Source organism: Pristiophorus japonicus, chromosome 10, assembly GCF_044704955.1.
Source record: "Pristiophorus japonicus isolate sPriJap1 chromosome 10, sPriJap1.hap1, whole genome shotgun sequence".
In the NCBI taxonomy this organism is placed as follows: domain Eukaryota; kingdom Metazoa; phylum Chordata; class Chondrichthyes; family Pristiophoridae; genus Pristiophorus; species Pristiophorus japonicus.
This window is the reverse complement of record NC_091986.1, coordinates 128,338,641-128,626,998: the sequence shown is the minus strand read 5'-3', so window position 1 is coordinate 128,626,998 and position 288,358 is coordinate 128,338,641. Positions and strand designations below refer to the sequence as shown.

General features: G+C 45.5%; 1 protein-coding gene across 5 annotated transcripts; it reads left to right on the top strand.

Annotated features, from left to right (window-relative positions):
• Positions 1–108,331: 108,331 nt before the first annotated feature.
• chst10 (carbohydrate sulfotransferase 10) lies at positions 108,332–252,891 on the top strand. 5 transcript variants are annotated; one of them, XM_070892071.1, is made up of 7 exons: positions 108,338–108,421; positions 124,166–124,352; positions 138,218–138,359; positions 165,124–165,206; positions 214,978–215,212; positions 251,355–251,460; positions 251,676–252,891. In XM_070892071.1, the coding sequence occupies exons 3-7, from the start codon at positions 138,239–138,241 to the stop codon at positions 252,211–252,213; spliced, it is 1,083 nt and encodes a 360-aa protein (XP_070748172.1). In that variant the 5' UTR covers positions 108,338–108,421; positions 124,166–124,352; positions 138,218–138,238; the 3' UTR covers positions 252,214–252,891. The 5 variants fall into 5 exon arrangements, with proteins under 5 accessions (XP_070748174.1, XP_070748171.1, XP_070748172.1 ...); XM_070892073.1 differs by lacking the exon at positions 124,166–124,352 and having other exon boundaries at positions 108,332–108,421; positions 138,218–138,350; XM_070892070.1 differs by lacking the exon at positions 124,166–124,352 and having other exon boundaries at positions 108,332–108,421.
• The last annotated feature ends 35,467 nt before the right edge of the window (positions 252,892–288,358 follow it).

The following is a 288,358-nucleotide window of genomic DNA, read 5'->3' as shown; positions in this document are numbered from 1 at the left end:
TACTATGAGCACCCACGCTGAACTGTCTGTGGTGGTGTACGTAGTCACGCACCCCGAAGAATTCCCTACCCCATACACGATTTGCTCGGACAGTATGTTCACATGCAATTCGTGTACGGAGTACCTGGCTATTGTAAAGTCCTTACTCTACAGCATGAAACCACACGAGGCACATTCCAGCGACAAGGCCACTCTGTGACCTTAACTCTTTATTACAGGACTCCAGAAGTGATGACCCTGCATGGGACCTCCCTTTATATACCTGTGTGATCAGGTAAGGAGTGTCTCCCACAAGTTCACCCTCTGTGGTCAAGGTGTACATCTAAGTTGAGTGTGTACAGTAATACAGTGGTGTTACATTGTAGTTACTAACATGACAGCTATCTGGTCCCGTCGCGGATACACATACGCAGACGGGAGACCCCTGGCAATTAAGCCCTTATTGGAAAAGATCATGACAGCCGTAGGGGAGGAAGGGAATATTTACAGACATAAAGTGAAGGCACATTCCACCACAGAACCCCGTAGTGAGGGATATCAGCAGGCTGACATGTTGGCCAAGCAAGGTGCTCGCATGGGTAAGCTCTGGGATCCGTACAATTCAGGACCCATAGCAGCAGTCAGGGGCAGGATAGGGATGACAGGGAGGGCAGGGGTAGCTTTGCCCCCAGATCTAAAAACGGGTCAGATCCAAGACCCCGTCCTCAAAACTGTCCTGAACACGCTAGCTAAAGGGGAAAGGGTAGACGGCCCGTATGGCACCGCAGCAATTGCCATTAAAGAAGGCATGCTGTTCAGGGGGGGAGCAATGGGTAGTGCCACAACAACACCGGAGAGAATTCCTCCAGCTGGCCCACGAGGGTCCAGGAGCAGGACACCCCGGACCTGAGACCACTTGGCAACGAGTGGAACAGGCAGGGTGGTGGCCAGGACTCAGGGAAGATGTCCATGGGTTCTGCGCCAGCTGTCTGGTGTGCGCTGCCAACAACAACGACCCCCAGTAAAGAAAGGTGTCTATGGCACATATCAGGAGGTTAGAGGGACCCTGGCAGTCGATCCAGATCGATTACATCGGGCATCTACCCACCGCCCAGGGAAGCTACAAGTACTGTCTAGTATTGGTGGATGTATTCACCAAATGGGTGGAAGCCTTCCCATGCCGAACAGCCACTGCCCTGGGAACAGCCAGGATTCTGGTCAGAGAAGTGAACTCTCGATGGGGACTACCACAATATGTGGAGTCCGACCAAGGAAGTCACTTCACCGGGCAGGTGATGCAGGAGACCCTTAAGTTACTCGGCATCAAAGGGAAATGGCATGTCGCCCACAACCCCCAGTCATCCGGGCCTTTGGAACATTTAAACCACACTACCAAAGAAAAGCTGCGCAAAGAGACAGGGGACTCACCCAAGGGGTGGGTCGAGGTCCTACCACCGATCCTCATGTGGATCCGGACCAGCCAGTCAAAGAGCACGGGGTACTCTCCGTACGAGCTCATGACCGGCAGAGCCATGCGAACTCCCACCCATGTGTCAGCCCCAGTACTCACGGAAGTCAGCTTAGGGAATCCAGCCGGGACAGCTTTGTCAGGAAATTGTTTGAACACCTTAAACAGATTCACTGGCATGCCGCTAACAACATGGGAAAACAGCATCGGAGCAACCGACTGCTGCTAGAACCCCGCAAGCATCACGAATGGGAGATAGGGGACCAGGTCATGGTGAGGAACTATGCTAGAGTAGGGTACAGTGTCTTTGAGGCACTGTACATGGGACCGTACCACATTATCGACAAGGCAAGCCCCATGGTCTATGCCATAAAAATTCCCCGCTATACAAAGTGGTTCCACATAAACCAGTGCAAACTTTTCAACCCAGGGGCAGCAGCTAAATGTAAGGGACAGCCAAAAACAGTAAACCGTATTAAAGACAGGGACACCCAACCAGCAGCCCCTGACTGTGGAAATCCCACAGGGGACGTGGCAGACCCACAGACTGCACCTAGAGGGGCGGTGGACTGTGTTACTGGAGGAGCTATCCCCCCAATCATTTGGGTCTCGGATGCATCCCCAGTGGCCAGAGTCTTAAGAAGGACTCCTCGCACACCACGGTCAAAGACACCGTGGTCACCAGCGCACAAATTTAAATGGTTCAGCCCCAGGAAAGGTCGGAGACCAGCCTGCAAGCAGGGACCCCCAGCCGGTAGCTTCGAGCAATGAGGGAACCCCAGAAAAGATAGTGGTGGACCAGCCACCAATTGGGAGTCCCCAGCCCACAGCCCTCGACCAGGCAGACCCCCCATGGGATAAGATGAACCATGCAGCCACCTCCAAAGGAGCGGTGTGCTCCAGCACCGGAGGGAGCGTTCCCCCAATAGTGTGGGACTCAGACCACTCCGGGTCCTGCGGTGCAGGCCGACTTACTACTGGCCCCGCTGGAAACCCAGAGGCCAGAGGAGAAAGGAGAAGGACAGGAATTAACCTGGCCACCAGGAGACGGGTGGCAGATGTATATCTATATGTGCTTTTATGAATTTAACTATGTTTAGTAAGGATCTAGTGTAGTGTAGGATTATCTCTGTAATGATAGGAACATATGCAATAGTTATTGGGGAAAATGTGTAAAAGCCCATCCATAGGTAAGAGAAAGAATCCATCTGTGCAGCTATTAAAAGAGACACAGGCCGGGTAACACCTGGGAGTAGGAAGAATCTACCGGTATAGCTATTAAAGGAAGCACCGGTAAGGCAAGAGTAAAACGGCTAAGAGACAAAAGTTAAAGGCAGACACCAGTTCCATAGGGAACTGAATAAGACAGCCCCTACAGGAAAGAGAACAACATGAGAAGGGTCCTGTTCCTGCTCGCCCTGATAGGGATGAGCAGCAGCGGCCGAGGAGACATGGAAGAATCCCTCATTTATGGGTGCTCAGGAGAGGGAGCACCGATCGTGACTGCAGGAGGCGGCACACCAGGTGTGGAAGAACCCGTCGTTTACGCCCACAAGAGAAGGTGGCCAGAGTGGATGGGATCTAATTCTACTCGCTATTCCAGCCAGAAAGGGTTTACCCTACGGGGAGGCCTCAGTTCCATGCCCCCGGATACGGATCGTCGCTGCCCGAGTCAGTGTTATGGAGGGAAAACGTGTATGTTTGACTTGCAAAGGAATGATTCCCCTGGAAAGATGTTGGTGGCTCAGCAAGCTCAGCAAGGACACATGGGACCAAGAATCGGACTGGGAAAGACTCGGTAATGATACATACCGCACCATCACGGGGACACGGGAAGGAGTAAAAGTGTGTTGGGACAAGTGGTGGGAATCTGAACAGGGAATTTACGTTTGCATGTGGGGATCAGAGAACATTTGCCCCGCAGGCATATCAATCACCTTCGCTAGGCAATGGCAAGATGAAGGGGAAGGGATAGGGTGGGACTCCAGCCTACACGGGAGTGCGATCCGACACTCCCCACTCCCAATTAACGCCACCGAACTAGAGCACACATTAAGAAACCCCTGCCCACAACCCCGCCAATATGCACAATAATAGAAAGGTGTCCTACCACCACCCAGGGACCAGGGAACGGATTAGTATTGGTACCGACCAAAAAGGTGTTATACCAGGGGGTACACTATGCAGTAGCTTCAGTAATTTTAAACCTTACCAAGGTACACTTATCTGCATGGTGCCCGAAGGAAACAGAGCTGCTATACCAGGCCCTACTTAGAGAAATGTTCAAGAAATTTTACGAGTTAGACTTTGGTAATGTACCCCTGGTGTCCCTAGCATTAAGGGTGTATAAATCTGGTTTATACACCCTAACTGCTAGGGACACCAGGGGCACGGGGAGACCTATAAGGAGCATCATAAATGACGTTTTTACGGTCTACAATACAGGATCCTCTGTAATAACTAGCCTAGATGATATAGAACTGCATACACAGGTAAACGATCTGAAGAACCAATTGAGGAAAATCCTGAAACAAGAAAACACTGTAGTAGGCTCAGAGCTGCACGTAGACCAGGCTATGACGGAAAAACATGCACAGACAGTGAATGCACTCGTACGGGAGGATAGAAACACTTCGGACCAGGCTGCACAGAATGAGGTGTGCGTGCTGTATGGGGCATGGTTGTTGGGCGAGGGCCGCAACAATCTGGATGACTTAAAACGAGGTTCAGTTCCCTCCTGGATCAGTAACAAGCACCTCGCAGCCCTCCACCTGTACAGTAATTCATTAAGCCCGTGCGAACTCCGTCTAGCCTCTGAAGCCTACCCTGTCCCAGGAGACTGTGTTAAATCTAACCAGACTATTATGGGAATAGTACTAAGGATGCCGGTCATAGGTGGGACAGCCCGACCGGCACCGGTATACCGGGTGGAGAACATTGGAGTTATTGAGGGAGGTGCACACATTTGTTTCGCAGCAGTCCCACCCTATGACATAAAGTGGGAGCATGCTGTAACGGGTACTGACCTCTCCGGGTGCCGGAGCCAGGGTGCACACGTAATACTGTGTCCCCAGCACTTGAGTGCCTATTCAAAGTCACAGTGTGTGTTTAAAGCTGCTGGTGCACAGCCTATTAACTGTACCATGGAGGTAATGGCACACGACCATGTCCCTCCACAGGTAATATACATAGGGGCTGGGACATATTGTGTCACCACCAGTGCACCCCACTACCAACATGGACACTTCTGGTGTCCGGTAAGTGACAGCAGTTTTTGCTTCAAACCTGAGCCATCAGTTCAAGTGGCCCAGGAACAGATTGTCCCCATTCCTGAACCCTCCACTGTCCACCTCACTGTGAAGGAAAACATTACAAACCTGCAGGATTATGTTGTACATTTTGGCTATGCAATTCCCCCTCTACCCGAACATCTTACCGCTCTGCTAAAAGCTGTAATAATCTCCGAAAAACATTTCTATACTCTAGAACAGAAAACAATTGAGATAGGGAGAAAGATTCTTGAGATTATAATTCCGCCTTGGTGGGACATTTTCAGAAATATAGAAGTCCCAGTCTGGATCAGAATCGCTTCCCAAACTTTAGTTATCTGTCAGCTCGCGATTATTCTTTACTTATGGTGTCTCACTTGCCAAATGAAACGCAGAGGACGTCAGGTCAGGCACCAAAGGGTGCTGTACGCTCCCTGGCCGAACTTGGGAATCGCGCAGAGAGGGGTGACACCATACTACCATGTTTAATTTGTGTTTAATCTTACCTGCTGTGGAACGCAAATATCGAGTGTTGTAAGAGCGTTACTTAAGATCATGTTTGACTATGTACCTTTTATTTTTACTGTACTAAAAGCTGTGTTTGACTATATATCGTTATTTTACTGTGAAAACAGAGTAAAGGAGGGGCGTCGGAACCCTCTATGCTGTGACCGAATTGTAATGACTGTATTCGCCTGTAAACTGCATTGCATTACAAAGGGGGATGCACATTAATGTTTAGCTAGGTAAATACGGGGAAGATTGACTCTAGGGAAATCAGGAATTTTGCTCACCGAGCATGACACTCAAAGTATTTAGGGAGGACTGTAGAGGTGCAAAATTTGTGGGAATACCACCCCCCCCCCCCCCCCCCCCCACCACCGTGTTTGGACTCATTGGAAAGGAAATTTAATTTGGAACTATCTACCAGAAAGTTTGAAATCCTAAAGTGCACATGGAAGAAACTATGAACTTAACTGAATTTGGGATTTTAGAAAGCAGATTGAACCTGTGTGGGCAGGGCTAAGGAACTATCCCTTAAAGAAGCCAGTTTGATTATTGAAACTGCCTGGGGCATTGAGACTAAAGTAAATTGTCTGGAAAATGGATACTCGAAAACCCTTCTCCACAAGAGACATTAACATTGCAACAATTAACTCAGAGATGGCCAGCCATCAACCTGAACCTGGAAAGCCATTTTCAGCCTATGCATAAAAACAAAAGGCCCACTCTAGCCTGCATGCAAAAACCAAGCACAAAAGAACATTGTGATTACCAAGCTAATATTTACATTAAGAAACAGATTTAGAAGATCAGCCCACCCGAGACATATAAACTTTTAACGAGCCTACCAAAATATGGCAAAGAAATGTCGAGCCCGCCAAAATTAAACAAAGAATTTTGGTCTGATTTGGCGCGAAGATCAGGACAGCTCCTACAGTATAACTGGCCCCTGTTTTAACAAAGGGTATGCTATGCTTATGCTACTGCCTCGAGAGACACTGCTTGTGATAGTGCTAGTGCCATACTATGCCTATGCCATCAAGAAGGGAGAGAAACCAACGCGACAGTTGTAAACTAAATTTTCCAGCCTCGATGTCCTGAAATCGAAAAGGAAGGAAGAACATCACCATCGCGGCAGCAACCGACCACAGCCAACGTGGCATCACTAAAACCACTGCGATCAACCAACCTCGAATCAAAACTTCACAAGGAAGAAACCGAAGAATCGAAAGTTTCCACTCTACAATCTAGGCCTGACTACCAACAGGTGAAAACGTTACCTAAAAGGACTTTGAAACCTATTTCTAATGAAAGAAAATGCTACTGACCCCACAAATCCAAAACGCGCACTACCGCATCAGCGGACTCAACCCAACTGAAGATTGCGCAGTCAAAAGTCCTCTCCGACATTCGGGGTACGGCAAGCAGAACCTACAGAATCCAACGAACCTCAAAATTGCGAACTACCACTAACTGACCAGAAAGGATTGGTAAGCATAGTCCCTGTCTGTTACCCTGGAGTCTAACCTAGCCAGTATTAGGTAATTGGGAGGTGGGAGGTGTAATTTTTACTGCAACCCCTTTGAATGTGCGATGTACTGTTTTTTATTAGTGTAATTATAAGTGTGACATTGTATTTTCTTATTCTTAATAAGATCAAAGTTCTTTTGCACCAAACCAGTGGTCTTTTGCACTTCATCACATCTCCCAAATAAATCCAGAGTCTAGAACCCAAGGAAGTGGGAGCAATTCGAACCGCTCAAGAAGGTCAGAGGTGAACCCGACCCCCGAGACCACCCTTACACAAGGAAAATTAGGGAAAGTGTTAAATTCAAGGGAAAGGCATATAAATTGGCCAGAAAAAGCAGCAAACCTGAGGACTGGGAGAATTTGGAAATTCAGCAGAGGAGGACTAAGGGTTTAATTAGGAGGGGGGAAATAGAGTATGGGACTAAGCTTGCAGGGAACATAAAAACTGACTGAAAAAGATTCTATAGATATGTGAAGAGAAAAAGATTAACGAAGACTAATGTAGGTCCCTTGCAGTCAGAATCAGGTGAATTCATAATGGGGAACAAGGAAATGGCAGACCAATTGAACAAATACTTTAATGATAAATGTGAGGTTATCCACTTTGGTGGCAAAAACACAAAGGCAGATTATTATCTGAATGGTGACAGATTAGTGAACGGGGAGGTGCAATGAGACCTGGGTGTCATGGTACATCAGTCATTGAAGGTGTGAAGTGTTCCCAAAAATTCCCATGAGTCCCTCTCCCTGAAAATTAAAGAAAAGCGCCTCTTGGACTGTTAAAAATGAGCTTTGGATTTTTGAAGTGGAGCTCTAAGTTTTAAAAGGAAAAAAAAGCAAAATGGGGCCAACATCATGGAACCCCCCCACCGCAGTGTTTGGACTTTTTGAAAAGAGAATTCAAAATGGACCTAAATTACAGAAGCCTGAGATCCCCTAAACATCTATGGGAAGGAGCATATTCATTTTAAGATTCTACAACATTTTGGCTGCGAAAAAGAGTTACCAAATACAGGAGGTGGGGCTAACCTCTGTGAAGCAAATTCGTGTATTAAGGATCCCAGACTGTCTGGGGGAACTATGCAGCACCAATTCACCCCCTAAGAGATAATCAAATTACCAGCCATTATCTAAACTGCAGAACTCATCCAAAATATGCAAGAAGCCAATTACCCAATCAACCATTATGGAAATCATGGGCCCAAAAAAACTGGACAATCCTAAAACAATGCAAAACCAGTGATAGCACATTATCACACCCGAATCGAGTTACTGCTGACTAGCGCACCAAAAACACTGACAAAGGAGACATTTGAAAATCAAAGGACAGAACAGTTTAAGCAAAGCCCAAGAACTGATTTGGGGCGAAGATAAGGAAGCCTGTTTTAGTATAATTGAAGGCCTGTTCTGGCAGTTAGGTGTACTTCTAGAGACACTATTAAGGTAGCAGTCTCGTTTAATACCAGCCTCGAAAAGGGGGACCCCAAAACATCGGCGAAAGGAATCTCTAAAACCCAGAAGGACAGCACCACGACAGCAAACAGGCTTTCAAACGACTATCGGAAAATTTCGCACCATCGCGACCAATCAAACAGTCAACCGGAACCAACCCGACAAAACCGAAGAAAAACCGAAGATTTTTCCACTCTACAAGCTGGTCCTACGCTACCAAAGGGTACAGACTACAGAACCTGGACAACTAAGGCGAACCCCAGGGACAACTAAGACGAACCTCGGAGTTGGAACTGTCAAAATGAAATTGGTGAGCATGGTCCCTGAAACCCCAGAGTTCTAACCTAGCTAGATAGTGGGTCTGGGAGGTTGGGTTTTTCTTACTGTGCCTACCTGTTGATGTTCTTGGGTGTTTTCCCCTTCCAGGTTCAGTGCATAAGTATTTTGGGAGGTGGGAGGACTGTGTTCTTTTAATCTGTTATATGTGTTATATGTTCTTCCCAAATATAGAGCATTTGAGTTGCCATTTCTCCCTATTTGTACCTGATTACTGTGATTATTAAAATCGTGCCTTTTTACTCTGTTTGAACACAATAAAACCAGTTTTGCATCCTACCCAACTGACTCTGTCTCAGTTTCTCACAACCCCCAAATCAGTCCACAGTCTAGAATCCAGGGTGTGGGACGCCTCGAAAACGCCAAGGAGTCAGAGAAACCTGACCAAAACACCACCCCCTACAAAGGTAGGCATGCAGGTACAGCAGGCAGTAAAGAAAGCAAATGGCATGCTGGCCTTCATAGCGAGGAGATTTGCGTATAGGTGCAGGGAGGTCTTATTGCAGTTGTACCGGGCCTTGGTGAGACCACACCTTGCGTATTGTGTGCAGTTTTGATCTCCTAATCTGAGGAAGGACATTCTTGCTATTGAGGGAGTGCAGCAAAGGTTCACCAGACTGATTCCCGGGATGGCAGGACTGACATATGAAAAAAGACTGGATCGACTAGGCTTATATTCACTGGAATTTAGAAGAATGAGAGGGGATCTCATAGAAATATATAAAATTCTGACGGGATTGGACAGGAAGTCCAGAACCATGGGTCACAGTCTAAGGATAAGCGGGAAGCCATTTAGGACCAAGATGAGGAGAAACTTCTTCACTCAGAGAATTGTGAACCTGTGGAATTCTCTACCACAGCAAGTTGTTGTGGCCAGTTCGTTAGATATATTCAAAAGGGAGTTAGATCTGTCCCTTACAGCTAAAGGGATCAAGGGGTATGGAGAGAAAGCAGGAAAGGGGTACTGAAGCTGCATGTTCAGTCATGATCATATTGAATGGTGGTGCAGGCTCGAAGAGCCGAATGGCCTACTCCTGCACCTATTTTCTATGTTTCTATGTTTCTATGTAACATCCCCACCGGCACCTGGGAATCCCTGGCCCAAGACCACCCTAAGTAGAGGAAGAGCATCCGGGAGAGCGCTGAGCACCTCGTGTCTCGTCGCCAAGAACATACAGAAACCAAGTGCAGACAGCGGAAGAAGCGTGCGACAAACCAGGCTCCCCACCCACCCTTTCCTTCAACCACTGTCTGTCCCACCTGTGACAGACTGGAATTACCGCATTGGACTGTACAGTCACCTGAGAACTCACTTTAAGAGTGGAAGCAAGTCTTTCTCAATTTTGAGGGACTGCCTATGATGATGATGATTATAATATATATCAGACAATGAATTTTCTTCCAATATATAATGGAAAAAATTGCCCTGTCAAGTGATCTGATATACATTAATTTAATACATCATAACACTGTTAATGCACTAATGAGTTGCCTGATGGATGAACAATATCCCCCATTAAATTTATGCCTTTTTTTTCCAGTCATGTAACTATTGCTCCAAGGCTGGTTGTACATGTCTTGTTTTTGATTTGCCTAATCTCCACCTTGTCCAAGTAACTCAAAAAAATTTTTGTGTCCATTTTATGCACTTTGCCTGTTCTTTCAGATCTGAGCCCACTAACTCACTGTCGGGCCTTGCAAAATCAGGGTTACACTGTTTACTTTAATGTCAGACTGGACTCAAGTATTCAAGACGTGTTTGTTCTGAGTCCAGTTCATAATATATGGGTGGGATGTATTGGATTTAACTGCTCTTTAAATTTGTTCCATCCACAGACCATGTACACCTACCCTATCATGAATTATATCTTACTTATTTGTTACTTGAATGACACCTCTTCAAAATGTTCACCTAGCTCCCAGAGATAGTCATGAAAAATTCCACAACATTGATTTACACGAAACACTTCCATTGTTCAAACATAGTCAATTAATTTCCATAAATGATAATTCCATGGTCCCAGCAGCAGAGAGACCTTTGTGTTGCATAGATAATCGTTATATATACCTATCCCCATAACCTCAACTTCATTCATTATATTATATAAATATTTTACAGAGTTATTTCTGAAAATACAATAGGAGAATTGGAACACGAGAGAGATGGCTTTCAATGGCCTGAATGACTTTTTGCATTCATTGACATTTATGTTTTTAAGTATTAACTATCTTTGCTGGGAGTGTGTTATATATATCTGCTCTTTAATTATTAGCAATGCTACCTTTCCTCCCAAAATATTAAGGAGTCTATCCTTGAAATAGGTCACTATTCAGGATTTCCCATTTAGGATTTCCTGTTTTGAAATTGTGTACATCTAGAATTATATACTGTTGCAGAACAGAAATGGGCTATTTGGCCTTTCAGTACTGGGCTCAATTTTCCCAAGTTATCTGCGCCGCTTTTTTTGGCGTAAATTAAAATATCCAAGTTTCCCCAAAGTTTCTGCGCCAGTGCAACTCAGTTAGGTACGATTTTTTTAGGTTAGTATTTTTTTATAACCTGAAGTCTGCGCCAGTTTTTCACATTTAAGCAAGTTTGGCCAGACATTTCTCCTCGAATGGCGTATGTGACCACTCCCAAAAAACTTTCTGGGCACTGTAGCAAGATTTCCCTGCTTTTATACTCCATCCTTTTTGCAATAAAGGCCAAGATTCCATTGGCCTTCCTGATCAGTTGCTGTACTTGCATACTATCCTTTTGTGTTTCATGCACAAGTACCCACAAATCCTGCTGTACTGCAGCACTTTGCAATCTTTCGCCATTTAAATAATAACTTGCTCTTTGATTTTTTTTCTGCCGAAGTGCATAACCTTACACTTTCCAACATTATACTCAATCTGCCAAATTTTTGCCTACTCACTTAGCCTGCCTAAGTCCTTTTGCAGATTTTTTGTGTCCTCCTCACACATTGCTTTTCCTCCCATCTTTGTATTGTTAGCAAACTTGGCTAATTTGCACTCGGTCCCTTCATTGAAATCGTTAATATAGATTGTAAATAGTTGGGGTCCCAGCACTGATCCCTGCGGCAACACACTAGTTACTGTTTGCCAACCCGAGAATGAACCATTTATCCTGACTTTCTGTTTTCTGTTAGTTAGCCAATCCTCTATCCATGCTAATATATTACCCCCAACACCGTGAACTTTTATCTTGTGTGGTAACCTTTTATGTGGCACCTTGTCAAATGCCTTCTGGAAGTCCAAATACACCACATCCACTGGTTCCCCTTTATCCACCCTGTTCGTTACATCCTTTGCAAGTTGGTTCCAGTGTTTCTTCATTTCTTTTGGTGAAACTTTTATGTGACCTCTGTTGGTGTCCAGCTTGTGCCATCTGGCCTCAATTATAGTAACTAGTGCCTCCATTTTGTCCTGTGAGAAATTCTTGGTCCTTGAGCCGTGTTGCATATTGCAACTCCGATTTTTCCACCGAGAATTAAAGTTCCCACAAAGCACTAAAGTTCTCACACACAACTGACTCTTAAGAAATGGCCGAATGCAGACCGGGAGCTATAGTGGGCATGCGCGTCCATAGCAGTCACAGAAAAAAAATCTCTTTCATTTTCCCCCGAAGCGCAGAAGGGTGGGGGGGGGGCATTGTTTTTTCATCACAGACATTAGGCTCCACCCCCCAAAGCTAAAGAACAGGCTGCACGGCGCCAATTTCAAAAATTAGTGTTAGCGTTAGTGTTTTCTTAGAAGAATCACTCAACACTCAGAGTCGGTTCCAATGCTGATGCAGCTTTTATTACGCTCAGCGGGGAGGAAAAACTCAGGACCGTATCCAGGTTTCTCTCCACAGAACAAAGGGTTACATGCACCTTTATATGTTTCACAACAGTTACAAAACAGTTTACTACAGCTACACAGTCCATCACGGCTGGACACAAGCCAATCACAATGATTATAGATTACATATAGGTTCTTTTAACCCAATAGAATTCCCCTATTATCCCGGGAACCATATGTTCGGTTATTGTCAGCTTGGGCTGATCGATGACTTTATAGGTTCTCTCCCTAGTTCTTTCATCTGGGAGAAATAATTGGTTTATAACCTTGTTTACAGGAGATGGTTTCCCTCTTATCTTTCTTCCTGGGGAATTAATTGGTTTATGACCTTGTTCACAGGAGATGGTTTCCTTCTTATCTCTGTCTTCCCGCATCCCAGGCATTCCTACAGTGGGCCTCACAGGGTTATTGCTTGGTCATTGAACGTTCAACAGTTCACAGCTTGACTACCTGATTTCCCATCATGCCTGGGCAGCCATTTTATGTGTGTGTCCACTTTAAACTTATATGCGTTTAGATATATCTAGCAGGTGCCTAATGCCTAGTATTCTGGTATGTTCTAAAGGTGCCTACCTCCTACAACAACTCCCCCTTTCGGTAAAGGGACTAGTCCTAGTCCCCTTTTAACCGACCATTCGACCTTTATTAGATTTTGTGCACGGCCCGGTACTCCCTGCCTCAACGTGCTGGCCAGTCACGCGGTTTCAGGAGTCCCGGTTGCTTAAATCGAATTGACAAAGGCCAAATCCTCCTGCCCCCTTATAAAACAGGCTTGTTTAGTATCCGGGGAATGGTGATTTGTCCATCTTCGTTGTGCGTGGCGTCTGCATGCCTGGCAGGCCATTACGCCCCATGTTATTGCTAAGATCAATTGTATCCCGACCAGTATATGTGAAATTATTCGAATCCATGGGTGGATGTTCACATTTATTCCCCAGTCCCAGACCTTTCTCCACCAACTCTGACTTTGTAAGTCTACCTCGGTATCTTCTTCCAGTACTTTGATTTTAGTTTGCAGTTGGTGATATAGTTTTACAGATTGACCCACTCTGAGCCTCAACTCTCGTAATACTTCGGTTAGATGTGGGATAAGGACCTGATCTGGTTCATCATAAGCCTGTAAATGATCATGGAGCTGATCGGTTACCTCAATAACTTCGGACTTCCGGCGCCTAACCTGGGTGATATGCGCTTGCCCGATCGCGACAGGTCGTAGTGGTGTAAAGCAAAAGTTTGGCTGTGGTATAGGGCACTGCAGGTCATTATACTGGAATGAACGCTCAGTAGTAGAGACGCAGTATCTTCCCTCCCCTCCGTAGCCTGCCCTCGCGAAGTGCATGTGTGCGGGCACTATTTCTAGTACACACCCGTCGGTTCGGTTAAACCCGCACTCGTCTCGCTCCCCTCTGCCCACCGGGTGAGGGCATACTGTGATTTCCCCCTTTTGCTTGCAATCTGCTAGGGAAATCCCGGTAAGTATGTTGTTTCGATGAACGGCAGAGGTGGTGGTCAGGTAGTAGCGTATGGAGACATTGTCCCGGATTATTCCGATATTCTCTCGTTGGTATAGGGGGAACGGCCCTGAGTCCGGCGTGGCTATAGGGATCATCAGGACTATCCCTATCCCGGTAGTCCTACCCATCTGGCAATCTGGAATTGCTGGGTATACTCTGGTCAGTCCCTTCAGAGTACAATTATCCAGTGTCCCCCTTTGGTTAGCCAACTGAGCTAAGTCTTCCTGTTCTCTATCAATGAGGTGATTGATGGTTCTGGCGTGAGCTTCCAGGACTGAGATGCCATCCAGCTGGATTTTTGGCACCCTCCTTTCCTAGGTTGGCTTGGTCTTCCTGGTTTTGCTCCACCCTCTCCAATAACCCCTTCATCACCCCTCTAAGCTGTTCCACCCTCTCATTTAATCCTTGTATGTCTATCGAGTTCACTATGGAGGTCCCTGTATTGAAAACGGTAGCAACATCATTAACTATTTCCCTCTTCATCCTGGGGGCTAACCCCTGTCCCCGGAACCTACTGGCACCCATTGCATCGGCAGCCTGCTGCATTACAACTTTACTTAATACATTGTACATTTTCCTTGACTGTTCTGTACAGTATTCCGGCATCTGGATGCCTGAAATATTGATCAGAACAGGCACAATTTCATGTCTAACATTATCATACAACAGTTCCCCCTCGCTGTACATTACAATCCCATTCTCTGGTCCCTTCGTAGTTATGGGGCAAGGCAGTTCCTCGGGCAATGTAGTGATTCTTATGGGGCGCGGTGTCGGAGGGGGTGAGAAACATACATACAATGATATTGCAGCCGCCCCCGCCTCCTCGTAATACCCACACAGCCCCATTCCCTTCTTGCGGATGACTGATTGCTGGGATTGTCCCGGAGGCGCGCAAATTATGCCGAAAGTACATTCATCAGGCCCTTTGACATCCCTCCGTTTAATGCATCTGCTCCTTATACCCGTGGAGCACTGTACACATACTCTTATTCTTATTAGGATTCTTATTAGGATTCACTTGTAACCATGCATTAAAATAAGTCCTGTCCTTGCTCCAGTCCTTGGCTGCTGGGATGCACATTCCGTCCATTAAATTAAACAAGACTCCATAGTTCATGTAGTTGTTTATTTCCAGCGTGCTCTGCTGTCCGTCGGTGTTGCCCAGGGTACGTGCATGTCGCAGGGCTATCCATATTACGAGTAGCGCCTTTCGTATTCCCATTCCGGTAAGTATTATCTGTAATTTTAAACAGACGGCCTGGTCGTCACCAGGGGTTAAGTTTTTTGCTCTACGAGTGTCCCTGTCACCCTGCAAAATCAGAAGCACAAGGTTATAATCGAACCATTTCGAGCTGAATCTGTAGGGCGTGCGCCCGTGTCTTTACCCACTTAAATATTACCCAAACTCCTCTGACCAAGGCCAAAGATATTCCTCCAAACATCGCTGTCTGCTTTACCGTTAGGTTGGGTTTGTGGACTACACCTACCCACCGTGGGGTACATTGGCTCTATTGCCAGAGGTGATGGTGCTATGGCTGCGCACTGCACTATCCGTCTAGTCCCGTTATCTCTTCCAGCCTGTTTATCTTAGCTTTTAACTCTTCAATTTGTTTTATTGAATATCTATTTCTTTATTGTATCAGGCAAGTATTATTACATAAGCTAGTTCTGTTTTTATTTTTGTTTCCTCTGTTAGGTGAGTCTTTTTTTTCCTATTAAGAAATCCAAATTAATAATGTTCAGTATAAAACGGCTGTCAATGGAAAGGGTTAACTCCTTTCCAGGTTTGTAAGAAGACCTGATGTCATTACGTGACTTCACGTAATCATCTGAAAAAAAAAGTCTTTGTGCCTTCAAAACTGGCTTCGAAATTAGGAATCCGTTAAAAACAGCATAAATCATTAGAGTAAACTCCAATGTTTTCTTAACTTCTAATTCAAGTACTTGCCAAAGAATTTTTTTTTAAATTGTTTTAAAACAAGACCACACATACAATAGCAATTTTGTTTACTGAAATTCAATTCTGTTTTTTTTTTATTTCTCTCTTTCTCCTCGTTATCTTCAAAACCCTCCTGCTTGTTTAGACTGTTCGGGACATTTTTGATAAACACTGTCCATTTTGGAAATCTTTTCAAACTGCATTGAAACTTTTTCATAATTGAAAATTCGAATCCATGTAGAGTGTTTTTTACTTATTCCAATTTTTTTTTTTTTCTTCTAATTAAACCAATATCTTTTTCACAGCAAACATCAACTAGTATTTAGTAAGTTATGTCTTTTTCCATTTAGTCCATTACATCTTTTTTTTCCTTTCTTCAAATTAGGTTTTGTATTTTACACGGAGGGTTCATAACTCCATAAAGTTGTTAATTTAAAATCATTTGTTTACTTTCAAAGTGGCGTCTTTATCTTTTTCTTTTTCTCCATAACTGGAATGGAGTCCAGCTTTGAGAGTTTGAGTGCTGCCTTTCGTTGTCTCAAAATGCTCCAGTTTCAAAGTCGTTACTAAAGCTTGCTGTTTTTTAACATTTTCCAAAAGTTCCTTTTACACCTTCGCAGATAGCTCGCCACTTGCCCAGGAGTTTGACCTGATCAGATTTAATTTAATCTTTTTCTTTTTTTTTAAATCCACCTCAGTATTTCCTGTGCCTTCTCTGAATATCTCAAAATCCCAATTCAAACTTTGTAATTTCAATCTTTATTTAAAACTTTTTTTTTTTAGAAGCTCTTTTTTTTTTTAAAGCATTCTTTATCTCATTCCGAGACTAAATTTATGTCTTTCAACCCAATCAATCATTGCATGTTTTCTTTCGGCAAGTAAGTGAGCATGTCAAATAAATATTTTGCTCAACAAACCTATTCTTTATTTGTTTATTTTCCTAGCTCCGTAACTTATCATCCGAATAAATCCACACCTGCGTTTCTAACTTAAATGTCTTAAAACTTCCCACATACAGGACATTACAAAGGGTTAAAAAAAGACTTTCACTCTGTTTCTAAAATAAACAGACACTTGCATTCCTCTTCCAACCAGGCTTTCGGAACATGAAAACATAAAAAAATGTATTCTGCAGTCAAAAATCACACAGACACTTCTCACTCAACGATCATACATTTACAACAGTCTCTCTTCTTGTTTTGGCCGGCTCTATTTTTGGATCCATGACCTTTCAGGGAATTCGTAGTTTTATCTAAATAATTCCTCACATAACTAGTTCCTGAGGATTCCACCCTGCTTTAATCATTTTTTCAATTAGCTTCTTTTGTTTTTCCGCCAGGTGGCGGGTAAGCGACCCTTCTGGTCCCCACTCGAGTTTACTTGTTTTCATGGCCATTCCTGGGTAGGACTAGTACCGTTAGGAATCTACTCTCAGAGGTCCGCTTTCTTTCTAGCGCGACTTGTAGTAAACTGTCTCTTGGTTACTGTCAGGTCACAAGTTCTGCTGTTACACAAACTTATACAATTCTTAAAAACGCGTTTAAGCAATTCCCGCAGTGCTCTCCTTAACGACTACCTACCACCGCTCAGCCCGTTGGTCCGACCCTGTTCACAGGTTTGGATTCCGTTAGCCGCTGTACACCGCTTGGTTCTACCCCGGGGTATTTCAAATTACACTACTGGGTCCGGAAGATGTCTCTTGGTATCACGATCCCACGGTCTAAATGTGTTCCCTACGCCTACTTGGTTCCTGGCCGTCACGTGGGACAAAAGTCCTCTTAATTCAGGCTCAGGCTAGGCGTTTGAGATATTAGACCGTCTCCTCATGTCGATCAACCAGCTTCCACCTTCCGCACCCTTTATACTTAAAAATTGTTTTTTTTTACTAACCCGGGTTTTTTCCCAGGGCGTCCAGCGACTCCGGGAAATCCTGCCGACTACGCCATTTTTAGCGTTAGTGTTTTCTTAGAAGAATCACTCAACACTCAGAGTCGGTTCCAATGCTGATGCAGATTTTATTATGTTCAGCGGGGAGGAAAAACTCAGGACCGTATCCAGGTTTCTCTCCACAGAACAAAGGGTTACATGCACCTTTATATGTTTCACAACAGTTACAAAACAGTTTACTACAGCTACACAGCCCATCACGGCTGGACACAAGCCAATCACAATGATTATAGATTACATATAGGTTCTTTTAACCCAATAGAATTCCCCTATTATCCCGGGAACCATATGTTCGGTTATTGTCAGCTTGGGCTGATCGATGACTTTATAGGTTCTCTCCCTAGTTCTTTCATCTGGGAGAAATAATTGGTTTATAACCTTGTTTACAGGAGATGGTTTCCCTCTTATCTTTCTTCCTGGGGAATTAATTGGTTTATGACCTTGTTCACAGGAGATGGTTTCCTTCTTATCTCTGTCTTCCCGCATCCCAGGCATTCCTACAGTGGGCCTCACAGGGTTATTGCTTGGTCATTGAACGTTCAACAGTTCACAGCTTGACTACCTGATTTCCCATCATGCCTGGGCAGCCATTTTATGTGTGTGTCCACTTTAAACTTATATGCGTTTAGATATATCTAGCAGGTGCCTAATGCCTAGTATTCTGGTATGTTCTAAAGGTGCCTACCTCCTACAACAATTAGAAAGGGAAACTTGCAACTTATTTTTTTGGAGTAGTCAGAGCCTTCTATTCAAATACGCCAAAAAATGACATTGGGAAAAATTGAGCCTAGTTTCTGCACCAGAGCTTTTCTCAACTTAATCTAATATCACCTCCTTGTTTGCTCCTCGTATATTTTAATATCCCTTGTTTTCAACTCACTATCTAATTCCCTTTTAAAAGAATTTATGGACTTTGGATTTAGACTTTGGAATCAAAAACACAATTTCTAAATTTGCAGATGACACCAAGTTGGGGGGTTAGTCAATATTGAGCAGAAGTGCAACAAATTACAGGAGGACATTAATGAACTTGCAGAATGGGCATATAATTGGCAAATGAAGTTCAACACAGATAAATGTGAGGTATTACATTTTAGTAGGAAGAATAGGGAGGTCACTTATTACTTGGAGGGTGAGAGTTTAGATAGGGTAGAGGAACAAAGGGATCTCAGAGTACAAATACACAAACCACTAAAAGTTGTGACAAGCTATAGCAAGGCCAGAAGAAAAGCAAACCAAGCACTAGGGTTTATTTCTAGAGGTATAGACTGAAAAGGAGGGAAGTTATGTCAAACCTGTATCGAACCTTGGTTACACCACACTTAGAGTACTGAGTACAGTTCTAGTCACCATATTATAAAAAGGATATAAAGGCGCTGGAGAGGGTGCAGAGAAGATTTCCAAGGATGATGCGAGAAATGCGAGGGTATACATATGAGGAAAGGATGAAAAAGATGGGTCACTTTTCTCTTGAAAAAGAAGGTTGAGGGGTAATCTAATAGAGGTTTTAAACTTACAAAAGGTTTTGATAGAGTGGATAGAGAGAAAATGTTTCCACTTGTGGAGAAGAGCATAACTAGAACCCATCAATATAAGATAGTCACCAAGAAATCCAATAGAGAATTCAGAAAAATCTTCTTTCCCCAAAGAGTGGTGATAATGTGGAACTCACTACCACAGGGAGTGGTTAAAGTGAGTACTATAGATGCATTTAAGGGGAGGCTGGACAAGCATATCAGGAAGAAGGGAATAAAGGGTCATGCGGATAGATTTAGATGAGGAAAGACGGGAAGAGGTTCAAGTGGAGCATAAGTGCCAGCATGGACTGGTTGGGCCAAGTGACCTGTTTCAGTGTCATCTTGGTAGTCTGTCGTATCTAACAAAGACATTGATGTGCTAATCATCAATGACACGTGTCTTCAAGTGGCTGTATAGGCCAATTCTAGATGCACATAGTCTCTTGCACATCGGACAAGGGAAGTTCAATGTGTCTGATGCTGACAGTACTGTCACCTGATGTTGTCTATCTCTAGTGTCCCGCAGGCGTTGACATCGGCTTTCTTTGAAGGTCTGGCAGGCAGTCCTCATGAGGGTTTGCCACTGGATTTTATTAGCTGCTGTATTCTCGAGGTCCTTTGGTCGGATGCCACAGTACTGGAGGTTAGCCTTGATGCAATCTTTGTAGCGCTTACGGGGGCGCCCCTGGTGTCTTTGACCTTCACAGAGCTCACCTTGAAGAAGCTGACGAGGGATCCTTGACTCATCCATGCGGATGACATGTCCAGCCCACCAGAACTGGGCTCGCATGATCATCGCCTCGATGCTAGTTAATTGTGCTCTCTCCAGAACCTCAAAGTTTGACACCCGGTCTTGCCAGCGTATGTGGAATATAGATCTGAGACTGCGCATATGGAAAGCTTCCAACTTTTTGATGTGACACCTGTAGGGTGTCCAGGTCTCACATCCATAAAGGAGAGATGAGAGAACGACTGCTCTATACACCAACAGTTTAGTTGGCAGTCGGATGTGGTGGTGACTCAACACCTTAGTGTGCAAGCGACCAAGTGCCTGGCTGGCTTTACAGATCCTTGCATCAATCTCCTTGTCCAACGACCCATCACTTGATATGGTGCTGCCAAGGTACTTGAAGCTGTCCACTGACTTTAGTTGTATACTGCTGATGAAGACTGTGGGAGCAGGTGCTGTGGTGCCCTGGGCAGGCTGATAGAGAACCTCGGTTTTACTAAGGCTGATGGTTCGGTCAAACTATTCTATTGCCTCAGCAAATTTGCTGAGTATGAATTGTAGGTCATTCTCCTTGTGTGCCATAAAGGCACAGTCGTCAGCAAAGAGTGCCTCTAGGATGAGTCGTTTCCGTACTTTGGTCTTTGCAGCAAGGCGGCGGAGGTCGAACAGTGAACCATCTAATCGATATTTCAGGTAGACCCCAAACTCCAAGTCTTTTATGGCATAGTTCAAGACGCAGGTAAAGAATAGGTTGAACAGAACTGGAGCGAGTACACAAACTTGTTTCATTCCATTTGAGATGGTAAATGGGGCTGTGGTTGTGCCGTCTGAGCACTTCACCTGTCATGTCATGAAACAGCTCAATGATGTGGACAAACTTCTTTGGTCACCCAAGTTTTGTCAAGATTGACCACAGCACTGCTCTGTTGACAGTATCAAAGGCCTTGGTGAGGTCAATAAATACAGCGTACAGGTCCATGTTCCGCTCAATGCACTTCTCCTGCACTTGCCTGAGTGCAAAGATCATGTCAGCTGTGCTCCAACCAGGTCGAAAACCACATTGTGTTTCTGGAAGATTTACTTCTGAGACACTAGCTATGAGTCGGTTCAATACTATGCGGGCGATGATCTTCCCAGCAATGGACAGAAGCGATATTCCCCTGTAGTTGCCACAATCTGCTTTGTTACCCTTGTTCTTGTAGAGGGAAACTATCATAGCGTCACGGAAGTCCTGTGGCATGTCTTCATCTTCCCAGATGCTAGTTATTATGTCATGAAAGTCCTCAAGAGTTGCTGGGCCTACTGCCTTGTAGATTTCAGCAGGGATTCCATCCTTTCCTGGAGCCTTTCCAGTACTCATCTGGTTGATGGCTTTCTTTACTTCATCCATGCTGGGAGGAAGATCAAGATCTTCTTTGATAGGTTGCTGGGGTATGGAGTCAAGTGCTTCTTCATTCACTGTTGAAGGTCGATTAAGAAGATTACTGAAGTGTTCTCTCCACCTCTCATTGATGCCAGTCCTGTCTTGTGGAGTGTATAGGGCATGGCAGAGCACAAAAGATGTCATGGCCATCCACTCCAGCCAACAAAGTCTTCAGTTGTACCAAATTTTGGGCTACTGAAACCCGGCTTCTGCGGAGGAGAGAGTGGGACCGCCCCTGTGCACCGGCCTTCCCATTTTAAAAGCATCTATGCACAGGTTTGTGCTAACCATCATCCAATATACCAAGTCCTGCGGCGATGGGGGAGGGACGAAGTGACAGATGGAGGTGATCACTGGGAGTCGTAGCCTCAAACCTGCACGTAGGCGGCCTGTGAGCAAGTGGTCATTTGACTCTGTATCCAGGGCAGCAGAGGAATCCAGCAGCACCCCAAGCGACTGAGCAGCCCTCTTTAGGACAGCACTGCTCACTCTTTATAAGGGAAGGGCCTAGAAAAGGTGACCCAAACATTGCCTGCCCTTCCATTAACTGGCCAGTATACCGCAGCTAGCAGTTCAACCCATTCTGCGTCAAAAATATAGCAACAGTCGAAAACTTCGTAACACAAGAAAACTTCTTCTCGGACAATGGAACGTTCGCACACTCTTAGACAGAGCTGACACTACAAGACCGGAAAGAAGGACTGCCCTTATTGCAAGAGAGCTGCAGCGTTATAACATCGATATAGCGGCTCTGAGTGAGACAAGACTTGCAGAGGTGGGCTGCGTGAGTGAACTAGGTAGTGGCTACACCTTCTATTGGAAAGGCAAGGCAGAGAATGAGAATAGGATCCACAGAGTTCGCATCGTAGTGAAGACTTCTCTTATGCAACAGTTTCCAAATCTGCCTGAAGGGATTAACGAAAGACTTATGAAACTGCATTTCCCCCTGAATGCCAAGCGCCACATTACCATTATAAGTGCTTATGCATCCACCCTTCTAAGCCCCGATGAGATGAAAGAGAGGTTCTATGAAGATCTAGACAGACTGGTCAGGTCCACACCCGCTGGGGACAAGTTGATCATCCTGGGTGATTTCAACGCACGAGTTGGAAAAGACAGCAAGCACTGGAAGGGAGTCATTGGACAGCACGGCACAGGAAAATTAAACAGTTATGGACTCCTCCTCTTGATTATGTGCTCGGAGAACGACTTGACTATCACAAATACTCTATTCAGGCAGGCCGACAAGTACAAAACAACTTGGATGCACCCTAGGTCTAAGCAATGGCACATGATAGACCATGTCATCGTAAGAAGGCGAGACATCAAGGATGTAAAAATCACAAGAGCCATGCGGGGAGCAGAATGCTGGACAGATCACCATCTAGCCAGATCCACTCTCCAACTGAACATTGCTCCACTTCAGCGCAAATGTCCAAAACCGAGCAGAAGTGCCTTTAACACAGCTAGGCTGAAACATCAGTGCTACCGTGAGCAGTTCCAGGATGACTTCAATAACAGGCTGATGTCTCACGGACCGCTCATCGGCAACACCACACAGAAGTGGACAAAGCTCAAACAGATGGTGACAGACTCAGCAAAGACAACTCTTGGACTTAAAAAGAAGATACACCAAGACTGGTTTGATGAAAACAACGTTGAGATCTGCAAGACGCTGGATGAAAAGAAAAAAGCATACCTAGAATGGCAAAATGACCCTTCCTCAATTTCCAAGAGGGACCGCTACAGACACATACAGAGCAAAGCACAAAGAGACCTTCGCCAGATGCAAGATAAATGGTGGCAGACAAAAGCAGAGGAAGTGGAACATTATGCTGAAACTCACAATACCAAGATGTTCTTCAGCGCCATCAAGTCAGTCTATGGACTATCAAAACCCAGCACTACTCCACTCCTTTCAGCAGATGGCAGCACTTTGATCAAAGATAGGACTGGCATAAATATATCCTAAGTAATCCTACATAATCTGCTTCAGCAATAAATTGTGGCAGAGAAGTCTACTACTGTCTACGTAATGATTATTTTTTCTGATTCCCTTTTAATTCTCTTTATTGATTTATATAAATTTATTCACTCTTGTTATGGTCTTACTGGCAAGTGAAACAATCCATCGCGATACACCTCATAAAAACCCAGCAAAATCTTGAAGGTTTCTACCAGGTCACACTTAGTCTTCTCATTCAAAATACAGCCTGTTCGTGTGTCCTTCTGCTGAAGAAGCAAATTATTTATTAAGGAATACAAGGCTCTAAAATATGTTTCCTTGCTGCATGAACTCATTACAGTGAGTTATTTGATCACATCACCATTCAGTGACATTTTCCTAAAAGCACTTCAACTTCAAGGAAAACTGTTTGATATGAACACAGCCTTTCAAAATGTCACCATGCTTCTCATGGTCCTGGACTGAACAACAACAACAACTTGTATTTATATAGCACCTTTAACATAATAAAACTTCCCAAGGCACTTCACAGGAGTATTATAAGACAAAAAATAAATTTGACACCGAGCCACATAAGAAGAAATTACAGCAGGTGACCAAAAGCTTGGTCAAAGAGATAGGTTTTACAGGGCGTCTTGAAGGAGGAAAGAGCAGTAGAGAGGCGGAGAGGTTTAGGGAGGGAGTTCCAGAGCTTAGAGCCTAGGCAGCTGAAGGCACAGCCACCGATGATTCAGTGATTATAATCAGGGATGCTCAAGAAGGTAGAATTTGAGGAAGGCAGATATCTTGGGAGGTTGTGAGGCTGAAGGAGATTACAGAGATAGGGAGGGGCGAGGCCATGGAGGGATTTGTAAACAAGAATTAAAATTTTGAAATCATGGCGTTGCTTAACCGTGAGCCAATGTAGGTCAGCGTGCACAGGGGTGATGGGTAATCGGGACTTGGTGTGAGTTAGCACACGGGCAGCTGGCAAGTTTACCTCAAGTTTAAATGACTTTAAGTTAATGCAAGGTAGAATGTGGGAGGTGTTGTGTATGCAATAACTATTAGGCTGAGTACTGTTTAACTCCAAGAGGTATGATCTTGGCTCTGCTTTATTAAGGCCCAAAGTGACTAATATACAAAATGGCTGACCTTTTATACTTGGGCTGCACACACGTGCGTGCAGCCCAATGGTCTCCAACAATGACGTCATCAAGTGGTTCATGACCCCAAAAGTACATACACGACAATACCGCCCTCTGAAATATTAACACAGTCTTTTACAAATTGAGATGGTCTGCTCCGGGTTGACCGTCTCAGTTCAACTCCAGCCGTGGGTGAGTGTTCAGAGTCTGTTGTGACTGGTGGCTGGATGGCTGACCTGGTGGGAGTGGCAATGGCCATGTCAGGGATTGAAAGTCCATTTTCATTGAACATGTGGTGAGTCGGAGAGGCGGAGCAGCATTGGTGAGGCCTATAAAAGGCCAGCGGGGAGTCCGGGGACCAGAATGGTGAGTCAGAGAGGCGGAGCAGCGTTGGTGAGGCCTATAAAAGGCCAGCGGGGAGTCCGGGGACCAGCGTGGTGAGTCGGAGAGGCCTACCGGTGCAGCTGCAGTAGGGAGAGAAGGCAAAAAAGAAGCAGAAAGAAAGCGAAAGGTGACATCACAGACAAGGGGGTAAGTGATTGGCTGGCGATTGGTGAGTAGTTTTCCTTTATCTTTTCTTTATCAGTAAGTAACCTTCAGCATTATTGTTGCAAAATTAAGTTAATCTAGCGGTTAAGTCATGGCAGGAGAGCTCGGACATGTGTTATGCACCTGCTATACTATGTGGGAAGTCAGGGATGCTTCCAGTGTCCCCGACGACTATATATGCGGGAAGTGTATCCGGCTGCATCTCCTGACAGACCGCATTGCGGCACTGGAGCTGTGGGTGGATTCACTCTGGAGCATCCACGATGCTGAGAATGACGTGAATAGCATATTTAGTGAGTTGGTCTTACCGCAAGTAAAGGTTACACAGCCAGATAGAGGATGGGTGACCAACAGGAAGAGCAGTGGAAGGAAGGTAGTGCAGGGGTCCCCTGCGGTCATCCCCCTGCAAAAGAGATACACCACTTTGGGTACTGTTGAGGGGGCTGACTCCTCAGGGGAGGGCAGCAGCAACCAAGTCCATGGCACCGTGGGTGGCTCTGCTGCACAGGAGGGCTGGAAAAAGAGTGGGAGAGCTATAGTGACAGGGAATTCTATTGTAAGGGGAATAGATAGACATTTCTGCGGCCACAACCAACACTCCTGGATGATATGTTGCCTCCCTGGTGCAAGGGTCATGGATGTCTCGGAGCGGGTGCAGGACATTTTGAAGGGGGAGGGTAAACAGCCAGTTGTCCTGGTGCATATGGTATTTATGATATAGGTAAAAAATGGGATGTGGTCCAACAAGACGAAATTAGGGAGCTAGGAGTTAAATTAAAAAGTAGGACCTCAAAAGTAGTAATCTCAGGATTGCTATCAGTGCCACATGCTAGTCAGAGTAGGAATCACAGGATAGCTCAGAATACATGGCTTGAGGAGTGGGGCAGAAGGGAGGGATTCAAATTCCTGGGACATTGGAACCGGTTCTGGGGGAGGTGGGACCAGTACAAACCTGGATGGTCTGCACCAGGGCAGGACTGGAACCAATGTCCTAGGGGGCGTGTTTGCTAGTGTTGTTGGGGAGGGGTTAAACGAATATGGCAGGGGGTTGGGAACCTATGCAGGGAGACAGACGGAAGTAGAATGGAGGCAGAAGCAAAAGATAGAAAGAAGAAAAGTAAAAGTGGAGGGCAGAGAAACCCAAGGCAAAATGCAAAAAGGGCCACATTACAGCAACATTCTAAAGGGGCAAAGGGTGTTAAAAAGACAAGCCTGAACGCTCTGTGCCTCAATGCGAGGAATATTCCGAATAAGGTGGACGAATTAACTGCGCAAATAGCAGTTAATGGATATGATGTAATTGACATCACAGTGACATGGCCCCAGGGTGACCAAAGCTGGGAACTTATCTAGGAGTATTCAACATTTAGGAAGGATACGCAGAGAGGAAAAGGAGGCGGGGTGGCATTGCTGGTTAAAGAGGAAATCAAGGAAGGACATTAGCTTGGATGATGTGGAATCTGTATGGGTGGAGCTACGGAATACCAAATGGCAGAAAACGCTAGTGGGAGTTGTGTACAGACCAACAAACAGTAGTAATGAGGATGGGGACAGCATCAAACAAGAAATTAGGGATGCATGCTGTTAATCCTGACTCTAATGTACTGACTTACATGAGACACATGCTGAAGTGAAGGTCACTCAGGACCTGCACCTTTAATCCCAGCTCTCCAGTGCTGCACTTGCCTGAGACCTCCCTTTATATATCTCAGTGGGACAGATATGGAGTGTCTCCTGCAAGTGCACCCCTGGTGGTAAAGTATGCTTATTGTTACAGGTCATATCCAGTTACAGTCATGTATAGCATGGTAAGATACAGTTATATACAGTAATGTGAGATACATGACATCTGCAATAAAGGTACAGCAGTTATCATGGGCGACTTTAATCTACATATTGATTGGGCTAACCAAACTGGTAGCAATGCAGTGGAAGAGGATTTCCTGGAGTGTATTAGGGATGGTTTTCTAGACCAATATGTCGAGGAACCAACGAGAGGGCTGGCCATCCGAGACTGGGTGATGTGTAATGAGAAAGGACTAATCAGCAATCTTGTTGTGCAAGGCTCCTTGGGGAAGAGTGACCATAATATGGGAGAATTCTTTATTAAGATGGAGAGTGACACAGTTAATTCAGAGACTAGGGTCCTGAACTTGGGAAAAGGTAACTTCAATGGTATGAGAAGTGAATTGGTGAGAATAGACTGGCGAATGATACTTAAACGGTTGACGGTGGACAGGCAATGGCAAACATTTAAAGATTGCATGGCTGAACTTCAACAATTGTACATCTCTGTCTGGAGTAAAAATAAAAACGGGGAAGGTGGTTCAACATGGCTAACAAGGGAAATTAAGGATAGTGTTCAATCCAAGGAAGAGGCATATAAATTGGCCAGAAAAAGCAGCAAACCTGAGGACTGGGAGAATTTTGTAATACAGCAGAGGAGGACAAAGAGTTTAATTAGGAGGTGGAAAATAGAGTATGAGAGGGAGCTTGCTGGGAACATAAAAACTGACTGCAAAAGCTTCTATAGATATGTGAAGAGAAAAAGATTAGTAAAAACAAACATAGGTCCCTTGCAGGTGAATTTATAATGGGGAACAAAGAAATGGCGGACCAGTTAAGCAAATACTTTGGTTCTGTTTTCACGAAGGAAGATGTGGAAGAAAGAATCTATGAACACCTGGCTTAATTTAGAGGGAAGGGTTAAATTCTGTTTTTTGCTATGCTTAAAGAAATAATAAGACTAGAAAAATAGCCACGCTTTTTAACCTTGAAACTTAGAGATGCAATTAGGTGACCATCTGGTATTAAAAGGGAGTCTCCTTTTGCTTATCAGACTGTGAACAGAGAGAAACTATGCAAGAACAGATAGAGTGTGTACCTCCCGAGACTACCTTTGTACTCGCGGGACTAATGAATAAGATTCTTTTTCTATTTCTGTATTCAATTTCTGTATAAAGATAAGTGCAATTTGCTTGTACGACAGAGTTTTGCCTTGGTACGGTCCAAGCAGGCTCTCCGAGATATATCTTGCTTTTTAAAATAAATTCTCTCGAAGTGCACTTCTGAAAGTCTCCGCCTGAGTTAATTTAAGCTAAATATTTCCTCGACAGATTCTGGCGTAGTCCGGCAGGATCTCTAAAAAAAAACGAGATCCAAAAGAACTAAATTTAACTTTTAAAGAGAAAAGAGGAATTTTAAGGACCTTCCTAGCTGAAAGGAGGAAGGTGCCTAGGCCGTCCTAGCTGAAAGGGGGACGGGCCGCCGAGATCCCTAGGGGGTGAGGCATAAGGTAGCTAAAATAACAAAAAGGCAAAAGGAGACCCCGAGCTGAGCAGAAAAGAGAACACCGGTGAGCGCTTTGTAAATTATTGTATATTTTGTAGGATTGTCCTAACTCTCATTTCAGAAAAGATCGCGAGACGTTGCACCCGGAAGAATGGGAAACGGCTCTAGTCGAGCAGGGCGCTCGCGCCCAGCTCCTCGAAAAGGAAAGAAGGACGACCTCTCAACTGAAAGAATGAAAGTACATCCTAAGACTGAGAAAAGAATCAGTAAGGTAGTAAAGCAACGAGAGAAGGTAGGAGATCCCATTGTGCCGCCCGGCTCGCCGGCGGACACTGTAATTAAAGAAACAGGAGACGACAGATACGCGGTAACGTTTATTAGCGATTTGTACGGTTGGTCTGATGGGGATTGGCCATATGGAGGAAGTTTTAAATTGTCCTTAATTGAGGAATGGAGACAGACCACCAAAAATGGGACAGGGGACCCCAGTTGGGATAAAGATTATATGGAGAATTGTTTTAAAAAATGGACAGAGGTGGCAAAGAGGCACCAGCCCCTAAAAATAAAAAGAAAGAGGAGGAGGGTAAGGAGTGCCCCGGTTTTGACCGCTTCCCCTGTCGGCTTATACCCCCGTCTTCCAACCACCAAGCCGGATGATTGGCAGGAGATTATAGAAATAGTGGCCGCTCAGCTGGATAAGACAGGCCGATTCCTCCACTACCCCCACGACACAAGCCCCCGTGTAATGATCAGAACAACGGCTGTCCTAAAGCCCTGGACACCGGGAGAAGCTCGGGATATGATATCAGCTGCCCCTAATCCTGTTAAGAAGCCAGTAGCCTTTCACAACTGGCTTGAGCAAACCTGTACCATTTATTAAAGGGAGCTAAAAAGCATGGAGATATAGGGGAAGTCACCCACTGCTTGCAGAAAGCAGAAGAATAAATTTTGCAGGCAGATGGAAAAATAGTTGGGACGAGCATGCAAGAATACCAATGGATCAAAATGAACCTTTGGCAGTGCAAACCTTGTTAAATTGTATGTTGCCACAACAAGCAAGAACATACAAAATAAGAGTTTTGGACTGGCAAGGAAAAAGTTGGAAAGAGACAGTTACAGTACTGGCTAACATGGATAGAGAGGGACTATTTACCTATAAGGAAAATATGGCTAAAACAGCAGGTCAGTAAATCAGCAAAAGGGACGAGGACAGGCACAGAATAATCAGCATAGGGATGCCCCGGAGGCTTAGTGGTACAGGTGGCAGCCCTGCTCTTATCGGCAGACATAGAAGAAAACCCTCTGGCAGTAGTAAAAGTAGGAGACACTTATGTGAAGTTCCTGGTGGATACCGGTGCTACTATGTCTTCTGTACCATCCTCTGTGGGATTACCTGTAAGCAACACCACCGTCTTAAGTATGGGTGTGGCCGGTATCCCCATGAAAGAATTTTTATCTGAACCTACCAAATTGATAATTGAAGGACAATCAGTTAATGATGAGACTTTGATAGTCTCTAAAACAACACCGCTCCCTTTATTGGGAAGACAGACTTTGTGCAAACTAGGAGCCACAATTTATTGCACAAAGGAAGGAATGTACATGGAGCTCCCTCCAAATAATATTCATCAGTTCTTTAATGGGATTAAAAAAGAGAAAAGGGAGGATAACAAAGAAAAGGCTGCCCTCTATTGTTGGCAATTGATTGGCAACTACTATTCCCCCTTGATACATGAAGTTATACAAAACTTAAAAGCTAAATTTGACTCTAAAACTGAAGAATTGATGTATATAATTTTGACAAGCTTTGAGGCAGTTCAGCTTCACTGTACAGCCTGGTACACTCGTCAAAAAGCTGAAACTTACCAGTGTTTGGTACAATCCTTTTTAAATAGAGAAGAAATAGTAGAAGCTACGCCCCGCATTTATTTTGGACCAGAAGGATTGGGGGTAGCCATCGATTTGACACCCTTACAGCAGCAGCGGTTTAGAGAAGCGAACTCGACACCTCATCTGACCTTGGCTGTAAAACCGCCAGCGAAACCTAAAGATATGGGTTCGATGATTGTAGGAATAGAAAGATAAAAACAGCAACACGGCTATCGACCTTGGGCAGTAATAAAATTGCAAAATGTTCAGATAGACGTTATCACCCACAACAGGGGGATTCTCCAGTGGAAAGGTAAAAATCATGCCTCCACTTTTGAAAAACAGCAACCCCCGGAACAACCAAGCCCTAAGCTGCCAATGGCATTGAATCAAGTATCTTCTGAACTTTGGGCAAAGCATAAGAATCATGTTGGGCAAGTACATTCTGCAGTACCCCATCGGGTACAATTGATAAAGAACGCCGTGTTACCAAGCATTAGGCAGTACAGACTGCCTCCAGAGGCAGAAAATGGGATAGAGCCAGTTATTTCTGCATTGTTGGAACAAGGAGTTTTAGAAAAGACACAGAACCCGTGTAACACTCCGATACTGCCCATACCAAAGGTTAATAGGCCGAATGAATGGAGATTTGTGCAAGATCTGAGAGCTATTAATAAGATAGTAGTCCTATCACCCCTGTGGTACCGGACACCAACATTATACTATCTGCTATACCACCAACAGCAACTGTCTTTACTGTAATAGACATGTGTTCAGCTTTTTACTCTATCCCGTTAAATCAAGAAAGTCAGTATCTGTTTGCTTTCACCCACAAGAAGCAGCAGTACACATGGACCAGGTTGCCCCAAGGATACACCGAAAGCCCCGCAGTATTTGCAACAGCAGTACTAACTCAAGAACATGGTGGGGGAAATAGACCAGTTGCTTATTATTCGGTTTTGCTGCCTCCAGTAGTAAGGGGAATGCCAGCATGTCTATGTGCTGTAGCTGCTACTGCGGTCATGGTGGAGAAGTCGGTACCTATTGTTTTGGATCATCCATGTACTGTCATTACAGCCCATGCTGTGTTATTACTTTTGAATTCAGCTGCCACACAACACTTTACAGCTTCTCGAAGAACAGGTTATGAAGTATTACTGCTGTCACAACCTAACTATACCTTTCGACGTGCACCGGTAGTGAACCCAGCCACCTTTCTTCCTACTAAAGAAGTAGAGGATCCAGACCAGCATGATTGTCTGTTAACGGTGGAAGTAGCCACCTTACCAAGACCAGATTTGCTCACAGAACCCATGGACAATCCTGATCTTATTCTCTATACGGATGGATCATCACATAGGCCGTCGGATGATTTATTTTTGGCAGGCTATGCTATTGTAAATCCCTACAAAACTGTTGAAGCATTCGCCCTGCCTCCTGGAACCTCAGCTCAGGCTGCTGAATTGTTTGCCCTCACTAGAGCTTGTATAATAGCTAAAGATCATACTGCTAATATCTATACTGATTCTAGATATGCATTCGGTGTGGTCCATGATTTTGGACAACTGTGGAAAAATAGAGGCTTTATCACCTCTGGTGGAAAGCATATTAAGCACTCTCAACTGGTGCTTAATCTATTAGACGCCATTCAGTTGCCAAGTAAGGTAGCCGTTATCAAATGTGCAGCTCACACAACCGGTGAGGATGAAGTATCAGTAGGAAATAGGAGGGCTGAAGAAGCAGCCAAACAGGCCGCTTCGGCACAGGCAGACTGCCTTCAAGCAGTCTCAGTTTCCCCTCCACAGGTACTTGACATCCAACAACTTTAAACAGCCCAACAACAAGTTACCATGCAGGAAGGAAGAACTTGGGAAAACCAGGGTTGTTTTTTAAAAAAACGACATTTGGTATCACCCTGATGGGCGAACTGTTTGCCCTAGATCTCTATTTTTGCCCCTGTCACGCCTAGCACACGGTCAGGCTCACATGGGCAAAGGAGGGATGATACATGCTATTAATGCACAGTGGTATGCACCAGGAATAACAGTAGTAATTGAGAAAGTTGCTCGAACATGCCAAATTTGTCAACAAAATAACAGAGGTAAAACACCTGCTGGATATGATCATCTACCCCAACCAAGTATGCCCTTTGAAAATGCCCGAACAGTAGTAAAAATTCTATTTAAAGAAATAGTACCAAGATATGGGATACCTATGGGAATCAACAGTGACAGGGAACCCACTTCACCGGAAAAATAGTGCAAAACCTTGCAGAAGCGTTAGGGTTCCAGTGGTAGTTACATATACCATATCAGCCACAGTCCTCGGGAATGGTAGAAAGAGTAAATGGGATAATAAAATCGACCCTTACCAAGGTATGTCAGGAGACTGGACTGAAGTGGCCAGAAGCCTTACCATTAGTATTGTATACAATGAGAAACCAGAAAAACCGAAACACTGATTTGACACCACATGAAGCCTTATTGGGAAGACCAATGCCTACCACTGTCAGATGAAAAAATAGCATTAATTTGGAATGATGAAAAATCACTAAAGTATGCTCAGGCCATGTGTGAAATAGCAAGAAGTCTGCATGAACAAATAAAGCAGACACAGGTGCCCCCGTCGGAAGGAAATATGCACCTTTTCAGACCTGGAGATCAAGTGTTAGTAAAAACAGTAAATAAAGAATCCTTTTCTCCTAGGTGGAAAGGACCGTATCAGATAATTCTCACAACACGAACCGCTTTGAAGTTGGAAAAGCACCCGAACTGGGTGCATGCAACCCGCTGTAAATATTATTTCCCCGACGAATTACAGCCGAAGGAAAAGGCATTGAACCAGGACGTACTACGGTCGCCCGACTAAGAAAACAGCCATCTTCTCGCTGAAGAACTGTACCTGCTCTTGTATTAAATATTTGGACTTGAAAATATTGCCCAAAATTCACAGACGGATGTCAGAGCTCATTTGTGTGACAGTTTGGGCCTTTATTATTTGGGTCACTGTTACTATCGTGTGGACGTGTTGTTATTGTAACAACTTATTTCAAGAGTGGTATAGAAACAAACAAGAAAGGGAAGATGGGAAGGGACTCTTGGAAAAATTATAAATGGACGTTAGGTATACTGATCATTTTAGCGACAGGGAACTCCCGGCAGGAGGAAGAAGTCCTAAAAGAAGGAAAAATATGGTATGGGAAAGAAGTAATAGTATAAGGCAGCAAGACAATTTTATATGCCCAGTAGGCCAAAGTTGTAAAGTAGGGAATTTTACAGCACGATGTGAGGCATGTGGAATGAAGGAAGAAAGAGGGGAATTCCAGTTTATATTGGGGAAAGGGTATCGGTTGTTCATAGAATACCAGGCCGATGTGTGGATGAAGTGTACCCTGAGCACAGGGAAAAACAAGAGATGGGGGTACATAGGAAGGCCGGACAGGAGAAAAGGTAGTTATTCTTTTACAAGTATGGTAGAAGGGCAGCGGATGTTGTACATGAATAACACCCCGGTGAATGGAGGAGACCCATTTGTGGTAAAATGGTCAGTAAAAGAATCCGACCACCCAGAACACCGGGACCCAGGACATCTAAAAAGGATACTGACCACTTGCATCCCAGTGGTAAGATCCCCAGGATGTATTAAATCTAACAATACGAATTAAATATCCCTCAAAGAAAGAAGATGGTTGCCACACAACCAGTGTTAAGGTATCTTTTGAAAAAGAAAGACCCCAAAGAAAGAAACGGGATGTATTAGGGACTGTGTTAGGTGGAGTGGGAGCAGGAATAGGAGCATTGAACTCCATGGATATCGAGACACTACAAAATAAAATCCAGGCCGTCGGGGGACTGGTAGGGGAAGATATAAAAATCAGAAATGCCTGGGATGAAGGATTACAGCAGTACTGAAGCTTGCTATACACCCCATAGTAATCGTAGGTGTGGTTATGCTTGTATTATTAATAATCCTTTGCGGAATGTGGATAAAATTAAAAAAAATTAATTAATCAAGTAACAGGCCTGCTCTCCGAAATAGAAAGAAAAGGTATATACATGAAAGGAAGGTTAAGTCGCTTAGAGGAAAAGGTTGATGAAGACGAATATCTCCAAATGCGACCCTATCCTGAAGGGTATACACCCCCTTTTGCTCAAGAAGAGAATACATGAAATTGTGTTGATCTAAAAAATAAAAAGATCAACAAGGAGGGAATTGTGGAAGAAAGAATCTATGAACACCTGGCTTAATTTAGAGGGAAGGGTTAAATTCTGTTTTTTGCTATGCTTAAAGAAATAATAAGACGAGAAAAATAGCCACGCTTTTTAGCCTTGAAACTTAGAGATGCAATTAGGTGACCATCTGATATTAAAAGGGAGTCTCCTTTTGCCTTTGCTTATCAGACTGTGAACAGAGAGAAACTATGCAAGGACAGATAGAGTGTGTACCTCCCGAGACGACCTTTGTACTCGCGGGACTAATGAATAAGATTCTTTTTCTATTTCTGTATTCAATTTCTGTATAAAGATAAGTGCAATTTGCTTGTATGACAGAGTTTTGCCTTGGTACGGTCCAAGCAGGTTCTCCGAGATATATCTTGCTTTTTAAAATAAATTCTCTCGAAGTGCACTTCTGAAAGTCTCCGCCTGAGTTAATTTAAGCTAAATATTTCCTCGACAGAAGACACAAAGTTGCCCTACAGGTATAGCAGGCAGTGAAGAAGGCAAATGGTATGTTGGCCTTCATAGCTAGGGGATTTGAGTATAGGAGCAGGGTGGTCTTACTGCAGTTGTACAGAGCCTTGGTGAGGCCTCACCTGGAATATTGTGTTCAGTTTTGGTCTCCTAATCTGAGGAAGGACATTCTTGCTATTGAGGGAGTGCAGCGAAGGTTCACCAGACTGATTCCCGGGATGGCGGGACTGACATATAAGGAGAGACTGCATCAACTGGGCCTTTATACACTAGAGTTTAGAAGGATGTGCGGGGATCTCATAGAAACTTATAAGATTCTGACGGGACTGGACAGGTTAAATGCGGGAAGAATGTTCCCGATGATGGGGAAGTCCAGAACCAGGAGACACAGTCTTAAGATAAGGGGTAGGCCATTTAGGACCGAGCTGAGGAGAAACTTGTTCACTCAGAGAGTTGTTAACCTGTGGAATTCCCTACCGCAGAGAGTTGTTGATGCCAGTTCATTGGATATATTCAAGAGGGAGTTAGATATGGCCCTTACAGTTAAAGGGATCAAGGGGTATGGAGAGAAAGCAGGAAAGGGGTACTGAGGGAATGATCAGCCATGATCTTATTGAATGGTGGTGCAGGCTCGAAGGCCCGAATGGCCTACTCCTGCACCTACTTTCTCTGCTTCTATGTTTCTATGTCAATGATGGAAAGTCCCGATTCAATGATGCCTGGGGGTAGGCTGGTTGGTCGTCGATTGTCTCTTCCTCCGACAGTTCCGGTTCATCTGTATGCTGCAGATTTGTCTGATCCTTATGTTTCCTGCATGTTTGCCCATTTTGAGCTTGACAATAAATGCTCTGTTGCCCTCCTTGGCCATGACAGCATCAGCGATCCACTTGGGACCCTAATCATAATTCAGAACATATACAGGATCATTTACTGAAATATCGCGTGACACAGCTGCGCATTTGTGATACCCTTGCTGACCTTGTCTTCTACATTCAACGTGATTATTCAAGTCAGGGTATACAAGAGATAGCTTGATCTTAAGACCTCTCTTCATCATTAGTTCAACAGGCGAGACCCCGGTAAGCTTGTGTGGTCTTGTCCTGTAACTCAGCAGTATGCATGACAGGTGGGTCTGTAGTGACCCTTGGGTTACTCGCTTCATACTCTGCTTTTTGATTTGGACAGCACATTCTGCTTGCCCATTGGATGCAGGTTTGAATGGTGTTGATCTTACATGTTTGATACCATTGAGTTTCATGAATTCTTGAAACTCCTGACTGGTGAAGCACGATCCATTGTCGCTAACAACAATGTCAGGCAGACCATGTGCGCGACATATGAGCTGGATGACATGATTATACACTCTATCCACTTCGAATATGCATCCACCACAACTAAAAACATCTTTCCCAGGAAGGGACCTGCAAAGTTTATGTGGATTCTGGACCATGGTTTGGACGGCCACGACCACAGACTCAGCGGCGATTCTGCTGGTGCTCTGCTGAACTGCAAGCAAGTGTTGCACTGATGCATACATGATTCCAGCTCAGAGTCAATTCCCGGCCACCATACATGAGATGTGGCGATGGCTTTCATCATTACAATGCCGGGATGTGTGCTATGTAGCTCATGTACAAATTTCTCTCTCCCTTTCTTGGGCATAACAACAGTTGCCCCACAGTATACAATCCGACTGAATAGACAGTTCGTCTTTGCGACGAACGTAAGGTTTGGTCTCCTCACACATTTGCTTGGGTATGACAGACCAATCACCTTTGAGGATGCAACTCTTCACCACCGATAAAATCGAGTCCTGGCTGGTCCAGGTCTTAACTTGTTGAGCCGTGACAGGGGTTCCTTCACTCTCAAAAGCATCCATAACTAACAATAGGTCTGCCGGTCGTGGTGTTTCCACCTCCGGTGTGGGCAACGGCAGATGGCTCAAAGCATCAACACAATTCTCGGTGCCAGGTCTATGGTGAATGACATAATCATAAGCGGATAATGTCGGCGCCCACCACTGGATGCGGGATGAAGCATTGGTATTGATACCTTTGTTTTCAGAGAAATGAGCGGCTTGTGATCTGTCTCCATTTCAAACCGAAGACCAAACTAGTACTGATGCATCTTTTTAACCACATACACACAGGCTAGTGCTTCTTTCTCTACCATGCTGTAGGCTCTTTCCACTTTAGAAAAACTTTTTGAAGCATACGCAACGGGTTGAAGTTTACCCGACTCTTTAGCTTGTTGGAGTACGCAACCAATTCCACATGACGAAGCATCACAGGCCAATACTAAACGTTTACATGGGTCATAATGTACCAGCAGCTTGTTAGAGCAAAGCAGATTAGTGACTTTCTCAAAAGCTCTGTCTTGAGACCACCTCACACTCAGTTGTCGCCTTTTCTTAGCAGCATGTGCAGTGGTTCTAATAAGGTGCTCAATTTAGGTAGAAAGTTACCGGAGTAGTTGAGTAGATCCAGGAACGAACGCAGCTCCGTCACATTCTGCGGCCTGGGTGTATTCTTGATGGCCTTGGTTTTCACGTCCGTGGGCCTGATGCCATCAGCAGCAATTTTCCTCCCCATGAATTCGACCTCTGGTGGCATGAAGACTCACTTCGAGCGTTTCAGTCTGAGTCCCACTTTGTCCAGATGATATAGGATCTCTTCCAGGTTGTTCAGATGTTCCTCGGAGTCACGACCTGTGATCAGGATGTCATCTTGGAACACAACGGTTCTGGGAACAGACTTCAGTAGACTCTCCATGTCCTCTGAAATATTACTGCAGCCGAGCGAATTCCAAAAAGGCACCTGTGATAAATAAACAGTCCTTTATGTGTGTTAATGCACATAAGTCTTTTCGACGTCTCGACCAGCTCCTGTGTCATGTAGGCCGACGTCAAATCCAGTTTGGTGAATGACTTCCCCCTGGCTAGCGTTGCAAACAAGTCATCAGCCTTCAGTAACGTGTACTGATCCTGTTTCGAAACCCTGTTGATCGTAGCCTTGTAATCTCCACAGATTCTGACTGTGCCATCACTTTTCAGCACAGGAACAATGGGGCTGGCTCATTCATTAAATTCAACCGGTGATATGATCCCTTGACACTGGAGTCTGTCCAATTCGATTTCGACCTTCTCCATCATCATTTACAGAACTGCCCGAGCTTTATGATGGACAATTCTTGCATCCGAGTCCACGTGGATCTGCACCTTGGCTCCCGTGAAGTTGCTGATGCCTGGTTCGAACAGCGAGGGGAACTTGCTCAGCACTTGGACACATGTATCTTTCTCCGATGACAACGCCTTGATGTCATTCCAAGCGCATCTGATTTTTTTCAAGCCAGTCCCTGTGGAACAGCATTGGGCCATTGCCTGGGACAATCCATAGCAGTAACTCGTGAACCGCACCGTCATATGACACTTTAATTGTAGCACTGCCAATCACCATTATGAGTTCTTTGGTGTACGTGCGCAAGTTGGCATTGACTGGAATCAGCCTGGGCCTCACAGCCTTAGTATCCCACAGCTTGTCGAATGTCCTCTGGCTCATTATCGATTGACTCACCCCCGTGTCCAGTTCCATCGATACCGGCACCCCATTAAATTTCATGTTGATCATTATCGGTTTGCTCTTAGTTAGGAACGAGTACAGTCCATACACTTCCTCCTCTTGTATCTCGGATTGCGTATCCGTATCCGCGCTAGTTTAACCATCATCCTCCAAGTGATGTGACGCAGCTCATCTGCAGACACGTGCTGGAGATGCCCCACTCTCAGGCAGCCTTTGCAACTATTTTACTTAAATCGGCACTGCTGGTGCCGGTGATTTCCCTCACAATGCCAACACGGAGAAATCGGATGCATTCCCACTGGCGGACTTTGGGCAGCTATAGGTTTCGCGTCCGCAGTCGAGTGGGCCCTACCATGTGCTGCTCTGCCGAACGCCGAATCAATCATATTTACAGTACTTGCCAAGTTTCGATTTTTCACTGATATCTGCTTTAGACTTCTATCCATCGTCATGCATGACGGAGCGATCGTGATGGCCCTGTTCAAGTCCAACGTCTCTACCACCAGTAGTTTACACAGGATCACCTTGTGGTTGACGCCGATGACAAAGAAGTCATGCCGTATGCTTGCCAACACAGCCCTTAACTTACACGCTTCCGCTAGACGTCTCAGGTCGGCAATGAATTCCGATGCATTCTGGCCCTCTGAGCGAACGTGCATGTAACATCTATATCTCGAGATGATGATGCCTTCGTCTGGCTTAAGGTGGTCCTGTACCAGTGTACACAATTCTTCATACGTCTTCTCTGTTGGACTCACAGGCAGGAGTAGATTCTTTATCAGACCATAAATTTTTGGACCGCAAACCGTGAGGAACACCGCCTGGTGCCGATCTGCGTCACCGACCTCCTCCATTTTGTTGGCCACGAAGAACTGGCTCAAATGGCTCACAAAGTCTGCCCAATCTTCTCCTTCCACAAATCGCTCTAACAATCCAATTGTGCTAATTTTTGCATGCAAAGATTCTTGTTGCCTCGTCGCCAAATGTTGTGTATGCAATAACTGTTAGACTGAGTACTGTTTAAATCCAAGAGATATGACCTTGGCTCTGCTTTATTAAGGCCCAAAATGGCTGGCCTTTTATACTTGGGCTGCACACACGTGCGTGCAGCCCAATGGCCTCCAACAGTGATGCCATCTCGTGGCTAGTGATCCCAAAAGTACATACATGACAGGAGGCCAGCCAGGAGTAGTCAAGTCTAGGGGTAACAGAGGCATGGATGAGGTTTTCAGCAGCAGATGAGCTGAGGCAGGGGCGAAGACAGGCAATGTTACGGAGGTAGAAATAGGCTGTTTTAGTTATGCTGCCGGAAGCTCATTTCAGGGTCAAATATGACACCTAGGTTGCGAGCAGTCTGGTTCAGACTCAGACAGATGCTGGGGAGAGGGATGGATTTGGTGGCTAGGGAACGGAGTTTGTGGCAGTATTAAATTGTGTGTGTTAAAGCCTGCACACAGGTTGCTATTTTCTTTTTGACAGACCATATTCAGAAAATCCATTTTCAAAATATGTTCTCTATCTTTCTCAACAACTGGCTTTACAAAATGACCATATAATGATATAAAACAACACAGTGGTTATATGCACAAACATTTTTATGTCCTTCTGCGCACGCGTGCCATAGATTCCACCCACTTTTTTGCATGGACACTCGATCCGGTCACGCAAGCGCAGTGTGATATATGAGGAAGTCGGAAGTGGAGCCAAACTATGCTGTGAGCCTGGAGCTGGAGCTGCTTCTAGGTCTTTTGGGTTATCTCCAGGAGTTTTGCCTAGAATATCACTGTGATTATTGACACAAACATTTCCGTGGCTTTCTGAAAGAGAGATAAAATTGGAGGTGGGAGAGAGCGAGAGAGAGAGTGGGGTAGAGAGAGCGAGAGATTGGGACAGGGAGAGAGTGAGAGACTGGGTCAGATAGAGAGAGAGAGAGACTGGGGGAGAGAGGGGCATAGAGAGACTGAGAGGAGACAGAGAGGGGATGGGGAGAGGGGATCAGAGGGGAGAGAGCGAGAGAGGGAACTGAGGGAGAGGAGGTTAGGAACTCGGTGGTGGGGGGACGGGGAGTTGGGTAAAGAGCATGGAGAGCACAGGGGGATAGGGGAAGAACGTGATCCAGATCTAAAGGGGTGTTTGAGAACGTGATCCAGATGGTAAGATGGATCACGTTCTTCCAACCCCATCCCCTTTACACCCGCACCACCTTCTCACTCTCCTCCCTCTACATCTGGTTGATTTCTCAGAAAGCTCGGTGTGTGTGTGGCAAGTGACGTCATTGGAGTGGATGAAATCCGGAAATCATGGCACTGTCAATATTCACTTCATACCCAATAAACCTGTTAACAATCTGTGACCCACACACAATGCCCCATCTATGTTGTGGGGCAGGAGGGGGGGGGGGGTATGGGGAGAGGGGGAGTGGTGGTAAGGTTAGGAACTTGTTCGGGGGAGAAGGTTATGAATCCATGGAGGAGGAACTCGGGCAGAGGGAGAGATGGGGGTGTGTGTGGAGGTGGGGGAAGAAGGTCATTTGGGCGGGAGGGGAGAGGGTCAGAAACTTGAGGGGTGCGGGTGGAGAAGGTAAGAAACTTGGGCTGTGGGGCGAAGATCAGGCACTTGGGGGGAACTTGTTTGGGGGATGGGAGAAAATTTTAATCCATGAGAGTGAGCCCTGTCTGTTCCAAGTGACCTCTGTTATGTCTGGAGTTGGCAGTCAGAATGGCTGGAATTACACTTTGTAAAGTCACTGATTACATAGGCATGGCGGTTCTAATTACACATTCCAGAGAAACTGTATCACGCCCGGCAACCAAATTTTAATTTGATTTTACGTTTTAAAGTTTAATTTGTTTTAATTGCCGGTGCTTTTAGTGTCCCCCTTCCCTTTTATAGGGGGCACTGGGGAAAAATTGTGATTTTAGTGCCCAAAAAAAAACCAAAAAAAGAAAAACACAAAAAAAAACAAAAAAAGGGGGGGGAAAAAAGGGCCTTGTAAATGTCCGGAGTGTCACCCAGGTCGGGTGGCACTCTTTAATGTTTATGTTTTCGCAGGTAAACTCAAAAGAGTTTCCAGAGAAACTGCTGGGTGTGTCTTATCCTCCAAGGTGACCAATTGGCAATCAGGTCTTGTGATCAAGAGAACCCAATCAGAGCTTTAGGTGTTACAAATAAACATGTCCATAAAACAATCATAAAATATCACGAAGTGCAGCAGTGGTTGATCAGAAAGAAGGTATACGGAATATTGAAATCGGCCATGCAGTGTGATTGATACTGTGTGCAGCTGGCTCAATGAATTATTAAGGTTTTCTGATAGCTTTTTAATTTTTACATTGTTTGCCTTTATTTTGTTTAAATTAAATTAAAACTCCCTCGATATTTCTTCCCAAACTCAGCTAACATGTTTACAGGCACTCCAAAATGATCTTGTATTTCTGGTCACACAGCTAACAATACTGCTTTAGCTCTTTGTATTTACAGCTTCTGTTGCTAACAAAGCAGCCAAATGGCCAGCCCTTCAGCAGAAATTGACAAATTCTGTGCTGCATCAAGTATACAAACATGAATAAGATGGTCGGGACACAAACCTTGGGCATCCTAAAGTGTAGCTTTTTCATTGGTGAACAAACACCTGACAATGTTCTCAATATTTCAGCAGCATTATCTGATAAGAAGAAGTAGCCGTTATGCCTGAGAATATTAGGGCTGATACTCTGGTCCCCGTTGTCGGCAGCATCAGACTGGAACAATCAATCGATTCTGTCGATCAGGCGCTGAGAGATCAGGTGGAGAGCACCCTTGTCAGATTGCTGCCCAATGTGTGCTGTGTATCACTTTCTCACTTAAAATGGGTGAGAGCTTCATTTTAATATTATAATCAATGTAAATTAGTGCAGTGCGATTCCCCAATTATTGCAGGGAATGCACTGTGTGCTTAGATTGCCCATATAAAACAGGCGATCGGAGTCAGATACTTTCTGGCTTGGAGGGGAGCTGCTTATTTGGTTCAAATATGAAAGTAGATTTTAACTTTAGGTTTGCAACAGTTGAACTGTTCAGTGTTTATTTTTTTTGAGTTTATGCCCCAGAGTTTTGTAGCAAGATTTATCATCCCTACCATCTGTAATGTGTACACCTGTGAGTACGCTCATAGGTTTGTAGAGCTGTTGAAATAAAAAAGGGCACATGAAAAGTGTTTGGAGTGTCCCCCAGATCGGGGGGCACTTGATTTAACGTTGATTTTGTTTACTCCAAAAGAGTTGTAGAGCTGTTGACGGACATGCTATGGCGCACCATCTTGCCGTCCGGAGGAGGCGGCGGTCCCCAATGGAGTGCTCTCTATGCGGGAGTCCTCCCTGTTTTATCGGGGACTTGGCCTGGAGGGTGGTGCACGGAGCAGTCCCGTGCAATAAATTTTTAAGTCGGTTCACGGGCTCCCAGGCCGCTTGCAATTTCTGCGGTTTGGAAGAGTCCGTGTTCCATGTTTTTATGGAGTGTGCGAGGTTGCAGCCCCTGTTTCATTATTTAAAGGGGCTGCTCCTCAATTTCTGGTTGCACTTCAGTCCCACACTCCTGATCTTTGGGCACCCTGTGCGGAGGGGAGCGGGTAGGTCCGAAGGCCTCCTCGTAGGACTGCTCCTGGGCATGGCCAAGGGTGCCATCAGCCAGTCCAGGCAGCGGGCGGTCGAGGGGGTCGTTCAGCCTGACTGCCTGCCTCTCTTCCGCGCGTACATCCGGGCCAGGGTGTCCTTGGAGATGGAGCACGTGGTGTCCACCGGTACGCTCGCGGCCTTCCATGAGAGGTGGGCGCCGGAGGGACTGGAGTGCATCGTTACCCCCGGCAACCAAATTTTAATTTGATTTTACATGTTTTAAAGTTCAATTTGTTTATTGCCGGATTTTTAGTGTCTCCCTCCCCTTTTATAGGGGGCACTTGTAAAATTTATGATTTTATTGCCCAAAAAAAAATCACAAAAAAAAACAAAAAAAAGGGCAGTTGAAAAATGTTTGGAGTGTCCCCTAGATTGGGGGGCACTTGACTTAACTGGTTAATTTTGTCTCCAATCAAAAGAGTTGTAAAGCTGTTGGAAAAAAAAAGGGCACGTGAAAAGTGTTTGGAGTGTCCCCCAGATCGGGGGGCACTTGATTTAATGTTGATTTTGTTTACTCCAAAAGAGTTGTAGAGCTGTTGACGGACATGCCATGGCGCAACATCCTGCCGTCCGGAGGAGGTGGCAGTCCCCAATGGAGTGCTCTCTACGCGGGAGTCCTCCCTGTTTTAATGGGGACTTGGCCTGGAGGGTGTTGCACGGAGCAATCCTGTGCAATAGGTTTTTAAGTCGGTTCACAGACTCCCAGGCCGACTGTAATTTCAGCGGTCTAGAGGAGTCCGTGTTCCATGTGTATGTTGTATGTGCGAGGTTGCAGCCCCTCTTCCATTATTTGAAGGGGCTGCTCCTCAAATTCTGGCTGCACTTCAGTCCCACACTCCTGATCTTTGGGCACCCTGTGCGGAGGGGAGCGGGTAGGTCCGAGAGCCTCCTCGTAGGACTGCTCCTGGGCACGGCCAAGGGTGCCATCAGCCAGTCCAGGCAGCGGGCGGTTGAGGGTGTCGTTCAGCCCGACTGCCTGCATCTCTTCCACGGTTACATCCGAGCCAGGGTGTCCCTGGAGATGGAGCACGCGGTGTCCACTGGTACGCTTGCGGCCTTCCGCGAGAGATGGGCGCCGGAAGGACTGGAGTGCATCATCACCCCCGGCAACCAAATTTTAATTTGATTTTATATGGCTTAAAGTTTAATTTGTTTTATTGCCGGGTTTTTAGTGCCCCCTCCCCTTTTATAGGGGGCACTTGTATATATTTGTGTTTTAGTGCCCAAAAGAACCCCACAAAACCCCCCTCCCCAAAAAAAACATAAAAAAACAAAAAAGGGCCTTGAAAAATGTTTGGAGTGTCCTCCAGATCAGGGGGCACTTAATGTAACTGTTTAATTTTGTTTTCCAACTAAAAGAGTTGTAGAGCTGTTGACGGACATGCCATGGCGCAACATCCTGCCGTCCGGAGGAGGCGGCGGTCCCCAATGGAGTGCTCTCTACGCGGGAGTCCTCCCTGTTTTAATGGGGACTTGGCCTGGAGGGTGTTGCACGGAGCAATCCTGTGCAATAGGTTTTTAAGTCGGTTCACAGACTCCCAGGCCGACTGTAATTTCTGCGGTCTAGAGGAGTCCGTGTTCCATGTGTATGTTGTATGTGCGAGGTTGCAGCCCCTCTTCCATTATTTGAAGGGGCTGCTCCTCAAATTCTGGTTGCATTTCAGTCCCACACTCCTGATCTTTGGGCACCCTGTGCGGAGGGGAGCGGGCAGGTCGGAAGGCCTCCTCATAGGAATGCTCCTGGGCATGGCCAAGGTGGCCATCAACCGGTCCAGGCAGCAGGCGGTCGTTCAGCCCGACTGCCTGCCTCTCTTCCACGGTTACATCTGAGCCAGGGTGTCCCTGGAGATGGAACATGCGGTGTCCACCGGTACGCTCACGGCCTTCCGCGAGAGGTGGGTGCCAGAGGTACTTGAGTGTATCTGTAAAGTCCTGTCCCCTCAGTACAGATTCACACAAGGCATGTAGTGAAGTTAAGGTCAGTCTGGAGCTGCACCTTTATTTCACAGCTCTGGAATGCTGCACTTGCCTAAGACTTGTCCTTATATACCTGTCTCTTGCAAGTGCACACCTGGTGGTAAGGTATGCTGGTGGTTACAGGTCATATCTTATTACAGTCATATATAGCATGTTAGGATACAGTTATATATAATAATCTAAGATACATGACATCACCCTCCCCCAAGGTCTTATTGTCTTTATTGGTTCAGTCTCTCAGGTGGTCTACGCTCTCACGTGGAGCGTCTGAGTTGTGATTCAGTTGTTTGCCTTGGTGTCTGTTTTTCTTTGGGTGTGGTTGCTGGTATCTCGCCTGGGCTGTCTGTTTCGATTGGTGTGATTGTTGTTGACTCACCTGGGCTGTCTGTTGGGATTGCCCTTTCCTCAGGTTGTTCCCTCTGTCTGTCCACCAGGTGTGGTGCGAGTTCTACATTGTAGTCTGCCTCTGGTTCCGCAGTGTTGTTGGTAAATCTGCTTTTCACTTGGTCTACATGCCTCCGGCAGGTTTTGCCATTGTCCATTTGTACGACCAGTAGCCTGTTTCCTTTCTTGCCCGTTACTGTCTCTGCAAGCCATTTGGGACCCCTGCCATAGTTTAGTACAAACACTTTGTCCCCTATCTCATTCCATCTCCCCCTCGAATTTCTGTCATGGTACTCAGTCAGCTTACGCCGCTTTGCCTCAACGATTTCGTGCATGTCTGGGAGGATTAATGAGAGCCTTGTTTTTAAAGTCCTTTTCATCAACAGTTGCGCGGGGGGATCCCAGTCAGTGAGTGCGGACGAGATCTGTCTGCCAGCAGCAGTCGCGACTGGCGACCCTGCAGCGTGGGACCTTGGATTTTAAGCATGCCTTGTTTAATGACTTGCACTGCTCTCTCCGCCTGGCCGTTGGAGGCCGGCTTGAACGGTGCCGTCTTGACGTGATTTATGCCGTGGTCAATTATAAAGTCTTGGAATTCTGCGCTGGTGAAGCACGGGCCATTGTCACTGACCAATATGTCAGGAATTCCGTGCGTTGCAAACATGGTTGCGAGGCTCTCCACAGTGGTGGAGGTTGTGCGCTAGTTTAAAATGCTGCATTCGATCCACTTTGAAAATGCATCTACAACTACGAGGAACATTTTGCCCATGAATGGGCCCGCATAGTCTACGTGCAGCCTCGACCACGGTTTGGTAGGCCAGGGCCAGGGGCTCAGTGGAGCTTCCCTGGGGGCATTGCTGAGTTGGGCACAAATGGTGCACCTTTGGATGCAGAGCTCCAAGTCCGTGTCAATACCAGGCCACCAGACGTGGGATCTGGCTATTGCCTTCATGAGAACGATCCACGGGTGCTCGCGGTGGAGCTCCCGGACAAATGCCTCTCTGCCTCGCAGAGGCATGATTACACGGCTGGCCCACATCAGGCAGTCTGCTTGCAGTGATAGCTCATGCATGCGCCGGTGAAAGGGTTTTAATTCCTCGGGGCAGGCATCGCGAGCCTCTGCCCAGTCACCAGTTAGGACACATCTTTTCACTAAGGATAACGTGGGGTCGCTGGCCGTCCAGGTTCTGATTTGGCGAGCCGTCATGGGCTAACCTGTGGACTCAAAGGCATTGATTGCCATGACTATCTCATAGTCCTGTTAGTCAGACCTTTCCATGGTCGCCAGGGGTAGCCTGCTGAGCGCGTCGGCACAGTTGTCTGTGCCTGGTGTGTGCCTTGTGGTATAGTCGTAGGACGCCAGCATGAGTGCCCACCGTTGAATTCGTGCCGAGGCGTTGCCGTTTATTGCCTTGCTCTCGGATAGGAGAGACGTGAGGGGCTTGTGGTCGGTTTCTAACGCGAACTTGGCCCCGAAAAGGTATTGGTGCATCTTTTTGTCACCGTACACGCACGCGAGCGCCTCCTTCTCTACCATTCCGTACCCGCGCTCCGCCCGCGAAAGTGACCTGGACGCATAAGCTATGGGTTGTAATTTGCCCGCACTATTGACATGTTGCAAAACGCACCCGACCCCATACGCTGATGCATCGCATATGAGAACTAGCTTTTTACCTGGGTCAAAGAAAGTCAAAACACTGTTGGAACACAGAAGGCGCGTTCCTGGACATCCCCCCAAAACCAATCGCACCCCTTCCTGAGTAGCATGTGGAGAGGCACCAGCAGCATGCTTAAGTTCTGCATAAAGTTCCCAAAGTAAATGAGTAGCCTGAGAAAGGCGCGCAGTTCTGAGACATTCTGGGGCCTGGGTGCCAGGCGAATTGGTTCTGTTTTGGACTCTGATGGGCGGATTCCATCAGCGGCAATCCTTCTGCCCAAAAATTCAACCTCGGGTGCGAGAAACAGGCACTTGGATTTCTTGACTCATAGGCCTACCCGATCTAACCGCTTTAGTACTTCCTCCAAATTACGGAGATGGGAGTCGGTGTCCCTGCCCGTGATAAGTATGTCGTCTTTAAATACAACCGTCCCCGGGATGGACTTGAGCAGACTCTCCATGTTGCGCTGGAATATAGCAGCTGCCGACCTGATGCCGAATGGGCATCGATTGTACATGAAAAGTCCTCGATGTGTGTTGATGGTGGTGAGTAGCTTGGATTCCTCGATCAATTCTTGCGTCATATACGCAGATGTGAGGTCTAATTTTGAGAAAAATTTACCTCCAGCCAATGTGGCAAATAAGTCCCCCGCTCTGGGCAGCGGGTACTGGTCCTGTAGGGAGACTCTGTTTTTGGTAGATTTGTAGTCCCCACAGATTCGTACGGATCCATCAGGCTTCATGACTGGGACGATGGGACTTGCCTAGTTGCTAAATTCCACAGGTGATATAATGCCTTCCCGCAGAAGCCTGTCTAGTTCGTGTTCAATCTTTTCCCTCATCACATAGGGTACAGCTCTGGCCTTGTGGTGGACCGGTCTAGCATCCTGTGTGATATAGATTTTGACTTTGGCCCCTTTGAAAGTGCCCACACCTGGCTGAAAGAGATGTTCAAATCACTTTATAACTGTTGAGCAGGAGGTACGTTCCTCTAATGACATGGCATGGACATCATCCCATTTCCAGTTTAGTTTTGCCAGCCAGCTTCTCCCCAGCAGTGCTGGGGGGTCTCCGGGGACAATCCACAGGGGAAGACGGTTCACTGTCCCTTTGTGTGTGACAGAGAGCATGGCGCTGCTGAGGACTGGTATGATTTCTTTGGTATAGGTCCTTAGTTTGGTGTCGAGCCTTGTGAGTTTTGGTCTGTCTCTTTTATGCGGCCACAGTTGTTCAAATTGTTAAGCGCCCATGAGAGATTGACTCGCTCCCGTATCCATCTCCATGCTGACAGATATCCCGTTGAGTAGGACCCTCATCATTATAGGAGGCGTCCTGTTGGAGGAGCAGTGGCCATTAATCGTGTTGACCCGCTGTACATCGGTGTCCCGGGTACTGTCCCCACCATCTTCTGGTCCGCGTTCCGACCCATCCGATTCGTATACCAGCCGAGCTGCCATTTTTTTGCACATGCGGGCCAAATGCCCTGTATATTCACAATTTCTGCAAACAGCCTGCTGAAATCGACATCCCCTTGACAAGTGCCCACCCCCACACCTCCAGCACAGACCTGTTCCATTGTTCAAAGTGTTCCCAAAGAATGAGCTGCGTCTGGCTGATCTCTCTTGAGCTTCTCTCAGTTTGTAGTTGATTGCTCGTATTGTGGGTTGATGAGGTGTGAACGGCCATTCCTGTGGCCCTTGATGGCTTCTGCCTGCTGTCGAGAGCCTGTTCTCCCAGTTTTGTCTGTGTGTGGGGGTAGCTACTTGTTTAGTGCTGTGAACTTCTTGTTCCGATATTTCGTTAGTGTAAAGTCCTGTCCCCTCAGTACAGATTCACACGAGGCATGTAGTGAAGTCAAGGTCTCTCTGGACCTGCACCTTTATTTCACAGCTCTGGAATGCTGCACTTGCCTGAGACTTGTCCTTATATACCTGTCTCTTGCAAGTGTACCCCTGGTGGTAAGGTATGCTGGTGGTTACAGGTCATATCTTATTAGAGTCATGTATAGCATGTTAGGATACAGTTATGTATAATAATGTAAGGTACATGACATCACCCTCCCCCAAGGTCTTATTGTCTTTATTGGTTCAGTCTCTCAGGTGGTCTACGCTCTCGCATGGAACGTCTGAGTTGTGGTTCAGTTGTTTGCCTTGGTGTCTGTTTTTCTTTGGGTATGGTTGCTGGTATCTCACCTGGGCTGTCTGTTTCGATTGGTGTGATTTTTGTTGACTCGCCTGGGCTGTCTGTTGGGATTGCCCTTTCCTCAGGTTGTTCCCTCTGTCTGTCCACCAGGTGTGGTGCGAGTTCCACATTGTAGTCTGCCTCTGGTTCCGCAGTGTTGTTGGTAAATCTGCTTTTGACTTGGTCTATATGCCTCCGGCAGGTTTTGCCATTGTCCATTTGTACGACCAGTAGCCTGTTTCCTTCCTTGCCCGTTACTGTCCCTGCAAGCCATTTGGGACCCCTGCCATAGTTTAATACAAACACTTTGTCCCCTATCTCATTCCATCGCCCCCTTGAATTTCTGTCATGGTACTCAGTCAGCTTACGGCGCTTTGCCTCAACGATTTTGTGCATGTCTAGGAGGATTAATGAGAGCCTTGTTTTTAAAGTCCTTTTCATCAACAGTTGCGCGGGGGGATCCCAGTCAGTGAGTGCGGACGAGATCTGTATGCCAGCAGCAGTTGCGACAGGTGACCCTGCAACGTGGGACCTTGGATTTTAAACATGCCTTGTTTAATGATTTGCACTGCTCTCTCCGCCTGGCCGTTTGAGGCCGGCTTGAATGGTGCCGTCTTGACTTGATTTATGCCATGGTCAATTATAAAGTCTTATATACCTGCTTATATACCGTGGTCCAAGGGATGCTGGGATCCCTTTGGACTCCAACAGATAGGCCCTCTGGTGGTATTGTAATACAGGTTGCAAGGGATTAAACACATAACAGTTTTTAAGTCGGTTCACGGACTCCCAGGCCGCCTGTAATTTCTGACAGTCTAGAGGAGTCCGTGTTCCATGTTTATGTTAAGTATGCGAAGTTGCAGCCCCTCTTCCATTATTTGAAGGGGCTGCTCCTCAAATTCTGGCTGCACTTCAGTCCCACGCTCCTGATCTTTGGGCACCCTGTGCGGAGGGGAACGGACAGGTCGGAAGGCCTCCTCGTAGGACTGCTCCTGGGCATGGCCAAGGTGGCCGTCAATCGGTCCAGGCAGCGGACGGTTGAGGGGTCGTTCAGCCCGACTGCCTACCTCTCTTCCGCGGTTGCATCCGAGTCAGGGTGTCCCTAGAGATGGAGCACGCGGTGTCCACTGGTATGCTCGTGGACTTCCGCGACAGGTGGGCGCCGGAGGGACTGGAGTGCATCATCACCCCCGGCAACCAAATTTTAATTAGATTTAAGTTTACTGTCTAAAGTTTAATTTGTTTAATATGTCAGTTTTAGTGCCCCCCTTTAATCAGGGGGCACTTGAATTTACATTTGATTTACAGGTGCAACTGAAATAGTTGTAGAGCTGTTGAGTTGGGAATGGCTTAGCCATGATGTCATGACTCAATAAAATTCCTGCCAGTTGGGTTCAGGGGATCCACGATGAGGCAGGTAGCTGTGAGCCTGGTGAATGAACTGGTAATGTGTCGTGTAAATTGTTAAACCTTTGCTAATAAACTAATTAATTCTTAATAGCAATGTGTTGCTATGAATTCTTAAGCAAATAACCAATGAAGCAAATACATCATACCATCAAAATTCTGGACATGAGGAGGATAATTTTAACTTTTATTGCTGGACAAAAATTGGGCCATAGCAAGATGGTAGCCCATTTTACACCCTGCCTGATCGAAAATCAAGCGGTGGTAAAACGGGCTACCGTATCACGATTAACCATTTTCTAAACTGGCCATAAAAGTTCAAATACCCTGAGGCCTCTAATGGGTATTCCTCTTTTTATTTGTTATTTGGAGGAAGAAGAGGATGAAAAACAGGTTCAATTATACCAGAGGCAGATTGCCCTCATCCAAGCAACACATCTATCGAAACAAGCACAGCTTTCTCGGAATGTCTAAGAAAAACTTGCTTTGTTTCAGCAGGGAGGCAGTGACATTTGTACCATCTGCTTGAATCTAGCCTGCTCACAATTTCCACTGCAGGAACAGTATTGTTAGTGGCAGTAAAGGTCACCCCAGCCCTGAACATTTAATCCCCAGGCTTAGTTGCTGCTAAAGTAGCATCATTAGTCAATCTGTAGTGCACCAATGCATCTAGCAGGGCACTGATGTATTGTTTGTCATGGCAAACAACTTCATCACTTTTCCTCTGGAAACCCAAGAGCAGAATGAAAGGCTCCTGCATTTTTTCACTTCGCAGTATTTACCAAGTCCAGACAAACATGTTGGCATCCAGGCTCTGCACACAATCATATCCTCTCATGAACTGCAAAGAGTTTCATTCCATTGATGGTCAGACACCAGTAAAACAGGATCATACAGCAGACATCTCAGGCAGCAGTCATTATGCCTTCATCTCAAAACATTTCTCTATGGTATTTAAAAAAGATGGCAAGAATGGCTTCCAGGAGACCATGGCTACCCTCTTCAGGCCTGGCTCATAGTCATAACACCACTGAGACAGCCACAAAAGGCAGAAAAATGAAAGTACAACAAGGCCATTGCAGCCACCAGGGTTATTATCCATTGGCAGGGCCTGGTACCTGGAAATGGAGAAGGAAAGTCAAACATTGCTGCAGGATGTTACCAGCTTCGGGGCCTTCTAATTGTTGTCCAGAAACAATATTATAAGAAGACGCCCGCCCCAATCCTGGTCCTGCTTACCCTGAAAACGAAGCAACTTACCCTGTGGCTTACTCCAAAACTTTGCATCCAGGCCCTTTTTAGATTGGAGAATCTGAGCAGGCTGCGTGCAAAAAATAATGCAAAAAATATAAGGCCCACTATCAATGGGCACACCCATGTTTGGGCATCTGCTGAGTGGAGTGTCTAGTATATTGTATGCTCTCCTCTATACTGAGGAAAGCAAGCACAGATTAGATCATCACTTTACTAAACAACTCCTTTCTGTCTATAAGTATAGCTCCCATCCAACCCGCTTTGGAGAGAGTCTACTGGATTGGGCGATTGGTCTCCTGACCGCTACTGCTGCAACCCCAGGACAAACAGTCTTCATATGGGCAGTTCATGGGTTGCAACCAAACTGTGTGGTCTGAGCCTTGCTGGTCCCACTGCTATTCGGAACAGCATCTAGGGGAGGGAGAGAGAGAAACACAAACTGGGGAAGGGAGAGAGAGAAACACAAACTGGGGGAGGAAGAGAGAGGGAGAAACACAAACTGGGAGAGGGAGAGAGAGAGAAACACAAATCTGGGAAGGAAGAGAGAGAGCAACACAACCTGGGGGAGGGAGAGAGAGAAACACACAAAGTGGGGGTGGGAGAGAAAGAAAAGCACAAGTTGGGGGTGGGAGAGAGAGAAACACTGTTATGTATGTAATAACTCGATAGACTGAATAATGTAAACTAACACAGGTACAAACCTGCTCTGCTTTATTAGGGCCCAAAGTGATTACCTGGGCCGCGCACACATGCGTACAGCCCAATGACCTCCAACAGTGGTGCCACCTGGTGGCTAGTAACCCTAAGCATACATACATGACAAACACAAACTGCAGAGGGGGGGGGGGGGGTGGCAGCTGAGAGAAAGAAACACAAACTGGGGGTGGGAGAGAGAGAAAAGCACAAACTGATGGTGGGAGAGAGAGAAAAACACAAGCTGGGGTTGAGAGAGAGACACAAACTGGGGGAGGAAGAGAGAGAAACACAAACTGGTAAAGGGAGAGGGAGAGACACACACAACCTGGGGAGAGAGAGAGAAACACAAACTGGGGAGAAAGAGAGAGAGAGAGAAACACAAACTGGGGTGAGAGAGACACACACAAACTGGGGGAGAGAGAGGGAGAAACACAAACTGGGGAGAGGGAAAGAGAGAGAGAGAGCAACACAAACTGTGGAAGGGAGAGAGAGAAAAACACAAACTGGGAGTGGGAGAGAGAGGGTGAAAAGCACAAATAGGGGGTGGGAGATGTTATGTATGTAAACTTTATAATAGTGTAAGACTTGCCACTAGGGGGCGCACCTGTTGGAGACTCAAGGGTCACCTGCACACCCCGTGCAAGCAAGTATAAAAGGTTGTCTGCCATGCTGCTTCAGCACTCTGGAGTTTGATTAAAGAGAGTAAGGTCACATCAGTTTGAGCTTACAGCATACAGCCTTGTGGAGTTATTCTGAACATAAAAATTGGCGATGAGTAACAGATCATGAACTTTCACGCGGTTATGGCTGTCGTTGGTATTCTTGAGAAATTTGTTGAGGGTGATGATTGAGAAGCCTTCGTTGAGCATCTCTACCACTACTTCATGGCCAACGAGTTGGATGGGGATGATAAAGTGACCAAGCGCAGCGCGATTCTCCTCACTGTGGTGTGGGTCCATAATATACGGCCTCATCAAGAATCTGCTAGCACTGGAGAAACCAGCGGAGAAGACATATACAGAGCTGTGTACGCTGGTTTGGAACCACCTCAAGCCGAAGGAGAGCATCTTAATGGCCAGGTATCACTTCTACATGCACCACCGCTCCGAGGGCCAGGACATGGCGAGTTATGTCGCCGACCTGAGATGCCTTGCGGGAACTTGCGAATTTGCTGGATTTTTGAGGGAAATGCTGCGGGACTTTTTTGTGCTTGGCATCGGCCACGAGGTCGTTCTTCACAAGCTGCTGTCTGCCAAATCCCTAGACCTGAGCAAGGCCATCACGATAGCCCAGGCATTCATATCTATGAGCGATAATACCGGACAGATATCTTCCCAGCATCGAAGCTCACCAGCAAGTACTGTGCATAAAATAACGCCGCTAGCAGGCAGAATTGCATATGGCAGGGCCTACATATTGGCAGCTGCAAGATCTAGGATGACAGAGTCCACCGTCGGGCGTGAATGCAAATCCATTAGCACCGTGTTGGTGCTGCGGAGGTAATCATCGAGCCCATCAATGTCGATGTGCAAAGGCTGCGAAACAATGAGGCACCTCCAGTGAATGTGCAAGAGTGCTGTGACTCACCACGTGGCAGAGTCGGCAGAGGATGATCGATCCCGCGCGGATCACGCAGAACAAACAAGAGAGGCAACTCAACCCGAGGAAGAAGTGTAAGGGGTACACACCATCACCACCAAGAGCCCTCCTATTATGCTGAAAGTCAAATTGAACGGTATTCCGGTATCAATGGAGTTGGACACGGGAGCGAATCAGTCAATTATGAGCCAGAACGCTTTTGAGAAACTGTGGGGCAACAAGGCACAAAGGCCCAAACTGAGCCCGATTCAGACAAAGCTACACACCTACACCAAAGAGCTCATACCAGTGCAGCAGTTAAGTTATTGTACGATGGAGCTGTGCATGATTTATCACTGTGGATTGTACCAGGCGATGGCCTAACGCTATTCGGCAGAAGCTAGCTGGGAAAGATTCGATGGAACTGGGACAACATCAAAGCACTATCTTCAGTGGATGATGCCTTGTGCGCCCAAGTGCTGAGCAAGTTTCCGTCACTATTTGAACCAGGCATCGGCAACTTCACAGGCGCCAAGGTGCAGATCCATCTAGTCTCCGATGCAAGGCTCGTTCATCACAAGGCTCGAGTGGTTCCATAGATGATGAGGGAGAAAGTCGAGATCGAACTGGACAGACTTCAATGAGAGGGAATCATCTCACCAGTCGAGTTTAATGAGTGGGCCAGTCCGATTGTTCCGGTGTTGAAAAGCAATGGCACGGTCAGAATCTGCGGAGACTGCAAGGTAACGATCAACCGAGTCTCGTTACAAGACAAGTACCCGCTACCCAAGGCTGATGACCTATTCGCAATGTTAGCGGGGGGCAAGTCGTTCACCAAGTTGGACCTAACCTCCGCCTACATGACACAGGAGCTGGCTGAATCTTCGAAAAGATTGACGTGCATCAACATGTACAAAGGATTGTTTATATACCACAGGTGCCCTTTTGGGATTCGCTCGGCTGCTGCCATCTTCCAGAGGAACATGGAGAGTCTGCTGAAATCGGCTCCGTGCACCGTTGTGTTTCAAGACGACATCATGATTACCGGTCATGACATCACTGAACACCTGCACAGCCTGGAAGAGGTTCTAAGTCGACTAGACAGAGTTGGGACTCAGGCTGAAATGCTCTAAGTGTGTTTTCCTGGCGCCAGAGGTCAAATTTTTGGGGAGAAAGATTGCGGCAGACGTCATCAGACCCACGGACTCAAAGACAGAGGCCATCAAGAATGCACCCAGACCACAGAATGTGACGGAGTTGCGTTCGTTCCTGGGACTCCTCAACTATTTTGGTAACATTCTATCCGGGTTAAGCACTTTGCTGGAATTGTTGCACATGTTGCTACGTAAGGGTGATGACTGGGTTTGAGGTAAATCTCAAGAGACAGCCTTTGAGAAGTTACTTGTACTGTATGACCTGTGAAAACGATTAGTGCTAGCTTGTGATGCATCTTCGTACGGGGTTGGCTGTGTGTTACAGCAAACCAATGTATCGGGCAAACTTCAACCGGTTGCATACGCAGCTAGAAGTCTGTCTAAGGCTGAAAGAGCCTACAGTATGGTCGAGAAAGAGGTGTTAGCATGTGTATATGGGGTTAAGAAAATGCACCAATACCTATTTGGACTTCGGTTTGAGCTTGAACCGATCACAAACTGCTCATTTCGCTGTTTTCAGAAAGCAAAGGTATAAACACCAATGCTTCGTCCCGCATCCAAAGATGGGCACTAACATTGTCTACCTATGACAATGTTATCCGCCACAGACCAGGCACGGAGAACTGTGCTGATGCCCTCAGTCGGCTACCATTGCCTATTTTTGGTGGAAATGGCGCAGCCCGCAGACTTGCTTCTGGTCATGGATGCTTTTGAGAGCGAGGGGTCACCCGTCACTGCTCGCCAGATCAGGACCTGGACCAGCCAGGATCCTGTGCTATCACTTGTAAAAAGTTGTGTCCTCAATGGGAGCTGGTCGACCGTTCCCGGGGAAATGCAAGATGAAATTTCATCGATGCAAAGATGAAATGTCCATCCAGTCGGATTGTCTCTTATGGGGTAATCGCGTGGTTTTGCCAAAAAAAGGCAGGGAAACTTTTATACGCGACCTACACAATACCCACCCAGGCACAGTCATGATGAAGGCTATAGCCAGGTCGCATGTTTGGTGGCCCGGCATTGACTCGGACTTAGAGTCATACGGACACCAGTGCAACACGTGCTCACAATTGAGCAATGCACCAAGGGAGGCTCCATTGAGTGTGTGGTCATGGCCCTCCAAACCGTGGTCCAGGATCCATGTAGGTTTTGCTGGCCCCTTTCTCGGAAAGATGTTTTTAGTTGTAGTGGACCCTTACTCTAAATGGATTGAATGCGTAATCATGTCATCCAGCACATTTACTGCCACCATTGAAAGCCTCCGGGCTATGTTCGCCACTCATGGCTTGCCCGACGTCCTTGTCAGTGAAAATGGACCATGTTTCACCAGCTCTGAATTCAATGAGTTTATGACCCACAATGGCATCAAGCATGTCAGGTCTGCCCTGTTTAAGCCCGTATCCAACGGTCAAGTGGAACGGGCAGTCCAAACTATCAAGCAGAGCTTGAAACGCATGATGGAAGGCTCCTTGCAGGCCCGCTTATCTCGGGATCTGCTCAGCTCCCGGACGCGACCCCACTCGCTCACTGGGGTTCCCTCTGCAGACTTGTTAATGAAGAGAGCACTCAAAACCAGGCTTTCCCTCGTCCACCCGGATCTAAATGATCATGTGGAAACCCGGCGTCACCGGCAAAACATGTACTACGATCGCGCGGCTGTATCGTGTGACATTGATGTTAATGACCCTGTGTTTGTCCTTAATTATGGTCATGGTCCTAAATGAGTCACTGGCACTGTCTTGGTCAAGGAGGGGAATAGAGTGTTTATAGTCAAACTATTGAATGGACAAACATGAAGAAAGCATTTGGATCAGACCAAACTGCGGTTCACCGACAACCAGGAACAACCTGAAGAGGACATCACCATCATCGACCCACCAACACACACCCAACCAGCAATCGACCTTGCTGTCAATCAAGAGGATGAACCCACCATTCCCAACAGTCCTGTCAGACCAGCCACGCCGCAGTGCAGCAATGGTCCGACCAACGAACCCATGCCAGAGTTTGAACTCAGATGATTAACCAGGGAGCGTAGGGCCCTGGATCGTCTCAACCAGTAAATAATTTGTATCAAAGACTTTGGGGGGGTGGGGAGGGGAGTGATGTTATGTATGTAAACATTGTAATTGTGTAAGACTTACCACCAGAGGGCGCAACTGTTGGAGGCCCAAGGGTCACCTGCACACCTTGTGCAAGGGAATATAAAGGGTTGTCTGCCATGCTGCTTAGGCACTCTGGAGTTGTATTAAAGAGACTAAGGTCACATCATTTTTAGCTCACAGTACTCAGTCTTGTGGCGTTCTTCCATACTTAACAGGGGGAGAGAAACACAAACTGGGAGGGGGAGAGAGAAACTTAAACTGGCGAAGGAGAGAGAGAAACACAACCTGTGGAGAGAGAGAAAGAGAGAAACACAACCTGTGGAGGGAGAGAGAGAAACACTACCTGGGGGATGAACAGAGAGAAACATAAACTGGGGGGGAGAGAGAGCGAGAAACACAAACTGGGGAAGGGAGCAAGAGAGAAACACAAACTGGGGAGGGAGAGAGAGAAACACAAACAAGGGGATGGAGAGAGAGAGAGAAACACAAACTGGGGGAGGGATAGAGAGAAACATAAACTGGAGGAGGGAGAGCAAGAGAGAGAGCAACACAAAATGTGGGAGGGAGAGTGAAAAACACAAACTGAGGGAGGGAGGGATGGAGAGAGAGAAACATAAACTGGGGGATGGACAGAGAGAAACACAAAGTGGGGAAGGGTGAGAGAGAATCATCATCATCATAGGCAGTCCCTCGGAATCAGGGAAAACTTGCTTCCACTCTTAAAATGAATCCTTAGGTGGGTGAACAGTCCAATACGAGAACCACAGTCCCTGCCTCGGGTGGGACAAACAGTCGTTGAGGGTAAGGGAGGGTGGGACTGGTTTGCCGCACGCTTTTTCCGCTGCCTGCGCTTGTTTTCTGCATGCACTCGGTGATGAGACTCGCGGTGCTCAACGCCCTCCCGGATGCACTTCCTCCACTTAGGGCGGTCTTTGGCCAGGGACTCCCAGGTGTCTGTGGGGATGTTGCACTTTATCAGGGAGGCTTTGAGGGTGTCCTTGTAACATTTCCTCTGTCCACCTTTGGCTCATTTGCCATGAAGGAGTTCAGAGTAGAGCGCTTGCTTTGGGAGTCTCGTGTCTGGCATGCGGACAATGTGGCCTGCCCAGTGGTGCTGATCAAGTGTGGTCAGTGCTTCAATGCTGGGGATGTTGGCCTGGTCGAGGACAATAATGTTGGTGCATCCATTCTCCCAGGGGATTTGTAGGATCTTGCGGAGGCATCGTTGATGGTATTTCTCCAGCAACTTGAGGTGTCTACTGTACATGGTCCATGTCTCTGAGCCATACAGGAGGGCGGGTATTACTGTTCAACCTTCGCCGTCTCCAGGCCAGGTCCAAGACCACCCCAACCTCTGTCATCGAGCTACAGTACGTGGACAATGCCTGCGTCTGCGCACAATCAGAGACTGAACTCCAGGACATAGTCGACGTATTTACTGAGGCGTACAAAAGCATGGGCCTTATGTTAAACATCCGTAAGACAAAGGTCCTCCACCAGCTTGTCCTCGCCGCACAGCACTGCTCCCCAGTCATCAAGATCCACTGCGCGGCCCTGGACAATGTCGACCATTTCCCATACCCCGGGAGCCTCTTATCAGTAAAAGTAGACATTGATGAGGAGATTCAACACCGCCTCCAGTGCGCCAGCGCAGCCTTCGATCACCTGAGGAAAAGAGTGTTCAAAGACCAGGCCCTCAAATCTACCACCAAGCTCGGTCTACAGGGTGAGAGAGAAACACAAATCGGGGAGGGTGAAAGAGGAAGTAACATAAACTGGAGCGAGGGAGAGTTCATGTCAGCCTCTGATGTGCGTTGTTGTATAATGTTTTTGTTCCAGGAATCAGGCAGCTTTGAAGCTTGTCTCTGATTAATGCATCTCATCTCCCTGAAGCTGTGCTTCAGTGGTGGGGTGTGGGACTAAGTGAATTCAATTAGGTTTGGCTTTGGCTTTATTTATTATTTTTATAACTTGCTGTGTATTGTAAAAAAAATCATAAAATAATACGAAAATTTTAGTTGAAAATTATTTATATCGATGATATTTTTGTGAATCAGTGGTATTTACTTGGTGATTCTAATTGCGGTTGATGCTGTAGAAACATCACAGAAGTTGTTTTTATTTAAATATTATTTATTCTTAAATCTTTCTACTCTTTTGTGTTCTTTCTTTGATTTATAAGATATGTTATTCATTTCACTATAAAACAAAAACTCAAATATTTTATTCGGTGTTTGGTGATACTGAGACACTCAAACAAGGTAAATGCAATAACATTTGCAAACAGTGGGCAAACCAAACATGATTGAACGTCATTCAATTAAGCATTACATGAGCGGCGGCATGTGATCAAATGCCGTGTGATTATAGGATTACATAGGATATATGGCACAGAAACAGACCATTTGGCCCAACCAGTCCATGCTGGCATTTATGCTCCACGCAAACCTCTTGTCTAACATCCCCTTAAATGCATCTATCCTATTCGGTTCAACCACTCCCTGTGGTAGCAAGTTCCACATTCTCACCACTCTCTGGGTAAAGAAGTTTCTTCTGAATTCCCTATTGGATTTCTTGGTGACTATCTTATATTGATGGTCTCTAATTATGTTCTTCCCCACAAGAGGAAACATTCTCTCTGTATCCACTCAATCGAAACCTTTCATAATTTTAAAGATCTCTGTTAGGTCACCCCTCAGCCTTCTTTTTTCAAGATAAAATAGACCCAACCTGTTCATCCTTTCCTGATATATATACCTTCATATTTCTGGTATCATTCTTGTAAATCTTCTCTGCACCCTCTCCAGTGCTTTTATATCCTTTTTATAATATGGCGGCCAGAGCTGTATGCAATACTTTAAGGACTTGAATTTGATGAAGGCCCCCGCCCGCCCAAGTGCCGCCCAAAGGACCGCTGATGGCAGCAGAGGTATCTGACGGTACTTTGAGCGGGGTTTTCATCGGAGAGGTCCCTCGAAGGTCGGCGGGCAGCAAATGAGTGACTTACACTACCAATCTGAGCGGCAGCCGGCGGGAGCTCTCAGTCTTGGCGGCAAAGGCGCTTGCCACCCAAGTGCGACCGAGGACGGTGTCGGGTCCACGGAAGGTCGAAGAGCTGAAAAACAAAAGCATTAAAAAAATAAAAAGAACATCTGAAGACCTTCAGGTGACCCCATCCAGGTAAGTACCTGTAAAGAAAAAAATTACAAAAAGTGTACTAACCTTTTTTTCACCATCTTCTTACGTACCGTTGGGGACAGACCATTCTCCAGCCAGCGGTCCACCCCTGTTCTGCCACCGACTGCCGCCGACTCCCGCCCACATCAATATCACACTCAGCGGGTGGGAGGTCAGTTGTACAACTCGGCCGTCCGCTGACGTCGGCGGTTCTCCCCTCCCACCCGCTCCAGCCCGCTCCAGGCCATGTCAAAAATGGCACTGGGCGGATGTTGCAGAGGAATGTCGGCGGCTGTGGGCGGCAGTCGGCGGCAGTCGACGGCAGTGGGAGGTTGTTCTTCAATTTCGAGCCCTAAGTTTGGTCTAACCCAAGTTTAGCATAACTTCCCTACTTTTCAATTCTATACCTCTGGAACTAAATCTAATGCTTTTTTTATGGGCCTTGCTAACCTGTGTCAGAACTTTTAGTGACTAGTGTATTTGTACTCCGAGATCTCTTTGTTCCTCAACCCCACCAAGACTCGCACCCTCCAAGTAATAAATGACCTCCCTATTCTTCCTACCAAAATGGAATAGCTCACATTTATTTGTGTTGAACTTCATTTGCCAATTATATGTCATTCTGCAAGTTTATTAATGCCCTCCTGTAATTTATTGCAGTCTTCTTCAGTATATACTATTCCCCTCAATTTGTTATCATCATCAAATTTAGAAATTGTGTTTTTGATTCCAAAGTCTAAATTGTTAATATAAATTGTGAACAACTGTGTTCCCAGCACAGATCCTTGTGGAACACCACTACCCACCTTCTGCCACTGTGAATAGCTACCCTTTACCCCTACTCTCTGCTTTCTGTCTTGAACCCAGCTAGCTATCCATTCTGCTACTTATTCCCTGACTCTGCATTCTCTGACCTTGTTAATCAGTCTATTATTGGGTACCTTATTGAAGGCATTTTGAAAATCTAGATAAATTACATCTACTGTATTACCATTGTCTACTCTCTCTGTTACCTCTTCAAAAAATTCAATGAGGTTGGTCAAGCAAAACTTTTCCTTTTGAAATCCATGCTGACTATTCATTATTATATTTTTGGTTTCTAGATGTTCTTCTATTTTCTCCTTTAGTAGGGATTCCATTATTTTTGCTACTACCGATGTTAACTATAATTCCCTAGACATGTTCTATCCCCTTCTTAAAATGTAGATATTACGTTAGATATCCACCAGTCCTCTGGCACTACACCTTTTTCTAATAAATTATTAAATATTTGTAGTAATGTCTCTGCTATCCCTTCCCTAGATTCTTTTAAAATGCATGGATGCAATCCATCCAGACCAGGGGTTTTATCCTCTTTGAGTTTGATTAGTTTATTTATTATATCCCCTCTTTTTATTTTAAATGCACTTCTCTCCTTAGTAATCTCATCATCCAATGTCATGTCCACCTGTTCTATCTCCCTGGTAAATACTGAAGCAAAATAATTATTTAATATTTCTGCCATCTCTCTATCATTACCTGAGTTATCATCTTGTACATCCCTTAATGTCCCTATTCTCATCCCAGACTTCCTTTTTTACTGATGTGTCTATAAAATATTTCACTAGTTTGTTATATGTTCTTTGATAATTTAATTTCATAGTTTCTCTTTGCCTTCCTAATTGTTTTTTTGACTTCTCTCCTAATCTCTTCATATTCTTCCATATTGTGCACTCTCCTGATGTCTATATACTTAATGTATGCCTCCTTCTTTACCCTCAATTGTTCCATAATGGCTTTATTCCTGAGTTATCATCTTGTATATCCCTTAATGTCCCTATTCTCATCCCAGACTTCCTTTTTTACTGATGTGTCTATAAAATATTTCACTAGTTTGTTATATGTTCTTTGATAATTTAATTTCATAGTTTCTCTTTTCCTTCCTAATTGTTTTTTTGACTTCTCTCCTAATCTCTTCATATTCTTCCATATCGTGCACTCTCCTGATGTCTATATACTTAATGTATGCCTCTTTCTTTACCCTCAATTGTTCCATAATGGCTTTATTCATCCATTTGGAAAGCAGTGACAGGATCGGTCCAAGTCAGCATGGATTTATGAAAGGGAAATCATGCTTGACAAATCTTCTAGAATTTTTTGAGGATGTAACTAGTAGAGTGGATAATGGAGAACCAGTGGATGTAGTGTATTTGGACTTTCAAAAGGCTTTTGACAAGGTCCCACACAAGAGATTAGTGTGCAAAATTAAGACATATGGTATTGGGGGTAAGGTATTGAAGTGGATAGAGAACTGGTTGGCAGACAGGAAGCAAAGAGTGTGAATAAACGGGTCCTTTTCAGAATAGCAGGCAGTGACTAGTGGGGTGCTGCAGGGTTCAGTGCTGGGACCCCAGCTATTTACAATATACATTAATGATTTAGACAAAGGAATTGAATGTAATATCTCCAAGTTTGCAGATGACATTAAGCTGGGTAGCAGTGCGAGCTGCGAGGAGGATGATAGGAGGCTGCAGGGTGACTTGGACAGGTTAGGTGAGTGGGCAAATGCATGGCAGATGCAATATAATGTGAGGTTAGCCATTTCGGTTGCAAAAACAGGAAGGCAGATTATTATCTGAATGGTGACAGATTAGGAAAAAGGGAGGTGCAATGAGACCGGGGTGTCATGGTACATCAGTCATTGAAGGTTGGCATGTAGGTGCAGCAGGCAGTAAAGAAGGCCAATGGCATGCTGGCCTTCATAGCGAGGGGATTTGAGTATCGGAGCAGGGAGGTCTTACTGCAGTTGTACAGGACCTTGGTGAGACCACAACTTGAGTATTGTGTGCAGTTTTGGTCTCCTAATCTGAGGAAGGACATTCTTGCTATTGAGCGAGTGCAGCGAAGGTTCACCAGACTGATTCCCAGGATGGCAGGACTGACATATGAAGACAGACTGGATCGACTAGGCTTATATTCACTGGAATTTAGAAGAAAGAGAGGGGATCTCATAGAAACATATAAAATTCTGACGGTATTGGACAGGTTAGATGCAGGAAGAATGTTCTGGATGTTGGATAAGTCTATAACCATAGTCTAAGGATAAGTGGTAAGCCATTTAGAACCAAGATGAGCAGAAACTTCTTCACTCAGAGAATTGTGAACCTGTGGAATTCTCTACCACAGAAAGTTGTTGAGGCCAGTTCGTTAGATATATTCAAAGGGGAGTTAGATGTGGCCCTTATGGCTAAAGGGATCAAGGGGTATGGAGAGAAAGCAGGAATGGGGTACTGAAGTTGCATGATCAGCCATGATCATATTGAATGGTGGTGCACGCTCGAAAGGCCGAATGGCCTACTCCTGCACCTACTTTCTATGTTTCTATGTAGTCTCATGTGTTTAGTTTGTTCTTTCCTTTTAGCAGAATATATTGCTCCTGCACTCTGTTGAACACCGTTTTAAATGTTTCCCATTGCTGTTCTACATTGTTGTTTGCCAATATTGTTGCCCATTTTATTTTCCTAAGTTCTATTCTCAGCCCCTCAAAATCAGCTTTTCTCCAATCTATTACCCTGGTTTATGCCATACATATGTCCTTCTCAATTATCATCGTAAAGCATATTATATTATGGTCACTATTGCCTAGATGTTCCCGTACTTTTACTTCTCTAATCTGATCTGGTTCATTTCCCATTGCTAGGTCCAAGAGTGAATAATCCCTTTTTGGGCTTTTTACATATTAAGTTAGAACGGAGTCCTGTACACATGTAGGAACTCTATTCCCTTATCCCCTTTACCTACCTCTTCTGTCCAATTAATATCGGGGTAATTGAAATCCCCCATGATTATTATTCTATGTTTTTTATTCATTTCCCTAATTTGTCTGCATATTTCTTCCTCTACCTCCCTTCCACAATTAGTCTGTAGACTACATCTATCAGTGTGATTGATCCTTTATAATCTTTTATCTCTATCAATATGGATTTTATTTTTGTCTTGATCACTTTTTTCTACTCCCATTATGTTATCCCTAATAAGTACGGCTACTCTACCTCCCCTTTTTCCCTCTCTATCTTTTCTAAATATATTATATCCTGCAATGTTTAATTCCCAGTCCTGTTATTTCTGGAGTCATGTCTCAGTAATCCCTACTATGTTTGGTTCCTCACAACGCATGATTGCCTCCAGTTCCCCTGTTTTATTACGGACACTGTGTGCACTGCTGTACAGACAGGTTAACTCATTTTTAATAGGATTTCCTCTCACTTTCTGTTTAACCATCTTTTTAGGCTCCTGTTCTATTTATTCCCTTTCCGTCAATGTCCTCCCATACTTTATTCTTTCCTCTGCTCTCTTTTCCTGTTTTGTTTATATTTAGGCTGGTTATGTTTCTTGTAGATCCTCCCCCCATCTTATTAGTTTAAAGCCTTTGCCACCTCCCTATTAGCCTTTCCACTGGGACACGGGTCCCATCCCAGTTCAGGTGGAGCACGTCCCATCGATACAGCTCCTTCCTGTCCCAGAACTGGTGCCAGTGTCCCATGAAAAGGAACCCCTTTCCCAACCAACCCTGCAGAACTGCAGCTCCAGCTGTCACCACTGGTAGGGCCCTGGAGTTGCAGTTCCAGACTGTCTCTACTAGGAGGGCCCTGGAGTTGCAGTTCCGGCTGACTTTACTTGGAGGACCCTGAAGCTGCAGTTCCGGCCTGTCTGCACTGGGAGGGCCCTGGGGCTGCAGTTTGGCTGTCTCCCCTGGGAGGGCCCTCGAACTGTAGTTCCCGCTGTCTCCACTGGGAGGCCCTTGGCACTGCAATTCCGGCTGTCTCTACAAATTCAACCTGCAAGTTTAAAGCTATAAGCGACAAACTCAAAATCTGCATAGCCTACTACCCATCCCCCGGCGTGCCTTTGTTCTTTGTCTCACAGAGCTTTGCAATGGTTCGGTCTCTGCAGAAACTTTAATTTCCTTCACTCACGAACAGGGCTCTGTTGCTCCTCTGAAGTGATTATCTGCAAGAACATTTTTGTGTCCCTCTGCGCATGCACATGGTCGGTAGCGCCGCTTTTTGCACATGTGCTCCCGATCCCCTTATGCGCATGTCACTGAGGTCCGGCCGCACATGCGCAGTACCCCACAGTTGCGGCTGCAGTGTGGCATGGGCCTGCTTTCCTCAACTCGGAGAGAGGGGTGTCGGAGGGAGAGAGAGAGGGATGGGGGGGGAGGGGTGGGAGAGAGAGAAGAGAGCGAGAGAGAAGGGTCGGAGAGAGAGGGGATTCGGAGCGAGTGGTTGGAGAGAGGAGAGAGGGTCGAAGAGAGAGAGGGGTCAGAGAGAAGGGAGAGAGAAGGGGATTGGAGAGAGGGCGGGGGGGGGGGTTTGCAGAGAGGAGGGTCGGAGAGAGGAGAGAGAGAGGGATCAGAGAGAGAGGGAGGTCAGAGAGAGAGGCGCGGTTGGAGGGAGAGAGAGAGAGGTTGGAGAGAGAGAGAGGGGGGTCAGAGAGAGGGCGGTTGGAGGGAGAGAGACAGAGAGAGAGTGAGAGGGGCTCAGAGAGAAGGGAGAGAGAGCAAGGGGTCGGAGAGAGAGAGGGGGCATCGGAGAGAGGAGAAAGAGAGAGAAGGGTTGGAAAGAGAGAGAGATTGGAGAGAGGGGAGAGAGAGGGGTTAGAGAGAGAGGAATGTAGCTTTGTCAGCTTAATCTGATATAAGAAACATGTTCATGACCACAACAAACCACGATGGGTACCGGTATTTTGTTTATAAGCACAACAGATTTATTAGTACTTTACATCCAGTACAAAGAAGTAATACTTAACCAGGCGATATTCGACAGTCTGTTCCTTGAAACCTCAGCGGAAGCCCACTGAGTGACTTAGTGTGGTTTCTTTCTTGCTGTGTTCTGTTGACTGTAGTTTCCCTTCTTATCTTCCTCCGTGTTCGCGCTGTTTTAGTGTTCAAATGCTGCTTCTTTTATACCCTTTTTCCCTCACAAGCACTCGTGACAACTTGCAGCTGCCTGGGCTCCCACTCCTGCTATTAATTCAAACATCCTCTTGTCATGTTTGTAACCTTTATGTAACAACACTGTACACTGTATACATCTGAGAAATGCACACCTTGACCACAGGGGGTGAACTTGTGGGAGACACTCCTCACCTGGTCATCCAGGTATATAAAGGGAGGTCCCACGCAGGGTCATCACTTCTTGGTCCTGTGAATAAAGGTACAGGTCACAGAGTGACCTTGTCTCCAGTATGTGCCTCGTGTTGATTTGCTGTAGTGTGTAAGGTAACGAGGACGAGAAACGGGAATCAACGACTCAAGAGAATAGCCACCGGTAGCACGGAGGAACGGTACTGCGTTGGTGAGGACTGGGATGATTTCGTTGAGAGGCTCCAGCAGAGCTTTGTCACGAAGTACTGGCTGGGAGCGGCAGCGGCTGACAAGCGGAGGGCGCATCTACTGACCAGCTGTGGACCTAAGACATACGCACTGATGAAAGACCTGCTCGCACCCGAGAAGCCGGTGGACAAGACCTTCGAGGAGCTCAGCAAACTGATCGGTGAGCATTTCAAACCGGCAAGTAGTATACACATGGCCCGACACCGATTCTATACGCACCGACGTCGGGAAGGGCAGAGCATACCGGACTTCGTTGCGGACCTTCGGCGCTTGGCCAGCATCTATAAGTGCACAGACGCCTGCAGGGGGGAGATGTTCCGGGATTTCTTCATTGAGGGCATTGGTCATGCGGGATTTTTAGGAAGCTAACTGAGACCAAGGTCTTGACCTTGGAAGCATCGGCGTTGATGGCTCAAACCTTCATGGTGGGGAAGGAGGAAACGAAGATCATATACACGCACAACTCTGCTCCCAACGTGGCGATGGAGCATGGAGTTAACATGGTAAACGCGACTCAGAACCCCGCAGGCAGGCAAGGCGCAATTCGACACCACCCAGGCAGTAACAGACTCTAGGGTGGGTCCTCAACAGAGACAATGGCAGGTCGAATGGACATTTACACCATCACAAGGGACAATACGTCCTGGGATGGGACCATTGACACCCATAAACAGAGTGCTCAAGAGTAATCAAAGAGACAATCAGAAAAGAATGCCTGGTAACAGCTCTTTTGTTCACAACAATCTCAGCTCATGCTGGAGATGCGGGGGCAAACATGCTGCAAAGACCTGCCGGTTTCAACAATTCATCTGCAGAAATTGTAACTTGAATGGACATTTAGCCAGGATGTGCAGGAAGCCCGCAGCGAGGCTGGTTTACGAAGTGGATGAACCACAAGAGGGGTCTACAAGGCAGGGGTATGCCTGGGACACAGCAATAGACGCTGAAGTTCAGCGGATTCAGGTGGCAAACATCCACAGCTCATACACAAGAACGCCACCTATGATGATGAGAGTACTGTTAAACGGAATCCCGGTACGCATGGAGCTGGACACAGGAGCCAGCCAGTCACTCATGAGTGTCCAACAATTCGAGAAACTGGCCACTCAGAGCTAGCAGACCCAAACTAGAACGCATTGACACGCAATTACAGACGTGCACCAAAGAGATCATCCCAGTGCTAGGCAGTGCAATATTGGTGGTTACACATAATGGATCTCAGAACTGGCTGCCACTCTGGATTGTCCCGGGAAATGGTTCCGCGCTTTTGGAGAGGAGCTGGCTAGCCGAGATGGACTGGACATGGGGGGATGTGCATGCCATTTCATCTGTGGAGCGAAGTTCATGCTCACAGGTCCTACAAAAGTTCGAGTCATTATTTCAACCTGGTGTCGGGACTTTCAATGGCACCAAAGTAGTGATACGCATCACCCCGGACGCCACACCAGTGCACCACAAAGCCAGAGCTGTGCCGTATGTGATGCGGAGAAAATTGAGAGTGAGTTGGACAGGTTGCTAAGAGAGGGCATAATTTTGCCCGTTGAATTCAGCGACTGGGCAAGCCCCATCGTCCCTGTTCTAAAAACGGATGGCTCGGTTAGCATCTGCGACGACTACAAGGCCACCATCAACCAAGTGTTCCTTCAGGACCAATACCCGCTTCCGAGAGCGGAGGATCTTTTTGCCATGCTGGCAGGCGGCAAGCTGTTCACCAAGTTGGACCTCACTTCGGCCTACATGACCCAGGAACTGGCCGAAGAATCCAAGCTACTGACCACCATCACCATGCACAAGGGGCTGTTTGTCTACAACAGGTGTCCGTTTGGCATTCGTTCAGCGGCCGCTATCTTTCAGAGGAACATGGAAAGCCTGCTCAAATCCATCCCCAGAACAACTGTATTTCAGGACGACATCCTTATCACGGGTCAAGACACCGAGGAACACCTCCACAACCTGGAGGAGATGCTACGCTGACTGGACCGGGTAGGCCTGCGACTAAAGAAGTCCAAGTGTGTGTTTTTGGTCACAGAGGAACCTTGTCTCCAGTACTGATTTGCTGTGGTGTGTAAGGACACAACACCTCTGACCTGCAATAGCACAGTCTACAGTTATCCTCCCTAGTCCTTTATGCAGAATGAGCTATTTTTCTCTGGGAACTTCTACACAAACAACGACACATAAGTTTCATCGCTTAGCTTGGTCTGCAACTTTAGTGATAAGGAATGATATATGCTACAGACCCTTTACCTTACTTTGTGGCTAATTAATGTCTGGTCCTGACTATATTTTGTTTCTAACATAACAGAGCATTCTATACTACTTCAGCACATTTATAGCAGTTAACATAATAGTGGCTCAATTTATTATCATGCTTTGCTTTTCGGCCTTGTTGTTAAGCTAAGCTTACACACATTGCAGTTACTACTATCATATAATATCTTGGTCGGAGGGTGGGGGGGTGGTGGTTGGAGAGAGAGAGAGGAGGATCGGAGAGAGGGGAGATAGAGAGGGGAGGAGGGGAGGGTCGGAGAGACCCATCATTGCAGCATGTTCTTGCCCAACAGAACTTATTTCTTCCTATCTCGACTCTATCTTTGGGGGAGGGGGGGGGGGGGGGGAGGGAGGAAAAGAGAGAGATCATAGAGAGATAGTATTCTTTAACAGTTTCCAGTATCCCGGCACCAACCGTCTCCTTTTCAGTATGGACGTCCTATCCCTCTACACTACAATCATCTACCAGGATGGCCTGAGGGCGCTCCGCTTCTTCCTCGAGCAGAGGCCCAACCAGTCCCCATCCACCACTGCCCTCCTCCGCCTGGCTGAACTTGTTCTCACATTGAACAACTTCTCCTTTAACTCCACTCACTTTCTCCAAATTAAAGGTGTTGCTACGGGAACCCACATGGGTCCTGCCTTTTTGTGGGAGATGTGGAACATTCTTTGTTCCAATCCTACTCGGATCCCCTCCCTCACCTTTTTTTCCGGTACATTGATGATTGTATCCGTGCCGTTTTCTGCTCTTGCCCTGAACTTGAAAGTTTCAATCACTTTGCATCCAATATCCACCCTTCTCTGATCTTCACATAGTTCATCTCCAACTCTTCCCTTCCCTTCCTCGACTTCTCCGTCTCCATCTCTGGGGATCAGCTTTCGACCAGTATCCACTATAAGCCCACTAACTCCCACAGCTACCTGGACTACACTTCAACCCACCCCGCATCCTGTAAGGACTCTGTTTCATTCTCCCAGTTTCTCTGTCTCCATCGCATCTGCTCTGACGATACCACCTTTCACACTAGTGCCTCTGACATGTCTTCCTTTTTCCTCAACAGAGGATTCCCCTCCTCCTTGGTTAACATAGCCCTCGACCGTGTCTGTTCTATTTCCCACACCTCTGCTCTCACCCCTTCCCCTCCCTCTCAAAACCACGACAGGGTTCCCCTTGTCCTCACTTTTCACCCCACCAGCCTCCACGTCCAACGGATCATCCTCCACCATTTCCGCCACCTCCAGCAGAATCCCACCACCAATTACATCTTCCCCTCCTCTTCCCTCTCAGCATTCCAAAGGGACCGCTCCCTCTGTGACACCCTGGCTCATTCCGCAGTCACCCCAGCTCCCTCTCCCCTTCCCACGGCACCGTTCCGTGCAAGCGCAGGAGATGCAACACCTGCCCTTTTACCGCCTCCCTTCCCACTATCTAGGGCCCCAAATACTCCTTCCATGTGAAACAGTGATTTACTTGTACTTCTTTCAATTTAATATACTGTATTAGCTGCTCACGATGTGGTCTCCTCTACATTGGGGAGACCAAGCGTAGATTGGGTGACCACTTTGCGGACCATCTCTGTTCAGTCCGCAAGTGTAACTCTGAGCTTCCAGTTGCCTGTCACTTTAATTCTTCACTGTATTCCCACTCTCAGTCCTCAGTCTCCTACACTGTTCCAACGAAGCTCAATGCAAGCTCGAGGAGCAGCACCTCATCTTTCGTTTAGGCACTTTACAGCCTTCTGGACTCAACATCGAGTTCAAAAATTTCAGAGCGTAACCGCTGCCAATCTTTGGCTCCCTCCCCCCCACTCCCCACCACCCCCACCCCCCCTGCCCAGAGCCTGTTTCATTCTTCCTTTTTTTTCTCCTTGTCTTCAATGGCAGTAGGTCATTATCCCATCATTCATACCCTATCTTGACTAATGTTTTTCTAACTCCTGGCATTACCATTTGAATCTGGGCCATTGTCCCCTTTGTCGCTCTAATCTCTCTTGTTTTCCAACCTATCACAGATCTTCCCTTTTGTTCTTTCTTCCACTCCCCCTTTCAGTGCTTGTTAAGAATCTGTCCTTTTCGAACAGTCTCCAGTTCTGACGAAGGGTCATCAACCCAAAATGTTAACTCTGCTTCCCCTCCACAGATGTTGCCTGACCTGTTGAGATTTCCAGCATTTTCTGTTTTGATTCCTTTTTTTAAAAATCTCTTTTATGGAACTAGATATTTTCACGTAATTTAAAATAACCAGAATTTCACTGTGGTCACAATGTAAATCAGGTTTTTCGCAATTTAATAATTAACCTCAATAATTCCAATCAAATTCAGACCAATATTTTATTAACTAAATACAGTACAGAGCAGATAAAATAAAACAAAATCGCACAGTAAATTATGTCACTTTTCATATTGTCTTTTCTTCAGATGCCTTTCCAAATGACTGTAATAATACTGAATATAACTGGGAAAATATTAGTTTTCGCATTTAGCAAACATCATACAGATTTTACACAAAAGGAAAAAGAGGGCGGAACTTCCCTTAGCTTGTAACGTCGAAACATTCATGCAGGATTTTTTTAAGGCATTACACTGAAATGGACAGCTCTTTCCCTTCTTCTTTCTTTATCTCATTCATAGACTCATTTTTTAATCTTTCAATCCAATGTAATCAATGATTACATTTTTTCAAGTAAGTGGGTGTCTCAGGCTTGCAATAACCAAATTGATTTAAAACAAGACCATACATAGCAACTGTAACTTCAAGGCTGAAGTTTATCTTTTGTAAAGCAAACCGTCTTTCGTGCATTTCATAGCTGCGAGAATCAGAATCAAAATAAATCCACACCTGTGTTTCCAACTTAAAATGTTACTTAGTCAAAGTCTTGCTACATGAGATATATATATCAAATTCACTATCATTACAAGTTGGAGAACTACCAGAACGTGTGAAGTAATACTAACCTAAGGGTGTGCTGATATATTGTGCAACATAATTGTGCAGCTTATACTTAAGTATCTCATTTACTGTTGGTCTCACTTGAACATAGGTTTTGAGACAGGACTATTAGACCCGTAAAGCATGGTACAGGAGGCACCACTAAAACCACCTCATACTGGATGTGTACTGGCTTTTCCCACGCTCTGTTACCTACAAAACACAATTATAGTTAAAGTTATAATTCAGTCTCACAATCACTAGTAAGTCAATTAAGTCTATACATTTTAAGCGACAATGTGCAGACGAAGAAAACTGACATTGTAAAGAAAGCTGAAGTTTAACATCTAATGAACAAGTCATGGACTTAAAAGATTCTCCAGATCTCTTTTACTCGTATCCATCCAGTGTGAATAATTCTTACTGAATTTATTTCACCCTAGCCTTCAATTAATTAGATAGTTTCTTGAAGGAGTATGTGTCAATGCTTTAAAAATAATCTCACTTCCTGAGCCACAATAACCTTTTCATGTCTTGCTGTTGTCAAGTAACTGAGCATGTCTGAGACCCGTTTTTTAGTGCAAATTCACCAAGCATTTCCGCATGCTAATTGTTTCATATACTACAAATCACATCTGTACACTTATACCGATATCTCAATGCCATCCGATACAAACCATCTCAAGCTTTCAGGTGATGTTGTCAATAGATTGTCTGGAGAGTTTTGCCCATCTTCCACTATATGTTCTAGATGTCTTGGGTAGTGGCCAGGCTATTGATGCAGTTTCCTTAAAAGATACATAGGCAAGGACACAAATGCCTCCAAAAGAAAGCTATCGGTTTACTATTCTTAACTACACTTTCCTGACTTTCACTATAATATTAGGAAAATTCCCATTTGGTGGTGTTCTTTTCCTGTTTCTATTTTGCATCTTAAGTGGGGCATCCCATTAATTACTATTCATGTCTCATGAGCTCTGGAGTAACTTTACTGTCCAATACAATATTAAAGATAGAAAACATAGATCAAACATTCGCACATGGTCCAAGTTATTAACACTTTCAAAAATATATTTATAACCAGCTATATTGTGTCCGAATCTATTTCATCATTTCAAACGTTTCACAAATGCAAACAGCAGTATTGTTGCACTGATAGGTTTTGTCAATGTTCAATTTTATTTCCCCACAAACTTTTCTATTGATACACAGCAATTATCCCTTTAAACTTCAGTTCGGTTTTCCTTTCCCAAGTGTTTGAATTGTAGCTCTACTGAAGAGCCCAGAATATTCACTTAAAATTAAGAAGCTAAGTTAATAATGTCCAATATCTTTAAAATTTCATTCAGCAATTCAAAAGTAGTTCCTTGCTGAATTAAGAAAACACCTGTCAGCGGAAAGGGAGACCAAGTGTAGATTGGGTGGCCACTTTGAGAGCATCTCCGTTCAGTCTGCAAGTGTGACCCTGAGCTTCCAGTCGCCTGTCACTTTAATTCTCCACTGCATTCCCACTCTGACCTCTCTGTCCTTGGTATCCTACACTGTTCCAATGAAGCTCAACGCAAACTTGAGGAACAGCACCTTATCTTTCGTTTAGGCACTTTACAGCCTTCTGGACTCAACATTGAGTTCAAAAATTTCAGAGCATAAGCGCTGCCAATCTTTTGCTCCCTCTCCCCACCGCCCCCTCCCCCCCCCCACCCCCTCAGAGCCTGTTTCTTTCTTCCTTTTTTTTTTCCTTGTCTCTAATGGCAGTAGGTCATTATCCCATCATTTACACCCTATCTTGACTAATGCTTTTCTAATTCCTGGCATTACCATTTGAATTTGGGCCATCATCCCTTTTGTCTCTTTAATCTCTCTTTTCTTCCAGCCTATCACAGACCTTCCCTTTTGTTCTTTCTTCCCCTCCCCCTTTCAGTGCTTGTTAAAAATTTGTTCTTTTCGAATACTCTCCAGTTCTGACGAAGGGTCATCGACCTGAAACGTTAACTCTGCTTCCTCTCCACAGATGCTGCCTGACCTGCTGAGATTTCCAGCATTTTCTGTTTTATTCCAGATTCCAGCATCCACAGAATTTTGCTTTTGTATTAGTATTTAATTCACTGCCACTTCTCTTCTAGGAATGCCCATCTTGAAGAAGTTCTGCTCTTCCTTCAGACGAGATTTCTGTTTGTCTCTTTTACCTTGTTCATCTTCTTTGCTTTCTGTTTCCCTTCTCGTGTTTGATCAAGTATCTGCCAAGACTCGCTTTCACAGCTACATCTCTTTCTTCTGTAACTGTCTCTGCCTCGGACTTAATCCGCATGGATTCCAACTGAAATTCCACCCTTCATGTTTTGCATCCACCCAGGATACAAATATCTCAGATTTGCAGCGTTCCTCCAACCACTGCTCTCACCGCATCCTGGGATCCACACTCAATGTTATGCACCGCCTCATGCACGCTCTCGACCTCTCTCTTCAGCGGCACCGACTCACTCTGTCTCTAAGCTATCTTGGCCCACAGTTCCATTTCATCCTTCGCCTCATCCGGCACTTTAACCAAAAACTTTTTTCCTTCCTTTCAGGTGTCAAGAATCGTAAACTTCAATAACTCTTGGACGCCAATGTCCGTCCGGAACCTTCTTCCCCCACACTTCCTTCTGATCCCATCACTTCTTCCAATCTCACCCCCTGCCGTGTTTTCACTACCCCCTCTGTCCTTCCCCTCTCTGACCCTGAACGATCAGTCCTCAGCAAAGGCCTGAGCTTCATCCCCTTACGCCCCACCTCAATTAATTTCGAGCTCAGCACAATGCTGAGCTCTGTTTCCACTGCCTACGGCTCCATGCCCACTTCTTCAGCCAGAAGTCTCCCTCCTGCACAGCTGACCCTTTCTCCCGCTTTCAGAATTTTCGCTCTACATAGAAACATAGAAACATAGAAAATAGGTGCAGGAGTAGGCCATTCGGTCCTTCGAGCCTGCACCACCATTCAATAAGATCATGGCTGATCATTCACCTCAGTACCCCTTTCCTGCTTTCTCTCCATACCCCTTGATCCCTTTAGCCGTAAGGGCCATATCTAACTCCCTCCTGAACATATCCAACAAACTGACATCAACAGTCTCTCTGCGGCAGAGAATTCACAGGTTCACAATTCTCTGAGTGAAGCACGATGCTGAGCTCTTTTTCCGCCGCCTTCACCTCGGTGCCCACTTCTTCAGCCAGGAGTCTTCACCCCGCTTCCAGAATTCTCGCTCTGCCTGGACCTCTCCCTCTGGCCTCTTACCCTCTCTAGACCTCTTCATTGCAAATTGCTGACGGAACATCGGCCGTCTCAATTTCTCTGCTCACCTCACTCACTCCAACCTACCTCCCTCTGAACTTGCAGCACTCTGTTCGCTCAGATCCAACCCCAACCTTGTCATTAAACCTGCTGACAAGGGCGGCGCTGTTATGGTTTAGCAAACTGACCTCTACCTTGCAGAGGTTGATCGCCAACCCTCTGACACCTCCTCCTACCTCCCCCTGGACCATGACCCCACCACTGAACATCAAGCCATCATTTCCCAGACCCTCACTGACCTCATCTCCTCTGGAGATTTTCACGCCATAGCCACCAACCTCATAGCTCCCTAAACCTGCACTGCCCACTTCTACCTCCTTCCCAAGATCCACAAACAGGACTGCCCCGGTAGACCCATCATTTCAGCCTGATATTTCTTCCTATCTCGACTCTATTTTTTTCCCCTTTGTCCACTCTCTTCCCACTTACATCCGCGACTCTTCAGACGCCCTCCGTCACTTTAACAGTTTCCAGTATCCCGGCACCAACCGTCTCCTTTTCAGTATGGACGTCCTATCCCTCTACACTACAATCATCTACCAGGATGGCCTGAGGGCGCTCCGCTTCTTCCTCGAGCAGAGGCCCAACCAGTCCCCATCCACCACTGCCCTCCTCCGCCTGGCTGAACTTGTTCTCACATTGAACAACTTCTCCTTTAACTCCACTCACTTTCTCCAAATTAAAGGTGTTGCTACGGGAACCCACATGGGTCCTGCCTTTTTGTGGGAGATGTGGAACATTCTTTATTCCAATCCTACTCGGATCCCCTCCCTCACCTTTTTTTCTGGTACATTGATGATTGTATCCGTGCCGTTTTCTGCTCTTGCCCTGAACTTGAAAGTTTCAATCACTTTGCATCCAATATCCACCCTTCTCTGATCTTCACATAGTTCATCTCCAACTCTTCCCTTCCCTTCCTCGACTTCTCCGTCTCCATCTCTGGGGATCAGCTTTCGACCAGTATCCACTATAAGCCCACTAACTCCCACAGCTACCTGGACTACACTTCAAACCACCCCGCATCCTGTAAGGACTCTGTTTCATTCTCCCAGTTTCTCTGTCTCCATCGCATCTGCTCTGACGATACCACCTTTCACACTAGTGCCTCTGACATGTCTTCCTTTTTCCTCAACAGAGGATTCCCCTCCTCCTTGGTTAACATAGCCCTCGACCATGTCTGTTCTATTTCCCACAGCTCTGCTCTCACCCCTTCCCCTCCCTCTCAAAACCACGACAGGGTTCCCCTTGTCCTCACTTTTCACCCCACCAGCCTCCACGTCCAACGGATCATCCTCCACCATTTCCGCCACCTCGAGCAGAATCCCACCACCAATTACATCTTCCCCTCCTCTCCCCTCTCAGCATTCCAAAGGGACCGCTCCCTCTGTGACACCCTGGCTCATTCCGCAGTCACCCCCAGCACCCTCTCCCCTTCCCACGGCACCTCTCCGTGCAAGCGCAGGAGATGCAACACCTGCCCTTTTACCGCCTCCCTTCCCACTATCCAGGGCCCCAAATACTCCTTCCAGGTGAAACAGTGATTTACTTGTACTTCTTTCAATTTAATATACTGTATTAGCTGCTCTACATTGGGGAGACCAAGCGTAGATTGGGTGACCACTTTGCGGACCATCTCTGTTCAGTCCGCAAGTGTAACCCTGAGCTTCCAGTTGCCTGTCACTTTAATTCTTCACTGTATTCCCACTCTCAGTCCTCAGTCTCCTACACTGTTCTAACGAAGCTCAATGCAAGCTCGAGGAGCAGCACCTCATCTTTCGTTTAGGCACTTTACAGCCTTCTGGACTCAACATCGAGTTCAAAAATTTCAGAGCGTAACCGCTGCCAATCTTTGGCTCCCTCCCCCCCACTCCCCACCACCCCCACCCCCCCTGCCCAGAGCCTGTTTCATTCTTCCTTTTTTTTCTCCTTGTCTTCAATGGCAGTAGGTCATTATCCCATCATTCATACCCTATCTTGACTAATGTTTTTCTAACTCCTGGCATTACCATTTGAATCTGGGCCATTGTCCCCTTTGTCGCTCTAATCTCTCTTGTTTTCCAACCTATCACAGATCTTCCCTTTTGTTCTTTCTTCCACTCCCCCTTTCAGTGCTTGTTAAGAATCTGTCCTTTTCGAACAGTCTCCAGTTCTGACGAAGGGTCATCAACCCAAAATGTTAACTCTGCTTCCCCTCCACAGATGTTGCCTGACCTGTTGAGATTTCCAGCATTTTCTGTTTTGATTCCTTTTTTTAAAAATCTCTTTCATGGAACTAGATATTTTCACGTAATTTAAAATAACCAGAATTTCACTGTGGTCACAATGTAAATCAGGTTTTTCGCAATTTAATAATTAACCTCAATAATTCCAATCAAATTCAGACCAATATTTTATTAACTAAATACAGTACAGAGCAGATAAAATAAAACAAAATCGCACAGTAAATTATGTCACTTTTCATATTGTCTTTTCTTCAGATGCCTTTCCAAATGACTGTAATAATACTGAATATAACTGGGAAAATATTAGTTTTCGCATTTAGCAAACATCATACAGATTTTACACAAAAGGAAAAAGAGGGCGGAACTTCCCTTAGCTTGTAACGTCAAAACATTCATGCAGGATTTTTTTAAGGCATTACACTGAAATGGACAGCTCTTTCCCTTCTTCTTTCTTTATCTCATTCATAGACTCATTTTTTAATCTTTCAATCCAATGTAATCAATGATTACATTTTTTCAAGTAAGTGGGTGTCTCAGGCTTGCAATAACCAAATTGATTTAAAACGAGACCATACATAGCAACTGTAACTTCAAGGCTGAAGTTTATCTTTTGTAAAGCAAACCGTCTTTCGTGCATTTCATAGCTGCGAGAATCAGAATCAAAATAAATCCACACCTGTGTTTCCAACTTAAAATGTTACTTAGTCAAAGTCTTGCTACATGAGATATATATATCAAATTCACTATCATTACAAGTTGGAGAACTACCAGAACGTGTGAAGTAATACTAACCTAAGGGTGTGCTGATATATTGTGCAACATAATTGTGCAGCTTATACTTAAGTATCTCATTTACTGTTGGTCTCACTTGAACATAGGTTTTGAGACAGGACTATTAGACCCGTAAAGCATGGTACAGGAGGCACCACTAAAACCACCTCATACTGGATGTGTACTGGCTTTTCCCACGCTCTGTTACCTACAAAACACAATTATAGTTAAAGTTATAATTCAGTCTCACAATCACTAGTAAGTCAATTAAGTCTATACATTTTAAGCGACAATGTGCAGACGAAGAAAACTGACATTGTAAAGAAAGCTGAAGTTTAACATCTAATGAACAAGTCATGGACTTAAAAGATTCTCCAGATCTCTTTTACTCGTATCCATCCAGTGTGAATAATTCTTACTGAATTTATTTCACCCTAGCCTTCAATTAATTAGATAGTTTCTTGAAGGAGTATGTGTCAATGCTTTAAAAATAATCTCACTTCCTGAGCCACAATAACCTTTTCATGTCTTGCTGTTGTCAAGTAACTGAGCATGTCTGAGACCCGTTTTTTAGTGCAAATTCACCAAGCATTTCCGCATGCTAATTGTTTCATATACTACAAATCACATCTGTACACTTATACCGATATCTCAATGCCATCCGATACAAACCATCTCAAGCTTTCAGGTGATGTTGTCAATAGATTGTCTGGAGAGTTTTGCCCATCTTCCACTATATGTTCTAGATGTCTTGGGTAGTGGCCAGGCTATTGATGCAGTTTCCTTAAAAGATACATAGGCAAGGACACAAATGCCTCCAAAAGAAAGCTATCGGTTTACTATTCTTAACTACACTTTCCTGACTTTCACTATAATATTAGGAAAATTCCCATTTGGTGGTGTTCTTTTCCTGTTTCTATTTTGCATCTTAAGTGGGGCATCCCATTAATTACTATTCATGTCTCATGAGCTCTGGAGTAACTTTACTGTCCAATACAATATTAAAGATAGAAAACATAGATCAAACATTCGCACATGGTCCAAGTTATTAACACTTTCAAAAATATATTTATAACCAGCTATATTGTGTCCGAATCTATTTCATCATTTCAAACGTTTCACAAATGCAAACAGCAGTATTGTTGCACTGATAGGTTTTGTCAATGTTCAATTTTATTTCCCCACAAACTTTTCTATTGATACACAGCAATTATCCCTTTAAACTTCAGTTCGGTTTTCCTTTCCCAAGTGTTTGAATTGTAGCTCTACTGAAGAGCCCAGAATATTCACTTAAAATTAAGAAGCTAAGTTAATAATGTCCAATATCTTTAAAATTTCATTCAGCAATTCAAAAGTAGTTCCTTGCTGAATTAAGAAAACACCTGTCAGCGGAAAGGGAGACCAAGTGTAGATTGGGTGGCCACTTTGAGAGCATCTCCGTTCAGTCTGCAAGTGTGACCCTGAGCTTCCAGTCGCCTGTCACTTTAATTCTCCACTGCATTCCCACTCTGACCTCTCTGTCCTTGGTATCCTACACTGTTCCAATGAAGCTCAACGCAAACTTGAGGAACAGCACCTTATCTTTCGTTTAGGCACTTTACAGCCTTCTGGACTCAACATTGAGTTCAAAAATTTCAGAGCATAAGCGCTGCCAATCTTTTGCTCCCTCTCCCCACCGCCCCCTCCCCCCCCCACCCCCTCAGAGCCTGTTTCTTTCTTCCTTTTTTTTTTCCTTGTCTCTAATGGCAGTAGGTCATTATCCCATCATTTACACCCTATCTTGACTAATGCTTTTCTAATTCCTGGCATTACCATTTGAATTTGGGCCATCATCCCTTTTGTCTCTTTAATCTCTCTTTTCTTCCAGTCTATCACAGACCTTCCCTTTTGTTCTTTCTTCCCCTCCCCCTTTCAGTGCTTGTTAAAAATTTGTTCTTTTCGAATACTCTCCAGTTCTGACGAAGGGTCATCGACCTGAAACGTTAACTCTGCTTCCTCTCCACAGATGCTGCCTGACCTGCTGAGATTTCCAGCATTTTCTGTTTTATTCCAGATTCCAGCATCCACAGAATTTTGCTTTTGTATTAGTATTTAATTCACTGCCACTTCTCTTCTAGGAATGCCCATCTTGAAGAAGTTCTGCTCTTCCTTCAGACGAGATTTCTGTTTGTCTCTTTTACCTTGTTCATCTTCTTTGCTTTCTGTTTCCCTTCTCGTGTTTGATCAAGTATCTGCCAAGACTCGCTTTCACAGCTACATCTCTTTCTTCTGTAACTGTCTCTGCCTCGGACTTAATCCGCATGGATTCCAACTGAAATTCCACCCTTCATGTTTTGCATCCACCCAGGATACAAATATCTCAGATTTGCAGCGTTCCTCCAACCACTGCTCTCACCGCATCCTGGGATCCACACTCAATGTTATGCACCGCCTCATGCACGCTCTCGACCTCTCTCTTCAGCGGCACCGACTCACTCTGTCTCTAAGCTATCTTGGCCCACAGTTCCATTTCATCCTTCGCCTCATCCGGCACTTTAACCAAAAACTTTTTTCCTTCCTTTCAGGTGTCAAGAATCGTAAACTTCAATAACTCTTGGACGCCAATGTCCGTCCGGAACCTTCTTCCCCCACACTTCCTTCTGATCCCATCACTTCTTCCAATCTCACCCCCTGCCGTGTTTTCACTACCCCCTCTGTCCTTCCCCTCTCTGACCCTGAACGATCAGTCCTCAGCAAAGGCCTGAGCTTCATCCCCTTACGCCCCACCTCAATTAATTTCGAGCTCAGCACAATGCTGAGCTCTGTTTCCACTGCCTACGGCTCCATGCCCACTTCTTCAGCCAGAAGTCTCCCTCCTGCACAGCTGACCCTTTCTCCCGCTTTCAGAATTTTCGCTCTACATAGAAACATAGAAACATAGAAAATAGGTGCAGGAGTAGGCCATTCGGCCCTTCGAGCCTGCACCACCATTCAATAAGATCATGGCTGATCATTCACCTCAGTACCCCTTTCCTGCTTTCTCTCCATACCCCTTGATCCCTTTAGCCGTAAGGGCCATATCTAACTCCCTCCTGAACATATCCAACAAACTGACATCAACAGTCTCTCTGCGGCAGAGAATTCACAGGTTCACAATTCTCTGAGTGAAGCACGATGCTGAGCTCTTTTTCCGCCGCCTTCACCTCGGTGCCCACTTCTTCTTTCTTTATCTCATTCATAGACTCATTTTTTAATCTTTCAATCCAATGTAATCAATGATTACATTTTTTCAAGTAAGTGGGTGTCTCAGGCTTGCAATAACCAAATTGATTTAAAACGAGACCATACATAGCAACTGTAACTTCAAGGCTGAAGTTTATCTTTTGTAAAGCAAACCGTCTTTCGTGCATTTCATAGCTGCGAGAATCAGAATCAAAATAAATCCACACCTGTGTTTCCAACTTAAAATGTTACTTAGTCAAAGTCTTGCTACATGAGATATATATATCAAATTCACTATCATTACAAGTTGGAGAACTACCAGAACGTGTGAAGTAATACTAACCTAAGGGTGTGCTGATATATTGTGCAACATAATTGTGCAGCTTATACTTAAGTATCTCATTTACTGTTGGTCTCACTTGAACATAGGTTTTGAGACAGGACTATTAGACCCGTAAAGCATGGTACAGGAGGCACCACTAAAACCACCTCATACTGGATGTGTACTGGCTTTTCCCACGCTCTGTTACCTACAAAACACAATTATAGTTAAAGTTATAATTCAGTCTCACAATCACTAGTAAGTCAATTAAGTCTATACATTTTAAGCGACAATGTGCAGACGAAGAAAACTGACATTGTAAAGAAAGCTGAAGTTTAACATCTAATGAACAAGTCATGGACTTAAAAGATTCTCCAGATCTCTTTTACTCGTATCCATCCAGTGTGAATAATTCTTACTGAATTTATTTCACCCTAGCCTTCAATTAATTAGATAGTTTCTTGAAGGAGTATGTGTCAATGCTTTAAAAATAATCTCACTTCCTGAGCCACAATAACCTTTTCATGTCTTGCTGTTGTCAAGTAACTGAGCATGTCTGAGACCCGTTTTTTAGTGCAAATTCACCAAGCATTTCCGCATGCTAATTGTTTCATATACTACAAATCACATCTGTACACTTATACCGATATCTCAATGCCATCCGATACAAACCATCTCAAGCTTTCAGGTGATGTTGTCAATAGATTGTCTGGAGAGTTTTGCCCATCTTCCACTATATGTTCTAGATGTCTTGGGTAGTGGCCAGGCTATTGATGCAGTTTCCTTAAAAGATACATAGGCAAGGACACAAATGCCTCCAAAAGAAAGCTATCGGTTTACTATTCTTAACTACACTTTCCTGACTTTCACTATAATATTAGGAAAATTCCCATTTGGTGGTGTTCTTTTCCTGTTTCTATTTTGCATCTTAAGTGGGGCATCCCATTAATTACTATTCATGTCTCATGAGCTCTGGAGTAACTTTACTGTCCAATACAATATTAAAGATAGAAAACATAGATCAAACATTCGCACATGGTCCAAGTTATTAACACTTTCAAAAATATATTTATAACCAGCTATATTGTGTCCGAATCTATTTCATCATTTCAAACGTTTCACAAATGCAAACAGCAGTATTGTTGCACTGATAGGTTTTGTCAATGTTCAATTTTATTTCCCCACAAACTTTTCTATTGATACACAGCAATTATCCCTTTAAACTTCAGTTCGGTTTTCCTTTCCCAAGTGTTTGAATTGTAGCTCTACTGAAGAGCCCAGAATATTCACTTAAAATTAAGAAGCTAAGTTAATAATGTCCAATATCTTTAAAATTTCATTCAGCAATTCAAAAGTAGTTCCTTGCTGAATTAAGAAAACACCTGTCAGCGGAAAGGGAGACCAAGTGTAGATTGGGTGGCCACTTTGAGAGCATCTCCGTTCAGTCTGCAAGTGTGACCCTGAGCTTCCAGTCGCCTGTCACTTTAATTCTCCACTGCATTCCCACTCTGACCTCTCTGTCCTTGGTATCCTACACTGTTCCAATGAAGCTCAACGCAAACTTGAGGAACAGCACCTTATCTTTCGTTTAGGCACTTTACAGCCTTCTGGACTCAACATTGAGTTCAAAAATTTCAGAGCATAAGCGCTGCCAATCTTTTGCTCCCTCTCCCCACCGCCCCCTCCCCCCCCCACCCCCTCAGAGCCTGTTTCTTTCTTCCTTTTTTTTTTCCTTGTCTCTAATGGCAGTAGGTCATTATCCCATCATTTACACCCTATCTTGACTAATGCTTTTCTAATTCCTGGCATTACCATTTGAATTTGGGCCATCATCCCTTTTGTCTCTTTAATCTCTCTTTTCTTCCAGCCTATCACAGACCTTCCCTTTTGTTCTTTCTTCCCCTCCCCCTTTCAGTGCTTGTTAAAAATTTGTTCTTTTCGAATACTCTCCAGTTCTGACGAAGGGTCATCGACCTGAAACGTTAACTCTGCTTCCTCTCCACAGATGCTGCCTGACCTGCTGAGATTTCCAGCATTTTCTGTTTTATTCCAGATTCCAGCATCCACAGAATTTTGCTTTTGTATTAGTATTTAATTCACTGCCACTTCTCTTCTAGGAATGCCCATCTTGAAGAAGTTCTGCTCTTCCTTCAGACGAGATTTCTGTTTGTCTCTTTTACCTTGTTCATCTTCTTTGCTTTCTGTTTCCCTTCTCGTGTTTGATCAAGTATCTGCCAAGACTCGCTTTCACAGCTACATCTCTTTCTTCTGTAACTGTCTCTGCCTCGGACTTAATCCGCATGGATTCCAACTGAAATTCCACCCTTCATGTTTTGCATCCACCCAGGATACAAATATCTCAGATTTGCAGCGTTCCTCCAACCACTGCTCTCACCGCATCCTGGGATCCACACTCAATGTTATGCACCGCCTCATGCACGCTCTCGACCTCTCTCTTCAGCGGCACCGACTCACTCTGTCTCTAAGCTATCTTGGCCCACAGTTCCATTTCATCCTTCGCCTCATCCGGCACTTTAACCAAAAACTTTTTTCCTTCCTTTCAGGTGTCAAGAATCGTAAACTTCAATAACTCTTGGACGCCAATGTCCGTCCGGAACCTTCTTCCCCCACACTTCCTTCTGATCCCATCACTTCTTCCAATCTCACCCCCTGCCGTGTTTTCACTACCCCCTCTGTCCTTCCCCTCTCTGACCCTGAACGATCAGTCCTCAGCAAAGGCCTGAGCTTCATCCCCTTACGCCCCACCTCAATTAATTTCGAGCTCAGCACAATGCTGAGCTCTGTTTCCACTGCCTACGGCTCCATGCCCACTTCTTCAGCCAGAAGTCTCCCTCCTGCACAGCTGACCCTTTCTCCCGCTTTCAGAATTTTCGCTCTACATAGAAACATAGAAACATAGAAAATAGGTGCAGGAGTAGGCCATTCGGCCCTTCGAGCCTGCACCACCATTCAATAAGATCATGGCTGATCATTCACCTCAGTACCCCTTTCCTGCTTTCTCTCCATACCCCTTGATCCCTTTAGCCGTAAGGGCCATATCTAACTCCCTCCTGAACATATCCAACAAACTGACATCAACAGTCTCTCTGCGGCAGAGAATTCACAGGTTCACAATTCTCTGAGTGAAGCACGATGCTGAGCTCTTTTTCCGCCGCCTTCACCTCGGTGCCCACTTCTTCTTTCTTTATCTCATTCATAGACTCATTTTTTAATCTTTCAATCCAATGTAATCAATGATTACATTTTTTCAAGTAAGTGGGTGTCTCAGGCTTGCAATAACCAAATTGATTTAAAACGAGACCATACATAGCAACTGTAACTTCAAGGCTGAAGTTTATCTTTTGTAAAGCAAACCGTCTTTCGTGCATTTCATAGCTGCGAGAATCAGAATCAAAATAAATCCACACCTGTGTTTCCAACTTAAAATGTTACTTAGTCAAAGTCTTGCTACATGAGATATATATATCAAATTCACTATCATTACAAGTTGGAGAACTACCAGAACGTGTGAAGTAATACTAACCTAAGGGTGTGCTGATATATTGTGCAACATAATTGTGCAGCTTATACTTAAGTATCTCATTTACTGTTGGTCTCACTTGAACATAGGTTTTGAGACAGGACTATTAGACCCGTAAAGCATGGTACAGGAGGCACCACTAAAACCACCTCATACTGGATGTGTACTGGCTTTTCCCACGCTCTGTTACCTACAAAACACAATTATAGTTAAAGTTATAATTCAGTCTCACAATCACTAGTAAGTCAATTAAGTCTATACATTTTAAGCGACAATGTGCAGACGAAGAAAACTGACATTGTAAAGAAAGCTGAAGTTTAACATCTAATGAACAAGTCATGGACTTAAAAGATTCTCCAGATCTCTTTTACTCGTATCCATCCAGTGTGAATAATTCTTACTGAATTTATTTCACCCTAGCCTTCAATTAATTAGATAGTTTCTTGAAGGAGTATGTGTCAATGCTTTAAAAATAATCTCACTTCCTGAGCCACAATAACCTTTTCATGTCTTGCTGTTGTCAAGTAACTGAGCATGTCTGAGACCCGTTTTTTAGTGCAAATTCACCAAGCATTTCCGCATGCTAATTGTTTCATATACTACAAATCACATCTGTACACTTATACCGATATCTCAATGCCATCCGATACAAACCATCTCAAGCTTTCAGGTGATGTTGTCAATAGATTGTCTGGAGAGTTTTGCCCATCTTCCACTATATGTTCTAGATGTCTTGGGTAGTGGCCAGGCTATTGATGCAGTTTCCTTAAAAGATACATAGGCAAGGACACAAATGCCTCCAAAAGAAAGCTATCGGTTTACTATTCTTAACTACACTTTCCTGACTTTCACTATAATATTAGGAAAATTCCCATTTGGTGGTGTTCTTTTCCTGTTTCTATTTTGCATCTTAAGTGGGGCATCCCATTAATTACTATTCATGTCTCATGAGCTCTGGAGTAACTTTACTGTCCAATACAATATTAAAGATAGAAAACATAGATCAAACATTCGCACATGGTCCAAGTTATTAACACTTTCAAAAATATATTTATAACCAGCTATATTGTGTCCGAATCTATTTCATCATTTCAAACGTTTCACAAATGCAAACAGCAGTATTGTTGCACTGATAGGTTTTGTCAATGTTCAATTTTATTTCCCCACAAACTTTTCTATTGATACACAGCAATTATCCCTTTAAACTTCAGTTCGGTTTTCCTTTCCCAAGTGTTTGAATTGTAGCTCTACTGAAGAGCCCAGAATATTCACTTAAAATTAAGAAGCTAAGTTAATAATGTCCAATATCTTTAAAATTTCATTCAGCAATTCAAAAGTAGTTCCTTGCTGAATTAAGAAAACACCTGTCAGCGGAAAGGGAGACCAAGTGTAGATTGGGTGGCCACTTTGAGAGCATCTCCGTTCAGTCTGCAAGTGTGACCCTGAGCTTCCAGTCGCCTGTCACTTTAATTCTCCACTGCATTCCCACTCTGACCTCTCTGTCCTTGGTATCCTACACTGTTCCAATGAAGCTCAACGCAAACTTGAGGAACAGCACCTTATCTTTCGTTTAGGCACTTTACAGCCTTCTGGACTCAACATTGAGTTCAAAAATTTCAGAGCATAAGCGCTGCCAATCTTTTGCTCCCTCTCCCCACCGCCCCCTCCCCCCCCCACCCCCTCAGAGCCTGTTTCTTTCTTCCTTTTTTTTTTCCTTGTCTCTAATGGCAGTAGGTCATTATCCCATCATTTACACCCTATCTTGACTAATGCTTTTCTAATTCCTGGCATTACCATTTGAATTTGGGCCATCATCCCTTTTGTCTCTTTAATCTCTCTTTTCTTCCAGCCTATCACAGACCTTCCCTTTTGTTCTTTCTTCCCCTCCCCCTTTCAGTGCTTGTTAAAAATTTGTTCTTTTCGAATACTCTCCAGTTCTGACGAAGGGTCATCGACCTGAAACGTTAACTCTGCTTCCTCTCCACAGATGCTGCCTGACCTGCTGAGATTTCCAGCATTTTCTGTTTTATTCCAGATTCCAGCATCCACAGAATTTTGCTTTTGTATTAGTATTTAATTCACTGCCACTTCTCTTCTAGGAATGCCCATCTTGAAGAAGTTCTGCTCTTCCTTCAGACGAGATTTCTGTTTGTCTCTTTTACCTTGTTCATCTTCTTTGCTTTCTGTTTCCCTTCTCGTGTTTGATCAAGTATCTGCCAAGACTCGCTTTCACAGCTACATCTCTTTCTTCTGTAACTGTCTCTGCCTCAGACTTAATCCGCATGGATTCCAACTGAAATTCCACCCTTCATGTTTTGCATCCACCCAGGATACAAATATCTCAGATTTTCAGCGTTCCTCCAACCACTGCTCTCACCGCATCCTGGGATCCACACTCAATGTTATGCACCGCCTCATGCACGCTCTCGACCTCTCTCTTCAGCGGCACCGACTCACTCTGTCTCTAAGCTATCTTGGCCCACAGTTCCATTTCATCCTTCGCCTCATCCGGCACTTTAACCAAAAACTTTTTTCCTTCCTTTCAGGTGTCAAGAATCGTAAACTTCAATAACTCTTGGACGCCAATGTCCGTCCGGAACCTTCTTCCCCCACACTTCCTTCTGATCCCATCACTTCTTCCAATCTCACCCCCTGCCGTGTTTTCACTACCCCCTCTGTCCTTCCCCTCTCTGACCCTGAACGATCAGTCCTCAGCAAAGGCCTGAGCTTCATCCCCTTACGCCCCACCTCAATTAATTTCGAGCTCAGCACAATGCTGAGCTCTGTTTCCACTGCCTACGGCTCCATGCCCACTTCTTCAGCCAGAAGTCTCCCTCCTGCACAGCTGACCCTTTCTCCCGCTTTCAGAATTTTCGCTCTACATAGAAACATAGAAACATAGAAAATAGGTGCAGGAGTAGGCCATTCGGCCCTTCGAGCCTGCACCACCATTCAATAAGATCATGGCTGATCATTCACCTCAGTACCCCTTTCCTGCTTTCTCTCCATACCCCTTGATCCCTTTAGCCGTAAGGGCCATATCTAACTCCCTCCTGAACATATCCAACAAACTGACATCAACAGTCTCTCTGCGGCAGAGAATTCACAGGTTCACAATTCTCTGAGTGAAGCACGATGCTGAGCTCTTTTTCCGCCGCCTTCACCTCGGTGCCCACTTCTTCAGCCAGGAGTCTTCACCCCGCTTCCAGAATTCTCGCTCTGCCTGGACCTCTCCCTCTGGCCTCTTACCCTCTCTAGACCTCTTCATTGCAAATTGCTGACGGAACATCGGCCGTCTCAATTTCTCTGCTCACCTCACTCACTCCAACCTACCTCCCTCTGAACTTGCAGCACTCTGTTCGCTCAGATCCAACCCCAACCTTGTCATTAAACCTGCTGACAAGGGCGGCGCTGTTATGGTTTAGCAAACTGACCTCTACCTTGCAGAGGTTGATCGCCAACCCTCTGACACCTCCTCCTACCTCCCCCTGGACCATGACCCCACCACTGAACATCAAGCCATCATTTCCCAGACCCTCACTGACCTCATCTCCTCTGGAGATTTTCACGCCATAGCCACCAACCTCATAGCTCCCTAAACCTGCACTGCCCACTTCTACCTCCTTCCCAAGATCCACAAACAGGACTGCCCCGGTAGACCCATCATTTCAGCCTGATATTTCTTCCTATCTCGACTCTATTTTTTTCCCCTTTGTCCACTCTCTTCCCACTTACATCCGCGACTCTTCAGACGCCCTCCGTCACTTTAACAGTTTCCAGTATCCCGGCACCAACCGTCTCCTTTTCAGTATGGACGTCCTATCCCTCTACACTACAATCATCTACCAGGATGGCCTGAGGGCGCTCCGCTTCTTCCTCGAGCAGAGGCCCAACCAGTCCCCATCCACCACTGCCCTCCTCCGCCTGGCTGAACTTGTTCTCACATTGAACAACTTCTCCTTTAACTCCACTCACTTTCTCCAAATTAAAGGTGTTGCTACGGGAACCCACATGGGTCCTGCCTTTTTGTGGGAGATGTGGAACATTCTTTATTCCAATCCTACTCGGATCCCCTCCCTCACCTTTTTTTCTGGTACATTGATGATTGTATCCGTGCCGTTTTCTGCTCTTGCCCTGAACTTGAAAGTTTCAATCACTTTGCATCCAATATCCACCCTTCTCTGATCTTCACATAGTTCATCTCCAACTCTTCCCTTCCCTTCCTCGACTTCTCCGTCTCCATCTCTGGGGATCAGCTTTCGACCAGTATCCACTATAAGCCCACTAACTCCCACAGCTACCTGGACTACACTTCAAACCACCCCGCATCCTGTAAGGACTCTGTTTCATTCTCCCAGTTTCTCTGTCTCCATCGCATCTGCTCTGACGATACCACCTTTCACACTAGTGCCTCTGACATGTCTTCCTTTTTCCTCAACAGAGGATTCCCCTCCTCCTTGGTTAACATAGCCCTCGACCATGTCTGTTCTATTTCCCACAGCTCTGCTCTCACCCCTTCCCCTCCCTCTCAAAACCACGACAGGGTTCCCCTTGTCCTCACTTTTCACCCCACCAGCCTCCACGTCCAACGGATCATCCTCCACCATTTCCGCCACCTCGAGCAGAATCCCACCACCAATTACATCTTCCCCTCCTCTCCCCTCTCAGCATTCCAAAGGGACCGCTCCCTCTGTGACACCCTGGCTCATTCCGCAGTCACCCCCAGCACCCTCTCCCCTTCCCACGGCACCTCTCCGTGCAAGCGCAGGAGATGCAACACCTGCCCTTTTACCGCCTCCCTTCCCACTATCCAGGGCCCCAAATACTCCTTCCAGGTGAAACAGTGATTTACTTGTACTTCTTTCAATTTAATATACTGTATTAGCTGCTCTACATTGGGGAGACCAAGCGTAGATTGGGTGACCACTTTGCGGACCATCTCTGTTCAGTCCGCAAGTGTAACCCTGAGCTTCCAGTTGCCTGTCACTTTAATTCTTCACTGTATTTCCACTCTCAGTCCTCAGTCTCCTACACTGTTCTAACGAAGCTCAATGCAAGCTCGAGGAGCAGCACCTCATCTTTCGTTTAGGCACTTTACAGCCTTCTGGACTCAACATCGAGTTCAAAAATTTCAGAGCGTAACCGCTGCCAATCTTTGGCTCCCTCCCCCCCACTCCCCACCACCCCCACCCCCCCTGCCCAGAGCCTGTTTCATTCTTCCTTTTTTTTCTCCTTGTCTTCAATGGCAGTAGGTCATTATCCCATCATTCATACCCTATCTTGACTAATGTTTTTCTAACTCCTGGCATTACCATTTGAATCTGGGCCATTGTCCCCTTTGTCGCTCTAATCTCTCTTGTTTTCCAACCTATCACAGATCTTCCCTTTTGTTCTTTCTTCCACTCCCCCTTTCAGTGCTTGTTAAGAATCTGTCCTTTTCGAACAGTCTCCAGTTCTGACGAAGGGTCATCAACCCAAAATGTTAACTCTGCTTCCCCTCCACAGATGTTGCCTGACCTGTTGAGATTTCCAGCATTTTCTGTTTTGATTCCTTTTTTTAAAAATCTCTTTCATGGAACTAGATATTTTCACGTAATTTAAAATAACCAGAATTTCACTGTGGTCACAATGTAAATCAGGTTTTTCGCAATTTAATAATTAACCTCAATAATTCCAATCAAATTCAGACCAATATTTTATTAACTAAATACAGTACAGAGCAGATAAAATAAAACAAAATCGCACAGTAAATTATGTCACTTTTCATATTGTCTTTTCTTCAGATGCCTTTCCAAATGACTGTAATAATACTGAATATAACTGGGAAAATATTAGTTTTCGCATTTAGCAAACATCATACAGATTTTACACAAAAGGAAAAAGAGGGCGGAACTTCCCTTAGCTTGTAACGTCGAAACATTCATGCAGGATTTTTTTAAGGCATTACACTGAAATGGACAGCTCTTTCCCTTCTTCTTTCTTTATCTCATTCATAGACTCATTTTTTAATCTTTCAATCCAATGTAATCAATGATTACATTTTTTCAAGTAAGTGGGTGTCTCAGGCTTGCAATAACCAAATTGATTTAAAACGAGACCATACATAGCAACTGTAACTTCAAGGCTGAAGTTTATCTTTTGTAAAGCAAACCGTCTTTCGTGCATTTCATAGCTGCGAGAATCAGAATCAAAATAATTCCACACCTGTGTTTCCAACTTAAAATGTAATTTAATTCTAAAATTAACATTTTAACACTCAACTTATTTACATTTTCATAAAACTTCCCAACATCCAGGACAAAAGGGTTAACCAGCTTTTGCACAGAAAAGTGAGTGGAGCTAAAACAAATATAACAGACACTTTCTTTTCAAGACAGACTTTCACACAAATTGAAATTCCAGCATTTTTTTTGTTGAAGTGTCATCTCAGCAACTTATTCTCTAATTTACTTTTTTTTTCTTCCTTTGCTGGGTTCTCAGATTTTCCCTCTCTATATCCCACTCTCTGTCCTGCTCTTTATGTTTCTCTTGTTTGTTTCTCATGTCTCCATGGGCTAGACTTTCCACTTACAGGCTAAGGCCGAAAGAAATGGGCCTTGTTCCAGTGATGCGGGACCTATTGCCCGTGCTGATCGCCGGCTCAAGGCCCATTTTTTTTTTGTTGCGATTTTCCACTCGGCCTTACCCCAGCGATGTCAAATGGGTGATGTGATTTCTCGGCAATCTCATGATCGCCCAAAGAAAACGGAAGTGAATGGGAAAAAACACTTCCCTAGCAACGCATTACTGCGCATGTGCAGGTTGATTTTTTTTTTCGGTTGATGTTCTTTCCCGTGTTTTGGGAGGTCAGGGGTCATCACACATGCTCAGATGCTCTGTGAGGGTCGGGGAGAGAGAGAGAGAGAGAGAGGAGAAAGCGTTTTTTGTTCGAAATAATCTGCTGGTATTAATTGATAATGTAGGCATCAGGTGAAAGGCGTAGAGCAACAGGTGGGAGGATCTGACACAGGGTGGGCATGGGAAACCTCCACCCCATGCATATCGCAGGATTTGTGCAGAGATTGCTGACGTGAATGAAGCCCGGACACCGGACCAGTGCCGCAAGCGTTGGAACAGTCTACTTGCAGCCGCGAGAGTAAGTTGAAATTTATATTTATGTATTGTTTAATGATGTAAATAGTAACTAGAATCTGCAATGTTATTTGGTTATATTTAAACATAACTAAATTATGATTAAATTTATGCAACCCAACATAAAGTTAAATGTCGTAGTGTGAAATATGCAATGTAATGCTAATTTGTATTAGAACATTTAAATCTGTCAGCCTTAAATGTCTTCAATGTCTTAAATTGCCTGCTCCATTTGCTTATGCCGTGCAATGTTATCGTATCATTGACAGAAGAAGATCTCATATCAATAATCGGGAGCAGCGCAGGACGAGCGGGGGCTCTGCAATGTTGCAGCCTCTGAATACCCACGAGGAGCTCGCGGTGGCCTTGGTGGGGCCAGAAAGCCGCTCGGTCACATCTTGTGGTGAGGCTGAACCCACCCTTGAGACATGTGAGTAATGAGAAATGTGCATTGCTCAATGTGTGAATCATTAGTAGATACTGAAAATATCGTAGTTGCGCATGTAATGTTATGTAATTAAAATGTAATTTGATGTTATGCAATGTTATACAATTACAATCTAATGTTATGCAATTATAATATAATCTGATATATAATGGTGATGTTCTATAGATGTTCGAATGAGGTCATGTTAGGTCATGTTAAAGCTTGTGATCACCTGTGCATATGGGGTAAATGAAAGCATTGCAATGATTTGACTTAGAGAAAAATTGTAATGCAATGATTTGAATAGTTAATCGTTGTTTATCAAATTAAAGTTCAAGTGGCCGTTGAGTCCTTGGATTCGACTGCCACTGAACCGTCTCCTATATCGCAGGAGGCTGAAGAAGAGGAGGAGCCACTGCAAACTCCTGCTGCTGTGCTTCACCAGGAGGAGGAGGAGGAGGAGGAGGAGGAGCCAGAGGAAGAAGAAATTCTGTAAACAACTGACCAGTAGTGAGTCATCTGACCTAGATACAGTTTAAAAAGAGGCAGCTCGTGCAGAGCACAGAGTGCAGCAGCAAAGAGTGGCATTCATGAGTTTGGTAAGTGGGTGAGTTCGGCCAAGTGGGGGTAGCAGGTGCTGTTTTGCCTTGTTTTTCCTACCAGTGCTGACACTAGAGCAGCTGATAAGGAGTGCGAGAGTAGGAGACGGAGGCCTAGAGACCAGCCCAACCAGCTGCAGACAAAGATAGAGGGGTGCGAAATCGAGAGGTGACGTCACAGCCAAGCTGGTAAGTGGTTGGCTGTTCGACTGGTAAGTATAACTCTCTTTTAGACTGACTTTTAGATTGGTTTAATTGGCAGCAATCTACTAAGTAGCTGTTTGGTGTTTAAGTAAATTTTAGTAAGTAAATTAATTTAAGGGTTAAATCATGGCAGGAGAGCTTGGACCCATGTCATGCTCCTCCTGTGCTATGTGGGAAGTCCAGTGTCCCTGACTACTGTGTGTGTGGGAAGTGTGTCCAGCTGCAGCTCCTGACAGACCGCATGACGACACTGGAGCTGCGGATGGACTCACTCTGGAGCATGCGCGATGCTGAGAATGTTGTGGATTTAGTGAGTTGGTCACACCACAGGTAAGGGTTAGGACAGATAGTGAATGGGTGACCAAGAGACAAGGCAAGAGCAGGAAGGTAGTGCAGGAGTCCCCTGCGGTCATCTCCCTCCAAAACAGATATACCGTTTTGGATACTGTTGGGGGAGATGACTTACCAGGGGAAGGCACCAGCAAAGGGGTCAGAGGGTCTGGTAAGAAGGAGGAACTGAGGGAAATCCTTATTAGTCAGGAAATTGTGTTGGGGAAATTGATGGGATTGAAGGCCGATAAATCCCCAGGGCCTGATGGACTGCATCCCAGAGTACTTAAGGAGGTGGCCTTGGAAATAGTGGATGCATTGACAGTCATTTTCCAACATTCCATAGACTCTGGATCAGTCCCTATGGAGTGGAGCGTAGCCAATGTAACTCCACTTTTTAAAAAAGGAGGGAGAGAGAAAACAGGGAATTATAGACCAGTCAGCCTGACATCGGTAGTAGGTAAAATGATGGAATCAATTATTAAGAATGTCATAGCAGCACATTTGGAAAGAGGTGACATGATAGGTCCAAGTCAGCATGGATTTGTGAAAGGGAAATCATGCTTGACAAATCATCTGGAATTTTTTGAGGATGTTTCCAGTAGAGTGGATAAGCGGGAACCAGTTGATGTGATGTATTTGGACTTTTAGAAGGCTTTTGACAAGGTCCCACACAAGAGATTAATGTGCAAAGTTAAAGCACATGGGATTGGGGGTGGTGTGCTGATGTTGATTGAGAACTGGTTGTCAGACAGGAAGCAAAGAGTAGGAGTAAATGGGTACTTTTCAGAATGGCAGGCAGTGACTAGTGGGTTACCGCAAGGTTCTGTGCTGGGGCCCCAGCTGTTTACATTGTACATTAATGATTTAGATGAGGGGATTAAATGTAGTATCTCCAAAGTTGTGGATGACACTACGTTGGAGGGCAGTGTCAGCTGCGAGGATGATGCTATGAGGCTGCAGAGTGACTTGGATAGGTTAGGTGAGTGGGCAAATGCATGGCAGATGAAGTATAATGTGGATGAATGTGAGGTTATCCACTTTGGTGGTAAAAACAGAGAGACAGACTATTATCTGAATGGTGACAGATTAGGAAAAGGGGAGGTGCAACGAGACCTGGATGTCATGGTACATCAGTCATTGAAGGTTGGCATGCAGGTACAGCAGGCGGTTAAGAAAGCAAATGGCATGTTGGCCTTCATAGCAAGGGGATTTGAGTACGGGGCAGGGAGGTGTTACTACAGTTGTACAGGGCCTTGGTGAGGCCACACCTGGAGTATTGGTCTCCTAACTTGAGGAAGGACATTCTTGCTATTGAGGGAGTGCAGCGAAGGTTCACCAGACTGATTCCTGGGATGGCGGGACTGACATATCAAGAAAAACTGAATCAACTGGGCTTGTATTCACTGAAGTTCAGAAGAATGAGAGGGGATCTCATCGAACCGTTTAAAATTCTGATGGGTTTAGACAGGTTAGATGCAGGAAGAATGTTCCCAATGTTGGGGAAGTCCAGAACCAGGGGTCACAGTCTAAGGATAAGGGGTAAGGCATTTAGGACCGAGATGAGGAGAAACTTCTTCACCCAGAGAGTGGTGAACCTGCGGAATTCTCTAGCACAGAAAGTTGTTGAGGCCAATTAACTAAATATATTCAAAAATGAGTTAGATGTAGTTCTTACTACTAGGGGGATCAAGAGATATGGCGAGAAAGCAGGAATGGGGTACTGAAGTTGCATGTTTAGCCATGAACTCATTGAATGGCGGTGCAGGCTCGAAGGGCCGAATGGCCTACTCCTGCACCTATTTCCTATGTTTCTATGTTTCTAAGAGGTTTTTTTTTGGGTGGGGAACAACCTGCGGCCATCTCGGTTGAAATGGAAGATGCACCGGGACCAAGCGGTGTGCAGGTGGCGACGCCAAGGCGCGTCATATTGCGAACGTCGACTCTACGGAGGTCTGGTCAGCGTGGCGAGCAATCGCCTGCCTCGGAGGGCCAGACAGAGAGCTTGATTTCCCTGTGCAGGGAGACGGTCGTGATTGGTCGCGACCTTATCCAGGGGTTCGATGGATTCTAAGCGAACTGGAGCCAGTTCTCTGCGAACTGGAGCCAGTTTCCAGCATCCTGGAGCGAGTTCTCCCAGAATTTTTCCACCTGGTCTTCTGAGCAGTCACTGACTGCAAGGGAGACCTTGAAGGCTATTCGACAGCTGACAGCTGCAACCAATGCCCTATGGCATGCGTTGCTGGCTGGACATGGTGCTGTACCCCAAGGTGTCGTGTCTGCTCGCAGCGAGACCCCTAGCACGCAAGCGAGTACGGAGGGCACAGTTCCTCCGGATTCAGAAGTAGAGCCTCGGGCTTCAGCTTCCTCTCCGTCACCTCCACCACAGCAGGAAGTCTCGACATCCCACTCTGCACAACGTCTTGGTGTCGGTCTGCATATACCAAAACGGGCGGGTGGGGTGCGAACACGGGGCGGGACAGGATCTGGAGGGAAACGTGGCTGCAGGTAGGGAGGAGGGAGTTCTTTTCTATGTCGTTCACTTGTTTTAAAATGTTCACTTGCTGTTATCAAGTTATTATACTCTTGTTATTATTATTGTTATTGCCACTAAATTGGCCAATATTATTCAATAGTTAAATGCTCACTGGTTCACTTGTTATCATTACTTAACTGTTCACTTTCCATTCTTTCTTAAATAGTCACTTGTTATCATGACTGAAATGGCCACTTGTTGCCATCACTGAAATGGTCACTTGTTATCATCACTAAAATGCTCACTTGTCATGACTGAAATGGTCACTTGTTATCATGACTGAAATGGTCACTTGTTATCATGACTGAAACGTTCACTTGTTGTCATGACTGAAATGGTCACTTGTTATCATGACTGAAATGGGCATTTGTTATCATCACTGAAATGCTCACTTGTTGTCATGACTGAAATGGTCACTTGTTAGCATAACTGAAATGTCACTTGTTATCATGACTGAAATGGTCACTTGTTGTCATGACTGAAATGGTCACTTGTTATCATGACTGAAATGGTCATTTGTTATCATCATTGAAATGCTCACTTGTTGTCATGACTGAAATGGTCACTTGTTGTCATGACTGAAATGGTCACTTGTTATCATGACTGAAATGGTCATTTGTTATCATCACTGAAATGGTCACTTGTTGTCATGACTGAAATGGTCACTTGTTATCGTCACTGAAATGGTCACTTGTTGTCATGACTGAAATGGTCACTTGTTGTCATGACTGAAATGGTCACTTGTTATCATCACTGAAATGCTCACTTGCTATCAATACTTAAATGGCCACTTGTTCCTTAAAATGTATTTCTTCTTCTTGTAACGTTTTGGGGATTTTGAGTGAAGGGTGGGTTGGTGCGGGGGGTGGGGGGTTGGAGAGAGGGTGTTGTTTATTAGTTGTTTAAAAAAATATTTGTTTCTTAATAAAAAATATATTTTTCTACAACTTTTGTACTTTCTCGCTTAGTTACATAAATTTTACAATGTACAGTTTTTCATGCATATTTATTTGTTTATTCAATTTACCCACGCAAATAAAACTTTTGATTAACCGTAACTGTAATTGAATGTTTGAATATCAACAATAATAGTTCATGCGAAGCGTTCATTAATGAGCTGCTGACGCAAAAGCTTAGCGGCCGTGTAACTGCCACTGGCTACCGGTCCTCGGGAAAGGTGTGGTGGTACCGGTGCTAGATCACCATGCTGATTAAGCTCCCCTATGTCCTCGCCCACGTCCTCTCCCGCCTGTTCCTCCTCTTCATCTTCGCCGGCTGCCTCATCTGTCTCATCTCCTTCTGGAGGTGGACCTGCAGCATGATCTGGCCCCAACAATATCATTAAATAACTTCACTATGTAAAAGCTATTTACTAAATTATTCCAATATATGAGATCTATTTAGCATAAATAAGTTGATAATAACTATTTATATTCCCTGTCCAAAATTTCTGAGTACAATTTTCTTCAATTTTACTCTCTAAATAACTCAGAACTATTCTCCACCCTTCCTCCGAAGTTAAAAATGGCGTCCGTAGTGCCCATTTCCCTCTGGAAGGCCCTGAAAAAGCAACTATTTTTGAGCACTCTTTTGGGCCTTGCATCGGCCCACCGACGTGCATGCTGAGTGCTGAAACTTGGGATGGGCCTTGTGTGGCCGATCATTTGGGCGATCAAAGTGGAAACTTAGGGGCCTGTTTTTCCGGCGATATTTTGGGCCTAGTTTCCACTTTTTGCTCAAAATGGGCGATAGATGGGCCATAGATGGGCGATGTGAAGTGGAAAATCTAGCCCTATGCTTTGCGCAGAGATGGGTTTTGTAAGCCAGTTTCTATCTGGCTTCTTTAAGTTTAGTCTCCTTCTTCACTTGAGATACTATCTCATCCAAACACTTGGAATAACTACATCCGTCCTCTTGGAAGACTCCGATAGCTTCTTTCTCTGAGAGACTGCTCACGACTTTATCTCTACAATGAGCACCAGCCATTTTGTTTTTGGTTTCAGTGAAAGGTTTTCTGTGTTACTATTGACATTGGGCGGAAGATCTATCGTAGAAGGAGATGGCAAGGGAGGATATAAATTTCCACCTGATTCATCAAATTCCGGGCCATGATTTAAGTGAGGGTCATCCATGGTTACTGTCGCTACGACTGCGTGTTGTTTACCCAGCTATTTCTCTAACTGGTAAATAATAATATGACAGTGCCTATGATCTGCCTCTCTTTGAGGGCATTGGGAGAGTTTCTCTTAAAGCTCCCCATGAAAATGGAATTTTTTGAGGATGTTTCCAGTAGAGTGGACAAGGGAGAACCCGTTGATGTGGTGCATTTGGACTTTTAGAAGGCTTTTGACAAGGTCCCACACAAGAGATTAATGTGCAAAGTTAAAGCACATGGGATTGGGGGTAGTGTGCTGACGTGGATTGAGAACTGGTTGGCAGACAGGAAGCAAAGAGTAGGAGTAAATGGGTACTTTTCAGAATGGCAGGCAGTGACTAGTGGAGTACCGCAAGGTTCTGTGCTGGGGCCCCAGCTGTTTACATTGTACATTAATGATTTAGACGAGGGGATTAAATGTAGTATCTCCAAATTTGCGGATGACACTATGTTGGGTGGCAGTGTCAGCTGCGAGGAGGATGCTATGAGGCTGCAGAGTGACTTGGATAGGTTAGATGAGTGGGCAAATGCATGGCAGATGAAGTATAATGTGGATAAATGTGAGGTTATCCATTTTGGTGTAAAAACAGAGAGACAGACTATTATCTGAATGGTGACAGATTAGGAAAAGGGGAGGTACAACGAGACCTGGGTGTCATGGTACATCAGTCATTGAAGGTTGGCATGCAGGTACAGCAGGCGGTTAAGAAAGCAAATGGCATGTTGGCCTTCATAGCGAGGGGATTTGAGTACAGGGGCAGGGAGGTGTTACTACAGTTGTACAGGGCCTTGGTGAGGCCACACCTGGAGTATTGTGTACAGTTTTGATCTCCTAACTTGAGGAAGGACATTCTTGCTATTGAGGGAGTGCAGCGAAGGTTCACCAGACTGATTCCCGGGATGGCGGGACTGACATATCAAGAAAGACTGGCGTTGGTGAGGCCTACATATCAAGAAAAACTGAATCAACTGGGCTTGTATTCACTGGAGTTCAGAAGAATGAGAGGGGATCTCATAGAACCGTTTAAAATTCTGATGGGTTTAGACAGGTTAGATGCAGGAAGAATGTTCCCAATGTTGGGGAAATCCAGAAACAAGGGTCACAGTCTAAGGATAAGGGGTAAGGCATTTAGGACCGAGATGAGGAGAAACTTCTTCACCCAGAGAGTTGTGAACCTGTGGAATTCTCTACCACAGAAAGTTGTTGAGGCCAATTCACTAACTATATTCAAAAAGGAGTTAGATGAAGTCCTTATTACTCGGGGGATCAAGGGGTATGGTGAGAAAGCAGGAATGGGGTACTGAAGTTGCATGTTCAGCCATGAACTCATTGAATGGCGGTGCAGGCTCGAAGGGCCGAATGGCCTACTCCTGCACCTATTTTCTATGTTTCTATGTTTTCTATGAATCATCTAATTGTCTAGTGGGATGTTTATTATCTTTTGTTCGGGTTCCTATCTGACACCTGGTTTCCTCAAGATTCTGCAGTGCCGAGCCTGCCTCAACCTGCTGTTGCATAATCACAATAGAAGAGGCAACTTGACCTTGCAGAAGGTCAATCTGATTTTGTTGTTCATACATTCTATCATCCTGAGTGATGACGACATCATCATCTGTCTCCGCACAGTATGAAGTTGCATATACAATCAAACGCATTGCTTTATCCGGCTTCCATTTCTTAACCTTAACCTGCCTGTCGATGAATGTGACCGCATTCTCAAGAGGAACTCTTTTACCCTTAATCAGGCACACCACCAAAAGTGTCTGTATTTGTGTTTCATCACATACTTTTTCTAACTTCACTTTATATTAGAAACATAGAAAATAGGAGCAGTAGTAGGCCATTCGGTCCTTCGAGTCTCCACCGCCATTCAGTATGATCAGGGCTGATCCTCTATCCCAGCACCATATTCCCGCTTTTTCCCCATATTCCTTGATGCCTTTTGATTCTAGAAATCTATCTATCTCCCTCTTAAATATATTCAGTGACTTGGCCTCCACAGCCTTCTGTGGTTGAGAATTCCACAGGTTCACCACCCTCTGAGTGAAAAAATTTCTCCTCATCTCGGTCCTAAATTTCCTACCCCGTATCCTAAGACTGTGACCCCTTGTCCCAGACTTCCCAGCCAGGGAAAACATCCTCCCCGCATCCAGTCTATCCAACCCTGTCAGAATTTTATACGTTTCAATGAGATCCCCTCTCATTCTTCTAAACTCTCGTGAATACAGGTCTAGTCGACCCAATCTCTCCTCATACAACAGTCCTGCCATCTCAGGAATCAGTCTGGTGAACCTTCGCTGCACTCCCTCTATGGCAAGTATATCCTTTCTTAGGTAAGGAGACCAAAACTGCACACAATACTCCAGGTGCGGTCTCACTAAGGCCCTGTGTAACTAGTAAGACATCCTTGCTCCTGTACTCAAATCCTCTTACAATGAAGGCCAACATACCATTTGCCTTCCTAACTGCTTGCTGCACCTGCATGTTTGCTTTCAATGACTGGTGTACAAGGACACCCAGGTCCCTCTGTACATCGACACTTCCCAAGCCATCACCATTAAATAATACTTTGTCCTTATGTTTTTCCTACCAAAGATTCCTTTTCGGCATCTTGATGTACTTAAAGAGACACTATCGGACAGTTAAACTAACACTCCCTCTCACGAAGCTAACCCCACAAGGATTGACCATTTGGCCCGACGATAACCCTTGCCCCTGCTGTCTTATTCACAATAATACCTGGTTTCAGTTGTTGGTCAGAGTCCCTTTGTGAGTCGCCAGTTGTAACTTTTTCAGCGTAATCTGACATAAGAGACTTGTTCATGGCCACAACAAACTACGATGGATACAGGTATATTGTTTATAAGCACAACAGATTTATTAAGTACTTTACATCCAGTACAAAGAAGTAATACTTAACCAGGCGATACTCGACAGGGATCAGAGAGAGAGAGAAGGTTGTCAGAGAGAGAGGGGTTGGTGAGAGGGTAGAGAGAGGGGGGTTGGAGAGAGAGAGGGGGGTTTTGGATAGTGAGAGGAGGGCTGGAGAGAGGGGAGAGAAGGTGTTTGGGGAAAGAGAGAGGGGGTCGGAGAGAGAGAGAGAGAGAGAGAGAGAAGGGTGTCAGAGAGAGAGGGGTTAGAGAGAGGGGGGTTGGAAAGAGAGAGGGAGGGTTCGGATAGTGAGAGAAGGGTTGGAGAGAGGGGAGAGAGGGTGTTTGGGGAAAGAGGAGGGGTTCGGAGAGAGAGAGAGACGGGGTCAGAGAGAGAGAGGGGTCAAAGAGAGAGAGGGGAGAGAGTAAGGGTCAGAGAAGAGGTTCGGAGAGAGAGAGAGGGAGAGAGAGGTTGAAGAGAGGGGAGAGAGGTCAGAAAGAGAGAGAGGAGGGTCAGAGAGGTGGGAGAGAGGGGATCGGAGAGAGGAGAGAGAGGGGAGTCAGAGAGAGGGGGATCGGTGAGAGGGGAGAGAGAAGGGTCAAAGAGAGTTTGGAGAGAGGGAAGAGCGAGGGGTCAGAGAGAGAGGGAGGTCAGAGAGAGAGAGGGGGTCAGAGAGAGGGGAATGAAAGAGGGGGGGGTCAGTCAGAGGTGTGAGAGGGGAGTCAGAGAGAGAGAGAGGTTAGGAGAGAGAGAGAGAAGTTGGAGAGAGAGGGCGGTCGGTGAGAGGGTAGAGAGAGGGGGAGGTCAGAGAGAGGGGGAGAGAGAGGGAGGGAGAGAGAGTGGAGAGAGAGAGTGGGGAGAGAGGGGGCGGAGAGAGAGAGAGGGGTTGGCGAGAGAGAGAGCGGAGTCAGAGAGAGAGAGCGGTCAGAGAGAGAGAGTGGGGTTATAGGGAGGGGAGAGAGAGGGGTAGGAGAGAGCGAGGGGTCGGAGAGAGGGGGAATCAAATGGAGAGACAGGGATCGGAGAGAGGGGGAATCGGAGAGGGGGGGGGATCAGAGAGAGAGGGGGAATCGGAGAAAGAGGGGGGAATCGGAGGGGAGAGTGGAGGTCATAACCTCGGTGGGGGGCATGGGTAAAGAATACGAAGAGCACAGTGGGGATGGCGGAAGTACGTGTTCCAGGTCTGGTAGGACATGTAGTTGACAGTGTGATCCAGATGACAAGACTGGATGAAATCCAGAAGTCACGATACTGTCACTATTCACTTCATACCCAATAAACCTTAGGTCAGGAACTGAAGCTGGGAAGTGGGGCAGGAACTTGTTTGGGGATGGGAGAAGGTCTTAACCTGTGAGAGTGAGTGCTATTCTGTCTGGAGTTGGCAGTCAGAATGGCTAGAATTATACTTTGCAAAGTCACTGATTACATAGGCGGGGTGGTTCTAATTACACATTCCAGAGAAACTGTTGGGTGCGTCTTATCCTCCAAGGGGACCAATCAGCAATCAGGTCATGTGATCAGGGTGGACATCACTAGACTACATGTCTGCTTTGAACTACACCACTACCTTTCTGCACTGGACTACACTGGATTGCCCATGGCCGCCGCTCGCCGCTCCTTTTATGGCCCTGACCTGCGAAAGACCATCAGCGGCAGGTCGGGGCCATAAAAGGAGCGGTGAGTGGCGGCCATGGGCAGCATGGTGGCATACCACTGCAAGGTACAGCGTGAGCTGGTGCAGGAGGGCGACGGCAGCGAAGAGGGACTTCATCAAGGTCCAGGTCGGTGATTGGCGCTTGGGCAGATACAGCAGGAGTGGCGAGGTTGGGCCAAAGGAGCAGCGGGAGATTGTAGAGGGACGTGATCGGGGCCCAAGAGAGGCGTGAGTTCGGAGCCAGAAGAGGCGAGGGCCCAGGGGCAGCACGGGCCAGCCCACACTGCGATAAGTGTGCGCACTAGGTCCGTGCAGCAGAGCAGGTCTCCAGTCGTCCTGGTTAATCCTTGTCACTGGACCAAGACCTAGCTCTGTCAAGCCTGTGTGGTGGCTGGTGTGCAACGGCCACTGCACGTTAAAAAATCCACTCACAAGCATCTTCCACCCTTCAGGATGTAGTTCAGGACCTGGAATATTAGGTCCTTCATTGAAACACCTGTGAACTCATCCTTTTTTGGCATGGAAGCAAGTCATCCTCGTTTCGAGGGACTGCCTATGATGATGACACTGGATTATACCATAAGTCTACCTGCTGTTTCTCTATCTCTGCTGGTAAAGTTTATTTTTCCTTTCAACTGCAGCTGTGTCTGCTGAACTGGTTCCACTGCGTTTTCAGCTCTGCTGTCTTCTAGCTAGCAGCTGCTGGTTCACTCATTCTACCAGTTTTCAACTTCTCTATCCGCTGGTTGTGTTTTTATGGTGATCTGCAAACTTGTGACAACGTCACCATCATCTTTCTGCACCGCTACTGACTTTCCTTCCTACAGCACATCCTCGATCTCTCTACACTTCAAATAGCTTCTGGACTTAACTGCTTTGGACAGCGGTTCGTCGATGCTTTGTGTTGGCCCTATCTTGTTCATGTCAACTTTGTCCTTTTTTGGGACTTTTGACTTTAACCCTGGTTTCCCTACTATTGTATCCCATTAACTACTATATTTAATCAGGCCTATGTAACCTAAGCTTTTCCCGTGTTCATTCACATGCGCACTTTGGCTGTCGCTCCGGACCTGACCCATTCAATACTTTTCCATTTTTTCCCCCTCTTCCTTTTCTCTTTATCCCTCCCTGACCATTCGTCATGCCTCCTTTCATCTCTCCTTTCTCGGATACTCTGTCCTCCCAAATCTCTACCCCAATCCTTCATTACTCTTCAACCTTCCTACTCTCCTGCCCCGTCCCAGGCTTGTCTCCCTCCTAGATAAGCCAACAGCTTCCCTCTGTGCCTCTCTTGGCATCCTACAAAGGGCCTATTGAGGCAATTGTCGCTGCCTCCTTATGAGCATCAACTCTAACTGTCCCAACCTACTCTCTCGCCGACCTTCCCACCCATTCGCTCTCCTGATGTGCTCTGCTGCACTGCTCAATGCCACATGATCAAATCTCCAGGAATATGTCAAACCAGAGTTGGCAACCCTATCCACAATTGTTGTTATGGCTACCCTGTAGTTCACTATTTCAACCCTCTCTCCAATTCCCACTCTAACTTTGCCGTCTTTGGCCTCCTACGGCATGGATTTGTTAAGGGAAGGTTGTGTCTGACTAACTTGATTGAATTTTTTCAGGAGGTAACCAGGAGGGTCGATGAGGGTAGTGTGTTTGATATAGTGTATATGGATTTTAGCAAGGCTTTTGATATGGTCCCACATGGCAGACTGGTCACGAAAGTAAAAGCCCATGGGATCCAAGGCAAAGTGGCAAGTTGTATCCAAAATTGGCTCAGAGGCAGGAAGCAAAGGGTAATGGTTGATGGATGCTTTTGTGACTGGAAGGCTGTTTCCAGTGGGGTTCCACAAGGCTCAGTACTGGGTCCCTTGCTTTTTGTGCTTTATATCAATGATTTGGACTTGAATGTAGGGTGTATGATTAAGAGGTTTGGGGAGGATACAAAAATTGGCTGTGTGGTTGATAATGAAGAAGAAAGCTGTAGACTGCTGGATAGCTCTTTGTTGTCTGGCACAGACACGATGGGCCAAAATGGCCTCCTAACGTGCTGTGGATTTTTATGATTCTATGATCCTATACAGTATTCCGATCAAGTTTAATTTAAACTTCAGGATCAGCATTTCATCTTTTCCCTAACCATTCTGGTGTGAACACTAACTTCAATAATTTCAGATCTTAGCTGAATCCTCCATTTCCTTTATTAGCAGAGTGCGGGGGTGGATGCTGTGGAATACGTCTGCTGGAGAGAAGAGAAACATTATGATAGATTGAGACTGGAGTTTTGGTCTGTTTTTTTTATCTGTTTTCAGGCTTGGTGAACCTACTGTGTGTTTCCACAAGTAAGTCAAAAGAAGTGCGGTGCTGGATGGTCCCCATTAGGAGGACCCTGGAACTGAAATACCTGTCTATTTCCACGAGGGTGACCCTGGAGCTGCAGTTCCGGCTGTCGCCACTGGGAGGGCCCTGGTGCTGCAGTTCCGGACTGTCTCCACTCATCATCATCATAGGCAGTCCCTCGAAATCGAGGAAGACTTGCTTCCACTCTAAAAGTGAGTTCTTGGGTGACTGCATGGTCCAATACGGGAATTACAATCTCTGTCACAGATGGGACAGACAGTCGTTGAAGGAAAGGATGGTTGGGGTGTCTGGTTTGCTGCACGCTCCTTCTGCTGCCTGCGTTTATTTTCTGCATGCTCTTGGCGACGAGACTCGAGGTGCTCAGCGCCCTCCCGGATGCTCTTCCTCCACTTAGAGTAGTATTGGGCCAGGGATTCCCAGGTGCCGGTGGGGATGTTGCACTTTATCAAGGAGGCATTGAGGGTGTCCTCGAAATGTTTCCTCTGCCCACCTGGGGCTCACTTGGCATATAGGAGTTCCGAATAGAGCGTTTGCTTTGGGAGTCTCGTGTCGGACATGCGGACGATATTGCCCACCCAACGGAGCTGGTCAAGTGTGGTTAGTGCTTCGATGCTGGGGATGTTGGCCTGATCGAGAACACTGACGTTGGTGCGTCTATCCTCCCAGTGGATTTGCAGGAGCTTGTAGAGGCAGTGTTGGTGATATTTCTCCAGCGCTTTGAGGTGTCCACTGTATGTGGTCCACATCTCTGAGCCATATAGAAGGGCGGGTATCACTACAGCCCTGTAGACCATAAGCTTGGTGCCAGATTTGAGGTCCTGGTCTTCGAACACTCTCTTCCTCAGGCGACCAAAGACTGTGCTGGTGCACTGGAGGCGGTGTTGGACCTCGTCGTTGATGTCTGCCCTTGCTGATAGTAGTCTCCCAAGGTATGGAAAATGGTCCACGTTGTCTAAGGCCGCGCCGTGGATTTTGATGACCGTTGGGCAGTGCTGTGTGGCGGGGTCAGGTTGGTGGAGGACCTTTGTCTTACAGATGTTTAGTGTAAGGCCCGTGCTTTCGTATGCTTTGGTGAAGATGTTGACAATAGCTTGGAGTTCAGCCTCTGAATGTGCGCAGACGCAAGAGTCGTCTGCGTACTGTCATTCGATGACAGAAAATGGGACGACCTTCGATCTAGCCTGGAGGCGACGAAGGTTGAACATGTTGCCATTGGTTCTATAGTTTAGGTCCAGCCATGACATGTGAGGATTCTTCAGCGCAGTCAAGTCCACCTACAACCCAAGCACCCAAGGCCCCACCCCACTGCTGGCCAAGAATGGGGAGACACTCATTAAGGACACTGAGGCAGCCAGGGCCTACTGGAAGGAGCACTTTGAAGATCTCCTGAATCGAGACTCTGCCTTTGACACAAGTGTACTCGACTCCATCCCGCAGTATGCTACCCGCCATCATCTCAGCAAAACCCCAGCCCTGCATGAGGTAGAAAAGGCCATCAGTCAGCTCAAGAATAACAATGCATCAGGAGCAGATGGAATCCCCGCTGAGGCATTAAAGTATGGTGGAGAAGCACTATTGGCATGAATGCATGACCTCATCTCTCTTATCTGGAAAGAGGATAGCATGCTGGGAGATCTCAAGGATGCTGTAATTGTGACCATCTTCAAAAAAGGGGACAAATGTAACTGCGGCAAGTACAGAGGAATCTCTCTGCTGTCGGCCACTGGAAAAGTCATCGCTAGAATCATTCTCAATTGTGGCTGAAGAACTCCTCACAGAGTCACAATGTGGATTCTGTCCATTAAGGGGTACAATGAACATGATCTTCACCACACAACTACAAGAAAAATGTAGGGAACAGCACCAAACCTTGTACATGGCTTTCTTTGACCTCACAAAGGCCTTTGACACTGTCAACCGTGAGGGACTATGGAGCATCCTCCTCCGTTTTGGCTGCATCCAAACGTCACCATCCTCCACCTGCTCCACGACGAAATGCAAGCCATGATCCTGACCAACTGATCCACCACAGATCCAATCCACATCCAGACCGGAGGTCAAGCAGGGCTGCATCATCGCGCCAACGCTCTTCTCGATCTTCCTCGCTGCAATGCTTCATCTCACGCTCAACAAACTCCCCGCTGTCTCCACTAGGAGGGCCCTGGACCTGCAGTTCCGAATGTCGCCACTGGGAGGGCCCTGGAGCTGCAGTTCTGGCTGTCGTCACTGGGAGGGCCCTGGAGCTGCAGTTCCGAATGTCGCCACTGGGAGGGCCCTGGAGCTGCAGTTCTGGCTGTCGTCACTGGGAGGGCCCTGGAGCTGCAGTTTTGAATGTCGCCACTGAGGCGCTATTGGCCGTTGTCATGGGCGCTCGGGTGGAAAGCGGTGCTGGGGCCGGTTTTGCGGTGACGGTGGCTCCTTGGATCCGGAGTTGAGAAGGTGGGTGAGGGACGGTGGCTGTTGGGCTGGAGGCGAATGCGGGGGACCAGTGCCTGGTTGAGGGAGCAGCGGGGTTTGCAGGTGTTGCTCCCGCCGCCGTGTTGCGGCCTGCGGGGGAGACAGTTCGTGCGGGCCGGTGGATCTGCATCATTTCAGTGAGTGAGCGGGGAGCCGAGCGATGGATTTGGTCTCCTCACATGTCTGTTACAGGGGTGGTGAGTGACGGCTTCACCAACAGGGACGATTGAAAGTCATGTTTACCTGGCAGCGATCACAATGGAGCCATTTAATGAAAGGTCTTGTGTGACTTTATAAGAGAGCATCACCTGAACATTGGGGACACGATGTCAGCCTTGAAACCACGACTCTGTATCAATTGTTTATACTGTTAAATTTAGGTAACGGTTTTATTTTCAGTACTATTTGATGAAAGGAAATCACTTGCATTTAGACGTTTCAAACTACAGGATGTCTCTACTTTACAGCCAATGTAGGGCAATTAGGGATGGGCAATATAAATGCCGGCCATGCCAGCAATGCTCACATCTCAGGAACGAATAAAAAAAAGTAAGTAGTCACAGTTGTAATGTGGGGAACACAGCAACCAATTGCGCACAGCAAGGTTCCCACAAACAGCAAGACATAAATGACCTGATAATCTATTTTAGTGATGTTGGTTCAGGGATAAATATGGGCCAAGGCACTGGAGAACTTTCCTGCTCTTCGAAATAATGTCATGGGATCTTTTACGTCCACCTAAGAAGACAGAAGGGGTCTTTTTTAACGTCTTATCCAAAAGGCGATATCTCCATGCACTACTCCCTTAGTACACAACCACAACCTTCTGACTCCGAGGGAAAAGTGCTACCAATGACCCAAGGCTGATATTTACATTCATTCTTGCAGAATCTTTGAAAAATAGTCTGTTAAGAACATAACAACATAAGAAATAGGAGCAGGAGTCGGCCACCTGGCCCCTCGAGCCTACTCTGCCATTTAATAAGATCACGGCTGATCTGATCATTGAGCGCTCCACTTCCCTGCCCACTCCCCATAACCCTTTATTCCCTTATTGCTCAAAATCTGTCTATCTCCACCTTAAATATATTCAATGACCCAGCTTCCACAGCTCTCTGGGACAGAGAATTCCATAGATTTATAATCCTCAGAGAAGAAACTCCTCATCTCAGTTCTAAATGGGCGCCCCCTTATTCTGAGACTATGTCCCCTAGTTTTAGTTTCCCCTATGAGTGGAAATATCCTCTCTGCATCCACTTTGTCGAGCCGTCTCATTATCTTTTATGTTTTGATAAGATCACCTCTCTTCTCAACTCCAATGTGTATAGACCCAACCTATCTTCATAAGTCAATCCCCTCATCTCCGGAATCAACCTAGTGAACCTTCTCTGAACAGCCTCCAATGCAAGTATATCTTTCCTTAAATACGGAGACCAAAACTGTATGCAGTACTCTAGGTGTGGCCTCACCAATACCCTGTACAGTTGTAGTAGGACTTCTCTGCTTTTATACTCCATCCTCCTTGCAATAAAGGCCAACATTCCACATCCTGATTACTTACTGTACCTGCATACTAATTTTTTGTGTTTCATGCACAAGGACCCCCAGGTCCCTCTGTACTGCAGCACTTTGCAATTTTTCTCCATTTAAATTATAATTTGCTGTTTTTTTGCCAAAGTGGATAACCTCACATTTTCCCACATTATACTCCATCTGCCAAATGTTTGCCCACTCACTTAGCCTGTCTATATCCCTTTGCAGATTTTTTGTGTCCTCCTCATAATTTGCTTTCCCACCCATTTTTGTATCATCAGCAAACTTGGCTACATTACACTCGGTCCCATCATCCAAATCACTACTATAGATTGTAAATAGTTGAGGACCCAGCACCGATCCCTGTGGCACCCTACTAGTCCACTGTTTGCCAACCCTGAAAATGATCCATTTATCCTGACTCTGTTTTCTGTTAGTTAGCCAATCCTCTATTCATGCTAATATATTATCCCGAACCCCGTGAACTTTCATCTTGTGCAATAACCTTTTATGTGGCACCTTATTGAATGCCTTCTGGAAATCCAAATACACCACATCCACTGATTTTCCCCTATCCACCCTGCTCGTTACATCCTCAAAGAACTCCAGCAAATTTGTCAAATATGATTTCCCTTTCATAAAACCATCCTGACTCTGCTTGATTGAATTTTGCTTTTCCAAATGTCCTGCTACTGCTTCCTTAATAATGGACTCCAGCATTTCCCCAACAACAGATGTTAGGCTAACTGGTCCATAGTTTCCTGCTTTTTGTCTGCCTCCTTTTTTAAATAGGGGTGTTACTTTTGCGGTTTTCCAATCTGCTGGGACTGCTCCAGAATCCAGGGAATTTTGGTAGATGATCACCAATACATCCACTATATTTGCAGACACTTCTTTAAGACCCTAGGATGTAAGCCATCAGGTCCAGGGACTTGTCTCACATTAGTCCCAATATTTTACCGAGTACTAGTTCATTAGTGATGGTGATTATATTAAGTTCCTCCCTCCCTATCGCCCCTTGATTATCCACCATTGGGATGTTTTTACTGCCTTCTACCGTGAAGATCAATACAAAATATTTGTTCACCGTCTCTGCCATTTTCCTGTTCTCCATTATTAATTCCCCAGTCTCATCCTCTAGGGGACCAACATTTACTTTAGCCACACTTTTCCTTTTTATGTACCTGTAGAAACTCTTACTATCTGTTTTCATATTTTGTGCTAGTTTACTTTCATAATCTATCTTCTCTTTCTATCATTTGTTTAGTCGTTATTTGCTGGCTTTTAAAAGCTTCCCAATCCTCTAGCCTCACACTAGTCTTGGCCACATTGTATGCCTTTGCTTTCAACCCTTATTTCCTTAGTTTGCCATGGATCGTTATCTCTTCTCTTATAGTCTTTCCTTCTCTTTTTTTTATTGCGAGTTATGAAATATCTCCCTAAATGTCTGCCACTGCTCATCAACCGTCCCATACTTTAATCTATTTTCCCAGTCCACTTTAGCCAACTCTGTCCTCATACTTTGTAGTCTCCTTTAATTAAAGAGGAATTTTTTGTTTGTATATTGGTGTATCAATAAATATTCGATGAGCTGCACATGTGAATGTTATTTAACCTGATACGAGTTTTTAAAAACCATAATTGGTTCTTTAATTTGATAAGGTGCCATACAAGACGTTATTACACAAAATCAGGACTCATGGTATTAGGGGTAATATATTCGCAAGGATTGATTAATGGACAGAAAACAGAGAGTAGGAATAAATGGGACTTTTTCAGGTTGGCAGACTGTAACGAGTGGGGTACAGGGCACCGCAAGGATCAGTGCTGAGGTCTCAGCTATTTACAATCTATATTAATGACCTAGATGAAGGGACTGAGTGTAACGTATCCAGGTTTGCTGATGATACAAAATTAGATAGGAAAGTAAGCAGTGAGGAAGATGCAAAGAGGCTGCAGCAGGATATAGTCAGGTTGACTGCGTAGGAAAGAACATGGCAAATGGAATACAATGTGAGGGAAGTGTGAAGTTATCCACTTAGGTAGGAAAAACAAAAAAGCAGAATATTTTTTGAATGGTGAGAGACTGGGAAATATTTGCACTCAGAGGGACCTGGCTGTCCTTATACATGAATCACAGAAAGTTAACATGCAGATACAGCAAACAATTAGGAAAGCAAGTGTTATGTTAGCTTTTGTTACAAAGGGATTAGAGTATCAGAGTGAAGAAGTCTTACTACAATTATACAGGGCATTGGTGAGGCCACACACCTGGAGTACTGTGTACAGTTCTGGTCTCTTTACCTGAGGAAAGCCAAACTTGCCGTCGTGGGAGTGCAGCAAAGGTTCACTAGACTGGTTCCTGGGACGAGGGGATTGCTCTATGAGGAGAGATGGAGTAGATTAGAAACATAGAAACATAGAAAATAGGTGCAGGAGTAGGCCATTCGGCCCTTCTAGCCTGCACCGCCATTCAATGAGTTCATGGCTGAACATTCAACTTCAGTACCCCATTCCTGCTTTCTCGCCATACCCCTTGATCCCCCTAGTAGTAAGGACCTCATCTAACTCCTTTTTGAATATATTTAGTGAATTGGCCTCAACAACTTTCTGTGGTAGAGAATTCCACAGGTTCACCACCCTCTGGGTGAAGAAGTTCCTCCGCATCTCGGTCCTAAATGGCTTACCCCTTATCCTTAGACTGTGACCTCTGGTTCTGGACTTCCCCAACATTGGGAACATTCTTCCTGCATCTAACCTGTCTAACCCCGTCAGAATTTTAAATGTTTCTATGAGGTCCCCTCTCATTCTTCTGAACTCCAGTGAATACAAGCCCAGTTGATCCAGTCTTTCTTGATAGGTCAGTCTCGCCATCCGGGAATCAGTCTGGTGAACCTTCGCTGCACTCCCTCAATAGCAAGAATGTCCTTCCTCAGGTTAGGAGACCAAAACTGTACACAATACTCCAGGTGTGGCCTCACCAATGTCCTGTACAACTGTAGCAACACCTCCCTGCCCCTGTACTCAAATCCCCTTGCTATGAAGGCCAACATGCCATTTGCTTTCTTAACCGCCTGCTGCACCTGCATGCCAACCTTCAATGACTGATGTACCATGACACCCAGGTCTCTTTGCACCTCCCCTTTTCCTAATCTGTCACCATTCAGATAATAGTCTGTCTCTCTGTTTTTACCACCAAAGTGGATAACCTCACATTTATCCACATTATACTTCATCTGCCATGCATTTGCCCACTCACCTAACCTATCCAAGTCGCTCTGCAGCCTCACAGCATCCTCCTCGCAGCTCACACTGCCACCCAACTTAGTGTCATCCGCAAATTTGGAGATACTACATTTAATCCCCTCGTCTAAATCATTAATGTACAGTGTAAACAGCTGGGGTCCCAGCACAGAACCTTGCGGTACCCCACTAGTCACTGCCTGCCATTCTGAAAAGTACCCATTTACTCCTACTCTTTGCTTCCTGTCTGACAACCAGTTCTCAATCCATGTCAGTACACTACCCCCAATCCCATGTGCTCTAACTTTGCACATCAATCTCTTGTGTGGGACCTTGTCGAACGCCTTCTGAAAGTCCAAATATACCACATCAACTGGTTCTCCCTTGTCCACTCTACTGGAAACATCCTCAAAAAATTCCAGAAGATTTGTCAAGCATGATTTCCCTTTCACAAATCCATGCTGACTTGGACCTATCATGTCACCTCTTTCCAAATGCACTGCTATGACATCCTTAATAATTGATTCCATCATTTTACCCACTACCGATGTCAGGCTGACCGGTCTATAATTCCCTGTTTTCTCTCTCCCTCCTTTTTTAAAAAGTGGGGTTACATTGGCTACCCTCCACTCCATAGGAACTGATCCAGAGTCAATGGAATGTTGGAAAATGACTGTCAACGCATCCACTATTTCCAAGGCCACCTCCTTAAGTACTCTGGGATGCAGTCCATCAGGCCCTGGGGATTTATCGGCCTTCAATCCCATCAATTTCCCCAACACAATTTCCCGGCTAATAAGGATTTCCCTCAGTTCCTCCTCCTTACTAGACCCCCCGACCCCTTTTATAACCGGAAGGTTGTTTGTGTCCTCCTTCGTGAATACCGAACCAAAGTACTTGTTCAATTGGTCCGCCATTTCTTTGTTCCCCGTTATGACTTCCCCTGATTCTGACTGCAGGGGACCTACGTTTGTCTTTACTAACCTTTTTCTCTTTACATATCTATAGAAACTTTTGCAATCCGTCTTAATGTTCCCTGCAAGCTTCTTCTCATACTCCATTTTCCCTGCCCTAATCAAACCCTTTGTCCTCCTCTGCTGAGTTCTAAATTTCTCCCAGTCTCCAGGTTCGCTGCTATTTCTGGCCAATTTGTATGCCACTTCCTTGGCTTTAATACTATCCCTGATTTCCCTTGATAGCCACGGTTGAGCCACCTTCCCTATTTTATTTTTATGCCAGACAGGAATGTACAATTGTTGTAGTTCATCCATGCGGTCTCTAAATGTCTGCCATTGCCCATCCACAGTCAACCCCTTAAGTATCATTCGCCAATCCATCCTAGCCAATTCACGCCTCATACCTTCAAAGTTACCCTTCTTTAAGTTCTGGACCATGGTCTCTGAATTATCTGTTTCATTCTCCATCCCAATGCAGAATTCCACCATATTATGGTCACTCTTCCCCAAGGGGCCTCGCACAACGAGATTGCTAATTAATCCTATATTCCTTAGAGTTTAGAAGAATGAGAGATGATCTCATTGAAACATACAAAATTCTTACATGGCTTGACAGGGTTAATGCTGGGAAAATGTTTCTCCTGGCTGAGAAATCTAGAACACGGGGTCACAGTCACAGAATAAGGGGTTGGCCATTTACGACTGCGATGAGAAATTTCTTCACTCAAAGATTCTGAATCTTTGAAATTCTCTACTTCAGAGAACTGTGGATGCTCAGTCGTTGAGTATATTCAAGACAGAGGTCGATCACTTTTGGGGAGCGAAGAGAAATTCAGGGAAATGGGGATAATGCGGGAAGGTAGAGTTGAGAAAGAAGATCAACCATGATCTTGTTGAATGGCGGAGCATGCTCGAAGGGCTAAATGGCCTTCTCCAGCTCCTATTTCTTATGTTCTTATGCTACTGTGCATATATGTAATGTATATATGTAAACCTGAGAGCTTAAGAAATATATGTATTGATTGTAGTTAAGTAGTATTGGCTGTATTATGGGCTTATTTTGTTTCCTTCTGTCATTGTAAATGTGGCTGATTTTTTTTCATAATTGTAAAATATAACTAGTTTTATATTAGCCTACAATTATAATATGTATAGTTATAGTTAATACATTGAAAAGTTTAAAAAATAAAATGTATTGAACTGTGTGCTCTCAAAATATTATGCATAGTTCAAGTTTTTCAATCTGATTTGGCAAAATATATCAGGTTTACTAAATATTTATCGATATCTTTATTTAAAAACTCTTTTAATATGAATCATTTTAGTTAAACTACATTACAGCCTTCAATGTTTAATTGACATGTGCACATTCCAGAACATAAAAGAAGAAAAGAAAGACTTGCATTTATATAGCGCCTTTCATGACCACCGGATGTCTCAAAGCACTTTACAGCCAATTAAGTACTTTTTAAGCGTAGTCACTGTTGTAATGTGGAAAACGAGATTAATGTTGTAATGAGTGAAAAATTAAGCCCACTGGACTACTAGACATAGTAATAGCAGGTTGAAAAAGTTACTAGCCGTAGTATAAATTAGTAAAACATTTAAAAATACATACATTTGTGCCTATAGTTTCACCCCCTTTATATATTTTGGGGGAAAGTGATGAAATTCTTAAGGCCATCTCACAATTTAAAAAATACTATGGGCCCAAGTTTCGAGCGGCGCAGTCCCGACCTGGACTCCCGTTTTTCGCGCCACAAAGTGCGCCTAAAAAAACCCTCCGTATTCTCCACCTCCCTGCAGGTCCTCTGGCCCTCGGCGCGGCGCAGCAGAAGCTGTAGGGGGCGGAGCCAGGTCCCTGCGATGAAAACAGTGCCGGGACCTCTGTACATGCGCGCTACAGTGGGCGCGCAAGTGCAGTAGCTCCAGGCGCCGAACTGTGTGGGAGGGGCCCGAAGCACGCAGCCCCTAGCCCTGGCCGAATGGCCTCACTGGGGCTGCGTGAATAAGGCTCCTCCCACGGCCAGCTCTTGCTTCCTCCCGACCCGACTCGACTCCCGCTTTCCACCCCACGCCTCCGGACCGGACCCGACACCGACCAGACTCCTGCTCCCCCCCCGGACTGGACCCGACCTGACCTCCTTCCCCCTGACCTGACCTCCCTCTCCCTCCCTCCCCCTCCCTCCCCCCGACCCGAATCTCCTTTCCCCCCCCCGCCATCTCCTTTTCCCCCCCCCCGCCATCTCCTTTTCCCCCCCCGCCATCTCCTTTTCCCCCCCCGCCATCTCCTTTTCCCCCCCCGCCATCTCCTTTTCCCCCCCCGCCATCTCCTTTTCCCCCCCCGCCATCTCCTTTTCCCCCCCCCGCCATCTCCTTTTCCCCCCCCGCCATCTCCTTTTCCCCCCCCCGCCATCTCCTTTTCCCCCCCCCGCCATCTCCTTTTCCCCCCCCCGCCATCTCCTTTTCCCCCCCCCGCCATCTCCTTTTCCCCCCCCCCGCCATCTCCTTTTCCCCCCCCCGCCATCTCCTTTCCCCCCCCCCGCCATCTCCTTTCCCCACCCCCGCCATCTCCTTTTCCCCCCCCCGCCATCTCCTTTCCCCCCCCCCGCCATCTCCTTTCCCCCCCCCGCCATCTCCTTTCCCCCCCCCGCCATCTCCTTTCCCCCCCCCGCCATCTCCTTTCCCCCCCCCGCCATCTCCTTCCCCCCCCCGCCATCTCCTTTCCCCCCCCCGCCATCTCCTTTCCCCCCCCCGCCATCTCCTTTCCCCCCCCCGCCATCTCCTTTCCCCCCCCCGCCATCTCCTTTCCCCCCCCCGCCATCTCCTTTCCCCCCCCCGCCATCTCCTTTCCCCCCCCCCGCCATCTCCTTTCCCCCCCCGCCATCTCCTTTCCCCCCCCCGCCATCTCCTTTCCCCCCCCCGCCATCTCCTTTCCCCCCCCCGCCATCTCCTTTCCCCCCCCCGCCATCTCCTTTCCCCCCCCCCGCCATCTCCTTTCCCCCCCCGCCATCTCCTTTCCCCCCCCCGCCATCTCCTTTCCCCCCCCCGCCATCTCCTTTCCCCCCCCCGCCATCTCCTTTCCCCCCCCCGCCATCTCCTTTCCCCCCCCCGCCATCTCCTTTCCCCCCCCCGCCATCTCCTTTCCCCCCCCCGCCATCTCCTTTCCCCCCCCCGCCATCTCCTTTCCCCCCCCCGCCATCTCCTTTCCCCCCCCCGCCATCTCCTTTCCCCCCCCCGCCATCTCCTTTCCCCCCCCCGCCATCTCCTTTCCCCCCCCCGCCATCTCCTTTCCCCCCCCCGCCATCTCCTTTCCCCCCCCCGCCATCTCCTTTCCCCCCCCCGCCATCTCCTTTCCCCCCCCCGCCATCTCCTTTCCCCCCCCCGCCATCTCCTTTCCCCCCCCCGCCATCTCCTTTCCCCCCCCCGCCATCTCCTTTCCCCCCCCCGCCATCTCCTTTCCCCCCCCCGCCATCTCCTTTCCCCCCCCCGCCATCTCCTTTCCCCCCCCGCCATCTCCTTTCCCCCCCCGCCATCTCCTTTCCCCCCCCCATCTCCCTTTCCCCCCCCCCATCTCCCTTTCCCCCCCCCCCCATCTCCCTTTCCCCCCCCCCATCTCCCTTCCCCCCCCCATCTCCCTTCCCCCCCCCCATCTCCCTTCCCCCCCCCATCTCCCTTCCCCCCCCCATCTCCCCCCCCATCTCCCTTTCCCCCCCCATCGCCCTTTCCCCCCCCATCGCCCTTTCCCCCCCCCATCGCCCTTTCCCCCCCCATCGCCCTTTCCCCCCCCATCGCCCTTTCCCCCCCCATCGCCCTTTCCCCCCCCATCGCCCTTTCCCCCCCCATCGCCCTTTCCCCCCCCATCGCCCTTTCCCCCCCCATCGCCCTTTCCCCCCCCATCTCCCTTTCCCCCCCCATCTCCCTTTCCCCCCCCATCTCCCTTCCCCCCCCCATCTCCCTTCCCCCCCCCATCTCCCTTTCCCCCCCCATCTCCCTTTCCCCCCCCATCTCCCTCCCCCCCCCATCTCCCTCTCCCCCCCCATCTCCCTTTCCCCCCCATCTCCCTTTTCCCCCCCCATCTCCCTTTCCCCCCCCATCTCCCTTTCCCCCCCCCATCTCCCTTCCCCCCCCCATCTCCCTTTCCCCCCCCCATCTCCCTTCCCCCCCCCATCTCCCTTTCCCCCCCCCATCTCCCTTTCCCCCCCCCATCTCCCTTTCCCCCCCCCATCTCCCTTTCCCCCCCCCATCTCCCTTTCCCCCCCCCATCTCCCTTTCCCCCCCCATCTCCCTTTCCCCCCCCATCTCCCTTTCCCCCCCCATCTCCCTTTCCCCCCCCATCTCCCTTTCCCCCCCCCATCTCCCTTTCCCCCCCCCATCTCCCTTTCCCCCCCCCATCTCCCTTTCCCCCCCCCATCTCCCTTTCCCCCCCCCATCTCCCTTTCCCCCCCCCATCTCCCTTTCCCCCCCCCATCTCCCTTTCCCCCCCCCATCTCCCTTTCCCCCCCCCATCTCCCTTTCCCCCCCCCATCTCCCTTTCCCCCCCCCATCTCCCTTTCCCCCCCCCATCTCCCTTTCCCCCCCCCATCTCCCTTTCCCCCCCCCATCTCCCTTTCCCCCCCCCATCTCCCTTTCCCCCCCCCATCTCCCTTTCCCCCCCCATCTCCCTTTCCCCCCCCCATCTCCCTTTCCCCCCCCCATCTCCCTTTCCCCCCCCATCTCCCTTTCCCCCCCCCCCGCATCTCCCTTTCCACCGCCCCCCCCCGCCATCTCCCTTTCCACCCCCCCGCCATCTCCCTTCCTTCCCCCTTTCCTTCCCCCGTTCCCTCCCCTTTCCCTCCCCTTTCCCTCCCCCTTCCCTCCCCCTTCTCCCCCATCCCTACACAGACACTGACAGACAGAGAATGAGAGACGCACACATTCAGACAGACAGAGAGATAGAGACACTGACAGAGACACACTGGGTGGGGGGGGGAAGGGGAGGGGCGGGGCATTCCAGCACGCTGTTGGAGGGCTCCCGGTGCTGCAGTCGGTAAGTAGAAAATGTTTTATTAATTGATTTTTTTTTGGAAAATTATTTCTTAATAATTTTTTTTGATTGATTTATTGATGTATTTATCATTTATTATTGATGATGGCTCTTTATTTGTAAAACTGAAGTGTTTAATGTTTGTAAACTTCCCTTTAAACACCCCCCCCCCCCATTCCCTACGCCTGATTTGTAACCGACGCCTGATTTTCTAAAGTGTAGACAAGGTTTTTTCGAGCGTACAAAAATCTTCACTTACTCCATTCTAAGTTAGTTTGGAGTAAGTTTTCACTGACGAAACTTTGAAAACAGGCGTAAGTGGCCGGACACGCCCCCTTTTGAAAAAAAAATTCTGTTCCAAAGTGAAACTGTTCTAACTGACTAGAACTGGAGCAAACTAAATAGCGAGAATTCCGATTTCTAAGATACTCCGTTCTACACCAGTTGCTCCTAAAAATCAGGAGCAAATCATGGTGAAACTTGGGGCCATATGCTTCCAAACCACAAAGTTTTTTTTCTTGCCCAAAATGTTTTAAAACTTTATTTTAAAAAGATTTCAGCCTTTCTTCACTTTTACTGCCTCTGAAGAACAACCTATCTCCTCACATATTCATTGATAAATAATTCTAACAATGTGCTGCAATCATTTGTGGTCAATTTCTGCCTTTTATCTGCTACTCGAACACTGTGCCACACTTTATAGATTGTTTTTAAAGAATTCAACCAAACTATCATTCTCATTGTCTCAGCTGTGTGCCACTACAACTGTCTTCTCAACCTCTCTTGCCTGTCACCTTTCTTGACAATTATTTATATTCAAATGTGTGGTTTTTAATCAATGTTATTTTAAACAATTCACTAAATGCAGCATGAAGTTTAACATATCCATAGACTTGCATGGACATTTAAAAAATGTATTCTCGGAGGTGGGTGTCGCTGGCAAGGCTGGCATTTGTTGGCCAACGTTAGTTACTGGAGAAGGTGATGGGCAGCCACCATGATCCACTGCAGTCCATAGGATGTAGGTGATCCTACAGTGGTGTTAAGTAGGGAATTCCAGGATTTTGACCAAGTGACAATGAAGGAACAGGGATATATATACAAGTCAGGATGGTGTGTTACTTGGAAGGGAAGTTGGACTTGTGATAGTGTTCCATGCCCCTTTTTTAGGTGATGGAGGTCGTAGGTTATGAAGCTGCTGCGGAAGAAGCCTTGCAGCCATGGTATGCCAGCAGTAGACTATATTTAGACAAGTGGATGAGGTGCTGATCAAATATGCTTTGTCCTAGATCGTGTCATGCTTCTTCACAGAATTATACAATAGTACAGCACAGAAGGAGGCCATTCGACACATTGAGTCTGCGCCGGCTCTTTCAAAGAGCAATCCTACTCTACCGCTCTTTCCCCATAGCCCTGCAATTTTTTCTCCTTCATGTATTTATCCAATTCCCCATTGAAGGCTACTACAAATCAGGCAGTGCATTCCAAATCCTAACCACTTGTGGCATAAAAAAAATTTCCCTCGTGTCGCCTCCGGTTCTTTTGCCAAACATCTTTAATCTGTGCCATCTGGTTATTGATCTTACAGCCAGAGCAATTTTTCTTTACTTACTCTAAACCCTTCCTGATTTTAAACACCTCTATCAACTCTCCTCTTAGCCTTCTCTGCTCTAAGGAGAACAACCCCAGCTTCTCCAGTCTATCCACGTAACTGTATTGTCTCATCCCTGGAACCATTCTAGTAAATCTCTTCTGTACCCTCTCCAAAGCCTTCATTCCTTCCTAAAGTGTGATGCCCAAAATTGGACATAATCTTCCAGCTGAGGCTGAGGTAGTATTTTATATAGGTTAGCATAACTTCACGGCTCTATGCCTCTATTTCTAAAGTCCAGGATCCCATGTGCTTTATTAACTGCTTCGTTAACTTGTCCTGTCACCGTCAAAGATTTGTGCACAAGCACCCCCAGGTCTCTTTGTTCTTGCACCCCCTTTAAAATTGTACCATTTAGTTGTGTATGGCCTCTCCTCATTCTTCCTACCAAAATGTATCACCTCACACTTCTGTGTTAATTTCAGTTGCCTTGTGTCCGCCCTTTCCACAAGCCTGTCTATGTCTTCCTGAAGTCTATTAGTATCTTTCTAATTGTTTACTACTCTTCCAAGTTTCATGTCATCTGCAAATTTTGAAATTTTGCCCTGTTTCTTCAAGTACAAGTCATTAATGTATATCAAAAACAGCAGTGGTCCGAGTACTGAAATGTTGATGTTGCAGATGTATCCATCCAGGCAAGTGGATAGTTTTCCATCACACTACTGACTTGTGCCTTACAGGTGGCAGAGAGGCTTTGGGAGTCAGGAGGTGAACCACTTACCGCAGGATGCCCAGCCTCTGATCTGCTCCAGTAGCCATGGCATTTATGTGGCTGGTCCAGTTGAATTTCTGATCAGTACCCCAGGATGTTGTTGATGGAGCCTTGGAGATGGTAATGCCCTTGAATGTCATGGAGAAGTGATTGGACATTCTCTCTTGTTGGCGATGGTCATTGCCTGGCACTTGTGTGGCACAAATGTTTCTTGCTACTGTAAGGATTTCAGGGTATGTGCCAATTAACCCTTCTATCCCAGTTGGCAATAGATTCGGATCGGACACCAATAGATTACAATTAGTCTTTTATTTGTCACACAGCAGAGAGCAACACAACAGCAGTATCTCGAACAGTAGGTTACAGTACCAAACAGATTATATTACCACCCAGTCACTGGACAGAGTTAGTGTGGGTCACCTCCCTCTCCTCTCCTCTCCTAGCCAGGGAGGTGTTAGGCTGAAGCTAGAATGTATTCACCTTGCGCAGGCTGCAGTCGATTCAGTGTGTTCTTCTTCCTCTGTGCCAAATACTCAAAAACCCACTTCTTATAATCCTTTTTGTTGACCACCTGACCTTATTTAACCTCTCACGAGTTGCTCCTAGGATCTCCATTTCACCTACTCTTCTTTGCACGTGTACTCCTGTCACCACTCTTCCCCCCGCCCCCCTCCCCCCCCCCTCAAAATCAGGCCCTATCCTTTTTTGCAGAATATCCTTTTTTTTTTAAATTCTTCTAACTTCCCTTATTTTGCAGTCCCTGCTAACGTTTAACTGAAACAGTGGTCTCGACTATACTATAAGCTTTGGATATCTGCCAGTGACCAGGATTTGTTAGTTATTTTAATCATGCCAGTTACATAAGTATTCAAAGAAAACTGCCTAGCTTTCCGGTTTATGGTTAATGTCTTTTGCCCCAGACACGTTTTTATGCCATGTCGTTATTAGTCATATATAAATCAAAACCACATCTAACTGAAAGACAACTTTAGGATGTTACAAAGAAAAATACGAAAGTTAACATTAGATTTTAAGTATGTTAGTTGATCCTCGAATTACAAAAAAAACCCATACATAATAGAATTATAAAAGAAGCCATACGTAATGTCATCATAGTTGTTGTCCAAGTCTTATACTTGGGCATGGACTGCTTCATTATCTGAGGAATTACAAATTGAGTTGAACACTGCAATCATAATTGAACAGCCCCATTCCTGACCTTATAACGGAGCCTAGGATGCTGCGCTGAGAAACTTCTGCAGCGATCATCTGGGGCTGAAATGATTGGCCTCCAACAACCACAATCATCTTTCTCGGTGCCAGGGATGACCCCAGCCACTGGAGAGTTTCCCCGTGGATCCCCATTGACTGTAGTTTTACAAGGACACTCAGTCAAATGCTGCCTTGATGCCAATGGCAGTCATTCTCACCTCACCTCTGGAATTCAGCTCATGCCCATATTTGGACCAAGGCTGTAATGAGATATGAAGCCGAGTGATCCTGGTGGACCCCAGGCTGAGCATCAGTGAGTAGGTTATTGGTGAGTAAGTGTCACTGGATAGCACTTTTGATTACTCCTTCTATCACTTTGCTGATGATTGGAAGTAGGCTGATAGGCCGGGTTGGATTTGTCCTGCTTTTTCTGGACAGGACTTATCTGGGCAATTTTCCACATTGTTGGGTAAATACCAGTGTTGTGGCTGTACTAGAATAGCTTGGCTAGGAGCATGACTAGTTCTGGAGCACATCTTCATGATTACAGCATGGATGTTGTCTGAGTCCATAGCCTTTGCTGTGTCCAGTGCACTTAGCCGTTTCTTGATGTCATGGGAAGTAACTGGCATCTGTGATGGTAGGGATCTCAGAAGGAAGCCAAGATAGACCATCCACTTGGCTCACTGGTAGTAGGTTGTAGATTTAATTCCCACTCCAGAGACTTGAGCATGTAATCTAGGCTGACAATCCCATGCAATATTGAGGAAATGTTGCATTATCAGAGGTGCCAGCTTTGGATGAGACGTTAAACCGAGACATTATCTGCCCTCCCAGGTGTATGTAAAAGAGTCAGTGGCACTATGGGGAGTGCTCCTGGTGTCCTGACCAATATTTATCTCAACCAATATCACTGAAACAGATTCTGGTCTTAATCACATTGCTGTTTGTGGGGCCTTGTATGCAAATTGGCAGCTGTGCTTCCTACATTATAAGTGTGACTACACCAGAAGAACTTAATTGGCTGTAAAGCACTTTGGGATGCTGTGTAAGATGCTATATAAATGCAAGTTATTTTTTGGGGGGTTTTGCATCTGGCTGAAGATGGTTGCAAATGCTTCAGCCTTGTCTCTTGAACTCACTATACATTAGAGTTATTTAAACATAATGTAAGATTTGGATCACAGGTCACACACAGATTACCCACAAGGGTCTTGGGAGTCATAGGTCATTTTATTAAGGAGCGGCAAGTCAAATACCTGTACAACACATAATCAGGATATACATAGTAGGCATTCGACCATGACGAGCAGTTGCTATTGATCCCGATCGGATAGATGGCTGGTGTGCACAAACAGCTCTTCAGCTTATAGCCTTTCTTCCTCTCTTCTAGAGCCACCTAGAGTGTTAACTGAGGTCAGCATGGGTCCACCCTCGGAAGACTGTTAGACCATTCTCGCTCTTGGAAGCTCTCCCCTCCACCGTCTGCTAAAGACTCTTTAGATCTCTCTTTTATTCTCTTTTTGGGGGTGGAATATGGACAGGACTATCTAATCTGTAAGGGCTCTTCCTAAACCAAGGTATGTCATGTTCTTTGTCTCAACTTTCAAATGAAAACCCTCCCCTGTCCCATGAGATCATTCCTTTGCATATCTCTTGTTTGGACATCTTGCTACCTTCTCCTAGACAGTTTGTTTATCATGAGGCTCCTTACTCAACCTCATGAAGGCCTGTTTCTGCATTGTGCTCTTGTAAATGTCCTCAATTCTTTATTCAATTCTTTATCTGATATGATGGGAATTCTTCTGTGTCATCAACTAATCCTGGCTGCTGAGCTCGGCAAACCTATTACTTTTATAAAACTATTACTTTTTTTACAATTCACAATTTAGTTGCCCTCTAAAGCAACATCATCATCATAGGCAGTCCCTCGGAATCAAGGAAGACTTGCTTCCACTCCCAAAGTGAGTTCTTTGATGACTGAACAGTCCAATACGAGAGCCACAGACCCTGTTACAGGTAGGACAGACATTCATCGAGGGAGGGGGTCGGTGGGGCTGGGTTGCCGTGCATTCCTTCCGCTGCCTGCGCTTGACCTATTCACATGCTTTCTCAACGCCCTCCCGGATGCACTTTCTCCACCTCGGGCGGTCTTTGGCCAGGGTCTCCCAGGTGTCAGTGGTGATGTTGCACTTTACCAGGGAGGCTTTGAGGGTGTCCTTGTAACGTTTCCGCTGTCCTCCTTTGGCTTGTTTACCATGAAGGAGCTCCACATAATGCATTTGCTTAGGGAGTCTCGTATCTGGCATGCGAACTATGTGGCCTGCCCAGCAAAGCTGATCGAGTGTGGTCAGTGCTTCAATACTGGGGGTCTTAGCCTGAACGAGGACACTGATGTTGGTACGCCTGTCCTCCCAGGGGATTTGCAGGATCTTGCGGCGACATCGTTGGTGATATATCTCCAGTGACTTGAGGTGCCTTCTATACATCGTCCATGCCTCAGATCCATACAGGAGGGCGGGTATTACGACAGCCCTGTAGACCATGAGCTTGGTGGTAGATTTGTGGACCTGGTTTTCAAACGCTCTTTTCCTCAGACGGCCGAAGGCTGCGCGCACTGGAGGCGATGTTGAATCTCCGCATCAATGTCTGCCTTTGTTGATGAGAGGCTCCCGAGATATGGGAAATGGTCCACGTTGTTGAGGGCCGCGCCGTGAATCTTGATGATTGGAGGGCAGTGCTGTGTGGCGGGGACAGGCTGGTGGAGGACCTTTGTTTTACGGATATTAAGCATAAGGCCCATGCTTTCATATGTCTAAGTGAATACATTGACTATATCCTGGAGTTCAGCCTCAGAATGTGCGCAGACGCAGGCGTCATCCGCATACTGCCGCTCAACAACAGAGGTTGGGGTGATCTTGGACCTGGCCTGGAGGCGGCATAGGTTAAACAGCTTCCCATTAGTTCTGTAGTTTAGTTCCACTCCAGTGGGGAGTTTGTTGATTGTGAGGTGGAGCATGGCGGCGAGGAAGATTGAGAAGAGAGTTGGAGCGATGACGCAGCCTTGTTTGACCCCGGTCCGGACGTGAATTGGGTCTGTAATGGATCTGCTGGTAAAGATCACGGCCTGCATGTCGTCTTGAAGCAGGCGAAGGATGTTGACAAACTTTTGGGGGCATCCGAAACAGAAGAGGACGCTCCATAGACCCTCACGATTGACAGTGTCAAAGGTCTTTGTAAGATCGCAAAAGGCCATGTATAAGAGCTGGCGCTGCTCCCTGATTTTTCCTGCAGCTGTCGAGCTGCAAAGATCATGTCCGTTGTGTCCCGCAGGGGACGAAATCCGCACTGTGATTCCGGGAGGAGCTCCTCGGCCACAGGAAGAAGACGATTGAGGAGAATTCTCGCGACAACTTTCCCAGTGGCTGATAGTAGAGAGATTCCCCTGTAGTTGCCGCAGTCGGATTTGTCTCCTTTTTAAAAAATGGTCACAATCATTGCATCTCTGAGATCTCCCGGCATGCTCTCCTCCCTCCAGATGAGAGAGATGAGGTCATGTATCCGCGCCAACAGTGCCTCTCCGCCATACTTTAGCGCCTCAGGGATTCCATCCGCGCCTGTAGCCTTGTTATTCTTGAGCTGCTTTATGGCTTTGCCTACCTCGTGCAACGTTGGACTTTCACTGAGTTGGTGGTGGGTCGCATGCTGCGGGATGGAGTCGAGAATACTCGAGTCAAAGGCAGACTCTCGATTGAGGAGATCTTCAAAGTACTCCTTCCATCGGGCCCTGACAGCCCCGGTGTCCGTGATGATCGTTTCCCCGTTCTTGGCGAGGAGTGGGGTGGGGCCTTGGGAGTTTGGACCATAGGTGGCCTTGACTGCAGTGAAGAATCCTCGCATATCATGGCTGTCGGCCAGTTGTTGTATCTCCTGTGCTTTCTCCATCCATCATCTGTTCTTTAGGTCCCGGGTTTTTTGTTGGACCTCAGCCTTGAGCCATCTGTAATGTTGTTTTGCAGCTCCTGAGTTGGGTTGTTGCTTGAGGCTCAAATATTTTGCGCTTGCGATCTATTAGTTCTTTGATCTCTTGATCATTTTCATCAAACCAGCCCTGATGTTTTCTGGTTGAGTGACCAAGTGTCTCTTCACAGGCACTAGTTATAGAGGCCTGGAGGGCAGACCAAGTGCTATGGGCATTCAGCATCTCAGGGTCATCAAGGTATGCCAGATTGGCTGTGAGGCGCTGGCTGTATAGGGCTCTCTTAGCTGGGTCTCTGAGTGCCCCGGCATTAACTTTTTGCGGAACTGCTTCTGCTGTCCTCTCTGCTTTGGGGCTATGTTAATGTTGATGATGGATCGGATTAGACGGTGGTCCGTTCAACAATCGTCAGCTCCTGTCATGGCACGGGTGATGCGCACATCCTTGCGATCCCTGGCTTGGACGATGACATGGTCAAGCAGGTGCCAGTGTTTGGAGCGAGGGTGTTGCCACAATGCCTTGTATTTGTCCCTCTGGCAGAACAGGGTGCTGGTGATGAGAAGTTCATGTTCTAGACATTTTGTCAGGAGTAGGGTACCGCTGGAGTTCGCTTTCCCTAACCCCCCCCCCCCCCCTCTCTGCCAATCACACCTCCCCAGAGGGCTGTGTCTTTGCCGACCCTGGCATTAAAGTCACCCAGGAGTTTCAATTTGTTGCCCGTGGGGATGCGGGACAAGGATGTCTCGAGGTTGGAATAAAAACCCTCTTTCGTCTCATCCGTTGCATCGAGTGTTGGGGCGTACGCACTGATGACTGTGGCGTATTGGTTCCAGGATAGGGTGAGACCAAGAATCATGAGGCGTTCGTTAACCTTATGGAGAGTCTTTGAGGCGGTCGACCAGCTCATTCTTGACGGCAAAGCCGACTCCATGAAGTTCTGCCTCTGGTTTCCCTTTCCAGAAGAAGGTATAACCCCCACCATGTTCCTTCAATGGCCTTCCCTTGCCCGCCGGGTCTCGCTTAGGGCGGCGATATCAATGTCAAAACGTCTCCCTGGCAACTATGGCGGTGCGGCATTCCGCCCTGTTGCTGTTGGAATTGCCCATGAGGGTCCTGACGTTCCAGGTCCGAACTTCATACTGACGAAGTGGAAGATGCCTGTGCGTGAGTTCTTTTAATGTGAGGTGGCCGTTGCACACGGGCTTAGCCGAGCAAGGTCTTGGTCCAGTGGCAAGGGGGTCCAAGACAACTGGAGACCAGGTACAGCTCTATAAGCCTAATTGCCTCCGGCGAAGTGTTGGCCGCAAGCTCGGCGCCAAGTAGCGCCATTGATGGTAGATGGCCTGAGGCTTGGTTGGGGGAGCAGGGGAGCAGGCATTAGGAAGGTCGCTTCCAAAGTTATTTTAAAAGTTAAAAGTTGATGAAAATTCCCAATTTATTTTAAAAGTTCCAAAGACTTTTTAAACAAATCTTAAGATGTTGATCAATAATAACAACAATATCAACAGCAACAACTTGTATTTATATAGTGCCTTTAACATAGTAAAACATCCCAAGGTGCTTCACAGGAATGTTATAAGACAAAAGTTTGACACCGAGACACATAAGAAATTACAGCAGATGACCAAAAACTTGGTCAAAGAGAGAGGTTTTAAGGAGCGTCTTAAAGGAGGAAAGAAAGGCAGATAGGTTTAGGCAGGGAATTCCAGAGCATAGGGCCTAGGCAGCTGAAGGCCCTGGTGCCAGTGCCAAGGATGTCACCGAGCGGCTGCAAGACATTCTAGGGGGAGAGGGTGAACAGCCAGAGGTTGTGGTCCATATCGGTACCAATGACATAGGTAGAAAGAGGGATGAGGTCCTGCAGGCAGAGTTTAGGGAGCTAGGAGAGAGATTAAAAAGCAGGACCTCAAAGGTAGTAATCTGCGGGTTACTGCCGGTGCCACATGCTAGAGAGTACAGAAATAGGAGGATAGAGAATATGAATGCGTGGCTGGAGAGATGGTGCAGGCAGGAGGGCTTTAGATTCCTGAGGCATTGCGACTGTTTCTGGGAGAGGTAGGACCTGCACAAGCCAGACGGGTTGCACCTCAACAGAACTGGGACCAGTATCCTCGCGGGAGGGTTTGCTAGTGCTGTTGGGAAGGGTTTAAACAAGTTTGGCAGGAGGATAGGAACCGGAGAATAGATTCGGTGGGGAGAGAAGCAAAGCTGGAATTGGGCAGCAGAAAAGTAGAAAATGAATTTGGAAGAGAGAGGAAACAAGGGCTGGAAAATAGACAACAAGGGAGTTCGGTACCACTAAATGGTATATACTTCAAATGCAAGGAGTATAGGGAATATGACAGATGAGCTGAGAGCACAGATAGACACTTCGGAGTATGATACTATAGCTATTACTGAGATATGGCTGAAAGAAGGGCGGGTGTGGCAGCTCAGCATTCCTGTATCCACTGGAGTTTAGAAGAATGAGAGGGGATCTCATAGAAACATATAACATTCTGATGGAACTGGACAGGTTAGAGGTAGGAAGAATGCTTCCGTTGCTGGGGAGTTCCAGAACCAGGGGTCACTGAATAAGAATAAGGGGTAAGCCATTTAGAACCGAGATGAGGAGAAACTTTTTCACTGAGAGTGGTTAACCTATGGAATTCTCTACTGCAGAGAGTTCTTGAGGTCAGTTCGTTAGATATATTCAAAAGGGAGTTAGATACGGCCCTTACGGCCAAAGGGATCAAGGGGTATGGAGAGAAAGCAGGAAAGGGGTACTGAGGTGAATGATCAGCCATGATCTTATTGAATGGCGGTGCAGGCTTGAAGGGCCGAATGGCCTACTCCTGCACCTATTTTCTATGTTTCTGTGTTTTCAGACAGGATAGAGAGGGAGGTAAAAAAGGAGGGGGGGGTCGCAGTATTAATTAAAGAAACAATTACAGCTGTGATAAGGGATGATATGTTAGAGGGGTCATCAAATGAGGCCATATGGGTTAAATTGAAGAACAAAAAAGGAGCGATCACACTACTGGGAATGTACGATAGACCCCCAAATAGTCAGAGGGAAATAGAAGAACAAATATGTGGGCAAATTGCTGCGAAATGCAAAAACTATAGAGCTGCAATAGTGGAGGATTTCAACTACCCTAATATTAACTGGGGGAAAAGTAGTGTGAATGGTACAAAGGATGTGGAATTCCAAAAATGCATTCAGGAGAACTTCTTTAGCCAGTATGTAACAAGCCCAATAAGGGAGGGGGCGCTTCTGGATTTATTGGGGGAATGAAGAGGGACAGGTGGAAGGGGTATCAGTGGGGAGAGCATTTGGGTGCTAGTGAACATAATTCAGTAAGATTTAGGGTAGTTGTGGAAAAGGACAAAGGTGGACCAGGAAAAAAAGTTCTCAATTGGGGTAAAGCCAATTTTGCTGAGCTGAGATGGGATTTGGCCAAAGTGGACTGGAAACGGCTACTTGATGGTAAATCAGGGTCACAACAGTGGGAGGCATTCAAGGGGGAGATCCTGAGGGTTCAGAGCAAGTATGTGAAAGAAAAAGGTTGGGGCTAACAAATCTAGAGCCCCACCGCCCCCCCCACCCCACCCCCCTGGATGTCAAGGGCCATACAAGGCAAGATAAAGAAAAAAAGGGAAACTTATGACAGATACTGAGACCTCTACAGGAGTATAAAAAGTGCAGGGGTGCAATTAAAAAAGATATCAGGAAAGCAAAGAGAGAGCATGAAAGAACGTTGGCAAGTAAAATCAGGGAAAATCCAAAGATGTTTTATAAATACATTAAGAGCAAGAGGATAACTAGAGAAAGAATGGGGCCTATTGGAGACCATAAAGGAAATCTGTGTGTGAAGGCAGAAGACGTGGGTATGATTCTTAATAAATTCTTTGCAACTGTTTTCACAAAAGAGGGCTGATGCAGACTTTGCAATGAGGGAGGAGGAATGTGAAATATTAGACGAGATAAACATAGTGAGAGAGGAAGTATTAAGGGGCTTTGCAGCTTTGACAGTGGATAAATCCCAGGCTGTTAAGAGAAGCAAAAGAGGAAATAGCATCGGCTCTGACCATTATTTTCCAATTCTCTCAGGCTCCAGGTGTGGTGCCAGAGGACTGGAGGACTGCTAATGTTTCACCTTTGTTTAAAAAGGGAGAAAGGGATAGACCAACTAATTACAGGCCAGTCAGCCTAACCTCAGTGGTGGGAAAATTATTGGAAAAAATCTTGAGGGACAGGATAAATCTTCATTTGGAAAGACACTGATTAATCAAGGACAGTCAGCATGGATTTGTTCAGGGAATGTCATGTCTGACTAACGATTGAATTTTTTGAGGAGGTAACAAGGAGGGTCGATGAGGGTAGTGCATTTGATGTAGTGTATGTGGATTTTAGCAAGGCTTTTGATAAGGTCCCACATGGCACACTGGTCATGAAAGTAAAAGCTCATGGGATCCAGGGCAAAGTGGCAAGTTGGATCCAAAATTAGCTCAGACAGGAAGCAAAGGGTAATGGTTGATAGGTGTTTTTGTGACTGGAAGGCTGTATCCAGTGGGGTTCCGCAGGGCTCAGTGCTAGGTCCCTTGCTTTTTGTTGTATATATCAAGGACTTGGACTTGAATGTTGGGGGTATGATTAAGAAGTTTGCAGGTGAGACTAAAATAGGCTGTGTGGTTGATAGTGAAGAAGAAAGCTGCGGACTGCAGGAAGATATTAATATGGATTATTTTTCCCTCAATCTGTTTCAGCGAATACACTGACGCGAACACCTTCTTGCCTTTTCTGTAAAAGACCTTTATTGAAGATTCTCCGACCGGGACTTGTCAAGACCAAGGAACACTCTCAATCAGAGCCTGTTTACCTTCCTCTGGACAAGCACCTTTACAGCGTGAAAAGCACAGTAGTTATACATTTTCAAAACATAACACATTTGATTAGCACTTGGTCTGTCCACTCCCTTTCTTCCTCCCCCCCCTCCCCCCCCCCCCCCCCCCCCGAGTATGTTCAATGGCAGGCGAGGAGGTCTCCTAATTCAAGCTGGCCCTGAGGTCAGCTTGTTTATAGCCTCATTAAATTCTTCTTCTTTATCAGTAAAACCTATTTCCCTCATCAGTAAAAAGCATTACGTTATTCTCCCCTCCTTATTAGTGAAAACCATTACATTACCTTCTCCTATCTGTGATTGCTTTTTCTTTCCCGTGATCCATGTTTAACCTCAACTCTCAGTAACCCCCTTTTTTTCTGTTGATTCTGCAATGTCTGCATCTTGCCATTTCTTTAGCTATTTTCCCATGATTCCCTATCTCCATCCCTCTGCCACATTTACAATCCTTCTGTATCCATTCTCAATATTAATGTCAGGTGGACAGAATAGTGGCAAATGGAATTCAGTCCGGATAAGTGTGAGGTAATGCATTTGGGGAGGTCTAACAAGGTAAGGGAATACACATTAACAGGTACGACATTGAAAAGTATAGAGGAACAAAGGGACCTAGAAGTGCAGGTCCACAGATCCCTGAAGGTAGCAGACCAGGTAGATAAGATGGTTAAGAAGGCATATGGAATACTTTCCTTTATTAGCTGAGGTATGGAATATAAGAGCAGGAAGGTTATGCTTTAACTGTATAAAACACTGGTTAGGCCGCAGCTGGAGTACTGCATGCAGTTCTGGTGATCACTTTACAGGAAATATGTGATTGCACTGGAAAGGGTGCAGAGGAGATTTACAAGAATGTTGCCTGGACTGGAGAATTTTGGCTATGAGGAAAGATTGGAGATGCTGGGTCTGTTGTCTTTGGAACAGAGGAGGCTGAGGGGAGACCTGATTGAGGTGTCTCAAATTGAGGGGCCTAGATAGAGTGGATAGGAAGGATCTATTTCCCTTGGTAGAGGGATCAACAACCAGGGGACATAGATTTAAACTAAATGGGGGAAGGTATAGAGGAGATATGAGGGGAAACTTCTTTACCCAGATGGTGGTGGGGGTCTGGAACTCACAGCCTGAAAGGGTAGTAGAGGCAGAAAGCCTCACCACATTTAAAAAAAATACGTGGACTTGCAGTGCCATAACCTACAGGGTTACGGACCAAGAGCTAGAAAGTGGGATTAGGCTGGATAGCTCTTGGTCGGCCGGTATGGGCACGATGGGCACGACGCCCATGATTGGTTGAGCGATTCTAATCAGGGGTGATCAAAATGGCAGAATTTGAGGAGCGCAGATATCTCTGGGTAGGTGGTGGGGTGGTTATGAGGCTGAAGGAGATTACAGAGATATGGAGGGATTTGTAAACACTGATGAGAATTTTGAAATTGAGGCGTGGCTTAACCGGGTGCCAATGTAGGTCAGCGAGCACAGGGGTAATGGCTGATTGGGACTTGGTGAGAGTTAGGACACGGGCAGCTGAGTTTTGGACGACCTCAAGTTTATATAGGATAGAATGTGGGAGGCCAGCCAGGAATGCGTTGGATTAGTCCAGTCTAGAGGTAACAAGGACATGGATGAGGGATTCAGCAGCAGATGAGCTGAGGCAAGGGCGGAGGCGGACATTGTTACTGAGGTGTAAATAGGCGGTCTTAGTTACGCCGTGGATATATGGTCGGAAACTTATTTCAGGGTCAAATATGACACCAAGGTTGCGAATAGTCTGGTTCAGCCTTGGGCAGATGCTAGGGAGAGGGATAGAGTCGGTGGTTAGGGAACGGAGTTTGCGGCGGGGACCAAAGACAATGGCTTCGGTCTTCCCAACATTTAATTGGAGGAAATTTCTGCTGATCCAGTACTGGATGCCGGACAAGCAGGCAGACAATTTAGAGACTGTGGCGGGGTCGAGAGAAGTGGTGGTGAAGTAGAACTGGGTGTCGTCAGCGTACATGTGGAAACTAAAGCAAGTAACAAATTCATTACAAATCCATACACTCCTCTCCTGGGAAAGTATTATTATCCACCTCCAAAATGTCTCCATGGTCACATCATCAGACAATAGATACAATGAAGAAAGTCATTTGGGATAAGTCAGGAAAACAGTATGCAAGAGAGAGAGAGGAAGGATAAAAAGAACTTGCACTTATATAGCATTTGCACGTCCCAAAGCCCTTTACAGTCAATGAATTACTTTTAAAGTGCAGTCATTGTTGCTTTGTAAGCTAATGCGGCAGTCAATCTGTGCACAGCAAGGTTTCACAAAAAGCAATGAGCCAAATGGCCAGATAATCTATTTTGGTGGCAATGGTTGAGGGATAAATGTTGGTCAGGACACCAAGCAAATTCCCCCACTGTTCTTTTGAATAGGTTCGTTTATGTCATACACGGCCTCAGTTTAACATCTCACCTGAAAGGCGGTGCCTAAAACAATGACCCAGATTTTGCTCTCAGCAACGAAGGAATGGCGCTCGCTGTTCAACTCGCTGACAGCTGCCCAGACTTTTTGTGGGCTTGTCAGCAAAGACTTCCTCTAATCTGGTGTCTTTTCCAATGCAGCATCTGCTGCAGGGGATCTGTGACATCTTCAGTGGACCTGTGGCAAGTAACAACAAGGCTCTTCAACCAATCAGATTGAAGTATCCTTATTGAGCCACGCAGAGTCCAAACCAGAAAATATAAATTAGATTTAAATGATGTACAGAAAGCAAAATAAAGATTGGGAAATACCGATGAAATTAGGGGAGTGAGATGTAAGCCAAAAAAATTCAAAAAAATGTATTTTTATTTTCAAAAGTTTTTCTGAGGGAATATGACTCCACATTTGTAAACTTAATTTTTCAAGACTGGAGAGGTTGCTCAGCAGTAATTATCTTTTATCACACTGTTTAAAAACTCCCTTACTCCTGAATGTACCAGCCTCAACCTTTTCAGCCGTTTTTAGTGTGGGCAAGTACAGCAAGTTCTACCGTTGCATTCATTTCAATACTAAGTCTATCAGTGATGACTACAACAGTGCACCCTATGGAGGAGAAACCTCTGGATTTCTGTGTTTAACTGCATGTGCTACTGCAGAAGTTGCTGCCAGATTTCCTCCGTTATCACGGTGAACGCTGATAGCCTCACCGGTATTCTCATCGCAAATTCCGGGCCAATGTTGCACTTTCTCAGCACTGCACTGAAGTGTCAACCAGAGTTATTTATGTGCTCGTGTGCTGGAATGTTACTTGAATCCCCTCCTTCTTACTCAGGAAAGGATGCTACGAGTGACCACAGACTGATACAGATCTGCTGTTCAGGAGGAGCAAAGGGATCTTTTAACATATGGCTCTCCTTAAATACTGCTTTTAAATGTTTTATTGTTATTCTCAAATTAATGAAAGATTTAAAAAGTGATGGACTGTAAGAAGAACTGTGTATAAAGATCAGAGTACAGTGACAGCATTTGGGAGTAATCACTGAAGGAAATGGCTAAAAGAGCAGTAGGATGAGTACATTAATCAGCATTTTAGAGTGACTCCTTCATAAGGTTCTCCTTACAATCTGCTTCTTTTGAAATCTTTTGTTTGTTCAAGAATACTCAGGAATTGAAAGGAACTATTATGTCAAGAGGACCATAGATTTATGAAAGGTAATCATGCTTGACAAATCTTCTGGAATTTTTTGAGGATGTAACTAGTAGAGTGGACAAGGGAGAACCAGTGGATGTGGTGTATTTGGACTTTCAAAAGGCTTTTGACAAGGTTCCACACAAGAGATTGTTGTGCAAAATCAAAGCACATGGTATTGGGGGTAATATACTGACGTGGATAGAGAACTGGTTGGCAGACAGGAAGCAGACGGGATAAACGGGTCCTTTTCAGAATGACAGGCAGTGACTAGTGGGGTGCTGCAGGGTTCAGTGCTGGGACCCCAGCTCTTTACAATATACATTAATGATTTAGATGAAGGAGTTGAGTGTAATATCTCCAAGTTTGCAGATGACACGAAACTGGGTAGCGGTGTGAGCTGTGAGGGGGACACTAGGAGGCTGCAGGGTGACTTGGACAGGTTAGGTGAGTGGGCAAATGCATGGCAGATACAGTATAATGTGGATAAATGTGAGGTTATCCACTTTGCGGGCAAAAACACAAAGGCAGAATATTATCTGAATGGTGGCAGATTAGGAAAGTGGGAGGTACAATGAGACCTGGGTGTCATGGTTCATTAGTCATTGAAAGTTGTCATGCAGGTACAGCAAGCGGTGAAGAAGGCTAGGAGATTTGAGTATCGGAGCAGGGAGGTCTTACTGCAGTTGTACAGGGCCTTGGTGAGGCCTCATCTGGAATATTGTGTTCAGTTCTGGTCTCCTAATCTGAGGAAAGGCGTTCTTGCTATTGAGGGAGTGCAGCGAAGGTTCACCAGACTAATTCCCGGGATGGGGGACTGACATATGAGGAGAGACTGGATCAACTGGGCCTTTATACACTGGCGTTTAGAAGGATGAGAGGGGATCTCATAGAAACTTATAAGATTCTGACGGGACTGGATAGGTTAGATGCGGGAAGAATGTTCCTGATTGATGATGAAGTCCAGAACCAGGGGGCACAGTCTTAGGATAAGGGGTAGGCCATTTAGGACTAAGATGAGGAGAAACTTTTTCACTCAGAGTTGTTAACCTGTGGAATTCCCTACCACAGAGAGTTGTTGATGCCAGTTCATTGGATATATTCAAGAGGGAGTTAGATCCCTTAAGGCTAAAGGGATCAAGGGGTAAATGAGAAAGCAGGAAAGGGGTACTGAGGGAATGATCAGCCATGATCTTATTGAATGGTGGTGCAGGCTCGAGGTGCTAAATGGCCTACTCCTGCACCTATTTTCTATGTTTTACTGTTTCTATATATACTCCCTTGATATGATCAGTGAGCTTTTGTCGATCCCAGTGGCCTTGTGTCCTTTTCCTCCAGCAATGTCTCCCAATTCCTGCCAGTACCGTCAATCCCTTTTGTACACAATTCTCCGTACAGTCTCTCTCACTTCCTGTGTGTGTATATATAAATCCACTGCTTTAAACAGCAGATCAGTGTGTTAGGGAATCCTCTCCATTGTGATAGATAATTAAACCTCTATTTCAGTAAACTCTTAATTTTTTTTAGCAAATGTTATTGTGTATCCTGGCTGTATCTCCAGTTGTGTTGCATGAGTTTTTTCTTTATACTGAAGATTAGTAGTATTTGCTTCAGTGATACTTTGGAAGTTGAGGATTATATATATATAAAGGACACCGAGACATCCCATATTTATTAGACTTTCAGAAAGCTTTTAATAATGTTTCAAATGGAAAAACTTCTAATTAAACTGAAAGCTACAAGAATCCAGGGAGAATATGGAACTGGATAGCAAACTGGTTAAAAAATACAAAAGAGTATTCATGAAAAGTGTAATGTCTGACTGTGGGAAAGTGTTGTGAAGGGTACAAAGGTCGATGCTTGGACCTCGATTGTTTCTAATTCAAGTAAATGAACTGTACACTGAAACCAGCAGTATTATGCAATTGGGCAGACATATGGCAAAATAAAATTAATACTGATAAATGTACAGTATTACATAGATTGAAAAATGTGGGAAATAATTGATGAATGGAATTGAATTAGTACAGGATGGCTTGAAAAGGAATCTGGAACTAACTGGACAAGATCACTTTCAATTTTTAGTCAATGTAGCAGAACATTAAAGAACATAATAGCATTCAAGAATATATAGCCAGAACAGTAGAAAATAAATCTGCAGAAATTATGGTAAAGCTTCATACGTGTTGGTCAGACAATAGTGAAGAATATTGTGTTCTATTTCAACCATCGTGCTACAAAAAAAGATATTACCAAGGCTGATACCAAATGAGCTTTGAGAAAAGACTGAAAAAGCTTGTTTTGCAGCCTAGAAAAATGGCAGTTAACATGGATTCTCATCAAAGTACATCAAATATTGAATGGTATACATGGGGTAAAATTGGATTATTGCTTCAAAGTACAATAAAAAACGTTGTAACAAAAGTCAGAAATAGAAATTAACGAATTGCAAATTTAAAACAGATAGCAGATTATCAGTGACAAGTTTTTGAAATAATTTACAAATAATACAAACAAGTTAATAGAGGCACAACAATCTAGATTATTCAAAGACAAATGAGGTACATTTTGATGAGCAAGCTAATGCACTCGAGGCATGAGTTTGACGGCTTTTTCTTGTTTCTGACTTGTCTCATGCTCTTGTGAATCTGTGAATTAATATTCTGTGATACACTACATTAAATTAGTTTAAAGTACAGTGGTTTTGAGGGAAAATTAATTCAATGTAAAATCATGACACATACAAGGTTTCTTTTACAACACAAATAGTTTTGAATTGATTAAATTGGAAAAACTATTCAATTAAATCAACTTATAGGCACAGTGCTGTAAATGTAGGTTTGGTGTCTTTAATATCTTATCTTGACTTCTGATAGACTGCAGATTGGGAATATGGATTATGCTGTTACTAAACTTCAAATATTCTTTTACTTTTGCAGAACACATGCAGGAGATGGCTTATGTCTAAAAACATGCAGCACCGATGCTTCCTGCTCGCTCTCTGTGGATGGGCAGTCTTCATGTTGCTGCTTGTCAGTAAATTCATTACTTTAAGTGTCAGAGATAAAGAAGGTAGGTCAGGTATGAATGATTATTATTTTTCACTTTAAAAATAATCAGCCTTTGGGATTTAACATGTAGTAATTTTTCTCTTGGTAATAGCATCAATTGTACTGCAATGAAATGTATTTTCCCCCTGTTATAGGGCCTCCTCCAAATACCATTCTGCAGTTAATAGAACAGGCGAGGGAGCAACCTGTGCTATACCTTTACTATGAGGTATACACGAGCAGTGTAAGTGCAATGCTATTTGTGATGCATGTAGCACTCAAATCACTGACTCCACACAGTCTGGTCTTGTAGTAACTGCTGTGATCTTGGTCCTTTATTGTGTAACTCCAGAGTGCCTCTCCGGTGTGGTGGGCAGCCTTATATACTCTGTCTTGCAGGTACTTTCGGGTCTCCCACCACAGCGCCCTCTGTGGCGCACCATTGTGACTATACATTTAATGCACCTGGACAATACATAACATCTCACTCCCCCCCCCCCCCTCCCCCCCAGTTCCGCAAGCACATTTATGGTAACCTCGGCCTTGTCCGTCCTGGTTGATTTGTGAGTGTGAGTCCATGACCATCCACTTCCCTCTTCTCCCCCCCTCATGTAGAGATTATGCTTGCGATCCAGTGCAAGCATGTGGTATTTGCAGTCCTTACATGGGTGATGAAGTACACAAGCATGACCTCCAACAGAAAGCAGGTATACATAGACAGTACATTTGTGTAGTACATATGGATGCATTGAAGAGTTACATCAAAAGTTGCAGGTACACTGAACAGTTATTTAATCCCCGCTCCACTGGGTGAGGTGTGGTGGCGACATACTGCCCCTTTTTGCCCGAGATAGTGGGCTGCGCTGAGACAGGGTATCGCAACTAGCGCGTTGCCTCTGTTCTCAGAAAATAGTCGCCTTTGCGGCTCATCTGAACCATTGCATGAATCACACAAAATCGGGAATCGCATTAATCCATTAGACATGTTAGTCCACATCCATTAACTCTTTTACTTGTACATTGTGATACGAACTTTCTTCGTAAATCATATCAATCATTTTAAACACAGTAGTCACTTCAGCATCAAAATATTAACTCTTGTCATAAATCATGTCATCGTACAAATCACATTACTCATTTTGACTCCCTCTTGCCCTTACAAAAGCCTCTTTGTGGGGACCGCCAACGGTGTAAGGCCCTTTTAAGGCTCCCGGGTGCATTTCCCTTTTAAGATGCCATCTTGCTTTTTCACGAGGTTTCCACAGGGGGGGCGCCATTTTAGGTGCTCTGCTGGTCTTGCCTGTCTGTCTCTCTGCAGAGCTCAGCTGCCACGAGGCTCGCCGCCATCTTAACTTCTTCAGCAAGGACTTTATTATCACCAGTTCCAGGTCGCTCGGCACAGTGAGTCTTTATCTTCCTGACGAAATCCAGCACACACTTGTTGACACGGCAAACACCAAGTATGGCCCGTGTAACCTTTTGTCTGAACCGGCTCAGAACATTCCGCAGCGCCGACATCCTGCACCTTTCCTGGGCTGCTGAACAGGAGACCCTGCAGGCCACGGCCGCGGAGCGGCGCCACCCGAAGGCCCCGGGTCCGGGTCCTTTCCCCGGTTCCCGCAGCCCTGGGTGGGGGCAGGAGAGCGAATTATCGGTCGGTGATGTGACACCCGGCCCGGTGCCGGGAGGCCCTGCTGTTCTCCGCTGGCAGCGTGAGCGGCATGGAGATCAGTCGCGAGTTCCTTTGGAGGAGGCCTGTGAACATGGGGAACAGCGGTCTGTGGAGGAATGAAATCTTTCCAGCTCCCACGGACCTTCCCCATCCATCTCCTGCCGAGTAGCATCGGCCCATTGCTTGCAATGATCCACAAAGATAACCCGTGCGTCTCGCCACCGTGAGATACCTGCACACCCGCTCTGCCAAGAACATGTATCAGCTCCTTGGTGTAGATGCACAGCTTCGCCGTGACCGGGACCAGCTTGGGTTGATCCACAGTTTCTCAAAAGTTTCCTGACTCATAAGCGACTGACCCGACCCAGTGTCCACTTCCATACTCACTGGGACTCCGTTAATCTTGACTTACACTGGGGCCGAATCGTCTGTACACGTATACAGTCCAAACGCCTCATCATCTTCTGCCTGCTCCTCGCTGGATGGTGGATCCTCTACCATCTCTCAGCCACACGGTGAGTCAGGTTTCTTTTGCACATACGCTGAAGGTGGCCTTTCGTGTGGCAGGTATTGCACGCATACTCCGCAAACCTGCACCGGTGAGCCCCATGGCTTCCTCTGCAGCGCCAGCATGTGCTACTTGATTAGCTCCCCTCGGCGGACTCTGAGTTCCCGGACCCTGAGATCAGTGCCCTCTGCCCTGGGCAGAGCCACGTTCTGCAGTTTTGTCCGTGATGGGCACTGTCCTGTGGACAGTGCCTGCCGGGTTCGAGACTGTATGGGGGATCATCTGCTTGGTGCTGCACGTCGAGGTCATAAATGCCCGGCTGATGGTGATGGCTTTTGCCAGGGTGACTGTAGGTTCAGTGGATAGCAGCTTGTGAAGGAGGCCCTCATGGCCAATCCCCATAACAAAAACATCTCACAACGCCTCGTCAAGGTGTGTGCCAAAATCACATGGCGCCGCGAGTCTCCTGATGTCCACAGCATATTTGGTGACATCCTGGCCCTCAGGTCTGCAGTGGTGGTAGAATTTGTGCCTGGCCATGAGGATGCTCTCCTTCGGTTTCAGTTGGTCACGAATGAGTTCAATCAGCTCCTCATATGACTTGTCCTTGGCGCTCGCGGGTGCCAGCAAATCCCTGACGAAACAGTAAACCTCATCGCCACAACTGGACAGCAATATCGCCTTACGCTTCTCTCTCAGTGCGTTCGTGTCCTCCGTCAGGTCGTTTGCTATAAAGTAGTACTCGAGCCTTTCCGTAAAGGCCTTCCAATCATTACCCACTGTAAAATCCTTTAGCGAGCCCAGAGTCGCCATGGTTGTGTGAAGCTCGTCCGTGTCCTTGTCGCCAATGTGGTGTATGTAGCACTCAAATCACTGACTTCACACAGTCTGGTGTTGTAGTAACTGCTGTGACCTTGGTCCTTTATTGTGTAACTCCAGAATGTGCCTCAGGTGTGGTGGGCAGCCTTATATATGCCTTCTTGCAGGTACTTTTGGATCTGCCACCACAGCGCCCTCTGTGGCACACCATTGTGACTATACATTTAATGTACCTGGACAATACATAACACTATTGATAGAGATTTCCAAGAATGATTTTAAAGCTGTATTTCAAAGAGTGACTGAAATAAATAGCCCTGAAATTTAATAACCATAATTCCTTCATTCTCATCTTTGCTTTACTGGCCCTTTTATTTGTTTACAAACCTCGAAGCCAATTGCTTCTTCAGAGTTAAGTCATGCCCTGACTTCGACCTATAACTTCAAGAACATACTTATCCACATTTCAGGCATACGCCAGGAGCACGTATTCGAAAATTGCACATCACTAGCCCATGATTTTACATCAATTTTAAAAAGCTAAGTGCTAGAATTTCCCCTCCGATTGCCGATTTAATGCCCAGTTACTGCCTGTTTCATAAAATAACGCCTGTTCCACCTCCCGATTATCATCAGCGGTAATTTCGGCCTACCATTACCACCGGCATTGCTGCAAAGCGCCCGCCCACATTGAACGTCCAGAAATTGCGGAAAATTCTCTCCCAGTGCTAATTTCTACTAAAACCTTTTTTTTAAGGCCCGCTACCATCCGTTATCGCTCCGATCAAAACTGCCTATTTCTGAAGTACTTGCCTGACTTGGGGCCCAGCATTATGCCTCCCTCCATTTTCTTTTCAACTTTACAGTGGGCCAGAAGATCAATGTTAATGAAGAAAACCTTTGGGGTTTTGTACAACAGGCACCAAATGCCCACTGGTACATCACCCCAATGGCTATTTTTATTTGGTGTTCCTGATGTGTAAATTAATCACATTGCATTTTTTAAAAGTTTTTAGATTTCCCAGCAAACCTTCTCTTTGCGTGCTCGCATGCTGATACATTAGGGCCAGAACTTCAGTGTGTGATTCCAGTTAACGTAAGCAGGCTTTTCAATTGGAGTGACATCTTGGCCATGCTTGATCCTATCATTGCTCAACATCCATAAACATGGAGTCAGAACCTTGGCTAATTTACTCCACCTTGCACCCCTCTCCCCCCCCCACCCCCACCCCACCCCAGCCAAGGAGCACTAAGGCCGTTGTAGCGTCCACACTGCCACCAGAGTAGTTTGCCGCACACTCCATAAATTTGCCATATAACAAGCTATCAGCATGGACCGCTCAGAGGACAAGGGTGTTGAGCCTCATCATAGAGATGTCTTACAGGACACTGAGGAGGTTAACGGTGCTGCTGGTAGGCCACTATCACCAGCTGCAAGAAACATTTGGCAGGATTTCATTGAGGAGACCTTATAACTAGCCTTTCCACCCCTTACATGAATGGTCCTCCCTATACCTTCATTGTTTCCTCAACAACTGCATCTTCAACTACATTTTTGCCAGCTCCAACAGAACTATCAGGCATATCACTTCTGTCACCTGATATAGTAGCCGATACCATAACGACATACCATAATGAAGAAAACTTGTAACTGCCGATCAGTAGGCAGTAATGTCATACTTAGTTGTTGGTAATAAAATGAAAGAAAAATAAAATAAAAAACCTCATATTCACACTAAGCATGGCAGAACTCAAGCCACAATGTAATCAGCTAATCGATGTTCCCAAAAAATATACACAAACTGTCTGGGACAGGCGCATAGCTGAAGCATGTTGTAATCTCATACACCTGCCCTTCTAATCCCTCGGGACCTTTACTATGTTTTGCACTGTCTTCCATCATTCCCTTAGCTTTGGGCTTCGTTTTTTTGACAGATCGGCTCCAAAGCAGACCCACCCCACCCATTTCCCCCCCCCCGCCAATACCACCTCCCCTCCCTCGCCATGTCTTGCTAGCTGCCGTGAATTCAGAGACACACTGAACTCGGTGTTTGCTGAACGATGCTGCCTGGTGTATTTCTGATTCCGCAGAAAACGGACGCTCCCTCTCGAAACATTATTTAAAAAATAAACCCAATTGGATTGCAGAGGATTGGATTGGATTGTTTCACGTCTGTTTGACTGGAGTAACTGACCAGTACCTGTGTAACACGCCGATGGCTAATTTTATGGGTGGTAGGAAATTAATTTTGTAACATATGTAACACCACTCAGGAAGAAGCCATTGGAGTCATGCCCACTTAGCTATTCATTGCTGAACATGAGTTATTTCTGGGAAATGTTCCCCATCGCCCCCCCAACCCCCCTTTACTGATGCTGGCAGTAGCTGGGCCGTGGGGCGGGGGGGAGGGAGGGGTTGCATCCGTGCAATGTGGTGTCACTATGTGTACAGAATGACCTGAAGGGTGGGGGGGGAAGAAGGGAGTCGGTCACTGTTGTTTAGAGCGACCTGAGGTGGGGGGAGAAGGGTGTCAGTCACTAGGTGGACATCCAAGTAACCAGAAGGCTTTCGACAAGGTCCCACACAAGAGATTAATGTGCAAAGTTAAAGCACATGGGATTGGGGGTAGTGTGCTGACATGGATTGAGAACTGGTTGTCAGACAGGAAGCAAAGAGTCGGAGTAAATGGGTACTTTTCAGAATGGCAGGCGGTGACTAGTGGGGTACACTGTACATTAATGATTTAGACGAGGGGATTAAATGTAGTATCTCTAAATTTGCGGATGACACTAAGTTGGGTGGCAGTGTGAACTGCGAGGAGGATGCTATGAGGCTGCAGAGCGACTTGGATAGGTTAGGTGAGTGGGCAAATGCATGGCAGATGAAGTATAATGTGGATAAATGTGAGGTTATCCACTTTGGTGGTAAAAACAGAGAGACAGACTATTATCTGAATGGTGACAGATTAGGAAAAGGGGAGGTGCAACGAGACCTGGGTGTCATGGTACATCAGTCATTGAAGGTTGGCATGCAGGTACAGCAGGCGGTTAAGAAAGAAAATGGCATGTTGGCCTTCATAGCGAGGGGATTTGAGTACAGGGGCAGGGAGGTGTTGCTACAGTTGTACAGGGCCTTGGTGAGGCCACACCTGGAGTATTGTGTACAGTTTTGGTCTCCTAACCTGAGGAAGGTCATTCTTGCTATTGAGGGAGTGCAGCGAAGGTTCACCAGACTGATTCCCGGGATGGCGGGACTGACCTATCAAGAAAGACTGGATCAACTGGGCTTGTATTCAGTGGAGTTCAGAAGAACGAGAGGGGACCTCATAGAAACGTTTAAAATTGTGATGGGTTCAGATAGGTTAGATGCAGGAAGAATGTTCCCAATGTTGGGGAAGTCCAGAACCAGGGGTCACAGTCTAAGGATAAGGGGTGTAAGCCATTTAGGACCGAGATGAGGAGAAACTTTTTCACCGAGAATGGTGAACCTGTGGAATTCTCTACCACAGAAAGCTGTTGAGGCCAATTCACTAAATATATTCAAAAAGGAGTTAGATGAAGTCCTTACTACTAGGGGGATCAAGGGATATGGCGAGAAAGCAGGAATGGGGTACTGAAGTTGCATGTTCAGCCATGAACTCATTGAATGGCGGTGCAGGCTAGAAGGGCCGAATGGCCTACTCCTGCACCTATTTTCTATGTTTCTATGTTTCTATTCTTCACGTGGCTTGACAGTGCGGTCGTGGGGCTATTCAACTGTAGCAGGTGTCACAACTGTAATTTATGCACCAGTGAGAATGCTCACAGCTTGGTAGAGCTGTTGCATTGTGAGTGGCTTAGCCAGTTACGTGATAGAAACATAGAAAATAGGTGCAGGAGTAGGCCATTCGGCCCTTCTAGCCTGCACCGCCATTCAATGAGTTCATGGCTGAACATGCAACTTCAGTACCCCATTCCTGCTTTCTCACCATACCCCTTGATTCCCCTAGTAGTGAGTTCATCTAACTCCTTTTTGAATATATTTAGTGAATTGGCCTCAACAACTTTCTGTGGTAGAGAATTCCACAGGTTCACCACTCTCTGGGTGAAGAAATTCCTCCTCATCTCGGTCCTAAATGGCTTCCCCCTTATCCTTAGACTGTGTCCCCTGGTTCTGGACTTCCCCAACATTGGGAACATTCTTCCTGCATCTAACCTGTCTAACCCCGTCAGAATTTTAAACGTTTCTATGAGGTCCCCTCTCATTCTTCTGAACTCCAGTGAATACAAGCCCAGTTGATCCAGTCTTTCTTGATAGGTCAGTCCCGCCATCCCAGGAATCAGTCTGGTGAACCTTCGCTGCACTCCCTCAATAGCAAGAATGTCCTTCCTCAGGTTAGGAGACCAAAACTGTACACAATACTCCAGGTGTGGCCTCACCAAGGCCCTGTACAATTGTAGCAACACCTCCCTGCCCTTGTACTCAAATCCCCTCGCTATGAAGGCCAACATGCCATTTTCTTTCTTAACCGCCTGCTGTACCTGCATGCCAACCTTCAATGACTGATGTACCATGACACCCAGGTCTCTTTGCACCTGCCCTTTTCCTAATCTGTCACCATTCAGATAATAGTCTGTCTCTCTGTTTTTACCACCAAAGTGGATAACCTCACATTTATCCACATTATACTTCATCTGCCATGCATTTGCCCACTCACCTAACCTATCCAAGTCGCTCTGCAGCCTCATAGAATCCTCCTTGCAGCTCACACTGCCACCCAACTTAGTGTCATCCGCAAATTTGGAGATACTACATTTAATCCCCTCGTCTAAATCATTAATGTACAGTGTAAACAGCTGGGGCCCCAGCACAGAACCTTGCGGTACCCCACTAGTCACTGCCTGCCATTCTGAAAAGTCCCCATTTACTCCTACTCTTTGCTTCCTGTCTGACAACCAGTTCTCAATCCATGTCAGCACACTACCCCCAATCCCATGTGCTTTAACTTTGCACATTAATCTCTTGTGTGGGACCTTGTCGAAAGCCTTCTGAAAGTCCAAATATACCACATCAACTGGATCTCCCTTGTCCACTCTACTGGAAACATCCTCAAAAAATTCCAGAAGATTTGTCAAGCATGATTTCCCTTTCACAAATCTATGCTGACTTGGACCTATCATATTACCTCTTTCCAAATGCACTGCTATGACATCCTTAATAATTGATTCCATCATTTTACCCATTACCGATGTCAGGCTGACCGGTCTGTAATTCCCTGTTTTCTCTCTCCCTCCTTTTTTAAAAAGTGGGGTTACATTGGCTACCCTCCACTCCATAGGAACTGATCCAGAGTCAATGGAATGTTGGAAAATGACTGTCAATGCATCCACTATTTCCAAGGCCACCTCCTTAAGTACTCTGGGATGCAGTCCATCAGGTCCTGGGGATTTATCGGCCTTCAATCCCATCAATTTCCCCAACACAATTTCCCGACTAATAAGGATTTCCCTCAGTTCCTCCTCCTTACTAGACCCTCCGACCCCTTTTATATCCGGAAGGTTGTTTGTGTCCTCCTCAGTGAATACCGAACCAAAGTACTTGTTCAATTGGTCCGCCATTTCTTTGTTCCCCGTTATGACTTCCCCTGATTCTGACTGCAGGGGACCTACGTTTGTCTTTACTAACCTTTTTCTCTTTACATATCTATAGAAACTTTTGCAATCCGTCTTAATGTTCCCTGCAAGCTTCTTCTCGTACTCCATTTTCCCTGCCCTAATCAAACCCTTTGTCCTCCTCTGCTGAGTTCTAAATTTCTCCCAGTCCCTGGGTTCTCTGCTATTTCTGGCCAATTTGTATGCCACTTCCTTGGCTTTAATGCTATCCCTGATTTCCCTTGATAGCCACGGTTGAGCCACCTTCCCTTTTTTATTTTTACGACAGACAGGAATGAAAATTGTCATAGTTCATCCATGCGGTCTCTAAATGTCTGCCATTGCCCATCCACAGTCAACCCCTTCAGTATCATTCGCCAATCTATCCTAGCCAATTCACGCCTCATACCTTCAAAGTTACCCTTCTTTAAGTTCTGGTCCATGGTCTCTGAATTAACTGTTTCATTCTCCATCCTAATGCAGAATTCCACCATATTATGGTCACTCTTCCCCAAGGGGTCTCGCACAACGAGATTGCTAATTAATCCTCTCTCATTACACAACACCCAGTCTAAGATGGCCTCCCCCCTAGTTGGTTCCTCGACATATTGGTCTAAAAAACCATCTCTTATGCACTCCAGGAAATCCTCCTCTACCGTATTGCTTCCAGTTTGGTTAACCCAATCTATGTGCATATTAAAGTCACCCATTATAACTGCTGCACCTTTATTGCACGCACCCCTAATTTCATGTTTGATGCCCTCCCCAACATCACTACTGCTGTTTGGAGGTCTGTACACAACTCCCACTAACGTTTTTTGTCCTTTGGTATTCTGCAGCTCTACCCATATAGATTCCACATCATCCAAGCTAATGTCCTTCCGGACTATTGCCTTAATTTGCTCCTTAACCAGCAATGCTACCCCACCTCCTTTTCCTTTTATTCTATCTTTCCTGAATGTTGAATACCCCTGGATGTTGAGTTCCCAGCCCTGATCATCCTGGAGCCACGTCTCCGTAATCCCAATCACATCATATTTGTTAACATCTATTTGCACAGTTAATTCATCCACTTTATTGCGGATACTCCTTGCATTAAGACACAAAGCCTTCAGGCTTATTCTTTTAACACCCTTTGTCCTTTTAGAATTTTGCTGTACAGTTGCCCTTTTTGTTCTTTGCCTTGGGTTTCTCTGCCCTCCACTTTTCCTCATCTCCTTTCTGTCTTTTGCTTTTGCCTCCTTTTTGTTTCCCTCTGTCTCCCTGCATTGGTTCCCATCCCCCTGCCATATCAGTTTAAATCCTCCCCAACAGCACAAGCAAACACTCCCCCTAGGACATTGGTTCCGGTCCTGCTCAGGTGCAGACCGTCCGGTTTGTACTGGTCCCACCTCCCCCAGAACCGGTTCCAATGCCCCAGGAATTTGAATCCCTCCCTGTTGCACCACTGCTCAAGCCACGTATTCATCTGCACTATCCTGCGATTCCTACTCTGACTATCACGTGGCACTGGTAGCAATCCCGAGATTACTACTTTTGAGGTCCTACTTTTTAATTTAGCTCCTAGCTCCTTAAATTCGTTTCGTAGGACCTCATCCCTTTTTTTTACCTATGTCGTTGGTACCAATGTGCACCACGACAACTGGCTGTTCTCCCTCCCTTTTTAGAATGTCCTGCACCCGCTCCGAGACATCCTTGACCCTTGCACCAGGGAGGCAACATACCATCCTGGAGTCTCGGTTGCGGCCGCAGAAACGCCTATCTATTCCCCTCACCATTGAATCCCCAATCATTATTGCTCTCCCACTCTTTTTCCTGCCCTCCTGTGCAGCAGAGCCAGCCATGGTGCCATGAACTTGGCTGCTGCTGCCCTCCCCTGATGAGTCATCCCCCTCAACAGTACCCAAAGCAGTGTATCTGTTTTGCAGGGGGTTGACCACAGGGGACTCCTGCACTACCTTCCTTGCACTGCTCTTCCTGTTGGTCTTCCATTCCCTATCTGGCTGTGGACCCTTTCCCTGCGGTACGACCAACTCGCTACACGTGATACTCACGTCATTCTCAGCATCGTGGATGCTCCAGAGTGAATCCACCCTCAGCTCCAACTCCGCAACGCAGTCTGTCAGGAGCTGGAGGCGGATACACTTCCCGCACACGTAATCGTCAGGGACACCGGATGTTCACAAGATTCAAGAAAACCCCAGTCAGTTGGGTCTAGGTTATCTAAGATGAGGTCTGAGTTTGCAAGCGACACCATCAATCACACATTTAAAGTTGTGTTTCCTAAAAGTTGTCAAATAGGATATATTTTCCCCCTTCCCAGAAGTAAGTGAGACACTGTATAAGAATGGTTTAGTTGAATAAAATTTTATATAAAACTCGTAATTTGTATTAAACTTTAACAATGTAATAAAATAACGTATATTTGAATACAAATTTTGACAACAGCAACAACGACATCAACGACAATATAAACACCACTGAAAGCACCCCTGCACCCTCCCTCAATTCTACCTGCGACCTCCTGTCCCAAGTCCTTTCCACCCCAATCCCCCCTTGGCCTTGACCCCCTCCTTCCACTAACAATACCCCTGGCCCTGCCCACGTCGGGATCAGTATGTCGTGCACCAGTGGAGCACCTCGAGCATGACTGCTTGGGGGGGCGACAATAGCAGCACTATGTTTGGGGGTTCTGGAGAAGATGGAAGTGCTAAGGACCCATCTTCAAAATCGGAAGAAATTGATTCCTCCAGATGATCAGGTGCTGTCACCATTGCTGGCATGGCACCTTTGGGTGCAGAGCCATATCCCATGACCGTCGATTGCTGCATTGCATTGGCATTGGCGGTCCGAGTGTTCTCCCTCACCGCGGCAATCAGCTCCGCCATGTCCTCTGATTGACGGGCTGCTAAAGCTGTGATGTTTTCGGACAACCCAGCAATGGCCTGGAGGAGTTCTTGAATCAAGTCGATGCTCATCCTGGACAGTCCCACCATGTCCAGGCTCGCATCTGCCTGTCGCGCAGCGTTCCCACTTTGGCGGATCAGCCGCCGCGGATTTCCCATGGGGGTCGGTGTGTGCCATTGCATTCCACTTGATCCCACTTCCTCGGGCCGGAAGATCGGACAAGGAACCGGTGACCGCAGGTAGAAAGGACCCTTGAAGTCCCGCCACCCCTCCCTCTTCCTGCACCACCACCGTTACAATGCTTTGAGGCGTGTTCTCCTGCAGCTCCTCGCCACCATCTCCTCTGTCTCTTCCACCGTCTCTTCATTTGGTGTTCCCTGCAATGACTTCTCTCAGGGAGGGGCAGGCGGTTCCACCTGTGCAACTGTAAAAATATAACATCAATGGTTGGCGACAAGGGAGGGGAGGGGTCAGAGACAACATCAGAGCAATTCACTTCGCGCAGGCTTATGTGGAGAACAAACATTTTTTACTGAGAATCATTACATGAAAGTATCAAGAGCAAAGTATCGAGAAAGTACATGATGTAACAAAACTTCAGTCCCAAACAGTTTGGTTTCCAAGTGGCACAGTGTGATCAACCAAAAACCAAAAAATAATTTCACAACTAACAACATTTCTTGCTCCCAGCATTACATTACATTCTACATTATATTGCCATAAGTTTGAATTACATGACCGTAGTACAGTCCAGGGATTATGCAGACTTACCCTCAGGGAGAACTGGTTCGGCACCAACACACGGGGTGGTGCGATCATACGCCCCCCGTCAGGGCTGCAGCGCGTTCCTCGAGGTCCGTCAAAGGAATTGTCTTTGACGGACTACCGCCCATTTTGCGGAGCTCTGCCCTTTTGACGGCTAATTTTTTTCTGCAAAGGTGACAAATATGTGTGAACTAATTTGACAGCTACTAATACCGAATATACACGCATACGTACATACATCCACATACACTTATATATGTATACATCCCCAATTAACCGTCCCCCAGCCTTCGTCAACGAGTGCACGATTTAAGTTTTGTTAGCATGGAAATGTTGCATGATAAACACATGAAAATACAGAGGACTAACACAATGAGATCGATGATGGGAAATAAAAATTACATGAAGCTTTACAACATAATAAAACGTGGCACTACTTAAGAGTAAATCGTCAATGCATGATAAAAGTTAGCACTTAGACCCAACAATATCATTCCACCATTTGCGGTACTGGTTCAGCTCCCGCACGTGACAGAGGACACCGCCTCAGCGATCTCTTGCCATAACTGCTGATTTTCCCTCACCCACCCCGTGTTAACTGATTCCAATGGGCCTCCACTTTGTCCACCAATGACTTCTGGGCTTCCTCCTAGAAACAAGTGGCCTGTTTCCTCCCATCTAATGCCCTCTCCACTTCCATGGCTTGATTTTCCATTTTCTTGATATTTATTTATACATATATTTGGAATTAATTCATTATTACTATTATTTTTAAGATTTTAAGATCTATTATTATAATTATTACTAGTTATTTTATTAATTATATTATTTTATATTATGATACAATTGAACTATACTGAATACAATCAATGTACTCAAAAAACCTCAAAAATCCTCTCAGCTCCTCTCTCACTGATCTCAACCAAACCTCTGCAGCTTCAAGATGTCCAGTGCTGTCCTACTCTTCTCTCTGCATGTGCAGGGTCACCCTTGACCCCCAAATCGCGGGAGAATGACCGCGCATGCGCAGAGAAGATTTTCCGGCTGTTTTCTGCAGTGGTTCTGCTTCCCTTACTAAAGGTAAGGAGATCGCCGAGTTTTCTCCCATTTTCGTCGTCCAGTCCGCTGTCGCTAGGCTTCGCCACCGCCGACATCGAGGACCTGAAAATCACGGGAGCGCACACCAATGATATTCCGGCAGTTAAAAAGATTCAACTGCCGGAATACCACCAAGGATCCGGCGCCAGCGATTGGAGGGGAAATTCTAGCCCAGAATGGTTATCCTTAATTTCTTTAAGCCAGGACATTAAGGATAGCAACCATCTGAAACTAGGCAAAGCAGTAGGGGAAGGATTGCTGAAGGAGCAAAAGGGGCTATGAATGGATCAAGGGAGGGTTTTGATGGGCAAAAATGTGATGAATTATTGGGGTTTGTTGGTTTGAAAGTTGCTAAGCGCTGTTTAGGTCCCATTCTTCAGTGCCCCCTCATGTCAAGGCTGCTGGTGCATGCTTTCCCTCTGGCAGATCCTAGCAATACCCAATACTGCCAGACTATCCCACCGATGCCTGAAACTTACTCCTGCTGGTCTGCGAAATATCCTTTTCCAGACTCTTGCCCTCTCCATCCAGATCCCTGGATCCCCTCAATGCTTATAAATCCTTAGACCACATCCCCGTTGCTTTCTGATCTCAGAACAACCCCCAGTACTCCCGGAGCCTGAGACTACCTAATACAACACTTCCAGATCATCAGGACCCGTTTCTCAGTTTCTAGAAGCTACTTCCGTATTCCCAGAATCTCCCTCTGCAGAGTTCCTGGAATCCCAGCACTCCTTTCCCAATGCTCCCTGACCTATGTCCTCCCTCAAAGTACGCCTAGACAGTGTGTCCCCATCTGCCAGACCTCACACCTCTTTCCCAGGGCCACCAATGATGGTAAGTCGATGGGCCCAAGTTTCCCCAGGATTTGTTCGGTTTTTTTGGAGCAACTTGATTTTTCTGGACTATCTTTTTAGTTGCAATTCTGGCCATTTAATTTGCGTCAGTGTAAGTGAGTTAGTTAGGTTTTTTTTTTAAGTTCAGTTTTTTTTTCAAAAAGGGTTGTTCCCAGCCACTTACCCTGTTTTAGGCGTTTGGCCAGCAAATAGTTGCTCCAGACTAACTTAGGCCAGCGTATGTTGCTACCTCTGTCCGCACAGAAAAACCTTACCTAGAGTTAAGGAATCTGCGCAAGTAACTAAATTTAAAGCATCACCAAGCATTAAACAAAGCACAAAAAGTAATGAGCAATTAATTACAAATAAAATAGAAGGAACCCTGCACCTAAAGCACCAAGACCAAAGTAATATATTTGACTCCACTTCAGCCTCAGAGCAGGCCGGGGAGCGGAAGGAGCAGCGTGGCAGCCTCGCCCAGCAGTTTGTGCGGCCCCCGGTCTGCGAGCACCATCGGAGCAGACCGGGGAGTGGAAGGAGCAGCGTGGTAGCGTACCACTCCAAGGAGCAGCATTTGCTGGAGCAGGAGAGCAACAGCAGTGAAAAGGGACGTCACCAAGGTCCAGGTCGCTGATTGGAGCGTGAACAGGTACAGCAGGAGCGGCGAGGTCGGGGCGATGGAGCAGCGAGAGATTATAGAGGGACGTGATCAGGGCCCAGGAGAGGCGTGAGTTCGGGGCCAGAAGAGGCAAGGGCCCAGGGGCAGCACGAGTCAGCCCACACTGCGATATGTGTGCACACTAGGTCTGTGCAGCAGAGCAGGTCTCCAGTCGTCTTGGTTAACCCTTGCTACTGGACCAAGACCTAGCTCTGTCAAGCCTGTGTGGTGGCTGGTGTGCAACGGTTACCACACGTTAAAAAAATCCACGCACAGGCATCTTCCACCCATCAAGATTTAGTTCGGACCTGGAATTTTAGGTCCATCATTGAAACACCTGTGAACTTTTTGATGTGGAAGCAAGTCATCCTCGATTCGAGGGACTGCCTATGATGAAGCAATCAATAAATAGAAAAATAGAAGGAACCCTACACCTAAAGCACCAAAATCAATCAGTAAATAACAAATAAAAAATAGAAGTCCTACCTTAGGGAATGCAGCGGGCCACTGATGAGAGAGCCCATTTGGCCAGGGCTAGGGACGGCATGCTTCGGGCCTCTCCCACACAGCTGCAGCGCGCGTTTGCAGAAATGGCCTGCCAGGAGCTACTGCACATACGCGCAGAGGTCCCGGAACTGTTTTCAGCGCCGGGACCTGGCTCCGCCCCCAAACCATTGGGCCACACTGCGCCACGACGGAGGAGAGGCTGGGGAGCGGCCAGAATACAGATGCCTTTTTTCGGCACGCTTGGAGGCGGACAAAAGTGGCGCACCTCGGGTGAGGGCGCCAGAAAAACAGGTTAGGGAAATTCTAGCCCCATGTCCCTGGTAATATTAATTGCCATAATACCCCTATTCACCTTAAGCAACACCACAGCAGAGCTACTAGTAAAATTTTCAGAACTTTCATGTATGTGCACACTTCATGTCATCCACCCTTTAGACATAACACATTTCTGTGTCATCCTTCAACAATAACTATGGAGAAGCAAAAGTAATTTTTAGTATACAGGAACCAAAAGTAACAAAACCGCAGTATCTACGGGCTCTTAATTAATCTTCGTTTCAACATAGACATGGTTGTGGTCACCAGTGTAAAAAGAAAATTAACTTTTGAGAGAACTTAATATCAGTTCAACTTTGTCACCTTAACAGGACCACAACTGTGCTTTAGCAGAAGAAGAATACATTGTGTTGTACATGACATAATGTTCTCGTCCTTCTAAAATAGCACATCCTTTGAGTTACCATAGGCAGAGCTACTAGTGATATTATAAAAATCGTATGATGACCTGGAGCTTGTTCTCATCCTATTTTTAAACTTTGTGTATTCTGTCATTGTAGAGGTTGAGCACAGTCCACAGGACAGAGCTATGTTGATGAGTATTTTGAAGGTTGAAAATGAATATTGGTAGATGGCTTGGCTCTTGCTGACTCTTGGGGGAAGTGTTGGATCTAGATATAAACATATCCTGTTGAGTGAAATAGAATTTGTCCTTAATTGCTAAAAGCAAAACCGAACCGTTGTTAAGAAGCTGGTTCCTCTTGGTGATGCCCTTCTCATGCCAGGCTCTAAATCAACTTGCAGCTAATACACCTGGGAATTCCTTGTTGCATCAGATTCAGCAGAGGGCTGACACGCCAAGCAGAAATTTCAGTTATGCACAAACCTCTTCTAGATCACTAGCATTAGTATAACTATAATGTGCTTCTTTACTCCTTTGGCCTCCTATTGAGCTATATGAAAGGCAGGTTAGATGGGAGGGATAGTTTGCCAGTTTTTAGTCTTGATACACAGCCATGGATTCTGCTGCAAGGCTGTATCCCAAGCCATAATACCCTAGAATTAGACTGCTTAGTAATAGCACCTAAGGCTTAATGAAGCACACTGCTTCGTTGAGTTTGGGGAGTTATAGGTATCCAAAGTAAATTCACTATACAACTGGAGTAGAACGAAAGAAAATCTGTAAGAAACACTCTCAATCTCCACTTTCAATCTGATAGGAGAGGGTGAACTCAAATCAATATGGTCAATGTACCACAGCCCATATAAGCTTCATAGATTCTGCATCTCCATGTTAGATGAATGCTCGAGAAGATGTGACCAGAGTGCCATACTTACACGCTATACCTTCTGGTCTTGCCTGCAAATGCAACCATTTTAGTAAGCCATCTATGCTGCCACAAATGTGATAAATGACGAGGCTGATTGTGCACCAGGTCCGATCAAGTTTGCGCCCTTTTGATTCAAGGAAGGGAAGATGAGGAGTAGATGAGAGTAGACGAGGGGAGCAAAATGGGTGGGAGGAAGTGATTCATTTGCTGGTAGAAAGGGAGTCAGAGATGGACTCTGGTCCTGGAGCTTTGTATTGCACATTCCCTCTCTCAAACCCCACAGCACACTTGCAGAGGAAGGGATGGGTTAATGCCAGTACAAGCAGACAACTATTGATTACCAGAAAAGCTGATGTAACCCATAAGCACCTGTGGAAAAGGTGGGATAGGCCAAGTACTCCTCTGTCCAGCTCTGCCGGCCCTATCCCATATCTGTCCAAATCCTGAAATGTTAAGCTACTGTACAGATATGAACAGCTCTTGTGTAATTGTACTCTCCTCTAAATGCTGTCTTGAATATGTACCACTATCATTTCAAATTGAAAATCTTGAGTATAGTTTTTTCCAGTTAAAAATATTTAGTTGAAAAATGTTAATATTGTGACTTTTAAATATTTGCCAGCTTGTCTGTTTCAATTTGTAATCTGTTTGCAATGATTGACTTATTGAAATAAAATGTTTAAAAAAAGAAGTATGATAGTGTGCAGTTCCTGCTTGTCGTATTACATTTTGCATGTCAGACTTTTCGATTTCTCACACTTTAACATCACACTTTTTAATTTGCTTAAATTTCATGCTCAATAACTCAGTCAAAAACAAACTACAAATAAAGCAAATCAGAACCTGAACTACTTGAATTGCTCCAGAAAAATGCCATTTTTCCTCAGTAACTGAACTTTCTAATGTCAAAAATAAGGTTTGTAATATAATAAAGACAAAGAAAATCCATATTTCAAAGTAAGTTGATTAAACCTACATCTAAAATTGTCTTTGAGTACCATCATTAAAGCTTTTCCATAAAGACCTCAGCCTCCATTAAAACATTGGACTGGGAGTTCATCATTTTCCCCACACCTAACAATTTTCCAGATGCTGCAATCTGAGCATACAGTCTTTCCCAGTGTGCATCACTAATTTTTTAACAGGGTGCGTGCCCATAAGAGGTCACAGGTTTTCTGAGTTCCTTTGTTTATCCAAATGATTTGAAAATCTGCTTCAGAATTAATTTTAAGAGTCCCACTTAGAGTGTTGCCTCCCTGATGCCAGGGTAAAGGATATCACTGAGAGGGTGCAGAACATTTTGAGGCGGGAAGGGGATCAGCCAGAAGTCATGATCCATGTGGGAAATAATGACATAGGAAGAAAAAGGGATGCGGTCCTGCAAACGAGAATTTTAGGAGCTAGTTCAAAAGCAAGAACTCAAAGGTAGTAATCTCTGGATTACTCCCAGTGCCACACGCTTATGAGTATAGGAATAGTAGGATAAGACAGGTTGATGCGTGGCTGCAGAAATGGTGCAGGAGGGAGAGCTTCAGATTCCTAAGGCATGGGCAGGAGGGATCTGTTCAAGGAGTGTGTGGGATAGTTAGCATAACTTCCTAACTTTTGTACTCTATACCTCTATTTATAAACCCCAGGATCCCATATGCTTTATTAATTGCTTTGTTAACCTGTCCTGCCACCTTCAAAGATTTGTGGACAAACACCCTAGGTCTCTGTTCCTGCACCCCCTTTAAAATTGCAGCATTTAGCATGAATTGTCTCTCCTCATTCTTCCTACCAAAATCGCATCACCTCATAGCTTTCCGTGTTGAATTTAATCTGCCATGTGTCCGCCCATTCCACCAGCCTGTCTGTAATTCTCTTGATGTCTATTACTATTTTCTTTACTGTTTACCCCACTTCCAAGTTTTGTGTCATCTGCAAGTTTTGAAAATTGTGCCCTATACTCCCAATTCCAAATCATTAATGTATATCAAAAGCAGCAATGGTCCTAGTACTGAACCTTGGGGGACTCCACTGTATACCTCCCTCCAGTCCAAAAAACAGCCGTTCCTCACACCTCTCTGTTCTCTATCCCTTGGCCAATTTTGTATCCATCCTGCTACTGCCCCGTTTATCCCATGGACTTCAATTTTGTTAACAAGCCTAATATGTGGTACATTATCAAACATCTTTGAAAGTCAATATACACAACATCAACAGCACTGCTCTCAGCTGCCCTCTCTACTAACTCATCAAAAAACTCAATCAAGTTAGTCAAACAAAATTTGCCCTTAACAAATCCATGCTGGCACTCTTTTATTAGCCCATGCTTGTCCATGTAGCTATTAATTTTCTCCCGGATTATTGTATCTAAAAGCTTCCCCACCACTGATGTTAAACTGACTGGCCTGTAATTGCCAGGTTTATCCTTCTCCCCTTTTTTGAACAAGGTTGTAACATTTGCAATCCTCCAGTCCTTTGTCACCACTCTTATATCTAAGAAGGATTGGAAGATTGTGGCCAGCACCTCCACAATTTCGACCCTTACTTTTCGCAGCCAACTAGGATGCATCCCTTCTGGACCGCGTGACCTATCTACTTGATGTACTGCCAGCCTTCCCAGTACCCCCTCTTTATCTATTTTTATCTCCTCCAGTATCCCGGCAACTTACTCATCTATCATAGCTTTGGCAAAGTCCTCTTCCTTCGTAAATATTGAAGGTAAAGGGCAAAGAGGGGGAAGAATTTCTGAAATATGTATGAGAACTTTCATCATCAGTGTGTTTCTAGCCTAACGAGGAAAGTAGCAGTTCCTTCCTTCCTTCTGGAGAATGAAATGGGGCAAGTGGAGTATGTTTCAGTGGGGGAGCATTTGGGGAATAATTATCATAATATCATTAGGTTTAGCATAGTTATGGAAAAGGACAAGGAACAATTAAGCGTAAAAATACTTAATTGCTGGAATTTAATTTCAGTGAGTTAAAAAGGGATCTTACCCAGGTGGGTTAGAATCAAAAATTGGTAGGCAAAACAGTAATTGAACAATGGGAGGCCTTCAAGGAGGAGATGGTTCGTGTACAGAGTAAACACATTCCCATGAGGGGGAAAGGAAGGGCATTTAAAGCTAGAGCTCCCTGAATGACTAACGATATAGAGATTAAAATGAAACAGAAAGGAGGCTCACGATAAATGTAAGGTTCACAATACGGTAGAAAACCAAGCTGAATACAGAAAGGAAGGATGTGAAGGCCTTCGAGAAAGTGCAGAAAAGATTTACAAGAATGGTTCCAGGGATGAGGGACTTCAGTTACGTGGATAAAGTGGAGAAGCTGGGGTTGTTCTCCTTAGAGCAGAGAAGATTGAGAGGAGATTTGATAGAGGTATTCAAAATCATGAGGGGTCTGGACAGAGTAGATAGAGAGAAACTGTTCCCATTCACAGAAGGGTCGAGAACCAGAGAACTCAGATTTAAGGTGATTGGCAAAAGAACCAAAGAAGACATAAGAAAAATATTTTTACACAGCGAGTGGTTAGGATCTGGAATGCATTGCCTGAACGGGGGTGGAGGCAGACTCAATCACCGCTTTCAAAAGAGAGTTGGCTAAGTACCTGAAAGAAAAAAGTGTGCAAGGCTATGGGAAAGGGCGGGGAGTGGGACTAGCTGAGGTGCTCTTGCAGAGAGCCGGCACGGGTTGAATAGTCTTCTTCCATGCTGTAACCATTCTACGGTTCTATAAAGTACAGAGGAAATCTAAAAAGAGTATTATGAAAGGGGCAAAAAGGGAGTATGAGAATATATTAGTAGCTAAAATAAAAGTCTTTCTAAACATCAAAATAGTAAAAGGGGGAGATTTGATAGAGGTGTTCAAGATCATGAGAGGTCTGGACAGAGTAGATAGAGAGAAACTGTTCCCATTGGCAGAAAGGTGGGGCCATAAGGGATGGAAAAGGAGATGATCTTGTGGAGGCAGAGGGTATGACTGAGGTACTAAATTAATACATCTCATCAGTCTTCAGAGAAGGGGATGCTGCCATTGTAGCAGTAAAGGAGGAGGTAATAGCAATATTCGTTAGGATAAAAATAGATAAAGAGGAGCTACTTAAGGTTGGCAATCCTCAAAGTAGAAAAGTCGCCAGGTCTAGATGGAATGCATCCTACGTAGCTGAGATACAGGTGGAAATTGCAGAGGCTCTGGCCACAATCTTCAAATGCTCCTTGGATTTCGGGGGCAGTGTCAGTGGACTGTGGATTTCAAATGTTACACCCCTGTTCATAAAAGGGGAGAGGGATAAACCTGACAGTTACAGTCTGCCTAATGTCGGTAGTGGGGGAACTTTGAGACAATAATGTGGGACAAAATGAATTGACTTGGTAAAGTATGAACTAATAGAGGAGAGCCGGCGTGGATTTGTTAAGGGCAAATATCATTTGACTAACTTGATTGAGTTTTTTGATGAGGTAGTAGAGAGGGTGTGGATGAGGGCAGTGCAGTTGATGTTGTGTATATGGACTTTCAAAATGCGTTTGACAAAGTACCACGTAATAGACGTGTTAGCAATATTAAAGCCCATGGGATTAAAGGAACAGTGGCAGCATGGATATAACATTGGCTAAGACACAGAAAGCAGAGAGTTGTACATGAACAACATTTTTAGACTAAAGGGAAGTATGCAGTGGTCGGTATTAGGACCACTGCCCTTTCTGATTTTATTATATATATATATATATATATATATATATTAATGACATTGGGTGTACTGGGTATAATTTCATAGTTTGCAAACGACACAAAACTCAGAAATGTAGTAAACAATGTGAAGGATAGACTTTAGGAGGACAAAGACAAACTGGCGAAATGGACAGACAAATGGCAAATGAAATTTAATGCAGAGAAATGTGAAGTGATGTATTTTGGTAGGAAGAATAAGGAGAGGCAATATTCACTGAATGGTACAATTTTAAAGGAGGTGCAGGAAGAGAGAAACCTGGGAGTGCATATACACAAATCTTTGAAGGTGGTAGGACACTGTGAGAAGGCTGTTAAAAAAGCATATGGGATCCTTGGCTTTATTAATAGAGACATAGGCTGAAATTTTAATCCGGAGGCGGGTTAGGGAGGGCGGGTGGAAGGAGAGGGGCTAGGAAGCGGTCAGGAAACCTGAGAGGACAGGTTTCCCGCATGCCCTGCCGAATTTAATGGCAGGGTCTGATTTGCATTTCAAACCTCTGTTTTCCACCCACAGCCAGCCAGATGGAGAGGCTGGCTTGGCTGCAAGCAAGTAGGCCTGCAGGGGGATTGGGGGCCGGAGTCAAAGATCGGTGGGGGGGGGGGGGGGGGGCGGAGGGGAACAAAGGGAGAGAACATCGGGGGCCAGAAGAGGATTGCAGGGTAGGGAGAGAACATCGGGGCTGGAGGAGGATTGAGTTGGGTGGAGTGAGAGAGAGAGTGGAGCAGAGGGGGAGAGAACATCGGGGGCCAAAGGAGGATCAGAGGGGGAGGGGGAGAACATCAGGAGCCAGACTCAAACATCGGGGAGAGGAAGAGAGGATCGGGCCAGCCTGAAGATTATTGGTTGTGGTGGGGGGGGGGGTCACTGCAAAAGTGATTAGAGGCCTCGTGGGGAGGGGGGGGGGAGAGATCGGAGGCCTCGTGGTGGTCTCCGATCATGGGGAGTGGGTGAGGCATGGACGTTGAATCCAGCATCCTTTATGAAACACTGGTTAAGCCTTGGTGAGGTTGTTCTCCTTAGAGTAGAGAAGGTTAAAGGAGATTTGATAGAGGTGTTCAAAATCATGAATGTTTTTGATGTTAATAGAGAACTGTTTCCAGTGGCAGAAGGATCAGTAACCAGAGGAGACACATTTAAGATGTTTGGCACAAGAACCAGAGGCGACATGAGGAAATATTTTTCTACGCTTTTAAAAGGGAATTGGATAATTACTTGAAGGGGGAAAAAAGTACAAAGTTATGGAAAAAGAGCAGGGGAGTAGGACTAATTGGATACAAGAACATATGAAATAGGAGCAGGAGTAGGCCATTTGGCCCCTCGAGCCTGCTCCACCATTCAGTAAGATCACGGCTGATCTGATCATGGGCTCAGCTCCACTTCCCTGCCCGCTCCCATGACCCTTTACTCCCTATCGCTCAAAAGTCTGTCTATCTCCGCCTTAAATATATTCAATGACCCAGCCTCCACAGCTTTCTGGGGCAGAGAATTCCATAGATTTACAACCCTCTGAGAGAAGAAATTTCTCCTCATCTCAGTTTTAAATGGGCGGCCCCTTATTCTAAGACTATGGGCCCAAGTTTCCACATGATTTGCGCCTGATTTTTAGGAGCAACTGGTGGAGAACAGACTATCTTAGAAATCGCAATTCTCCACATTTATTTTTCTGCAGTTCTAGTCAGGTAGAACAGTTCCACTTTGGAACAGAATTTTTTCTTCAAAAGGGGGCGTGTCCGGCCACTGACGCCTGATTTCAAAGTTTCCACAGTGAAAACGTACTCCAAATTAACTTAGAATGGAGCAAGTGAAGATTTTTGTAGAACTGAAAAAACCTGTTCTACACATTAAAAAATCAGGCGCAGGTTACAAATTAGGCGCCCAGAACGAGGGGGAGGGGAAGTCATTAAATTCTACAATAAATCCTTATTTATACTTATACAAATATTATACAAATAAATCCAAGCTGAATAAAAATTTATAAGCAAAGAAAAGATTAAATAAACCATGTTCCTACCTGTGTGAAAGTTCTTCAGGCAGGCCTTTAGGAAGCGGTTTGCCATCGGGACCGAAGGCTGAACGGGCCGGGCCCGAGATTTCGGGCAGGGCCCGTCCCCAGCACCAGAGGTAGGTGGCATTGGGTCGGGTCGGGGAGAGAGGTTCGGTTCGGGTCGGCGGGAGGGGGGGGAGGGGGGAGGGGGGAGGGAGGTCGGGTCGGCGGGCGGGGTGGGAGGTCGGTCGGGTCAGATCCAGTGCGGGGGCGGGAGTAGAGTCTGGTGGGAGCGGCAGCGGCAGACGCAGACGGGTCGAGTCGGGTCCGGTCGGGGGGGGGGGGGGGGTGGAGAAGCAGGAGCGGCAGCGACAGGCGGGTCGGGTCGGGTCCGGTCGCGGGGGGGGGGGAGGAGCAGGAGTGACAGGCAGGTCGGGTCTGGGGGGGGGGGGGGGGGGAGCAGGAGCGGTAGCGACAGGCGGGTCCGGTCGGGCCCGGTCCGGGGAGGTGGGGGGGGGGAGCAGGAGCGGCAGACGGGACGGGTCGGGGAGCGGGGGGGGGGGTGGGAAGCAGGAGCGGGAGTCGGGAGGAAGCAGGAGCTGGCCATGGGAGGAGCCTTATTCGAGCCTTATTCACGCAGCCCCAGTGAGGCCATTCGGCCAGGGCTAGGGGCTGCGTGCTTCGGGCCCCTCCCACACAGTTTCGGGCGCCTGGAGCTACTGCACTTGCGTGCCCACTGTAGCGCGCATGTGCAGAGGTCCCGACACTGTTTTCAGCGCCGCGCCGAGGGCCAGAGGACCTGCAGGGAGGTGGAGAATACGGAGGGTTTTTTTAGGCGCACTTTGTGGCGTGAAAAACGGGCGTCCAGGTCAGGACTGCGCCGTTCTAGGCGCGGCTCGAAACTTGGACATTATATCCCCTAGTTTTAGTTTCCCCTATGAGTGGAAATATCCTCTCTGCATCCACCTTGTCGAGCCCCCTCATTATCTTATAAGTTTCAATAAGATTACCTCTCATTCTTATGAACTCCAATGTGTATACGCCTAACCTACTCAACCTATCCTCATCAGTCAACTCCCTCATCTCCGGATTCAACCTTGTGAACCTTTTCTGAACAGCCTCCAATGTAAGTATATCCTTCCTTAAATACGAAGACCAAAACTGTACGCAGTACTCCAGATGTCTACCAAAGAGCTGGCACGGGCATAAATGGCCTCCTTCTGTGCTGTATCCGAATGTTTACGCTGTGACCTGTACTTCAGAGTCACCACTCAGTTTAAAGAAACAGATAGATAATTTGAACAGCTTGCTTTACATACATTCAGAATTCAAACTCTAATTGATTGCAGTCGACTAACTGACAATAGACAAGTCAAATTGTGTCTTTGTTCACTATATTTCAGTTTGTTTTTACCCCCCGAGTTCTCATTTATAACTGGGAATCTTGCAAATTATATGAGCAGTAGAAATTCTTTAAAAAAATATATATTTTATTGCAATTTGTCTGAATAATTTGGAAATGAATCCTTTAATCAGACAGGTTTTATTTTCTGAAGTCATTCTCGAGTACGTCCAGCAGTTTCTCAGCATCATGTATTCAACTGCTTCAGATGAATGCTGGCCACCCTGCTATTAGATCTTTAGATCGAATCGTGTGATTTTTCTTGCACACAGTGACTGCACTTCGCAAGGTACTTCATTGACTGTAAAGTACTTTGGGATGTTCTGATGAAAGTACATTAGACTGTTGGGACACCATCTTGAACACCAGCCCCCATACTGTTATATACTGTGTTGCCACTGAACTTTTCCACCTTGGATGTCTGCAGATCAGCATTCAAAACATGTTGATGTGTGGGATTTGCTGTCGAGCTGTAGTTGATGCTTTATCGGTTGGTGTTAGTTGAGGAATTCTCTGCAGAGCAGGAGGTGTGTAATGAAATTTCCCCATGAGGGGAAATAATAAAAAAATATTGATATCTGTTATGAGTGACAAGTTGGGGAGTGGACAGCACTTTCTATTCATTCTATTTCACACATTTGTTTTCTTCAAGGTCTTTTGATGGATTTTTTGATGTGGAAAATTGATTTATGTAATTTAAAATCTAATATCACCTAATAGTTTGATAAAGCTGACTTTTGAATCACAATTTAGTCAAAGATGTTTTAGCTGATACTATTTCAAGTACATTTTACAAATTCCACATATTATTGTCAGTTCTATTATGCTTTTCTTCTGAAACAATTTAATTCAATACACAAATCTAGTTACTAGTAATTGCATCTCTAACTGAACTGTGGGTTGATTTTATGTCATTTTTCAAATTCATGTTTAGCTCAATTATGCAGCTTTAAAACGGATGTACAAAATGCAAATGACAATGCTGGTACTGTACTCATTAAATCTGTGCCATGTTACATTATACAGTAGAAGCCTGTCCACAGAACAATATGTTAACATAACAAAAGAACTAAAACCTGTTATCTAATATATGTGATATTATTCACTCGAACTTGATCACTTTGAGTGACTTTCGTAACCACTGCAATTTTTCACTGATATTCTGCCCTTGTGTATCAATAAAAATGAGCCTATTCAGTACAGCAATCTTGTTGCCAGTTCTGATGTCCAATTGTTTAGAAAAGCACAATGGACTATATTGTCTTGGCAGAGTTCACACAAAAATAAAAGCTACGGTGATTTAGTTACATTTGCTACAAAATAAAATGTGTGATAATACAGAAAAACATAGTTTAAAGGAATAATATACTTCCTCACAATTACTTTATGATGCGTGAGAAAAATGTACATTTGCTCGCAATGTTATACGGCATTAACAATAAAGATACAAAAGCAACATGCAGTATCAGTGAAGACTGACTTTCTTGGTAAACTTTATTTTCAGGCCAGTGCATACAGTACATCAACACCTGACATAAAGACCACCTATTTCCACAAGTTACAACAATAAATGAATGATTCACATTTGAACTGATAATAGACCACCTGAAGTCATTGGTGAAAGTGGTAGTTACTGACAGACTGCACTGACCTGACATATCTGAGTTGAATGTTCTGTTTTACAGTATATGGTACTAAACCACACATACTGGATCAGAATGTGACCAAATATGTTGAAATAAAGCCTCAAGAACACACAGATGACCAGGTAAGAACAGTAACTCAATTTTCAGCCTTTTGAGAACTATAGTAGCATTTCTATACTTAAACCAAGTTACCATAAATTAAAGCATTGCGTGACGATATCACTTTTATTTAAATTAGTATATTTCAAAGCAAACTAAGATTATTCAGGAAAAAATGCCACTCAATGGGCCCAAGTTTCCACACGCACCTAGAACGGCGCAGTCCCGACTTGGATGCCCGTTTTTTGCGCCACAAAGTGCGCCTAAAAAAATCCTCCGTATTCTCCACCTACTTGCAGGTCCTCTGGCCCTCGGCGCAGCGCAGCACAGCACGAGCTGTGGGGGGGCGGAGCCAGGTCCCTGTGCTGAAAACAGTGCCGGGAACTCTGCACATGAGCGCTACAGTGGGCACGCAATTGCAGTAGCTTCAGGAGCCCGAAGCACGCAGCCCCTAGCCCTGGCCGAATGGCCTCACTGGGGCTGCGTGAATAAGGCTCCTCCCACGGCCAGCTCCTGCTCCCCCCCCCCCCCCCCGACCAGACCCGACAACCCCCCTCCCCCCCCCCGCCTCCGGACCCGACACCCGCTTCCCCACCCCTGACCCGACCCCCCCCCCCGCGACTGGACCCGACCCGACCCGACCCGCGCTCCTGCTCCCGCTCCCCCGACTGGACCCGACCCGCACTCCTGCTCCTGCTCCCCCGCCCCCCCCCCCCGACTGGACCCGACCCGACCCCCGCTCTCCTCGCCCCTGGCTGGACCCGACCCCCGCTCTTTCCCCCCCTCCCCGACTCGACCCGACCCCCACTCCCCGCCCCCACCCCCGGACTGGATCCGGCCTGACCTCCCCCTCCCCGACCTGACCTCTCCCTCTCTCTCTCTCCCTCCCCCTCCCTCTCTCTCCCTCCCTCTCTCTCCCCATCTACCCCCCCTCCCTCTCTCTCTCCCTCCCTCCCCCACTCCCTCTCTCTCTCTCCCTCCCTCCCTCCCCGACCCGACCCAACGCCACCTACTTGTAAATCTGGTGCTGGGGACGGGCCCTGCCCGAAGTCTCGGGCCGGCCCGTTCAGCCTTCGGTCCCGAAAGGCCTGCCTGAAGCACTTTCACACAGGTAGGAAGATGGTTTATTTAATCTTTTCTTTGCTTATAAATGTTTATTCAGGTTGGATTTATTTGTATAATATTTGTATAAGTATAAATAAGGATTTATTATAGAATTTAATGACTTCCCTTCCCCCCCCCCCCTCCCCCCCCACCTCGTTCTGGGCGCCTAATTTGTAACCTGCGCCTGATTTTTTAATGTGTAGAACAGGTTTTTTCAGTTCTACAAAAATCTTCACTTGCTCCATTCTAAGTTAGTTTGGAGTACGTTTTCACTGTGGAAACTTTGAAATCAGGCGTCAGTGGCCGGACACGCCCCCTTTTGAAGAAAAAATTCTGTTCCAAAGTGGAACTGTTCTACCTGACTAGAACTGCAGAAAAAAAAATGTGGAGAATTGCGATTTCTAAGATAGTCCGTTCTCCACCAGTTGCTCCTAAAAAATCAGGCGCAAATCATGTGGAAACTTGGGCCCTATATGTTTCTTGTAGGAACTATGTGTTTCAGTTTATAGTCCCAACCATTGATATACCTGTATATTGAAATCTTTGTGTGGAACCAGGTGAAGAACACTTGAGGACCAGATTATAAACAAAGGAACCATAAATAAACATAACTAGAAAAGAAATGACTTCAGATTTTAAGTTAACTTATGGAACAGTCAATGTAAATTTGGTTAAAGCACTGAAAAATTAAATGAACAAGATACCCAATAGGGTCATTGAGCAGTCTGGTGCAGGAAAGAGGTGGTGTACGTATGTGGGTTCGGAACATGGATCTAAACAACAGGATGAGGTCAATAGGCTGAATAGTCTCTCATTTGTAGATTCTTGTTATATCTCTTCTAGCATTAAAAGCAGTCTGAAGTGATATCTAGAATGTAAAGAAATGTAATCCTTGCAGTGTGAATTCTAGTGTTCCACGGGAAAAGATTACCCTTTGAAGAAGGATAATCTTTAAAATGTGATGATTAAGAACAAATTGAATTAGTGGCTGTTAAGTGACTTGAGATTTCTTAGTTTATTTAGGTTGTCAAAGGTTGAATTAGAACTCAGTCGCAGCCAATCATTTGTTGAAAAATTATATTTTTTTGGTTTCATTTATTAAAACGGCAACAGCTTGCATTTAAATAGCACTGCTAACATATAAAAATGTGCTTCGCAGAGGAGATAAGAAAAATCGGCACTGAGCCAAAGAAATAGAAATGAGGAGGGGTGACCAGCTTGGTCAGAAGTGGATTTTAAGGAGGGATTTAAAGAAGGAGAGAGAAGTGGAGGGGTTTAGGGAGGGAGTTCCAGTGCATGAGGCCTATGCAGTTGTATGTGCAGACACTGATGAAGGGGCAAAAGAAAGAGGGTTCACAGAAGGTTGGATTCAGAAGAAGGAAGAGTACAGGTGGGAAGGAGGGAGAAAGAGAGGTTCTAGGGCTGAAGTAGGTTACACAGATAGGAAAGGGCAAAGCCATAGAGAGATTTAAATGCAATTGTGAGCATTCTAAAATTGAGGTTTTGGGGGCATAGATCAGCAAGGACAGGAGTATAGCAAATGGGACTTGGTGTGGAATTGGGTACAGGCAACAGAGTTTCGGATGAGTTGAAGTTTATAGAGGGTGGAGGATGGGAGGCCGGCCAGGAGAGCATTAGAGTAATTGAGTCTGGAAGTGACAATTGTGAATGAGGATTTTGGCAGCAGATGGACTGAGGTAATGGTGGAGGCGGTGATATTGAGGTGAAAGTAGGTGGTCTTTGTTATGGAGAGGATAAAGGACGAAACTCAGCTTCGGGTCAAACAGGAAGTCAACGTTGCAAGTAGTTTGAGTGGGTTTGAGACTAGCCAGACAGGGGATGGAGTTGATGATGAGGGTACAGAGTTTGTACGATGAGCTGAAGACAATAGCTTTAGTCTTCCCAATGTTTAGCTGGATGAAATAACCATTTATCCAAGACTGATAGCATACAATCACAGCAGGAGTGGAGCAGTTGAGAGAAATGGTGGTGAGGTAGAGCTATGTGGCATTGATGTACATGTGGAAGCTGACTCCAAGTTTGTAAATGGTGTTGTTGAAGAAGAGGCGGGCGACAAAGATGGATCCTTGGAGGACTCCCAAGGTGATGGTGTGGAATAGGAAGAGAAGCCATTGTTGGAGATGTTGTGGCTATGGGCTCAATTTTCCCCAAAGCCATTTTTTGGCATACTTGAAGAGTTACACCCATTTTTTGGGGGCCCAACTACACCAAAAAAAATCATCCAACTTTCCCCGTTTGAATTGTTCATGTTGGCGTCATGTCCTTTAGCTTTCGGGGTGGAGCCGAAGATCTGCACCAAAAAGATCAGGTTGCCAGGGTAATGAGTGACACGCTGAGGCTGGAAAGTGACACATAGAAACATAGAAAATAGGTGCAGGGGTAGGCCATTCGGCCCTTCTAGCCTGCACCGCCATTCAATGAGTTCATGGCTGAACATGCAACTTCAGTACCCCATTCCTGCTTTCTCACCATACCCCTTGATTCCCCTAGTAGTAAGGACTCCATCTAACTCCTTTTTTGAATATATTTAGTGAATTGGCCTCAACAACTTTCTGTGGTAGAGAATTCCACAGGTTCACCACTCTCTGGGTGAAGAATTTCCTCCTCATCTCGGTCCTAAATGGCTTACCCCTTATCCTTAGACTGTGTCCCCTGGTTCTGGACTTCCCCAACATTGGGAACATTCTTCCTGCATCTAACCTGTCTAACCCCGTCAGAATTTTAAACGTTTCTATGAGGTCCCCTCTCATTCTTCTGAACTCCAGTGAATACAAGCCCAGTTGATCCAGTCTTTCTTGATATGTCAGTCCCGCCATCCCGGGAATCAGTCTGGTGAACCTTCGCTGCACTCCCTCATTAGCAAGAATGTCCTTCCTCAGGTTAGGAGACCAAAACTGTACACAATACTCCAGGTGTGGCCTCACCAAGGCCCTGTACAACTGTAGCAACACCTCCCTGCCCCTGTACTCAAATCCCCTCGCGATGAAGGCCAACATGCCATTTGCTTTCTTAACCGCCTGCTGCACCTGCATGCCAACCTTCAATGACTGATGTACCATGACACCCAGGTCTCGTTGCACCTCCCCTTTTCCTAATCTGTCACCATTCAGATAATAGTCTGTCTCTGTTTTTACCACCAAAGTGGATAACCTCACATTTATCCACATTATACTTCATCTGCCATGCATTTGCCCACTCACCTAACCTATCCAAGTCGCTCTGCAGCCTCATAGCATCCTCCTCGCAGCTCACACTGTCACCCAACTTAGTGTCATCCGCAAATTTGGAGATACTACATTTAATCCCCTCGTCTAAATCATTAATATACAGTGTAAACAGCTGGGGCCCCAGCACAGAACCTTGCGGTACCCCACTAGTCACTGCCTGCCATTCTGAAAAGTCGCCATTTACTCCTACTCTTTGCTTCCTGTCTGACAACCAGTTCTCAATCCATGTCAGCACACTACCCCCAATCCCATGTGCTTTAACTTTGCACATTAATCTCTTGTGTGGGACCTTGTCGAAAGCCTTCTGAAAGTCCAAATATACCACATCAACTGGTTTTCCCTTGTCCACTCTACTGGAAACATCCTCAAAAAATTCCAGAAGATTTGTCAAGCATGATTTCCCTTTCACAAATCCATACTGACTTGGACCTATCATATCACCTCTTTCCAAATGCACTGCTATGACATCCTTAATAATTGATTCCATCATTTTACCCACTACCGATGTCAGGCTGACCGGTCTGTAATTCCCTGTTTTCTCTCCCTCCTTTTTTAAAAAGTGGGGTTACATTGGCTACCCTCCATTCCATAGGAACTGATCCAGAATCAATGGAATGTTGGAAAATGACTGTCAATGCATCCACTATTTCCAAGGCCACCTCCTTAAGTACTCTGGGATGCAGTCCATCAGGCCCTGGGGATTTATCGGCCTTCAATCTCATCAATTTCCCCAACACAATTTCCCGACTAATAAGATTTCCCTCAGTTCCTCCTCCTTACTAGACCCTCCTACACCTTTTATATCCGGAAGGTTGTTTGTGTCCTCCTCAGTGAATACCGAACCAAAGTACTTGTTCAATTGGTCCGCCATTTCTTTGTTCCCCGTTATGACTTCCCCTGATTCTGACTGCAGGGGACCTACGTTTGTCTTTACTAACCTTTTTCTCTTTACATATCTATAGAAACTTTTGCAATCCGTCTTAATGTTCCCTGCAAGCTTCTTCTCGTACTCCATTTTCCCTGCCCTAATCAAACCCTTTGTCCTCCTCTGCTGAGTTCTAAATTTCTCCCAGTCCCCAGGTTCGCTGCTATTTCTGGCCAATTTGTATGCCACTTCCTTGGCTTTAATACTATCCCTGATTTCCCTTGATAGCCACGGTTGAGCCACCTTCCCTTTTTTATTTTTAGGCCAGACAGGAATGTACAATTGTTGTAGTTCATCCATGCGGTCTCTAAATGTCTGCCATTGCCCATCCACAGTCAACCCCTTCAGTATCATTCGCCAATCTATCCTAGCCAATTCACGCCTCATACCTTCAAAGTTACCCTTCTTTAAGTTCTGGACCATGGTCTCTGAATTAACTGTTTCATTCTCCATCCTAATGCAGAATTCCACCATATTATGGTCACTCTTCCCCAAGGGGTCTCGCACAACGAGATTGCTAATTAATCCTCTCTCATTACACAACACCCAGTCTAAGATGGCCTCCCGCCTAATTTGTTCCTCGACATATTGGTCTAAAAAACCATCCCTTATGCACTCCAGGAAATCCTCCCCCACCGTATTGCTTCCAGTTTGGTTAACCCAATCTATGTGCATATTAAAGTCACCCATTATAACTGCTGCACCTTTATTGCACGCACCCCTAATTTCATGTTTGATGCCCTCCCCAACATCACTACTACTGTTTGGAGGTCTGTACACAACTCCCACTAACGTTTTTTGCCCTTTGGTATTCTGCAGCTCCACCCATATAGATTCCACATCATCCAAGCTAATGTCCTTCCGAACTATTGCCTTAATTTCCTCCTTCACCAGCAATGCTACCCCACCTCCTTTTCCTTTTATTCTATCTTTCCTGAATGTTGAATACCCCTGGATGTTGAGTTCCCAGCCCTGATCATCCTGAAGCCACGTCTCCGTAATCCCAATCACATCATATTTGTTAACATCTATTTGCACAGTTAATTCATCCACCTTATTGCGGATACTCCTTGTATTAAGACACAAAGCCTTCAGGCTTGTTTTTTTAACACCCTTTGTCCTTTTAGAATTTTGCTGTACAGTGGCCCTTTTTGTTCTTTGCCTTGGGTTTCTCTGCCCTCCACTTTTCCTCATCTCCTTTCTGTCTTTTGCTTTTGCCTCCTGTTGTTTCCCTCTGTCTCCCTGCATTGGTTCCCATCCCCCTGCCATATTAGTTTAAATCCTCCCCAACAGCACTAGCAAACACTCCCCCTAGGACATTGGTTCCGGTCCTGCCCAGGTGCAGACCGTCCGGTTTGTACTGGTCCCACCTCCCCCAGAACCGGTTCCAATGCCCCAGGAATTTGAATCCCTCCCTGCTGCACCACTGCTCAAGCCACGTATTCATCTGCGCTATCCTGCAATTCCTACTCTGACTATCACGTGGCACTGGTAGCAATCCCGAGATTACTACTTTTGAGGTCCTACTTTTTAATTTAGCTCCTAGCTCCTTAAATCGTTTCGTAGGACCTCATCCCTTTTTTTACCTATGTCGTTGGTACCAATGTGCACCACGACAACTGGCTGATCTCCCTCCCTTTTTAGAATGTCCTGCACCCGCTCTGAGACATCCTTGACCCTTGCACCAGGGAGGCAACATACCATCCTGGAGTCTCGGTTGCGGCCACAGACAACACATTCTGACCTGCACACGCACCTTGCACATTGCAGCAACATTCCATCATTAAATTATTAAAGAGTTTAATGCCAAACATCTAGCCCCTGCCCCCCCCTTCCCGGTGCCCCTCCTAACCCTGGCCGAAAGGCCACCCGGTGCTGGGTGCTGCTCCTAACCATGGCCGAAGGGCCTCATTCCCTGCCAGTGCCGGTTACCGCTGCTAGCCCCAGCCGAAAGGCCTTCCCCCTCCCGATGCCGGTTACTGTTGCTAGCCCTGGCCGAAGGGCCTCCGGGTGCCGCTCCTAACTCTAGCCGAAAGGCTTCCCTCTGGTGCTGGTTGCCGCTCCTAACCCTGGCTGAAAGGCCTCCCCTCCCCACCCCCCATCCCCCCTCTCCTCGCTTTTCCACCCCCCATCCCCCCTCTCCTCGCTTTTCCACCTCCCATCCCCCCTCTCCTCTCTTTCCCCCCCCACCCTGCTGCTGCTGTCCGGGCCGTGGAACTGCATCTGCTGCGCCGATTTTCTTACCTGCGCCGATTTTGTTAACTGCCCAGCAGGTTTTTCCAGAGCGGTCACATACGGAAAAATTGGAGCAAATCGGAGCTGGCTAAACTTGCTTAAATGGCCAGAATTGGCGCGGGTGGCAGGTTACGCCCCCAATGACACAAAAAAAACCTTAAAAAATCGTAACTGAGTTACGCTGGTGTAAAAAAATGGCGCAGATAACTGGAAAATTGAGTCCTATGTTTGGTTAGGTGAGAGTGAAGTCAAGTGAGGGCTGAACAATTGGAGAGAGGCAGTGAAGGAGGGTAGTATGATCAATTGTGTTGAGAGATGCAGAGAAGATAAGAAGGGATAATGCAGCACAGTCACAGATAATGTTCATGACTTTGGTAAGGGCTGGCTTATCATTATGGGATGGGCAGATGGGGGGGGATTCAGACTTTGAGTTGCAGGAGAGATAGCCCGAATCTGTGATCACGTATTCAAGGATCTTGGAGAGAAAAGAGAAGTTGGAGATGAGCAGTAGTTAGCAAGAACAGAGGGAACAAAGGGGTTTATTCTTGAGGGAGGGGGTTACTGTTTTTAAAAAAAAAAAGGAATCATTTATAATGTCAGCGAGCATGGGGGGGCAGGAAGGAGACCTGTGTAGTCAAGACTTTAATGGGGATAGACCTGAGAGATTAATATATATATAGCACAAAATAATGCACATCAACAGAAGACATATATAGGATGTCAGAGAAGTTCCTTAGTACAATAGATAATCAGACTTAAAACAATTAAGCTGATTTTTATGAGCTTAGAAAGCCCCCATATGAGGAGCAACAGAGTAAGATTGACTTGAAAGGGAGTATGAATTTGAACGGGAGTTAACTGGTGAGAGAAAGTTCAGCTGATCCATCAGAGGAGGTTGAATAAGAAGTAGATAACTGATGAATAATTAATGCTGCAGGACAATGCTAGTATTGTGCAGAAGTTGCATAATGTGGAAGTTTCTGGAAGCTGAGTGTCCAAAAAAAACATGCAAAAAGTAACTCTAGTTGTACATTCCTAAGCTTCAAATCACTGAGCTTAAGAAACAGCTTTAAGATGTTTCACTCCTTAAAAGAAGAGTAGGGAGTCCTGGAACGCACGTTGCAGGAGACCTCTTTCCAAAGCTAGAGGAATACTAAGGTGAAGGAGGGGAAATGGGTAACTTGTAGAGGCAGTACAAGAAGCTCCCGGAGGTCTGAAGTTATCTGATAGATATACAGTGCTGGATATCTGTGATGCTGGGAAGGAGGGTAATCATGAACAATGCCAGAGCATTATGTAATAAGTGTTTACCCTGGGGGAAGAAGTAATAAAATCAAGAATAGGCAAGTATTTTTTATGGTGGCTTCTATTATTAGAGGGATAAATAGCCTTTTTTGCAGTTGCGACTGGTCTGTTGTTTACCATTTGCCAGGATAATAGACATAACAGAGCAGGTGAAGAAGATTCTGGAAAGGGAGCTTGAACAGCCTGAAATCGTGGTTTACAGAAGCAATGACATGGGGAAGAACAGGATGGAGGTCTTGCATTCGGGGTTTAAGGAATGCAATATTCAATTTTTTTTTAAAGTGATCATGGACTATTCCTGCGACAACGCTAGGCCAGTTAGGAAAAAGCAGATTAAGTTTGACAGATGGTGTACAATAATGAAGGCTTTCCGCATGTTAAGGCATTTCACTGGTTCCTGTGCTGAGGAAATTTTAACCAACTTAATGGGTTTCACATAAATGGAACAGGTATCAATGTCCTTACACAGAGAGTAAATAGAGCTTAGAGAAACATTTTAAGCTAGTATGGTCGGGGTGGGTGGTTAAGGATAAGTATAGTGAAGCAGCAAAACAGTCTCAAATGTAAGCTCAAGAGGGTGGTATGGCAAATGTACATTAGGGTAGATAGGATAAAGATAATGAAAGAAAGAATAAGAAAATAATAGAATGGAAACGCACAGAGAATTATAAAAAGGTCAGGTTTGTAGTTCAGGTATGTGAAACATGCAGAACATTAGAAATAAAACCAGGAAAATAGAGTCACTAACCAGAATTAATTGACTGGGGCTAAAAGGGTTAACTTATGAGGACAGGTTGCATAGTCTAGGCTTATGTTCCCTTGAGGATAGAAGATTAAAGGGTGATCTAATCGAGGTGTTTAAGATGATTAAATCATTTTTTTTATCCATTCCTGGGATATGGGTTTTGTTGGCAAGACCAGCATTTGTTGCCCATCCCTAATTACCCTTGAGAAGATGCTGGTGAGCTGCCTTATTGAACCGCTGCAGTCCATGTGGTGTAGGTACTCCCACAGTGCTGTTAGGGAGTGAGTTCCAGAATTTCGACCCAGCGACGATGAAGCAACGGCAATATACTTCCAAGTCAGGATGGTGGGGAACTTGGAGGTGGTGGTGTAGAGGTCGCGGGTTTGGGAGGTGCTGCCAAAGAAGCCTTGGCGAGTTGTTGCAGTGCATCTTGCAGATGATGCACACTGCAGCCATGGTGTGCTGGTGGTGGAGGGAGTGAAAGTTGAAGGTGGTGGATGGTGTGCCAATCAAGCGGGCTGCGTTGTCCTGGATGGTGTCGAGCTTCTTGAGTGTTGTTCGAACTGCACTCATCCAGGCAAGTGGAGAGTATTCCATCACACTCCTGACTTATGCCTTGTTGATGGTAGAAAGGCTTTGGGGAGTCGGGAGGTGAGACACTCGCTGCAGAATACCCAGCCTCTGACCTGCTCTTGTTGCCACAGTATTTATGTGGCTGGTCCAGTTAAGATTCTGGTCAATAGTGACCCCCAGGATGTTGATGGTGGGGGATTTGGCGATGGTAATGCCATTGAATGTTAAGGGGGCGGTGGTTAGACTCTCATTTGTTGGAGATAGTCATTGCCTGGCACTTGTGTGGCGCGAATGGTACTTGTCACTTATCAGCCCAAGCCTGAATGTTGTCCAGGTTTTGCTGCTTATGGGAATGGACTGCTCCGTTATCTGAGGAGTTGCGAATGACACTGTACACGGTGCAATCATCAGCGAACATCCCCAGTTCTGACCTTATGATGAGGGAAGGTTATTGATGAAGCAGCTGAAGATGGCCTAGGACAATGCCCTGAGGAACTGCTGCAGCGATGTCCTGGGGCTGTGATGAATGACCTCCAACCACCATAAACATCTTCCTTTGTGCTAGGCATGACTCCAGCCGGTGGAGAGTTTTCCCCCTGATTCCCATTGATTTCAGTTTTACGAGGGCTCCTTGATGCCACACTTGGTCAAATGCTGCCTTGATGTCAAGGGCAGGGTAGACTGAGAGAAACTATTTCCTCTGGTGCGCGGGTCCTGAACAAGGAGGCATAGCCTTAAAATTAGAGCTAAGCAATTCAGGGGTGATGTCAGGAAGCACTTCGTCACACAAAAAAGTAGTGGAATTCTGGAACACTCTTTCTCCAAAAAGCTGTTGATGCTAGGTCAATTGAAAACGTCAAAACTGAGATTGATAGATTTTTGTTAGGTATAAGTATTGAGCGATATGGAACCAAGGCAGGTAAATGGAATCGAGATACAGATCAGCCATGATCGAATTGAATGGCGTATCAAGCTCATAGGGCTGAATGACCTACTCCTGTTCCTATGTTTCTACAATGCTGTAACCTTGATGGAAACTTTGTTTCAGCCAAATATATATCCCCAGCTATAAAATTTTCAGGAGTGAGAAGAAAAATTATCAATTAAAAACACAATTACAGCTTTAGAAAGGGAAGTTTTTACTGATGGTGGTGCTGAGATAGTTGGATTGAGTTAAGAAATTACAGACCACTAAGTACAGGTACAACGTCCCAAATCTGGAATTCCGAAAAACGGAATTGTCCAAAAACCTGACATTTTTGAGGCGGCCAAAATGGCAACATCGGGCGGAGAGGGACGAGGAAACCGGTAAAAAATGCAGCGGCGGGAATCAGCGGGCGGCAAGGAGTGGAGGACTGGCGGGCGGCGAGGAGCGCCAACAGTGAGGTCCGAAATCTGGCAAAACTCGAAAACCGCCACAGACTCGGTCGAGAGGTTGCTGGATTTCAGATGTTGTATCTGTCATGTATCCAGACATGTTTACTGCTTGTACTATTACATATGATGTGCCACCAGAGGGCACTACTATTGGAAACTTGTACACCAGCTGTATGGTCACTAAGGTGTGCCACCAGAGGGCACTGCAGTGGGAGACTTGTAGGTTACCTGTACAGGTGTGCCAGACCTAGTATAAAAGGCAGGCCACCATGTGTGATCATCACTCAGGAGTTATATTAAATGGACGAAGGTCACTACAGTTCAAGTGCAATACATTGCCTCGTGGAGTCATTATCAGAGCATCTAAAGACATAACAGTATCTGTAATAGGAAAAATGTGAGACTAAGAATTTTCGGCAATTTAGAGAGTGTTGCAATCGTGTCATAATATTGGAAGGTAGCTTGGGATAAGACAAAATGTTATGGTCAAAATGGGAAGAGGTTTCTAGAATGCATCCAGGATTGTTTCCTTAATCAGTATGTTGTATGTACATTAAGGAAGGATATAGTGCTAGATCTGATTCTACTAACGAAGCAGGACAATTAAGTGACCTAAAAGTAGGGGAATACTTGAGAAATAATGATCAGAACGTAATTAAGTTAAAGAAAAAGGTGAGTCCAACTTACAGGTTTTGAACTGGAAATTAACTAATTTCAGTGGCATGAACACAAATATGGCAGGGGGATGGGAACCAATGCTGGGAGATAGAGGGAAACAAAAAGGAGGCAAAAGCAAAAGACAGAAAGGAGATGAGGAAAAGTGGAGGGCAGAGAAACCCAAGGCAAAGAACAAAAAGGGCCACTGTACAGCAAAATTCTAAAAGGACAGAGGGTGTTAAAAAAACAAGCCTAAAGGCTTTGTGTCTTAATGCAAGGAGTATCCGTAATAAGATGGATGAATTAACTGTGCAAATAGATGTTAACAAATATGATGTGATTGAGATTACGGAGACGTGGCTCCAGGATGATCAGGGCTGGGAACTCAACATCCAGGGGTATTCAACATTCAGGAAGGATAGAATAAAAGGAAAAGGAGGTGGGGTAGCATTGCTGGTGAAGGAGGAGATTAAGGCAATAGTTAGGAAGGACATTAGCTTGGATGATGTGGAACCTATATGGGTGGAGCTGCAGAACACCAAAGGGCAAAAAACGTTAGTGGGAGTTGTGTACAGACCTCCAAACATAGAAGTGATGTTCGGGAGGGCATCAAACAGGAAATTAGGGGTGCATGCAATAAAGGTGCAGCAGTTATAATGGGTGACTTTAATATGCACATAGATTGGGCTTATCAAACTGGAAACAATACGGTGGAGGAGGATTTCCTGGAGTGTATAAGGGATGGTTTTTTAGACCAATATGTCGAGGAACCAACTAGGGGGGAGGCCATCTTAGACTGGGTGTTATGTAATGAGAGAGGAGTAATTAGCAATCTCGTTGTGCGAGGCCCCTTGGGGAAGAGTGACCATATATGGTGGAATTCTGCATTAGGATGGAGAATGAAACAGTTAATTCAGAGACCATGGTCCAGAACTTAAAGAAGGCTAACTTTGAAGGTATGAGGCGTGAATTGGCTGGGATGGATTGGCGAATGATACTTAAGGGGTTGACTGTGGATGGGCAATGGCAGACATTTAGAGACCGCATGGATGAACTACAACAATTGTACATTCCTGTCTGGCATAAAAATAAAAAAGGGAAGGTGGCTCAACCGTGGCTATCAAGGGAAATCAGGGATAGTATTAAAGCCAAGGAAGTGGCATACAAATTGGCCAGAAATAGCAGCGAACCTGGGGACTGGGAGAAATTTAGAACTCAGCAGAGGAGGACAAAGGGTTTGATTAGGGCAGGGAAAATGGAGTACGAGAAGAAGCTTGGAGGGAACATTAAGACAGATTGCAAAAGTTTCTATAGATATGTAAAGAGAAAAAGGTTAGTAAAGACAAACGTAGGTCCCCTGCAGTCAGAATCAGGGGAAGTCATAACGGGGAACAAAGAAATGGCGGACCAATTGAACAAGTACTTTGGTTTGGTATTCACGAAGGAGGACACAAACAACCTTCCGGTTATAAAAGGGGTCGGGGGGTCTAGTAAGGAGAAGGAACTGAGGGAAATCCTTATTAGCCGGGAAATTGTGTTGGGGTAATTGATGGGATTGAAGGCCGATAAATCCCCAGGGCCTGATGGACTGCATCCCAGAGTACTTAAGGAGGTGGCCTTGGAAATAGTGGATGCATTGACAGTCATTTTCCAACATTCCATTGACTCTGGATCAGTTCCTATAGAGTGGAGGGTAGCCAATGTAACCCCACTTTTTAAAAAAGGAGGGAGAGAGAAAACAGGGAATTATAGACCGGTCAGCCTGACATCGGTAGTGGGTAAAATGATGGAATCAATTATTAAGGATGTCATAGCAGTGCATTTGGAAAGAGGTGACATGATAGGTCCAAGTCAGCATGGATTTGTGAAAGGGAAATCATGCTTGACAAATCTTCTGGAATTTTTTGAGGATGTTTCCAGTAGAGTGGACAAGGGAGAACCAGTTGATGTGGTATATTTGGACTTTCAGAAGGCGTTCGACAAGGTCCCACACAAGAGATTGATGTGCAAAGTTAGAGCACATGGGATTGGGGGTAGTGTGCTGACATGGATTGAGAACTGGTTGTCAGACAGGAAGCAAAGAGTAGGAGTAAATGGGTACTTTTCAGAATGGCAGGCAGTGACTAGTGGGGTACCGCAAGGTTCTGTGCTGGGGCCCCAGCTGTTTACACTGTACATTAATGATTTAGATGAGGGGATTAAATGTAGTATCTCCAAATTTTCGGATGACACTAAGTTGGGTGGCAGTGTGAGCTGCGAGGAGGATGCTGTGAGGCTGCAGAGCGACTTGGTTAGGTTAGGTGAGTGGGCAAATGCATGGCAGATGAAGTATAATGTGGATAAATGTGAGGTTATCCACTTTGGTGGTAAAAACAGAGATACAGACTATTATCTGAATGGTGACAGATTAGGAAAAGGGGAGGTGCAAAGAGACCTGGGTGTCATGGTACATCAGTCATTGAAGGTTGGCATGCAGGTGCAGCAGGCGGTTAAGAAAGCAAATGGCATGTTGGCCTTCATAGCAAGGGGATTTGAGTACAGGGGCAAGGAGGTGTTGCTACAGTTGTACAGGGCATTGGTGAGGCCACACCTGGAGTATTGTGTACAGTTTTGGTCTCCTAACCTGAGGAAGGACATTCTTGCTATTGAGGGAGTGCAGCGAAGGTTCACCAGACTGATTCCCGGGATGGCGGGACTGACCTATCAAGAAAGACTGGATCAACTGGGCTTGTATTCACTGGAGTTCAGAAGAATGAGAGGGGACCTCATGGAAACATTTAAAATTCTGACGGGGTTAGACAGGTTAGATGCAGGAAGAATGTTCCCAATGTTGGGGATGTCCAGAACCAGAGGTCACAGTCTAAGGATAAGGGGTAAGCCATTTAGGACCGAGATGCGGAGGAATTTCTTCACCCAGAGAGTGGTGAACCTGTGGAATTCTCTACCACAGAAATTTGTTGAGGCCAATTCACTAAATATATTCAAAAAGGAGTTAGATGAGGTCCTTACTACTAGGGGGATCAAGGGGTATGGCGAGAAAGCAGGAATGGGGTACTGAAGTTGAATGTTCAGCCATGAATTCATTGAATGGCGGTGCAGGCTAGAAGGGCCGAATGGCCTACTCCACCTATTTTCTATGTTTCTATGTTTCTAAATACAACTGAAGAATGCCTAACCATTGTAACAACATGGCTTTTGATAGCAGGCAAAAAGGAGAAAGAGAAATACAATTTTTTGGTCAATTTGGACCATGTACAGTGATCATGCAGTCTAAATTGTCAAGACTGAGGGCTCAATTTTCCCAATGCTGTTTTTTGGCGTATTGCCAGAGTTACGCCTGTTTTTCTTGGCCCCCACTACTCCCCCAAAAAAGTAGCAAGTTTCCCCACTCTTTTTTTGACATTGGCGCTGCGCAGCCTGTCCTGTAGCCTCAGGGGGTGGAGCCTAATGTCTGCACCGAAAAAACAATGCTGCCCCTTCTGCGCATGCGCGAAAAAAAGGGACGTTTTTGACGTGATTCCTCAGGGCGCACATGTCCAGTACGGCTCCTGGTCTGCATTCGGCCATTTTTAAAAAGCCAGTTGTGTGTGAGAACTTTAATTCTCATTGGAAAAATTGGAGCTGCAATACAAAATGCAACGTGGCACAAGGACCAAGAATTTCTTACAGGATGAAGTGGAGGCACTAGTTACTGTGATTGAGGGCAGGTGGCAGGAGCTGTACACCAGCAGAAGTCACACAAAAGTTCCACCCAAAGAAATGAAGAAATGCTGGAACACTTGCAGAAGATTACTGTGCACTGGTGACCACCCCGAGGTCTGGAGGACAGTGCAAAAAGAAGTGGCAGGACCTTGGTCAAGTAGTTAGTGTAAGTAATATTTTCATTTATTCAATGGAATTGCAATTGTAAACATGACCGGCTGTATATGTCCCATCCAGCAGAAAGAAACCCTCTCTTAAAAAGTTATATTTTCATCTTTGCAGAGGAAAGTGGCACACAACAAACAAGAAAGAACTCAAACAGGAGGAGGCCCAGCAACTCTGCACCCACTGACACACTTGGAAGAGAGGGTCGCTGCTTTGATTTGTCCTGCCTGGAGAAGAGCAACCACCACTGCAGAAACTGGGCCCACACTCGAGGGAGAGGGTAAGTCCTGCAAATTCCACAGTCTGGCTTTGCTGAATGTTAAGTATTGCGCGGTTTAGTCATGCTTCAGCTCATGGGATGTCTCCGTCAGCTACGCTTCGGTTGATGCAATGTGCTGTAATTCATCGTGGTGCTTCAAATGAGCCTGCTGCCTGCGCTGTGTGAGCCTACTCATGCCACCCACCTTCATCCTCCTCTGCTGCTTACCATTTGTTTGTTCTGTTATATTTTGCAGAACTTGAGGCCAACCCTGACCATGCAGAAGAAGATACAAACACGGACGAGCCTGAAGAGGACAACATCTTCGAATCCCACCTTCCAGACCAAGAGCATGGGGGTGAGAAGAAGGGAAGGGGATGAATGAAGGCCGCACTGTTGTACTCACTCTGGAGGAGGTGCAAGTGCCGCGCATTGAGGTGCCAGCCCCTTCGCTGAGTAGTTTGAGTGTTGGTGAGACATTCCATGGTTTCCCACCGTCCAAGACTGAGGATTCCAGTGGGGTGCAGCGAGGCACACCCAGGGCCCCACCGTCCGAGGCTGCAGGTCCCAGTGGAATACAGCGAGCCACACCCAGGGGAAGGAGAGCTTGACAGCACTCTCCTGAGGCGCACGATCCAACAGATGTGGTTCAGATGATAGCAATGAGTGCGGAAAGCATTGACCTTACCCAATCACTCTTGGGCACCATCAATGGGGTGGATGATGAGGTATCGGGACTGTCTGGAGAAGTAACAGCACTCTCACGAAAAATGGGAACACTGTCCGGGAACATGAGGAAGGGAATGTCTCAGTCAGCTGAAACAATGTCGGTGCACATGAGGGAGGGAATGTCGCAGGTAGCTGATGCGCTGTCAGTGAATATGAGAGAGGGAATGTTTCAGGTAGTTCAAACACTGTCAGTGAACATGAGGGAGGAAATGTTGCAGGTAGTTGACACACTGTCAGGGCACATGAGGGAGGGAATGTCGGAGTTAGCTGCTGCCATAAGGGGACATGTCCAGACTCTGCGCCCATTGACAGAATCAACTGCCACTCCCACTCTAATCCCCAGACCAGCCTCTGAAGAGGCCCAAGCCGGGCCTTCCACGTTACCGCCTGCCCCGCCATCTCTCGAGATGTTTGAAAGAATAAGCTTGATACCAACCCTAGAAACGCTGCGCCACTGCCTGCGGACAGGGGTGGAGTCACCAAGACCAAGTGCAGCAGGCGGTCTTCCAATAAGGTGGAGAAGAGATGGGTGCAGCATTTCTTTGCTGCTGCTGTTATTGTTACTGTTGTAACTGTTCTCAAATTAAATGTTTTTTGTAAGTTATGTAAATTTATGTTTGTAAGTGATCTTAAAGTTTGTCAGTGACCTTAACTGAAAACTTTAAAGTTTGATAGAAGAATATTTTTATTAAAGTTAAGTTAAGTACAAACAAATGTTAAACTTTTGAGTAAAATATATTTTCATCATCATAGGCAGTCCCTTGGAATCGAGGAAGACTTGCTTCCACTCTAAAAATTAGTCCTTAGATGACTGAACAGTCCAATACGAGAACCACAGTCCTTGTCACAGGTGGGACAGATAGTCGTTGAAGGAAAGGGTGGGTGGGACTGGTTTGCCGCACGCTCCTTCCGCCGCCTGCGCTTGTTTTCTGCCTGCTCTCGACAGTGAGACTCGAGGTGCTCAGCGCCCTCTCAGATGCACTTCTTCCACTTAGGGCGGTCTTTAGCCAGGGACTCCCAGGTGTCAGTGGAGATGTTGCACTTTATCAGGGAGGCTTTGAGAGTGTCCTTGTAACATTTCCTCTGCCCACCTTTGGCTCGTTTGCCATGAAGGAGTTCCAAGTAGAGCGCTTGCTTTGAGAGTCTCGTGTCTGGCATGCGAACAATGTGGCCTGCCAGCTGAGCTGATCAAGTGTGGTCAGTGCTTCAATGCTAGAGATGTTAGCCTGATCTTGCGGAGACATCGTTGGTGGTATTTTTCCAGCAACTTGAGGTGTCTACTGTACATGGTCCATGTCTCTGAGTCATACAGGCGGGCGGATATTACTACAGCCCTGTAGACCATGAGCTTGGTGACAGATTTGAGGGCCTGGTCTTCGAACACTCTTTTTCTCAGGCGGCCGAAGGCTGCACAGGAATACTGGAGGCGGTATTGAATCTCGTCATCAATGCCTGCTCTTGTTGATAAGAGGCTCCCGAGGTATGGGAAATGGTCCACGTTGTCCAGGGCCGCGCCGTGGATCTTGATGACTGGTGCAGTGATCGTGATCAGGGGAAGTCATAACGGGGAACAAAGAAATGGCGGACCAATTGAACAAGTACTTTGGTTCGGTATTCACGAAGGAGGACACGAACAACCTTCCGGTTATAAAAGGGGTCGGGGGGTCTAGTAAGGAGGAGGAACTGAGGGAAATCCTTATTAGCCGGGAAATTGTGTTGGGGAAATTGATGGGATTGAAGGCCGATAAATCCCCAGGGCCTGATGGACTGCATCCCAGAGTACTTAAGGAGGTGGCCTTGGAAATAGTGGATGCGTTGACAGTCATTTTCCAACATTCCATTGACTCTGGATCAGTTCCTATGGAGTGGAGGGTAGCCAATGTAACCCCACTTTTTAAAAAAGGAGGGAGAGAGAAAACAGGGAATTATAGACCGGTCAGCCTGACATCGGTAGTGGGTAAAATGATGGAATCAATTATTAAGGATGTCATAGCAGTGCATTTGGAAAGAGGTGACATGATAGGTCCAAGTCAGCATGGATTTGTGAAAGGGAAATCATGCTTGACAAATCTTCTGGAATTTTTTGAGGATGTTTCCAGTAGAGTGGATAAGGGAGAACCAGTTGATGTGGTATATTTGGACTTTCAGAAGGCGTTCGACAAGGTCCCACACAAGAGATTGATGTGCAAAGTTAGAGCACATGGGATTGGGGGTAGTGTACTGACATGGATTGAGAACTGGTTGTCAGACAGGAAGCAAAGAGTAGGAGTAAATGGGTACTTTTCAGAATGGCAGGCAGTGACTAGTGGGGTACCGCAAGGTTCTGTGCTGGGGCCCCAGCTGTTTACACTGTACATTAATGATTTAGATGAGGGGATTAAATGTAGTATCTCCAAATTTGCGGATGACACTAAGTTGGGTGGCAGTGTGAGCTGCGAGGAGGATGCTGTGAGGCTGCAGAGCGACTTGGATAGGTTAGGTGAGTGGGCAAATGCATGGCAGATGAAGTATAATGTGGATAAATGTGAGGTTATCCACTTTGGTGGTAAAAACAGAGAGACAGACTATTATCTGAATGGTGATAGATTAGGAAAAGGGGAGGTGCAAAGAGACCTGGGTGTCATGGTACATCAGTCATTGAAGGTTGGCATGCAGGTGCAGCAGGCGGTTAAGAAAGCAAATGGCATGTTGGCCTTAATAGCAAGGGGATTTGAGTACAGGGGCAGGGAGGTGTTGCTTCAGTTGTACAGGGCATTGGTGAGGCCACACCTGGAGTATTGTGTACAGTTTTGGTCTCCTAACCTGAGGAAGGACATTCTTGCTATTGAGGGAGTGCAGCGAAGGTTCACCAGACTGATTCCCGGGATGGCGGGACTGACCTATCAAGAAAGACTGGATCAACTGGGCTTGTATTCACTGGAGTTCAGAAGAATGAGAGGGGACCTCATAGAAACATATAAAATTCTGACGGGGTTAGACAGGTTAGATGCAGGAAGAATGTTCCCAATGTTGGGGAAGTCCAGAACCAGGGGTCACAGTCTAAGGATAAGGGGTAAGCCATTTAGGACCGAGATGCGGAGGAACTTCTTCACCCAGAGAGTGGTGAACCTGTGGAATTCTCTACCACAGAAAGTTGTTGAGGCCAATTCACTAAATATATTCAAAAAGGAGTTAGATGAGGTCCTTACTGCTAGGGGGATCAAGGGGTATGGCGAGAAAGCAGGAATGGGGTACTGAAGTTGAATGTTCAGCCATGAACTCATTGAATGGCGGTGCAGGCTAGAAGGGCCGAATGGCCTACTCCTGCACCTATTTTCTATGTTTCTATGTTTAAAAAAGGGGACAGTCTGACTGCAGCAACTACAGAGGAATCTCCCTGTTATCAGCCACTGGCAAAGTCGTCGCTGGAGTCCTCCTCAACCGTCTTCTCCCTGTGGCTGAGGAGCTCCTCCCGGAGTCACAGTGCGGATTTTGTCCACTACGGGGCACAATGGACATGATTTTTACAGCGCGACAGCTGCAGAAGAAATGCAGGGAACAACACCAGCCTTTGTACATGACTTTCTTCGACCTTACAACGGCCTTTGACACTGTCAACCGCGAGGGTCTATGGAGCGTCCTCCTCCATTTCGATAATATATTTTACATTATAACTGAATTATTTACATTATTTGTTCCATTATTAACACAACTTTTTGAACTAAAGAATCATCATTTTCATCATTTGTTCCATTAACACAACACAATATTATGCAACAGGTCCAAACCGTCAAGATGGTCCATGTGAAATAGTTGCCACTGAGCTTTCAGGCAGCAAAGCGTTCACGGATGAGCTGTTGGCGCAAGGCTCGAGCAATCGTTTAAGGGGCACGGCAGCCCGCCCTCCTCTGCCATTGTGCTCCGGGTTCAGATAGTTGCATGGCTTCCTTGTCCTCGACCTCCTCCTCCTCGTCATCTCCATCTTCCTTCTCACCATCAGCCACTCTCACCTCCGGTAGGTCTTCTACTACCAGCTGCTGCTGCCTCATGATGGCTAAGTTATGCAGCATGCAGCACACAACAGTGAACTAACCGACAATCTCAGGGGAGTATTACAAGTAGCCTCCGGAATGGTCCAGGCATCGGAAACACTGTTTCAAGATGCCAATGGTCCTCTCTATCATGCTGCGCGTAGCAATGTACGACATGTATTCCCAGTCAGCTTCCGGGTTACGCGTAGGGGCTTCATGAACCGGATAGCAAAGCCGAACCCTTTGTCTCCCAGTAGCCAGCTCTGCCCTTCTGGCTGCTGCTGAAACATGGTAGATATAACACTCTCGCATAGGATGAACGCATCATGGGTGCTCCCAGGGCATCTTGCATCAACTGACATGATGCGATGCATGTCATCATACACGAGCTGCACGTTAACGGAGTGGAAGCCTTTTCTGTTCCTGTACATCTTGGAATCCTCTAAAGGTGCTCGCAAGGCGATGTGGGTGCAATCAATGCAGCCCTGTACCTTTGGGAAGCCAACAATCCTGAAGAAGGCCACAGCCCTTTCACGCATTGCCTGGGCGGTCATGGGGAACTTGATGATGTCATTCCTCCGGATATATAGTGCAGCACTCACCTGCCGAATGCAGATATGTGTTGCATGTTGAGAAATGGCACACCACATCCCCGGTTGTAGCCTGGAACGATCCAGATGCGTCGAAGAAAGTGCATCTGTAACCTTCACTTCAATTGACAAAGCAGTCCTCCTGACGTTTCTAGGTTGCAGGTCTGCTTTTACTAACTCACAGATCTCAGTTACAATTTCTTTGTGAAAACGCAGCCTTCTGACACAGTCTGCATCATTCAGGTGCAGGTACAAACGCCTGTCTCGATTTACCCGACGTGGGTAAGGCCTCCTGCCCAGCACCCTACATGCTCTGAGGTTCCTCATGTGATGAAGTTGAATCACTTGTCTCCTCCGCATCATCATCATGCAAAAGGCTTGCAGAAGGTATGGCATTGTCAGTCTTGTCTCCATGATTAAATTGTACCTTTGCAAGAAGCTCAAAACGGCAGGCAGGACAAGGTTCTTTGTTCTCTCTCCCCAAGGTCGACGCCCTAGTATGGACCACACCAAGATCTAAGCAGGTGTAACGATTGGGAACCTCCCCCCCACCCCCCCCCCCCCCCCACCCCAGGCTTCATTTGATGCGTAGTGTAGGCTTCTCATGCCTTCCGTTTGCCTTTTACAGACCCCCCCCCACCCCCCCCCCACAGGCTTCTTTTGAAGCCGAGCCCCTGTGTCAGGGCGAGCGACTGATTCTGCCGGCCAACACTCCGACTCCCGAGCCCGGTTTGGAGACGTTCGGTGGAGGCGTGTCGGTTTTTAAAAAATGAAAACTTAAAGAATTCCATTAAACTTCGGTTTTAAGTTTAAAAAATGTAAGCTTGATTATGGATATTTATGTGTACTTGACTCCCTCTAAAACGTCGCCTAAAAACAAAGGTGTCTTTCTGCACCGATTTCTTTAATGTGCGCTGGTTTCTCTTTAAGTGCCCAGAAGGTTTTTCGAGAGTGGTCACATACACCGTCCTAGGATAAATTTAAATTGATCAAACTTCTATAATTGTGAAAAACTGGTGCAGACATCAGGTTACAACCTCCTATGACGCAAAAAAAACTTGGGGAAACTTGGATTTTTTAATTTAGGCCAAAAAAAGCGGCGTGCACCAAAATAACGGTGCAAATCACTGGGGAAAATTGAGCCCTGTTTCTTTACATTCATGGTATCCCTAGAATGAAATCTAAAGGCATGTTTTTCTTGTTCCTGTCGGTCTATGTCCTACCACACATGACACCATCTCCCAAGAGATTATTTTGTATTTTACGGAGAAAATGTCACAATTGAGAATAGACTGCTCTGTAAGTGGAAAATGTTTTACTGCCTTACTGAGCCCATTAGCCAATCATTTTAGTTCTTTTAAATTAAAATTTACACCTAACACTGATCAGTCTAAATGTAATTAGAACACATTACGAGGAGCCTTGGGATTTGATCCATTTCCCACTCGTGGAACTGACTAATTTAACTTGAAAATTTTTAGTTTGTAACTTACCAGGTGAGACCATTTATGGGATTTAAATTGTATCCCACAACTCCTCCTTTTTCTTTTGTCCATGATCTAATGATCTCCATATGTAAAAGAGGGTTACAAGCACAATCTGAATATTGCCACACTGAAAGGCGAGTGGGAAGACGTGTGTTCTGTACTAGATTGGGAAACTACATTAAAAGGTATGATGGTAGACAAGCAATGGCTAGCATTTAAAGAATTAATACATAATTTACAACAAATATACACTCCTTTAAGACACAAAAACCCCACATGAAAAGTGGTCCAGCCGTGGGTAACAAGAGAAGTTAAAGATAGTATTAGATCAAAGGAAGAGGCTTAAAATGTTGCCCAAAAGAGCAATAAGCCTCAGGATTGTGAGGATTTTAGAATTCAGCAAAGGAGCACCAAAAAATTGATAAAGATAGGGAAAATAGAATATGACAGTAAACTAGTGAGACACATAAAAATAGACTGTGAAAGCTTCCATAGGTATGTAAAAAGGAAAAGATTAGCGAAAGTAAATGTGAGTCCCTTACAGTCTGAGATAGGAAAAATTATAATGGGGAATAAGGAAATGGCAAAGAAATTAAACAAATACTTTGCATCTGTCTTCGTGGAAGAAGACACAAAAAACCTCCCGGAAATAGTGGAGAGCCAAGGGTTTAGCGAGAATGAGGAACTGAAAGAAATTAGTATTGGTTTAAAAAAAAAAGGTACTGGAGAAATTAATGGGACTGAAAGCCGATAAATCCCCATGACCAGATGGCCGACATCATAGAGTTTTGAAAGGTGGCTTTAGAGATAGTGGATGCATTGGTTCTCATCTTTCAAAATTCCATAGATTCTAGAACGGTTCGCGCAGATTGGAAGGTAGCAAATGTAACCCGAATATTTAAGAAAGGAAGGAGCGACAAAACCATGAATTACACACCAGTTAGCCTAACATCAGTTGTAGGGAAATTGCTGGAATCTATTCTTAAGGACGTGGTAACAGGGCACTTAGAAAACAATAATAGGATTGGGCAGAGTCAACACAGATTTATGAAAGGGAAATCATGTTTGATGAAGCTGTTTGAGTTTTTTGAGGTTGTAACTAACAGAATAGATAAAGGGGAACCAGTGGATGCGGTATATTTGGATTTTCAGAACAACAACAACTTGTATTTATATAGCACCTTGAAGAAGATTTAAGGAGCTATTTCATAATTCTCAGCAAAGTTATATTCCAGTGAGAAAGAAAGACTCTAAGAGAAGGATGAACCATCCGTGGCTAACTAAGGAAGTAAAGGATGGTATCAAATTGAAAACAAAGGCAGACAATGTTGCAAAGATTAGTGGTAGGCCAGAGAATTGGGAATTTTTTAGAAATCAGCAAAGGACAACTAAAAAAAACGAGAGAGGGAGATAGCTTATAAGAGTAAACTAGCAAGAAATATAAAAACAGACAGTATAAGCTTCTACAGGCATATAAAAAAGGAAGACAGTAGCTAAAGTAAACATTAGTCCCTTGGAGGATGGGATGGGGGAATTAATAATGGGAATCCGGGGAAATGGCAGAGACGCCATTTTGTATTTGTATCGGTCTTCACAGTAGAAGACACTAAAAACATCCCAATAATGGTGTAAGATTTGTCTTTTATAAGAATGGGTTTTTATCCTGTAAGATCTTGTCTTGACTCTACATTTTACAGGGTTCATACTTGTGAGACAGAACAATACGGACACAGGATATCTTGTTTCCTCTCACACGATAACCTTTACTTAAAATTGAACAAAAGAGTACAAGTAACAATCCAATAGCATCAATACACAACAGTTCCTGTATGGAACAACCCCGTAAGACTTACTTTACTTACAGTTCATTTACTTTATATTTAAGCAATTTTAAGCAAAACTCACACGTAACTAATACTACTGGTGGTCAAGTGCCTAGTAATTAGTCCGTGGCCCTTTGGTTGGCAACTGACCAGGTTGCCCTGCGACTGCAGCCCTCCCATCTATCTTGTGTTACAGCTATTTTATACTTTTTTTCTGGATGTCTGCCCAACATGTGTACGCAATTGTACAGTTTAAAACAAAATAAATATTCTTTAAACGAATCCTTCCCATGAATGTATTTATCGCATAGTTGCAGCTTTCTTCACAGTTTGTCGACAATTCAAGGACGTCTCTTACTGCCTGTGAAAAATGTCACTTCACATGAAAAAGTCTTTAAACTTCGCAAGGTATTTTTGGTCATTAAAAACAATGGCCAAGTCTGTATCAGCCATCTTGGAGCAGTTTGCAGGCACAATCATTAGCAGAAAAATGAGACGAAAAATGCTCTAGTCTTACAATGGATAATGGGACTATAGGGAGGGGGGAATTTAAAACAATAACTATCACCAGAGAAAAGGTATTCGGAAAACTAATGGGATTAAAGGTGGACAAGTCCCCTGGACCTGATGGTCTGCATCCTAGGGTCTTAAAGGAAGTGGCTGCAGAGATAGTGAATGCATTGGTTGTAATCTACCAAAATTCCCTGGATTCTGGAGAGGTCGCAGCAGATTGGAAAACCGTAATTGTAACACCCCTATTTAAGAAAGGAGGGAGACAGAAAGCAGGAAACTATAGACCAGCTAGCCTAACATCTGTCACTCCATTACTAAGGAAGCAGTAGCAGGACATTTCGAAAATCAGAATACATTCAAGCAGAGTCAGCATGGAGTTATGAAAGGAAAATCATGTTTGACAAAATTGCTGCAGTTCTTTGAGGATGAAACGAGCAGGGTGGATAAAGGGGAACCAGTAGATGTAGTGTATTTGGATTTCCAGAAGGCGTTCGATAAGGTGCCACATAAAAGCCTACTGTACAAGATAAGAGCTCACAGGGTTGGGGATAACATATTAGCATGGATAGAGGATTGGCTAACTAACAGAAAGCGGAGAGTCAGGATCAATGGGTAATTTTCAGGTTGGCAAACTGTAACTATTGAGGTGCCACAGAGATGAGTGCTGGGGCCTCAACTATTTACAATCTATATTAATGACTTGGATGAAGGGACCGAGTGTAATGTAGCCAAATTTGCTGATGATACAAAGTATCAAGATACAAAATATAGAGTATCCGTAATAGGGTGGATGAATTAACTGTGCAAATAGATGTTAACAAATATGATGTGATTGGGATTACGGAGACGTGGCTTCAGGATGATCAGGGCTGGGAACTCAACATCCAGGGGTATTCAACATTCAGGAAGGATAGAATAAAAGGAAAAGGAGGTGGGGTAGCATTGCTGGTTAAAGAGGAGATTAATGCAATAGTTAGAATGGACATTAGCTTGGATGATGTGGAATCTATATGGGTAGAGCTGCAGAACACAAAAGGACAAAAAAGGTTAGTGGGAGTTGTGTACAGACCTCCAAATAGTAGTAGTGATGTTGGGGAGGGCATCAAACAGGAAATTAGGGGTGCCTGCAATAAGGGTGCAGCAGTGAAAATGGGTGACTTTAATATGTACATAGATTGGGCTAACCAAACTGGAAGCAATACGTTGGAGGAGGATTTCCTGGAGTGCATAAGGGATGGTTTTCTAGACCAATATGTCGAGGAACCAACCAGGGGGGAGGCCATCTTAGACTGGGTGGGAAAGCAAGTTATGAGGAGAACGCAAAGAATCTGCAAAGGGATATAGATAGGTTAAGTGAGTGGGCAAAAATTTGGCAGATGGAGTATAATGTGGTAAAATTTGAAGTTATCCACTTTGATAGGAAAAATAAAAAGACAAGTTATTTAAATGGGGAGAGATTACAAAATGCTGCAGTACAGAGGGGCTTGCGGTTCCTTGTACATGAAACACAAAAAGTTAGCATGCAGGTACAGCAAATAATTAGAAAAGCAAATGGAATGTTCGTCTTTATTGCAAGGGGAAAGTAGTATCAAAGTAGGGAAGTCCTGCTACAACTGTACAGGACGTTGATGAGACCACACCTGGAGTACTGCGTTTTGGTCTCCTTATTTAAGGAGGGATATACTTGCATTGAAGGCAGTTGAGAGAAGGTTCACTTGATTGATTCCTGAGATGCAAGGGGTTGTCTTATGAAGAAAGGTTGAGTAGGTTGGGTCTATACTCATTGGAGTTTAGAAGAATGAGAGCTGATCTTATTGAAACGTACAAGATTATAAGGGGGCTTCATAGGGTAGATGCAGAGAGGATGTTTTCCCTCGTGGGGGAATCTAGAACTAGGGGGCATAGTTTCAGAATAAGGAGTTACCTATTTAAAACGGAGATGAGGAAGAATTTCTTCTCTGATGGTCTGTGGAATTCAAAGAGGTACGTTTTAAGAGCATCTTGAAGGAGGAAAGAGAGGTAGAGAGACTGAGAGGTTTAGACAGGGAGTTCCAGAACTTGGGACCTAGGCAACAGAAGGCATGGCCACCAGTGGTTGAACGATTATAATTGGGGTGCTCAAGGGCAAAATTAGAGAAGCACAGACATCTCTGGGAGTTGTGGGGCTGGACAAGATTACAGAGATAAGAAGGGGAATTTTGAAATCGAGGCGTTGCTTAACCGGAAGCCAGTGTAGGTCAGCGATCACAGGGGTGAGGGGTGAGCGGGACTTGGTGCGAGTTAGGCCACGGGCAGCCGAGTTTTGGATCACCTCTAGTTTACATAGGGTGGAATGTGGGAGGCCAGCCAGGAGTGCGTTGGAATTGTCAAGTCTAGAGGTAACAAAGGCATGGATGAGGGCTTCAGCAGCAGAGAAGACATTCGGTAAGGTGCCACACAAGAGGTTATTAAATAAAATTAGGGCTCATGGGATTGGGTGTAATATACCTGCATGGATTGAGGATTGGTGAACAGACAGAAAAGAGAGTGGAATAAACGGGTCATTTTCGGGTTGGCAGACTGTAACTAGTGGGGTACCACGAGGATCAATGCTTGGGCCTCAGCTATTCAAAATCTATATCAATGATTTGGTTGACGGGATCAAATGTAATATATCCAAGTTTGCTGCGAACTTGGGAATGTAAGTTTTGAGGAGAATGCCAAGAGACTTCAAGTGGATATAGACGGGCTAAGTGAGTGGCAAGAACATGGCAAATGGAATATAATGTGGGGAAATGTGAAGTTATCCACTTTGGTAGGAAAAATAGAAAAGCAGAGTATTTTTTAAATGGTGAGAGATTGGGAAATGTTGGTGTTCAGAGCGACCTGAGTGTCCTTGTACACGAATCACTGAAAGTTAACATGCAGATGCGGCAAACAATTAAGATCAAATGGTATGTTGGCCTTTATTACAAAAGGATCCTTAAGTACTCTGGGATGCAGACTATCCCCAGGGCCTGATTGTCTGCATCCCAGAGTATTTAAGGAAGTGGCTCTAGAAATAGTGAATGCATTGGTGGTCATTTTCCAACATTCTATAGACTCTGGATCAGTTCCTATGGATTGGAGGATAGCTAATGTAACCCCACTTTTTAAAAAAGGAGGGAGAGAGAAAACGGAATTATAGACCGGTTAGCCTGACCTCAGTAGTGGGGAAAATGTTGGAATCAATTATTAAAGATGTAATAGCAGCGCATTTGGAAAGCAGTGACAGGATCGGTCCAAGTCAGCATGGATTTATGAAAGGGAAATCATGCTTGACAAATCTTCTAGAATTTTTTGAGGATGTAACTAGTAGAGTGGACAAGGGAGAACCAGTGAATGTGGTGTATTTGGACTTTCAAAAGGCTTTTAACGAGGTCCCACACAAGAGATTAGTGTGCAAAATTAAAGCACATGATATTGGGGGTAATGTATTGACGTGGATAGAGAACTGGTTGGCATTCAGGAAGCAACGAGTAGGAATAAACGTGTCCTTTTCAGATTGGCAGGCAGTGACTAGTGGAGTACCACAAGGTTCAGTGCTGGGACCCCAGCTATTTACAATATACATTAATGATTTAGACAAAGGAATTGAGTGTAATATCTCCAAGTTTGCAGATGACACTAAACTGGGTGGCGGTGTGAGCTGTGAGGAGGATGTTAAGAGGTTACAGGGAGACTTGGACAGGTTAGGTGAGTGGGCAAATGCATGGCAGATGCAGTATAATGTGGATAAATGTGAGGTTAGCCACTTTGGTGGCAAAAACAGGGAGGTAGATTATTATCTGAATGGTGACAGATTAGGAAACGGGGAGGTGCAATGAGACCTCGGTGTCATGGTACATGAGTCATTGAAAGTTGGTATGCAGGTACAGCAGGTGGTGAAGAAGACAAATGGCATGTTGGCCTTCATAGCGAGAGGATTTGAGTATAGGAGCAGGGAGGTCTTACTGCAGTTGTACAGGGCCTTGGTGAGGCCACACCTTGAATATTGTGTACAGTTTTGGTCTCCTAATCTGAGGAAGGACATCCTTGCTATTGAGGGAGTGCAGCAAAGGTTCATCAGACTGATTCCTGGGATGGCAGGATTGACATATGAAGAAAGACTCGATCGACTAGGCTTATATTCACTGGAATTTAGAAGAATGAGAAGGGATCTCATAGAAACATTTAAAATTCTTGACGGGAGTGGACAGGTTAGATGCAGGAAGAATGTTCCCGATGTTGGGGATGTCCAGAACCAGCGGTCACAGTCGAAGGATAAGGGGTAAGTCATTTATGACCGAGATGAGGAGAAACTTCTTCACTCAGAATTGTGAACCTGTGGAATTCTCTACCAAGTTGTTGGGGCCAGTTCGTTAGATATTTTCAAAAAGGAGTTAGGTGTGACCCTTACGGCAAAAGGGATCAAGGGGTATGGTGAGAAAGTAGGAATGGGGTACTGAAGTTGCATGATCATATTGAATGGCGGTGCAGGCTCGAAGGACCGAATGGCCTACTCCTGCACCTATTTTCTATGTTTCTAAGAGTAAAGATGTCTGACGACAATTATATGGACGCACTTCTTTGCAGCAGAAAAATGCTCTGAATGGGTCCCCTTGATCACGTGACCTGATTGATGATTGGTCACCTTGGAGGACAAGACACACCTACCAGTTTCTGTGGAATGTGTAATTAGAACCAGCCTGCCTGCATAATCAGCGACTTTGCAAAGTGTAATTCGAGCCATTCTAACTGCCGACTCCAGACAAAAGAGAGCTCATTCTCACAGGATAAGACCCCCAACTCCTGTGCCCGAGTTCCTGCCCCGCCCCCCGGCCCGGGTTCCTGCCCCGCCCCCCTGGCCCGGGTTCCTGCCCCGCCCCCCCGGGCCCGGGTTCCTGCCCCGCCCCCCCCGGCCCGGATTCCTGCCCCGCCCCCCCCGGCCCGGGTTCCTGCCCCGCCCCCCCCGGCCCGGGTTCCTGCCCCGCCCCCCCCCGGCCCGGGTTCCTGCCCCCGGCCCGGGTTCCTGCCCCGCCCCCCCCGGCCCGGGTTCCTGCCCCGCCCCCCCCGGCCCGGGTTCCTGCCCAGCCCCCCCCGCCCCCCGGCCCGGGTTGCTGCCCCACTCCCCCCGGCCCGGGTTGCTGCCCCGCCCCCCCCGGCCCGGCTTCCTGCCCCATTCTCCCTCCCCAGTCTTCCCGCTCTCCCCCACCCACTGTCTCTCCCCTCGCTCCACTCTCTCTCTCTCTCGCTCCACACCCCCCACCCCCCAGTCTCACTCTCCCCACATTCCGTCTCTCTCTATTTCTCTATCCCTCTATTCTCACCCGCCAGTCGATCGATCGATCTCTCTCTCTCTCTCTCGCGCTCTCGCTCTTTCTCTCTCTCTCTCTCGCTCTCTCTCTCTCTCTCTCTCTCTCTCTCTCTCTCTCTCTCTGCCCCCTCAGTCCCCCCCCCCCCCCCTCTCTCTCTCTCTCCCTTTCTTTCTCTCTCTCCGCCAGTCTCTCTATCTCCCTCCCCTGGCATCCCCCCCGACCTCGCTCTTGCTCTCTTCCCCCCCCCCCCCCGGTCTCTCTCTCTCCACCCCGCCCCCCCCCGGGCCTCGCTCTCTTTTCTGTTCCCCTTCCCGACCTCGCTCTCTTTTCTGCCCCCCCCTCTCTTCGCTCCGCCCTCCCCCAGCCCCCCACACTCTCGTGCCCTTCCCAGCCCCCCCCCACTGATGCCAGCCCCCTCCACTGTTGCACGCCCCCCTCCCCCCGCTGTCGCGCGCCCCCTCTCCCCCCGCTGTGGCGCGCCCCCTCTCCCCCCGCTGCCGCGCGCCCCCTCACCCCCCGCTGCCGCGCGGCCCCTCTCCCCCCGCTGCCGCGCGCCCCCTCTCCCCCCGCTGCCGCGGCCCCCTCTCCCCCCGCTGCCGCGCGCCCCCTCTCCCCCCGCTGCCGCGCGCCCCCTCTCCCCCCGCTGCCGCGCGCCCCCTCTCCCCCCGCTGCCGCGCGCCCCCTCTCCCCCCGCTGCCGCGCGCCCCCTCTCCCCCCGCTGCCGCGCGCCCCCTCTCCCCCCGCTGCCGCGCGCCCCCTCTCCCCCCGCTGCCGCGCGCCCCCTCTCCCCCCGCTGCCGCGCGCCCCCTCTCCCCCCGCTGCCGCGCGCCCCCTCTCCCCCCGCTGCCGCGCGCCCCCTCTCCCCCCGCTGCCGCGCGCCCCCTCTCCCCCCGCTGCCGCGCGCCCCCTCTCCCCCCGCTGCCGCGCGCCCCTCTCCCCCCGCTGCCGCGCGCCCCCTCTCCCCCCGCTGCCGCGCGCCCCCTCTCCCCCCGCTGCCGCGCGCCCCCTCCCCCCCCGCTGTCGCGCGCCCCCTCCCCCCCGCTGTCGCGCGCCCCCTCCCCCCCGCTGTCGCGCGCCCCCTCCCCCCCCGCTGTCGCGCCCCCTCCCCCCCCGCTGTCGCGCGCCCCCTCCCCCCCCGCTGTCGCGCGCCCACCTTCCCCCCGCTGTCGCGCGGCCCACCTCCCCCCGCTGTCGCGCGCCCCCCTTCCCCCCCCCCCCGCTGTCGCGCGCCCCCTCCCCCCCCCCGCCGTCGCGCGCCCCCCTCCTCCCTCCCCCTGGTCTTGCGTGCCCCCTCTTTCCCCCCCAACTCTCCCCCCTCCATTCTCGCTCTCCCCCTCAGTCTCTCGCTCTCCCTCCCCCCCCAGTCTCTCGCTCTCCCTCCCCCCCCAGTCTCTCGCTCTCCCTCCCCCCCCAGTCTCTCGCTCGCCCTCCCCCCCCAGTCTCTCGCTCTCCCTCCCCCCCAGTCTCTCGCTCTCCCTCCCCCCCCCCCAAGTCTCTCGCTCTCCCTCCCCCCCCAGTCTCTCGCTCTCCCTCCCCCCCAAGTCTCTCGCTCTCCCTCCCCCCCCAGTCTCTCGCTCTCCCTCCCCCCCAGTCTCTCGCTCTCCCTCCCCCCCCAGTCTCTCGCTCTCCCTCCCCCCCCAGTCTCTCGCTCTCCCTCCCCCCCAGTCTCTCGCTCTCCCTCCCCCCCCAGTCTCTCACTCTCCCTCCCCCCCCAGTCTCTCGCTCTCCCTCCCCCCCCAGTCTCTCGCTCTCCCTCCCCCCCCAGTCTCTCGCTCTCCCTCCCCCCCCAGTCTCTCGCTCTCCCTCCCCCCCCAGTCTCTCGCTCTCCCTCCCCCCCAGTCTCTCGCTCTCCCTCCCCCCCCAGTCTCTCGCTCTCTCTCCCCCCCCAGTCTCTCGCTCTCCCTCCCCCCCCAGTCTCTCGCTCTCCCTCCCCCCCCAGTCTCTCGCTCTCCCTCCCCCCCCCAGTCTCTCGCTCTCCCTCCCCCCCCAGTCTCTCGCTCTCCCTCCCCCCCCAGTCTCTCGCTCTCCCTCCCCCCCCCAGTCTCTCGCTCTCCCTCCCCCCCAGTCTCTCGCTCTCTTCCCCCCCCAGTCTCTCGCTCTCGCTCACCCCCCAGTCTCTCGCTCTCCCTCCCCCCCCCCTCCAGTCTCTCGCTCTCCCACCTCCCCCTCCCCCAGTCTCTCGCTCTCCCACCCCCCCCTCCCCCAGTCTCTCGCTCTCCCACCCCCCCCTCCCCCCAGTCTCTCGCTCTCTCTCCCTGTCCCCAATCTCTCGCTCTCTCTCCCTCCCCCCAATCTCTCGCTCTCTCTCCCTGCCCCCAATCTCTCTCTCTGTCCCTCCCCCCCCCCCCCGCTCTGTCTCTCTCCCTCCTCCCCGGTCTCGGTCTCGCTCTCTCTTTCTCCCCCCCCCCCCCCCCCCCGGCCTTCCCTTCCCCCCACCACCCCCCGGTCTCTCCTTCCCCCCACCACCCCCCGGTCTCTCTGCCCCAGTGTGTGTCTCTCCCACTATCTCCGATTTACACTCTCCCTCAGTGAGCCACGAAAATGAACTTATAAATAATCACAGCGATATTATAAGCAAAAGTCCTGGAGATAATCCAAAAGCCTGCGAAGCAGCTCCAGCGGCAATGAGCTCCACATGGATTGTGGTTCAGCATCACTTCCAGCTTCCTCATATGTCGCACTGTGCATGCACGACCGAATCAAGCGCGTATGCGCAAAAAGGGGGCAGAGTCCATGGCGCACCCAAACACATACAAACTGTTGCAGATATTCACTCCGCAATTATGTAGGGCCCTGGTGAGACCGCACCTGGAGTATTGTGTACAGTTTTGGTCTCCTTCCCCAAGGAAGGATATACTTGCCATAAAGGGAGAGCAACGAGGATTTACCAGACTGATTTCTGGGATGGGGGGATTGTCCTATGAGGACAGATTGAATAGACTAGGCCTATATTCTCTAGAGTTTAGAAGAATGAGAGGTGATCTCATTGAAATATACAAAATTCTTCCAGGGCTTGACATGGAAGATGCAGGGAGGATGTTTCCCCTGGCTGGGCAGTCTAGGACCAGGGGTCACAGTCTCAGAATAAGGGGTTGGCCATATAGGACTGAGATGAGGAGACATTTCTTCACCCAGAGGGTGGTGAATCTTTGGCATTACAATATCCCAGAGGGCTGTGGAGGCTCAGTCATTGAGTATATTCAAGACAGAGACCGATAGATTTTTGGATATTAAGGGAATCAAGGGATATGGGGATAATGTGAGAAAGTGGAGTTATTGAATAAGAACATTAGAAATAGGAGCAGGAGTAGGCCCTACGGCCCATCGAGCTTGCTCTGCCGTTCAATAAGATCATGGCTGATCATCAACCTCAACTCCACTTTCCCGGCCGATCTCCATATCCCTTGATTCCCATGACTCCCAAAATGTATTTATCTCAGCCTTGAATATATTCAGAGACTGAGCATCCACAGCCCTCTGGGGCAGAGAATTCCAAAGATTCACAACCCTCTGAGTGAAGAAATTCCTCCTCACTTCTGTCTTAAATGGCCTTCCCCTTATCCTATGACCTCTAGTTCTAGACACTCCAGCCAGGGGAAACAACCCTTCATTATCTACCCTATCAATCCTCTTCAGAATCTTGTGTGTTTCATTGAGATCACCTCTCATTCTTCAAAACTCCAGAGATTATGGGCCCATTCTACACAATCTGATTATCAGACAGCCCTCTCATCCCAGGAATCAATCGAATGAACCTCCGTTGTACCGCCTCCAAGCCAAGTATATAATTCCTTAGATAAGGAGACCAAAACTGTGCACAGTACTCCAGGTGTGATCTCACCAAGGCCCTGTACAATTCATGGGCTAGACTTTCCACTTGACATCGCTGGGCTAGTGCCCATATGTCATCCAAAAAGGCAGGCTATCGCCCATTTCGCTTAAAAAGTGGAAAGTTGGGCCGGAACATCGCCGGAAAATAGCTGGCCCAACTTTCGTGTCACATCGCCGAGGTGATCGCCCACACATCACCCAGCGCAACTTTTGGCACATCGCTGTGCTGATAGTTCGCCGAGAAGATCGCTGGACATCGCTGGAAAAAAGCTGCTCTTACCTGGCGTTCCACACTGAACTCGGCACTACAGACACCATTTTGAAAGTCAGAGGAAGTGAGGAGGCTGCTTAAAGAAGGGGCTTATAATTTGAGAGTTATTTAAGGGCCTTTAAGTTACTCATTGATCCACTCAGTTGCCTTCCACATCGCTGAGGCCCGTTTCGTATCGCTGGGCCCATTTCACATCGCTGGGCCCATTTCACATCGCTGGGCTATCGCTGAGCCGAAAGTCGCGATCTCAAAAATGGGCAATGTTCTAGTGATCATTAAGGCTGACACATCGCCAAGGTTGGAACATCACCCATTTTTTGGGTCCTAGCGATCTGAGTGCAAAGTCTAGCCCATAGAAATTTACAGCACGGAAGGAGGCCATTTCGGCCCATCATGTCCGCGCCGGCCGACCAAGAACTATCCAGCCTAATCCCACTTTCCAGCTCTTGTTCCGTAGCCCTGTAGGTTACGGCACTTTAAGTGCATATCCAAGTATCTTTTAAATGTGGTCAGGGTTTCTGCTTCTACCACCTTTTCAGGCAGTAATCAGTTCCAGACCCCCACCACTTTCTGGGTGAAGAAATTTTGCCTCATATCTCCTCTAAACCTCCCCCCCACTTACTTTAAATCTATGCCCCCTGGTTGTTGACCTCTCTGCCAAGGGAAACATGTCCTTTCTATCCAGGCCCCTCATAATTTTATATACCTCAATCAGGTCTCCCCTTAGTTTCCTCTGTTCCAAAGAAAACAGACCCAGCATCTCCAATCTTTCCTCACAGCAAAATTCTCCAGTCCAGGCAACAGTATTGTAAATCTCCTCTGCACCCTTTCCAGTGCAATCACATACTTCCTGTAATGCGGTGACCAGAACTGCACAAAGTACTCTAGCTATGGCCTAACCAGTGTTTTATACAGTTCAAGCATAACCTCCTTGCTCTTGTATTCCATACCTCAACTAATAAAGGAAAGTATTCCATATGCCGCCTTAACCTCCTTGTATCTACCTGGCCTGCGACCTTTAGGGATCTGTGAGCCTGCACTCCAAGGTCCCTTTGTTCATCTACCCTTTTCAGTGTCCTACCAATTAATGTGTATTCCCTTGCCTCAATAGACCTCCCTAAATGCATTACCTCACACTTATCCGGATTGAATTCCATTTGCCACTGTTCTGCCCATCTGACCAGTGCAGCTTTCTTCTTCATTATCAACCACACAGTCTATTTTAGTGTCAGCTGAAAACTTCTTAATCATACCCCCAACATTTAAGTCCAAATCATTGATATATACCACAAAAAGCAAGGGACACAGCATCAAGCCCTGCGGAATCCCACTGGATACAGCCTTCCAGTCACAAAAACACTCATTAACCATTATCTTTTGCTTCCTGCCTCTGTACTAAATTTGGATCCAACTTGCCACTTTGCCCTGGATCCTATGGGCTATTACATTCGTGACCAGTTGCCATATGGGACCTTATCAAAAGCTTTGCTAAAATCCATATACATTACATCATACGCACTGCCCTCATCGACCCTCCTGGTTACCTCCTCGAAAAATTAAATCAAGTTAGTCAGACAAGACCTTCCCTTGACAAATCCATGCTGACTGTCCTTGATTAATCCATGTCTTTTTGAATGAAGATTTATCTTGTCCCTCAGGATTTTTTCCAATAACTTTCCCACCACCGAGGTTAGGCTGACTGGCCTTTAATTACTTGGCCTATCCCTTTCTCCCTTTTTAAACAAAGGTACAACATTAGTAGTCCTCCAGTCCACTTGCACTGCACCTGTAGGCAGAGAGGATTTGAAAATGATGGTCAGAGCCTCTGCTATTTCCTCTTTTGCTTCTCTTAACAGCCTGGGATACATTTCATCTGAACATGGGGATTTATCCACTTTCAAAGCTGCTAAGCCCCTTAATACTTCCTCTCTCACTATGTTTAACTCGTCTAATATTTCATACTCCTCTTCCCTCATTGCAAAGTCTGTATCACCCCTCTCTTTTGTGAAAACGGATGCAAAGTATTCATTAAGAAATCCTACTCACGTCTTCCGCCTCCACACACAGAATTTCCTTTATGGTCTCTAATAGGCCTCACTCTTTCTCTAATTATCCTCTTGCTCTTAATGTATTTATAAAACATCTTTGGGTTTTCCCTGATTTTACTTACCAACATTCTTTCATGCTCTCTCTTTGTTTTCCTGATATCTTTTTTAATTGCACCCCTGCATTTTGTATACCCTCTAGAGTTTCTAGAATTGTAGCAAGACTTCCTTACTCTTATACTCCAACACCCTTGCAATAAAGGACATTACCTGTACAGGGTATTGGTAAGGCCACACCTAGAGTACTGTGTACAGTTTTGGTCTCCGTATTTAAGGAAGGATATACTTGCATTGGAGGCAGTTCAGAGAAGGTTCACTAGGTTGATTCCGGAGATGAGGGGTTGACTTATAAAGATAGGTTGAGTAGGTTGGGCTCATTGGAATTCAGAAGAATGAGAGGTGATCTTATCAAAACGTATAAGATTATGAGGGGGCTTGACAAGGTGGATGCAGAGAGGATGTTTCCACTGGTGGGGGAGACTAGAACTAGGAGGCATAATCTTGGAATAAGGGGCCGCCCATTTAGAACTGAGATGAGGAGGAATTTCTTCTCTGAGGGTTGTAAATCTGTGGAATTCGCTGCCTCAGAGAGCTGTGGAAGCTGGGTCATTGAATAAATTTAAGTCCGAGATAGACAGTTTCTTAACCGCTAAGGGAATAAGGGGTTATGGGGACCGGGCAGAGAAGTGGACCTGAGTCCATGATCGGATCAGCCATAATCATATTAAATGGCGGAGCAGGCTTGAGCCTATTTCTTATGTTCTTATATCATTTGCCTTCCTTATTGCTTGTTGTATCTGCATGCGAGCTTTCTGTGTTTCTTGCACAAGGACACCCAAATCTCTCTCTACACCAATATTTCAAAGTTTCTCACCATTTCAAAAATATTCTGTTTTTCTATTCATTCTATCAAAGTGAATAACCTCACCTTTCCCTACATTATACTCCATCTGCCACTTTTCTGCCCACTCATTTAGTCAATCTAGCTTTGTGTTCTCCTCACAGCTTACTGTCCCGCCTAGCTTTGTATCGTCAGCAAACTTAGATACATTACACTCGATCCCTTCATCTAGGGTCATTAATATAGATTGTAACTAGCTGAGACCCCAGCAGTGAACCTTGCGGCACCCCACTAGTTACAGCCTACCAACCTGAAAATGACCCATTTATCCCGACTCCCTGTCCATTATCCAATCCTCCATCCATGTCTTTAATCCCATGTGCCCTTATCTTGTGTAATAACCCGTTATGTGGCACCTTATCGAATGCCTTTTGGAAATCCAAATATACTACATCCACTGATTCCCTTTATCTACCCTGCTAGTTACATCCTCAAAAGACTCTAATAAATTTGTCAAACACGATTTCCCTTTCATAAAACCATGTTGACTCTGCTAATGTTCTGATTATCTAAATGCCATGATATCACTTCCTTAACAATGGATTCCAGCATTTTCCCGATAACTGATGTCAGGCTAACTGGCCTGTAGTTCCCAGTTTTCTCTCTCCCTCCTTTCTTGAATAGCGGTGTTACATTTGCTACCTTCCAATCTGCTGGGACCGTTCTAAAATCTCGGAAATTTTGAAAGATCAAAACCAATGCAGCCATTTCTTAGAACCCTAGGATGTAGGCTGTCAGGTCCTGGGGATTTGTCGGCTTTTAGTCCCATTAGTTTCTCTAGTACTTTTTCTCTACTTATATTAATGACATTAAGTTCCTCACCCTTCATTAGACCCTTGATTCCCCACCATTTTAGGTATGCTTTTTGCGTATTTTACTGTGAAGACAGATACAAAATATTTGTTTTAACGTTTCTGCCATCTCATTATTCCCCATAATAATTTCTTCTGCCTCAGTCTCTAAGGGACCAATGTTTACTTTTGCTACTCTCTTTTTTACATACTGGTAGAAGCTCTCATAATCTGTTTTTATATTTTTTGCTAGTTTTCTCTCATAGTCTATTTTTTCCCTTATCATCAATTTTCTGGTCACCCTTTGCTGGTTTCTGAAACTCTTCCAATTCTCAGACTTACTACTATACTTCACAACATTACAAGCTTCTGCTTTCAATCTAATGTTATCCTTAACTTCTTTAATTAGCCACGAATGGCTCACTTTTCCTGTGGAATTTTTGTTTTCTCAATGGAATGTATTTTTATTGAATTATGAATTATTTCTTTAAATGCTAGCCACTGCTTATCTATTGCCATATCTTTTAATCTATTTTTATAATCTATCTTAGCCAACATACATATGTAATTGGCTTTATTTAAGTTTAAGACTCTAGTTTCAGACATGAGCAAGTCACTCAAACATAATGTGAAATTCTATTGTATTATGGTCACTCTGCCCCAGAGGATCCTTTACTATAAGATTGCTAATTAACCCTGTATCATTACACAATACAAGTTCCAAAATAGCCTGTTCCCCGGTTGGTTCCATGACTTATTGTTCTCGGAAACTGTCCCATATACATTCCATGAACTCGTCCTCCAGACTACCCTCACAAATTTGATTTGTCCAGTCTATATGAAGATTAAAGTCCCCCACGATTATTGCATTATCTTTGTTACAAGCTCCTACTATTTCTTGATTAATATTCTGTCCAACGGGATGGCTACTGTTAGGGAGCCTATGTACTATTCCCAACAGTGTTTTCTGCCCCTTGTTATTCTTTATCTCCACCCATACTGATTCTACTTCCTGATCTTCCGAGCCAAGATCCTTTCTCTCCACTGTCCTTATGTCATCCTTTATTATTAGGGCTGCGCTCCACCCCACCTTCCCCCACCCCCCCCTTTACCATTCGGCCTGTCTTTTTGAAATGTCAAGTATCCTGGAACATTTAGTTCCCAACCTTGGTCATCTTGCAACCACGACTCTGTAATGGCTATTAGATCAAACTCATTTATCTCTCTTTATGCCACTAGTTCATCTATCTTATTACGAATACTCTGTGTATTCAGATAAAGAGCCTTCAATTTCATTTTTTTTTACCATTATTCCCTGCTTTGACCTTATTCTCTGCTGCACTGCTACCATTAAACTCTCTGACCCTTCCTGTCACACTCTGCTTATTTTTATCCAAATCGCTACACTGCTCTATTGCATTGACTTTTCTCTTTAGATATCTAAATTCCCCTCACCTGACACTCCACCCACCGCTTCCCATTTTCTAGTTTAAATGGCAGAGCAGGCTCGAGGGGATGAATGGCCTACTCTTGCTCTTATTTTTTATATTTTTATGTAGTATGTAATATGCTCACTAGTAATCACCTAAAGGAGGAATATCTGAAAATATTCTACAAAATGTGTGCCAGCTCAGATGAATAATTTAGAAGAGACAGAAAGAGTGACACTAGTGTAAAAGAGAGATTAGTTATCTTCTGTCACACCTCTTGACCATCAACTCATTCGTATTGACAAAGACCTGAATGCATGTTGTGTGTCCACTCACCCTCTACTATGTGGATTGAGGAAAAGAACCATAACCATAGCAAAAATTGCAAACACATAAACCAAATTAAACACTTCATTTTACTGAGAAGACAGATTGTAAGACAACATCTGCAGAGTATTTTATTTTTGTAAGTCCATTCACAAAATGTACATGATTACAACACATTTGGAAGACGCATTTGAAAAACCTATGCTTCATGCTCATGGTTTGATGAAAATAGATTAATGAGACATTTATACAGTGGTAACATTTAGGATGTTTAATCTTGTTCAAAAAAAGTAGAAATAAATTTAATGCAACCTTTGTAGAAAAGCCATCAGAGACTGGTTATGTTGTGAAGTGCATTTATCTAGTTATTAACTACTCATGTTTGATATTGACATTTACTTTTGTATGGTTAAAATATCTGAAAGAGAACGAAAGGACAGCTGTTTTGAACTATGAGCATACTGGTCGCTAATTATTCCTTTCATTGGATTATGTGGACTATCAGTGAAATGTAATTGATCATTTTGTTCTAGCTATTCCAGCAATGAATCTGAAAATAAATTGCATTTCATAATACAGGATGTTTGCTAATACTTGTGCAGTATTTTTCATATTCCTCACATTCCCTATGATATTTATGAATTCTAAAAATTGATTTGTAAATAAGGATATCATGATGAAAATTTAAATGACTATTGTTTGGCTATTATTTGAAAGAAGCAGCACAAGTACTGTCGAACTCCATTTTTCCTAATTGTGGAGTTAGAAATTGTGGACATTCTTAAGGCCCCAGGCCTGTCTTGCTTCCTGTACTCCAGCATGACAATTTTAAAATTATCGTCCTTGCCTTCAGGTCTCTCCATGGCTTCATCTGACCCTACCTTAATGAAAGCCTCCTGCTTTATGCCCTTGTTTATACTCTCCATTCCTTTAACACCGAACATATCCTCACCCCTCCCTTCTCCCATTACAGGCATCCATTCATTCAGCCTGTACACTCCTACACTCTGGAATTCACTACTCCGTTCCCTCCACCTTGCTGTCGCTTTCGTTGTTTTCAAAATCTCCAAGCGCACACTCTGAGAAACAACTCGTGCCTCTTTCAGCCTCTTATCCAGAAGCAACCCCCACCTTGAGCCGGAAACCTACCCTCTGTAACCCCCCCCACATGAGAAGACGAGACACAATCAGAGAGATCAGTCCATTGTGATTGTTTCCTTAAATGTAGTTCAACCAAGTGGACATTGAGCCAAGTTAGACCAAGGTAACGTACTGTTTTTGCCAGAAAGAAAAAGCCATAGCTGTTAGAAATTTGAAGAGGTTTTTATTACGTTAAGATAGACGAGGGATATTAATCCTTATGACATCGAACAGAAGCTCTGCTCAAAAATCATACATAACAGTTACCTCATACTTATGTCAGCAAGCATCTGTGCATAATCCATTTTCTGAAACCTACATAGGACATATAACATCTAAATTGACTGTTGTAGCACTGCGTTGGAATTTGAGTATGTCTCCCTCCTCTGGTTTCATATTGCTTTGCATTCGCTATCCTCTGTACCATAAGCAAATTGTGGTTCCACTTAGTGTTGATATTTAATGTGGAGTGTTCTCATGCAAGAACTAAATTCCCTATATCATTGGAACTGCTAGATATTCCATTTGTGCAATAAATCTTCACATGGGGCTGGGAGAGGGGGTGCAATGCACTGGACCATGAATATGTAGAATCATCTAAGTTGTGGGATGTAAGTTTGATTCCCCTCACTACAACTATATTGCTAATCTCAACCATGTTGCTGGGATATATTGAATAGAAGGACTATCTTCCCTAGGTAACTCCAATGCACTTCAGGTTATTGTAACATTTTGAGAGTTTTGCCTATTTGTCCTGGGTGGGATTTTGGTTCATTTTATATTATGTTACTGATATAAAGTCAGGCTCAGTTCACAAAAGATTAACTCCCAGAGAGACACAACTCATCCAAGTTTTTGATTAGGATTTATTAATTAGAATACCAAATGAAGCAATTGTATATTTGCACACACTACATTGCTTTTAAGATAATGGAGGCCGTTAAGCACATTCCAAATCTCTTTGCATCTTTAATAGTTTACCTTCCCTGCAGGGGACTTAACTAAACAGAAAATGTAGTTGTCATAGTTCCCTCTCCAAGGGCTCAATTTTCCCCAAAGCATTTTTTTGGCGTACTTGAAGAGTTACGCCTGATTTTCTGGAGCCTAAGTGCGCCAAAAAAAAAAGTGTTGTAAGTTTTCCCGTTGGATCTCTTCATTTCGCGTGGCCTAACCCGACCTTTAGTTTTGGCGGTGGAGCCTTGATCTGCGCCAAAAAGATCGGGCTGCCATGGTAACCAGGGACACAATGCGAGCTGAGGCTGCAATGTGAAGCATAACCCCATTCTCGGTCCCCATTTTCCCGGTCCAGTCTATACTCACTCACCTCACTCCCTCTCGGTGGGGTTTGAGGTACGTTGCTGCTATGTGTTTTTCAATTCTTTCAGTGTGTCCGGGCATCTGCTATGACGCTTTCCTTACCTGCACCGATTTCCTTAACACTAGGGAAGGTTGTTCAGGACAGGCCACATGCGCTGGCCTAATCAGAACTGGAGTAACTCTCAGCTGGCCAAACTTCCCTAAATGGCCAGAAGTGGAGTAGGTGGCTGGTTACGCCACCTTTGGCTGAAAAAAAAACTGACTTTAAAAATTCATAACTAACTGATTTACGCTGGTGCAAATTGATTGGGGAAACTGGGGATTTTTAAGTTAGGCCAGAAAAAGCAGCCTATCTACTGTAGATTTGAAACTTGTAACTGTGGCGTTGGGGGAGGCTTAGGACCAAAAGGCCCACCTACCATCTTGACTATTGTTGATGCATCAGCTGTGGATCCTAGAGGAGAAAATGGAGAAATTGAATTGAACCCATTCTTTTCCCTACATTACAACAGTAACTACAATTCAAAAGTACTTCATTGACTGTAAATCGATTTGGAATGTCCTGAGGTCGTGAAAGGCGCTATATAAATGCAAGTTTTCCTCTTTCTTTTGGAAAAAATAATATTGACTGAATCTGAAAAAAATGATTAATGATCAAATTCTGGTTTGAATCGTCCAAAAGACTTGATCAAATGAGTCAAATCACCAGTGTAAAAACTATTACGATCGTCCCTTGTGCAAAATGAGTGACTGAGTTATCCCTTCGAAAAGCTGGATGGTATGTTGCGAGTGATAATCTAGATCTAATTTTTGGAATATTCATACGGTTTCAGACAGTGTCCCAAAACTTAGCGCCCGCCCAATGTTTTCACCGTTTGGATGACGTCAATCGGCATGCAATGCTGCGCAAGTGCCCCGGGTGGAACTTTAGCCGATATTGCCCGATTTACTGTCCGCCCAAGAACCCGCCAGCAAAAAGCTAATGGCGCCATTTTAAAAATGGAGCAGAAGTTCACTGCATAAAAGGATTGGGAGAAGGCTGCGTTTTACACAGTAAAGTTTTATGTGAGTTTATAGTTTGTTTTGAAGGATATTTAGGGACATTTTTTTAAAAATTGGGGCCATTATTCCTGGCTGCTATATCTATATGGCATCGATATAGATGTAGATATTGATGAGCATTTTGAACGTAATCGAAGAGGTCGCAGACGTATGGGGAGGAGGCCTTACCCCGCCTTGAGTTTACAGGGAACAGTGCTCATACATGCAGCTATCTGAGGCACAGTGCATTAGATGGTTGCACTTCCAAAAAGAAGTGGTCACAGAGATATGCCAGCTCATAAAGGCAGACCGACAGCCTACCAGCGGCAACAGGACTACACTGCCCATCGAGATGAAGGTGACTGCGGCACTTGCCGTCTATGCCTCCAGCTCCTTTCAGGCATATGCTCCATCTTGCAGCACGCTACACATTGCAGTATACGCCAGGTGACTACTGCACTGTACGCACGCAGGATGGACTTCATAAACTTCCCAATGACCAAGGAGGCCCAGAATGAAAGGGCTGTAGGTTTTGGACGATTTGCTGGCTTCCCCAATGTTCAGGTTGCCATTGACTGTACGCACATTGCCCTGCGAGCACCTTTACTCAATCCAGAGGTTTACCAAAACTGAAAGGGATTTCACTCCATGAACGTACAGATCGTCTGCGACCATACTCAGCGCATCATGCCAGTCAATGCCCAATATCCAGGGAGCATCCATGATACTTTCATCTTGCGTGAGAGCACTGTCTCAGCCTCGTTCGAGCATCAACCACAAGGCCAGAGCTGGATGCTGGGGGACAAAGGTTACAGCCTCGCCATCTGGCTCATGATCCCCCCCTCTTCGGAACCCTCAGACAGAAACCGAACATCGCTATAATGAGAGCCATGGAGCCACATGCAACATCGTTGAACGGGCAATTGGAGTGCTCAAGCAGCGCTTCCGATGCCTGGACCACTCTGGAGGCTGCCTGCAATACTCCCCTCAGCAGGTCTAAGTTCATTGTGGTGTGCTGCATGCTACACAACTTAGCCATTATGGGAGGAGGAGGACGAGGAGCCTGGCAAGGAACCCATGCCACCACCACTACCACCACAGGGAAGGCCGCGTGGAGCTTTCACCATTGCAAAAACCTTACGCCAGCAGCTCATAATTGAATGCTTTGTTTGAAGAGTGAACGGCACGTTTGATCGTTGCCTGGCCACTCTATCCCACCATGTTGACTATTCCCACTCTTATTCTGCAAATGAGACACTACACAGGAATGGTTAAGGTGAACAAAACAATTTAATAAACTTTGTAAACTTATTAAAAATCATTTTCAAACTTAAATACAATTTATTAAACACTGAACTTGAACTTCAACAGAATTTTTAAACTTTTAAAACTTTCATAAAATCAAAACAATCATTGCACCGGTCTTTTACCATCGGCTCTCTTTTCCACCCCCCCACTCCCCTCATCCTAACCCCCCTCCCTCACGTCATGACCCTACCCAAGGTGGTACCTCGAGTTCATGCAGCAAGGTGGCCAGAGCCCTGCTGTATTGGGGGAGAGGCAATGGAGGCGACATGTGTGGATCCACTGGAGAAGCTCGGGGTATGGAAGGCCTGGCTTCTGAGTGGCGAGCCTCTTGCTTGCATCGCCAGTCATCGGTGATGTGGGTCTGGGTGTGACACTGGGGACTCCAGTGTCACTGATGGAAGCCATCAGTAGTGCGTGGGCATTGACGGCCTCGCAGGTTTCGCGGCTCAGACGGACAATCTGCGACCTGACCTCCGTGATGGTCGCAGATAGTGTCGCGATGCTTGCGGGAATCCTACCCAATACCTCGAGGAGCTATCGGGTGAGATGGACACTCTCCCTGGACAGTCCCACCATGTCTTTTGTCTGTCCGCCTGACTGTCAGCAGACCGGCTTTGCCAACTCACTCTCCAGAGAGATGGCAGAGAAACATAGAAAATAGGTGCAGGAGTAGGCCATTCGGCCCTTCGAGCCTGCACCGCCATTCAACAAGATCATGGCTGATCACCCACTCCAGCACCGCCCCCTCCACACCCCCCGACCCCCCCAGCCGCAAGGACCACATCCAACTCCCTCCCAAACACATCCAATGAACTCTCCACGGCAGGGAACCCAACAGGCCAACAACTCCCCGAGTGAAGAAGTCTCTCCCACTCCCAGCCCCAAACAGCCCACCCCCCATCCCAAGACCGTGCCCCCTCCCCCCCCCACCCCGGCTCCGGACCCACCCAACATCGGGAACACTCCCCCCGCACCCAACCCGTCCCGTCCCGTCAGAATACGGGATTCAACCCCCGGATTGCGTTGCTGCACGCCACTAGTACTTGGGGCCTCGGATGGCTCAAAGCCATGGAATGTACCTTCCTCGAACGAGGTGTTGACCGGTGATATAAGAGGTGTCGAGTGCATCGCCCCTACCCCCCCCCCCCCCCCGGAGTAGGCTGCTCCGTCCGCTCCTCTCCTTTAAGTTTCTCTTCCTCCTCTCCCACATGACGGCCTGAGGTGGAGGTTTCCTTTGAAGGATTTGACGCATGCAACATTTCATCTGCAAATAGAAAACAACAGACGAGTGGTTAGCAGTAGGGAGGGGGCAGGGTGACATGAGTAAGGTTACATAGCACAGGCTCAAAAGAAGGACCACCACTACTCCATTATATGTAGTCCAGAGACACTGCATGACATTGCCCCAACCCTAGTCCACAGACACTACATCACATTGCCCCAACCCTAGTCCACAAATATTACATCACTTTGCTCCAACCCAGCCCAGGGAGTGTGCAGGACTTACTCTCACTATCGAATGGGGGGGTCAGCACCTCCACAGGCAGTTGCCCTCCCTGAGGCACCGATCAGACCGGCCACTCGCTCCTCGATGTCTATCAAAGGCATGCTTCGGTGCAGTCCGCTGCTGCTCCCGGCGGTTGTGGGACTTCTTTCCCTACAAGAATGGTTACCAGAGGGCCCATTTGCTCTTGTGGCACACACGCATAGCCACCAAAGCACTTATACCATACTGTGTGCATTTAATACAGTCCTCTGTTTAATGGCCTGGAAGTTGCCTAGAAGGTCTCAGAAAGCAATCTTAATAATGTGTAAAGATCATTCATGGCAAATAGGGTGCAATACGAAGCCTACCTATACCAACAGCATGAGAACAAATAGTGTGTCAGATTTATAATTTTAGTAATGGAGTGCATCAATAAAAATATTACTTACTCTAACGACCCTGCAATTATTATTAAACCTTTTGCGGCACTGTATGTGGGTCCTTCGGATAGTGTCGACAGAGGAGACCTCCTCAGCTATGCTTCTCCAAATTATTTGAAAAACCACTGGGAGGGGTCTACTTGCACCCATCCTGTTCAATTCGGCTCATCTTCTTTCTACACCACTGACAAGGGTCTTGTTTGCCTCTGCGCTGTACCTTCTGGCTCTCTGCTTATAATCATCTTCCATCATGAATCAAATTGTAAAATGGCTGATTTAGCCCTGGATGTACTGCGCATGTGTGGGTGCTCCCTGCCTGCATTAATGCTTGCGATCGACAGCTGACCAGAAACGTGGGAAGAAGAAAAAAAAATTTTTTTTTCATTCACGCCTGCGCAGAAGGTGCAAATTTTTTGGGGGGGTCGCGACTCTCTGGCTGTAACGGTAAAACAATTTATCTCCCCGATTATCGCTCAGAAACGGACAAAATTGCTAAAACCTGAAAGTCCAGCCCCATAGGTGCTAATTAAATTAGTGGTTGAAGGCTAGCGATAGGGTAGTTTGTCCATGGGCAGGAGACCTGCTGTTTTAAGTGCACACACACAAGTGGTGTGAAGAACAGCAGCGAGTCACTTGATGTACAGTTGTCTAGGGAAGCTTGAGTAATGTGTACCAAGGAGAACGAGGGTGAGGTTCAGCACACTGACCTAACACAATCTCTTAAAAAGAGGCAATAACACTTTGGTGACAATTAAGACTTTTTTTTCTGGGTCTTTCTGACCCAAGTCATCGGACTGTTCAACAGCAGCATGATTTCTAGTAGTAATATCATGACTCAAGCATTGAATGTTTTGGGCAGCATATCACTTGTTGATGTGGTGCAAGGGGGGCAGGCGGGCGGGTGGTGGTGTTCGAGCTTCATCCTCTTTACATTGCTTTCTGGAACTGTCATGTGCTGGATACCTCCCTTCATTTGTGATCTGAAACCTGTTTGCAGTCCTGGCCAATGCCCCCTTGGCCCAAAAGTCCCCCTGCAATCCACCACTTTAAAGTTAACCAGTGGGCAGTGGCCATAGCCAGATCTCTTCACCCACGTGCAAACCCCCACTTGTTGGCCTTCTGACATCTGCCATTTGCTTCTGTGCCTGACCAGCAGCCAATGTTGACTGAAAATTGTGGCATTTTTTATTCTAACAGTATGCACATAGCTATTTTTGAAAATGATTTGAAGATTAAATAGGTGACACATTTCAAAAGCTTTATTCAAATAAAGTTTATTTGTGTTTTTTAAATAGTTATTTTTCTCATTGGTAAATTCAGACTGAATTGCAATATTTCAGTTTGTGTTATTTTGATAATGATTTGAATACAAGCTGGACATTGAATTTAAGGAGATTTTGAACTAAATTTTTAAGTTTAAAAACTATTTTCATTTTTTTACTCCAAAGTATGTGCCAAGCTGAGAGACATAATCCCATTGTTTGTATTTAATTAGTTTATATAAAATCTGTTTGTACAGCTGCTGTTGAGTGGATAGTACAGGAGGCTGTGTAAAGTAATTATTTGGGATACTAGCAAATGTCTGGTGCTGCTCATGATGAGTCAGGGTATGCTATTTTATAATAATTTGGGTCTTCTCAGTGTGATGGGGAAACTATGATAGGGAGTGTGCTGCAGGAAGTAGGCATGACACTTGCAGGAAGCAGGCATGACACTTGCAGGAAGCAGGCATGACACTTGCAGGAAGCATGCACAATACACAAGACTTTTAATATAGCACTAATTGTTGCACACGGATGGTCAGAAAATTTTTTTTTTCTTTTACCTGTCTCTTTTCATGTTGCTGTTTCTCTGTCTCTCCAGATGGGAGGAAACATGTAGCTTAGCGCAACACACTCACCTCTCTTCCCCCATCGCTACCCCCCTCCCCCCAGTTCAGATGAAAATCCATGCTGCCCCTCCCTGATGAGATCGAACCCTGCCTTTGCTCCCTCCTTCCTCCATCGTTCTCTTCCTCTGCTTTCTGCTTTCCCCACCTACTTCCTCCTCATCTCACCCGATGCTGCTCAGCACAACCCTAGTGCCAAGAATGTTTTTTGTCCCTGGTTAAATGGAAGTAGTAAACCACTCCTCAACTGAGAATAATTTCAGGGCCCAAGGGAGGGAAGGGAGAGCTCTTCGCAAGTCGCCAAAATGAAAATCTGGACCATCCCTCTCTGCTTAGATAGTTTCTCTGGCTTTACTTCCCCTGTAACCCCTGTCTTTCCCCTATCCTCCTCCTCTACCCTTGCTTATCATTTCCCACACTCCTCTCCCCTCCACTTCCAGCCTCCCTTCCTCCCCAATTCCACCTCATTCTTCTTCCCCCCCCACCCATCCCTCCACTTTTTCCAGCCATCAGGACATATGCCATAGCCATAGCTGTTCAGGCTGACTTTCCCTTTGATTTTTTTTCCCCCTGATGCTGTGGGGAAGCACTGATCGTCTGCTCTGATTTCCCACCTCATTACAGCTACACTTGTGAACTCGAAGTGGAGGATTGATGGTGAACATATTCAAAAACATAATTTAAAAATTTGGGGTGGAGTTCTTGTTTTGTAGAATTGGTTAAAATTCTTAGCAGAACAATTGTTTTATTTTTCAGCCTTCTCAAAGTACATTGACTGAAGTGGATCCTGACTGGGACGCAGTACATGCTGAACGCCTCAATCTTCTGAACAACGTGTGTAGAAATACATCGTTAAGGAATCTGACACATTCTCCTATCTCAAATTTTGTCTTGGACCGTATATTTGTGTGCGACAAGCACAAAATCCTGTTCTGTCAAACACCAAAAGTTGGTAATACACAGTGGAAGAAAGTTCTTATTGTTTTAAATGGTAATTATGGAAACTTGTGATATATTGTATCTGGTACAGTATTTTGCTATCAGCAAGGCTTTAGGTAAAATGAATGTCCTGGAGTAAATTTGTAAATTTAGTTTGTAACTTCCCAAATTAGTTTGTTCTTGTAGTTTTAACAGGACATTTAGCCTTCATTGCCAAGAGACCATTTAGATAAAAATCTTTTTTTTTCTAATTGATGACTTTCATATTTTTTCTGATGGTCCATGAGTTTAAAAAGAGTAACATTATTCCAAAAATAACATTGTGTGGTGCAGCTCCAATTTTCAAAACTCCCTTTATTTTTGATGCTGTGGCCTAGAAATTGGATGACACACACCCGTTTTCCAGGAGCAAAATGGGTGCTTAACCGTCCAATATGGTGAGCCACGCGTTCATTACGAGTCAAAAGTGTGCTGGAAAGGGCTGTTCCCTAGGTGTCCAGCACGCACGCCAGAAATATTAAAATGGCAAATTAAAATACTTAAATAAGGATCCCACCCTTATTCTAGGAGCCCTTTCTGTTATTGGGCTGCCCCAGCACCAGACTGCCCAGCAACTTGTGGCATTAAGGATGAAGGATTACAGTTACATGGATAGACTGGAGAAGCTAGGGTTGTTCTCCTTGGAGCCGAGGAGGCATTTTGGTAGGAAGAATGAGGAGACACAATACATGCTAAATTATATCATTTTAAAGGAGGTGCAAGAACAGAGAGACCTGGGGTGTTTGTGAACAAATCTTTGAAGGTGGAAGGACAGGTTAACAAAGCAGTTAATAAAGAATATGGGATCCTGGGCTTTATAAATAGAGGCATAGAGTACAAAGCCAGGAAGTTATGCTAAGTCTATATAAAACACTAGTTCGGCCCCAGCTGGAGTACTGTCTAAGTCTGGGCACCACACTTTAGGAAGAACATGAAGGTTTTGGAGAGGGTACAGAAGAGATTTTTTTTTTAATGGCTCCAGCGATGAGGGGTTACAGTTACGTGGATAAAGTGCAGAAGTGGGGGTTGTTCTACTTAGAGCAGAGAAAGCTGAGGAGATTTGATAGTGTTGTTAAAAATCATGATGAGTTTAGATAGAGTAAATAAAGAGAAATTGTTTTCAATGGCTGAATGATCAATAACCAGAGGCTACAGATTTAAGGTGATTGGCAAAAGAGGCTATATGAGGAAAAACTTTTTAACACAACAAGTGGTTTGGAATTGGAATGCACTGCCTGATAGGGTGGTGGATACAATTCCATAGTAGCCTTCAAAAGGGAATTGGAATAAATACTTGAAGAAAAAATTGCAGGGGTATGGGGAAAGAGCAGGGGAGTGGGACTAACTGGATTGCTCTTTGAAGTAGCCGGCGCAGACTCAATGGGCCGAATTATCTCCTTCTGTGCTGTACTATTCTATGAATGTAACAGGCAGGAAGGACCCTTCAGCAGTACTATTTAAAAGGGCTTATTCACTACTTACATGTTAGTTGTCGGTTTGTCATTGAGGCTGCTGATGAACTTTTGGGCATTTTTTGGTGTGTTTTCTGTCTCTTAACAACTTAACCTGACTGCTGAGAAGAAGATTTTGCTGATGTTGCACTGTTTTTGGCTGCCTTCAGTAAAGATTGACTGCAGCCATGGGTGGTCTGGAAGGGTTGCCTTTTGAGCTTGAGGATGAGGGAGGGCACTGCGCAGGAGGCCATATCCACAGAGCGTCTTCAGGAGGCACCTCTCTCAGCTCAAACTTTCGGAGGAGCAATATATGAGGTCCCTTCGCTTCACAAAGGTGGCTGTCACTGTGTTATGTCACCTGCTGCAGTCACTACTCAAGCCGGGCATGGACAACACTGCCTGTGGCTGTTAAGGCTGGGCAAAATGGTCTCCATGCACTGCGTGAAATCTGGTCACAAGTTGGAGCCGGTCTCCTCCATGCTGTGCGCTATATGCGCAAGCTCGCTGGCAGGAAACGAAATTTGGACTAGTGCTGAGTGTGTGAGTATGAGGAGAAGGACAAGGAGTGAAGTGTGAAGTAGTGATTATAGGAGGTTGAAGGGGATTGTGAGTAGTGAGGCTGGAGGTGTGAGCTAAGTGTAAAAGAGCAGTATTCTTACCTTGACGACACTGGCGAGCTCATTGAACTTTTTGTGGCAATGCAGCCATGTTCTTGGAGCTAAACTCTTGGCATTGACCTCCACTGCAGTCTCATAGAAACATATAAAATTCTGACAGGACTGGACAGGGAAGAATGTTCCCGATGTTGGGGAAGTCCAGAACCAGGGGTCACAGTCTAAAGGTAAGGGCTAAGCCATTTAGGTCCGACATGAGGAGAAACTTCTTCACTCAGAGAATTGTGAACCTGTGGAATTCTGTACCACAGAAAGTTGTTGAGGCCAGTTCATTCGATATATTCAAAAGGGAGTTAGATGTGGCCCTTATGGCTAAAGGGATCAAGGGGTATGGAGAGAAGGCAGGAATGGGGTACTGAAGTTGCATGATCAGCCATGATCATATTGAATGGTGGCGCAGGCTCAAAAGGCCGAATGGCTTACACCTGCACCTAGTTTCTATGTTTCTGTATTTCCCATTGGTGCTGCAGGTTTTGCCTGGAGGGTTTTCTGTTCCATTGGAAGGAACATGATCTCCCTTCTCCTGTCCACCAACTGGTCCAAGGCCTCCAAAGCAACATCAGAGAACCTGCTGGCAGCATCTGCAGGTCTTGCAGCCATTTCTCTCTGTTTCCTTGGTGTCTGCAGCTAGAGTGTACCACCCCTTTTAGAGGTTCTGGGTGCTTCATCTTCGTTCTTCACTTCCCCCCCCCCCCCCCCCCCAAACAGGTGTGTAACCAATGAATAGCATGGGTAGCACTAACTGCATGTCTTATAGATTATGTCTTATAGATGGGAACCAATGCAGGGAGATAGAGGGAAACAAAAAGGAGGCAAAAACAAAAGACAGAAAGGAGATGAGGAAAAGTGGAGGGCAGAGAAACCCAAGGCAAAGAACAAAAAGGGCCATTGTACAGCAAAATTCTAAAAGGACAGAGGGTGTTAAAAAAACAAGCCTAAAGGCTTTGTGTCTTAATGCAAGGAGTATCCGCAATAAGGTGGATGAATTAACTGTGCAAATAGATGTTAACAAATATGATGTGATTGGGATTACGGAGACGTGGCTCCAGGATGAGCAGGGCTGGGAACTCAACATCCAGGGGTATTCAACATTCAGGAAGGATAGAATAAAAGGAAAAGGAGGTGGGGTAGCATTGCTGGTTAAGGAGGAGATTAAGGCAATAGTTAGGAAGGACATTAGCTTGGATGATGTGGAATCTATATGGGTAGAGCTGCAGAACACCAAAGGGCAATAAACGTTAGTGGGAGTTGTGTACAGACCTCCAAACAGTAGTAGTGATGTTGGGGAGGGCATCAAACAGGAAATTAGGGGTGCGTGCAATAAAGGTGCAGCAGTTATAATGGGTGACTTTAATATGCACATAGATTGGGCTAACCAAACTGGAAGCAATACGGTGGAGGAGGATTTTCTGGAGTGCATAAGGGATGGTTTTTTAGACCAATATGTCGAGGAACCAACTAGGGGGGAGGCCATCTTAGACTGGGTGTTATGTAATGAGAAAGGATTAATTAGCAATCTCGTTGTGCGAGGCCCCTTGGGGAAGAGTGACCATAATATGGTGGAATTCTGCATTAGGATGGAGAATGAAACAGTTAATTCAGAGACCATGGTCCAGAACTTAAAGAAGGCTAACTTTGAAGGTATGAGGCGTGAATTGGCTGAGATGGATTGGCGAATGATACTTAAGGGGTTGACTGTGGATGGGCAATGGCAGACATTTAGAGACCGCATGGATGAACTACAACAATTGTACATTCCTGTCTGGCATAGAAATAAAAAAGGGAAGGTGGCTCAACCGTGGCTATCAAGGGAAATCAGGGATAGTATTAAAGCCAAGGAAGTGGCATACAAATTGGCCAGAAATAGCAGCGAACCTGGGGACTGGGAGAAATTTAGAACTCAGCAGAGGAGGACAAAGGGTTTGATTAGGGCAGGGAAAATGGAGTATGAGAAGAAGCTTGCAGGGAACATTAAGACGGATTGCAAAAGTTTCTATAGATATGTAAAGAGAAAAAGGTTAGTAAAGACAAATGTAGGTCCCCTGCAGTCAGAATCAGGGGAAGTCATAACGGGGAACAAAGAAATGGCGGACCAATTGAACAAGTACTTTGGTTCGGTATTCACGAAGGAGGCCACGAACAACCTTCCGGTTATAAAAGGGGTCGGGGGGTCTAGTAAGGAGGAGGAACTGAGGGAAATCCTTATTAGCCGGGAAATTGTGTTGGGGAAATTGATGGGATTGAAGGCCGATAAATCCCCAGGGCCTGATGGACTGCATCCCAGAGTACTTAAGGAGGTGGCCTTGGAAATAGTGGATGCGTTGACAGTCATTTTCCAACATTCCATTGACTCTGGATCAGTTCCTATGGAGTGGAGGGTAGCCAATGTAACCCCACTTTTTAAAAAAGGAGGGAGAGAGAAAACAGGGAATTATAGACCGGTCAGCCTGACATCGGTAGTGGGTAAAATGATGGAATCAATTATTAAGGATGTCATAGCAGTGCATTTGGAAAGAGGTGACATGATAGGTCCAAGTCAGCATGGATTTGTGAAAGGGAAATCATGCTTGACAAATCTTCTGGAATTTTTTGAGGATGTTTCCAGTAGAGTGGATAAGGGAGAACCAGTTGATGTGGTATATTTGGACTTTCAGAAGGCGTTCGACAAGGTCCCACACAAGAGATTGATGTGCAAAGTTAGAGCACATGGGATTGGGGGTAGTGTACTGACATGGATTGAGAACTGGTTGTCAGACAGGAAGCAAAGAGTAGGAGTAAATGGGTACTTTTCAGAATGGCAGGCAGTGACTAGTGGGGTACCGCAAGGTTCTGTGCTGGGGCCCCAGCTGTTTACACTGTACATTAATGATTTAGATGAGGGGATTAAATGTAGTATCTCCAAATTTGCGGATGACACTAAGTTGGGTGGCAGTGTGAGCTGCGAGGAGGATGCTGTGAGGCTGCAGAGCGACTTGGATAGGTTAGGTGAGTGGGCAAATGCATGGCAGATGAAGTATAATGTGGATAAATGTGAGGTTATCCACTTTGGTGGTAAAAACAGAGAGACAGACTATTATCTGAATGGTGACAGATTAGGAAAAGGGGAGGTGCAAAGAGACCTGGGTGTCATGGTACATCAGTCATTGAAGGTTGGCATGCAGGTGCAGCAGGCGGTTAAGAAAGCAAATGGCATGTTGGCCTTCATAGCAAGGGGATTTGAGTACAGGGGCAGGGAGGTGTTGCTACAGTTGTACAGGGCATTGGTGAGGCCACACCTGGAGTATTGTGTACAGTTTTGGTCTCCTAACCTGAGGAAGGACATTCTTGCTATTGAGGGAGTGCAGCGAAGGTTCACCAGACTGATTCCCGGGATGGCGGGACTGACCTATCAAGAAAGACTGGATCAACTGGGCTTGTATTCACTGGAGTTCAGAAGAATGAGAGGGGACCTCATAGAAACATATAAAATTCTGACGGGGTTAGACAGGTTAGATGCAGGAAGAATGTTCCCAATGTTGGGGAAGTCCAGAACCAGGGGTCACAGTCTAAGGATAAGGGGTAAGCCATTTAGGACCGAGATGCGGAGGAACTTCTTCACCCAGAGAGTGGTGAACCTGTGGAATTCTCTACCACAGAAAGTTGTTGAGGCCAATTCACTAAATATATTCAAAAAGGAGTTAGATGAGGTCCTTACTGCTAGGGGGATCAAGGGGTATGGCGAGAAAGCAGGAATGGGGTACTGAAGTTGAATGTTCAGCCATGAACTCATTGAATGGCGGTGCAGGCTAGAAGGGCCGAATGGCCTACTCCTGCACCTATTTTCTATGTTTCTATGTTTCTATAATGACAGGCTCGTCCATTGCTGTTGTTAGCCAGGTGCTAAGAGGTTGCAAAACAGGCCAGTGGAGATTTCCACATCAATATTTTCTCTCTTTCTGCAGTATGACTGGGATTGGAAATTTAGTGGAATTGGGGATTGAACCTCACTTTGGCGACTCTCGTGCAATCTATTTTTTAAGAGCACTTGGATTAATACCTTGGCATGAATATTCATCAAGGGCATCAGACAAATCCTTAACCCCTTCACCTTAACTCAGTTTCAAGGAATTGTGTATGGTTTACCACCCAGTCTGTGCCCATGATTGAATGACACCTATACCTGGCTTGCCAAACTGTCTTATGTCAACTAGTTCAGATTATATTAGCACTTAAATTACCAACCCCTATCAGGATCCACACAACTTACTGAGTGAATGAATTAACCCTTGCTTGACTATCAAAGAAGTCAAACAACAGTCAGGAACTAATAATTGTCTTCCAAAACTCTGTTGACCATGTCATAACTCACACCAAGTCCTGTTCATCCATCACTGTACTCGCTGACTTACGTTGGCTCCCGTTTAAACAATCCCTCGCTTTTAAAATTCTCATTCTTGTCTTCAAATACCTCCATGGCCTCGCCCCCTCCCTATCTCTGTAATCTCCTCCAGCTCCATAACCCCGCGAGATATCTGCTTCCTCTAATTCTAGCCTCTTGAGCATCCCCAATTTTAATCACTCCACCATTGGTGACCATGCCCACACTGCCTGGCTATATCTTCCACCACTTGCCCCGCTCCGACTGCCGTAGTGGTGGTATGGTTCTCCTCAGCAAATCACACCTTTGTCTGTCCCCCTACTCCTCCGGCACTTTCTCCTCCTTTGAGCATCTCATCCTATTCCACCCCTCTCACCTCTCATTTAAAATTCTCATTCTCTACTGCCCACCCAAGTACCATAAAAATGTTACTATCGATATTTCTTCTCTTCTTTCTTCTCTCAACCTCTGCACCGAACAACTTTTCTCTCGTGCTCTCTCAACTCTGAGTTTACTAGCCTCCTATCCTCCCTTAATCTCTCCCTCTATGTAAACTCCCCAACCCATATTCACGGCCACACCCTCGACCTTGCCATCTCTTATGGCCTCGTTACTCCCATCGTGTCAATCGCAGATAAGGCCATTTCTGACCACTTCCTCATATCGCTCTCCACCCACATCCCCCTTCCACCACCTCCCCTTCCACCACCCCCACTCCCCCCAAAAAAAACCCTACCTCCTTCTGTGTCCACTCCTGTTTTTAAAAAAAAAATGTCCCGACTCATTTGCAACAGCACTTATGAGCTCCCAACTGTCCAGCCTTTGGCCCTCCATTCACCATAACATTTAAGAACATAACATAAGAAATAGGAGCAGAAGTAGGCCATACGGCCCCTCGAGTCTGCGCCATCATTTAATACGATCATGGTTGATCCGATCATGGACTCAGCTCTACTTCCCCGCCCGCTCCCCATAACCCCATATTCTCTTATCGTTTAAGAAACTGTCTATCTCTGTCTTAAATTTATTCAATGTCCCAGCTTCCACAGCTCTCTGAGGCAGCGAATTCCACAGATTTACAACCCTCCGCGAGAAGAAATTCCTCCTCATTTCAGTTTTAAATGGGTGGCCCCTTATTCTAAGATTATGCCCCCTAGTTCTAGTCTCCCCTATCAGTGGAAACATTCTCTCTGCATCCACCTTGTCAAGCCCCCCTCATAATCTTATACATTTCGATAAGACCACCTCTCATTCTTTTGAATTCCAATGAGTAGTGGCCCAACCTACTCAACCTTTCCTCATATGTCAACCACCTTATCTCCGGAATCAACCCAGTGAACCTTCTCTGAACTGCCTCCAAAGCAAGTATATCTTTTCTTAAATATGGAAACTAAAACTGTACACAGTATTCCAGGTGTGGCCTCACCAATACCCTGTATAACTGTAGAAAGACTTCTGCTTTTATACTCCAACCCCTTTGCAATAAAGGCCAAGATTCCATTGGCCTTCCTGATCACTTGCTGTACCTGCATACTAACCTTTTGTGTTTCCTGCACCAGGACCCCCCAGTCCCGCTGTACTGCAGCATTTTGCAATTTTTCTCCATTTAAATAAATAACTTGCTCTTTGACTTTTTTCTGCCAAAGTGCATAACCTCACAGTTTCCAACTCCATCTGCCAAATTTTTGCCCACTCACTTAGCCTGTCTATGTCCTATTGCAGGTTTTTTTGTGTCCTCCTCACGCATTGCTTTTCCTCCCATCTTTGTATCGTCAGCAAACTTGGCTACATTGCACTCAGTCCATTCTTCCAAGTCGTTAATATAGATTATAAATAGTTGGGGGTCCCAGCACTGATCCCTGCAGCACCCCACTAGTTACTGATTACCAACCCGAGAATGAACCATTTATCCTGACTCTCTCTTCTGTTAGTTAGTCAATCCTCTATCCATGCCAATATATTAGCCCCAACCCCATGAACTTTTATCTTGTGCAGTAACCTTTTATGTAGTACCTTGTCAAATGCCTTCTGGAAGTCCAAATACACCACATCCGCTGGTTCCCCTTTATGCACCCTCAAGTTACATCCTCAAAGAATTCCAGCAAATTTGTCAAACATGACTTCCCCTTCATAAATCCATGCTGACTCTGTTTTTCCAAATGTCCTGCTACTTCTTTAATAATGGACTCCAACATTTTCCCAAGCACAGATGTTAGGCTAATTGGTCTATAGTTTCCTGCTTTTTGTCTGCTTCCTTTTTAAATAGGGGTGTTACATTAGCAGTTTTCCAAACTGCTGGGATCTCTCCAGAATCCAGGGAATTTCGGTAAATTACAACCAATGCATCCACTATCCCTGCCGCTACTTCTCTTAAGACCCTAGCATGCAAGCCATCAGGTCCAGGGGATTTATCCGCCTTTAGTCCCATTATCTTACTGAGTACCACCTCCTTAGTGATTGTGATTGTGTTAAGTTCCTCCCCCCCATAGCCCTTTGAATATCCACTGTTGGGATATTTTTAGTGTCCTCTACCATCAAGACTGATACAAAATATTTGTTCAGAGTTTCTGCCATCTCCATGTTCCCCATTACTAATTCCCCGGTTTCATCCTCTAAGGGACCAACATTTACTTTAGCCACTCTTTTCCTTTTTATATACCTATAGAAACTCTTGCTATCTGTTTTTATATTTCGTGCTAGTTTACTTTCATAGGGCCCAAGTTTGCCCCCTCTGCTAGAGGTGCGCCGACTTTGTGGTACAGAAACGGCGCCGATTTCTTACCTCCGTATTCCCCCCGTTGGTTCCAGGCGTGTGGCCTGTGGCGCAGTGCATTGGAACGCGTGGTGGCGGAGCCCTGCGCCGAAAAGAGTGCCGGCAGCTGCGCGCATGCGCGGTAGCTCCTGGCCCTCCCAGTGCGTCCTGGCTCCGGGCGACCCTATCCCTTGCCGAAGAGACGCACGATGTTCGCCACCCCTATCCCGGGTCGAGTGGCCTGCCGCACAGGCCAGCCGCTGCCTTCCCGCGCTGATGGCTACAAGAGACAGGTTGGTGGGGGGAAGAGTTTTGATTGTGGGGAGGGAGGGGGGGGAGGTGGGAGGTGAAGAGTTTTGGGTGGGGGGGGCGAGGCGAAGAGTTTTGGGTGGGGGGGGGAGAGGAGAAGAGTTTTAATGGGGGGGGGGAGGGGAAGAGTTTTAATAGGGGGGGGGAGGGGGAAGAGTTTTGATCCGGCGGCCGGGGGGCGGAGTGCAGGATGGAAGGGAAGTGTTTTGATCTGGGGGGGGGGGGGGGGGCAGGGAGAAAAGAATCTTCAAAGATTTTCCTGTACTTTAATATTTAGCTATCTTTAGTAAAAATATACTCCGTTTAATCAGCACCCTGTCCAGTCTCACTGCTTGGGATTTAAAAAATAAACTAGCATTCCTATCATAACACTGTCATTTGGAGGCTACATGCGCTAATCTCTTAGCTCACCGCATGGTTTTTCAGAACATACAAAAGTGGCCACTTACTCTGGCCTAACTTAGTTTGGAGTAAGTTTTAGCTGGCTAAACTTGCTTAAATGGCCAAAACAGGCGTTAGTGGCTGGTAACGTCCCCTTTTGGAAAAAAAACCTAACTAACTCACTTACACTGGAGCAATTTAAATGGGGAGAATTGCGATTTTTAAGTGCCTCCAAAAAAATCTAGTTGCTCAAAAAAAAATGAAGCAACTCCTGGGGAAATTTGGGCCCTATTAGTCTATCTTCCCTTAATCATTTTTTTAGACATTCTTTGCTGACTTTTAAAAGCTTCCCAATCTTCTGTCCTTCCACTAGTTTTGACCACTTTGTATGCCCTTGTTTTTAATTGGATACCGTCCTTTATTTTTTTAGTTAGCGACGGATGGCTATTTTTTTTCTTTTACACCGTTCCTCCTCACTGGAATATATTTTTCTTGAGAGTTGTGAAATATCTCCTTACATGTACACCATTGTTCATCAACCGTCCTACACTTAATCTATTTTCCCAGTCCACTTTAGCCAACTCTGCCCTCTACCTTTGTAGTCTCCTTTATTTAAGCTTAGTACGCTGGTTTGAGATCCAACTTTCTCGCCCTCCATCTGAATTTGAAATTCAATCATGCTATGATCACTCATATTCCAAGGGGATCCTTTACCAGGAGATTGTTTATTAATCCTGTCTCATTACACAGGACCAGATCTAAGATAGACTGCCCCCTGTTTGGTTCTGTTACATACTGTTCAAGGAACCTGTCCCTTATGCACTCTATGAACTCTTCCTCAAGGCTACCCTGACCAATTTGATTTGTCCAATCAATATGGAGGTTAAAATCACCCATGATTATTGCTGTTCCCTTTTTACAAGCTCCCACTATTTCTCGGTTTGTACTCCGACCAACAGAGTTGCTACTGTTAGGGGGCTTATAGACTATGCCCACCAGTGACATTTTCCCCTTATTACTCCTTATCTCCACCCAAATTGTTTCAACATACTGATCATTTGAGCCAATATCGTTTCTCACTATTGCAGTGATTCACTTTATCAACAGAGCTACCCACCTCCTTTTCCTTTCTATCTGTCCATCTGGATTGTCTCATACTCCTGAATATTTAGTTCCCAGTCCTGGTCACCTTGCAACCACGTCTCTGTAATAGCTATCACATCATAGCCATTTGTATCTATTTGTGCCATCAACGTAGTATTTTGCTACGAATGCTACGTGCGTTTAGTCAAAGAGCCTTTAAATTTGTTTTTTTTACCCTTTTTTCCTGCTTGTTTCCTCTGTCCTTTGCTTTCTAATTCCAGCTTTACTCCCCTCCCGACTGAATCTATTCTTAGGTTCCCATCCCCCTGCCAAGCTAGTTTAAAACCTACCCAACAACACGAGCAGCTACCAATCTGCTCAATCACACCCTCACCACCGCTTTTGATGCCCTAGTCTAGTGTCTGTTAAAATAATTACTCTCTCTCGTCCTGGCCGTTTCCCCGGTACAGCCCTGATCTTTGCTCCCTTAAGTCCAAGGGACGCAGACTTGAACAGATATGGCAGACAATTTCTTTAGCCATTCACCGCCACATCTGGCTGGACCACATAAAGCATTATCGGGTTCTGCTCTCATCTGCCAAAATTGCTCACTATTCCAGAATCATTCTACAATGTAAAGATAAACCTGGGCTTCTATTCTCTACTGCTAACCATCTTTTTAAATCCCTCTCCCCAGTCTCCACCCTCACCTCCGACAATAAGTGTGAGGAGTTCATGGACTTCTTTGTCTCCAAGATTGAGACCATCCGTTCGGCCACCGCTTCCCTTCCTTCCCCTAGCCCACCGGGCCAAACTTCCTCTAAGGATCCCCCCTGCCCTAGCCCTGACCTCACATCTTTCTCCAGTTTCTCTCTGATCTCCTCTCCGAGCTCAGCCTTGTCCATGAGACCCACTTCCTGCTACCTTAACCCTATTCCCACCAAATTGCTAGCCACCCAACCTCCTTTCCAGGCTCCCATGTTAGCTGACATTGTTAATGATTCTCTCTCCTGAGGTGCTGTCCCCCTCTCCCTCAAAACTGCCATCATCACCCCTCTCAAAAAAACAACCCTCGACCCTTCCATCCTTGCAAACTACCGCCCCGTCTCCAACCTCCCTTTCCTCTCCAAACGTGTTGTCGCCTCCCAAATCTCTGCCCATCTTTCCCGCAATTCCATGTTTGCAACCTTCCAATCGGTTTCTGTGCCTGCCACAGTACTAAAACGGCTCTCATTAAAGTCACAAATGACATCTTTTGTGACTGTGACAAAGACAAACTATCCCTCCTCATTCTTCCTTACTTGTCTGCAGCCTTTGACAAGGTTGACCATTCTATCCTTCCCCAGCGCCTCTCCACCATTGTCCAGCTGGGTGAGACTGCACTCGCCTGTTTCCATTCTTATTTATCTAATCGCAGCCAGAGAATCACCTGCAACAGCTTCTCTTCTCGCCCCCGCAACATTACGTCTGGTGTCCCCCAAAGATCTATTATTGGCCCCTCCTATTTCTCATCTACATGTTGCTCCTTGCCGACATCATCCAAAAATACAGCGTCAGTTTCCACATGTACGCTGATGACACCCAGCTCTACCTCACTACCACTTCTCTCGACCCCTCCAGTCTCTAAATTGTCAGACTGCTTGTCCAACATCCAGTTCTGGTTGAGCAGAAATTTTCTACAGTTGAATGTTGGGAAGACTGAAGCCATTGATTTCGGTCCCCGTCACAAACTCCATCCTCTCCCCAACTTCTGCCTGAGGCTGAACCTCACTGTTCGCAACCTTGGTATCATATTTGACCCTGAAATGAGCTTTCAACCACATATCCGCAGCAGAACTAAGACTGCCTATTTCCACCTCCGTAATATTGCCTCTCTCTGCTCTTGCCTCAGCTCATCCGCTGCTGAAGCCCTCATCCATGCCTTTCTTACCTCTAGACTGGACTATTCCAACGCACTCCTGGCTGGCTTCCCACATTCTACCCTACGTAAACTAGAGGTGATCCAAAACTCGGCTGCCCGTGGCCGAACTCGCACAAAGTCCCGCTCACCCATCACCCCTGTGCTCGCTGACATACATTGGCTCCCGGTTAAGTAATGCCTTAATTTCAAAATTCTCATCCTTGTTTTCAAATCCTCCATAGCATCGCCCCTCCCTAGGGTATTAAAAGAGATGGCGGAAGTTATAGCAGATGCATTTGTTATAATCTACCAAAATTCTCTGGACTCTGGGGAGGTACCAGCGGATTGGAAAGCAGCTAATGTAACGCCTCTGTTTAAAAAAGGGGGCAGACAAAAGGCAGGTAACTATAGGCCGGTTAGTTTAACACCTGTAGTGGGGAAAATGCTTGAAGCTATCATTAAGGAAGAAATAGCGGGACACCTAGATAGGAATAGTGCAATCAAGCAGACGCAACATGGATTCATGAAGGGGAAATCATGTTTAACTAATTTACTGGAATTCTTTGAGGATATAACGAGCATGGTGGATAGAGGTGTACCGATGGATGTGGTGTATTTAGATTTCCAAAAGGCATTCGATAAGGTGCCACACAAAAGGTTACTGCAGAAGATAAAGGTACGCGGAGTCAGAGGAAATGTATTGGCATGGATCGAGAATTGGCTAGCTAACAGAAAGCAGAGAGTCGGGATAAATGGGTCCTTTTCGGGTTGGAAATCGGTGGTTAATGGTGTGCCACAGGGATCGGTGCTGGACCATAACTGTTTACAATATACATAGATGACCTGGAAGAGGGGACAGAGTGTAGTGTAACAAAATTTGTAGATGACACAAAGATTAGTGGGAAAGCGGGTTGTGTAGAGGACACAGAGAGTCTGCAAAGAGATTTAGATAGGTTAAGCGAATGGGCTAAGGTTTGGCAGATGGAATACAATGTTGGAAAATGTGAGGTCATCCACCTTGGAAAAAAAAACAGTAAAAGGGAATATTATTTGAATGGGGAGAAATTACAACATGCTGCGGTGCAGAGGGACCTGGGGGTCCTTGTGCATGAATCCCAAAAAGTTAGTTTGCAGGTGCAGCAGGTAATCAGGAAGGCGAATGGAATGTTGGCCTTCATTGCGAGAGGGATGGAGTACAAAAGCAGGGAGGTCCTGCTGCAACTGTGTAGGGTATTGGTGAGGCTGCACCTGGAGTACTGCGTGCAGTTTTGGTCACCTTTCTTAAGGAAGGATATACTAGCTTTGGAGGGGGTACAGAGATGATTCACTTGGCTGATTCCGGAGATGAGGGGGTTACCTTATGATGATAGATTGAGTAGACTGGGTCTTTACTCGTTGGAGTTCAGAAGGATGAGGGGTGATCTTATAGAAACATTTAAAATAATGAAAGGGATAGACAAGATAGAGGCAGAGAGGTTGTTTCCACTGGTCGGGGAGACTAGAATTAGGGGGCACAGCCTCAAAATACGGGGGAGCCAATTTAAAACCGAGTTGAGAAGGAATTTCTTCTCCCAGAGGGTTGTGAATCTGTGGAATTCTCTGCCCAAGGAAGCAGTTGAGGCTAGCTCATTGAATGTATTCAAATCACAGATAGATAGATTTTTAACCATTAAGGGTTACGGGGAGCGGGCGGGTAAGTGGAGCTGAGTCCACGGCCAGATCAGCCATGATCTTGTTGAATGGCGGAGCAGGCTCGAGGGGCTAGATGGCCTACTCCTGTTCCTAATTCTTATGTTCTTATGTTTATGTTCTATCTCTGTAATCTCTTTGGCCACCCCATGTTAAAAGAATCCACGCACAGGCATCTTCCAACATTAGTGTAGAGGGTGCGAAATTCCTAAAATGCATTCAAGAAAACTTTTTTAGCCAGCATGTAGCAAGCCCAACACAGGAAGGGCGATTCTGGATTTAGTTTTCGGGAATGAAGCTGGGCAGGTGGAAGGGGTATCAGTGGACAAGCATTTAGGTGCTAGTGACCATAATTCAGTTAGATTTAAGGTAGTTATGGAAAAGGACAAGGTTAGACTAGGAATAAAAGTTCTAAATTGGTGAAAAGCCAACTTTGCTAAGCTGAGAGCTGATTTAGCCATAGTGGACTGGAAACAGCTACTTGAAGGTAAATCAGTTTCAGAGCAATGGGAGGCATTCAAGGAGGAGATCCGCAGGGTTCAGGCCAAATATGTCCCGTTAAAGAAAAAGGATGGGACTAACAAATCTAGAGCCCCCTGAATGTCTAGGGACATCGGCCCCAAGTTTCGCCATGATTTGTTCCTGATTTTTAGGAGCAACTGGTGTAGAACAGAGAATCTTAGAAATCGGAATTCTCGCCATTTAGTTTGCTCCAGTTCTAGTCAGTTAGAACAGTTTTACTTTGGAACAGAATTTTTTTTTCAAAAGGGGGCGTGTCCGGCCACTTACGCCTGTTTTCAAAGTTTCGTCAGTGAAAACGTACTCCAAACTAACTTAGAATGGAGTAAGTGAAGATTTTTGTACGCTCGAAAAAACCTTGTCTACACTTTCGAAAATCAGGCGTAGGTTACAAATCAGGCGTAGGGAATGGGGGGGGAGCGGTTTAAAGGGAAGTTTACAAACATTAAACACTTCAGTTTTACAAATAAAGAGCCATCATCAATAATAAATGATAAAAACATCAATAAATCAACCAATGAAACAATCCAAAAAAATTAATAAGAAATAATTTTTTTTAAATCAATAAATAAAACATTTTCTACTTACCGACTGCAGCACCGGGAGCCCTCCAACAGCGTGCTGGGATGCCCGCCCCGCCCCCCCCCAGTGTGTCTCTGTCAGTGTCTCTATCTCTCTGTCTGTCTGTCTGTCTGTGTGTGTCTCTCATTCTCTGTCAGTGTCTGTGCTTTTGACAGCGGGAGGAGGGGGGTAGAGGGAGAGAGGGGGAGCAGAGGGAGGGAACGTGGAGGGGGGAGCAGGGGGAGGGATAGGGGGGAGAAGGGGGGAGGAGAAGAAGGGGGGGAAAGGAGAAGGGGGATGGAGGCTGAACAGGCAGGGCCCGAGACTTCGGAATCGGAGTCGGGTCGGGGGCGGGGGGAGCGGGAGCCGGGTCGGGGTCCGGTCCGGTCCAGGGGCAGGGGGGGGGGAGTTGGGTCGGGTCCGGAGGCGAGAAGCGGGAGTCGAGTCGGGTCGGGATGAAGCAGGAGCTGGCCGTGGGAGGAGCCTTATTCACGCAGCCCCAGTGAGGCCATTCGGCCAGGGCTAGGGGCTGCGTGCTTCGGCCCCTCCCACACAGTTTTGGGTGCCTGGAGCTTACTGCACATGCGCGCCCACTGTAGCGCGCATGTGCAGAGGTCCCGGCACTGTTTTCAGCGCAGGGACCTGGCTCCGACCCCTGCAGCTCGTGCTGCGCTGCGCCGAGCTGCAAACGACCTGCAGGGAGCTGGAGAATCTGGAAGTTTTTTTTAGGCGCACTTTGTGGCGTGAAAAACGGGCGTCCAGGTCGGGACTGCGCCGTTCTAGGCGCGGCTCGAAACTTGGGCCCATGCAGGGTAGGATAAAGAAGAAACGGGAATCTTATGACAGGTACCGAGGGCTAAATGCTGCAGAATCTCTCCGAGTATCGAAAGTTCAGGGGTGAAATCAAAAGGGATATTCGGAAAGCAAAGAGCGAGCATGAAAAATTCTTGCAAGTAAAATCAAGGAAAACCCAAAGATGTTTCATAAATATATTAAGAGCAAGAGGATAATTAAAGAAAGGGTAGGGCCTATTAGAGACCATGAGGGTAATCTGTGTGTGGAGGCAGATGTGGGTATGGTTTTTAATGAATACTTTGCGTCAGTTTTCACAAAAGAGAGGGGCAATGCAGACTCTGCTATTGAGGAGGAGAATTGTGAAATATTAGATGAAATAAACATAGTGAGAAAGGAGGTATTCAGGGATTTAGCAGCTTTGAAAGTGGATAAGTCCCCAGGCCCGGATGAAATGTATCCCAGGCTGTTAAGCGAAGCAAAAGAGGAACTAGCAGAGGCTTTGACCATCATTTTCCAATCCTCTCTGGCTTCAGGTGTAGTGCCAGAGGGCTGGAAGACTGTTAATGTGGTATCTTTGTTTAAGAAGAGAGAAAGGGATAGACCGAGAAAATACAGGCCAGTCAGCCTAACCTCAGTAGTGGGAAAATTATTGGAAAAATTCCTGAAGGACAGGATAAATCTACATTTAGAAAGACACGGATTAATCAGGGTCAGGGATTTGTTAAGGGAAGGTCGTATCTGACTAACTTGATTGAATTTTTCGAGGATGTAACCAGGAGGGTTGATGAGGGCAGTGCGTATGATGTAGTGTATATGTATATGGATTTTAGCAAAGCTTTTGATAAGGTCCCACATGGCAGACTGGTCACGAATGTAAAAGCCTATGGGATCCAGGGAAAAGTGGCAAGTTGGCTCAGAGGCAAGAAGCAAAAGGCAATAGTTGATGGGTGTTTTTGTGACTGGAAGGATGTTTCCAGTGGAGTTCCGCAGGGCTCAGTACTAGGGGCTAGAACCTCCACTTTGCATGCTTAACGCCCACTTAACATCCATTTTACCGCTGAAATGACATATAACACCCATATATCACCCATTTTGGCACAAAATGGAAACTGACGGGCATTTTTAGGAAACTTATCGGCAAGCGTTACTTGCCCCATGTGCTTAACGCCGGGAAAAAATATTACCGCCCACTTTTTTGTGGCGGAATCAGCAGAATGGGCGAAATCAACGTCTATAATATTGCCCAATGTTAATTTCCACACTGATTTAACACCGAGATTCAATAATACCGCCCGCCCACTTTTTTTTGTCGTAAAGAGCATATTTACCAAAACTAGCGGCCATGAGATCGCCCAGCGTCAATTTCACCACCTCGCACACATATCGCCCACAATATCGCTCGCCCAAAAAAACGCCTAGAAAAAGTCACATAATTACAGCTTTATGGACGCCATGTTCTAGATCACATGTCGTGTCCTTTAAAAGGCTGCTGTGCTTCAACCTCGGTGAAGTTCGGATGTACTCTGCAGGTCGCTGGAGTTGATGTGAACATCGCTACAAACATCTTGACCATGCTGTGACCGATTGGAATTCAATAGGTGTCTGTCGGGTCATGCCTTGTTTGTGACCAATCGGTGGAAAACAGAGAGCTACTGCAATGGGGCCTGTACTTTCTCACCCTCTCTTGGTGACCAATTACATGCAGCAGACTCGAGATTGCCAAAGATATGCTCCACTGCATTATGTGCCCAATGTAAGACGTGACAGACTGATGAGGAGGACCAGACGTTACACCCCCCACAAGTACAAGGAGAAGCATTCTTACCTCGACTTGCCCGACACCAGCTGCCTTCAGAGACTTCGCTTCCACAAAGAGATTATCACTGAGGTATGCCAGCTGATAAGGGCAGATCTGCAGCCTGCCAGCACCATCAGTACTGCACTGTCTGGCGAGGTTAAAGTCACCGCGGCACTGTCGCTCTACGCCTCGGGTTCTTTTCAGGCCACAGCTGGAGACATTTTGCGGACTTTCTCAGCATGCCACACATCGCTGCATTAGACAGGTCACTGAAGCCCTGTATGCACGCAGGAGGGACTTGATCAGCTTCCTTATGACCAGGGAGGCAGAGAGTGAGAGGGCTCTAGGATTCTCCAGAATTGCAAACTTCCCCAAGGTACAGGGAGCGATATACTGTACGCACATCGCAATGCGGGCACCTTTTCAGGATGCAGAGGTTTTCAGAAACCGCAAGAGATTCCACTCCCTGAATATCCAACTGGTTTTCGACCACCAGCAAATTATTATGGCAGCGAATGCTCAATTTCCGGGCAGCATCCATGATGCTCACATCCTGCGTGAGAGCACTGTATCTGACTTGTTTAACAATCAGCCACAAGGTCAATGCTGGATACTTGGTGATGCCACCTGGCTGATGACCTCCCCCGCCACCCCCCCCCCCCCCCCCTCCTGCGTGACACTCACACCGAAGCCGAGAGGCGATATGACGAGAGCCACAGAGCAACTCGCAATATCGTGGAGAAAACCATTGGCGTGCTGAAGCAGCGCTTTAGATGCCTGGACCACTCAGGAGACGAGCTCCAATACCACCCTGAGCAGGTAGCTCAATTCGTGTGATGGTGTGCTCCATGCTGCACAACTTGGCTATCAGGAGGGGACAAGAATTGCCTGATGAGTCTGACAGTCCACCTCACCAGAGAGAGGATGAGGAGGCAGACGCTGACATCGGCCCAGACAGTCAGGCTGACACTGAAGCCATGCCCCAGCCCCCCTGTAGACCGCATGAAAGGGCCCGTGATGGCATGATAGCTGCAAGAGCCTTACGTCAAGAGCTCATCAATGATCGCTTTGCCTGACAGAACGTTGGAAATATCGCCCATTTTTGGGCAATAAGCTCAAAAGTGGAGGTTCTAGCCCCATGTCCATTGCTTTTTGTGGTATACATCAACGATATAGACTTGAATATAGTGGGTATGATTAAGAAGTTTGTAGATGATACAAAAATCGGCTGTGTGGTTGATAATGAAGACGAAAGCTGCGGACTACAGGAAAATATCAATCAGGTGGGCAGAACAGTGGCAAAAGGAATTTAATCCGGAGAAATGTGAGGTAATGCATTTGTGGAGGGCTAACAAGGAAAGGGAATACACATTAAATGGTAGGACACTGAGAAGTGTAGAGGAACAAAGGGACCTGGGAGTGTATGTCCACAGATCCCTGAAGGTAGCAGGCCAGATAGATAAGGTGGTTAAGAAGGCATATGGAATGCTTGCCTTTATTAGCCGAGGCATAGAATATAAGAGCAGGTGGGTTATGCTTGAACTGTATAAAACTGGTTAGGCCACACACGCTTTCAGTAGAGTTCTGGTCACTGCATTACAGGAAGGAAGGACGTGATTGCACTGGAGAGGGTACAGCGGAGGATATAGCCAGGAGAATCTTAGCTATGAGGACAGATTGGATGGGCTGGGTTTGTTTTCCTTGGCACAGAGGTTGCTGAGGGGAGACCTCATTGAGGTGTATAAAATTATGAGGGGCCTGGATATAGTGGATAGAAAGGGCCTATTTCCCTTAGCAGAGGGATCAACAACCAGAGGGCATAAATTTAAAGTAATTGGTGGAAGGTTTAGAGGGGATTTGAGGGGAAATTTCTTCAAGCAGTGGGTTTAGCGGTCTGGAACTCACTGCAGGAAAGGGTGGTGGCAGAAATCCTCAACACATTTTAAAAAGTACTTGGATATGCACCTGAAGTGCCATAACCTGCGGGGTTACGGACCTAGAGCTGGAAAGTGGGATTAGGCTGGATAGCCTCTTGTTGGCGCGGACACAGTGGGCCGAAATGGCCTCCTTCTGTGCTATAAACTTCTATGATTCTGCAATTCCACCCTTCAATATGTAGTTCGGGACCTGGAATGTCAGGTCCCTCATTGAAACACCTGTGAACTCATCCCTTTTTGGTGTGGAAGCGGGTTAGCCTCAATACGAGGAACTGCCTAATACTATATACTACTAATCTCCTTCAGCCCCATAACCACCCAAGATATCTGCGCTTCTCTAATTCTGCCCTCTTGAGCATTCCTGATTATAATTGCTCAACCATTGGTGGCCGTGCCTTCTGTTGTCGAGGCCCGAAGCTCTGGAATTCCCGACCTAAACCTCGCCGCTTCGCTACCTCTCTTTCCTCCTTCAAGATGCTCCTTAAAACCTACCTCTTTGAACAAGCTTTTGGTCACCTGACCTAACTTCTCCTTGTGTGGCTCGGTGTCAAATTTCTTGTCTCAGAATACTCCTGTGAAGTGCCTTGGGATGTTTCACTATGCTAAAGACGTTATATAAATACAAGCTGATGTCGTACTTCTTTGACCAAGTCTGCCCTAATATTTCAAGTGGCTCGGTGTCAAATAATGTTTTATGACGCTCCTGTGAAGTGCATTGGGTATTAGTATGTTAAAGGTGCTATATAAATACAAATTGTTGTTATTAGAAACATAGAAACAGAAAATATGTGCAGGAGTAGGCCATTTGGCCCTTTGAGCCTGCACCACCATTCAATATGATCATGGCTGATCATGCAACATTAATACCCCATTCCTGCTTTCTCTCCATACCCCTTGATCCCTTTAGCCGTAAGGGCCACATCTAACTCCCTTTTGAATATATCTAACAAACTGGCCTCAACTTTCTGTGGTAGAGAATTCCACAGGTTCACAATTCTCTATGAAGAAGTTTCTCCTCATCTCGGTCCTAAATGCTTACCCCTTATCCTTAGACTGTGATCCCTGGTTCTGGACTTCCCCAACATTGGGAACATTCTTCCTGCATCTAACCTGTCCAATCCCGTCAGAATTTTATATGTTTCTATGAGACCCCTTCTCATTCTTCTAAATTCCAGTGAATATAAGCCTAGTCGCTTCAGTCTGTCTTCATATGTCAGCCCTGCCATCCCGGGAATCAGTCTAGTGAACCTTCGCTGCACTCCCTCAATAGCAAGAATGTCCTTCCTCAGATTAGGAGACCAAAACTGCACACAATATTCAAGGTGTGGCCTCACCAAGGGCCCTGTACAACTGCAGTAAGACCTCCCTGCTCCTATACTTAAATCCTCTCACTATGAAGGCCAACATGCCATTTGCCTTCTTCGCCGCCTGCTGTACCTGCATGCCAACTTTCAATAACTGATGTACCATGACACCCAGGTCTCATTGTACCTCCCCTTTTCCTAATCTGTCACCATTCATATATTTTGCCTTTCTGTTTTTGCCACCAAAATGGATAACCTCACATTTATCTTCATTATACTGCATCTGCCATGCATTTGCCCACTCATCTAACCTGTCCAAGTCACCCTGTAGCCTCTTAGCATCCTGCTCACAGCTCGCACTGCCACCCAGTTTAGTGTCATCTGCAAACTTGGAGTTTTTACATTCAATTCCTTCGTCTAAATCATTAATGTATATTGCAAATAGCTGGTGTCCCAGCACTGAACTTTGCGGTACCCCACTAGCCACTGCCTGCCATTCTGAAAAGGACCCGTTTATTCCTACTCTTTGTTTCCTTTCTGCCAACCAGTTCTCTATCCACGTCAATACATTACCCCCAATACCATGTGCTTTCATTTTGCACACTAATCTCTTGTGTGGGACCTTGTCAAAAGCCTTTTGAAAGTCCAAATACACCACATCCACTGGTTCTCCCTTGTCCACTCTACTAGTTACATCCTCAAAAAATTCTAGAAGATTTGTCAAGCATGATTTTCCTTTCATAAATCCATGCTGACTTGGACCGATCCTGTCACTGCTTTCCAAATGCGCTGCTATTAGATCTTTAATAATTGATTCCAATATTTTCCCCACTACCGATGTTAGGCTAACCGGTCTATAATTCCCTGTTTTCTCCCTCCTTTTTTAAAAAGTGGGGTTACATTAGCTACCCTCCCATCCATAGGAACTGATCCAGAGTCTATAGAATGTTGGAAAATGACCACCAATGCATCCACTATTTCTAGGGCCACTTCCTTAATTACTCTGGGATGCAGACTATCAGGTCCCGGGGATTTATCGGCCTTCAATCCCATCAATTTCCCTAACACAGTTTCCTGATTAAACAAAGGCTGGTTTGTGCTGGTCTTCAGAGGTAAAACTCTTTTCCAGGACCCATTAGCTATATCCAGGTTAGTGAAATACTGTGCTCCCATTAATCTTGCTAAACTTTGATTCATGTGGGCCATGGAAAGTTCGGACATAGCACTTGAATTGTTTATAAATTGGCTGTAAAGCGCTTTGAGATGTCCGGTGGTCTTGTAAGGCGCTATATAAATGAAAATCTTTCCTTCTTTATAATCTTCTGTAATTCTCTGCTTTCCATTTGGCTTTAACATAAGTCAAATGGGGGGAGGGGGGGTTGTACCTGGAATTACACTCTCAAATAATGTTACGTTCCAACATGTTATGTATGTAAACATTACCAATGTGTAAGACTTGCCATCATGGAGCGCACCGGTGGGAGATCCAAGGGTCACCTGCACACCCTGGGCAAGCAGGTATAAAAGGCAGACTACCATGCTCTCTCCTCACTCTGGAGTTACAATAAAGAGATCAAGGTCACAACAGTTTGAGCTTAAGATATACAATCTTGTGGAGTCATTCTAAACGTAACAATTGCCGACGAGTAACAGATCACGACTTTCACGCAGTTATGCCGTTGGTATTCTTGAGAGATTTGTTGAGGGTGATGATTGGGAAGCCTTCGTTGAGCGTCTTGACCAGTACTTCGTGGCCAATGAACTGGAAAAGGCCGAAACCGCGATCAAGCGCAGGACGATTCTCCTCACCGTTTGCGGGTCCACGATATATGGCCTCATCAAAAATCTGCTGGCACCGACGAAACCAACGGATAAGACATATGAAGAGCTGTGTGCATGCTGGTTCGGGAACACCTCAAGCCGAAGGAGAGCATCTTGATGGCCACGTATCGCTTTTATACGCACCACCGCTCCAAGGGCCAGGACGTGGCGAGCTATGTTGCCGACTTAAGACACCTTGCGGGACCATGCGTATTTGCTGCATTTTTGGGGGAAGTGTTGCGGGACTTTTTCGTGCTTGGAATCGGCCACTAGGTCATTCTTCGCAAACTGCTGTCTGCCGAATCCCTAGATCTGAGCAAGGCCATCACGATAGCCCAGGCTTTTATGTCCACGAACGATGACACTAAACAGATATCATTGCAGTAACGGAACTCACTGGCAAGTACTGTACATAAAATAATGCCTTCAGCAGGCAGAACTGTACATGGCAGGGCCTACGCGCCTGCAGAGGCCAGAACTAGGATGACTCCGAGTCCGCCATGGGGCATGATTGCCAATCCATTAGCACCACGTTGGCACTGCGGGGGTAATCATCCAGCCCATCAATGTCGATTCAAGCACTACGTGTGCAAGGGCTGTGGAACAATGGGGCACCTCCAGCGAATGTGCAGACTTGCTGCGATTCACCACGTGGCAGAGTCGGCAGAAGATGACCGATCTGGCGCTGATCACGCTGAACGAGTAAGAGGCAATTCAACCCGAGGCTGAAGAGGAAGTGTATAGAGTACTCACCTTCACCACCAAAAGCCCTCCGATAATGTTAAAAGTCAAATTAAACGGCATTCCAGTTTCCGTGGAATTGGACACGGGGGCGAGTCAGTCAATTATGAGCCTGAAGGCTTTTGAGAAACTGGGACAACAAGGCACAAAGGCCAAAACGAAGTCCGATCCACACCAAGCTGTGCACTTACACCAAAGAGATCAGACCAGTCATTGGCAGTGAAGGTATCGTACGATGGAGCTGTGCATGATTTACCACTATGGATTGTACCAGGCGATGGCCTAATGCTGTTCGGCAGAAGCTGACTAGGAAAGATCTGATGGAACTGGGATGACATCAAAGCACTGTCTTCGGAGGATGACGCCTCATGTGCCCAAGTGCTAAACAAATTCCCATCGTTATTCAGGCCAGGCATCGGCAACTTCACAGGCGCCAAAGTGCAGATCCATCTAGTCCCTGATGCACGACCCGTTCATCACAAGGCCCGAGCGGTTCCATACATGATGCGAGAGAAAGTCAAGATCGAGCTGGACAGACTTCAATGAGAGGGGATCATATTGCCAGTTAGGTTCAACGAGTGTGCCAGTACAATTGCTCCGGTGTTAAAGGGCGATGGGACGGTCAGAATCTGCGGGGACTACAAGGTAACGATCAACCGAGTCTCGTTACAGGACCAGGACCCACTACCCAAAGTGGATGACCTGTTTGCAACGTTAGCAGGGGGAAGTCGTTCACCAAGCTGGATCTAACCTCTGCTTACATGACACAGGAGCTGGCTGAACCTTCGAAAAAATTGACGTGCATCAACATGCACAGAGGACTGTTCATATACCACAGATGCCCCTTTGGGATTCGTTTGGCGGTGGCCATCTTCCAGAGGAACATGGAGAGTCTGCTGAAATCGGTTCCGCGCACCGTGGTGTTCCAAGATGATATCTTGATCACTGGCCACAACACCACCGAACACTTGCACAACCTGGAAGAGGTTCTCAAGTAACTGGACAGAATGGGACTCGGGTTGAAACGCTCCAAGTGTGTTTTCCTGGCGCCAGAGGTCAAATTTCTGGGGAGAAAGATTGCGGCGAACGGCATCAGACTCACGGACTCCAAGATGGAGGCCATCAAGAATGCACCCAGACCACAGAATGTGATGGAGCTGCGTTCATTCCTGGAACTCCTAAACTATTTTGGTAACTTTCTACCGTGGTTGAGCACTTTGCTGGAACCATTGCATTTATTGCTACGCAAGGGTGACGACTGGGTTTGGGGTAAATCTCAAGAGACAGCCTTTAACAAGGCCAGAAACCTGCTGTGTTCCAACAAGTTACTTGTATTGTATGACCCATGTAAACGTTTAGTACTAGCTTATGATGCATCTTCGTACGGGGTCGGTTGTGTGTTACAGCAAGCCAATGAGTCAGGCAAACTGCAACCAGTTGCATATGCGTCCAGAAGCTTACCCAAGGCTGAAAGAAACTACAGTATGGTTACAGAGAGTAATATCTCCAAGTTTGCAGACGACACTAAGCTGGGTGACGGTGTGAGCTGCGAGGAAGATGCTTAAGAGGCTGCAGGGTGACTTGGACAGGTTCGGTGAGTGCGCAAATGCATGGCAGATGCAGTATAATGTGGATAAATGTGAGGTTATCCATTTTGATGGCAAAAACATGAAGGCAGACTATTATCTGAATGGCGGCAGATTAGGAAAAGGGGAGGTGCAACGAGACTTTGGTGTCATGGTACATCAGTCACTGAAAGTTGGCATGCAGGTACAGCAGGCGGTGAAGAAGGCAAATGGCATGTTGGCCTTCATAGCTAGGGGATTTGAGTATAGGAGCAGGGAGGTCTTACTGCAGTTGTACAGGGCCTTGGTGAGGCCTCACCTGGAATATTGTGTTCAGTTTTGGTCTCCTAATCTGAGGAAGGACATTCTTGCTATTGAGGGAGTGCAGCGAAGGTTCACTAGACTGATTCCCGGGATGGCAGGATTGACATATGAGGAGAGACTGGATCGACTGGGCCTTTATTCACTGGAGTTTAGAAGGATGAGAGGGTATCTCATAGAAACATAAAATTCTGACGGGACTGGACAGGTTAGATGCAGGAAGAATGTTCCCGATGTTGGGGAAGTCCAGAACCAGGGGACACAGTCTAAGGATAAGGGGTAAGCCATTTAGGACTGAGATGAGGAGAAACTTCTTCACTCGGAGAGTTGTTAACCTGTGGAATTCTCTACCGCAGAGAGTTGTTGATGCCAGTTGATTGGATATATTCAAGAGGGAGTTAGATATGGCCCTACTGCTCAAAGGATCAAGGGGTATGGAGAGAAAGCAGGAAAGGGGTACTGAGGTGAATGATCAGCCATGATCTTATTGAATGGTGGTGCAGGCTTGAGGGGCCGAATGGCCTACTCCTGCACCTATTTTCTATGTTTCTATGAAAAAGAAGCATTAGCATACGTATAAGGGGTTAAGAAAATGCACCAATACCTATTTGGGCTCCGGTTCGAACTTGAAACCGACCACAAGCTTCTCATTTTGTTGTTCTCAGAAAGCAAAGGTTTTAACACCAATGCTTCGTCCCGCATCCAAAGATGGGCACTAACATTATCTGTGTATGATTATGTAATCCACCACAGACCAGGCTCGGAGAACTGTGCGGATGCCCTCAGTCGGCCACCATTGCCCACCACCGGGGTGGAAATGGCGAAACCTGCAGACTTGCTCCTTGTAATGGATGCTTTTGAGAGTGAGGGGTCACCTCGCCAGATCAGGACCTGGACTAGCCAAGACCCTGTACTATCACTAGTAAAAAGCTGTGTCCTCAACGGGAGCTGGTCAGCGGTCCCAGGGGAAATACAAGATGAAATTAAGCCGTTCCACCGACGCAAGGACAAAATATCCATCCATTCAGACTGCCTCCTATGGGGGAATCATGTAATTTTGCCAAAAAAAGGCAGGGAAACGTTTATATGCGACCTTCACAGTATCCACCCAGACATAGTCATGATGAAGGCTATCGCCAGGTCGCACGTTTGGTGGCCCAGCATTGACTAGGAATTGGAGTCATGCGTACACCAATGTAACACTTGCTCACAGTTAAGCAATGTACCAAGGGAGGCCCCACTGAGTCTGTGGTCATGGCCCTCCAAACCGTGGTCAAGGGTCCACGTAGATTTCGCTGGCCCCTTTCTAGGAAAGATGTTCCTAGTAGCAGTGGACTCTTACTCTAAATGGATTGAATGTACAATAAAGTCGTCATGTACGTCCACTGCCACCATTGAAAGCCTCCGGGCCATGTTCGCCACCCATGGCTTGCCCGATGTCCTTGTTAGTGACCATGCTTCACCAGCTCGGAATTCAACGTGTTCATGGCTCGCAATGACATCAAGCATGTCGGGTCTGCGCCGTTTAAGCCCGCATCCGATGGTCAAGCAGAACGGGCAGTCCAAACCATCAAGCAGAACTTGAACTGCGTGATGCACGGTTCCCTGCAGACCTGACTATCTCGGATTCTGCTCAGCTACCACACGCGACCGCACTCGCTTACCGGAGTTCCCCCTGCAGAATTGCTAATGAAGAGAGCACTCAAAACCAGGCTCTCCTTAGTCCACCCAGATCTCAATGATCATGTAGAAACCCAGCGTCACCGGCATAACATGTACCACGATCGCGCGGTTGGATCACGTGATACTAAAGTTAATGACCCTGTGTTTGTTCTTAATTATGGTCATGGTCCCAAATGGGTTGCTGGCACTGTGTTAGCCAAGGAGGGGAATAGAGTGTTTGTTGTCAAACTTCTGAATAGACAAACGTGCAGAAAGCACTTGGATCAGACCAGACTGCGGTTCACCGACAACCAAGAACAGTTTAAAGAAGACATTACCATCATTGATCCACCCACACACACCCAACCAGCAATTGACCTCGCGGTCAACCGCGAGGATGAACCCACCATGCCCGACAGTCCGATCAGACCAGCCACATCGCAGTGCAGCAATGATCCGACCAACTCGCCCATGCCAGGACTTCAACTCAGGCGATCGACCCGGGAACACAGAGCCCCGGGTTGCCTCAACTTGTACATAAGACTTTGGGGGGAATGATGTTATGTATGTAAACATTACCAATGTGTCAGACTTGCCACCAGGCGGCACACCTGTGGGAAACCCAAGGGTCACCTGCACACCCTGGGCAAGCAGGTATAAAAGGCAGTCTACCATGCTGCCTCCTCACAATGGAGTTACAATAAAGAGACCAAGGTCACAACAGTTTCAGCTTAAGATATACAGTCTTGTGGAGTTATTCTAAACGTAACACAAGGCATTTAATGTATCTTGACGTGCCTCATAAGCACCTTCTGGGTATTTTGTACTGTCTTATATACACTGGTGAGGCTACTGGATCCATGGGAATCTGGACTTTGTGTATGTTGGTCCACAGTCATAAACATCCCTAACAAATATACCGGAGAGCTCCTAAAATAATTGGCGGGCAGGTCCTGATGCTTGTCTTTTTGCCAGTTTGTGTTTCAGATCAGTTCTTCTACCTGATTCTCAAACCTGTCTCTATCCAGGTTTTATCCCCAATATTGACAGATGTGTTCTATTTCCACTTTGTCATTCTCTTTTAATTGTAACAGGGGCCCATGTGCCATACCATCCTTATCCAATACGACAATATTATTTCCTCATACAAAAGCAAAATACTCCAATCTGAAATAAAAACAGAAAATGCTGGAAATACTCAGCAGGTCAGGCAGCATCTGTGGAGACAGAAACAGAGTTAAAGAATATTATCTCCTTCTTTTGGTTTCCTGTATTCTGGACTATATGAAGGAGTGATTCAGCCCCCCCCCCCCATGCTCTGAGTCACCTCCCTTTCCACCATTTAAAACATAAGGCCCTTGAATCAGCTGTACTTTTAGAAATCTGAAAGAACCCCACCTGCAGTACAAACTCTTTCTTTTCCAGTGCACCGATGTTAAGGACCAATACCCCTATACAGGGAAGGGGTTCCTCAATCTGAGCCCATAAGATGCCACTGTTAACAGTTCAGTAAGGAGGGGACATTTAATTTCACTTCTGTCATTTAATCATTTCCTGTTCTCCACTTAATCACTTTACAGATCATTCTTCTCCTCTTGTGTATGTGGTCATTTTTCCCCTTGCCCTCTTTTCCCTTGCTCTGTTCCCCCTTATAAGCTTTGCACCTTCTGGTTTTGACAAAGGGTCATAAGACCTGAAACATTAACCATTTTCCTTTTTTCACAGATGCTACCAGATGTACTGACTCCAGTATTTTCTGTCTTCATTTTACCCCATCACGGAACTGTCTTATATGTTGGAATTAGTACAGTAGTTTATTGTATTTTACCCAGAAACAACTGTCAATCATTGCCCCAGGCGTAAATCAGTTGAGAAATTTGGAATCAAATGAGATGGCCATTTTCACTGATATATGTGGCAAATACGTTGAGCAACCGGCCAGACGGGCTCCTATCCATATACAATGTCAACAATGAAAGGAATTCCACAACTGCTGATGTTTCTGCTTTACCCTGAGATTCAAGTATTTGCCAGACTAATGTGAATTCCCTGCAGATTGCAGAAGACAGCTAGCGACAGCTGATATTATACCTGTGCTTACTATTACCAAATAATAAAGGATCTGAAAAATCATCTTAAAAATGCTAAAAGTGCTTCATCTTTGGCCCACTCGTATATGAAGAATGGTCACATGGGTAAGGTACCAGAGGGCAGATGGCATTTGTGGAACTGGAGCACAGTGAGAGCCAGCGCCTTCAGAGAGGAGCAGAAAAGACTGACACCAAAAAAGACGGGTTAAAAATTGAATAGATTAGCACCACCTGTTAGTGCTCGCAAGAGGTGCTACTTGAGCAGTAAAGGGTTAATGCACAGGTACAGTGATATTAGCACCACTCATGAACTTGATTACGGTTTTAGCGGCAGCGCTAGGCAATGTTGAGCCAGTGTGCAAAACCACGGTAGCCAACTTTAATTATGTCACCTGCCTTACTGCCTGGCGCTAATCTTGCCAGGAAAAGCAGGCGTTCACAGCTGTCCTGGGGTGCTAATGAAAGGGATGATTGTATCAGGTAAGATTTAGAAATTTGATTTCATGTTGTTTGCATTGATTTCACTTTCATTGATGTTTCTTATGTTCAAATTAGTTCCTTTGCAATTTTTAAAAACATTTTCATGTGCTCCAGCTAACCTCCCCTTTGAGCTCAAGGATGCCGGTATTTTAGTGCCAGAACTTCAGTAGCGCTACCGGTTTAGTGCCCTAAGAAGTGTGGAATGCTTCCCTTAGCAAAATCAATATTGCTGTTGCCGGTGCTAAACCTCACCCAGCACTAAAGTTAGCAACCAGGTGACATTAGCACCTCAAAACCGGCTATGATCAATTTTTCCCCCATGTTTTTGTGTTTTATTGTTCCTATTAATCATCTTTGTAATACAGTGTGCTTTCCCTAGTTTGAATGGAACTGAATTTGCATTTCTGGGGAATGTTATGTTGCAATATTGACAACAAATTTTGCACAATTTTTTGATGCACACTCCCATAATTAGTAACTCTGCAAATGGGCTAGTTGGGATTAAGACTTTTTGCCGATTAAGTTCTTCAGTTGTTTTATATGCATAACATTCATTTCTTGGTTTGCTTGAAAAGAGATCAAAGACACTAATTCAGCACTTTGTGTTTTATCATATTATTCCCAGCATAGTTTTGTATTCAAATTCATAGAAACTTACAACACAGGAGGCCGCCATTCGGCCCATCGTGCCTGTGCTGGCTCTTTGAACGAGCAGTCGTGCTTAGTCCCACATCCCTGTCTTTAGTCCATAACCCTGTAAGTTGCTCAGCCTCAAGTACCTATCTAACTGTGTTATAATTATTTATGGAATCAGCATCCACCACCTTTTCAGGTAGAGCGTTCCAGATCCCGACAACTCTGAGTGAAATAGGCTGGATCTCTTTTCTCTTGAAAAGAGAAGGCTGAGGGATAACCTAATAGAGGTCTTTAAAATTATGAAAGGTTTTGATAGAGTGGATACAGAGAGAGTGTTTCCACTTGTGGGGAAGAGCAAAACTAGAGGCCATCAATATAAGATAGTCACCAAGAAATCAAATAGGGAATTCTTTACCCAGAGAGTGGTGAGAATGTGGAACTTGCTACCATATGGAGTGGTTGAAGCGAATAGTATAGATGCATTTAAGGGGAGGTTAGACAAGCATATGAGGGAGAAGGAAATATAGGGTTATGCTGATAGAGTTAGATAAGGAAAGACGGGAGGAGGCTCGAGTGGAACATAAACACCGGCATGGACTGGTTGGGCCGAATGGCCTATTTCTGTGCTGTATATCCTATGGTAAAAAATGTAGCTATCTCCCCTCTAGATCTTTTTCCAAAAATTTTGCACCTCTGACCTCTTGTTATAGACCCACTCGTCAGTGGGAATATTTTTCCCTATCTAATCTGTCAAAACCTCTGATCATCTTGAAAACCTCTATTAGGTCTCCATATAACATAGAAACATAGAAAATAGGTGCAGGAGTAGGCCATTCGGCCCTTCGAGCCTGCACCACCATTCAATGAGATCATGGCTGATCATTCCTTCAGTACCCCTTTCCTGCTTTCTCTCCGTACCCCTTGATCCCTTTAGCCGTAAGGGCCATATCTAACTCCCTCTTGAATATATCCAATGAACTGGCATCAACAACTCTCTGCGGCAGAAAATTCCACAGGTTAACAACTCTCTGAGTGAAGAAGTTTCTCCTCATCTCAGTCCTAAATGACCTACCCCTTATCCCAAGACTGTGTCCCCTGGTTCTGGACTTCCCCAACATTGGGAACATTCTTCCCGCATCTAACCTGTCCAGTCCCGTCAGAATCTTATATGTTTCTATGAGATCCCTCTCATCCTTCTAAACTCCAGTGAATACAGGCCCAGTCGATCCAGTCTCTCCTTATATGTCAGTCCAGCCATCCCTGGAATCAGTCTGGTAAACCTTCACTGCACTCCCTCAATAGCAAGAACATCCTTTCTCAGATTAGGAGACCAAAACTGAACACAATATTCCAGGTGAGGCCTCACCAAGGCCCTGTACAACTGCAGTATGACTTTCCTGCTCCAATACTCAAATCCCCTTGCTATGAAGGCCAACATACCATTTGCCTTCTTCACCGCCTGCTTTCAATGACTGATGAACCATGACACCCAGGTCCCGCTGCACCTCCCCTTTTCCTAATCTGCCACCATTCAGATAATCTGCCTTCGTGTTTTTGCCCCCAAAGTGGATAACCTCACATTTATCCACATTATACTGCATCTGCCATGTATTTGCCCATTCGCCTAACCTGTCCAAGTCACCCTGCAGCCTCTTAGCGTCCTCCTCACAGCTCACACTGCCACCCAGTTTAGTGTCATCTGAAAACTTGGAAATATTACACTCAATTCCATCATCTAAATCATTAATATATATTGTAAAGAGCTGGGGTCCCAGCACCGGGCCCTGCGGCACTCCACTAGTCACTGCCTGCCATTCTGAAAAGGACCCGTTTATCCTGACTCTCTGCTTCCTGTCTGCCAGCCAGTTCTCTATCCACGTCAGTACATTACCCCCAATACCATGTGCTTTGATTTTGCACACCAATCTCTTGTGTGGGACCTTCTCAAAAGCCTTTTGAAAGTCCAAATGCACTACATCCACTGGTTCTCCCTTGTCCACTCTACTAGTTACATCCTCAAAAAAATTCCAGAAGATTTGTCAAGCATGATTTCCCTTTCATAAATCCATGCTGACTTGGACCAATCCTATCACTGCTTTCCAAATGCGCTGCTATTTAATCCTTAATGATTGATTCCAACATTTTCCCCACTACTGATGTCAGGCTAACCGGTCTATAATTATCCGTTTTCTCTCTCCCTCCTTTTTTAAAAAGTGGTGTTACATTAGCAACCCTCCAGTCCATAGGAACTGATCCAGAGTCGATAGACTGCTGGAAAATTATCACCAATGCATCCACTATTTCTAAGGCCACTTCCTTAAGTACTCTGGGATGTAGACTATCAGGCCCTGGGGATTTCAATCCCATCAATTTCCCTAATACAACTTCCCGCCTAATAATGATATCCTTCAGTTCCTCATGCTCACTAGCCCCTCGGTCCCCGAGTACATCCGGAAGGTTATTTGTGTCTTCCTTTGTGAAGACAGAACCAAAGTACTTGTTCAATTGGTCTGCCATTTCTTTGTTCCCCATTATAAATTCACCTGAATCCGACTGCAAGGGACCTACATTTGTCCTCACTAATCTTTTTCTCTTCACATATCTATAGAAACTTTTGCAGTCAGTTTTTATGTTTCCAGCAAGCTTCCTCTCGTACTCTATTTTCCCCTTCTTAATTAAACCCTTTGTCCTCCTCTGCTGAATCTTAAATTTCTTCCAGTCCTCCGGTTTGCTGCTTTTTCTGGCTAAATTGTATGCCTTTTCCTTGGATATAACACTATCCTAATTTCCCTTGTTAGCCATGGTTAAGCCACCTTCCCCGTTTTATTTTTACTCCAGACAGGGATGTACAATTGTTGAAGTTCATCCATATGATCTTTAAAGGTTTGCCATTGCCTATCCACCGTCAACCCTTTAACTATCATTTGCCAGTCTAATTTAGCCAATTCGTGCCTCATACCGTCATAGTTACCTTTCCTTAAGTTCAGGACCCTAGTTTCTGAATTAACTTTGTCACTCTCCATCTTAATAAAGAATTCTACCATATTATGGTCACTCGTCCCCAAGGGGCCTCGCACAACAAGATTGCTAATTAGTCGCTTCTCATTACACATCACCCAGTCTAGGATGGCCAGCTCTCTGGTTGGTTCCTCAGCATATTGGTCGAGAAAACCATCCCTAATACACTCCAGAAAATCCTCCCCCACCGCATTGCTACCAGTTAGGTTAGCCCAATCAATATGTAGATTAAAGTCGCCCATGATTACTGCTGTGTACCCCTATTGCACACATCCCTTATTTCTTGTTTGATGCTGTCCCCAACCTCACTACTACTGTTTGGTGGTCTGTACACAACTCCCACTAGCGTTTTCTGCTCTTTGGTATTCTGTAGCTCCACCCATACTGACTCCACATCATCCAAGCTAATGTCCTTCCTTACTATTGCATTAATTTCTTCTTTAACCAGCAACGCCACCCCGCCTCCTTTTCCTTTCTGTCTATCCTTCCTAAATGCTGAATACCCCTGGATGTTGAGTTCCCAGCCTTCGCTATTCCAAGGAGAACAGTCCGAACTTTTCCAATCTCTCCTCATAACTGAAGTCCCTCATTCCTGGTACATTTATAAATATTTCTAAATTTTGAAACAACTTACAAGGAAAATTTTCCTTTTGTACTGTTTTTGTAACAGAATCATAACCCCGTTTATAATTTTGCTACACAGAATACAAAGAAAAACTTTTGTCTTAGTTCTCAAAAGCTGCTTTGAGGTGTGAGCATATTTATTCAATCTATTTAGCTTTGTTACCATATATTTATATATTGTTACAACAGCACCCCCCACTGGACAAATTAAGGCATATTAATTGATTTGTATAACTTTAAACAAAGAAATCAGAAAATTTAGCATACCTGAAGGAACAATGTTCAGTCTGGTTTTGCAATGGCATGAATAATTGTTGTTCCTGCTCTATTAGTTTTATCAAAAATTTTTAAGTCTTCAGCTCACTAAAGTCTTCAAAAAAATCTTCCAAAATGTGATCTGGTAAATGGTTTGAAATATTGTAAAGTATGTCTTTCAAGTAAGTGTTACTCCTGCACTTTCCAGCTTGCACCAGTCAGGACTGGCTTCACAGACTGCATCACAATTAGGGAGAAAACAGATAAGTGGTTCTACCTGACACCACGGGCAACAAAGCAGCATCCACCAGCAGTCAGTCTCCCAATCTACATGTGCCATGCATTTCTTCGAAACAGAGAACATTTACCACTAAATGTTCTGATTATATATGCATAAAAAAACCTATCAGCACTACAATGGCCATTTCACCTCTGCAATTTTCCTCTTCAAACCATCTAATTTAATTTAAGGGACATCATAAAAATGCTGTCGAGACTCCATGGACTGAGACCAGATTTACCTGTCAACAATTTCACGTCTTCAAATCCAACCTATGCCACTCAGAGTTAACTGAGACCTCCAGTCGAGGTCTGGCCCAACCAGTTTTTCACAATGGGCAGCAACTGGTGCTGAGACTTACACTCGGGTCATGGCCTTGTATTTTTTACATCAAAACAAATTAGTTAGGGCTCTTTGCTAGCTTGTGTCATCCTTCTGGATTCACAGGATTAAGGCATGACCCCGATAACTAGAACCAAAAAAGATGGTTCCCAAAGTCCCATTGGCATGTGTCTCAAAGCCGCTCTCCACCCATCCATGGATGTCCTTCATCAGTATCATCACTTGCCTCTGCCCTTACATCTCCCCCCCCCCCCCCAATAACTGTTGAGACCTCTCAAGATTTAATTATCTCTAGAATCAATTTCTCAAGTGTCCTTCACGAGCTCCAGGGCCTCCAAAACTACAATACCCACATCCTGCCCCACACTAAGTCCTGTTTACCCATCACTACTATCTTTGTCTACCTCCACTGGCTTGCTGTAACCCAGCACACCAAACAAATTTCTGAATCCCCCCCATGGCTTTGTTTACCTTTGTAGCTTTCCTCTGCAAGAGTAGTTGAGGCAAATAGCATAGATGCATTTAAGGGGAAGTTAGATAAATATATGATGGAGAAAGGAATAGAAGGATATGTTGATGGGGTTAGATGAAGGATGGGAGGAGCTTTATGTGGAGCATAAACACCAACATGGATCTGTTGAGCCGAATGGCCTGTTCCTGTACTGTGAATACTACGTAATATTATGTAACTCGATGTAACCTCCTTCAGCACTACATCCCCGATCATACTGCATGGAGTTAAGAATACAGGGTACTAGATTTTGGAATATGGAAGAAGTATAACATATTTTCTCTTCCTTTGTACAGGAGAATTTAAATCTATTGAAGACATCCCTGAGCCTTTGATCCATAATCATGAGAAGAATGGCCTACCTCGCTTGTCAACATACAGCGAACCAGAAATAACAAAAAGGTTGGAGTAAACTTATTTTGACAATGTTTGCATAAAATATATTCTGACTAAAGCACCTATTTGAGCTTTAGTTATTGAACATGAATGTTAATACTCCATCTACTGGATCACAGCTGTAATGTTTGTTTTATTTTTGGACTGCAGGCAGCATTTTTAAATGCATATCAGTACCACACTAGCATAATTCTGACTTTCTTTTTTTGGTGTTTTTTCAGATTGAATACATACTTCAAATTCTTCATTGTTAGGGATCCCTTTGAAAGACTTATTTCTGCATTCAAAGACAAGTTTCTAAAGAATCCTCGATTTGAGCCATGGTACAGATATAACATTGCTCCAGCAATTATTCAAAAGTATAGAAGAAATCGCACAGAGACTAAAGGACTCCAATTTGATGACTTTACTCGCTATGTAGGCGATCCTAACCATAAGTGGCTTGATATTAAAATAGGAAAACCCATTATTCACTGGGCTACTTATGTAGAGCTTTGTGCACCTTGTGAAATCAAGTATAATGTCATAGGACATCATGAAACACTGGAAAAGGATGCTCCATACATTCTAAAGAAAGCAGGAATTAGTAATTTGATATCCTATCCCCCAATCCCGCCTGGTATTACAGCATACAACAGAACCAAGGTCAAGCAGTATTTCTCTGGAATCAGCAAACGAGATATAAAACGCCTTGATGCTCGTTTCCAAGGAGATTTCAAACTGTTTGGTTATGATGAACCCGATTTTTTGCTAACCTGACTTACCCAAGTACCGTGTCTAATAGGGATACAGGGAATATACATTTTTTTTTGTTAAACACTGGACATTTTCATGCTTCCACCAGCAGAGGTCAATGAAGGCACATGGAGTGCAAGAAAGCCTGAAACGTCATAGCAGTTTAATTCATGCATGAATGCAGTAATAAATGAACACAAGCATAACAATATTTGATGATCTTTAGAAGTAGATAAGCAGTAGTATGATGCATGGAGCACATCAAAACAATTATTACAGGTCATCAAAATGTACTGAAAATATTTCCAAAAATAAGTACAGTAAAAGTCAATTTAATTGCTGAGCAGCACATCAGTTGTAAGATGTTTCTGTATATGCCTTTTGACCCCTATGTTGAATTGTCACTGTCACAAGTAGAGACACAGATCCTGGCAAAATAATTTTTTCGTGACTTACTCAGTTTAGTTGAATTTAGGTTGTAAACATTGCTGCTTCGAAAAGTTTTTTTAATACAATAGATAAAACTAAAATTTTCACATTTAAAACTGCAGTATCCATTTTCAAACATGTATATTTGTCAGTTTTATTAATTAAATAGTTGACAGTTGGTACTTTTTGTGAACTTGATTTCAATTCCTTCTCTGCCCCCAGCATCCAACTCTCCTGCTCACCAATCACACACACACAACCTTTTTCAGCTGGGGTGGGGGTGGTGGTGGCGGGGGGGGTGGTGGGGGGGTGGGAAATCAAATGATTTTCAGAAAGTCAATGTAAAACATTATTACAGAAGGGGGTGATTTAGTCTTTTTTTCTTCCCTCTGGGCTGGAGCACCCAGCATCTGTGTGGTGACGAATTATGGAAATTGCCTAACCATACAGTAAGTCAGGTGGGAAGACAACAAACCTTGGAACACAAACAATGTGCTTGATCATCAAGCAGCCAACTGATTAAGCTACCAAGTAACTGTTATTTATAAACTGTTAAGTTAATCTGATAAATGCTGAACATTAAAGATTAATTTCCTAAAAACAGGTTTTTATTTTACAAACCACTTTAGGAAATACAAATTTGAACTTCTGTGCATCATGATTCTGTTATTTAAGTGTGCTAGCTGACGTGTACAGTATTCATGTAAGCAGCTGTCCTTCATAAATATATTAACTGGTGTACATTAACCTCTTGGGTGTCAGGACATTGGCATTTTTCTTCCCAAAATCCATTATTTTTGTATCTATAGAAAACATTTTTGTTGTGATACGTAACTCTACCAAACGTATTGCGGCAGAAACCACCTACTTCCACTGCCGTAACATCGTGCATCTCGACCCATGCCTCAGCCTACCTGCAGCCAAAGCCCTCATCCATGTCTTTGCCACCTCCAGACTTGACTATTCCAATGCTCTCCTGGCTGGCTTTCCCCTCCTCCACTCTCCATAAACTTCAGCTCATCCAAAACTCTGCTTCCAATTTCCTGTACCACACCATGTTCCAATCATCTATCAGCCTGTCTTCTCTGATCTACATTATCTCCCGGTCCCCCAACTCCTCAATTTTGTGTTTAAAGACCTTCATGGCCTCATTTCTCCCTAGCTCTGTAACCATCTCCGGCCCTACAGTGCTCCAAGAACTCTACATTTCTCCAATTCAGAACTCCTTTTGTCCCACCATTGGCGGTCATGGCTTCAGCCATCTAGGTCCTAAGCTCTGGAATTGTCTCCCTAAACCTCTCAACCTCCCTCTTGTCCTTTAACATCGTCCTTAGAACCCAAATCTTTGATCAAGCTTTTGTTCACCCCTCGTAATATCTCCTTTGGCTCAGTGTCTATTTTTGTCTAAATAAGCTTTTATAAAGCCCCGTGGTACATTTTATCTATGTTCAAAGTGCCAAATAAATGGAAGGAAATTGTTATCGTTGTAAAGAGAATTATAGGAAGCTCCATTCCATTGTACTAACTATCAGAAGAGTACGCAGAACAAGTGGCAGAGGAATACACCAGAGATGCTCAGATGTGAAACATTTTCTTTTAAGTCAAACATCCACATCACATATTACTTGTACACAGATAGATAATATTATTGCCCCTTAGTCTTCCAGGCATACAGGAATTTTTATCATAATATGCTAAAAGTAACTTTTACAATGAAAATTCTGTTGCCCAGTTGTAATACTTGTTTTGTTGGCATTATTGTTTTGAATATTCAGAGAAATCTAAAGATTACCTGCAAGACTAATGAGATAACTACCAAGCTTATAAAAAGGCAAGAAAATGGATACTACAATTTTAGTTCTGAAATTATTCAGAAAGTAAATAGCTTGAAGCATACAGTAGGTCATGATTTGCATGCCCACAATATGCAGCGTTTCCAATAACCTTTCATTATTGACTCCTACTGGTGATGTGGTGGTTCTTATTTAGTCTGCTGATTATTGCCTGTAGAATGATTTTTTTCCCCCTCATGTTCAGTCAAGTTTGACTTATTACCCTCAAATCAACCTTAACTCTTGAACGAATAGATAGATAATGTCACTGAAAAACTTTGGCAAACTTTAAACTGATCCAGTTAGTAATCTGAAGGAGTGATCCAGTGCTTAACCTTGAATTAACTACAGGTAGTAAAAACCCACCAGATAAGATTTGTGAAATATGGTTCTCCAATAAATTGTTATGTTTCCAGATATAATTATTGAAGAATTGAAAAATGAATAATAACTTGCATTAGAGCTAAGGATTAAAATGTTATTACAACTTCAAAGTAATCTCCAGTTAGAGGCCTAAAGCCACTTGAGAAAACAATTAACCTGTATTTTCTGGGTATTCAGAGATACATTTATTTCAAAAATATACCCAATTAAAGGAATTTGATTCCCATTTGATTTTTGGTTTTCTGTACAAGTGCTTTGTTAATTTTATCTTTAGGCTAGTGCAGTTTTTTTTAATAAGTCCTTGGTACACCTCTTCAGCTTACATTAATGATAATTATTCAATCCATGAATATTTGCACTAATTTCCATCTTTTTTTTTAGTTTAATTGTGGGGCTTTGTAATTCTGGATTTGGAGATCTGGAAGCAATTCTGTCTAATAAATGGGTATTGAAACTCATGTCCTGGGACTTGTAATGTAGTACTTATAGTTTTACAGACATCACCACACAAGAATGAATAAATACTGGTACATTACCAAGAACTTACGACTGAATAAATTAATAAACCTGGATCATATAATTCAGAGGATATAAAAATTAGCATAATTTAGTTTAAAATTTAAATGATTTCGTAAGCCTTTCAACCATTACACCCTTGCATTCTTTCCCTAAATCGCTTCACCTTGATCCCATCTCATCATCATCATGGGCAGTGCCTCGGAATCGAGGAAGACTTGCTTCTACTCCTAAAGTGAGTCCTTTGGTGGCTGAGCAGTCCAATGTGAGAGCCACAGACACTGTCACAGGTGGGACAGACATTCATTGGGGGAAGGGGTGGGGGGGTGGGCGGGGCGTGGGACTGATTTGCCGCACGCTCCTTCTGCTGCCTGCACCTAACCTCTTCACACTCGCAGCGTTGAAATTCGAAGAGCTCAATGCCCTCCCGGATGCACTTTCTCCACCTAGGGCGGTCTTCGGCCAGGGACTCCCAGTATCAGTGGTGATGTCGCACTTTACCAGGGAGGCTTTGAGGGTGTCCTTGTAACGTTTCCGCTGCCCACCTTTGGCTCGTTTGCCATGAAGGAGCTCCGCGTAGAGCAATTGCTTAGGGAACCTCGTATCTGGCATGTGAACTATGTGGCCTGCCCAACAAAGCTGATCGAGTGTGGTCAGTGCCTCAATGCTGGGGATGTTAACCTGGGCGAGGACACTGATGTTGGTGCGCCTGACCTCCCATGGGATTTGCAGGATCTTGCTGAGACATCGTTGGTGTCTTCTGTACATCGTCCATGCCTCTGATCCATACAGGAGGGCGGGTATTACTACAGCCCTGTAGACCATGAGCTTGGTGGTAGATTTGAGGGCCTGGTCTTCAAACACTCTTTTCCTCAGATGGCCAAAGGCTGCACTGGCGCGCTGGAGGCAGTGTTGGATCTCATCGTCAATGTCTGCCTTTGTTAATAAAAGGCTCCCGAGGTATGGGAAGTGGTCCACGTTGTCGAGGGTCGTGCCATGAATCTTGATGACTGGGGGGCAGTGCTATGCGGCGAGGACAGGCTGGTGGAGGATCTTTGTCTTACGGATATTAAGCGTATGGCCCATGCTGTCGTATGCCTCGATGAATACATCGACTATATTCCTGGAGTTCAGCCTCAGGAATATAGGCGGCGTAGGTTAAACAGCTTCCCACTGGCTCTGTAGTTTAGTTCCACTCCAGTGGGGAGCTTGTTGATTGTGAGGTGGAGCATGGCAGCGAGGAAGATTGAGAAGAGGGTTGGAGTGATGACGCAGCCCTGTTTGACCCCGGTCCGGACGTGGATTGGATCTGTAATGGAACCACTAGTAAGGATCACGGCCTGCATATCGTCATGAAGCAGGCGAAGGATGTTGACAAACTTTTGGGGGCATCCAAAATGGAGGAGGACGCTCCATAAGCCCTCACGGTTGACAGTGTCAAAGGCCTTTGTAAGATCGAAAAAGGCCATGTACAAGGGCTGCCACTGCTCCCTGCATTTTTCCTGCAGCTGTCGCACTGCAAAGATCATGTCCGTTGTGCCCCGTAGGGGACAAAATCCGCACTATGATTCCAGGAGGAGCTCCTCGGCCACAGGGAAAAGACGGTTGAGGAGAACTCTAGCGTCAATCTTCCCAGTGGCTGATAGTAGGGAGATTCCCCTGTCGTTGCCACAGTTGGACTTGTCCCCCTTTTTAAAGATGGTCACGATCACTGCATTTCTGAGATCTCCAAATGAGAGAGATGAGGTCATGTATCCGCGCCAACAGCGCCTCTCCGCCATATTTTAGCGCCTCAGCAGGAATTCCATCCGCTCTCGTAGCCTTGTTATTCTTGAGCTGTTTAATGGCTTTGCCTACCTCGTGCAGCGTTGGGGTTTCACTGAGGTGGTGGTGGAGTTGAGAACACTCAAGTCAAAGGCAGAGTCTCGATTGAGGAGATCTTCAAAGTGCTCCTTCCAGCGGGCCCTGACAGCCTTGGTGTCCTTGATGAGTGTTTCCCCATTCTTGGCCAGGAGTGAAGTGGGGCCTTGGGAGTTTGGACCATAGGTGGCCTTGACTGCAATGAAGAATCCTCGCATATCGTGGCTGTCGGCCAGTTGTTGTATCTCCTGTGCTTTCTCCATCCACCACCTGTTCTTTAGGTCCTGGGTTTTTTGTTGGACCTCAGCCTTGAGCCGTCTGTAACGTTGCTTTGCAGCTCCTGAGTTGGGTTGTTGTTTGAGGCCCAGAAATGCTCTGTGCTTACGATCTATTAGTTCTTGGATCTCCTGATTATTTTCATCAAACCAGTCCTGGTGTTTTCTGGTTGAGTAACCAAGTGTCTCTTCACAGGCACTGGTTATGGAGACCTGGAGGGCAGACCAAGCGCTGTTCAGCATCTCAGGGTCATCAAGGCACGCCAGATTAGCTGTGAGACGCTGGCTGTATAGGGCTCTCTTAGCTGGGTCTTTAAATGCCCCGGCATTAACTTTTTTGTGGCATTGCTTCTGCTGTCCACTCTGCTTTGGGGCTATGTTTATATTGATGATGAATCGGATTAGACGGTGGTCCGTCCAACAGTCATCAGCTCCTGTCATGGCGCGGGTGATGCGCAATCCTTGTGATCCCTGGCTCGGATGATGACATAGTCGAGCAGGTGCCAGTGTTTGGAGTTAGGGTGTTGTCACAATGCCTTGTATTTGTCCCTCTGGTGGAACAGGGTGTTGGTGATGAGAAGTTTATGTTCTAGACATTTTGTCAGGAGTAGGGTACCGCTGGAGTTGGATTTCCCTACCCCCTCTCTGCCAATCACGCCTTCCCAGAGGGCTGTGTCTTTGCCGGCCCTGGCATTAAAGTTACCTAGGAGGATCAATTTGTCGCTCGTGGGGATGCGGGACAGGGATGTCTCGAGGTTGGAATAAAAACCCTCTTTAGCTTCATCCATTGCATCGAGTGTTGAGGCGTACGCACTGATGACTAGTGCATAGCTTCCATCTACCAGTCTCCTCAAAACCTATTTCTCTAACTTGGACTTTGAACACCTTCCCAACTTTCTCTTAACAAGTGTGATCCTATGGCATGCCACTTTAACCATCTCCATTTCCCACTCTGAACTCTCCATCTTTGGCTTCCTACATTGTTTGAGCAAAGCTCAATGCATAAGTAAAAGTATTTCTATTCCTGGGTGCCCTGCAGCCCTCTGGTCTGAAGATTGACTTTAGCAACTTCAGACCTTACAATGGCCCGGATTTTGCAGTGATAATGATGGCAAAACTATCAGTGTCGCTGTCATTACCTCTCTGAAACTGACGGCAAGTTCTGGAGATAGCACATGCGCACATAAACGCAGAAATCCAGAAGTTGCTGTCAGTGATTTTATGCTTCTCCATAGGGTTGCACTCACCGGAGCCACCAATCTTTGTTAAATCACTGAACTGATGAGGTTAAGCTTTTACCCTGTAATATTGCTATTTATAAAAAAAAAACCCTGAAAAAGCTAAGCCTTGTTGAATGAGGTGTAACTGGGTTTTTAATGGCGTAACTGGTTTTTAAATGGTCTATTGATTCATAATTACTGCTTAAAAAAAAAACGTTCTGGCTCTGAAAAACTAATTTTATATTTGTGGAATGTCAACTTTATTAAATTCCATGGTTTTTAATATATAATTTTTTTAAAGTTTTTTTTTGATATTTCAGCCTCTACCTGTGTATATCCCAATCTTTATTTCTCTCTCTCAAATTATTAAAAAGTGAAGGAAAAGTGGTGCATTTTACTTCCTGAATTCCTGTCAATAAGCGTTCTTCAGTGTGATTGGCTGCTTAGCCAGCTTGATCTGTTACATCACTGTTGCAACAGCTATCAGTGTTGCAGGACGCTGGAGATCCCCTAGACTTGATGTCAGCATTAAATTAACACCGGGAGAACCAAAATTCACACCACAGAGATCACTAGATCTTTGTGGGCAGCTTTCGCTGAGATCAGCGGCGAACACTGTTGCTTCGCCGCTGACCACAAATCAGGGCCAATATCTTTTTTTTTAAGTGGCTGTGAATGTGCTTGGGGAGCGGTCAGGAATAGACCATGGGGTTTCCATTCGCATCTGCGGTAGAGGCAGGTTAGCATGGTCATAATCTGTCATCAAAATAGAATTCTGACAGGTCAGTACCTGAGGTTTTGGCCCAGCTTTTCTCTTATTGGGTGTAGGCAGGCTTTATGTGTTTACAGCATTTTCTGTTTTTAGATCAAGATTTCTTGCATTTGAAGTTGTTTTAATTTATTTCCCTCATTTTCTTTCTGTGTATTTTAATTGTCTGTCTTAGCTATTTCCATGCCCTTTTATTTTTTAATAGTCTTTAATTGTTTCACTCGACCTTCATATATCTTCTGACAGCTTTCACCTCTCTCAGGACTTCCAAAACTCCTGTTTGAGCATTCAACTCATTATCTTCCACTTCCTTCCCCTTTACTTTTATTCCATTCTATTTATCTTCCAGTTTCTAGTTCTGAGGAAGGGACCAGGCCTGAAACATTAACCTTTTCACTTTGCGGTAACTGGCAGGCCATATTTTATGCTTTTATTCAATTACATTTACACAGAATTTACAGCACAGAAACAGTCCATTTGGCCCAATCATTAGAGTATTATGATTTAGAGAAAGAAAATTGCTCGAGTTTATCAGGACCACTCCTATTGGTCCTTGTGTGGATTAGAACTATATTTGGAATTACACTGGGTAACCAGAACTGCTTAGAAATTCTGTTCCAAAGTCCAAATGCTACCACCACACAAATCCACTGTAAATAATCGGCAGTATTTCATTTACTTAGTATGATGGCTTGAATTGGTTGACAGCTAATGAAATAAAGCTCAACAACTGAAGTTATTTGAACAGTACTTTCTTTAAATCCGATAATGTTCTTTTGCTAACATTCCTGTTAATTATAATGTAAATATGCGGTGCTGCAAAGAATGTAAGATTATACACATTTCTTAAACTAAATGTCTTATTGAGGTTGTAATGTTCCAAATTGTTTCTCCCTTTTAGTAATGTTAGAGTACTTCTTTTCATTCCATTGGATCTGATTTCTGCAAGTATTGCATTCATGGTGTCTCAAGTTCTTGCTGAGCTTCCATGTAAGTTGTATTCACTATAATACAACAAACATGCATTTATATAGCACCATTCCAGCTTCAGGACACCCCTAAGCATTTCTCATACAATTAAGTACTTTTGAACAAAATCACTGTTTGCACACAGCAAGGTCCCACAAACAGCAATGAGATAAATTACCAAATAATGGACCGAATTTTGCCGTGGTAATGACAGCAAAACTGTCAGCGTTTGCCGTCATGACCCCTCAAACTGACGGCAACTTCAGGATTTAGCACATGCGCAAATAAACACAGAAATCCTGAAGGTGCGGTCAGTCATTCCCTGCTCCTCCACAGGCTGCACGGTGGAACTCCCCATAGCCGGCAATCAATTCAAAATCATTTAAACTGACACAAATTTCCCCTTTTACAATGGAATATCGCTGTTTAAAATCCCTTAAAAATGTTAAGCCTTGTTGAAAGAGGTGTAACTGGTGTACTGACTGCTGAACAACCATTCTGGCCCAGAAAAACGAGTTTTATATTTGTAGAGTGTCAAATTTTTCCATTAATATGATTAAGAATTACAAGTTTTTAATATTTCTTTCTTAAAGTTTGTTTATGATATTTCAGCTTCTATCTTAATCTTATGTGTATGTCCCAATCTTTATTTCACACCTCTGTAAAAGTTATTAAAAGTAAATTATAATCTGTGCATTTTATTTGCTGGTTTGGTGTCTCTGAGAATTCTTCAATGTGATTGGCTGCTTAGCCAGCTTGATGACATTCCTGTTGCTGGTGATTCACGTGATTTTGCCCCAGATTCAAACTAAGGGAGAGCTGAAATTGACACCACAGAGATCGCTAGATCTTTGTGGGCAGCTTTCTTCAAGGTCAGCAGCGATCGCCGTCGCTTCACTGCTGACCATAAATTCCGGGCCAACATATTTTTTGTAGTGTTGGCTGAAGGAAAAAATGCCACCCCTCTTCTCTTCAAAAAGTGCCATAGGATCTTTTACATCCACCTAAGAAGGTAGACTGGCCTCAGTGTTATGTCTCATCTAAAGGATGGCACCTCTGACAGTGGAGCACTCCCTCAGATCTGAAATGTCAGTATTAATTATATGCTCAAGTCTCTGGAATGGGATGTGAGCCCATGATCTAATGACTCAGAGACAAGAGTGCTGCCATTCTCAACAAAAATATAGCCCAGTGAGAAGGAAAGACTTTAAGAGAAAAGAGAACCGTTTGTGACTAACTAAGGAAGTAAAGGATGATATCAAATTAAAAACAATGGCATATAATGTTGCCAAGATTAGTGGGAGGCCAGAGGATTAGGAAAAAATTTTAACCAGCAAAGGACGACTAAAAAAATAGAGAGAAGATGGATTATGAGAGTAAACTAGCAAGAAATATAAAAACAGTAAGAGTTTCTACAGGTACATAAAAAGGAAGAGAGTAGCAAAAGTAAACATTGGTTCCTCAGAGGATGAGACTGGGGAATTAATAATGGGGAGCAGGGAAATGGCAGAAACTTTGAACAAATATTTTGTATCGGTTTTCACAGTAGAAGACACTAAAAATATCCCAATAATCAAGGGGTTATAGGGAGGGGGGAACGTAACACAATCACTATCACCAAAGAAAAAGTACTCAGTAAAATAATGGGACTAAAGGTGGACAAGTCCCCTGGACCTGATGGCCTGCATCCTAATGTCTTAAAAGAAGTGACTGCAGAAATAGTGGATGCATTGGTTCCAATCTACCAAAATTCCCTGGATTCTGGAGAGGTCCTTGCGGATTGGAAAACAGCAAATGTAACTCACCTATTTAAAAAAGGAGGGAGACAGAAAGCAGGAAACTATAGACCAGTTACCCTAACATCTGCCATTGGGAAAATGCTGCAGTCCATTATTAAGGAAGCAGTAGCAGAACATTTGGAAAAGCATCATAAGAACATAAGAATTAGGAACAGGAGTAGGCCATCTAGCCCCTCGAGCCTGCTCTGCCATTCAACAAGATCATGGCTGATCTGGCCGTGGACTCAGCTCCAGCTCCGCTCCCCGTAACCCTTAATTCCCTTATTGGTTAAAAATCTATCTATCTGTGATTTGAATACATTCAATGAGCTAGCCTCAACTGCTTCCTTGGGCAGAGAATCCCACAGATTCACAACCCTCTGGGAGAAGAAATTCCTTCTCAACTCGGTTTTAAATTGGCTCCCCCGTATTTTGAGGCTGTACCCCCTAGTTCTAGTCTCCCCGACCAGTGGAAACAACCTCTCTGCCTCTATCTTGTCTATCCCTTTCATTATTTTAAATGTTTCTATAAGATCACCCCTCATCCTTCTGAACTCCAACGAGTAAAGACCCAGTCTACTCAATCTATCATCATAAGGTAACCCCCTCATCTCCGGAATCAGCCTAGTGAATCATCTCTGTACCCCCTCCAAAGCTAGTATATCCTTCCTTAAGAAAGGTGACCAAAACTGCACGCAGTACTCCAGGTGCGGCCTCACCAATACCCTGTACAGTTGCAGCAGAACCTCCCTGCTTTTGTACACCATCCCTCTCGCAATGAAGGCAAACATTCCATTCGCCTTCCTGATTACCTGCTGCACCTGCAAACTAACTTTTTGGGATTCATGCACAAGGCCCCCCAGGTCCCTCTGCACCGCAGCATGTTGTAATTTCTCCCCATTCAAATAATATTTCCTTTTACTGTTTATTTTTCCAAGGTGGATGACCTCACATTTTCCGACATTGTATTCCATCTGCCAAACCTTAGCCCATTCACTTAACCTATCCAAATCTCTTTGCAGCCTCTCTGTGTCCTCTACACAACCCGCTTTCCCACTAATCTTTGTGTCATCTGCAAATTTTGTGACACTACACTCTGTCCCCTCTTCCAGGTCATCTATGTATATTGTCAACAGTTGTGGTCCCAGCATCGATCCCTGTGGCACACCACTAACCACCGATTTCCAACCCGAAAAGGACCCATTTATCCCGACTCTCTGCTTTCTGTTAGCTCGCCAATTCTCTAACCATGCTAATACATTTCCTCTGACTCCGTGTACCTTTATCTTCTGCAGTAACCTTTTGTGTGGCACCTTATCGAATGCCTTTTGGAAATCTAAATACACCACATCCATCGGTACACCTCTATCCACCATGCTCGTTATATCCTCAAAGAATTCCAGTAAATTAGTTAAACATGATTTCCCCTTCATGAATCCATATTGCGTCTGCTTGATTGCACTATTCCTATCTAGATGTCCCGCGATTTCTTCTTTAATGATAGCTTCAAGCATTTTCCCCACTACAGATGTTAAACTAACCGGCCTATAGTTACCTGCCTTTTGTCTGCCCCCTTTTTTAAACAGAGGCATTACATTAGCTGCTTTCCAATCCGCTGGTACCTCTCCAGAGTCCAGAGAATTTTGGTAGATTATAACGAATGCATCTGCTATATCTTCCGCCATCTCTTTTAATACCCTAGGATGCATTTATGCATTTCATCAGGACCAGGGGACTTGTCTACCTTGAGTCCCATTAGCCTGTCCAGCCTACCCCTCCTAGTGATAGTGATTATCTCAAGGTCCTCCCTTCCCACATTCCCGTGACCAGCAATTTTTGGCATGATTTTTGTGTCTTCCACTGTGAAGACTGAAGCAAAATAATTGTTTAAGGTCTCAGCCATTTCCACATTTCCCATTATTAAATCCCTCTTCTCATCTTCTAAGGGACCAACATTTACTTTAGTTACTCTTTTCCGTTTTATATATCGGTAAAAGCTTTTACTATCTGTTTTTATGTTTTGCGCAAGTTTACCTTCGTAATCTATCTTTCCTTTCTTTATTGCTTTCTTAGTCATTCTTTGCTGTCATTTATAATTTTCCCAATCTGCTAGTTTCCCACTAACCTTGGCCACCTTATACGCATTGGTTTTTAATTTGATACTCTCCTTTATTTCCTTGGTTATCCATGGCTGGTTATCTCTTCTCTTACCGCCCTTCTTTTTCACTGGAATATATTTTTGTTGAGCACTATGAAAGAGCTCCTTAAAAGTCCTCCACTGTTCCTCAATTGTGCCACCGTTTAGTCTGTGTTTCCAATCTACTTTAGCCAACTCTGCCCTCATCCCACTGTAGTCCCCTTTGTTTAAGCAAAGTACGCTTGTTTGAGACACTACTTCCTCACCCTCAATCTGTATTACAAATTCAACCATACTGTGATCACTCATTCCAAGAAGATCTTTTACTGGGAGATCGTTTATTATTCCTGTCTCATTACACAGGACCAGATCTAAGATAGCTTGCTCCCTTGTAGGTTCTGCAACATACTGTTCTAAGAAACAATCCTGTATGTCAAGCAGAGTCAGCATGGTTTTATGAAAGGGAAATCATGTTTGACAAATTTGCTGGAGTTCTTTGAGGATGTAATGAGCAGGGTGGATGAGGGGAACCAGTGGATGTGGTGTATTTGGATTTCCAGAAGACATTTAATAAGGTGCCACATAAAAGGTTACTGCACAAGATAAGAGCTCACTGGGTTGGGGGTGATATATTAACATGGATAGAGGACTGGCTAACTAACAGAAAACAGAGAGTCGGGATCAATGGGTCATTTTCCGGTTGGCAAACGGTAACTAGTGGGGTGCCATAGGGACCGGTGCTGGGGCCTCAACTATTTACAATCTATATTAATGACTTGGAAGAAGGGACCGAGTGTAATGTAGCCAGGTTTGCTGATGATACAAAGATGGATGGGAAAGCAAGTGACAAGGAGGACACAAATAACCTGCAAAGAGATATAGGCAGGCTAAGTGAGAGGACAAACATTTGACAGATGAAGTATAATGTGGGAAAGTGTGAGGTTATCCACTCTGGCATGGAAAATAAAAAAGCAAATTATTATTTAAATGGAGAGAGATTACAAAATGCTGCAGTACAGAGGGACCTGGGGTTCCTTGTGCATGAAACACAAAAAGTTAGTATGGAGGTACAACAAGTAATCAGGAAGGCAAATGGAATGTTGGCCTTTATTGCAAGGGGAATGTAGTATAAAAGCAGGGATGTCCTGCTACAACTGTAGAGGGTATTGGTGAGACCACACCTAGAGTACTGCGTACAGTTTTGGTTTCCTTATTTAAACAAGGGATATACTTGCATTGGAGGCAGTTCAGAGAAGGTTCACTCAGTTGATTCCTGAGATGAAGGGGTTGACTTATGAACAAAGGTTGAGCAGGTTGGGCCGATACCCAATGGAGTTTAGAAGAATGAGAGGTGATTTTATTGAAACATACAAGATACTGAGGGGGCTCAACAAGGTAGATGCAGAGAGGATGTTTCCACTCATGTGGGAATCTCAAACTAGGGGGCATAATTTAAGAATAAGTGGTCACCCATTTAGAACTGAGATGAGAAATTTCTTCTCAGAGGGTCATAAATCTGTGGAATTCTCTGCCCAAGAGAGCTGTAGAGGCTGGGGGTCATTGAATATATTTAAGGTGGAGATAGACAGATTTTTGAACGATAAGGGAATGAAGGGTTATGGGAGTGGGCAGGGAAGTGGAGCTGAGCCCAAGATCAGATCAGCCATGATCTTATTAAATGGCGGAACAGGCTTGAGGGGCCAATGGCCTACTCCTGCTCTTCTTTTCTCATGTTTTTTATGAAGCAGCTCTGGCATGGCATTCTATTTTCTATCATTCATATTCCGCACACTACAATTAGCAATTGACCTTAAAAGATTAGACTTTCCAGACTCAGTCTTGGTTTTGCATGGATCTGTATTTCTCCATCAAACTGAATACTGTACACTTAGAGGTGGTTAGATTAATGCTGTTATTGGCTCATAGCCAGTCACCTCCTCAGCAGTGACCCTGTCCCAGGCACATTAATTTAGCAGAGGATCCTCACTGGCAACATTTCTGATAGAGGAGATTCCCTGAAGATCACTTCTTCGCTGAAAAGGTCACATTTGTTTTACATCAAAACTGATCATATTTCATTTCAAAAGATTGCCTTTTGTTAGAATAAATCTGTTTGGAAGAAAGAGAAAATATTTACCAAACTTAAAGATACAGGAAAGCCAAAAGATCTAGAACTGGGAAATAACATTCTCTCTTCTGCCAAACATAACACAAACAGGCGCAGTGGGATTTCTTGCAGTCAGATCCTTGAAATCTGTTCTCACCCCCCTCCTCAAAAAACAACTCCTTGACCGCTTTGTCCTTGAAAACTACCATCTCCAAAACTACTTTCCTCCCCAAAGTCCTTGAACATGCTATCTCCTCCCAAATTCGTGTCCATCTTTCCCAGAACACCATGTTTGAATCCCTCTAATCAGGTTACCGCCCCTGCCACAGTACCAAATTGGCTCTTGCCAAAGTCACAAATGACATCCTATGTGACTATAACAATGTTAAACTATCCATCCTAGTCTTCCTCAACCGGTCTGCAGCTGTTGACACGGTTGATCATACCATCCTCCTCCAACGTCTTTCCACCGTTGTCCAGCTAGGTGGGACTGCACTAGCCTTGTTCCGTTTTTATCTATCCAATCATAGCCAGAGAATTACCTGCAATGGCTTTTTTTCCTGCTCCTGCATCTTTACCTCTGGTGTCCCCCAAGGATCTATTCTTGGCCCCCTCCTATTTCTCATCTACATGATGTTCCTTGGCAACATCATCTGAAAACTCAGCATTAGTTTCCTCATGTATGTTGATGACACCCAGCTCTACCTCACCCTCACATCTCTCGACCCCTCCACTATCTCTAAATTGTCACACTGCTTGTCCGACATCCAGTACTGGATGAGCAGAAATTTCCTACAATTAAATATTGGGCAGACTGTAGCCATTGTCTTTGGTCCCCGTCACAAACTCCATTCCCTAGCCACTGATTCCATCCCTCTCCAGGCAACTGTCTGAGGCTGAACCAGACTGTTCGCAACACTGGTGTCATATTTGACCCCAAGATGAACTTCCACCACATATCTGCACCATCACTAAGACATCCTGGGGCCGAAATTCAGGGCCACCAGAAAGCTGGCGGATCTACCTTTTTCTTGAAGTTTTTTCCAACGGGATCATTGAGGCGGCCTTTCCGTTGATTTTTGGCACTTAGTATTTTTTTTTTACGTTGGACTGGATGTCAGTCATCGTGGGGGTGGAAGTGAGGCTGAAGGGCAGAGGTTGGGCGGGATTGGACAGCGGCGGAGCAGTGGTGACGTCATAGCACGTGTGAGTCACCATGTTCTCTATCAGGCATTTTTTAAAATCTTCAGCCATTGGGCCACCAGGGAGGTTTCAGCCGGGCCAGCGGCATGACACCCAAGAGGGGGTGCCAGTCTGCCTATTTGCGGCCCGGCCGAATCCATACGCACTATTTTGCTGGCCGATCGGGAAGTCGGCCGGCAAAAATAAAGGCATAGCGGCCACGGCATTGGGTCCTCCCCTTGAAGGGCCGCCACGCTGCCGGGCCCCACACAGTGAGGATAAGGTGCATTGACAGAGAAAGATGTCAGGGGCACCGCCAGCAGAGGAACGATTTTTTACACTAAATTTGGGGCGCAGTATCTGCAGGTGAGGGAGAGCGGTGGTGCGCATCTTGATGATGCGCTTGCGACGGTCATCAGCAGTGGGGTGGAATTGGGGACAGGCCGAAAAATCGCTGACCTGAATTTGGATCGGGCGGTCACTGGACTGCAACACAGCAGCCACTCGATTCCGCCGCAAGGCTGCCGCTAAACAGCGGAAACAGACCTTATACAGACCCTGAATTTCAGTCCCCCTACTTCCACCTCTGTAACATCACCCGGCTCCGCCCCAACCTCAACTCATTAGCTGCTGAAGCCCTCATCCATGCCTTTATTCCCTCTAGACTTGACCATTTCAACGTACTCCTGGCCGATCTCCCATTTTGTACCTTCCGTAAACTTGAGGTCATCCAAAAGTTTAGAAGAATGAGAGGTGATCTCATTGAAACATATAAGATTTTGAGGTGGCTTGACAGGGTAGAAGCTGAGAGGTTGTTCCCCTGGCTGGATAATCTAGAACTAGGGGGCATAGTCTCAGGATAAGGGAGCGGCCATTAAGACGAAGATGAGGAAGAATTTCTTCACTCAGAGTTGTGAATCTTTGGAATTCTCTAACCCCAAAGGGCTGTCGATTCTGAGTCATTGAGTATATTAAAGGCTGAGACAGAAAGATTTTTGAACTCTAGGGGAATCAAGCGATATGGGGATCGGGCAGGAAAGTAGAGTTGAGGCCAAAGATCAGCCATGATCTTATTGAATGCAGAGCAGGCTCAAAGGGTCGTATGGCCTACTCCTGCTCCTAATTCTTATGGTCTAATAGAAACATAGAAAATAGGTGCAGGAGTAGGCCATTCGGCCCTTCGAGCCTGCACCACCATTCAATAAGATCATGGCTGACCATTCCCTCAGTACCCCTTTCCTGCTTTCTCTCCATACCCCTTGATCCCTTTAGCTGTAAGGCCCACATCTAACTCCCTCTTGAATATATCCAATGAACTGACATCAACAACTCTCTGCGGTAGGGAATTCCACAGGTTAACAACTCTCTGAGTGAGGAAGTTTCTCCTTATCTCAGTCCTAAATGGCCTACCCCTTATCCTAAGACTGTGTCCCCTGGTTCTGGAATGTTCAACAACATAGAATTATGCTCTGATTTCAAAGAATTATAGAATAGTACAGCACAGAAGGAGGTCATTTGGCTCATCGAGTCTGCACCGGTTCTTTCGAAAAGCAATCCAGTTAGTCCCACTCCTTCCCCTTATCCCTGCAATATTTTCTCCAAGTATTTATCCAATTCCCTTTTGAAGACTACTATTAAATCTGTATCCACCCTATCAGGAAGTGCATTCCAAATCCTAACCACTTGTTGTGTAAAAAGGTTTTTTGCCCCTGTTGCCTCTCGTTCTTTTGTCAATCAGCTTAAATCTGTGCCCTCTCCTTATCGGCTCCTTAGGCATTGGAAGCAGTTTCTCTTTATTTTCTCTCCATGATTTTGAACACCCCTATCAAATTTCTTCTGAGCCTTCTCTGCTCCAAGGAGAACAAACACAGCTTCTCCAGTCTATCCACGCAACTGGAATCCCTCATCCCGAAACCATTTTAGTAAATATCGCAAGTACCTTCTCCAAAGCCTTCACGCCCTCCCTAAAGTGTGGTGCCCAAAATAGGACACAATACTCCAGCTGGGGCCGAACTAGTGTTTTATATAGGTTTAGCATAACTTAGGAACATAGGAATAGGAGTAGACCATTCAGCCCCTCAAGCCTCTTCCACCATTCAATGAGATCATGGCTGATCTGCGACCTAACTCCACATCCCTTAATACATTTGGTTAACAAAAAGCTATCAATCTCTAATTTAAAATTAACACTTAATCTAGCATCAATTGCCATTTGCGGAAGAGAGCTCCAAACTTCTATCACCCATTGTGTGTGGAAGTATTTCCCAATATAACTCCTGAAAGGTCTGGCTCTAATTTTTAGACTATGCTCCCGAGTTCTAGAATCCCCAACCATCGGAAATAGTTTCTCTCTACCCTATCTGTTCCTCTTAATATCTTGAAAATTTCAATCAGATCACCCGTTAACCTTTTACATTTTAGGGAATACAACCCTAATTTGTGTAATCTCGCCTCATAATTTAACCCTTGAAGTCTGGGCATTATTCTACACTCCTTCCATTATTCTGCTCGCTACACTCCCTCCAAGGTCAATATATCCTTCCTAAGATGTGGTGCCCAGAACTGCTCTCAGTACTCAGGTGCGGTCTAAGCAGGGTTTTGATTAGCTGTAGCATATCTTTAACCCCCTTGTATTCTAATCCTCTAGATATAAAGGCCAGCATTCCATTAGCCTTTTAAATTATTTTCTGTACTTGTTCATGACATTTTAATTATCTATTTACCTGGACCCCCAAGTCCCTTTGCACATCCACTGTTTTTAGCTATTTCCACCTCCGTAACATTGCCCGTCTCCGCCCTTGCCTCAGTTCATCCACTGCTGAAGCCCTCATCCATGCCGTTGTTATCTCTAGACTTGACTATTCCAACACACTCCTGGCAGGCCTCCCACATTCTACCCTATGTAAACTAGAGGTGATCCAAAACTCGGCTGCCTGTGTCCTAACTCGCACCAAGTCTCACTCACCCATCACCCCTGTGCTCACTGACCTACATTGGCTTCCGGTTAAGCAATGTCTCGATTTCAAAATTCTCATCCTTATTTTCAAATCCCTCCATGGCCTCGCCCTTACCTATCTCTGTAATCTCCTCCAGCCCCACAAACCTCCGAGATGTCGGTGCTCCTCTAATTCTGCACTCGAGCATCCCTGAGTATAATCACTCAATCATTTGTGGCCGAGCCTTCTGTTGTCTCGGCCCCAAGCTCTGGAACTCCCTGCCTAAACCTCTCCGTCTCTCTACCTCTCTTTCCTCCTTCAAGATGCTACTTAAAACCTACCTCTTTGATCAAGCTTTTGGTCACCTGCGCTAATTTCTACTTATCAGTGTCAAATTGTTTTATCTCATAATACCCCTGTGAAGCGCCTTGGGACGTTTCACTATGTTAAAGGTGCTATATAAATACAAGTTGTTGCTGTTGTAGCAAGTACCCTGTTCTATCTTTTTTAGGTCCAAAGTGGATGACCTCACATTTGATTACATTGAAATCTATTTGCCACAATTTTGCCCATTCACTTAATCTATCAATGTACCTTTGGAATGTTATGTCTTCATCTACACTGCCTACAATGCTGCCTATCTTTGTGTCATCTGCAAATTTGGATATATTACTTTCTAAGCCATCATCTAAGTCATTAATAAATACTGTGAATAGTTGAGGCCCCAAAACAGATCCCTGTGGGACACCATACTGCCAATTTGAGTACCTACCTATTATCTCTACTCTCTGTCTCCTGTCACTCAGCCAATTTCTTATCCAGGTCAATAATTTGCCCTCAATTTTGTCGGCTTCTACCTCAGTTAACAGTCTCTTATGTGGGACTTTATAAAATGCCTTCTGGAAGTCCATATAAATAACATCTATAGATATTTCCTGTCTACTACTTTAGTCACTTCAAAAAATTCAATCAGATTTGTCAGGCATTGCCTACCTTTCACAAATCCATGCTGTCTCTTTCTGATCAACTGAACATTTTTGAGGTGTTCAGTCACCCTATCCTTAATTATAGATCTAGTAATTTCCCAAGAACAGATGCAATTTTCCAATCTAAAGGAACTGTTCCTGAATTGAGAAAGCTCTGAAAGATTATACTTAGGGCATCTGCAACAGGTTCATGTAATTCCTTTGTACCAGGGGATGAAAATCATCTGGTCCTGGGGATTTATCATTCTTTAGTGCCATTATTTTCTTCATTATTGTTATTTTACGTATAGTAATTTTATTGAGTCCATGTCTCCGATTCAATATTAGATTCCTTGGGATTTCTGGCATGCTATCTGTTTCTTCTACTGTAAATACTAATGTAAAGTAATTATTCAACGTGTTTACCATTTCCTTATTATCATTGACAATATCACCGCTTCCAGTTTTTAACATTGCTCCTGACTACCCTTTTTCCTAATGTAATCGTAAAAATTCTTTGCATTGATTTTGATATCCACTGCAAGTTTCTTTTAATACTCCTTTTTTGTAACTCTCATTATCTGTTTTGTGACCCTTTACTGTTCTTTGTACATTTCCCATTCACCAGGATCTGTGCTATTTTTTGCATTTCTGTATGTTTTTTCTTTTAGTTTTATGCTGTCCCTTACCTTTTTAGTTGTCCATGACTGTTTTTTTCTGTAAGTAGAGCTCTTGTCCCTCAGAGGTATAAACTGGTTTTGTATTATATTAAATTATTTTTTGAACATCTCCAACTGATCTTCTGTCGTTTTACCCATTAACAGATTTGTCCAGTTTACTGTGGACAGTCTCTGCAGACCTCATCCCGTTGAGGTCAGCCTTACCTAAATCTAGAATCTTAGCAGCTGTTTCTCAATTCCCCGTTTTAAACGTTATGTTGAATTTGATCGTGGTATGATCACTATGGGATAAATGTTCATGTACAGTTAGGCTGTTAACTAAATCTGGTTCATTATTCAATACTAAATCTATCATGGCTTTCTCCCTTGTTGCCTCTAGGACATATTGTTGTAGAAAACTATCCTGGATCCCCTCAGGAAATTCACTACCTTTCTGACATGTGCTAGTCTGTTTTTCCCAAGCTATATGAAAGTTTTTTTTTTAATTACCACTCTAGCTTTGCTACACGCTTATCTAATCACTGCATTTATACAATCTAGCACTTCACAGCTGTTACCAGAGGACCTATACACAACTCCTACTACAGTCTTAAATCCTTTCATATTTCTTAATTCTACCCATAAAATCTCCACTGCCTGCTTACCACTCTTTATATCCTCTCTTATCATTGAAGTGATTTCATCCTTAATCACTAAGGCTACTCCTCCCCTCTTTCCTGGTATAACCTGGCATATTTAGTTCCCAGACCTGACCATCTTGCAGCCATGTCTCAGTAATGGCTACCATGTCATACCCTATAATTTGAATTCGCGCCTGCAGTACATTCAATTTATTCCTTATATGCATTGTGTTTGTATTTTGTACTTTTGCTTTTCTACTCTATGCTTCTATTTATAAAGCCCAGGATCCTATATGCTTTATTAACTGCTTTGTCAACCTGTCATGCTACCTTCAAAGATTTGTGCACAAGCATCCCCAGGTCTCTCTGTTCTTGAACTCCCTTCAAAATTATACCATTTAGTGTGTGCATGGCCATCTCTCATTCTTCCTACCAAAATTTATCACCTCACATTTCTCTGCATTGAATTTCATCTGCCATGTGGTCAACCATTCCACCAGCCTGTCTATGTCTTCTTGAAGTCTATAACTATCTTCCTCACTGTTTACTACACTTTCAAGTTTTGTATCATCTGCAGATTTCGAATTTGTGCCCTGCACCCCCAAGTCCATGTCATTAATGTATAATGTATAATGTATATCAAAAATAGTGGTCCTAGTACTGAACCTTCGGGAATGCCACTCTATACTTACCTCCAGTCTGAAAAACAACCATTCACCACAACTCTCTGTTTTCTATCTCTCAGCCAATTTTGTATCCATACTGCCGCTGCCCTGTTTATCCCATGGGCTTCAATTTTGCGAACAAGCCTATTATGTAGTACTTTATCAAATGGCTTTTGAAAGTCTATATACACAACATCAACTGCACTGCCCTCATCCACCCTCTCTGTTACCTCATCAAAAAACTCAATCAGTTCGTCAAACATGATTTGCAATGAACAAACCCGTGTTGTCTCTCCTTTATTAGTCCATGCTTGTCCAAGTGGCTGTTAATTTTCTCGCGGATTATTGTTTCTTAAAGCTTCCACCACCAACATTAAACTGACTGACCTGTAGTTGTTGGATTTATCTTTAAACCCTTTTTTGAACAATGCTATAACATTTGCAATTCTTCAGTCTTCTGGCACCAATCCTGTATCTAAGGAGGATTGGAAGATTGTGGCCAGCACCTCTGTAATTTCTACCCTTACTTCCCTCAGCAACCTATGATGCATCCCATCCAGACCATATGATTTAACCAGACTTTCTAGTACTTTTGCTGGCATGGACTGGTTGGGCCGAATGGCCTGTTTCTGTGTTGTATATCCCATGTAATACCTCCTCTTTATCGATTTTTATCTCATCCAGTATCGCAGCAACCTTCTCATTTACCATAGTTTTTGCAAAGTCCTTTTCCTTGGTAAACACCAATGCAAAGTACTCATTTAATACCTCAGCCATGCCTTCTGGCTCCACCAATAGATCTCCATTGTGGTCCTTAATCAGGCCCACCGGTCCATTGACAATCCTTTTACTGTTAATATGCCTGTAGAAGAACTTTGGATTTCCCTTTGTTAGCCGCCAATATATTCTCGTACTGTTTCTTATCCCCTCTTATTTCCTTTATCACTTCTCTGTACTTTTTACATGCAATTTGATTCTCCCTTATATTATCAAGCTGACATCTGTCATATGCCCCTTTTCCTGCTTCATCCTGCTCTCCAACTTCTCCAGGAAGCTCTGGCTTTGGTTGTCCTCCCATTCCCATTTTTAGGCTGTACCCAAACCATCTCCTCTTTAAAGGCCGCTTATTGCTCCATTATATTTTGCTTGCCAGTCTTTGACTCCAATTTAACAAGGCCAGATCCTCCTCAATTCATTGAAATTAGCCCTCCTCCATTAAGTATTTTTATTCCAGATTGCTCCTTGTCCTTCTCCATAACTAATCTAAACCTTACGATATTCACAAGATGCTCCCAATTGTGACATTCTCCCTTTGATCCACTTCATTCCCCAGGACTAGATCCAGCAATACCTCCTTCCTCGTAGGGCAGGAAACATACTGATCAAGAAAATTCTCCTGTGCTAAGAACAGAGAAACTCCTCCCCTTCTCTGTTCTTCGCACAATCACTGCCACATTCAATATTGGTCTCTCATTATCACTACTCTATAGTTCTTGCACCTCAGTAATTTATTTGCAAATCTGCTTCCCTTTCTCCTTTCCACTATTTGGTGGCCTATAAAATACACCAAGTAGTGTAATAGCTCCTTTATTGTGTCTCAACTCCAACCAAATATATTCTGTCTTTGATCCTTCAAGGACATTCTCTCTTTCGAGCACTGTGATATTTTTCTTAATCAAAACTGCTACCCCGTCACCTTTTTTCCCTTCCCTATCTTTCCTGAATACCTTATACCCAAGAACATTAAGCATCTAATCCTCCCATTTTTTGAGCTAGGTCTCAGTTATCACCTCTACATCATATTCCCAAGTGACTATTTGCGACTTCAGCTCACCAATCTTATTAACCACACTTTGTGCATTTACACACATGCACTCCAAACCTAACGTAGACCTCTTTGTATTTTCTATGATCCCACCTAATTCTGTATTATTTCTAATTCTAACTGTCTCCCTCGGTCCTCTGCAGACTTTGTTTCCACTGGTTAAACCAATTTCACATAGTATCCTTAATGACCCTCAGAGAGTGCACAATACCTGCATTTTATGCATCTGACTCAGAATTAATTCTGGGTTCCTGAGGTGAAAATACAATGTTCCAATGCTCCACATCAACTAATACTCCATGCTCTCTGTATTTCTGAAACATCTTCAACACAATGGATTTGTAGAATTTTCCTGCACAGAAAGACTTACATTTACATAGCACCTTCCACAACCACCCGATGTCCCAAAGCACTTTACAGCCAATTAAGTACTTTACAAAGTGTAGCCACTGTTGTAATGTAGGAAACACAGCAGCCAATTTGCACACAAGCAATGTGATAATGACCAGATAATGAGCCTTTGGTTGCCTGAGGAAGAGAGTGTTTGAAGACCAGGACCTCAAACCTGGCACCAAGCTCATGGTTTACAGAACAGTACTGATACCCACCCTCCTATATGCTTCAGAGACATGGACCATTGTAAAGTCCTGTCCCCTCAGTACAGATTCACACGAGGCATGTAGTGAAGTCAAGATCACTCTGGACCTGCACATTTATTTCACAGTTCTGGAATGCTGCACTTGCCTGAGACCTGGCCTTATATAACTGTCTCTTGCAAGTGCACCCCTGGTGGTAAGGTATGCTGGTAGTTACAGGTAATATCTTATTACAGTCATGTATAGCATGTTAGGATACAGTTATATATAATAATGTAAGATACATGACATCACCCTCCCCCAAGGTCTTATTGTCTTTATAGGTTCAGTCTCTCAGGTGGTCTACGCTCTCGCGTGGAACGTCTGAGTTGTGGTTCAGTTGTTTGCCTTGGTGTCTGTTTTTCTTTGGGTGTGGTTGCTGGTATCTCGCCTGGGCTATCAGTTTCGATTGGTGTGATTGTTGTTGACTCGCCTGGGCTGTCTGTTGGGATTGCCCTTTCCTCAGGTTGTTCCCTCTGTCTGTCCACGAGGTGTGGTGCGAGTTCCACATTGTAGTCTGCCTCTGGTTCCGCAGTGTTGTTGGTAAATCTGCTTTTGACTTGGTCTACATGCCTCCGGCAGGTTTTGCCATTGTCCATTTGTACGACCAGTAGCCTGTTTCCTTCCTTGCCCGTTACTGTCCCTACAAGCCATTTTGGACCCCTGCCTTAGTTTAATACAAACACTTTGTCCCCTATCTCATTCCATCTCCCCCTCAAATTTCTGTCATGGTACTCAGTCAGCTTACGCCGCTTTGCCTCAACAATTTCGTGCATGTCTGGGAGGATTAATGAGAGCCTTGTTTTTAAAGTCCTTTTCATCAACAGTTGTGCGGGGGTGATCCCAGTCAGTGAGTGCAGACGAGATCTGTATGCCAGCAGCAGTCATGACAGGCGACCCTGCAGCGTGGGACCTTGGATTTTATGCATGCCTTGTTTAATGATTTGCACTGCTCTCTCCGCCTGGTCGTTGGAGGCCGGCTTGAACGGTGCCGTCTTGACATGATTTATGCCGTGGTCAATTATAAAGTCTTGGAATTCTGCGCTGGTGAAGCACGGACCATTGTCACTGATCAATATGTCAGGGATTCCGTGCGTTGCAAATATGGTTGTGAGGCTCTTCACAGTGGTGGAGGTGGTGCTCAAGTTTAAAATGGTGCATTCGATCCACTTTGAAAATGCATCTACAACTACGAGGAACATTTTGCCCATGAATGGGCCCGCATAGTCTACGTGCACCCGCGACAACGGTTTGGTAGGCCAGGGCCAGGGGCTCAGTAGAGCCTCCCTGGGGGTATTGCTGAGTTGGGCACAAATGGTGCACCTTCGGATGCAGAACTCTAAGTCTGCGTCAATACCAGGCCACTAGTCGTGGGATCTGGCTATGGCCTTCATGAGAACAATCCCCGGGTGCTCGCGGTGGAGCTCCCAGACAAATGCCTCTCTGCCTCGCAGAGGCATGACTACTCGGCTGCCCCACATCAGGTAGTCTGCTTGAAGTGATAGCTCATGCATGCGCCTGTGAAAGGGTTTTAATTCCTCGGGGCAGGCATCGTGAGCCTCTGTGCAGTCACCGGTTAGGATACATCCTTTTACTAAGGATAACGTGGGGTCGCTGGCCGTCCAGGCTCTGATTTGGCAAGCCGTCATGGGCGAACCTGTGGACTCAAAGGCATTGATTGCCATGACTATCTCACAGTCCTGTTCATCAGACCCTTCTGTGGTCACCAGGGGTAGCCTGCTGAGCGCGTCGGCACAGTTGTCTGTGCCTGGTCTGTGCCTTATGGTATAGTCGTAGGACACCAGCATGAGTTGAATTCGCGCCGAGGCGTTGGCGTTTATTGCCTTGCTCTCGGATAGGAGGGACATGAGAAGCTTGTGGTCGGTTTCTAACGCGAACTTGGCCCCGAAAAGGTATTGGTGCATCTTTTTGAAACCGTACACGCACGCGAGCGCCTCCTTCTCTAACATTCCATACCCGCGCTCCGCCCGCGAAAGTGACCTGGAGGCATAAGCTATGGGTTGTAATTTGCCCGCACTATTGATATGTTGCAAAAAGCAACCGACCACATACGCTGACGCATCGTATGTGAAAACTAGCTTTTTACCTGGGTCAAAGAAAGTCAAAACACTGTTGGAACACAGAAGGTTGCGTGCCTTATTGAAGGCGCGTTCCTGGGCGTCCCCCCAAAATCAATCGCACCCCTTCCTGATTAGCACGTGGAGAGGCTCCAGCAGCGTGCTTAAGTTCTGCATAAAGTTCCCAAAGTAATTGAGTAGCCCGAGAAAGGCGCGCAGTTCTGAGACATTCCGGGGCCTGGGTGCCAGGCGAATTGCTTCTGTTTTGGACTCTGTTGGACGGATTCCATCAGCGGCAATCCTTTTGCCCAAAAATTCAACCTCGGGTGCGAGAAACAGACACTTGGATTTCTTGACTCATAGGCCTACCCAATCCAACCGCTTTAGTACTTTCTCCAAATTACGGAGATGGGAGTCGGTGTCCCTGCCCGTGATAAGTATGTTGTCTTAAAATACAATCGTCCCTGGGATGGACTTGAGCAGACTCTCCATGTTGCGCTGGACTATGGCAGCTGCCGACCTGATGCTGAATGGGCATCGATTGTATATGAAAAGGCCTCGATATGTGTTGATGGTGGTGAGTAGCTTGGATTCCTCAGTCAATTCTTGCGACATATACGCAGATGTGAGGTCTAATTTTGAGAAAAGTTTACCTCCAACCAATGTGGCAAATAAGTCCTCCGCTCTGGGCAGCGGGTACTGGTCCTGTAGGGAGACTGTTTATGGTAGATTTGTAGTCCCCACAGATTCGTACGGATCCATCAGGCTTCATGACTGGGACGATGGGACTTGCCCAGTCGCTAAATTCCACAGGTGATATAATGCCTTCCCGCAGAAGCCTGTCTAGTTCGTGTTCAATCTTTTCCCTCATCACATAGGGTACAGCTCTGGCCTTGTGATGGACCGGTCTAGCATCCTGTGTGATGTAGATTTTGACTTTGGCCCTTTGAAAGTGCCCACACCTGGCTGAAAGAGATGTTCAAATCGCTTTATAACTGTTGAGCAGGAGGTCCGTTCCTCTAATGACATGGCATGGACATCATCCCATTTCCAGTTTAGTTTTGCCAGCCAGCTTCTCCCCAGCAGTGCTGGGGGGTCTCCGGGGACAATCCACAGGGGAAGTCGGTTCACTGTCCCTTTATGTGTGACAGAGAGGATGGCGCTGCCGAGGACTGGTACGATTTCTTTGGTATAGGTCCTTAGTTTGGTGTCGACCCTTGTGAGTTTTGGTCCGTCTCTTTTATGCGGCCACAGTTGTTCAAATTGTTGAGCTCCCATGAGAGATTGACTCGCTCCCGTATCCAGCTCCATGTTGACAGATATCCCGTTGAGTAGGACCCTCATCATTATAGGAGGCGTCCTGTTGTAGGAGCAGCGGCCATTAATCGTGTTGACCCGCTGTACTTCAGTGTCCCGGGTACTGTCCCCACCATCTTCTGGTCTGCTTTCCGACCCATCCAATTCGTATACCAGCCAAGCTGCCGTTTTTTTGCACATGTGGGCCAAATGCCCTGTATATTCACAATTTCTGCAAACAGCCTGCTGAAATCGACATCCCCTTGAGGAGTGCCCACCCCCACACCTCCAGCACAGACCTGTTCCATTGTTCAAAGTGTTCCCAAAGAATGAGCTGCGTCTGGCTGATCTCTCTTGAGCTTCTCTCAGTTTGTAGTTGATTGCTCGCATTGTGGGTTGATGAGGTGTGAACCCTTGATGGCTTCTGCCTGCTGTCGAGAGCCTGTTTTCCCGGTTTTGTCTGTGTGCTGGGGTAGCAGCTTGTTTAGTGCTGTGTACTTCTTGTTCAGATATTTCGTTAGTTGTCGTACCTGCATTGTAAATCAACCTCGTTTCTTCTTCCCCTACCAAGAATGTCTGTGCAACCAGTGCTGCTGCCTCTAAGATCAGGTTCTTGGTCTCTATGTGCTTTCGGAATATGCCTGCGTGGCCTATTCCTTCAATGAAAAAGTCTCTCAGCATTTCTCTCCTCAGTTCATCGGAGAACTCACATAAACTAGTCAACCTCCGAAGTTCCGCCACGAAACCGGGTATGCTCTGGCCCACACAGCGTCTGTAGTTGTAGAACCTGTGTCTGGTCATGTGTAGGCTGCTCGCTGGCTTCAGGTGGTCTCTTACCAGTGTGCTCAATTCTTCAAACGACTTGCTTGCTGGTTTCTCGGGTGCCAACAGATCCTTCATTAAAGCGTATGTTTTCGAGCCACAGCTGGTCAAGAGATGGGCTCTTCTCTTGTCTGCCTTATCGTCGCCTAACCAGTCTTTGGTTACAAAGCTTTGCTGGAGCCTTTCTATAAAGTCCTCCCAATTGTCTCCCGCATTGTACTTTTCATCTGATCCGTTGTTCGCCATTCTGTGGATTCTGTAATCCCGTAACTCGTCGCCACTGTAAAATCCTGTCCCCTCAGTACAGATTCACACGAGGCATGTAGTGAAGTCAAGGTCACTCTGGACCTGCACCTTTATTTCACAGCTCTGGAATGCTGCACTTGCCTGAGACCTGTCCTTATATACCTGTCTCTTGCAAGTGCACCCCTGGTGGTAAGGTATTCTGGTGGTTTCAGGTCATATCTTATTACAGTCATGTATAGCATGTTAGGATACAGTTATATATAATAATGTAAGATACATGATAACCATGTACAGCAGGCACCTCAAAGCACTGGAGAAGTACCTCAAGTGCTGCCTCTGCAAGTTCCTGCAAATCTGTTGGCAAGATAGGCACACCAATGTCAGGGCTCTTGCTCAGGCCAACATCCCCAGCATCGAAGCATTGACTACGCTCGATCGGCTCTGATGGACAGACCACATCATCTGCATGCCCGATACAAGACTCCCAAAACAAGCGCTCTACTTGGAGCTCCAAAATGGCAAGCGAGCCCCAGGTGGACAGAGGAAATGCTTCAAGGACACTCTCAAAGCCTCCTTGAAAAAGTGCAACATCCCCACTGGCACCTGGGAATCCTTAGCCCAAGACCACTCAAAGTGGAGGAGAAGCATCCGGGAAGGCACCGAACACCTCGAGTCTCTTCGCTGGGAGCAAGCAGAAAGAGCACATGACAACCCAAGCACCCCACCAACCCATCCCTTCAACCACCATCTGCCCCACCTGTGACAGACACTGTATGTCCTGCATTGGACTCATCAGTCACCTGAGAACACAATTTTAGTGTGGAAGCAGGCATCCTCGATTCCGAGGGACTGTCTAAGAAGAATGACCAGATAATCTGTTTTAGTGATGTTGATTGAGGGATAATTATTGGCCAGAACACCAGGAATAACTCCCCTGCTCTTCTTCGAAATAGTGCCATAGGATCTTTTACAGTCCACCTGAGACAGCAGATGGAGCCTCAGTTTAATGTCTTATCTGAAAGACAGCACCTTCAATGGTGCAGCACTCCCTCAGTACTGCACTATCAGCATAGATTTTTGTGCTTAAGTTTCTTGAGTGAGACTTGAACCCACAACCTTCTGATTCAGAGGCGAGAGTGTTACCAACTGAGCTACGGCTAACACTCGGTACAATTTGTGAAATAAAACATTGGAAATCTATCCAGTCTATCTGCAACAAAAACTTGTTTCATTTGAAGTGATTAAATATTGGTTTCCAATTCAAATTAAAATAAGCCAAGCTTAAACTTTTTTCTAATTGCTATAGGCAATATAAAAGAAATATTGTGATGGCAACATAAATGTAATAAATCTATCATTTTAAAGGCATTGTACTGCTTTCTAATTGAAAAACAATATCACATATAGCAAATATTTGCTCATATCTTCCCTAAATCATTTGATGCCATATATTGTTTTGGATGAATTTTTCTGAATACAAGTGTCAGTGCTATTCGAAGATCATGGGGTCGATTTTAACTCTTAGGCAACCAACCGGTGAAATACACTTGCATCTCGGCCATTTTGGCAGTGAAGAGGCCAGAGTTATTTTGAGGCCCAAGCCTCATTTAACTAGAACCTGTGAGCTGCAGGCACCAAACCACTGTACCGATGCAGCTCCCCGAATTTAAACTGGCAGCAAGGTACATCCAGGGTGGTTGTGTTCGCGGGTGGGGAGGCAACAGCGGCCCAGATTATTTTTGTGGCGCTGGAACAGCACTCCAGGCTGACAAACCCAAGTCCTTCAAGTCTTCCTTCACAACTCAGACCCTTAATACGAGCGATCAACCTTTGGTTCTTCTCTGCACTGCCTCCAGCATTAAAATGGTTCCCTTGTTTCTCAGTGACCGGAACTCAGTACTCAAGGTTTATTCAGAGCAGGTGTTCATTATTTCATTGAGAAAGTGTGATGACAGAATAAAACAATGAAGAAGTTAAAACAGGAAAAAGCAACATAATATACTGGGTATATAAAGCCAATTCATAATGAAACTTTTTTGTTTTTCACTTGTTCCTTGGCTTTATACATGTGTAAAAAAAAATTGAAAGTTATCAAAATTGATTTATCATTATATTACTGATTATATGGCTGTTTATGCGAATCATGTAAGAGGTACTTAAATATTTATAACAGTCAATGTAGAATACTATTGTACTATTAAACAAGTCATACAGAGTGTCAGCCAGATATTATATGTCACCTATCCATCTGTAATCTTCTTTATATTGGGCTAGAATTTCCCCTCTGATCACTTGCGCCGGATCCTTAGCAGTATTCCAGCGGTTGCATCTTTTTAACCGCTAGTGCACGCTCCCGTGGTTTTCGGGTCCTCGATGTAGGCGGTGGCGAAGCCTAGCGATAGCGGACTGGAGCGGGCGGCGAAAACGACAGAAAAGTTGGCGATCTTACCTTTAGTAAGGGAAGCAGAACCACTGCAGAACATGGCCATAAAATCTTCTCTGCGCATGCGCGGTCAATCTCCCATGATTTCGGGGTCAAGGGTGACCCTGCACATGCGCAGAGAAGAGTAGGACAGCACTGGACATCTTGAAGCTGCAGAGGTTGGTTGAGGTCAGTGAGAGAGGATTTGTGAGGTTTTGTGAGTACATTGATTATATTCAGTATATTTACAATGATATCATAATATAAAATAATATAATTAATAATATAACCAGTAATCATTATTATAATAACACTAGATCTTAAAATCTTAAAAAATAAGAGTAATATGAATTAATTAATTAATTAGACTCATGTGTAAATATATATATTTTTTATATATATATATATATATATATACAAATAAATATAAAGAATATGGAAAATCAAGCCATGGAAGTGGAGAGGGCATTAGGTAGGAGGAAAAGGGCCACTCGTTTCTCGGAGGAAGCCCAGGAGTCATTGGTGAACAAAGTGGAGGCCCATTGGAATCAGTTAACACGGGGTGGGCGAGGGAAACTATCACCGTTCGTGTATCAGCGGTTATGGCGAGAGATCGCTGAGACGGTGACCTCCATCGCATCCGTGATGTGGGGACCGAACCAGTGCCGCAAATGGTGGAATGACATTGTTGGGTCTGTGAGAGTAAGTACTAACTTTTATCATGCATTGATGATTTACTCTTAAGTCGTGCCACGTTTAATTATGTTGCAAAACTTAGTATAATTTTTATTTCCCATTATCGATCTCTTTATTGCTAGTCCTCGGTATTTTCATGTGTTCATCATACAACACTTGCTAACAAAACTTAAATTGTGCACTCGTTGACAAAAAGACTGGGGGACGGTTAATTGGGATGAGTACCTACATATTGTGTATGTATGTATGTGTGTGTTCTGTATTAGTTGCTGTTAAATTAGTTCACACATTTTTTTGTCACCTTTGCAGAAAAATTTTGCTGGCAATATGGCAGAGCCCCGCAAAACGGGCGGTGGTCCGTCGAAGATTCGTCTGAGGGACCTCGAGGAACGTGTTGCAGCACTGACGGGAGCGTATGATCGCACCGCCCCGTGTGTTGGTGCCGAACCAGTTCTCCTGGAGGGTAAGTCTGCATAATCCCTGGACTGTACTGCGGTCATGTAATTCAATCTTATGGCAATATGGCAATGTTTCTTGTTGTCAAAATTTGTATTCATAAAATTTTTTATTTTATTACATTGTTAAAGTTTAATACAAATTATAAGTTTTATTTAAAATTTTATTTGACTAAACCATTCTTGTACTGTGTCTCACTCACTCCTGGGAAAGGGAAAATATATCCCATTTGACAACTTTTAGGAAATACAACTTTAAATGTGTGATTGACACTGTCCCTTGTAAACTCAGACCTCATCTGGATGACCTAGACCCAATTGGGTGGGGTTTTCTTGAGTCTTGTGAACATCACGTAACTGGCTAAGCCACTCACAATGCAACAGCTCTACAAACCTGTGAGTATCCTCACAGTTGCATAAATTACAGTTGTGACGCATGCTGCAGTTGAATAGCCCCACAACCACACTGTCAAGCCACGTGAAGAATGGTTACTTGGATGAGGCCCCAGTGCTTGGACACAACCCTTCCCCCCTCCAACACCCCCCCCTCCCCCCGGACCCCCTCCCGACCCCACGACAGCCAGCATCAATAAAGGGGGAGGGAGAAAATTTCCAGCAAATAATTCATGTTCAGCCATGAAGAGCTCAGTAGGCTGACTCCAACGGCTTTTTTCTGAGTGGAGTTACATATGTTACAAAATCCCTTTCCCGCCATCCACAAAATCAACCCCTCGGTATGTTACAGAGGTACTGGTCAGTTACTCCAGTCAAACAGACACGAAACACCTGCAAACGAATTGAGTTTATTTTTTAAATAATGTTTCGATTGGGAGCGTCTATTTCTGCGGACCCAGAAATACACCAGGCAGCATCAGTCAGCAAACACCCGGAGTTCAGTGTGTATCTGAATTGATGACAGCTAGCAAGACATGGCGTGAAATCAGTAGTGAGGCATCATTCCTCGCCAACCTGAATTCCTCAGTTTAAAAAAAGTTCAAGCATTAAAATGAACCACTCCTCTCCCTCTTCCCATCCCACTCACACATGTAACCGCTCATAAAATATTTCATTGGTGGTGATTACTGCGACTGGCTTTAATTAGATCAGCCCAGACCTGGTTGTAAGTGTTGTGTATGGAGAAAGAGTCAGACTGAACACAGTGAGCTCAAAGTAAAGTGTGACCTTAGTCTTTTATTGCAAGTCTCCAGAGTGCTTCTCCAACCTGTGAAGCCTCCTTAAATACTTGTGCTCCCAAGGGATTATGGGATCCCTTGGGACTCCGGGGAATGAGCCCTCTGGTGGCAGTACAGAGTAAATACAAGTTCACATATATAACAACAAGTACTCCAAAAATTATTTTATTGTATATGAAAAGTAATAATAAATGCAGATTTTCTTTCTAAAGACTTAACGAGCTGTAATGCGTCCCAAGCTCAAAATGTTTGTATCAACCTCTGCAAATGTTGCTTCCTCTCCATGCAAACTGCTCCAGTAACTAAAGTTGGCCCAGGAGCTTGATGAAAGTTCAACTCATGATGTTGATGGAACAAATGCTGAGATTGTTCCTCGCTGGATGTAATGGGGAGCAAAAGTTGTTGGGAAGGTGGGGAGTATCTCCCCAGACTGTTATATCACCGGATAGTGAGATTGAAAAGGGGTGGCAGCCTATTTTCTTCTCTAGAAGTACTGCTTCTCCTTGGAGCTCTGATCCACAGCAGCTCTCCAGCACCTCACCCAAGTGGCTATCCCTTTGAGCCTAGCGAATTTTGGCCTATTTGGCAATGAATCAAATTTACAGCACAGAAGGAGGCCATCTCGGCCCATCATGTCCGTGCCGGCCGACCAAGAACTATCCAGCCTAATCCCACTATCCAGCTCTTGGCTCTATGAGTGTATTGCAGCCGAGCCCGATTAGGTGATCCAACAGTATATCAATATATTTTAGACGAAAGTGTTTGGTCTCTTGGTGCTGAAGCATGACTTGTGCAGGTGACGCAGGAGTCTGTGTGGCAGAGGGAAATTGATCTTGGAATCATAGAACAGGAATGGGGGGGTTCCTCCTCCGGGTCAGGGAATGGGAGGCTCCCCCTTCGGGTCATTGAATGGGAGGCTCCCCCTTCGGGTCAGGGAATGGGAGGCATCCCTCCGGGTCAGGGAATGGGAGGCACTCCCTCCGGGCCTTCACCCATTCCTTGACCCCTGGGACCACCTGCTGACCCTCACTGTCTGGGCTCAAAGAGTCCCCACTCCGGTGGGAGATGGAAGCTTCAGAACGAGCGCGCGCCTCTCCCACTCCCGGGAGGTCAGTGTCACGTTCCCTATCTGAGGCTGTCCAACCTGTTCTCCTTCACTTGGGCAGCAGGAAGCTGGATCCTCTTCTAAACGAGGCGGACATGTTCAATCTGATCAAATCCTGCGTGTTGGGACTGCTGCCCCTCGGGATGGAGAAGACCAAGGACGAGACCAGTGCCGACATGAAGTATAGAGAGGTAATGATTGAGGAGTAGGCTCGATACTGGCCTTTGACCTATGGTGCCTGAGTTTAAAGGGAGCCCTACTCTGCTGTACCTGCCCTAGGAGTGTTTAATGGGACAGTCTCGAGGGAGATTTACTCAGTATCTAAAATCTAAAATCATAGCAGGCCAGCGACACTTGTTCGATAGAATTCTTTGTACCTTCATGATCTGAATGGAGTGAGCACGAGCACGATGACGACCCCCCATGTCACGGCCACACTGGGTGACAGAACCAGCAGTGGTCAGGTCTCTGTACTCCCTGTATATATATATTTTAAAAATCTTCTCTCCTCTCTGGCTCTTTGGAGAAGATGGAACAGCTGGAGTGATCAGCCAGCCTGTTATGATGGTGAAAAGTAGTAATGTCCACTCTGAATGAAGTTTGTATCCCAGCTGCCAATACTTAACCGTGCCTAACGCTGGGCTCAAGTCAGGTAGGTACTTTAAAAATGGGCAGTTGAGATCGGAGCGATAACGGGGGGTAGCGGGCCTTAAAAAATACTTTTTGATGGAAATTAGCGCTGGGGGGAATTTTGGGTGATTTCTGGGCGGCAAATGTGGGCGGGTGATTTGCAACAACACTGGTCGTAATCGTAGGCTGAAATTACAGCCAACAATAATTGGGAGGTAAAACGTGCGGTACAGGGAGTTGATTTACATTTTTGACCAAAATGGGCAGTAATTGGGCATTAAATGAGCGATCCTCGGGGAAATTCTATCCCATTAAATCTCTAATTTTAATGATTTTAGTCACTTCAAAGTTGGGTTCCAACATATAAAGGAATACGTTGCAGCTCTATTTCCTCATTTTTAAAATCTTGTTTTCATATTCACTGAAAGTCACTGTCTTTGAATGAGAAAATGTTTTGTATCACAGAATAAGTTTCCCAACCACTGTTAAGAAATCAAACCATGCCACTGTGTTATAATGTAATTGTAATGAAAATTGCATGTGGTTGCCTGGGCTATTCTCTTTCATCATCAATGGGATCTTGTGAGTTTCAAATACATAAGAATATATCATGTGGGGGTGAGCTGCATAAATTGTAGATGTTAAGTAATGAACTAGCTTATAAACATCAATATAATTGTTTACTTTGTTTCTTCACAAAAGTATTATATAAGTAATTCTAATGATTTTAGTCACTTCAAAGTTGGGTTCCAACATATAAAGGAATAAGTTGCAGCTCTATTTCCTCACTTTTGAAATGTTGTTTTGATATTCACTGAAAGTCACTGTCTGGAGTACTGCATACAGTTTTAGGGCTCTATTTTCCTCTTTGCTGATTTTTGGCGCCCAGGAGGATGTATGGCCGGGTTTTTTTTTGTGCCCGATTGCGCCCCCACAAAAAATTCAACTTGCGCCAAAGTAAAATTTAATTTTGGCGCTGCGGTACCCGAAGTTAAATCTGGGAGTGGAGCTTCAAGTGTGCACCGTCAATATTATGCGCCGGGAAAAAAACACTTTTGCCACGTGAGGGGTGTGTCCGCGCATCCAAGGTGAACTTCCTGGTATGGATCAAGAGCTTGTGAGAACACATTGGAATCGGAGCTGGATCTGGACATTTAAATTTTAGCTGCAAAAGATGGATCCAAGAGGAGAGGGGATAGGGGGAAGGGCCAAATGATTTCTAGCAGAAGAAATTGAGCCCCTGGTAGACATCATTGAGAGGAGATGGGATGTGCTTGAGAACAAAGGGAGAATGGAACAAAAGAAACTGAAACCCTCTCTACTAGCAAAACTTTGGGACCAAGTTGCAGAAGAGTTCAATGCGGTGGCCATGACCCTGAGAAGTGGCACACAGATCAAAAAAAAATGGTAGGACCTTGGCCAAGCAGTTACTGTAAATAATA

Coding starts and splice junctions, on each gene's coding strand:
- chst10 (XM_070892070.1), top strand. CDS start 138,239: ATGTCTAAAAACATGCAGCACCGATGCTTCCTGCTCGCTCTCTGTGGA. Junction 165,207..214,977: donor AAGAACACACAGATGACCAG/GTAAGAACAGTA, acceptor TTTATTTTTCAG/CCTTCTCAAAGTACATTGAC. Junction 251,461..251,675: donor GAACCAGAAATAACAAAAAG/GTTGGAGTAAAC, acceptor GTGTTTTTTCAG/ATTGAATACATACTTCAAAT.